This window comes from Macrotis lagotis, chromosome 6 (assembly GCF_037893015.1).
Source record: "Macrotis lagotis isolate mMagLag1 chromosome 6, bilby.v1.9.chrom.fasta, whole genome shotgun sequence".
NCBI lineage: Eukaryota > Metazoa > Chordata > Mammalia > Peramelemorphia > Peramelidae > Macrotis > Macrotis lagotis.
Genome location: NC_133663.1, coordinates 39,841,475 through 40,129,832, shown reverse-complemented (window position 1 = coordinate 40,129,832; position 288,358 = coordinate 39,841,475). Strand labels below are relative to the sequence as shown.

At 38.6% G+C, this 288,358-nt stretch overlaps 4 protein-coding genes and 1 pseudogene across 18 annotated transcripts in view; 3 read left to right on the top strand and 2 right to left on the bottom strand.

Annotated features, from left to right (window-relative positions):
- ZNF639 (zinc finger protein 639) overlaps positions 1-12,332 on the bottom strand; it is an 18,831-nt gene extending 6,499 nt beyond the window's left edge. For 2 of the 3 annotated variants that reach the window (XM_074190981.1, XM_074190978.1), the window contains exons 1-3: positions 12,255-12,332; positions 758-838; positions 1-30 (exon numbers count right to left, since the gene is read on the bottom strand). The exon at positions 1-30 is cut by the window's left edge and continues 39 nt beyond it. Coding sequence is in view for 2 of the 3 variants with exons in the window: in XM_074190978.1 (XP_074047079.1) it covers positions 1-19 (19 nt within the window). In the remaining variant the exon portion in view is untranslated. Of the gene's footprint in view, positions 31-757; positions 6,704-12,254 lie in introns of those variants that run through there. The other variant, XM_074190980.1, reaches the window with a different exon arrangement.
- Positions 12,333-48,840: 36,508 nt separating this feature from the next.
- LOC141491618 (oxidoreductase-like domain-containing protein 1) lies at positions 48,841-52,989 on the top strand (annotated as a pseudogene).
- An 11,609-nt stretch (positions 52,990-64,598) lies between these two features.
- Positions 64,599-91,052, top strand: KCNMB3 (potassium calcium-activated channel subfamily M regulatory beta subunit 3). Of its 3 annotated transcripts, XM_074190975.1 has the most exons (6): positions 64,599-64,948; positions 65,683-65,768; positions 68,407-69,376; positions 78,725-78,919; positions 87,419-87,617; positions 88,712-91,052. In XM_074190975.1, the coding sequence occupies exons 3-6, from the start codon at positions 69,270-69,272 to the stop codon at positions 89,087-89,089; spliced, it is 879 nt and encodes a 292-aa protein (XP_074047076.1). In that variant the 5' UTR covers positions 64,599-64,948; positions 65,683-65,768; positions 68,407-69,269; the 3' UTR covers positions 89,090-91,052. The 3 variants fall into 3 exon arrangements, with proteins under 3 accessions (XP_074047076.1, XP_074047078.1, XP_074047077.1); XM_074190977.1 differs by lacking the exon at positions 68,407-69,376; XM_074190976.1 differs by lacking the exons at positions 64,599-64,948; positions 65,683-65,768 and having other exon boundaries at positions 66,374-69,376.
- Positions 88,380-183,139, bottom strand: PIK3CA (phosphatidylinositol-4,5-bisphosphate 3-kinase catalytic subunit alpha). Of its 6 annotated transcripts, none has more exons than XM_074190971.1 (22): positions 183,044-183,104; positions 138,227-138,589; positions 129,754-130,181; positions 128,946-129,155; positions 126,626-126,876; positions 124,922-125,167; positions 123,412-123,497; positions 122,823-122,928; positions 121,904-122,056; positions 121,619-121,753; positions 118,349-118,473; positions 116,124-116,205; positions 115,678-115,842; positions 115,309-115,412; positions 109,024-109,195; positions 107,622-107,728; positions 106,782-106,903; positions 102,682-102,760; positions 99,604-99,774; positions 98,534-98,651; positions 98,268-98,419; positions 88,380-97,649 (listed from the first exon to the last, which is right to left on the bottom strand). In XM_074190971.1, the coding sequence occupies exons 3-22, from the start codon at positions 130,103-130,105 to the stop codon at positions 97,379-97,381; spliced, it is 3,207 nt and encodes a 1,068-aa protein (XP_074047072.1). In that variant the 5' UTR covers positions 130,106-130,181; positions 138,227-138,589; positions 183,044-183,104; the 3' UTR covers positions 88,380-97,378. The 6 variants fall into 6 exon arrangements, with proteins under 6 accessions (XP_074047072.1, XP_074047071.1, XP_074047073.1 ...); XM_074190970.1 differs by lacking the exon at positions 183,044-183,104 and adding an exon at positions 140,418-157,849; XM_074190972.1 differs by lacking the exon at positions 138,227-138,589 and having other exon boundaries at positions 183,044-183,139.
- Positions 183,140-199,648: 16,509 nt separating this feature from the next.
- ZMAT3 (zinc finger matrin-type 3) lies at positions 199,649-253,797 on the top strand. Of its 6 annotated transcripts, none has more exons than XM_074190963.1 (7): positions 203,472-203,728; positions 216,767-216,921; positions 220,607-220,936; positions 237,795-237,914; positions 245,022-245,188; positions 245,331-245,431; positions 253,536-253,797. In XM_074190963.1, exons 3-7 carry the CDS (start codon positions 220,661-220,663, stop codon positions 253,742-253,744), a joined length of 873 nt encoding a protein of 290 aa, XP_074047064.1. In that variant the 5' UTR covers positions 203,472-203,728; positions 216,767-216,921; positions 220,607-220,660; the 3' UTR covers positions 253,745-253,797. The 6 variants fall into 6 exon arrangements, with proteins under 6 accessions (XP_074047069.1, XP_074047064.1, XP_074047068.1 ...); XM_074190964.1 differs by lacking the exon at positions 203,472-203,728 and adding an exon at positions 214,220-214,319; XM_074190965.1 differs by lacking the exon at positions 203,472-203,728 and adding an exon at positions 216,566-216,652.
- The last annotated feature ends 34,561 nt before the right edge of the window (positions 253,798-288,358 follow it).

Below are 288,358 nucleotides of genomic sequence, written 5' to 3'. Positions count from 1 at the left end.
TTTTAGGATGTTCATTCATATCTTTTCAATCTAAAAGTAAATGAAAACAATTTAACTGAAACAGGAAATTGCTGAAAACCAGCTAATGTTGAAACAAAGAATTTTTGCTACCATGCAATTTTTAAAAAAGAAGAGAAAGTTTAGAATCTGTGGGCCAATTGATAATCTACTTCATAAAAGAAACATTAGATTGTTTCCACTTATATTTTGTATTTATTTTCCAAGTCCTGAATTAGGATATTGATTGCAGTTTTATTTCTTAGTTTGGGTAGGAAAAACTGTCTCAGTCTATATAAATGTTAAGACTATTTCTGACAACTACAAATTATATACAGTTATATTACAAATTATATACAAATCAATCTGTTACAAATAAATGGCATTTTAATTCATTAAGAATTCTCAAACTCAATAAAAAATTACCAAGACCTTAAAAAAACTAACTAAGCCTTGATGCTGCAATGCAGAGAATTCCACAGATAAAAGTTCCTACAATCTGGAATTTTTACTACTCATATAACATTTTCCGCAAAATGAGTAGAGTCAATCTGCAATGATTCCTGGTTCCCAGTACTGGAGGAAATACAAAGCTGTTTTAGAAAAAACTCCTTTTCTCAACTATGAAGTCATATTCAGTATTCTACTGGTGAGCTAGGTACTCCATGTGGAAACCATTCAATGCTGGGACTATCAATGTAACATGTTACATTTACCAAAACTGTTATAAAAATGAAGAATTCCGCTCCAACTAACTTACTTGGTGAAATTCTTAATAATGGAATCTGGAAGAACAACAAAGGAATGCTGTTATAATATTTCCAAAAGTAAGGAAAAATACCTATAAAGAAAACACAAAAAGATCAGGAATCGTAAGACAAAAGACTACCAAAATATATTCATCTAGAGGAAAGACAAAAAGAAGTTTCCAAAATAAAAGAATACCACCAGACTTCCAAACCAAGTTTCCTAACACACCACCTTGGCTGAGGATTTTGGTCTAGACTTATTAGCAGCATTGTTGTGGTAGGCAAAGTGCTGACCTTTACTAGCGGTGTGACCCTAGGCAAGTCACTTGATCTCTCTGGGCCTTATGTTCCTCATCTGTAAAATGGAGTTGTTGGGACTAAATCTCTTCCAAGGTCACTTCCAGTGTTAAATTTAGGAACTTGTGATCAAAATCAGACTTCTATATGCTCTCTTACAAATTTTCTTGTTACTTTCCTATGGACTCCTCATTTAGAACTGTATTTGTATCTCATCCTCCCTTACATATGTAAGAAACATCAGAAAACGCAGTCCAATGCAAGGGGTGGTGGTGGGGGTTTACAATCATTCTGAAATCAAGGCTCAAGGGGGCAGCTAGATGGCACAGTGAACAGAGCACCAGCCCTGAAGTCAAGAGGACCTGAGTTCAAATCCAGTCTCAGACACTTAAATAATTACCTAGCTGTGTGATCTTGGATAAGTTGCTTGACCCCATTGCCTTGCAAAAAACAAAACAAAACAAAAAAAAGGCTCACTCCACTAAAGATAGTTTAACCATTATTAAAGTGATTTCTGAAGCAGACAGAACTTAGCCATCTGTAGGAAAAATATGACTAATCTGATAAGAGAAGCTTTCCATTCAGGATAGAGCTACAAATGTATGCTAATTCTGCTTTAATCTAACTCAAAAAACATTAGTTAAGCTCTTTGTCTATGTGAGGATCTGGGGATATAAAAAGAAAGATTAAAAAAAAGTCCCTGACCTCAAGGAGTTTACATTTGTTGTGGTTGTTTTTTGGTTTTTTGTTTTGTTTTTCAGATTTTGCAAGGCAATGGGGTTAAGTGGATTGCCCAAGGCCACATGGCTATTAAGTGTCTGAGGTCAGATATGAACCCAGGTACTCCTGACTCCAAGACCAGTGCTCTATTCACTTCACCACCTAGCCGCCCCAGGAGTTTGCATTCTACTGAGTGAGGACTTCAATAATTTAACAATAAAAAATATACCATGTAATTTAAGGAAGACAATCAGGGAAGACTTCCTTAGGTAGGTGACACCTGATTGAACCCTGGAACCAAGAAGGAAATTAAAGATTCTAATAAATGAATGTATTCTAAGGGGCAGGAATAAGGAGATTACATTCCAAGTATTCAGGAGAACATGTGCAAGGGAGGGAATGTTGAGTTTGGGAAATAAACAAATTGGCCTGTTTGGAAAGGACAGAGAGGATTTAGGGGATTGAATTTGAAATAATTAGTCAGACTGTAGATGGCATTAGAGAGCCACTGAAGATTCTTAGGGAGCAATATGGTTAGACCTGTGTTTGATTTGGAATGACAGATTTGAGAAGGGAAAGAATGGAAGCAGGAGGACCAATGAATTCACAGGCTCCTTTGGAAGGTCAGGGATACAGTGATGGCCATCAGAAGGAGAATGGAGGCCATATAGAGTGAGAAAAGGGGTGAGAGATAGAAGGTGTGCTAGAGGTAGAACTGATGAAAAAGATAAATAGAGAGGAAAAGAGAGAAGGGAGGAAAGGAGGGAAAGAAAATGGGGGAAGAGAGCAAAAGACACACATACACATACACACACACACACACACACACACACACACACACACAGAGTTACCACAATGGTTTGAAGCGTATCTATTCCTAGTGACCAAAAACTTGTAGTTCAATCCTGATCCAGGATTTCATTTATTTTTATTTTTATTTTTTTTAGTTCTGTCCAGTCATGTCTGATTCTTCCTGCCCTTATTTGGGTTTTGCTCAACAGACATACTGGAGTGGTTTGCCATTTCCTTCTCCAGCTCATGTGACATATGAGGAAACTGAGGCAAATGAGATTCAATGACTTGCCCAGGGTCATATAGCTAAGAAGTGTCTGAGACTCAATTTGAACTGTCTTCCTGACCATCTTTAATTTAGCTTTAATACAGTTCAATGCTATCATCTATGGCAAGGGCCTTTCTGACCACACCTAGCCACCTTCCATAACTGACTCATCTCAATTTCTTAATCCTGAAACAGTCACAGAAACTTCAGTTAAGTTTACTAAGTATCTACTATGTGGAAAATCCTGCGTTGCTATTGTCTGTCTGGATAGTTTGTTATTATTATTATCAGGTTTGTTTGTATATTGCAAGGCAATGGGGTTAAGTGGCTTGCCCAAGGCCACACAGCTAGGTAATTATTATGTGTCTGAGGCAGGATTTGAATCCAGGTACTCCTGACTACAGGGCTGGTGCTCTATCCACTGCACTACTTAGCCGCCCCTAGTTTGTTATTATTTATCTTGTGTTTGTATCCTCCAACTAAAGTGTGAATACTTGCTACAAAGATATAACTATGATTATTTGTCTCTCAGACCTAGGCATGGGTTGGCACATTGTGAGTACCTGCTGCTGGAAGCTGCCGATGTGACAGATTCCCACCACATGGCTCTTTAAGCTTCAGGGGCTCCTTGTTGCTTCAAGGAAGGCAGCTAGGTGGTGCAGTGGATAGAGCACGGGCCTTGGAGTCAGGAGGACAGGATTTCCAATCTGGCCTCAGACATTTGACAATTAGTAGCTGTGTGACCTTGGGCAAGTCACTTAACCCTGACTGCCTCAAATCCAGGGTAATCTCCACTTGTCCTGATTCTTATCTGGCTACTAGATAGCTTCCAAAACACTTCACTCCCTGACTCAAATCCAATTCATCTGCTTATTCACTTCCTTGATGTCATGGTCTTCTTTAAGAATGAAGGACAAAGGGGTGGCTAGGTGGCACAGTGGATAAAGCACCTGCCCTGGAGTCAGGAGTACCTGGGTTCAAATCCAGTCTCAGACACTTAATAATTACCTAGCTGTGTGACTTTGGGCAAGCCACTTAACCCCGTTTGCCTTGCAGAAACCTAAAAAAAAAAAAAATGAAGGACAAGGGGGTGAAGCCAAGATGGTGCAGTAAAGGCAGGGATTCGACAGAGCTCTCCACCAAACCACCCCAAATACCTTTAAATAAAGACCAAATTCTAGAGTGGCAGAACCCACAAAAAGACTGAGTGAAACAATTTTCCAGCCCAAGACAACTTGGAAGATCCACATAAAGGGTTTCTTAGAAAGCACCCTGGGTAGCAGTGGTGGTTTCCAGACCCCTCAGCCCAGGGATTACCAAGGACAATTGGGAAGTTCAGCAGGAACAGCTGCAGAGTGAATGAAGCCCAGTCCAGTACAGGTCTCAGTGCAGATTCAGCCCCAGAGGACCAGGTTACAGGCCCAGGGAGCCACCTGGCAGCTGCTTCCAGAGTGCTCAGCCCATGGATGATAAGGGGTTCAGGGAAGATTGCAGAGGTCTCTTTCCTATCCCTGAGCAGGAAGGACTGTTGCTTGGCCCATACTCCGATGTAGGTCACAGTCTGAGGCCCAAGTCCCAAGAAAAGGATCAGAAGCACAATAGATCTCATTACCTACAGCAGAGTTGGGACCCTCCTCATGGTTCCAGGGTAGAAAGGCGTGCTTATGGTCACCTATAGACTAAAGCCCAGGCCAAGAGAGCAGTCACAGGCTCTCATAAAAAACCTTGGAGGAAGTGAGAACTTGCAGGTCCCTGGAGGGGAGGGGGTATCCCTGAAAATAGCTGCAAAATCCCTCAAAAACTTGAGACAGTGTGTCCTCTACCCTGGAAGCAGAGCCCCACCTTAACAAAGAGTTAAATCAGGTCACAGGCTGGGGAAAATCAGCAAACAACAAAAGAAAAAAAAATCCAACCACAGACAATTACTTTGGTCCTATGGAAGATCAAAATACACACTCAGAAGTTAACAAAGTCAAAGCTTCTACATCCAAGGCCTCCAAGAAAAATATAAATTTGTCTTAGGCTATAGAAAAGCTCAAAAAATATTTTGAAAATCAAACTTGGGGGTAGAAGAAAAATCATGAAGAAAAATGAGAATGATGCAGGGAAATCATGAAAACCAAGTCAGCAGTTTAGTGAAAGAGAAACAAAAAAAAGATTGAAGAAAACATCTTAAAAACTAGTTTGGTCAAATGGAAAAAAAGCAGTCCAAAAGACCAATGAGGAGAAGACTATCTTAAAAAGCTGAATTGGCCAGAAAAGGAAATACAAAAGCTCACTGAAGACAATAATTCCTTTATTTTTTTATTTTTATTTTTTGCAAGGCAACCAGGGTTAAGTAGCTTGCCCAAGGCCACACAGCTAAGTAATTATTAAGTGTCTGAGACCAAATTTGAACCCAGGTACTCCTGACTCCAGGGCTGTTGCTTTATCCACTACACCACCTAGCAGCCCCTAATAATTCCTTTAAATGTAGAATGAAACCAAGGGAAGCTGATGACTTTGTGAGAAATCAAGAAACAGTAAAACAAAACCAAAAGAATGAAAAACTAGAAGAAAATGTTAAGTATCTTACTGGGAAAAACAACTGACTTGGAAGAGCCAGAAGAGATAATTTAAAAATTGTTGGACTACCTGAAAGTCATGACCAAAAAAAGGGCCTAAACATCATATTTCTTTTTTTTTCTTTTTCTTTTGTTTTTGTTTGCAAGGCAATGGGGTTAAGTGACTTGCCCAAAGACATACAGCTAGGTAATTATTAAGTGTCTGAGGCTGGATTTGAACTCAGGTCATCCTGATTCCGGGGCCTGTGCTGCCTAGCTGACCCTAAACATCATATTTCAAGAAATTCTCAAGGAAAAGTGCCCTGATATCCTAGAAGCAGAGGGCAAAACAGAAATTGAAAAAAAATCACTACCAATAATTTCCTGAAAGAGATCCTAAAAGGAAAACTGCCGGGAATATTACAGCCAAACTCCAGAACACCCAAGTCAAGGAGAAAATATTACAAGTGTCAGAAAGAAACCATTCAAATATCATGGAGCTACATTCAGAATAACACATGATTTAGCAGCTTCTACATTAAGGAGGACTTGGAATATGATATTCCAGAAGGCAAAAGAGTTTGGATTACAACTGAGAATCAACTACTCAGCAAACCTGAACACACTCTTTCAGAGGGAGTGTTTTTAAAAGTCCATACCCTAAAGGAAAATAGGAGAGGAAAAGGATGAGAGAAAGAGGACAGGGGAGGGTATAGGTGAAAGAAGAGTGGGAGAGGGTAGTCAGATGCAACCTTTGAGGAGTGTTAGGGTAAAAGGAGAGAGAACAGAATAAATGGGAATGGGGGAACAGGATGGAGGGAAATAGAGCTAGCAATACCTACTCTGGGAAAAAATATTGAAGCAATTTCTCTGATGGACTTATGATAAAGAATGCTATCCATTCCAAAGACAGAGCTGATGTTGGCTGAATATAGACTGAAGCATACTTTTTTTTTCACAATTTATTTTTCTTGAAGTTTCTCTTTCCTTATATGTATGTGGGTTATGCTTACTTTTACAACATGACTACTGTAGTAATGGTTTTCATGGTTGTACATTTTTTTTTAGTTTTTTTGCAAGGCAATAGGGTTAAGTGGCTTGCCCAAGGCCACACAGCTAGGTCATTATTAAGTGTCTGAGACTGGATTTGAACTCAGGTACTCCTGACTCCAGGGCCGGTTCTTTTTCCACTGCACCACCTAGCCACCCCGTGGTTATACATTTTTAACCTATACTAGGTAACTTGCTTTCTTAGTGCAAAGAATGGGAAGGGAGGGAAAGAATTTGGAACTTAAAATTTTATGTGAAAACTTACTTTTGCATGCAGCTGGAGGAAAAATTTTAAAAAAATCATGACTCAGACACTTAATAATGACCTAGCTGTGTGGCCTTGGGCAAGCCACTTACCCCCATTTGCCTTGCAAAAACCTAAAAATATAAATAAATAAAGAAATGATCATGAACCAATGTAAAGACTAACAGATTGCCTTCTATGGGGTGGGGGAAGGGAAGTGAGATTAGGGGAAAGACTGTAAAATTCAAATAAATTAATTAAATTTAAAAAATAATGAGACAAACATCATCATTGCTTCAAGAACCATACTAAACTTTTCATAACTGTTTTTACCTTTTCAGTTTTGTTCCCTCTTATCCCCCTTTTGAATATCTTTTGGTTCAGCCAAATAAACCACCTTCTAGTTGTACTCATGCCATTGTTGGGTCCTATTTCCAAGCCTCAGAATAGGTTTCTCTCTCTCTCTCTCTCTCTGAGTTTGGAATACACTCCTTCCTAATTCCTAAATCCCAAGTTTCTCTCCTCTGTGGGAGGCTCTTCTCAATTGCTCACTCCTACCCTCAAATTACTCCCTATTTTCTTTGTCTAAATCTTAAATGTTCAGAAATGGTGGCTCCTTCAATAGAATGAATTTAAGCTGCTTGTAGGCTTTTGTTTTAACTTGGTATAACAACAACAGCAATTATAGTTATTCCTTCTAGGAGGTATGGTGAACTCCCCCTTCACCCATGATCTGGAAAATCCACAGAATGAATATAAGTCTGAATTGTTATGTATTAAAAGATAAAATATGGTGACATTATATTGTGCATGCATTTTATATATTTCTGAGTTTCTAAACTTTCAGTCTTGCCTGCTAATCTTCCCATGTCATCTGTGGCTTCTGTAAAATTTCCATTTAATTTCTCTTTTTTTTTTAGGTTTTTGCAAGGCAAATGGGGTTAAGTGGCTTGCCCAAGGCCACACAGCTAGGTCATTATTAAGTGTCTGAGCCTGGATTTGAACCCAGGTACTCCTGACTCCAGGGCTGGTGCTTTATCCACTATGCCACCTAGCCGCCCCTCCATTTAATTTAATTTCTTATGCCCACTGGTGATATATGGAACCTCTGAGGAATAAAAGTCTCCTTGTGGAAGAGATAACTGACGGTATATGGCACTTGAAGGTTTGCAGAACACTGTTATTCCACTTTTATCCTATTGCTTAATACAATGTTTATCACAAAGGTACTTCAGAAGAGTTTTAAACTAGATTTAGAACCAGAAGACCTGAGTTAGAATTCCAGGCTTAGGTCAATCAGTCACAACCTGGGCAGGGAAAAACGTCCTTCTCGAAGGTGGGAGAAGTCCTTCCTTTCCAGCTCCACTTAGCCGGGCACAATGACAAAGTTATGGAAAAGATTTGGATTCAGGGAAGCTGGGATCAAATCTGTTATAACATTATATAACATTGGGCAAGTTACAACTTGTGATTGCTACGACTTCTTTAAAATGTGAATAATGATATTTGTGCTACTTGCTCCATAAGGTATTACAAAGAACTCTATAAAGTATTACAGAAATGTGCACTGAAAAAAAAAATCATAGAAGTACTCTTTGGCCCTCAAGGTTATTAAAAACAAAGGGAAAGTCAGTGTTATGTGCCAGGATAGCTAAGGGCAGGTGGTCAAATTAGTCATAAAGACTGATGGCTGAAAGGATCTTTTGCCCTTCAGTCAAGGAGACCACTGGGACTGACCTGCACCCTCCAGGAGGGGTGGTTTCCCCAGATTGGACAGTGAGTTTACTGAGAGCAGGGCTTTTTTTTTTTCCATTTGCATCCACAATCTATGTGCTTAATACTTTTCTACTCATTGATTCATTCTCACCAGTCTTTACTAGAGGTTTCCAACAATATAGTTCACATTCATGCATATTAACCCTACTTGCACCTCTGTGATAAAGGAGAAGCTACCATCACAGGTCAGCCTCAGACCCTGTGTTCCAGCACAGTGTCAGTTCCAGTTTGCCTTGGAATAGAAGGCTCTCAGTTGCAGAAACCAGAGGGACCATTTTCATGGGGAGAGGCATTTCTAATTCAACTGGCTGAGGGAATGCTGGCCTGTCAGACTAGCCACCTAAACCAGTGTGACAATATCTGAAGAGAACCCATATGCTAGGATAGGCCAACTGGGCAGGGATGCCCAAGCAGGCCCGGCCTGGCCCATATAAGGACCTCAAAAATCATTCGGGCTGTAAGTGCAAAGAGGACACAAAATTCAATAAATCTAAGAGTTTTTTTAGGAGTGAATTAATTGTATATTTGACCAAAAGTAGGAGGCTAACTTTTAAGTTGATATTTCTTAAATCACTCCTTGCTTCACTCTTTCTACTGCAGGTGGGGCAGGGAGAGCTGGAATGGTTTTCAAGCAATGTCAGTATTGCTGTTTCTGCCCCAATGCCTTTGGGGGGATCCCTGAGCTACTCTCTCTCCCTCCTCAAACTCTGTTCTGAAAATCCTTAGTTTTCATCAGATTCTACTAACTGGGAGAAGCCTTTCCTGATCCTGGGGTCCGTGTCATCACTTTCCTCAGTTACTGTATTTGTTTCAATGTTGCATCTCCCCATGAAAAAAAGGGAATAAGATATTCCTGGAGCATGGGGCCTGACTTGTTCTTCATTGGTTTCACTGGGTATAAGGAACTTTAGATACTAAGACTCTCTCTAAAATTGCCCAGTACTATCTTTGCCACAATTCAGTGAACTGGCCAGGAGAACCCGGGGCCACAGTCAGTATTTGTCAAAGACTTGTCTCTTTAATTTACTTTAATTTACTACTCCAAAGCACAAAATAGATGCTGGAACTGACCCATTGCTGAATTGTCCAAGACCACATAGTGAGTAGGTAGCAAACTGGAATTTAAAGGTATGATTGAGACAAAATGTCATTTGTTCACTGGGCTAGTGGGAAGCTTTGTGCATCTTCCAGCACCAGAGAAATCTAGGCCTAGCAGCCCATTCCTGATTATCTTATACTTAAACAGATGTCCCAATGAGCCATTATGATTATTTAAAGTTTGTGTTTTCTCCCCCCACACCCAGTAAACACTAAATGGACAGATAAAAGGACCTTCCCCCCCAACCAGACATACATACAGGCCACTTCATCTTGGCTTTTAGCCAGGACCACACATTTTCATCTACTATAGTCTTTTAGACCTCAGGGATCATCTCAACTCCTGAATCTAGAAATGAGCTAACTGAGGCTCAGGGTTGTTTAGGGCTGGGCTAAGCACATGCTATGGTTTCTGAACTGTTTAAGTGGTAGGGCCAGAGTCCGCCAAGGCCCAGAGATCGCCTGCATCTAGTTGGCCATCATGGCTATCCAAATGAGGCAAGGAGAGGGGCTCCCCATTCACATTGTGTTTGGCGGCTCATCATAAACTATGGTCCCAAGATTGGACAGAAAGGACCCATCCCAGATTCCCAGGTTCAGCTCAACTCTTCTATTTAAGACTATTCTCCTAAACTTTATAATGCTGCTAAAACAAAGGTTCCCTTTCCCCTTGAACCTGCACCGTCTGAACGGCCACCAAAGTCCGACTGACTGCTTGGCTGGTCCAGCCACGGCCAGGACATGGCTTGGGAGGCTTTCTGCAGCATCCTTTTGACAATGTGACTACTTTTCCTCTGACAAGCAGCAGGCTTCCTATTGAGAACCTCCTGAACTCTCACATTTATTAAACGGCCTGCAGGGCTCCAACTGGCCATTTCTCAGGCTCTCTGCCAATCTCTTCTTTTTGGTGATATGACCAAAGAAGGAAAGGGGGAAGGAAACAAGTGCTGATTAAGAGCCCACTCTGAGCTAGGCACTGTATCAAACACTTCCAAATAGCTCATCTGATTCTCACAACAATCCTGGCAAGTAGGTGCTATTACTGTGACTCTCTTTTTACAGTTGAGGAAACTGAGGCAGGCCAAAGTTAAGTGACTTGCCTAGAGTCAGAAGGGAGGGGACTCTGCCTAAAGTTTCAGATAGAAAGTTCCATATGATTGTATGATGATGCTTGTCCTTCATTCTTTTTTTTTTAAGGTTTATGCAAGGCAGTGGGGTTAAATGGCTTGCCCAAGGCCACATGGCTAGGTAATTATTAGGTGTCTGAGGCCACATTTGAACTCAGGTCCTCCTGACTCCAGGGCCAGTGTTCTATCCACTGCACCACCTAGCCGCCCCAGCCCTTCATTCTTGAAGAAGACTATGACAAGTGCAGGAATTGGATTTGAGTGAGACAGGGCCAGGCTAAGTCACAAGCCTCTCTTTCTCCCCTGGAGACATTTGGGTCCAGGGCTCAGATTTGAGTCAGATGACATGGGACCCAAAGTGAATTAGTCGGAGGTCACCTGGCTAGGAAGCGTTAAGTGTCTGGGGTAGCATTCGAACTCCTGACCCCCACCAGGGCCCTCTCCCTTATAGTGCCCAGCGGCTCCTACACTAGGGGCCGGGTAGCTCAATCCAAAGAGCATCAACTTTTCACCCCAGGGTCCGGCGTTCAAGTCCCTGTTCCCGTGATGGGCTAAGAGGCTAAGCAGCCCTCGTCCCTCCCTCTATGGGCCCTGGCCCATGCCAGTCGGGCCTCTATGCGCCTCATTCCAGCTAGGGCCTCGGAGGGCTCCTGATGCCTTCTGAAGCCCGGCATGGCGGGGCCACTCAGTCCGGCCCGCCTGGATCCCGGGGCCCTGCCCCCCGGCTCGGCATCACCAGTCCCCCCTCGCTGACCCGGGCTCCCGCCTCTCAGCTCCGGCCCGAGGAGAGGCAGCGTCTACATTGTATCTCTTCCCACATTGTATCTCTTCCCGAGGCGCGTCTGGCCCGCCCGCCCCGGTTCCTAGACAGCAGCTTCTTCACCTCCGGGCGCCCCCGGCCCGGGGCCCGCACACAGCGGCCCGGGGCCCGCACACAGCGGCCCGGGGCCCGCACACAGCGGCCCGGGGCCCGCACACAGCGGCCCGGGGCCCGCACACAGCGGCCCGGGGCCCGCACACAGCGGCCCGGGGCCCGCACACAGCGGCCCGGGGCCCGCACACAGCGGCCCGGGGCCCGCACACAGCGGCCCGGGGCCCGCACACAGCGGCCCGGGGCCCGCACACAGCGGCCCGGGGCCCGGGAGCGCAGCACCCGCCTGCGTCTGCAGGAGGTTTCGGGGGTTGGAGGCGTTCCGACCCACACCTCCGGGGCCGGGTGCCCCGAGCCGGGGCCGGGCCGCCGGCGATCTGACCAGCCGCTAGGTCGGCAGCGCCCGGCCTCGGGGCTCGGGGTGCGGGGGGCCCGGGCGCCCCCGCGGGGAGCGAGGCCGCAGGCGCGTGGCCCCGCGCAGGAGGGCCGGCCGGGGGCGGGTCTCGGGGGCCCCGCGGGCCATTCCCCGCGCGGCGCGGCCCAGCCGCCCCCGGCCCGCGAGGAGGCCACGCGCCGAGCCCGCCCGCCGGCCCGCAGGGCGCCACGCCGCGCCGCCCCGCGCAGGCCCCGGCCCGGCCCCGGCCCCGGCCCGGCCCGCCCCGGCCCCGGCCCCGCTCCGCCCCGGGTCTCCCGGCCCCGGCCCCGCCGCGGCCCGCACTCACCGCCTGGCTCCGCGCCTGCGCCGTAGGCCTCCGGGGACGGGGCGGGGGAGGGGCGGGGGCGCGGGAGGGGGCGCGGCGGCCGCACGCACACCCGGCCCGGCAGCGACCACCAGCCTCCGGCCCCGGCGCAGGCGGCGGCGGCCGCGCGCCCCCTGCCGGCCCCGCCGCGCAGCTGCGCCCCCGCCCCGCCCCGCCCCGCCCCGCCCCGGCAGGGGAGGGGCCGAGCCGCCCGCCCGCGCGCGGGCCTCGGGCCACGTGGGGCCGCGCCCGGCCGGGCAGCCCGCGCCCCGCGCCCCGAGGATGGTGCGGGGCGCCGCGGCTGTTCATCCCGGGGGGAAGACCCCGTCGGCGGCCCCCCGCCCCCGGCAAGATGTCCCGCGCTTCGCTGGCGCCCGGAGCGGGGGCCTGACTGGTCCTGGGGGGCCCTTCGGCAGCCACGGCCCCTCCGCTGGGCAGCAACCCCGAGGCGCCTCCCCTCCCGGACGGAGGGGGCAAGAAGCCAAGCCCTGCGTCTCACCGGCCGCAGCCACCGAATGGGAGTCGCCCAGCCCCACCGAGCCCGGCCTCCCAGGGCCCCTCCAGCCCTGATCCGGACCGAGCTCCCGGACCGGGACCCGGGGGGGAATGAGACCGGGGACTTAGCTGAGCACTTCCAGCAGCACGCTGTGGCGGCCTCGCCGCCCTGGGAACCCCGTCAGCCGCCTGGGTTCAGTGGTCACCTAGGGATAGCTATCTGTCTGTCGTCTGTCTGTCTGTCTATTCATCCATCATCCATCCCTCCAGCCATCCATCCATCCATCATCCATCCATCCCTCCAGCCATCCATCATCCCTCCATCCATCCATCCATCCATCATCCATCCATCCCTCCATCCCTCCATCATCCATCCATCCCTCCAGCCATCTATTCATCTCTCTATCTACACATCCACACACCTGCAAAGAGAGAGAGAAAGGCAAATTAATATTTGGATTTCTAAACTCATCATATTTTGGAAAAAGGTAAAAAAAAATTCTTCTGGACTTCTATGGCACAGGACCTAGAACGTCTATAATAGTTCTATATGAGAACTTTTCAAGCATTTGAAAGATGATCTCAGGGTGGCTAGGTGGTGCAGTGGATAGAGCACCAGCCCTGGAATCAGGAGTAGTACCTGGGTTCAAATCCAGTCTCAGACACTTAATAATGACCTAGCCGTGTGGCCTTGGGCAAGCCACTTAACCCCATTGCCTTGCAAAATCCTAAAAAAAAAAGATCTCACGACTCAACTTTTTTTTCCTGCAGGCTAAACATCCAATTCCTTTCTTCTATTATCCTCTTTTGGCATGATTTCTACTCCATTTTCTGTTCCAGCAACCTACCTCTGGATCAATGCAAGCTGCCTCTTTACACACACACATATACATTGTGTTTTATATATATATATATATATATATATATGTATATAGTACAGATATATGTATATTATCTATATCTATCTATATCCATATCTATCTCTATAGATAGATAGATGATAGCTAGATAGATAACCCTCATATTACAGTTGGAGAAACCAAAGCAGACAGAAGTTAAATGACTTGCTAAGGGTCACAAGGATACGGTCAGGTTCTATAATTTCATTGGCAGAGAAATTCCCACTATAGCATAGGAATACTTCCTTAACCAAAGGAGATCTGCCACTGTTCAATTTGTAGTTTTAGAGATGCCTAGGGTACTAAAAAGTTTAAAGGACTTGCTCAGGATCATACAGTCAGCATTCACTAGAGGAAGGACTTGGAGGAATCCAGGTTTTCCTGACCTGGAAGTCAGCCCTCTGGTCATCATTTTGCCACCTTAAAAGGCATCAATATCCATATTAAATATGGACCAGAAAGACAACATTTGGGACTGGCCTGCCTTGCATCATTACCATACTGCCTTCCCTTTCTGAATACTTCCCTTCCTGGACATCTCATTAGCTTTTCCTAATGCCAGAGGGTCATGAGATTGAAAGTTGGAAGGAACTTCAGAGTTCATGTAGTTCCTCACTTCACAGAAGTGAGGCTCAGAGGGAGAAACTATTACTGAAATTGGGCAATGAATCATACTTTGGGAATCCAAACCCTGAGGATTCTGATTAAACGCAATGCCCTTTCCACTCCACAGCTTTCCCTCTTATTTCTGTCATGCTCTTCACTCTCTTATTCCTTCAAAATAAAAGTGGGAGTAGGGAAGAGGATCAGTTTTTCATTCCAATACGCATTGAAGAAAACCCCTTGCCCAGAAGTGATCAGCTTCTTTACACTGAGCTTGTGAAATCTCCAAGGTCTTTACCAGTAAATGGCAGATGAGCAAGGTGACTTGAGTGTCATATATGGCATCATAACTGCCTCAATGATCCTGAGTTGTTCCCAGAAGTCAAAAGAACTCTTAGTGTTCAATATATCAATGAAATGTGCATAAATCATGTAAGATGGAATATAAAATGTTTACTCCATTAAGATCAGCAGATCTAATATAAACTGATAACTTGAAAAAGGTTTATCTTTGAATTTGAAAGAAACAGAAACAAATCACTAAAATACTCTAAGTTTCAGGTTCAGATTGTAAAATGAGAGGCTAGACTTAAATGATCTCAGGTCTTTTTTAGCTTTGGCTCTCAGATAAGTCATTTCCTTTTTAGCTCTCCAAAGTCATGACCATTCTGGATTTGACTACTGGAAACAGCTGGGTGCTGGGGAGATTCTAGCACAACTAGGTCAGATCTCTAGCAATTTGATCTCAGGTAAATGTTTTTCTGTGGTGTTGTCTATAACCCTGTGAAATGAAAAATTGGACCCCCATGATGTCAAAAGTTCTTTTAGTCTTAACCTTCCTGTGGTTTGTTTTTTACATTTAGGATCAATTCAACACCAATGAGATCATCAGTTCTTGGTCAACTGAGATATTGTTGGCCTTTTCTAAAACTGACCATAAAGGAATGACTTTTACTTGGGGTTTTAAGGTTGTCAAAACTCTTGGCATCATTCAACAGCTTTCCATACTCATTACCTTCATTTATGCTGAGGAGGAAACATGCAGAGAGAGGTAAACTGATCTAGGCAGAGTTACAGGACTGGTAAATGTAAGAGGGGTGACCTTGGAACTTTTGGACTCAAGTCTAGCTATGATGGAGCCACATCCCATAGCACCTAAAGTGTTTACTTCCAACCTAATAACCACAAGGGGGTGGAATTGGATCATTATATCATGTTTTTACTTCCCAGCCAATCTTTAAATGAAACTTTCTGTGTATTCTGTTGAAGGGAGTTCCATTCTTTTTTTGTTTGTTTTGTTTTTTTTGCAAGGCAATGGAGTTAAATGGCTTGCCCAAGGCCACACAGCTAGGTCATTATTAAGTGTCTGAGGCCAGATTTGAACCCAGGTACTCCTGATGCCAGGGCCGGTGCTCTATCCACTTCACCACCTAGCCACCCATGGAGTTCCATTCTAAGCCACTTTGAATTGTGTGGAAGTTCACTTAACAATTGAACAACATTCTGCTAAATAAAACTTAATAAAAAGGAAAATAACAAACGTTTAACTGCCTCATAGGATATCTAAGTTAGAAATCACTCTGTGCCACATCATCTGGGACTAGTTTTCTAAATCCGATGTTGTAACCTCAGGAAAAGCACATCCAGAACCACAGCTCTAAACTTGTCACTTGAAGCCCAGGGGGGAGTCCTCAGAAAGAGGCTCCTGCTTTGGACTCATACATCTGGGCTCCAGTGCTAGGGAGGGCCTAACCTAACCCTAAAGAAAGAACAGACTTCTCACAAAATGTTTTCTCTCCGTCCCTTTCTCTCAGTAGTGAAACTACAGAGAATAACATCTAAAGCAAAGCTTAGAGATAGCTTCTCTCTAGGGTAACCTCAAAAGGGATCAACAATATCCCTTCTAAAAATATACTCAATGTATGAAGTAGATAAGGCATAGGACAACTTCTCTTTTTTTATTTTTAAAGATTTTATTTGAGTTTTACAATTTTTCTCCCAATCTTAACTTCCCTCCCTCCACCCATGGAAAGCAATCTGTCAGTCTTTATTTTGTTTCCATGAACAACTTTATTTCTTAAAACACTTAATATCCTGAAATATATTTAAACACTTTAAAATAGAGCACAAAAGACTCCTAAGTATGCTTAAAAACATAAAGCAGCAACTCTATCATGCTCTACTTCCTTTGTGGGACTGCTGAAGAGCTATTTTACTTTTTATCCTTGATCCAGTATCCACTTTATTTGGACAGCCAAGTATAGGTCTTTAATCCTTTCTGATTCAGTATAATTCCATCCATGGTCATTTTAATTAGCAGGTAAACAAATTATAATCAAATGGTCACAATCAAAGTGTGTTAGAGCTAGCAGAGACTTTAGAGACCATCTTCCTGATCCTGTCATTTTTACAGATAAAGGAACCAAGGCCCAGACACAAAACTAATGGTCAAGCGAGTATTCAACCCAGGTTCTCCAATCTCCCAAATCCATTGCTTTTTATGTTACACCATTAAGTCTCAAAGACATGTTTATTACTTGGCAATTCAAGGAAATAAATAGATAGTAGCCTGTAGGCAAAGGCACTGTGCTAAGATCCAGAAAAAACATGAAGCTTTTTCTTTATAAAAAAATGCTTTCTATTATAACAGTTTTATAACTTGGATTTCCAGCCAAACCTGGGACATTTTGTATGAGATTCATCTAATAGATGGAGGTGATGCTAGTGCTTTGGAGAGGAGAGACATTCATTCATGCATTCATTCATTTCTTCAGTCAACAAGCATTTATTAGGCACTGTTCTACAATGCTGGGGATAAAAGGAAAGAAAAACAAATTCCTCCTTTTAAGGATCTTACAATCTCATAGGGGAAGAAAATTAGAAGAAAATTATTGTTCATTCATATCTTTTTTTTTATATTTTTGCAAGGCAAATGGGGTTAAGTGGCTTGCCCAAGGCCACACAGCTAGGGAATTATTAAGTGCCTGAGACTGGACTTGAACCCAGGTACTCCTGACTTCAGGGCCCGTGCTTTATCCACTATGCCACCTAGCCACCCCTGTTCATTCATATCTAATTCTTTGTGACCTTATTTGGAGATTTCTTGGCAAAGATCCTGTTCCCTTTACAGATAAGGAAACTGATGAAAACAAGGTAAAATGACTTGCTCAGGGTCACATTGCTAGTATGTGTCTGAGACCAGATTTTGATGATGGGCAAAATGGGTGCCTTCAGAGAAAGGGGTGCTTAAATTTTTGGTTCTTCTAAATGAAAAACTCACCTACTGATCACTCATCCCTGGTGTTAAGAAAAGCTATATTTTAATTCATTTTCACATGTTATTATAGAAAGTTTATAAATTATTACATAAAGTTCACAGGTAACCGAAAAGGTTTCTCTGGAAAGGCAGCAAGATGATGAGCTACTTAAAGGACAGACTGATTAACAAGAGTTGAGGCTAAAGAGTTTAAGGGAAAGAGGAAAGGAAATAGAAACAATGACCTACATGGATCCAGTATGGAGCTGGGACCACACTGATAGTCACAAGCCAAGAAAGGAGTAGTCAAGTTAAAAGGGAAAAGAGAAGAAAAGCTGAGAGCAGAGAAATGAGAAACAAGAGAAAGAAATTGGAGAAGCTTAACTCAACATAAATCCAGTCACATGGAGCAAGAGAACAAGAGTTAGAGTCTAGAAGGGCAAGAAGGACAAGCTGGGAAAAGAATAATCAAGTTAAAAAGGAGAACAGAAAAAGAGAATAAACTTAGAGGAAAGAAGGGAGAAGGAAACAGGAGAGAAGAGAAGCTTAGATCAACATAGATCTAGTCATTCAGAGCTGGGGCCATATTGTTCCCATCACATGGCTAGATCATGGGAAGCTGACAGAGACAGAGACAGACAGAGACAGCCAAACAGAGAGTCAGAGAGTGAGAGAGATAGAGGCAGAGAGGCAGAGGAAGAAAACCCACAACAAATAAAGGCAGAGATGAAGCCTTCTTTCATAGGAAAATGAGTTTCCTTTCCCCAATCCCTAATTCACCAGTTTCCTACTCCTGGCAAAAACTCCATCTTGATCTTGTAATTTTGAGTCAGAATATTTTGGAAAGAGTTTAGGATACCTATTCAATAAACATTCATTAAGTGCCTAATTGCCAAAGCCAGGGAAGCAAAAATAGGCAGAAGATAGTCCTCACCCTCAGGAAGCTTACAATCTAATGGGAGAGTGGGGTTAGACAACAGACAAACAAATATAAAGCAAGTAAAGATAAATAGGAAACAACAGAAGGAATTAAGAAAGGTTAGGGAAGGCTTCTTGTAGAAGTTGGGTTTTAATTGGGACTTATGGGGGGGGCGTCAGTAGGCAGAGTGAAGGGGGAAAACATTCCAGGCAAGGGGTTTGGGACACAGCCTTGAGTTGGAGTGTCTTGTTTGGGGAACAGTCAATAGGCAGGAATCAGTGATTGGAAGGATGTGTGTTGGGAAGTGAGGTGTAAGAAAACTGGGAAGGTAGGAAGGAACTGGGTTATAAAGGACTCAAAATCAGAGCTTCTTTAATATGTTTGAGGGTACCAATCAGTAAAAAATCTTGGTGTGATCCTTGTCTCTTCATTCTCTCTCACTTCACCAAGCTGGTCATTTCCCAAATCATTCTCTTTCTTGTCTCCATTTTTTTCTCTCTACTCATACAACTCCTTATCTTTCCTTTTCCAGGCCCTTGTGTCACCTCTTCCTTGGACTACTACAATAGTTTCCTAAATAGTCAATAAACATTTAATCAGTGCCTACTGTGTGCTAAGCACTAGGAATACAACCATCAATAAAAAAAGAGAGCTAGTTCCTGACCCCAAGGGACTTAAAGTCTAATGGGGAAAGACAATTTACAAAAGAAACTGAAAAAAGAGAGGAAGAGGCATGATGGAGACAAAGATGTCCAAGGCATTGCCACTAGTGATGAAAGGGGAAAACGTTGTGCTTGGCCCCTTCTTTAAACAGAAGTTTGAGGGCTCATGACTCTGCCCTCTGGTCAGAGGGACAGACAATCCTGATGAGATGTAAATTCTAAGGCTCAGTCCATCTTGCAGAAAGTGAAATGGTGAGTTTTCTGGTACATGAAGGCATGATGGAAAAGTCTGAAGATGTCCCAAAGCAGCGTAATTGATAGAAAATGGGTAAAAGACTGTTGAGCCCTCTAAGTAAGTGGAGATTTTCTAGTCTGTATCCTATCCCTAATCCAATCCAACTTCTGTTCAGCTGTCAAAGTGGTTTTCCTCACTCAAAAATTTCCTTCTCTGGCTCATTTTACAAATGATGAAACTGAAGCAATGGGATATCTGGCTTGTCCCATTGACCCACAGTGAGTGTCTGAGGTTACATTTGAATTTAGATCTTTCTGACTTCAGGCTTGGAGCCCTTTGTACTGCACCACCTAGCTGCCATGTTCTTTATTGCCTCTAGGTTCAAATAAATTTCCTTTTATTATTATAAACTACTCCCCAACCTGAACTCTGTGGATCAATTTTACTTTCTTAACTGTTTCTTAGTCACAACATTCAGCCTCTCATCTTCAAGTCTTTTAAATGGTTGTCTTGCATGCTTGGAACATATTAGGTCTTCCCCTCCATTTCTTGGAATCTGTCATTTCCTTTAAGACTAAAATGCCAACTTTGCAAGAGCCCTCTTTCCATCCCACTTTTCCCCAACTCAAATCCATTTCTCCTCACGTATTACTTTATAGCCCTTTTTCAGATATTTTTTGGTCCTAATGTAACTTCCCAACTATATCTACACATACCCCTGTGTGTATGTGTCTCCCCAGGAGAATGTAAGTTAGTCAAGCAGAGACCTTTTCTTTTTTTGTTTGTTTTTTTAACCTCTGGCTCTGGGTACGTGCTTAATGAATTCTTATTGATTGGTTAATCAATCAGTTAGAACTTTGTGGTTTTCTCTGCAGAAATAGGGAACTTCTGATGGGAAGAAAGAAGGATTTTGAGGTGAAAAGATTGAGTTCAGTTTGAGATGTCTAAGTATGAGATATCTCTGAGATATCCCTGCCCAGAGTTTAGGATTGGATATATAGAGCTGGGAGTCATCATCATCATAGAGATGATAATTAAATTTATAGAGGGAGTATAGAGAGAAAATAGTTGAAAACTCAGGACAGAGCCTGCTTCTAAAAGAGTCTGAGTCCTGTTACTTATAAGTTGTTTATCATGGTTAAGTCTTGGACTCTAGATCTGGGAAGGACCTAAGAGGTAGCAGAGTTGATATTTGAGATCTTTTATACGACAATCCTATTACCTACCTTGTCTCTTCACTTCCATTTTATTCATAGATTTTTTTTATTGTCAGTGTATTCACAGGTATATACAGAACTTACAATATACACATACAACATATAGTTTTACACAAAAAAACCTAGGATCGTAGATTTAGAACCTTGGAGAGGAAGAAATTGAGGCCCCAGAAGGTAAAGGGACATATCCAAGGTCATGCAGATATTAAATGGCAGAGTTGGGATACAAAACCAGGTCCTTAAATTTCCAAATCCAGTTCCCTTTTCACTGTATCACTTTAAAACTTCAGATCACAACTTTTTGGGGAGTGAGGGTGATGCAACAAGGATCAAGGTAAGACCAATACATATGGCCTTATCTTGAATATTTTATTCATTATTCCAAAAAGAATCCAAAATTTTGGCATTTAAAAATCATTACAAAATGTTGTTATTTTCCTTACTCATAATAAATATTCATAACAGGAGGCAACGTGGTGTTGTGTAAGGAAGACAAGATTTGGGGGCCACAATTCGAAAGTCGATTTCTAGTTCTAATTTCATGACTGAATGAAGGGGTTGAAGTAGATGAGTCTTTTTTAGCTCCACATCTAAACTCCTATGATATCCAGTTGTCTTATCCTAATGATAGCCGGGCAGAGAATTTCTTTCATCAAAGCGGGGTCCTTCAACAGAAGCTGGCAGCACAGAGACTGAGGCTGATGGGAAGAATGATATAGTACTGTGTCTCAAGAACTGAGAAGCAAGATGTCACCAGAGGCCAGCTTTATCAGGGAGCTGACCCAGTCCAGGAACCTCCTTTGGTGCTATTTAGGGGGAGTTCCAGTCAAAGGAAGCAATCAGACAGCATGCTGGGTACAGGAGGAGTTTCCAAAGTGGCCTATGACATTTGAAAAAAGTGAAAATCAACTCTTCAGGGAGGACACTGGAAATTCTTTACTGGTTAATTGTATACTTGATCCATTTGATGGGAAAGCCTGGAAAAGACGGGTCAAACTAAGTTTTTAATCAAATCATGGCCAAAATTCCAATGCTGAAAATGACCTAGCAGGAAAGAAAAGGAGAGCAAACATGGCGAGAGAGAAGGAATAATGGAAGAAGTTGAATCATGAGGACTATGAATTAACTGTATTCTTAGGATCAGAGAGCTTAACAAGGTGTAATAGGTGGAGATGCTAAGACTCAAATTTAAGCAGTGAGGTGGTACAGTGGAAAGAGTACAGGACTGGGAATTAGGAAGATCTGAGTTCAAGTCCTGCCTCAGACAGGAGGCTGGGTGTCCCTGGGCAAGTCACATAAGTTTTCTGTGCCTCAGTTTCTTCAACTGAAAATGAGTAAACTATCTCACAAGGTTGTTGTGAAGAGTAGGAGGTAACACATACAGAGTGCTTTGTAAACCACAAGGCACTCCATAAATACTAGCTGTTACTTTTTATTCTACTAGCTATTATTATGATTTATTTTATTTACTTACTATTTTTATTATTAGTCATGACATGAGGAAAAAGTTTGCTGTTAAGGATCTAAATGAACTCACATCTGAAATGATTCCCCATTAAAATTTACCTAACATTTTGAAGACCTCAGGTAGTTGGAAAGAAAATACTCTTCTTTAGGTAGCATTACGCGCTCAATTTGATAGAACTATAGGATACCTATCCAATGACTGGCTGAAGTTTAAACCACTGGGAACTCTGGGAAGCTCATTGTCACTGGCAGTTGAGAAGGAAGAGAGCTATGGAAAAAGAACCCAACTCTTTGCCTTTTGCAGCAAAAGTAATTCACTCCTAGTTAATGTGAGATGTAGGCTCACAGAATCTAAGGAAACAACATTTCTCAGAAAATGTGCTGTCTCAATGGGGAGCATTATGAAGGAACAGTGAAAAAAGACTGAGGTGTTGGATTGACTTCTTTTTTTTTTTAGGTTTTTGTAAGGAAAACAGGGTTAAGTGGCTTGCCCAAGGCCACACGGCTAGGTAATTATTAAGTGTCTGAGACTGGATTTGAACCCAGGTACTCCTGACTCCAGGGCCGGTGCTTTATCCACTATGCCACCTAGCTGCCCCTATTCTTTTTTTTTTTAAAGAAAGATTTTATTTATTTTGAGTTTTACAAAATTTCCCCCATTCTTGCTTCCCAGAAGGCAGTCTGTTAGTGTTTACATTGGTTCCAAGTTATACATTGATCTCAGCTGAATGTGATGAGAGAGAAATCATGTCCTTAAGGAAGAAAAATAAAGTATGATAGTAAAATTACATGATAATATAATGCTTTTTTTTTCTAATTTGATGGTAATAGTCTTTGGTCTTTGTTCAAAGTCCGTAATTCTTTCTCTGGATACAGATGGTATTTTCCATTGCAGATAGCTCAAAATTTTCCCTGGTTGTTTCACTGAAGGGATGAGTAAGTCTATCACTCCCATGTGGCTGTTAGGGTGTACAATGTTCTTCTGGTTTTGCTCAACTCTCACAGCATCAGTTCATGCAAATCTTTCTAGGCTTCCCTGAATTCCCATCTCTCCCAGTTTCTAATAGAACAATAGTGTTCCATGACATACATATACCACAGTTTGTTAAGTCATTCCCCAATTGAAGGACATTTGCTTAATTTCCAATTTTTTTGGATTGGCTTATTCTTGCATATTTCCCTCACAAGTACTTCTTCCCTGAGGGCCATCTTCAGTCTTCTTGATCCCTATCTGGCCACTGGACCTAGATGACTGGAGGAGAAAGTGAGGCTGCTGACTTCACAGCACCCCCCCCCCCCAATCCAATTCATGTGCTTGTCATGGCATCACCTCTCTAAAATCATGGTCTTCTTCGAGAATGAAGGACAACAACTTTTCTCCTAGTGAAATCTGTGGGTACCTGCTCTTCGCACTGATTATATTTATGGGAGAATATGGTCCAGGCTTATAGGGGAAATATGTTGTAGTTTCCATTCTTATTATGCTATTTTAGTTAAGTATCATTGCTTTGAATTCTGTCCTCAGATTCATTCTTTTTTTTTTTGAAAGGCAATGGAGCCAAGTGTTTGTCCAAGGCCATATAGCTAGGTAACTATTAAGTGTCTGAGGTTGGATTTGAACTCAGGTACTCCTGACTCCAGGGCCAGTTCTCTATCCACTCTGCCACCTAGCCACCCCTCAGATTCACTCCAGAAGGTGAACCTTTTTTAGAGAGTTTATGGGTTAGAAGGATGCTTGGAATCTGATGTGGTGATTTTCCAGAGGGACCCAATCTGTGAGAATGAAGATATGTGTGTGTGTGGGGGGGCATTGCTCAGAGGAGATGCTAAATGTAAATATCAAATATAAGGTAATTCACTGGGGGGTCTGAGGGGAGTGACCTGATTATAATCTATGCTTTAGATATTTCTGTTTGGGAGTTATTCAGAGGATGGTTTGGAGAGGGGAAAAAACTAGAGACAGGAAGAGCAATTAGGTTCCTATTCCAATAGTAGATGCCTAGTGTAAAAGATCCCTAAATTACAGTAGTGGTTATGTAGTGGAGAGAGGGGAATGAGTTCAAGGCCCACTGTGGAGGTAAAAAGCAAAATTTCCCAATTATTTGACTATGGAGGGTGAGTGAGAATGAGGGGTTGTGGATAATAGCATAGGAAACCAAGAGAGTACAGCCAGGGAGGAGGAGATGTAGGTGTGCCAGAAGCCATGAAAACCTAAACAAAAGAAAATGTTCAGGAGGAAAGGATGGGCAAACATGGGCAGTCAGCAGAGAGGTCAAGAGGAATGAAGGCTGAGAACAAATCGTCAGGTTTTGGCAATTAAGAGACCATTGGTAACCTTGGAGAGAGAGGGACATTTCAGTTGAATGATGAGTCTGGGAGTAGATTGTAAGGGCTCAAGAGGCTGAAAATGAGACCCTCTGGTTGACACAATGGTATTTTGTTTTATGTGACCTGTCTTCAAGGATAATGAAAAGGAGTGATGGACAACCTGGAGACTGGAGCTCTGTGATTTTTCCTTCTTCTGAAAGAGAAATGAATGTAATGCATATCAGGAAGTGTAAATTTACTGGGATTTTAACCAGTGAATCTTAACTCTTAAAAAACCCCAACCTACCTAATGGACTGTCAACAAATAAAATCAACATTTACAGCTGATTAATCTCTCCTCTGGGTTTTCAAGACTTTGCTATCTCCTGGATCTCTTCTAACTTATCTGACCACTCTTTTCTCCTTTACCTGCTCATCATTCATGGTCCAAACCCTATGTGTAGGTGTACCCCAAAGCTCTGCTAAAAATCTGAGGCAGGTAGCTTTTTTTTTCAAAAACAATTTCTTGATGTCTTTTGGTTTTACCCACAATTATTTCTGTGATCTATGCTTCAGCCACAAATTGAACTCTACCTTGTGACAAAAAACAAACAAACAAACCCAGTTAAAATCAAACAGATATAGTGACTATATCTGATTGGGTCTATCATGGTGGTTGGCACATAGTAGGCAATTAATAATGTTTATTCATTGACTGACAGTTACAGCAGCATTCCATACCCATAAGCCATCACTTCTGGGGCCAAGATTGATCACAGAAATTAATCAATGTTTGGAAAACATTTAGTGTTATTTTTTTTTTTTTAGGTTTTTGCAAGACAAACGGGGTTAAATGGCTTGCCCAAGGCCACACAGCTAGGTAATTCTTAAGTGTCTGAGACCGGATTTGAACCCAGGTACTTCTGACTCCAAGGCCAGTGCTTTATCCACTACGCCACCTAGCCGCCCCAACATTATTTTTTAAATGTTTATTAGGAACATAGGATCACAGATTCAGATTTGCAAACTTGGAAGTTGTCTAATGCAACTGCCTCTTTATGGATGAGGAAATAAAATAATGGTTATAAATCAAAGAAATTGTTACTTGCCTAAGTTCACACAGATCCCCTTTAGTAGGACTCAGATTCTTATCCAAGATAACTGACTTCAAATTGCACACTCTACTAATCCTTTATTGGGCCATTATAGTCATTGTTGATATTTTTCTGGTTCTGCCTTTTCCCCCCCTTTTGTATCAGTTCATAGAAATCTCCCCATGTTTTTGGGAAGTGGTTCTGTCTAAACCTTGTTTAACAACCAGACAGATAGATGACAGGAAGTTAAAAAAAAGTTTTGAAAGCATTTGATCATTTTCTAGAGGCTTTCAAGAAACGCTAAAGTTTAATCCCTCCTTTCTGGAAATGGTTTTTGATTAGTTATGGCTTAGAAACAGAAAGCTTAGTTTCATAGGCCGGTGATTATCCTTTAAGTCAATGCTTTAATGAATTCAAATTCCCATTGCACTCATTAGTTTGTTTGAAAACCAATACTTAGGGAGGCTAGGTGGGGCAGTAGATGGAGCACAGGCCCTGGAGTCAGTAGTACCTGAGTTCAAATGCGACTTAATAATTACCTAGCTGTGGTGGCCTTGGGCAAGCCACTTGACCCCATTGCCTTGCAAAAACTAAAACAAACAAACAAAAAACCCCAAACCAATACTTACCTGGAAAGAAGGCAAATAAGAAAGGAATTTTCTCAAACAAACCCCTGCATGGTGGGAGTAGATGTTCCCATCCAATAAAATAAAAATAAGAAAGAGAAACTAAGTATAGAATGTGATTGCAACTACAATAAAACATGGTAACAATGTAAATCACATTTCTGTTTGTCTCAATAATTCCACCACAGATCAGTCTTGTAACAGTTGCTTATAATTCAAACTCTTAGGTGTTTTTTCTCTCTCCATAGGTTTCCTTGGACCTATTGGCTTCTACATTGCGATATAGGTTTAGGGTTAGAGAATATTCATTGATTTTTTTAGATTATACTTCCAAATTTTTAAGAATGGATATCCTGGAGCAGTTAGGTGATGCAGTGGATAGAACACCATTATGGATTCAAGAGGATCTTAATACAACTATGACTTTAGATACTTACTGTGTAACCTGGGAAAGTCACAACCCTGCTTACCTTTAAAAAAAAAAAGAATGGCTATACCAGTTCCTAGCTCTACCAACTCAGTGAATCAATGTACTTATTTTCTCACGGGCACTCTGACATTTGTTATTTCCTGTTTTTGTTAACTTTACTGACTCCTGATTGGTTCTATATTGGGAAAACTATCAACAAAATTGACCATATCAAAAAGAAAATCAACCGATGGTGGAGCTGTGAGCTCATCCAACCTTTCTGGAGAGCAATTTGGAATTATGTCCAAAGGGCAACAAAAATGTGCATACCCTTTGATCCAGCAATACCACTACTGGGTCTATGAGCCCTGAAAAGATGATGAAAAAGGATAAAAACTCACTTGTACAAAAATATTCATGGCAGCCCTGTTTGTGGTGGCAAAGAATTGGAAATTAAGTGAATGTCCTTCAATTGGGGAATGGCTTAGCAAACTGTGGTATATGTATGTCATGGAACACTATTGTTCTATTAGAAACCGGGAGAGATGGGAATTCAGGGAAGCCTGGAAGGATTCACATGAACTGATGCTGAGTGAGATGAGCACAACCAGAAGAACATTGTACACCCTAACAGCAACATAGGGGTGATGATCAACCTTAATGGACTTGCTCATTTCATCAGTGCAACAATCAGGGACAATTTGGGGGTATCTGTGATGGAGAAATTTTGCTGTCTCTTATACTTTTTCTTCCTTAAGGATATGATTTCTCCCTCATCACATTCAACTTAGATCAATGTATATCATGGAAACAATGTAAAGACTGACAGATTGCCTTCTGTTCTGGGTGGGGGAAGGGAAGTAGGATTAGGGGGAAAATTGTAAAATTCAAATAAATCAAATGTTTCTTTTATTTAAAAAAAGAAAGTGAAAAAACAAAACAAAAAAAGAAAATCAACTGAAATCATATGATTATCTCAATAGATGTTGAAAAAGTGTTTTTAGGGTGGCTAGTTGGTACAGTGGATAGAACACTGGCCCTGCAGTCAGAAGTACCTGAGTTCAAATTTGGCCTCAGACACTTAATAATTACCTAGCTGTGTGGCCTTGGGCAAGCCACTTAATCCCATTGCCTTGCAAAAACACCCTAAAAAATATGTTTGACAAAATACAGCATCCATTCCTGTTAAAAATTCTAGAGTGTTTGTTACAATTAAAAACAAATAAAAATTCTAGAGAGCAAAGGAATAAAGGGGGCATTGATTATAATGACAAGCAGATTCCTATCTAAAACAATAGCCAGGATTATCTGTAATGAGGATGAGCCCAAAGTTTTCCCAATAAGATTAGGGGTTAAGGGGCAGCTAGGTGGTGCAGTGTATAGAGCACTGACCCTGGAGATGGGAGGACCTGTGTTCAGATCTGTCCTCAGACACATAACACTTTCTTAGTGTGTGAACTTGGGCAAGTCACTTAACCTTATTGCCTTGCAAAACAAACAAACAAAAAGATTAGGAGTGAAACAAGGATGCTTATTGTCACCACTGATATTCAATACAGTACTAGAAATGTTAGTTATAGGAATAAGAGAAGAAAAAGAAATCAAAGAAACTTTACTGTGTTCTTCAGTTTATATTTCTCTGATTATTAGTGATATAGAATATTTTTTCATATGGTTATAAATAACTTGGCTTTCTTTCTTTTAGCCTGTTGTTGACTATTGTTCAATTGGGGAATGGCTCTTATTCATATAAATTGGAATTTATTCCTTATGTATTTTGGAAATAAAGTCTTTATCAGATGAACTTGCTGTAAAACTCCCCCCCCCCCCACTACCAGTTAACTCTTTTCCCTCTAATCTTAGCTGCAACAGATGTATTTGTATAATTTTTTTGGGTTTTTTGGGGGTTTTTTTTTTGCAAGGCAGTGGGGTTAAGTGACTTGTCCAAGGTCACACAGCTAGGCAATTATTAAATGTTTGATTCAGATTTGAATTCAAGTCCTCCTGATTCCAAGGCTGGTGCTCTATCCACTGTACCACCTAACTGACCCTTTACAATTTTCAAAAAATAAAATAAAATTTGTCTTTTTTATCTTCTGGGATCCTTTCTAACCTTTGGAAGTGAACTATTCTCCTTTTCTTAGATATGGAAAACAATTTCTCTCTTGCTCTTCTATTTTATTTTTAGTGTGGTCTCTTTTGTAATCCCATGCCAAAGTTCATTCGTTTGGGACTCTCTTTTTGTTGGTGAAGATGAATGCCCTGCCCTACAGGAGGGAGAGTTGGTGAGAGATGAGAGGGATCCAGACTGTGTCAGTCTCTCTTTGTGACTTTTCAGGGCCAGTCCTCTTTGAGAATTTATCAAGCTCTGAGACTCCTTCCTGACTCTTCAAGTGTTGAGTTGCTTCAGATACTTTTGACTTTTAAGTTCAAGAGAGAAGATAGAAAGGCCAACTCCACTTCAGGTTGTTGAAGGAAAAGACTATGGGAAAACATGAGATGAGCTGGCAGTTACCATCATGTCCCTATTCCCTTGCTATACTAGAGACTTTAGAAAGTTTCCACTGAGTGAGATTTAGAACTGAATTGAACCTTTCTCCTAATGGTAGAGTTTCTTCACTCTGTATTATCTGCTAAGTATTCTCTTATGAATAGCTTCCAGATTTCTGTTTTGCTACTTATTTGAATAAATGAACTTCTTTGCTCTTTATGGGAAGGGATCAAGCCTTAGACTTAGAGTTTAAGGTCTTCGTCCCCTTAAAAATGAAAGCGTGATCAGAAGTTAACCTGAACTCATTTATATCCCCTAGACAAACAATATTTAAGGGAATAGGTAAATAGAATACTAACCAAGTACTCCCTTTCTCTGAGAAAACATAGTGGCTTCTGGTCTCAACCTCTTTCTTCCTTTTCTGACAGGAATGACTGCCTCCTTTGGAAAAGGGGTGGGTGGGGGAAGAGGCCAAAGATATCTATTCTGCCTCCCATCAAGTCACACAATGACAGGCCTTGCCACACATTGGGCCTCTTTCTACATATGGCATATTCTATACATATAGCACCCATTCCTCTTTTCTTACACTTATATTTAGGCCATGTATTCATTTGGAGCTTATCTTAGTGTGTAAGGCATTGGTCTCATCTAATTTCTGACCAAAAAATTTTTTAAAAATTAAAAAAAATAATTTCTGCCAGACTGTAGTCCAGTTTTCTTGGCAATTTTTGTCAAATAGTGACTTTTAACCCCAGTAATTATAGTCTTTAGGATTATAAACACTAGGCTCATTTGCTTAAATATATTGTGTGTTCAATCTATTCCACTAATAAACCTTATTTTTTGGTCAGTCACAAAATATTTGATGATTATTGCTTTTGTAAAACGGTTTGAAACTTGACACAGCCAGGCCTTCTTCCTTCCCACTTTTTTTCATTATTTCAGGTATATATAACATACAAACATACATATATATATATGTACATATATATTTATATTTATATATATATAATATATATTCTATATAGTAATCCTTTGGTGGTTTAATTGGTATAACACTGAATAAGTTAGTTAATTTGGGTAATAGTGTAGTGTTTATTATGTTGACTTATCTTTCTCAGGAGCAATGAATATTTCTCTAATTATTTTGTGCCAGTCTTTATTTATGTAAATAGTATTTTTAGTGTATTCACATACACATAGTTTCTGGGCAGGTCAACTTCTCAATATGTTATGTATTCTGTAGTTATTTTAAATGGAAATTCTCTTTCGATTTCCTCCTGCTCAGTTTTATTGGTAATTTTCAGAAGAGATGATGATTTATATGAATTTATTTTGTGCTCTACAATATTACTGAAGTTATTGTTTCAATTAAATTTTTAGTTGGCTCTCTGGGGCTGTCTACAAAATAATATTATCCTGCAAAAAAAGAGAGAAATGATTTGTTTTCTTCTTTGTTTATGCTTATTCTTTCAATTTCTTTTTTCTTATTTTCTTTCTCAGTTAGCATTGTTTCAAATAGTAGTGGTGATGATGGATGACCTATTTTCTTTGCCCCATCTTATCTTGCTTATCAGCATTACATATAAAGCTAACTCTTGGTTTAAGTATTATCATTATTAAATGTATACCCTGATCCTCATTGCCTGACAGTCAGCTTTGTTACTTTTTAACTATACCCTAGGGCCCTCCAGGACCTTTAAGGGACTTTAAGGGTTTCTAGTCTCTGATATTAGTGTTCTTTCAATTTTAGGGGTATCTTGCTTCCAAGTTCCATTAAACATTTAATAATCAGGTCAACTTTTTTTTTAGTCTTTTTTTTAGTTTTTTTGCAAAGCAAATGGGGTTCAGTGGCTTGCCCAAGGCCACACAGCTAGGTAATTATTAAGTATCTGAGGCCGGATTTGAACCCAGGTACTTCTGACTCCAGGGCCAGTGCTCTAACCACTGTGCCACCTAGTTGCCCCAATCAGATAAACTTTTAGAAAAGCATATTTGTTTCAGAGGTATAACAAATACTATATATACTATATATACAAATACTAAAGCAAATATTACCCCCAATTATCCCTAATACCTGAGAGGGAGAGGCATAAGCCTCCCATACCATCTCAGTGTCTGAGGAAGGAAGAAAGATTAAATTCATAGTTTAACTCAGTTCCAATATAGCATGGTCCCATAAGTTCTAGGTCCAAATACCCTAGAAAATCATAATAATCATCCCAGGAGGTACTTGTTATGATCATTCTTGTTTTATGGATGAGAAATATGAAACTTAGATTGCCTTGGATTTTAAACCTGTACGTGTCTAAGGGGCACAGTTGACAGTCATTCCAGAATTCCCACAATTACCTTATTCCCTTAGATTCATTCCATCAGCTCTTGGAGGAATAAGAGATGAGGGTCTATTTTAAAAGCACTCAGAACTTAATGACCAGAATCAGTTCAGAGTGATATATAAGTCTGCCATTTTTTTTAAGTTTATTTATTTATTTTGAATTTTATAACTTTTCCCCTAATCTTGCTTTCTTCCCCCCACCCCTGCAGAAGTTAGTCTTTCACATTGCTTCCATGGTATACATTGATCTAAGTTAAATGTGACAATAACTTTGCTTCTTTTTAAAAAAAATATTTATTTAAGGCAATGGGGCTAAGTAACTTGCCCAAGGTCATACAACTAGGCAATTATTAAGTTTGAACTCAGGTCCTCCTGACTCCAGGACTGGGGCCCTCTCCACTGCACCACCTAGCTGCCCCACTCTGCTTTGTTTGTATAGATGAGATCGAAATGTTTTTGGTGTTATCAAACATCTCACTGTTTTGTTCCTATTGTGCATCATATTGTTAAGTTCTCCCCAGAAAGTGAGTTTAAAAAAACTTGACTTTGTAGTAGCTGGCTGGTTGGTTGAGTCACCTTGGGGTTGTTTGTGGGTCACTTTGCTTTTAATAGGAATAGTGCCTTGGCTTGGAAACATTCATTTTCTTTTGGCATTCAATTGAATAAATACTGGATTTGTTCTAGTCGAGTGGAACCCATCAGCCTTTTAACATCAGTACTCTAGTTGAAATTCAGACCTCGTCTCTTGCTTAGAAAATGTAGGTTAATCAAGGGAGACACCATGACTCAGAGATCCAGGCAACTGACAAAGATCTCAAGTCTTCTCCAGCCAAAGTTTATTTTGGATTTGGGATATGACCTTGAACCTGAGCCCTAACCTCTTTAGCAAGTTCAATTTCCTATCTCTAAAAGCAGATTAACAATAGTGACTTGCTGGGACTAGGGGAGGAAAGAGATCATATTTGCAAATTTTGTGGCAAAAAGAAACAAATGTTTCTGTTATATTCTCCAAAGAAATTTCAAAATAAACGAAGCATATAGACTCTGAAAAAGCTATGCCCTTATTCACTCCCCCCACTTTCCGCCTAGCATAGAATCTCTGAACTAGAAGAATTCTCAGAGTTTATTTAGCTAAATGTATATATGAGTCAGAATTACAGAGTTTCAGTTTGGTAATGATATCAGTGGCTAACTGACCTAATCCATACCTGAAAATGGTTTAGCATCACAATGTACCTGACAAATGGTCATCCTAGCTAAATGACCCTGGACAAGTCATTTAGCTTCCATTTGCCTCAGTTTCCTCAACTAAAAAACAGGGATAATAATAGAATCTGCTTCCCAGGGTGGTTTTAAGGAAGAAGTGAGATAATAATCTATATGAATATTTTGGAAAGTGTTGTCTTTAAATTTGCACATCTCATGTTTCTTTTTGGGCTACTGCAATTTTGCTTAGCTCAAAGAGCACAATACCTTCTTTAAGGCATAGGTAGTCTTGTGTCCCTGTCTTTTAGACCTCACAATTGATACCAAAGTTCCTTCTCTCACTTCTTTTGACCACCATGTGAAAACCTGCCTTGTGTGAGTTCTTTGTAAAATAATCTTTTAGGCAAAACATAAATTTGGCATTTGAACCACAGGGCCAACCCATTGAAGTTATGCTTTCTGCAGTAGGGTTTGAATCTTTGGCATGCCAGCTCAAGAAAAGACTTCAGTGTCTGGTACATGATCCTGCCAGGTGATCTTCAGAATCTGCCTAAGATAATTTAAATGGAGGTGATGCCTGGCATGGGTCCTGGTTGTCGAGGTTTCACAGATATACCACAGATATACCACAAGGTCAGCACAATGGCTCTGAGGCCTTGCAGTTTGGTGGGAGCTCAATGCCTCTTCTCTCCCACACTTTCCTTCAGTCTACCAAACACTGAGCTACATCCGACAATGTATGTGTCAATCTTGTCATCTTTTTATATATCCCTACCAAGTATTCTGTCAAAGTAAGTGAACTTATCTGCAGCACTCAATATTTCTCTATTTGCTGTATCCACTGGTTTCATAGATGGATGCGGTGGTGCTGGCTGGTGGAGAACCTGTTTTCTTGGTGTTATTAATTGGCAGGCTAAAATTAGCACAAATAGCAGAGAATTGATCCATATTTTGTTTGATCTCAGACTCAGAGGCTGCATTGAGGGCATAACCACCTGTGAACAAAAAGGCGCGTACCCATTCTCCTTCCATTTTACTCTTGGCTTATAGCCATTTCTTTTTTAATTTATGCAAGGCAATGGGCTTAAATGACTTGCCCAAGGTCACACAGGTAATTATTAAGTGTCTGAGGCTGAATTTGAACTCAGGTCCTCCTGACTCCAGGGCCAGTGCTCTATCCACTGTGCCACCTAGCTGCCCTGTCTTATAGCCTTTTTAAGTTAAATAATTTACCATTAGTGTGGCGGCTGATTTTGATGCTTTTTATGTCCTTATTGTAGGTGTTGGACAACACTGCTGGAAATATTAGGCAAAAAAAATTTGGAAACAAGAGCATAACTTTATTTTATTTGATTGGTGACCAGGAAAGCTTGAGAGCATTGTCCGTCATCCAGAACACATGCAAACAAGCTTTAGTGGACGTGAGGCACAATACTGACGAACTTCTTCAGGCAACCAAACTTCACTGTGATCTTCCACAAGCCCTCACAACTGACAATATTGAAGGCCTTGGTTAGATTGACTGACATTGTATAAAGACCTCTGGTCTGCTCTGGGCATTTCTTCTGGGATTGATTAGCAGCAAACACCATGTCCTTTGACCTGGGTAGTTAACCATTTTCCTGGTGAAGGATCAGCTGATTAAGGAAAATACTGGCATAAACATTTCTAGCAATAACTAAGAGAGAATGCCCCTGTGGCTGACACAGGACCACTTATTTCCTTTGCCTTTATAGAGACAGAATATAAAAGCATCCTTTTTCTCCTGGGAAATATATTACAATTTAACTGAAGATTTCAGCCAGCTTTTATATGAACAGTGGGACCACCTGCTTTGTAGATCTCTACTGGAATGAAATCAATACCAAGTGCTTTGCTACATGAGAGGAACCTGATGTCATTCAAAACTTCTTTTTCAATTGGAAGCTTGGATAGAGAAGGATTGACTTCAACCTGAGGCTTTAACATGGATTGATGACAATCTGTTGAGAATAACTCATCTCTCCAGGATCATATCCTTATCACTGCTCAGTGTGGCTATGTCAGCATTGAGTAGTTGAGATGCATCAAAGGATTTTTGTTCATTAATAGACTTTAGAGAATTGTAGGAACACTTTGGATAAAAATGAATTTTACCTGCCTTCTTATTGAGCCAAGAATCTTACATCTCTCTAAGCTTTTTTTTTTTTTTGCACTTTATTTTTGATAGTTAAACTCTGCGTTCTCAGAGATGAACGAACTATCCTACTGGCTAGCCCTGTGGAGTTCCTGTTTTTCCTTTAGTAGCTTCTGAATTTCCCTATCACTTTCATCAAACCAACCCTGAAGTTTAAAAGTGTTCTGGCCCGAATGAATAAATTCAGTGACATACACTGAATCTCTGAAAGCTGACTATGTCTTCTCTGTTCCTCTGTTGCCAATTGTGTATTTACTCAGTTTCCCTCCCATTCAAATCAGCAACAAATTGTTTATGCATGGTAGAAACACTCTAATCTGCTGATTGAGTCTTCTGATATTTGTCTTGTCTTAAGGATGCCATTTTTTTTGTAAAAAAGAAAATATATTTTATTCACTTGAGCTGTTTTTTTTTTAATTTGGAATAGCTTTAATCCAAAGATCTCATCAGGCTATTTACAATTTTGAATTTACAATTATGTATGTATGTATGTATATATGCCTTTTTGACAACAGGGTACCATTCTCGAGCAGCAATACATATTTTAAAATATAAAGATGCAGTATCATTTCTCTGATATAAACTAACTTTCTTGTTTAAGCCAAGTTTTCAGGGAATTCTGTAATCTAACAGGAAATAACTTTATTTCTATTAATTTCATGTGCACATAATTATCAAATTCTAGTACATTAAAAATATTTGTAAATGCCCATAAACTGCACAAAATTAACATCCAGAATTTTAAAAAGTGTTCAAAACCACCCTCCCTCCCCCCAAAATATACAAAATCTAGGTTACAATGTCAGTAGTGCATGCACAAAATCCTAGAATGTTTTCCAAAGTTTGAATTCTAATCCTGTATGGACATTGCATCTAATAACAATTTGGGAAACAGTGTATAAACTTATTAAATTCTTATTTTTCATGCCTTTAACTATTCAGAGCTTTCTATAAATAAAGTAAAACAAAACTAAAAAGAATGAAAATGGGAACAATTTTGTCTAAATCAAAATGTTTTGCAAAAATTGTTCTAATCAAAGAATTTACAAAGGATCATGAAGAATCATTTCCTTTGTACATGGCTTGGCAGATGTGATCCCAACATTATTTGCAGCATTGTTTTTGCAGCAGACAGTACTAGAGAATAGAAAACAAACAGTTATCATTAATCCTATTTGGGAGGGAGGTGCCAAAGGGGAAGAGGGGATAAGGGACCTTTCAACAACCCTGAGGGACACACTTTAAAAATCTGGTTATTTATTAAAAAAGTAAAAAAGTTACATATCATTATTTAACAATTACTTTCTTGGACATACCAGTCCCATAAGTATGTGCATAAATAAAATTTAAATCCACAATATTTATAAAATCTTATTACATCAAAATAAGACATGTACAGATTTTAAATTTTAAGTATGTATATACTCAAATAATTTAATATGAAATTCAGAATCAAAATGTCTATGTAATGGCGATCCACACAATAGAAAGGACATCCTTAATCTAGGGCATTAGAAGGGCCTACTAAAGCTGCTCACCCGAATTTACAAAAAAACATTCTTCCACATTCTGGAAACCATCAGTTACAATCTACAAACCACCACACATCCTATGGTCAAAGCTAACTAAGGATGCCATTTTTGTTGAATTCAAATCTTTAGCTTGGAAAGCATAAGTCCATAATCAGTTCAGAAATTTGTGCTACATGTTGTCTTGGTCACTCTCACATCTGCCTACCTCTTCTCCTTATAGTGACATAGTCTTCTAAATGCCAGTGTTTGTTGTGAGGGTGCATCCATGCAATTTCATTGCATTTAGGTAAATGGAAGACAGTGTTGGTGATGAGAAGTCTTGATACACATAAGTCTTCAGTTGTAAGTGACTTCTTGCTGTTGTTTCCAGTTCCATTCCTCCCAAGGACTCCTGCTGTGACAAGTGTGTTCTCTTTTTTGGCACATCGATGATAAGGATCTCTGAAACTTCAACTTCATAAAATTTTTCTTTAATTTCATCAGGGTTTGGGAGCAGCTAGGTGGTGTAGTAGATAGAGCACTGGCCCTCGAGTTAGGAGGACCTGAGTTCAAATGTGACCTTAGATACTTAATAATTGTCTAGCTGTGTGACTTTGCGCAAGTCAATTAACCCCATTGCCTTAAATAAAAAAAAAAACTTCATCAGGGTTCATCATGATGGGAGCATAGGTAGTGATGATGGTGGCATGACACTTTCTTGCAAGTGGCAATCACATTGTCATGGGCCTTTAATTCACATATTTTGGAAGACACCCAAAGTTGTTGCCTAGATTAGATTTGATTGCAAACCCTATGCCCAGAAGTCACTGCAGAAAAATACTGTATCCTGTTCCAACTTTGGTAAACTGGCCTTTATTTGCAAACTTGTTTCATTCAGGGATTCTATGTAAGTGTTAAGTTCTTTCAAAACAGAATCTGTTCATCTTTCTGGTTTACTGGATTTAATGTTGTCTATGATAAGTGGAATCATCTTCACAAAAGTTTTTGCATATTTTGAAATATATTTTGCCACAGGGTGAGACCTCTGCCTTATCACAAAAGACCAGGGTTATGCAGAAAATTTTTAGGGCAAATTTCAGGGCAATTTTCGGCCCCTTCTTCACACCAGAAGGTGAGCAGTATAGTCCTTCAAAAAACTTCTCAGGCCTCCAGGGGCTTCTGAATCTTACTGCTGCTTCAGTATTGACCTGAACCACCTTACGCAGGGCTGTGATTACAGTTACCAGTTTATCTGCATCTGTGTCTTTGTCACTTGCCTAGCATCACTGGACTTTAACGTTTGAGGTGCCTATGGTATAGCCAGGTAAAATGTCTAAAAGGCATTTAGTTATATGGGGCTGGAGGACAAGAGAGAACTTAAGGTCTAAGAAACAGATCTGGAAAATAATCAGCATCAGATTGAACTCATAGGATCTGAGAAAATAGCCAAGTGAGAAGGAATAGAGATAAAAATGAAGAAGGTCCCAGTAGGGGACTCCTATGGTTAATAGGTTTAACCTGGCTACAGATCCAGAAAAAGGAGACTGAAGGCTGGTATGAGAGACAGAAGGGGTGCTAAGAAGAGAGACTGTGCAGAAGATTCAATGTCCAAAGATGAAACTCATCAAGAAAGATGATGATTGGGGCAGCTAGTTGGCATAGTGGTCAGAGTACCAGCCCTGGAGTCAGAAGGAGCTGAGTTCAAATTTGAAATCAGATACTTGTTACTTACTAGCTGTGTGACTTTGGGTAAGTCACTTAACCCCATTACCTTGCAAAAACTAAAAAAAAAAAAGGATGAAGATTGATAACCATCCATTTGGTCTTTTGAGATCCCTGTTGACTTTGGAGAGAGAAGTTTAGTTGAATTTGTTAATCTTGAAACTCTCCTAGCCGACTAATTTCTTCCTTGCTGTCTACATACATGCCTGAGTTTTCTGCCATCCTAAAAAAAGCAAAACAAAAACTAACCCTCCCTGCATCCTGCCAATCCATTCTTTTTTTTTAATTTATTTTTATTAAAGATATTATTTGAGTTTTACAATTTCCCCCATCTTACCCCCCCCCATGGAAAGCAATCTGTCAGTCTTTACTTTGTTTCCATGTTGTACCTTGATCCAAATTGGGTGTTATGAGAAAGAAATCATATCCCTAAAGAAGAGACAAGTCTAAGAGGTAACAAGATCAGACAATAAGATATCTGTTTTTTCCCCTAAATTAAAGGGAATAGTCCTTGCACTTTGTTCAAACTCCACAGCTCCTTATCTGGATACAGCTGGCACTCTCTTTTGCAAACAGCCCAAAATTGTTCCCGATGGTTGCACTGATGGAATGAGCAAGTCCTTCAAAACTGACCATCGCCCCTGTGTTGCTGTTGGGTGTGCAGTGTTTTTCTGGTTTTGCTCATCTCACTCCTGCTAATCCATTCTTGATCTCTCTTTCCTTTCTTAACTAAACTCTGAAAAGCCCTTGGTGCCTTCATTTCTTTTCCTCTTTCTCTTTGAACCCTTCTGCAATGTGACTTTTCACCTGACTCCAGAGCGCCACCTACAGGTCTCCTAGAATATGAGCTCTTTGAGGGCAAGCATTGTCTCAATTTTGTATTTGTTATCTCCAGCACTGAGCACTTAATGAATGTCCACCAATTTATGAATTCATCAATTAATTTATCCATCAATCAATTAATTCACATACGGCATTGCTTCTCTAGAATACAGGGCTGTCCCAAGGAATTTATATGTTCTGGGCAAAAATCCCAAATTATTCTTAGGACCAGTGCCAGGAAATACATAAGTGGTTAAGTGGCAGTGGAGGGGGTGGGGCCTGCTACGCAAAAAGCAAGATAAAGATCCTAGGTCATTGATGCAAGGCTACTGAATGTGAGTTGAGGAACAGGTTTGGAAGGTGCCCATCTTAGCCATCTATTAGATTCTTATGTTAAGTAATTATTTGTGCTAGCTAGGTAGTAAACTTGGCTGTTTCTATGCAGCCAGAAAACCAATAAGTGTTATTATCATTGTGCCCTGGGAAAAAGATCCAGTCAACACACCCTAGTTATACCTCATCAGAATATTTGATTTATCCTTTTATGTCTTTTAGTATTGCAGTTCCATGTTTCTTTCCATAGTTGAACTAAATAAAATAAAATAACCAGAAAGGAAAATTTCCAAGTAACCTCTAATTCCTGCTATGTTCTTAATTCAGGGCTATTGTGGCTTATTTCATAGTACCAGTGGTCTTGTCTAGTTAAAGCAGGAGGGCTCTGTGTATCTCACCAGGTATTTAATAGGGAGTATTTTGGGACTTAGCCTCAGCTTCTGGAATAACAGGGACAAACCTTGGGCACAAATTACCATAAGCCCCTAATCCCTTTATGCAATTGACATTTTAATAAATCATTAGAAACATTTTCAGTTTCTTAGACCAAAAAAATAGATATTGTGGAATAATGAACTCTTCTAAATTCAAAATTGATTTAGCATCAGGAATGAAAGAGTTAGTGTGGTGCTTGGGAAGGGTGCTGATTGGAAATCTGAAGACCTGGTTTTAAATCTTGGCTCTTTTAATTGGATTCTCCTAGGATCCTGCTTCTATCTTTTCTCCTATTACACTGAAATGCTGGGAATTCTCTGTTCTGAGACTTCCTTCTTTCATAAGTGAATCCCCTTCCTTGAATCCTAGGAAGGGCCCTAGATATATATCACTTTACTCTTGTCTGATCCCTTTCTAAATTCCAACTTTTCTTCTCTGAACCTCCTCCAGTTTTTTGAATATATATATATATATATATATATATCTTTGTCTATATCTATATTCATATTCATATTCATATACATATATAGATATCTATATCTATATATAATATTCCCCTATTAGAATGTAAATTCCTTGATAGTAGGTCCTAATCTTGCTTGCTTATATTTTTATTCCTAGCGTTTATCATAGTGCCTAGATATATTTTTTTTTTAGTTTTTCAAGGCAATGGGGCTAAGGGACTTGCTGAAGGTCACACAACTAGGTTATTATTAAGTGTCTGAGGTTGGATTTGAACTCAGGTCCTCCTGACTCCAGGGCTGATGCTCTACCCACTGTGCCGCCTAGCTGCCTGGATATTAAACATTTACAAAAATGTCTCTGTCAAGTTCTTTCTCTATGCCACCATCATGTCTCTAACTGTATATGATCTTGTGTGAGTTGATTTTTCTGGGCCACTGGTTCCTCTTCTGTAAAATAAGAGGGCTAGACTAGCTGGCATCCAAGGTCCCCTAGAACCTCTAAATCTGTAATCCTTTTATCTTATGATGTCTCTTTGCCTCTAGTGTCTCGGAGGTCAGCAGCAGCACCTCCTGTGTGACAAGCACTTTGAAAGGTTACAATCACCCCAGGAAATTGCTTTTGATCTTGTATCCTTTCTTCTAAAAGGTCTTCTTGAGATCAAGGAATGAAGTCCACTCAAGTCATGTATGTGGAAGACTCTGAACTTGTGACTAATAGTGGATTTAAAGACGGATAACATGTGTTTCACCATTTCTTTTGTGCATGTGAATGAAGACCATTATCCTCAAGCCTTAGGGTTCTTTGCCAGGTATCCCTGGTGTCATGAACTTTATCCTCCTTCCAGAAGGGAAGGGAATAAGCATTCATTTAATACAACATGGCCTCAGAAGAGCTTAACTAATATTATCTCATTCAACCTTCACAACAGCTCTGGGAGGTAGGTGCTCTGATGATGTCCATTTTACAATTGAAGAAACTGAGGCAGACAGAGGTTAAGTAGCTTGCCCAGAGCCACATAGCTAGTAAGTGTCTGAAGTTATATTTGAACAGAGGTCTTCCTGATGCCAGGCCCAAAAGTTTGATTCATGAATTATTTTGCTGAGAAGGATGCTTCCATTGCAATAGATTTCTGATTTTCAGCAGTGTAACTAACTCTTCTTCTCTGGAAAGCCAGGCTTTCCAAAGACAAGCTCAGACAGGCCTGACCAGTGGAGGCAGATGGGAGGATTCACAGAGGCAGAAATCAGACTGTTTGTTGGCTGCCTGCTGCTCTTAGAGCCAGTTGGGAACAGAGTGCTGACTCTTCAGTTCTGACCCATTTAATTGAAGCCTTAGAGGCTGGAGGGCCCTTCACTGCACCTGCTAGCTTTATTTTCACCCTTGTAGATGTGACTCCAAATGGGACCCACGTTGCTAAGGAAATAGGGTTTCTTGGTTTAAAATAACCCTCAGCCTGCTGGTACCACAGCTGCTTAGGATGTGCCTTTTTGACAGATAGCATTATAAAACTATAACGGGATTGCAAGTCCACACACATACTCCATCTTTTCCATCCTTCACATTTTACAGATGAGGAAACAGACCCAGAGAATTAAACGTTTTGTTCAAGGTTACAATCTTATCATCTTGCTAGTGTGAGAGAGGTAGGATTTGAACCCAGGTGCTCTCAATCTAGAACCAGTGCTTGTTCTACCATAATAGGATAGATCTGGAGTCCTGGGATCACAATCTAGATTTAGATTTAGAGCTTCAAGAGACCTCAGAAGTTATTGAGTTCAACTACTTCCTTTTAAGGATAAGGGAACTGAGGCCAGATGTGGAGTGACTCACTCAGGGTCATGGAATCATAAATCTAGAACAGGAAGGGACTTTGGAGGTCACTGAGTCCACTCCTTCCCTCATTTTATAGATGACGAAAAAAAGAGAATCAGGATTCTCTTGGTCACAAAACTGATCTGGGGCAGACAAGGATGATCTGTTCTAGGACCTTTTTGGGTGTTTAGTTCAGTGGTATGACGTCTTGGTCCAGTGGAAATCTAGTACATGATGCTGAAGGTATAAGGCTGCAGGCCTTTGGCACTGCCTCAGTATCCAGATTGTCTGTATCTTGCCAATAGGAATTGATGCAGTCCTTTGAATGACTCCAAATTTCTCTTTGAAGCATTCATTTTCTTTCATTCCCATATTTTTCTAATAACGCGGTATAGTTTTGAGTCACGGAACACAATTGTCCCCAAAAACATGAAACAGAGAGTGGGCAAAGGGCAGCACAAGTATGGAAAGTATATGCAGGTGGCAAACATGTTACAAATGAGGAACTGGAGAAGGGAATCAGCATAAATAAAAGATATCATCAGAAAAATGTTTGGTCAGAAAACAAAAGAGGGACAGTCTTGGGTTGAGGGCAAGGGACAAACAATAGGAGGTCTCTCTAGAGTTATAAACAAAGTTATAACTCTCCAGAGTTATAAAGGGTGAACTCGTATTAGGAGATTTGTGAAAAGATGTAGACAAGAGCTATAGAGCATGGACTGCTCTCGGTAGTGGTAGGGAATGTTTCCATCGCCATCACAAATTCATTAAAGCATCAAAGTGCGGCCTGTTTTTCATAGTCATGTGAAGCCATATCTTCCCTCTCAGAGTTCTAGAGGTACCTCTGAAGAGGTTGGGCATGATTTGGTCTTTATTTCTGAATCTTCTTCCTAATGTTAGTTGCCAGTGATAGCATCTCCCTTAAATCATCAAAACCCTCCAGTTACTAGTGCTTTAATATCCTTTAACCAATTAATATCAATGAACTTGTAAAAAATGAGATTTACTTAGAAGATGAGTACAAAAATACAAACAGCACCCTCCCCTATACAGCCTCAGGCAATAGGGAGACAGAGCTCAACCTTAGAGCAGTTTCTACCAAGCATTTGTCCAAGGAAGTTCAGTCACAGTGGTGGAAAAAAGTTAAGAAGGGTCAGTTTTCAGGGCTCTGTTGCTCCCTCACCTTTGTTCAACCTCTGACAAGTTTTGGCAAGACCCCAACTACCAAACTTCTGGCATTTGCTTTCCCTGGCCTTCCCAGGCTCACCAGTGGTGTAGTCATCTCCAGTCTCCTTCGTCTAGAAGCAAGAATTGATTCACTGATCAATCTTGATGGAAGCAGCTCCTCTCAGCAGTTTGGAGCGCTAGGACAACTCTAGGAGACCTGCTATGGACAATGCTATCCACAGCCAGAGGAAGAAAAACCAAAGCAAACCAAAACCCTACAGAATCTAAATGAACATTACATTCACTTTTTTTAAAAAGTTCTCTTATGTTTTTCTTTCCTAATTCATGGTTTTCTTTCTATTCCCTTAATCCTAATTCCTCACACCAAAAATGACTAATCTGTAAACATGTTAAACACAAATGTGTATGTAAAATATTCACCCTGTTCGCTGCTGAGGGGAGAGGGGTGGGAAGGGAGGGTGAAAGGAAGTTATGTAACTTAAAAATATGCATATGCATATCTTGAAAAACTTTCATAACATGTAATTGGAAAAATAAAACACAATATCAATTGGGAAAAAAATTGACTCAATGGAGAGAGAAATAATAGCAAGGCTTCACACTTGGGGGCCAAGTGGTAATGGTCACTATCCCCATTGGAAGGCGTACTCTGCTTGAATATAGGAAAAAAAAAAGAGAAAATATAATGACTTGTTAGCACTTTTTGGATGAACCAATATAAAGACTGCTTATCTTTATGTAGCAAGGGAACTGGAAACAATCGGAATACTTGTACAACCTCCAAATCTGGGAGAAGAGCCTTTTGTGATGGGTGAAGAATTAAATGATTGAGGAAACAAATGTTTGATCTTATGAGTCTATTAATTTATTGAGCAATACATATTTTTTTTTAGGTTTTTGGCAAGGCAAATGGGGTTCAGTGGCTTGCCCAAGGCCACACAGCTAGGTAATTATTAAGTGTCTGAGGTTGGATTTGAACCCAGGTACTCCTGACTCCAAGGCCAGTGCTTTATCCATTTGGTCAACTAGCCACCCCCAACTAGTGTTTCTGACAAAGGACTCATTCCTTTTTTTTTAGATTTTTTTTCAAGGCAATGGGATTAAGTGACTTACCCAAGGCCACACAGCTAGGTAATTATTAAGTGTCTGAGGTTGGATTTGAACCCAGGTACTCCTGACTCCAAGGCCAGTGCTCTATTCACTGCACCACCTAGCCGCCCCGAGCAATATATATTAATTGCCTAATAAATTGGGACCAGGACCCTTCCTCAGGTTAGGGTTAAACCCTGAATATAGGATACACACTTTTATACATTAAAAACAATCAGTCAAATAAAACCAATTAATTAAAAGGAAATGATACTTTAATCTGACTTCTAATTGGAGAAAAGATTAGGAACTTTCCAAATTGAGAAAGGGAGAGTGAACAAGTGTAATTCCAAATTCAGAAAAAGAATTGTCTCACTCCCCGCCCCCCAAGTGTCTGTGAATGATCAAGGGAAGATGGAAATAATAATTAAAGGGCCCAATTTTAAGGTAAACTTATGGATAACCTGAGGTGTATAATTATGAGAAAACTCCTTGCATCAGTCTTTGGTCTGGTCAGCATACCCTAGGTTCTTAGCTAAGGTCTCTAAGTTGCAAGGAGAGGTGGTCCAGCTTCCCAGCACATTGGGCTAGGTTAAAACAGTACTATAAAGATTTCTCCCAATTCCCACAATTAAATAAAGTTTTATCACAGGACAGAATTGGTCTGGATCCAAAAATGAAAAGAAAATAGATGGATCAATATGGTTCACTTAATTCTCACAAGGAACTACTTGCTGTCCTAATCTCAATTCTCTCCCTTACTACCACATATCACACCTTTCTGGAAGCAAGCTCCTCAGCTTCTTTCCCATCAGCTGGCAGCAGGTAGAGCACATTGAGGCTCTGAGGATGGTCCTCCCATTGGCCAGGCCCCATATTTCAGAAAAGAGAAGTGAAGTCTGTATTCCAACTTCTAAATCAGTTAATTTCTTTTTTGTACTTGGAGTCATGTGTTAGTTAAACAATAGTTTCTAAAAGTTAAAAAGACATTAAAAGGAAAAATTTTAATTCTTCCTGAAGGAGAGGAGGTGCTCCACCCCCAATCTCCCCAAAGACCTTCAAAGGCATTCAGTAAGAGTCCTGAGCTCTAATTTTGAAGAAGGTTGGCATGGTTAGGAAACCCAGGGTTTTTTCCAGGGCTGAGTAATGGATCTATGCCTCTGGCACCTGGAGACACAGCCCTCAGGAGGCTCCAGGAGCTTGTTTTGGACTCCCCTTCTTTAACCTGATAAGGTGATATGTTCTAGCTAGTCCTTTTGGCTCTGATGAGTCACATGGGTTAGCTAATGAGGTTGACAGTTCTTTGGGGACTGATGACTATCTGTGGATCCTTTGGGGGCTAGTGGTGTACACTCTGTAAATAAATGTGACACATGATAAGCTCAAAGGGAAGACTGTTTTCCTGTGTTCAGGAAGTGCTTGTTAAAGGAGGGTGGATGATTAAACCCTTCTATGAATGGGAAGGGGGCCTGAAAAGATGATTGCTAATTGACTCAGAGGCAAATTTTATTTTGTATCCACTTTTATTCTTTCCTGAGTCATTAAGGTGTTATTGTGATGGGAGCTGCTGAGCTGCTGGTGCTTTTCATTGTGACGCATTTTCTGTCTGGAAGAAGAACAGTGTGGTGTAATGGGAAAGATACCAAAACCAGGGATCTTTGGGCAAATTACTTCCCCTCTTCTGAGCCTCAGTTTCTCTATCTGTAAAACAGAGTTGGACTAGATTCTTCCAGTTCTAATTACTTTCTCTTTTTTCTCTTAATATTATTTTATTTTTTCCATTTATATGTAAATATGGTTTTCAACATTCATTTTCATAAGATTTTGAATCCCAAATTTTTCTCCCTCCCTTCCTTCTCTCCCCCTCCCCAAAACAACAAGCAATCTAAGTTCTATGTGTACAATCATGTTAAATATATTTTCAAACATTAATCATGTTGTGAAAGAAGAATCAGGACAAAAAATTGAAAGAAAAAACAAAAATTGAAAATGGTAAGCATCAATTTACATTGAAACTCCATAGTTCCTGAGTCTTTTAGAATTGTCTTTGATCACTTGATTGCTGAGAAGAGCTAAGTCTAACATAGTTGATTATCATACAATGTTGCAGTTACTGTGTACAATGTTACTGGTTCTGCTCACTTCACTAAGTATCAGTTCATGCAAGTCTTTCCAGGTTTTTCTGAAGTCTACCTGCTCTTCATTTCTTATAGAATAATAGTATTCTATTACATTCATATGTCATTTCTTATTTAGCAATTCCCCAATTGATGGCCTGTCCCAATTTCTATGATTGGTGATGAAGATGACTTCAAGAAAACTCCCTTCTTTTTGCCCATGTAGCAAAAGAACTAGTGGCTGAAGCAAAATCCTGAGTTATCCTCTCCTCTCTGCCCATCTCTCTTATAAACTTACTCCTTCATAAAAGATTAGATTCTGTTAAATTCAATGCAGCATGGCCTTTAGAGATTTTTCATAAATGGTTGAAGGATACAAATAGGCAGTTTCCAAAGAAGAAATTGAAGCTATCAATAGTAATTAAAAACAATGCTTTAAATCATCATTTGATTATAGAAATGCATATTGAAACAACTGTGAGGTACAACCTTATACCTTTGGAACTCAAAGTCTTATAAAAATGAGTATTGAAAACCAAAAGATGCAGACTTACAGAGGTCAGAAAAATGGAGTGTTGTATATGAGAATGAGCTAATATGAGAAAAAAAGGAAACTAACAAATGTTGAGGGGATGTGGAAAAAGTGAGACAGTAATGCATTGTTGGTGGAGTTGTGAGCTGATCCAACCATTCTGGAGAACACTATGGAACTATGCCCATAGGAATATAAAACTTTGACCTTCTGTGATCCTTTGACCCAGTAATAACACTTCTAGGTCTGTATCCAAAAGAGATTTTTTCTTGCAAGGCAAACAGGGTTAAGTGGCTTGCCCAAGGCCACACAGCTAGGTAATTAAGTGTCTGAGGTTAGATTTGAACTCAGGTACTCCTGACTCCAGGGCCAGTGCTCTATCCATTGTGCCACCTAGTCACCCCCCCAAAGAGATTTTTTTAAAAAAGGAAAAGGACCTGTATGTACAAAAATATTTATAGCAGTTCTTTTGTGGTAGCTATGAATTAGAAACTAAGGGAAAAACCCATTAATTGATGATTAGCTGAACAAGTTATAGTATATTATGATGGAATGCTATTGTATGATAAGAAATGATGAGCTGGAGGGTTTTTGAAAAACCTGGAAAGACTTACGTGAACTGATGCAGAGTGAAGTGAGCAGAACTAGAATAGTAACAGCACTATTATATGACGATCAGCTGTGAATGACTTAGCTATTCTCAGAAATACAATGATCTAAGATTGTACCAAAGGACCTATGATGAAAAATGCTATCCATCTGTAGAGACACACTTGATGGAGTCTGAATGCAGAACAAAGCATATTTTTAAAATTTTCTTTCTTGGTCTATGTTTTCTTTCACAATATGGCTAATATGGAAATATGTTTTGTACAACTACACATGTATAGTCCATGTCAAATTGCTCATCTTTTCAGGGAAGGTGGAGAGGATGGAGGAAGAGAGAGAATTTGGAACTTAAAATTTAATAAAGTAAGTGTTAAAAATAGTTTTTATATGTTATTGAAAAAATAAACTATTAAGAGATTGTTTACTGCCTGCCAGACACTATACTAAGGTAAAAGACAAAAACTAGGCATTTTTCGAACAAAAGTCATTGTAATGGCTGATAGCCATGATGCTCAATGAGTTTACAATCTACAGTGGACTAGAAGTAGGAACAATATGTTCAGAGCTAGATAAATACAAAATATAGACAAAGTAATTACAAAATAATTTCAAAATAGAACACTAGTAACTGGCAACATAAGGATGGGTTTTATTCAGTAAGAGGTAGGACTTACATTGAGCCCTGGAGACAGATAGTCTAGGAGGTAGAGGTTAGGAGGAGAGGGTCTTCAAAGCTTGGCAGACTGTGCAGTCATGTGCTGTGTATGAGGAATGGCAAGTGGACGAGTTCGGTGGGAATGCCTAATACGTGAGGGGAAATAGTATGGGTTTGAAAAGATAAGAGGAACTAGGCTGTTCAGGGAGCACACACGAGTTCAGATTTTATCCTAGAGGCAACAACAAGCCAGCTGTAGAAACTTCTTGAATAGGAAACAATGTGGTCAGACTTGCTCTTTTTATGTATCAATTTGGAAGTTAAGGAGCTTGATACAGGAAGATCAATTGGGAGGCTACTGAATTAATGTATCCATGCAATGAATAAAAAACCAATTATTAAGCGTTTTCCATGTGCCAATCATTGTGTTAAGGTTGGAGGTACAAATACAAAAAGAAGACACTCCCTGTTTTCTAGGAGTTCTCAATAGATGACAGAAGGAGGAAGTGGAAGTCCTAGTTCCATCTGGACTCCTGTAGATAGCCCAATGGAGTTGGATCCCGACCTTTTGGGTTTCTTTGCTCCAATGAACCTCAAGATTCCTAACTTAATCATAACTTTTCTTTATGCTCACTGGCATCCCAAGCACCCTGAGAACCTTGCCTAACCCTGGCCAAACACACGTCTGTGGTCAACTGACCAGAGCTGCTTGCTGTACTGCCAGATCCCCAGAAGGGGGCTCCAGAGACCCCAGAGCAATGGTTTTAGGAAGATGACTCATGGTTCTGAGGGGCTGTTCATGTGCAAAGTTGCCAGGAGTAAATTAGAATTTCGGGAAGCAATTGGTATGAATTTCCCAGATCACTGATGGACCATGGGATGCCTAAAATCCTTTCCCATCTCTCTGGATTCTTAATTGGAATGAGTTATTCCAGACTTGCAAGGATGGAGCTAGGGTGGCTATCGTCATGTTCAACTATGGAGGAAAGAGCTGCCTATCGGGTTATCCTAACCTCGTCCCCCCACCTTGCCCCCCATTTCAGTCAGGATGCTGACCCTGCGGAGCGTGAGTAGCCGGAGAGCAGTGGCGGCCGAATATACGCCGCTTCCTTCGCCCCAGAACTACTCCAAATCTGCAGTTGTGCTAAACACCTGGGCTTCCCTGGGATTCCCAACAGATACTGTACCAGAACCCTCAGCAGCAGCCACAGGACTTTAGGGAAGAATGAGACAGGTCAAGGTTCTGGAGCAGTCACTGCAAAAAACAACATGAAGAAGGATGCGCTTGCCAACTCTCACCCTGATGGAAGTTCTTCAGAGCCCCCATATCCTCAACCCCTGCTGTTGCCACCCCCTACAAACTGCTGCATGAGTGGCTGCCACAACTGTGTTTGGATTGATTATGCAGAGAAGCTCCTACAGCAGGAACAGGAGGGTGGGGCCAAAGCATTGGCTGCTGTGGATGAACACATCCAAGATGAGAATATAAAGACCTTTATCAAGATGGAGATCCGGCTCCCAATGAGGAGGAAAAACTGAGTGAGATGCTTCTCTTCCCTGGCAGTTTAGTGTCTACTTTTTCCAGGGGCCTTTGGATAAAAAGTGAATGATAATAGGATGAATATTTATTGACTTTGGGTGAAAATTCACAGGTGGGAAAAGGAAAGAGAAGAGTACTAAGAGGGGTAAGATTGGATAGAGGGGAATACTGAATTCTTAACTGTGAATGTGAATGAGATGAACTCTCCCATAAAATGGAAGTAGAAAACAGAGTTGATTAGAAAACAGAATCCTATGATATGTTGTTTACATTTGAAATACAAAGAGACCTACAGGGAAAAAGTAAAAGGCTAGAGCAGAATATATTAAGCTTCAGCTGAAGTTAAAAAAAAGCAAAACAGAATATCAGACAAAGCAAAAACAAAAATAGATCTAATTAAAGGAGTTGAGGAAGGAGAAAAACATTGTAAAGCTAGGGCTAACTAATAGAGGTATCTGAACTTTTGTGAACTACTTCTATTAATGCCCAACTGAATAAATCATAGTATATGAATGTTATAAAGTGCTATTCTGTAAGAAATCATGAGTGACTTCAGAAAAGCTTGAAAAAACTTGCATCAACTGATGCTGAGTGAAGTAAGCAGAACTAGGAGAGCTTTATACACATTAAGAGCAACATTGTGAGATGATCAACTAAGATGGAAGCAATTTCTCTCAGCAGTTCAATTATCAAGTACAGTCCTGAGAGAGCTGTTAAAGAGAGTGCCATTTACATCCAGAGAGGAAAAACTTTTTATGTTTATTCTTTCTTTCTCATGTTCCCCACCCCCCTTAGTTCTAATTCTTATTTCACAACCTGACTAATATGAAAATATGTTAATAAAAGTATTGTACAGGTACAACCTACATTGGGGTAGGGGGAGAGAAGGAAAGGTGATAGGAAAAATGTGGAACTCTAAAGCTTGGAAAAGAATTAATGCTGAAAATTGGATATAATTGCATATAATTGGAAAATAAAAAAAAATTTTTAAAGGGTTATCCCAACCTCATAGATGACAGAAGTGTTGGGCACTATGGAGGACTTCTTTCAGCACCTCAAAGACATTTGTTAGTCCTCTAAGAACTGAGGCAAGCTTCATCGGGGTAAGAGACAGTGTAGGAGGCATACTGTAGAAAGAGACCTGGATTTGAAGTCAGGTAACCTGAATTTGAATCCTAACTCTTTACTAAGACACCTTGACCAAGCAAATAACCTCTCAGTAGTCCATAGATGTAAAAGGAGGGATGTTTTGAGGTGGCTAGGTGGCACATTGGATAGAGCACCAGCCCTGGAGTCAGGAGTATCTGAGTTCAAATCCAGCCTCAGACACTTAATAATGACCTAGCTGTGTGGCTTTGGGCAAGCCACTTAACCCCATTGCCTTGTAAAAAAAAAAAACCTTAAAAAAAAAGGAAGGATGCTTTAAATATTTGTACTGTGATAAAATTTCACTGGACTTGATAACCTTAAAGACCCCTTCCATCTCCAAATCTGTGATCTACGATCTTTTCCAGTTCTAAAGCCAAGCTCCTATTCATTTGACTTGGACTTTGGTGTCTAAATCCATATACCTTAGGAAGGATCTGGCACAATTCTACTTTTGGACCATCCACAAGATGGTCTAGGGCAGCGTGAATCTGGCAATATAAACCTTGCCTTCAGCTGTGGCTGAAATTATGGCAGACCCTCCGGGGTTCTTCCAACCTGCCCTTCAAGGTCCTGCTGCCTGACTAGAAGAGGTTCAGAGTACATTAATTTTAATCCATCACTGCTAGGTAGATTTGGAATTCTGTCCAGGTGGGACCTAAGCTATTCTCCCCAAATAAACCTGCAAGTGCTAATTATAAATGCATTTACAGATCAAAAGGCTTTCTAAGATATGATCTCGTTTTATTTTCACAACAACTTCAGGAGGTAGGTGGTGTTGTTATCCCCATTTCACAGATGAGAAAACCAAGTGAGTCAGAGATTAAATGAAGGGTTACTATCACTGCCTTAGTCAATGTGTATCTTAGGATCATAGAGTTAGAGAGCCAGAAGGGACCTCAAAAGTCATCTAGTCAAGTTCCATGTAACACACATTTGCATGTATGTACATGTGTGTATGTATAGTATATTATGGGTGTGTATCATCTTTGTCAAGAAACTCCAAATGAGGTCCCAAAAGGGCAGAACATGACTAAAATGACTGAACCACCACTGCAAGACACATAAATCTGATGAAAGAAAAAGCATTTATTAAGTATTTACTGAATGCAAAGGACTGTTCTAAATATGGAATACCAACAGAAGGTTAGTCTCTGCTCTTAGGATAATTACATTCTTTTTTTAGGTTTTTGCATGACAAATGGGGTTACGTGGCTTGCCCAAGGCCACACAGCTAGGTAATTATTAAGTGTCTGAGGCCAGATTTGAACCCAGGTATTCCTGACTTCAAGGCTGTTGCTCTATCCACTGTGCCACCAAGCCACCCAGGATGATTAGATTCTAATAGTCTCCCCCAACCCCCAAAGTTCCTACATGTATGATCCTGTGACTCTATCTAAAGGATAAGAATCACATTCTTAACTTCCTGAGCTATGTTACTAAGACAGAAATTTCTCCCTAAAATTCATGTGCTTACATCCCTGTTAAATAAATCACCCAGGCAACAGGTATTTATTAAACATCTACTATTAAACATCCAGTTCTAGGCACTGGAGTTCGAAAGACTGAAATTAATCTAAATTTTCAAAGAGCTTATAGTTAGTGGGAAAGAGTGGAGGCAGTGGAGAGGTGGGGAGAAAATATGTGTAATATAGTTATATACAACTTTATTACAGAAGCAAACTCAACTTGTCTATTGTTTCAAAGGATTCAGGTCTCTAAGTCCTATTCATCTATGCTGAAAAAAAAATCCTGAGCATTCACTTTTAATAGATTTAATGTAGAAAAAGTGGGCAGTCTTGTAACATTTCAGGTGAAGGAAATGCATCAACCTGCAGAACTTTAAACAAATTGCTTTTTGATCCTGGAGGTATTAGGAAGCTGCTGGAGTTTATCAATTAAGGGGATGATAGCCCAGACCTGGGCTTTGGGAAAATCATTTTTGAGGCTGAAAAGATCATGGATTGGAGTGGGGTGAGAAATTGAGGCAGCCAGGTCCACCAGCAAATACAGAGCAGGGAATGGAGGTATACCCCAGTCCCTATGAGTCCAGCATTGGATCCTCAGTGTTAAATTTACGTTGTTATTGTCTTGTGGTTCTACTTCCTTAATTGTATGATTATTCCTTTCCCATACAAACCTTCCCATGTTTCTCTGAATTCTTTTTCTTTGTCATCCCTTTTGGTGCAGTAATATTCCAGTACATTGATGCATTATTATTTGTTCAGCCATCTCACAATTCTTAGCACAGTGTTCCCCCCATAAAATATTGATAAATATTAATCAAATTGAAATAAAAAACTGAATGATAATGCTGTGTCTGTCACAAGGCAAGCAACAGAAGTCCTGGAGAACACTTCCTGGGTCCTTTTTTCCCCTTATTTTATTTTATTTCATTTTTATTTTATTTATTTATTTATTTATTTATTTATTTTTTGCAAGGCAATGGGGTTAAGTGAATTGCCCTAGGTCATGCAACTGGGTAATTATTAACTGTCTGAGGATTTGAACTCACATTTTCCTGACTCCAGGGCCGATGCTTTTTCCCTGTTTTAAATTGGTGTTAATTATTATAGAACTTCTTTTGTCAGAAAACTTGTAGACTGAATGAGAAAGTTTACTAATAAGAAAAACTAACTAGAGTAGCCACAGGGGAAATTCAGAAACATAAAATATAAGAAAAAAATTTTTAAAGCTCTAACAAGTAAGTTTTAAAATGAAAAGGGTTGCCAAATGAAAGTATTTGATTTGATGCTTGAGATCAAATGAGATTTACTCACTGACCATCACACCTATAATACTTAAAGATCATTTACTTCAATCTATATTGAAAGCAGGAATTGCTTCAAAACTTTTAGTCTATTTTCTTTTGAATTTTAGGTTTTTGATAGGCAGTGGGGTTAAGTGACTTGCCCAAAGTCACACAGCTAGGTAATTATTAAGTGTCTGAGGTCAGATTTGAACTCAGGTTCTCCTGAATCCAGGGCCAGTACTCTATCCACTTTGCCACCTAGCCACTCCATTTTTAATCTATTTTAATATGTACATATAGAAAGAAAAATAGCTATGTATATTTATTGGTATATATATATATATATATATATACACACACATATATATATAAAATGGGTAAAAGTGCATATATATACACACACGCACCACACACACACACACACACACACACACACACACACACACACACATATTTTGTTACTTCTCAATAGCTTGTGCTCTCTTCTAGGATGTAAAAAAGGAAAAGTCAAGAAAAATAAAAGCCACCAGTGGAATATATATGTATATATATATATATATATATATATATATATATATATATCAGTGTATGCAACATTCTACACCCATGATCTGCCATCTCTCTCCTGAGAGAAGGAAAGTATAATCAATCACCTTTTCCAAAAATCATTGAGCTATGTAAAGGAAACCTTTTATTTCTCCATATGAATTTACTTACAGCTTTTTCTAACTCATTAAAGTAATTTTTTTGGAATTTTGATTGGTAGGACACTAAACAGTTTAGTTTTAGTAGAATTGTCATTTTTATTATATTAGCTCTACCTATCCATGAGCAGTTGATGTTTGCCCAGTTATTTAAATCTGATTTAATTTGTGTGAGAAGTGTTTTGTAATTGTTATCAAAAAGTTTCTGAGTCTGTCTTGGCAAATGACTCCCAGGTATTTTATACTGTCTGAGGTTACTTTGAATGGGATTTCTCTTTCTAGCTCTTCCTGCTGTAGCTTGCTAGTCATATATAAAAAAGTTGAGGATTTATGAGGGTTTATTTTATATCCTGCAACTTTGCTAAAATTGCTAATTGTTTCCAGTAGTTTTCTGGATGATTTCTTGGGATTCTCTAGGTATACCATCATGTCATCTGCAAACAGTGAGAGTTTTTGTCTCTTCCTTCCCAATTCTAATTAAAGGAAACCTTTTAAATACTGGAAGATTTCTTAGTTTCAAAAACCATTATCAAAATGCTTTATAAAGGCTCTTGTTCAGATGAGGACCTGTATGGGAAATGCATGGATGATATAAGATGATATAAGAACATTATAGATAACATTATAGGGTTTTTGGGAAATTCATATATACCGTAGTTATTCATTTGCCATGATAGGAAGTGTGTATTCAAACTCACTTTTATTCCCATTCTTTTTCTTTTTTTTTTTGCAAGGCAAACGGGGTTAAGTGGCTTGCCCAAGGCCACACAGCTAGGTCATTATTAAATGTCTGAGACCAAATTTGAACCCAGGTACTCCTGACTCCAGGGCTGGTGTTTTATCCACTACGCCACCTAGCCGCCCCCTATTCTCATTCTTCTAAGTCAGCCTTTCATTCATTAATTAACATTTTTTCAACAGAAAGCTTTAATTCTCTTTTAGGAAATTATATATGGATGTGACACACATTTATATATAATAAATCAGATTTCACTGTTGTCAGCTCTTTTGTTGCTTAGCAACTCTCAGTTTTCTTTAACCACAGCTGAGGTCACTACTTGACTCTTTTGAAAGTTGAATCACTAATAACAAGTTTCTAACTAGAGAAAGGCCTCTGACTCATCCTGAGGAAGGACAGCTATAAGGGGTTGTTTGATATAATAGAGAATTAGACCTGGGCTCTTGACATCTTTGACAGTTAGTAAGCCCATGTGACTATGGGTCTATTAGTTGATTTCTCTGGGAAATGAAAATAGGGGTCATGTGAATCAGCGAGATAACAGAATAGTTGTGTTCTGCAAACCACTTCAACTAAAAATCTGAAAAAAAAAAGAGGAAATAAGCACCATCTTTAAAGAAGACTAAATCCAGAAATCAGTAACATTTCAAAAGATAAAAGCCTTACTAAATAACAATTGATATTCTAAGTTTCTACATAGTGTCCCAATCCCTAACCCATCCTAGGCTTTGGGCACAGTCAGTGAAATTACCACTTGGGCTTGAACTTCTTAAGTCCACCTATGGGGATCTCTGACTACTATGCAGGTAGTGACAATTCAGCATGAATGTTCCCTTCAGCCTCAAAGTGATGGAAGATATTGATTTTATCCAATTCTGGAAAGGAAAGGAAAGGAAGTTCAAACTGTAGGAAGTGGCTAATGGTGAAAGACAGGGTTATATAGAATCCTAGACTTGAAGTTCTAAGGACTTTCATGAGTTAAGGAAAATAAGCCTCATTGGGAACAATTATTTCGTCTGGGGAGAATGGGTTCAAGCTTAGCACTTTCTACATAACGTTGGTTTTTCTATGGCATCAATATTGAATCAGTCCCATTCTCAGATGTTTTCTAGACTGGGTCTTGGAGGTTGCTCCTTACCTCCCCAAGGTATTGGTGCTCAGCTGGCTTCAAAACCCATCATGGACTAATGGATTACCAGTCTTCAATAGATTCTCTTTCTTGACTTTGAAAATTGCTGGATAGATGCCTTTGGATTAATCTTCTTCATTTAAATGAAAACATAAACATTGAGGTAGACAAAAAAACTGAGGTTCATATTCATGGAATCACATGTTGACCTTAGAGGGATCAAGTCTCTTCTTATAGCATTGTTTTTTAGGGAAGGGGTCAGATCTGGAGCAGTGTTTAACCAAGAACAGGCTGAGGCCAAATAGGGTGTTTTGAAGATACTGCTTGTCCTTGTTTTAGGACTGTAACCTGTGAAAGAAGCTATTGTCTTTCACATGATTAACAGACCAGACCCAGTCACAGAATATTTATGCATACTTCACTCCTATTACATACCATTATGATTTTCCTAGAAGCAGGTTCCCAAACTCTTTCATATGGGGAATTGTATCAGTTCCCATGCTGATGCACTCTTCAGAGTCTTAAGAATGGCATATTGGCCAATACTTCATTACACAAGATAAGAAAACTGAAAGGCAAAAACCAACCCAAGAAAGAATGTCTGAATGTTAAACCAGTTCTCAAGTATATAATGTAATCGAAAGTTTCATGAAGACAGAAGAAAAAAAAATGTGCAAAAATCAGAAGTCATAATATACAGAATAGACATTATATAAGGAAGGCAAGTGAACCAAAATGCATTGATGAAAAAAGAGAATTCTGTGGAGTCCTCAGTGATGATGGATCATCAACAGGAAACTCCAGAATAATTCAAAAGAGAAATAAAGCTTGTATAAGAAAATATTAGGGTAGAAATTAGGTTGGAAAACAGAGAATTATATACAGAATTAAAGAAGAGCAATAACAAGGTATGAATCTTAGAATATGAAGAATCTCTTCAAAGTGGAAACTCTGAAAGGAAGCAACAGATTTGAAACTTAAAAATATAGAAATGGAAAGAAATTGGTAAGAAAGTAGAAAAATGGGGTGGCTAGGTGGCACAGTGGATAGAGCACCAGCCCTGGAGTCAGGAGGACCTGAGTTCAAATCCAGCCTCAGACACTTAATAATTACCTAGCTGTGTGGTCTTGGGCAAGCCACTTAACCCCATTGCCTTGCAACAAAAACATAAAAAAAAAAGTAGAAAAATGCAACTTTGAAAGGATAAGAATTCTATATACAAGCCAAAGTGATTGATCTTGAAAATGAGATTCATAAAGATAGCACAAGATGAGAATAGTATTGGAGTATCTACCTCATATGGTTGCTCTGATCAAAATGCTTTACAAATATTAAAAGGTAAGTCATTATCCTGAAAACATCTTGGTGCTCTAGAAAAAGCACTGACCTTGAATCAGAGGATGTGGATTCAAATTGTGGTTTTGTTATTATGTGCCACTGGACTAGTCCTTTAGCTTCTCTGGGCTTTGGTTTTCTTATTTCAAAAATGAGAGTGCAGTTTGGACATGAACTCTGAAGACCTTTCCTGTTCTAAATTCCATCATCCTCTTAGCCAAAAAATATTCAAATGTGGAAGGGGTTATTTTGGCAGGTGAATTTCTAATTGGTAGAGTCCTTGAAATGGAAACTGGGATGATCCTTTAAGTCAATGATGTCAAATGCAAACAGAAATGGGGAACACCAAATAATATAGAGGGGCAGCTAGATCACAGGCCTAGAGTCAAGAGGACCTCCATTCAAATCTATCTTCAGATACTTACTAGTCATGTCACTTATCCCAATTTACCTCAGTTTCCTCATCTGTAAAATGGGCTGAAGAAGGAAATGACAAAGCGTTCTAGTAATTTTTGCAAGAAAACTCCAAATGGGGTCATGGAGAGTCAAACATAACTGAAATGGTTGAAAAATCAAAACACTAAAACCTTACATAAAAATCTTTGTGAACGGCATATTGACTTGGAAAACTGAGATTATCTGTGTTCTATTATTTTTTATTCATTTTGCTAAATATTTTCCAGTTTCATTTCATTTCAATCTGTTTCAGTGGCATTAGGGAGATGCTTCCAAGTCTCCTACTAGCTGGGTGTTTGACTCCTTGGCTTGGACAGTATTCCTATTCAATTATAGGTTGGGCTAAATGACATCTGAGGCTCCCTTCAAGATGAGATTCTATGATTTTATGAGATGAATGAGCACAGATTTTTCTTGATAAGTTGATAAGTCCTGTCAATCACAATTAGGGTATTGTGTTCATTTGTAGGCATCGCTTTCTAGGAAGGGTGTTGGTAAGCTGGAGAGTAGTTAGTAAGACAACCAGGATGGCAAAGGACTTTGACCTTTGATCATATAACAATTAGCAGAAGGCATTAGTAATGTTTATAACATGGGGAGACTGAAGGAAATAGGAAAGTTGTCTTTGAGAATCTGGAAGGCCGCCATGAGGATGAGAGAATTGAATTGGTTCTGCTTGGTCCCAGAGAGTAGAACTAGTAGAAATGGGTAAAAACTGCATAAAGGGCAAATTGAGGCTTGAGAAGGTCATGGTCTTCTTCCTTCCTAAAAGTTTTCTTTAAGCATAGATTAGGCAACCGTTTGTCAGATATATAATAATGACAATGATATTGATGATAGCCAGCATATATATGGAGCTGCAAAGCTCTTTCCATTTGATAATTTATTCCCTAGTGGACTGTCATTCCAGTATAGGTTGAACTGAGGGCTGCTTCATGATGGAGGTTCAGTGATCCCAACAAATATTTCTTGAATCTTCCATTGGTTTAGGGTGAGCTTCTGAGAGTTCAGAGTGTCTCCTTTGGGTAACAAACAAACAGAACATCCAAAGCATAAATCAATATGATTCAGTTTTCGTAGTAATTTTGTGCATAACTTTTCTCTGTTAGGAGCTTCCAGAAGTTAAATTGCTTCTACCAAATAATGTTTACATGCTGTGATCTCTCAGGAGTATATGAGACACATTGGAGAAAAAAGAAGAAAATATTTAATTAAAAAGAAACCAACAAAATAACCCTATCTAAATACAAATTCATTGGGGGAATTTTAATGGCAGCAGTGGCCCACATCAGTGCAATACTTCATCTAGACAATGTGGCTTCCCCAACATTAGCTTGTCTTCTCCTCAAAACAGTTTCTTTATCTAGTATCCATTATCTATCTCTATTTTTGTGCAAAAGGATTTGAAATCTTGGAGAAGTTAAAAGACTTTCCCTGGGCAATTAAAAAACACAACTAGTTGAGCAGGGGAATGAGGCAAACTCAGGACTTTTCTATGTAAATTTAGTATTCTTGCCTTTATGTCATCCTACCCTTCTGAAAAACATGGGATACTAGGTCACATCTGTGCTTCGGTTCTTTAGTTCTAACTCCGTTATCACAAATTACAGGTTGTCTCATGTTTCATTTTGACCCAAATGCATCAGGAATTAAAAGGACCAACAGAGTTTTTTAGTTTGGAAAGATAGCAGCTGTCCTAATTTTCATACTGTAGCAGAAATAACTCTGGGTCCAAAGTCAAGAGAGATCTGAATTTGAATGCCAAGTTCTTTTTCTTCCTGTCTTAAATAAAAGTATTGCTATCTTTTTTAAATATATGACCTTGATATAAGCTTCCACACCCATAGACTCATGTCCCAGAAAGGAGAGAGGTTTATTTTCTTATCTCTTCTTAGGTCAAGATTGATATGCCTTTTATCTTTTGATTGCCTGTGGGTAAAACTTCATCTTCTCAATCTCAATTTCAGAAGAAACGGGTAATAAGGTAATAACTCCCTTCCAGAGTTGGTATTGTGAGTAAATTTTTACAACTTCTGAAAGGGTCTATCTTATTTATTTATTTGTGTATGTATGTATGTATGTATGTATTTATTTTGTGAGGCAATTGGGATTAAGTGACATTCCCAGGGTCACACAGCTCAAGAGGACAGGTTTGAACTCAGTTCCTCCTGACTCCAGATCTGAGGCTCTGTCCACTGCATCACCTGCTTGTGCCTGAAATGGTCTCTAACCCACCCCAAATACTAGGTCCACTAGGAATGCTGTTTGATCCCATGGTCATCATTCTAATTAGCATTTCTTTAAAGAGAAATAGAATTTTTAATGAGTACACACACTCTGCCATCATGGAGTTTAATGTCAATCTAGAAGGGAGAGTAGAAATCATACAAGATTATGAAATGCAAAATTGGGAGGTATCTCAAAAGTCATCTGGCCCAACCCATACCAAAGTTAGAATTTGCTCTACCATATCCCTAGGTGATCATCCAGCTTCTGCTTTAAGATACTCAAGCAATGGGGAAGTCATTGCCCCTCAAAGCAGCTAAGTTCTTTTTGGCCATTTCTATTTGTTGACAGTTTCTTTTGTTTCTGTTTCTGTCAAGCTCCAAAATTACCATTCTTATTTCCCTCTTTTAAGGGCCTATGAATCATCTGTTAATTAAAACAATAATTTCTATTTGTTTCCTGGTGTGTAGATGATAGGGAATTGAGTCTAGTTTAAAGGTAGACTTCCTATCTCAATCTTCTAGCAGTTGTGCAAAAATTGTACCATTTCTCCATTGCTGAGAGAAAGTAACATTCAGAACACCACCATAATCCTGTTAACCTAGGTATCAGGGTACTTCCTTAGAAAACGAGGTTTCAGTGCCTTGGTGGAGACAGTTTCCAGGTACAAGAGTAAAGATAGCTAGATAGCACCTTGGTTATTAAAACAGGAGAAAATGAACTTTGAAGGAGAGGGACTTCAAGGATAAATGCAGATTTGTTTTGTGAAGAATTCACCAGGCTGCCTTCACAAGAAGACACACAATTAGGAGATAAATAGCAGTGTGAGCAAAAGAGGGGTGAGGCATGGTGGAATCATATTCCCCTAGAGCAGGCTAAGCTTCACAACAAGACAAACAGCATGAGGTGTAGATAAGATAAGTAGTAGAGAAGGGCAAAAGAGTGAGGGATCATATTCCCCCAGAGTGGTCTGCTCTCCAAAGGCAGAGGAGCAGTTCAACTGAGGAGTGAACTGAATTTTTAAGGAGGATGTAGTTGGGGACTTGTAGATCAGAGGGCAGAGATGAAGTAATGAGAGGTATGTTATACATGGATGAGTGGTGGTAAACTAAAGACTTAATCCTTTCAGGCTAATGCACTGATGCATTACTTTGTTGATGGGAGCTTGTTTTGTGCCTGAGGGCAGGGATTTACTGAGTCCTTGCCAAGGAGGGATAAGGTACTTTACCAAAAGTTCATAGTCCTCTTCTCATAGTTTGGACAATGAGATGGAGTGGGGGTGGGGGAAGATACAGAGGGTACAGTTTAATAACTATGAACTCTAAGTTTGGATTCAGGAACATCTGAGTTCAAATCCAGTCTCACATCTGGCAGCTATGTGACTTTGGGCGAGTCACTTAACCTCTGTCTTAGTTTACTTGACTGCAAAATGGAGATCATAATATTGCCTACCTCCCAGGGTTGTTGTTCATATCAAATTGAATAATATTTATAAAGCACTTAGCCCAGGTGTCTGGCACTTTGGTCCTTCTCTTTCATTCCCCCACTGATGAAAAAAGAGAAGAGCGTGTTTTTAGGAATTTGTAAGTTTGTAGTAGGTAGACTGTATTCTTTTATTGCTTTCTCATCTTTTACCTCTAAAGAGAATGTATGCTCTAGATCAGGATGTGACTATGACAGCTTCAGTTGTTATTGCTGAAGGAAAAGCAGATGAGCCCAACTTAGAGAATGTGCCAGATTGATTGAGCAGTTAGTGCTTCTCTTACTCTCCTGCACATACATACACCCCCTCCCTCTTTTCAGGAATTTTTAGTCTTTTAATGGAAAAGCTTCTAAATTACTCAGCTGTCAGTCTGAAAAGCCTCTCTGAGGAGTATTTGCAGTCAGCAACACTAAGAGATTTCACAACCATTCTTCCCGGTTATAGGTCATAAGCAGTTGGAATTGAATGAAAAAGAAGTGTGTGTAGTCTTCAGTCCTAGAGAAAGGAAGGGAGAGAGCGGTCTTCAGCTTCCTTTGGGAAAAGCCATCTGGCAAGTTCAGATGAACATGCCTGCTGACTCCTGAAAATTTGGGAGAACAGAACATCTGACCACAATGCTTTGCAAGTAAAGCACTTTTCATCTAGAGATCTCAGAGGACTTTATAGGCACTCACTAATCTTACCCACATTTCTATAATTTAAATTGCATTTACCCAGTTTTGCACATGGGAAAAGCAGGGTAAAGATGGGGTTAAAGGATTAATTGGAAGAGGCAGCATGGTGTAGTGGACAGAGAACTGATCTTGGAGTCAGGATGATGTGGGTTCATCTATGTTCAGCTCTGACATATGCTGACCATATGACTTTGGGCAAATCATTTTAGCCATTCAGTGTCCCTCAAATTAACTCTGTAAATTACAGAGCATATGCCAATCTGCATGGGTAGATGAAGTTTTCTCTCCAGGATTTACTTAAAAAAAAAATTGCACCCACCGTGGATTAGGCTTCTAAACATATTCTGACTGGGTGACCCCTGGATAGGTTTCTTTTTTTTATTTCTTTTTGGTTTTTTTGGGTTTTTTTGGATAGGTTTCTTAACCTCTCAGTGCTCCTCTAATACGATATTTCCTGATCAGAGTGCACGGTGCCAGCACAATTCCTCTCCTCTTAATCATTAGGGATGTTTGTTGCTGTTGTTCAGTCTTGTCTAAATCTTCATGACCCCATTTGGGATTTTCTTGGCAAAGATCCTGGAGTGATTTGCCATTTCCTTCTCCAGCTCATTTCACAGATGAGAAAATTGAGGTAAACAGGTGAAGTGACTAGTCCAGGGTCACACAGTTAGCAATCTGAGGCCAGATTTGAACTCAGGAAGATAAAACTTCTTGAGTCTAGGTCCATCTGACCTATGTGCTTTGGTGCCCTGAGGTACCCTAATCATTAGATGTTGAAGATACAGAGACACAAAGGAGCCTGCCACTCAGGGTGGATGTGGAATTCATTGGTTATCTCACTAACTAGAGAGTATATACAGAGTAATTTCAAAGGGGAGGAGAGTACTAATCAGTTGAGTGAATCATGTAAGGAGAAAGGAAAAGGGTTCTTACTGAGGGCTAGGCCCTGTGCCAAGTACTTTATAAATATTTCACTTTAGTCTCAAAATAGCCCTTTAAAGCAATAATAGTATCAGCCCCATTTAATAGTTGAGCGGGAAGAACTAAAGTGACTTACCCAGGATCTCACAACTTATGTCTGAAGCTAGATTTGAACTCAGGTCTTCCTGACTCCAGTCTCAGCTTTCTCCTTTAGCTATTAGTGTCATTGTTCACAGCGATTATAGATCAGTACCACAGCCTCAATGAGTCTTCCCCAAGAGGCCCAAAAAAAGATTTTCATGATTTGGAATCGAATTGTAGGAGTCATAAGGATTCTAAGATTATAGTTCCTGAGTTGGATGCAATTTCAGAAGCCACCTAGTTTCACTTCCTTATTTGACAGATGAGGAAACTGAGGAATATAGAGGTAAAGTGACCTGCCCAGGGTCACATATTTGGCAAACATCTGAGACTGGATTTGAACTCAGGTATTCCTGACTCCAGGGTCGGTGCTCTATCCACTGCGCCACCTAGCCGCCCCTTATCTACTACTTCTTAAGGATGATCCTGGAAAGGGAACAGCTTGTTGCTCCTCCTCCAAATATTTTGAGCTCCTACAGGATGTGGACTGACTTTTACTTTTTTTTTTTTGGTATCTCCCAACTCTTTGCATAGAGCCTGGGACAGAGTAGAGGCTTACTAAACTTTCTTTGATTGAAAGGGATTCATTCCTATTCAGATCCTATGAGGGTTTTCTCTCCTCAGTGATTCATTTCCTCTTTCCTTATCCTCATGGTTAGAAGATCTAAAAGATTCATTTCATTAATGAATGACCATTAAAGAATGTTTTCATTTTTTTTCTCTCAATTACATGTAAAAATGTTTTTTGAATATTTAATGTACTATTTTAAAATTGTTTTAGTTTTTTCAATTAGTTACAAAGATAGATTTCAACATTTATTCTTTTAGGGGGCAGCTAGGTGGTGCACCAGCCCTGGACTCAGGAAGACCTGAATTCAACTGCTTTCAGACACTTGATACTTACTAGCTGTGTGACCTTGGACAAGTCACTTAACCCCCATAGCCTTGCCCTCTCCAAAAAAACTCAAACAAAAAAAACCATTCAGCCTTTTGCAAGTTCCACATTTTTCTATTACCTTCCCTCCCCTCCCCTTTTGCCAAGGCAGCTAGTAATCTGATAAAGGTTGTACATCTACAATCATATAAACAAATTTTAACATTCATTTTAAGATAAATTTTTTGAGTTCCAAGTTCCTTCCTCATTTTCTTCCCTCCCCTTTCCATGAGAAAGCAGACCAGCATGTGGACTTATGCAAAACATATTTTCATATTAGTCATGTTGCAAAAGAAAATATGGACCAAAAAGAAAGAAAGGAAGGAAGGAAGGGAGGGAGGGAGGGAGGGAGGAAGGGAGGGAGGGAGGAAGGAAGGAGGGAGGGAAGGAAAGAAGGAAGGAAGGAAGGAAGGAAGGAAGGAAGGAAGGAAGGAAGGAAGAGAAAAAGAAAAAGTGTGAAAATAGAATGCTTTGATCTGCATTCAGATTCCATCAGTTCTCTCTCTGGGGATGGAGAGCATTTTTCAACATGAGTCCTTTGCAATCATCTTGGATCACTGTATAACTGGGACTAGCCAAATCATTCACACTCAGGGTCTCTTTGTTATTAGGAATCTCATTCCCTAGTGATCTTTAGCAAATTTCTAAGCAACTCTTTGTAACCTTTGCCTCAGTTTTCTCATCTGTAAAATGAAGGAACTGCAGAAGATGGACTCGGAGCTCCTGGATCTATGATCTTAGGATCTTACAGAGGAAGAAATGAAGTCCTAGAGAGGCAAAGTCACTGGATCATGATCATACAGGTAATAAGTGTCAGAGCCCAAATTCAAACACAGTTCTAGCTACAAGTCAGTCAGCTGGTTCTTGGCCTTCATTATTAAGGAAGACCAAAATGACATCACCATGTTTGAGACAAATGACAGTGTGTCTGACTGTGGCTGATCAGACCAATATGAGCTTGGAATGCTCTACCACAGCTTGGGCACAAACAGTCCCTGTGAACATCTGGGGTGGGCACTAAACTTACAGATGTCATGTTGCCTTTGAGCTGCTTCAAGTCTGTTTTCCTCACAGAGTGCAGCCCCCTCACTGATGAGGGCATGTGCCAGTGTCTCCCATATTATACAGTCAATACAGTTAAAATTTATAAGAGAGACCTTCAGGGTGTCTTGGTATTGCTTCTTTTGACCCCCTTGTGAGCACTTTTACTGTGTGAGTTCTCCACTGAAGTCTTTTTTGGCAAGCCTACATCTGGCATTCTAACAACATGACCAGTCCATTGTAGTTGCACTCTCTGTAGTAATGTTGGAATGCTTGGCAGTTTTGAGAAATGACCTCAGTGTCTGGGATCTTCTGCCAGGTGATCTTCAGAATCTTCCTAAGACAATTTAAATGGAAACTATTCAGTTCCCTGACCTGGCGCTGGTAGACTGTCCAGGTTTTACAGGCATATAGCAATGAGGTCAGCATCGTGGCTCTGTAGACCTTCAGTTTGGTGGTCAGTCTAATACCTCTTCTCTCCCATACTTTCTTTCAGAGCCTCCCAAATACTGAGCTAGCTCTGGCAATGTGAGTGTCAACCTCATTGTCAATGTGTACCTCCTTGGAAAGGACACTGCCAAGGTAAGTGAACTTGTCCACTATACTCAAAACTCCATTTGTTATCATCCATGATTCCACATATGAATGGTGTGGTGCTGGCTGATGGAGCACCTGGGTTTTCTTAGTGTTCATTGTTAGACCAAAATGAACACAAGCAGTAGGGAATCAATCCATACTTTGTTGCATCTCAGCTTCAGAGGCTGCACTGATGCACAGTCATCTGCAAACAGAAGATCATGCACCAACATTCCCCCCACTTTGGTCTTGGCTTATAGCCTTTTCAAGTTAAAGAATTTGCATCAGGGCGGTAGTTGACCTTGAGGTCATGTGCATCCTCAGTGAAGGCATTTGATAATATGGCTGAAAATATCATGCTAAAAAGTACGGGAGCAAGGACACAGCCTTGTTTCCCTCCATTGGTGACTGTGAAATTTCAAGAGCACTGTCCACTATCCAGAACCCAGGCAAGCATGCCATCATGGAATTGATATACAATACTGATGAACTTCTCCGGGCAACCAAATTTTGACATACCTTTCCATAAACCCTCACAACTGACAGTATCAAAGGCCTTGGTCAGATCTGCAAATGTTGGATACTGAGTTTGGTTCTGTTCCTGGCATCTCTCCTGGAGTTGTCAGGCAGCAAACACCATGAACTGTTCCTTGAATCAGTACCAGGTGCTTTGCCACTTGAAAGGAACCTGATGGCATTCAAAACCTCTTCTTCAGTTGGAACTTCAGCAGGGATGGATTGACTTCATCTTGAAGTAAACAGTCAATGGCTTCTGCATTGATTGGTGATGGTCTGTTAAGAATACTGTGGAAGTATTCAGCCCATCTCTCTAGGATCATGTCCCTATTGTTAATCAATGAGGATCTATCAGTACTGAGCAACTGAGATATACCACATGTCTTTGGCCTATAAATAGCCTTTAGGCTATTTCTGTCAGTCTGCTAGAATTTTTATAGAACCTGCTATGTGCCAGGTCTATATCTGACATTTTGCAAGTATCATCTTATTTGACTCTCATCCAACACTGGGAGATAGATGCTATTATGATTATTCCATTTTGCAATTGAGGAAACTGAGGCAGAGGTTCAATGAGTTACTTAGGGTTTTAAAGTCATTTGATTTAAACTCAGGTGCTTTTGACTCTATTCATTGAGCTACCTACCTCCAGGGACTGTTGCGTTTTTGTCTTTATATGTCTATTGCCTCATATAGTATATGCCTCACAAAATAAATGATTACAAATGGATGTGGATGAATTGAGGCAATGTGAGGTTTTATGGGGCCTTCCAAGAGTTTGACTCTTTGGGGCAGCTAGGTGGCACAGTGGATAGAGCACCTGCCCTGGAGTCAGGAGGACCTGAGTTCAAATCTGGCCTCAGACACTTAATAATTACCTAGCTGTGTGGCCTTGGGCAAGTCACTTAACCCCATTGCCTTGCCAAAACTAAAAAACAAAGAGTTTGACTCTTTGATTTTTGGATCTCAAAATACTGAGGGGCGATTATGTTCTGGGGCTACACATGGGGAAATATTAGGCATAGAAGAGTTGGTGAAGCATTGTGATTTCATAGATCAGTAGGAATGTTGGGTTGCCCTCCTTCCTAGAGATTTAACATTTCATTTTTTATTTTCTATTTCATTACAATGAATCTATTTATAATCTCCAATGTGAATTTTCAGGGTGTAAAATTGGGAAAGAGATTAGAAGCCAAATGGAATGGGGGGAAATGTGCCACCAAGTAAATGATAATTTACAAGGAAATATGCTTTTGAATTTCCATAAAGTTAATATGTAGTTTCATTGAAAACATCATATATTAGGTAGAAGTGGTTTATCTGATTAATGCCCCCCAAAATTAGTCTTTCCTTCTTGAAATGACCTTGTATTCACTCATATGTATTTTTCATTCTAGTAGAATGTAAGCTCCTTGAGGGCAAGGATTATTTTTGTTTTGTCACATCCGCAGAGTTAAGCATGTAGCAGGAACTTGATTCAGTTTAATTACCTAGGATTCTATGAACAACACTTCTGTATAATTATTGTTGCTTCATGCTTTCAGTTAAATTTGACTCTTCATGACCCCATTTGGGGTTTTCTTGGCAAAGATGTGGTAGTGGTTTGCCATTTCCTTCTCCAGCTCATTTTACAGATGAGGAACCTGAGACAAACAGGATTCAGTGATTCAGGATCACTGGTGAGAATCAAAGCTAGTGAGTATCATAGACTGGATTTGAACTCAGGACTTCTTGACTCCAGTCCTGGTGATCTACTCTCTGAGCCACCTTGCTGCCCCTATGTACTATAAATGCTACAAATAGTCTATTACACACTAATATAAGTTCAAAATTCCTCTGTCACCATCTCTGCACTTGGAGATGCTGGGGAATCTGCTGCAGGAAGACACTGGTAAATAGTAGACATTCTGTACCTGGTTTAAATGACTAACCACATGATGAATGGGAAACTTTTTGATTGGCTGCAGAGACTTTGAGTCAGCTTCAGTCCACTTTCATCTCAGTGTTCTTGGGGGAATTTAGTTGACTCCTTCATTCTTTGTATAGAGGAAAAACCCGACCTCTCCCTATTCCCACTCTCCCCTCAGACTATGGGGCCCTATAAAAGGACCTTGGCATTCCATTCTAGGTGGAGGTAATGGAACCCCCCAATCTCCTAAATTTTGAAAGATCAAGAGAGCAAGAAAGTCAAGAAAGCTCCAGATGAGGTCATGAAGAGTCGGACATGACTAAAAATGACCGAACATCAACAAAACATTGCACATATTTTCTATGTTCAAAAGTATTTTCATGTTGCTTCCCTCATAATAATGGGAGCTCCTCTTAAGGTAAGGAACACATTTTTTGCTTTTCTTTGTATCCTTGTACTTAGCACAACAAAAACTACTACCAGTTTTATAACACTTTAAGATTTGTAAAGTACTCTACGTACATGTGTCGACTTATTTGTCTGCTGCAAGTTCTTATATTTTTGCTGACTTTGAGGCATTGTCAGACCCAGAGGTGCCTTCTAAACTCTTTATTACACCAGACTAATGTGGTGAGGATGACACATCCCTTCCCCCTTAACCTTGAACTGAAAATATTCCTCATCAAGAACAAAGTTGTCCCTTGTGGTCTCCTAACTTTCCACAGGAGTTTAGGTTTCCATGGTGATGCATCAGGTTGCTGAAGCAGAAACACAGGTGATAGAGAAGCAGGTTTTAATTAGATAATAATTGGTTAGAAGCTTTAGGTCTAGAAAATTGACCCATCTCTTCTTGAACCTGTTTAAAAATGTCCAACTGGAATGAATTAGGGATCCCAAGGACCAGACAGGAAGTTCATAATTCTCAAGAAGAATGAGGAACCCCAAACATAGGAGGTGGAGAGAAGTGGGCGAGGCATTAGGTTCTTCTGTTGGCTGCTTGGGAGACTGTGGCTGATGGCTTCCTCAGGGACTTCACTTCCGTTTGGTCTTAAACTTCACCCTCCCCTGCTCCCTTTGAGGCCATGACTCAAGTGAAAGGAGTCCATTTTGCCCAGCCCCCCGGCCTCATGCAGCCGTTCAGTGTCCCTATTCAGATCACACTACAAGGCAGCCGGAGGCGCCCTGGAAGGTAAGCCACACTAGATTCTCTCCAGGTATAGAAGGCCATTTAACTGAACAAGAGCTGAGAATGAGAAGAAGAAATCACTATATTTTTTGAGTTCCCATGGAAGGATGCTAATAGGCTTTCCTATGTGGGGGGGAAAGGGAAAGAGGAAGAACATCATCCAGATGGCTTTCCACTCAGGATGGATCTTCGGAATTCTAGGACTTCAGAAATTATTTTGAATTGCCTTTGGATTATTTCTGCAATTCCTTATGCTATATCTATATAGATCTAGGTAGATATGTAGTTCCTCCCCTTCCCCCCCATCCCAATGTTTTTCCCACAGTAAAGAATCTTAACATTATGTCTTAAACATAGTAGGGTTTTTTTTTTGCAAGACAGTGGGGTTAAGGGACTTGCCCAAGGTCACACAGATAATTATTAAGATAGTAGGTTTTTATCAAATGTGCTTATCAACTTTTTACATATAATACATATTTGATTTATTTCTCTATGCACTTATTATTCCTCCCTGTCCCTGATTCCTGAGGACAGGGACTTTTCTATCATTGTCTCTGTATCTTCAGCACCTAACATCCAATATCTACCAAATTGTAGATATTTAAAATTTGACTCAACCAAGGTTTCTTTTTTGTTTGTTTTGTTTTTGCAAGGCAATGGGGTTAAGTGACTTGTCCAAGTCACACAGTTAAGGTTATTGTTAAGTGTCTGAAGTTGGATTTGAATTCAGATTTGAACTCAGGTCCTCCTGACTCCAGGCTGGTGCTCTGGTCTCTGTGCCACCTAGCTGCCCCAACCAAGGCTTCTTTTGCCTTATGCTGAGAACCTTGAGACATTGTATCTGGCACTTTGTACTGTCTTGGCTGGTGAAGGGGCTCATTGGGAAGGAGAAGAGCTATGGGGGGGATGGGCACGATGGCAGAAGCATTAAATGCACACAAGCTTAGCTCTTGGGATGTAACATTCTAATACTCAGATCTCTTGAAAGAGAACATAAGAGAACATAAGAACTCCTCGTTGCATCAGTGTATCCAAAAATGGAACTAGGAAGCTGATGACAAATCCTGAACACTGGATTTGAAGACAGAACATCTGGGTTCAAATCCCAGCTCTATCATTACCAACTATATAAACCTCGGCAAGTTATAGCCTTTCAGGGACTGAGGATTTTTAGGTCTAAACTGAGAGGACTATAATAAGCAAGATCTTATAAATAATATTACTTAGGTAGATGCATTAAGATGGACAAAACACTATTCATACATCAGTTCTTTCGATTCTTATAATAATTCTGTGAGGTATGTAGTATAGTTGACATTATCTCATTTTACAGATGAGAAAGCTAGCCTCAGAGAGATACAGAGATTTACCCAGGATTACACAGTTTGGGAATGTTGCAGCCAAAAAGATTCTTCCACTCTTGTGACCAGTGGAGAAAAAGTAATGGTCAAGTTTCGAAAACTCTCAGTTGTCTTCTCATTATCACTTAACTTTATCCTTAAAGTACAGACATAGACTTACAGGAGTCTGGGAAAAGGAAAAGAGGGTCCAGTTGAGGGGGAGGAGGATATAAGGCAGAGAGAAATTGGGGGGGAAATTATAAATAGAGGAAGTAGGGGCCAGAGGCAGAATAGGGGAAAGAGTAAAAACAAATCCTGGAAAACAACATTTCTGGAAAATAAGTGACCCTTATTGCTACGGGTCAGGGGAAAAGAGAGCCTGTGAACACTATTACACTTTGACATTAGAAGTTTAAAAGAAAAACAGGCAGGGAAACAAACCCTGTTGTCCAGTCCCCAGCTCTGATGGATGTTCACTATGTAATTAGTTTTAGCTTGCCCCCAGGGCAAATATTCTCTTATTCTCACTTTCAAAATGACTAATTAATCCACAACACAATTTCCTTTTCAATTTGATGAATTGTGCTACTCTTTCTGAAGAGAGTTTGTTTAATAATTTCTTTCTAAACTAAGAAAATAGATGTTCAGAAATGGTGAGTAGGGAAAGTCTCTTATGCCTTATAAACAATTAAAAAGGAAATATTTTTAATTCAGTAGACCAGTTGTTCAGAATTCCCCCCATTCCCACAGGGAACTCAGTGAAGAAATGGTTATACTTTGGGGAAGTTCTGAATCTTTGCAAGACAAGTCATTAAAGACAGTTAAGTCACGTTTATTAAGCACAGACTGTCTTCCAGACATTGTGCTATAAGCATTAAGAATATGAGTTCAAAAAGAAAAAAATGTTCCTGCCCACAAAAGAGCTTACATTCTTTTTTTTTTAGGTTTTTGCAAGGCAAATGGCTTGCCCAAGGCCACACAGCTAGGTAATTATTAAGTGTCTGAGGCCGGATTTGAAACTCCAGGGCCAGGGCTGGTGCTCTATCGACTGCACCATCTAGCTGCCCCACAAGAGCTTACATTCTAATGGGGAAAGATAACACAAAAAAAAAAAGATGAAAAGGAGAGGGAGAAAGTATGGAAAAATTCTAGAATCCAGAGAAGAGTAAATATGCAGGTGACTTGGACATCTTGATGTAAAGCAAAAGTTCTGGAAGGAACCTCTCAGAGGAACCTCAGTCAATCCAAAGAAGGGGTCAGAGAGATGGACTTTCAGGGTAGATAGACTGCAGCAGAGGCATGGAGGGAAAGTCCAGATCAGTCCGAAACAGAATTCTGAGAGGGCTAAAGACAACAAAAACTATTCTTCTTGTTTTATTCTGCCTAATAATAGCAAGCTTTAGGGTCTCAGGAGAGGTCATCAGCATCCTGACGGATCCAGTTCCAAATAAGAAAGTTCGATGACACTGTTCAAAGTTCTTCAACACTCATCTTAATTATGCCCATCACTTGCCAGGTCTGTAATAATGGAGATTTCTTTAGGGTACGGGTTAAACTAGATGACTACTAAGGGCACTTCCTATTCTCAGATGTCTTTTTTGTTTCTTGAAATCAGAAAACCTCTGGTTAGTAATGTCCCTAAAACAGTCTGGCACTCAAGTTTCAATTGAAAAATAATCCAATTTGCTTCTCTGTTGTGGAATCCTTTTTCTTAAGCTGCTTTATATTCCTTTTACTTACTTATTTATTTTTTTTAGGTTTTATAAGGCAATGGGGTTAAGTGACTTGCCCAAGGCTACACAGCTAGGTTATTATTAAGTGTCTGAGGCTGAATTTGTACTCAGGCTCTCCTGACTCCAGGGCCAGTGCTCTGTCCACTGTACCACCTAGCCACCCCACTGCTTTATGTTCCTAATACAATGGTGGAATGATGGAAAGTGGTGGATTGAAGTCACAGAACCTGAAATCAAACCCCACTTCTGCCACTTACTATCTGTGTGACCTCTGGCAAGTGATTTAACCTTAGCTTTCTTATCGGTAAAGTGAGGTGATATGACTCGATGAGCTCTAGGTTGTCTTCTCACTCTAGTTTTCTGATCCTATGATGATGGAAGGGGTGAGTTTCAATTCTTCAGGTTAGCAGAGATGCAACAACTGGGGTAGGTGGAGCTTTGATCCAGGACAGTGACTTGGTGGTGAAGACAATTCTTTTCCTTCTCCTCATTGTCATCTTGGGCATCGTGGGGCTAATGGAGTACCACATAGCAAGGAGGACTTCCATGAGAAGGAGCCATTTTGATCCCCTTCCCATGTCTGAACTTGGACTAGGAAGTATTCTCATCTGGCTTGAGTGTCATCTCCTCCCCCTGGGTGGTGTGACAGGTTCTCTGTGAACCTGCTTTTCCTAGGGTTAGATCAGAGGTGACAGTGACATAAGCTGGTCTTGAGGCATGTCCCATTTTTCCCTCCCCCTTTATTTGCCCTAATTTCTGCCGGAATGTCCAGTTATGTCTCCATAAGTAAGAGAGGGAATGGAAGATTATATTCTTTGGAAGTTTTGATCAATCAAGAAGCATTTATTAAATACTATTATGTTAGACATTGGGGATACAAAGGTGAAGAAAAGTAATTTGCCAAAAGGACATAAAAATATTCATTTCCCTCCAGTATTGCCAGAGAGCAAGTGATCGTCTTTATGTAATGGTCTCACTGGGGCTCCCCAATGACATTTAAAATTTGCTTTGTGGTTCTCTAATGGAAGGTGGTTGCAAAACACCAATCGTTATTAACTTCCTGAAGAATTGAAAGTCTTGAGATTCGACCATTCCTCAGAAGGCTTTACGATGAACATTTTAGTTGTTTTTTTGGCAAGGCAATGGGGGTAAGTGACTTGCCCAAGGTCACACAAGCTAGGCGATTATTAAGTATCTGAGGTCAAATTTGAACTCAGGTCCTAGGCTCTATCCACTGTGCCACCTAACTGCCTCATGATGAACATTTTAGACAGGGAAACATCATGGTAGAATAACTTCCTAACTGATGTTTTTGATGCTGGAGCCAGGGTGTGCCATGGGGAAAAATGCTTATTAGGAGATAATTCCTGTGATTGATGATGTTTGTCTTTTGTTCTTGGAGAAGATCATGACATCAGGGGACGTCATGACAAGCACATGAACTGGATTTGAGTGAGGGGGGGCTGTGCCAAGTCACCAGCCTCACCGTCTCCTCCAGATATGGATCTGAATGACTATAGATGGGCCTGCATGCAAGCAATCAGGTTAAGTGACTTGTCCAAGGCCACACAGCTAAGTGTCAAGTATTTGAGACTGAATTTGAACTCCTATCCTCTCGACTTCAAGGTCAGTGCTGTAGTCATTGTGCCCTCAATTCACCCAGAATCCTTAGATTGGGAGGGCTTGGCATAATTCCGGAGGCACCCACAGTACCAGAATTCACCTTTTGAGCATGTAATGTCTTGACAACAGCTTTGGCTTTTGAGATCTAAGGTCTTGTTCCAGGTCACCTAGTTAATAGTTTCAGATCTGGACTTAAATCCAGGGCTTCAGATTGGCACTCTTCATTAGACCACACTGCCTCCTCCCAATTACTCTCTTCTCAGATCTGTTCATGCAGGATAAATGTTTGAATTTTGTTTTCTTCCACCCTCTCTGCCCATTCTGCCCAGGTAGGATTAAGGAGAAACAAGGGACTTTTAAGGTCTCAAAACTAGCTCACTGGTCTGTGATAAATAGATGCCATGGATCTTGCCAGCTTTTGAATCAGGGTTTTCTTAGGTGGACTCCTGGGGTTTCAGTGGGGTTGCCTGTGTTCCCTGGGGTAGTGTCTACAGCCAGAAGAGCTTGCCAAGGGAAGAGTACTAGAGGGAATATGGTAGAGGAAAAAGTGAAAGTCAAGTTGTTGTGGGGTGCAGTAGGGAGGAACCTGAAATTTCTTCTTTGTAAAGATTCTAGCCTAAGAGTTCTGTTGAGTTTCAGGGGAAGGAGTAGCCTAAAACATAGGAAGGGTATGTCTATATGGTATGTGATGATGTGAAAGGGCACTTGTGAGTGAGCAATGGAGAGTAAAATGATCTGGGTTCAAATACTGCTTGACCTTGATTAAGTTACATCACCTCTTTGGCCCTCAGTTTCTTCCTCTGTAAAAAAAAGAGGGGACCGAACTAAATGGCTTCTGAAATCTTTTTAACTGCAATTCTATGATGTTAGAGATAATATGTCACAAAAGGAAAATCATTGACTTGAATCAAAGGATCTGGGTTCAAATTCTGCCATTAACATTTGCTACCTGAATGATCTTGAGTGACTCAGACTTGGTTAAAATGAGCTCTAAAGCTATGCTCTTATGAACTTCACAGATAGTAGGAAAACTACATTCGCTTCCCTACATTGTTTTATTGACACTTGAATATATCTCACTGTGAGGTGCAAATAGCCTTCATGAACCCTAGGTTTCCTCCCAAATCTGGATTTATTTTTTAAAAAAAATTTAAAAAATTTTAATTTATGGAATAAAACAAATATTTCCATAATAGCATACCCAAAGAGATAATTACACATGAAAACTGAAATTATACTTTGTACAATTTGCTATTCCTTTTAAATTTACAACAAAAAGCTATCATGTATATTTCTTCTCTACCCCAACTCCCAAGATGGCCACCACACAAATAGGTAAATATAAATGAATGTAAAATTATTCTATCCATACTTCTTATTATCACTTCTTTCTCTGGCTGCAGATAGGATCTTTCTTCCTATGTTCTTAATAGTTTATTTGGGTATTTTTAGTAGCCAAAATAACTTATTAGTTCAAAGTCATTCTTTTTTTTTAAGTTGTTTTTTTTTTTTGCAAGGCAATGGGTTACATGGCTTGCCCAAGGCCACCCAGCTAGGCAATTATTAAGTGTCTGAGGCCGGATTTGACCTCAGGTCCTCCTGACTCCAGGGCCAGTGCTATCCACTGTGCCACCTAGCTGCCCCCTGAATTCATTCTTAAAACAATATTGCTATTACCGTATCTAATATTCTCTTGGTTTGGCTAATTTGATTCTTCAATATTTCATGCAAGTTTTTCTATGTTTTTCTAAACTCATCGAGCTCATCATTTCTTATAGCACAATCGTATTTCTTCACAATCTTATACAACAATTTGTTCAGCCATTCCTCAATTGATGAGCATTTCTGCAATTTCTAGTTTTTTTGCTACCACAAAGAGAGCTGGTATAAATATTTTAAGACATATGGGTTCTTTTCCTTTTTCTTGAATCGTCTTTGGAATGGGCAGCTAAGTGGTGCAATGGATAGAGCACTGGCCTTGGAGTCCGGAGGATGGGAGCTCAAATCAAGCTTCAGACATCTACACTTACTAGCTGTGTGACCTTGGGCAAGTCACTTATGCCTGATTGCCCCACATCCAGGGCTGTCTCCAATCATCCTGATTCATATCTGGCCACTGGACCCAGATGGCTGCGGAGGTGAAAGTGAGGCAGGTGACTTAGCACTGCCCCCTTCACTCAAACCCAAGTCATGTGCTTGTCATGGCATCACCTCCCTGATATCATCTAGAATGAAGGACAAACATCTATTAATCATCTTTGGAAATGGACCTAGAAGTGGTATTGTTACATCAAAAGGTATAGGTACTTTAAAAACTCTTAGGGAATAATTCTAGATTTGCTCTCCAGAATGACTGGATCAGTTCACAATTCAATATACAATGAATTAGTGGATTTTAAGAAAAGAAAGCCCTTTTGAAAATGAATTTGTATAGGTATATCCATTATTTGTCATGTATACTGATTTAGAATTAGATTTTAAAAATGGATCAGTGAAGTTGTTATGGGAAATTTTTGATTTTCTTTTATTAATTTTTATTATGTAGTTCTCAGGATCATTCCTTCTGCAACATTTGATGAACTACATAAAATTCTGTATTCTTTAATATTAATCTCACCTGGCCAAAACTTAACTTCTGGAATAATAGTGTTAAGGAAAGACTGTTTGACATACTTTTGAAACAAACCAAAGGGGAATTTAAGTTCCCCAGAGTGATTTAGCTATTTGTTAGTTTTCCTAGCTAAGTCCATAAGGAAGGATTTCCCTGACGCCAGTTTTATTGTTTGTCTTGGTAGCATGTAAATCTTTCCCTCAATCATCCAATTGTGTGTGAACCTTTTAAATATAGTTTAATCTGTAACTTGACTTACTTTACCAATAGAGTCTAACTAGGTTCATTTCCCTAGAGAATGTATGAGATTAAGACTGCTTAACTAAATTGGTTCAATTTTTATGACATTGAAGGAAGCATGGGGTTATGAACCTGGTTTTTCTTTAACTTTTATGATGAAGAGTAATGTACAAGATACAATATGTAAAAGAATGATTTCTTTGTCATTCTGACAAAGTCTATAAAAGATTTTATTAGAATCCTAATCTTTGTTTAAGTTTTTGTTTCAGATCTGAACTTATGCCTAAGCTTAATAAAATCAATTTTTTTACTGTTTTATTTTGTGTTATGGTCAATCAATTTTAGCAGTTACCAACCACAAGGATTCATTAAGATATTTTCCCCATAAAAAACTAAATATTGGGGGTGGCTAGGTGGTGCAGTGGATAGAGCACCGGCCCTGGAGTCAGGAGTACTTGGGTTCAAATCTGGTCTCAGACACTTAATAATTACCTAGCTGTGTGGCCTTGGGCAAGCCACTTAACCCCATTTGCCTTGCAAAAAACCTAAAAAAAAATATCTATGAAATGTGCCATAGTAGATAGATATTAAGCTTGAGACAGAAAGACCTTTATGACAATCTGGCTTCAGACACTAATCTTTAAACCTCAGTTCCCTCAACTTAAAAAAAATAGGGAAAAAATCATAGTATCTATCTCATAAGGTGATCATGAGACATAAATGAAATTGTGAGCATAAGTGGTTTGTAAGCCTGAAAGTACTACACAAATCTAAACTGCTATTATTATTGAATCAGTTAAGTCTAGGAGCAAACAATGAGCATTTATTAAGAACTGACCATGTGAGGGGCAGCTAGGTAGCGCAGTGGATAGAGCACCAGCCCTGGAGTCAGGAGGACCTGAGTTCAAATCCAGTATCAGACACTTAATAATTGCCTAGCTGTGTGGCTTTGGGTAAGTCACTTAACCCCATTGCCTTGTCAAAAAAAAAAAAAGAGAGAGAGAATTGACCATATGTGGGATGCTTTGTTGGGTGTAGGTGATTTATAGACAGAAGTGAAACTAGTTCTTGCCCTCAAGAAGCTTACAGTCAAATTGGAGGGGAATAGGTTATACATGTAAATATATTATGATACAAAATCAATGAATCAAGACATATTTATGAAGTGCCTACTGTATGTCAAACACAATGTTAGGGACTAGAGACACAAATATAAAATAAGAACAAGGAAATATTTTTTTGGATATTTACATATGTAGGTATTTTCAATGCAGATGCAAAAATAAATATAATGATGAATGGGTTTGAGGGAGGGAAGAATGTATTAGAAGCTGAGAATGCAATGAATAGCTTCCTGAAGAAAACTAGAAATTTTGAAAGATGGAGATTAGAGATGGAAGTGACCTTAGAGGTCAAACTACTTTATTTTACATATCAAACCTCATCATTATCAAATAACTTGGGGAATAAATGGAAGAGCTGGGATTTGCACTAGGGTCTTTTGACTCTGTACAAACCTCTTTATCTATATCATATTGAACAATTAGATGAGTTTATTCCAAGTTGCATTCATTAAAAAAAAATCTGTGATGAAATTTTTTCATTCATTTAAATCAGTCTTTTCACCTACCCCACCACCCTATTAATCTAAATTATTGTGGATTTACTTTATTTTCATTTATAGTATTGCCTTGGAAATGATAACAAATGGAAATTTTTTTCTGTTGGGTAAATTTTTTATGCTTATATGAGATTTATAATGATGATTTTAATATAATAATTTTAAAAATTAATCTTGTCAAAGGTCAACCTTCTCTACTTCTGATAGAAGGAAAAAGAAAGACAATGGTGATGGAGGGTCGACCCCAGATGTACAGAAAAAGCTTCCCTCCAGTGCAGGAGAAGACCGAGCTATTCTCCTGGGGTTTTCGATGATGGGTTTCTCTGTCCTTATGTTTTTTTTGCTTGGAGTCACCATTCTAAAACCTTTTATGCTCAGGTAAGAAACAAATAATCAAAAATTACTTATTTTGTGTATCACTGCTCATAAGGCTGGGCAAACTCAAGAGGAGCCAACCATAAGTAATAGCAACCAAGAGTGCTAATGCTATTGTTGGCTATATGAAGGAAGGCTTAGTCCAATGTGGGGAAGTTTAGCTCCACTATACTCTGCCCTGTACAGACCACATCTGGCATCCAGTGTTCAGGAATCATATTTTAAATAAGAATATATATAGACAAGCTGGAGTAAGACCAGAAGCCAATAGCCAGTCTGGAGAGAGGAATGGTGCACCTAAAATAATGCTAGCATTTATATATAGCTTTAAGATTTACAGAGCACTTTGCAGGGATCATTTGTCTGGATGCTTTCAACAACTCCATGAGGAAGGTGTTTTCTTTTCCAAATCTTACATTACAATCAAGAAACTGAAGTTGAGATAGTTTATGTAACCTGCCCAGGGTCAGTCAGTAGGATTTGAACTTGGATCTTCCTGACCCTAAGACCAACACTATTCATTGAGATTATGGTGTTCCCTGCTATGGAGAGCTATTCCACCATCCTTTCCCCCATAACTCCTTCAGGGTGTCATGTTAGTTTTTTTTAGATTTTTCAAGGCAATGGGGTTAAGTGGCTTTGCCCAAGGCCACACGGCTAGGTATTTATTGTCTGAAGCCAGGTACTCCTGACTCCAAGGCTGGTGCTCTATTCACTGCACCACCTAGTCATCCCATATGTTAGTTTTTTTTATTTATAAAATGAGGAAGTTGGATTAGATGATCTCTGTGGGCTCTTCCACCATTAGACCAAGGATCTTGTGATTTCTCTAGGTCAGAATTTGCTAATTAGCTAATCTGTGCTCATAGAAGAAGCAGGCTATCTAAACCACACACATTTTTCAGTACTTTAGAATCATGAAATACTCCTGCTAAAAGGGGCCTCTGATATTATCCAGTACAACTTGCCCACACACAGATTTTACAATTAAAGAAACTGAGACTTAGTAAAGGAAAGTCACCCATCTGAGGTCACAGAATGAATTAGGCCTTCTGGAGATAACACCTTCACTTGTCTGTATCTGCCTACTGAATGTTATTAGGGATAATTTCAAGTCACTGAGGGAGGTTGTTGTTACTGGTGAAAAAGATATCTTTGAATTGCTGAGGTACTTGGTCCCTTTAAAATCAAATTTATATGCTCATTATGGAGAAAAAGTTCTTTGAAGAGGTCCTGATAGTTTAATGTTCTAAGAGGTTTAGTTTTATGGGTAAGAGACCCATTTTTACCATTGAACAAGGAGGTAAATATAATTAGGTGGCACAGTGGGGAAGAGCACTGACCTTGGAGTCAGGAGGACAGGAGTTTGAATTTGACCTCAGTCATTTGCTACTTATTAGCTATGTGACCTTGGGCAAGTCATTTAACCCTGATTGCCTCACATCCAGGGCCATCTCCAGTCATCCTGATCCATATCTGACCACTAGACCCAGATGACTCTGGAGGAGAAAGTGAGGCTGGTGACTTAGCACAGCACTCCCTCACTCAAATTCAATTCATGTGCTTGTCATGATATCACCTCCCTGATATCATGGTTTTCTTCGAGAACGAAGGACAAAAAATACCATCAAATATATCCCAGATCCCAGATCTATAATATGTAGTAACCCATTTCTTTGCAGTGATAGTGAAATGGCATTGTATCCCCCTTTCTTCTGACAATGTTTTCCTCAATTCAGTGGTTCAATAACTGTCCCTTGAAGTTTATCCCACTGAAATGATGTCCTATTAAACAAGGAACCAGTAGTCACTTTGACATTTCGTGTGACATTGTGAAAATGATGGATGCTAACGATGTTCACATTGGCACTCAAGGCCTTTTGGAATGAATTGGGTGATCATCCCTTCTATGCTCACTTACTGAATTATTGCACCAATTACTGCTATTTTGTCCATGAATGCTATTTGATTACTTGAAAACAGAGTCCCATTTATAGGCCTCCTAAGTTCATACATAATTAAATGTGAATTCCAGATGATTAAAGCTGTAAGTAATTGAGTATTTTAAAATCATTATAAAATTACAGAAACAAAGCCAGACAAATGGGGGCAAAATAAATATTTCTGCTAAGAGTAGAGTGAGTAGCTGGGTGATGACAGAGATAGATTTAGAGCAGAAAGGCATTTTTAGAGATGCTCTCGGCTAACTGATATTTTTTAGAAGAGAAATTAGGCCCAGAGAGAAAAAAATGAAGTTGATCCAGTTGACCTCAATAAATAGCCAAACTGGGAGTCAAACCCAGATACTTGCACTACAAAAGCATTCTTCCTTCCACTCTACAGCACTGTCATTCTTTGCTCATTTAAACATTTCTGGAGTTTACATTTAACTATTTGGTCATATTCCATATAGTGAGTGACGTTGTTCTTAGAATTGTAGGTACCATTTTGGACTATCTTCCCGATGTCTTAATGCTTTAGTTCCAGGTCAGCTCAGTAAGGTTGGAATCAAGATTTAATAGAATAACCTGTCCAGGAATATTTTTCTAGGAGCTCTGGGTGGAAAGTCTCTTTTGTGATCAGGCTTGGCCCAAAAGTCTTTTAAGAGTTTTCTATATGCCATAGGGTCCTGTGCTGCAACATTAATGTTTTTAATGTTTGCCTTAATGCAATCATACTAAAATTATAAGTAACAAATGAACATATAAATATATATATATATAAAACACATGATCATATTATTATATATAATATTCTATGTTATAATTATAGTTCATATTTGAATAAAAACTCACATATAAGGCTCATAAATCTTTCTTGTTATAACAAACCTGTTAGGTAGGTAATACACGGACAATCAATTTTCTCCATTAACACAGGACTACACAGTTAACAACAAATCTGGACTTGAATCCATTACTTCTGATCAATTTTCTTTCCCACTGCACCCATGAAGAATTCTTTTTATTGCATCGTTCCTTTTGTATTTCTATAGCTGGACACTTCAGTGATCCTCATTGCCTAGGACAAGATAATTTTGTAGAAATAAAGGCCTGACTCATCTTTCCCCCGGTTCTGATACCCACTATAACACATTTTATGAAGAAGTGACAAGGCACAGTGTAAGGAACATTAGACTTGAATTGGAATGTTTGGGCTCAAGGACACAGAGCTAGGATAGAGTTGCTTCTGAATCCAGGTCTTCTGAATCTCTCTCCTCCAATTTGCTCAACTGTAAGCTGAAGATAATGTTTTCTGATTATTTTGCACCGCTGTTTTGAGGAATAAAAGAAAAAAATGTGTGTACAGTTTTCTTGTTACCACAAAGCACTAAATAACCATCAACTCTTATTTCCTTTTGAAGCTAAGCAACATCAAACATATAGTCCCTGTTCTCAAAGTCCTCCTAGTCTTTTTTCCCAATTGATATTTATTTTTCCAATTGCATGTTATAAAAGTTTTTCAAAATTCATCCACATGCATATCATATTTTTAAGTTACATAACTTCCTTTCACCTTCCTTTCCCACTCCCTTCTCCTTCTGAACAATCTGGTAAATATTGTATATACACATTGTGTTTAACATGTTTATATTTTATTTTCTGTGTGAGGAATTAGGATTAAGGGAAAAGAAAGAAAACCATGAGATAGGAAAGAAAAACGTAAATTTTTAAAAAGTGAATGTAGTGGTCATTCAGATTCCGTAGATGTTTTTTGTTTAGTTTTGTTTTTCTTCCTCTGGATGCGGAATGCATTGTCCTAGGTCTCTAGGTTGTCCTAACTGTTGAGAGGAGCCATATCCATCACAATGCTGTTGTTAATGTGTGCACGGTTCTCTTGGTTCTGTTCCCTTCGCTCAGCTCAGATCCTATAATTCATTCCATGCTTCTCTAGAGTCCGACCATTCATGCTTTATTTTTAGTTTTTTTGCAAGGCAATGGGGTTAAGTGGCTTGCCCAAGGCCACACAGCTAGGTAATTATTAAGTGTCTGAGGCTGGATTTGAACTCAGGTCCTCCTGACTCCAGGGCCAGTGCTTTATCCACTGTACCACCTAGCCACCCCTCCTGCGTCACCTAGCCACCCCTCTGGGGTTTTCTTAACAAGGATACCAAACATGGTTTGCCATTTCCTTCTTTAGTTTATTTTTTTAGATGAGGAAACTGAGGTAAACTGAGACTTGCCTTGGGGTACACAGTTAATAAGTGTCTGAGGCCAGATCTAAACTCAGGAAGATGAGTCCAGCTCTCTATCCAGTGTGCCACTGAGCTGCCCTACCTTACCCTCATATCATTCATCTCCAAATACTCAATGCCTCAGCCAAGCTAAACAATTTATTATAACTCGAGAATATTTTCCTGTACATGCACCTTCCTCATATTATTTCTTGGACCTGGAATGTCCTTCCTCCTTTTTTTTTGTCTATCACAGTCTTGCCTATTTATTAAAGCTCAATGAAGCTTTCCTTCAGTGATTCCTGCTTTTGGTAACAACCTTTCTTAAGAGTAAATACAGGATAATTTTTGCTCCTCTTAGATGCTCTTATAGTGTGTGTTATAGTTGTCTATGCTTAGGTCTGATGTCTTTTCTAGAAGGTAAACACCATGAGGACAGGGCTCAGAACTTTAGATCTCCCCAAATCCAAGAGTGGATCCCTTTCATGGGAGATGTTTGGAAAAGTACTTCTTTGACTTGAAGTTGATTGTGGAAGTTATTCATAACAGTCACTATTCTAGGAAGGGTAATTATGTTTCTTCACTAGGGATTAAAAAAACCCCATAGAAATGTGCTAGTGTGATTGGCTCCAGAATCATGAGTACATAGTGATAGATGTGGGGATAGAGAGGGAAGGTACTCGTTGTGGCCGTGGCCTGTGATTCTCAGGAACCTTTCCTTGCATGTTCATATCTTGCTCTGATTTGTTACCTGTTTGGAGAAGGTCCCTAAAGAACTTTATTTCGTATGCATCCCTACTACCTGACCACATCGAATTGCGCTTGGCTACGCTGGCAAGAAGGGCAGGGATTCAGACTCAAGAGGTGAGGGTCATCCCCAGTCTTCCTGATCCAGGTCTAGCCATAGACCCCGATGGTTCTGGAGGAGAAAGTGAGGCTGGTAACTTTGCATAGCTCCTCCCTCCCTTAAATCCAATTCACTTCATTGTCATGGCATCACCTCCCTGATGCCCCGGTCTTCTTTGGGAACAAAGGACAAACAACAACAATGCCAAGAGGTAATCAATTAATGAGCAGAATGACCTCCGGCTTGAACTGTTGCTGTCACCCCAGTACTACCATATGAGCCCTTCCCTTAGGTTTCACCCATGCCAGAGATCACAGATGCTGCCATGTGGTGGCTCAGAACTGATTTTAATGTTAAAATGCTATAAAGGAGTGGAACATATCCTATGCAGCTAACCATGAGGAAACTCCAAGTCCCTAGCTGAGGATGATGATGATACCAATATTTAGTGAAGATTTCAGATGGATTCTGTAGGACCCCTTCCAGGAGAAATCCTTCTTGAACTTGGTTGAACCATTATGAGAGGGAACTTATGAATTTCTGGTTCTGATTCAAAGTTTTGCTGCAACAACCAGAGTTCCATGCCAGTCACTTTTGTCTCTGATGATAAGTATGAATGTAACTTAGTTGAGTCTAATAAATTGGTGACCAGGAATTTTTTCAAGAATGTTAGCATTGGACAGTAAGATGGTACAGTGGCTAGAGCACTGGCCCTGCAGTCAGGAGGACTTGAGTTCAAATGCGACTTCAGACACTTAATAATTACCTTGGGCAAGTCACTTAACCCCATTGCCTTGCAAAAACCAAAAAAAAAAAATAATAAAAAAAATGTCAGCATCATGTTTCCTAACCCCACAAAGGCTGAAAGAATATAGGAAATGACTAGGGATGACTTAAAGCAGAAGAGGTGGGTTAAGTGACACTTATTAGGGAATATCTTGGAAAAAGTTCTAGAGTTGAGATCAGATCACATTTACTAGCCTAGTGACCATGGTTAGGTTAGTTGAAACTCTCTCCACTTTGGTTTTTCTATCTTTAAATTGGGCATAGTAGGGGCATCTAGGTGGCATGATGAATAGAGCACCAGCCCTGGAGTCAGAAGGACCCGAGTTCAAATGTAGCCTCAGAATCTTAATAATTACCTGGCTGTGTGACTGTGGGCATTGCTTTGCCAAAAAAAAAAAAAAATTGGGGGCGGCAATGGATAAAGCACCGGCCCTGGAGTCAGGAGTACCTGAGTTCAAATCTGACCTCAGACACTTAATTACCTAGCTGTATGGCCTTGGGCAAGTCACTTAACCCCATTGCCTAGCAAAAACTAAAAAAATGAATAAATGAATAAATAAATTGGGCATAGTTATTTTTCCTACTTCATGGCATTATATGGTAGATATCTTTTTCTAATGACTTTTTCATCTATATTTCCTGTGGCCTCAATAGCTAAATGTTATTCAAATATCATTTCTGTCATTGACCAGCTGTGTGATCCATGAAAACTCTGAGCCTCAGTTTCCTCATCTGTAAAATAGGCATAAAATTGATGAAGTTACTGTTGGACTTGCCTATCTCTATCCTGTTTGCTTTTGTTTTTTTTTTGGGAGGGGGAATATAATTAACTTCATCTTATTAGAAGAGTCAGTTTACTTGTAGCACCCAGGGACAACATAATAACCCTTATTCCTACACTCTGTTGTTTTATGGAATTTATAGATGAAAAATTATTAATATAATTAATATAATAACAATAGCTCAGAGTCCCTAATTTGGAAAATTCCCAACATTCAAACAGAAGTTTGGTTTCCTGTCCTAATTTAAAGTTTTATATATAGCTAAGTCTTTCTTAGTGCAAATAATGAATCCCTTGAAATAGCCACATTATTCAAATTTGCACTGCATGTTTCCATTAGACTGGAACCAATGACCATACTTATGTAATTATAATTTCAACTTATGCAAATTCAAATATAGGGAACTGCTTCACAGGATTCACACTAATCATGACCTAGCTGTATTTCTAGTTGTCATGTCCTCAATATTTGAGGCAAAATCAGAATACAGGAGATGTGTAGGTTACTCTACAGGCATAGGAAGAAGAGTTTTTTTAAAAGGGGAGAGGGAAGTTGGGAGGTGATGTCAACTGATAGTTTCAAGATAGTTTCAGAGCCCAGTGGGTTCTCCAGATCCACTCCTTCTCTGTGGCATCTCAGGCCTCACTTCAGTTTCTTATTATTATACATTATATTATTATATCCCTTGTCTCTGCCCTGGCAATTCTCAGCTTGCTATGTCTTAAGTTGAGTCCACATTGCTGCTGTTGTTTCTCAGCTCTCTCACCCAATCCTTCATCTTTGTCTGTCTTTTGGTCTAAGATTTTTTATTTTATTTTAGGTTTTTGCAAGGCAGTAGGGTTAAGTGGCTTGCCCAAGGCCACACAGCTAGGTAATTATTAAGTGTCTGAGGCCGGATTTGAACTCAGGTCCTCCTGACTCCAAGGCTGGTGCTCTATCCACTGCACCACCTAGCTGCCCTTTGGTCTGTCTTTTGAGCTTAGTGTGAGTTTCTCTACAAAAGTGAAGGACCCCTTCCAGGGGTCACTCAAGTCTGTCTTCCAGTTCAGAGATCAGGGCTGAGAGAAAATGCTTGTCTCTCTGGCCTTCAACTCAGACTGTTGGTCAGTTTTCAATTCTCAAATGTCTATAAATTGCTTCACAAAATTTAAAAATACTATAGAAATGTCACTTGTTATATCAGACTAAGGGATCTTGAAAATTCTTTCTATCCTCAACCTCGGAAGATTCTTTGTTGAGTATCTGGCTCACCCCTTGCCAACTTATTACCCAGCATATAGCATGGCATAGTAAGTGAAGATTCTGTATTAGGTGAGGGAGCAATTTTTGCCTCTTCATTGCAAAGCCAAAGATATAGGAGTAGAAAGAAAGCTCCTTGAGGGCAGGGATGTTTCGTCTTTATATTCCCAAATCCCAAACAGTGGTGTGGTATGGAGGATGGCCATGGGCCCTGGAGTCAGGAAGATGTAGTATTGATTTCTGATACATATTGACTCTGTGAACCTGGACAAGTCACTTAACTTCCCAATGTTCCAGGCTACTAGGGCTCAGTTACAGAACAGTTGCTGATCTGCATCAGTAGGTGTTTCTGAACAGCCAATTACCTACAAAGAGGAAAATAGCCCTGCACAGTGGTGCAGAGCAAGTGCCTAAAACATTCTTGTTGAATCAAACTGGTCCATGACTTTTCAGACTTTTTGAAAAGTAAACCTCTCTCTGATGTGCTCAGGGTAAGTCAAGTCTTAGAAGGCAAGGCAGACATCAGGGTTCACGGGACCGGAGCCCTGACTTGGCAACTTCACCCTTTTGCCAAGAATGTAAGTGAAGACAAAGGCAGTCTGTCAAATCTTATTTGATTGTATGTCAGATGCTGACCTACTGGAACTTTACTCATCAATATTTTTGAATTCAAGCACACAGCGAGAAGAGGCAAATTGTACCATTATGGACACGCATGTGAAGGATGACTGGTTGGATTGTTCATTTACCTGTGGGGTCGACTGTCGGGGCCAAGGAAAGTACCCTTGCCTCCAGGTGTCTGTAAACCTCTCCCATTCTGGCCAGAAAGCTTTCCTACACTATAATGAAGAAGCTGTTCAGATAAACCCAGAGGTAACGTATGTACAGAGGATATATTTAAAGGGTCAAGGATCAGGAGGAGAGCTTTCCCTCCAGGTGATGATGGTTCAGACTTTACTCTTAGTGGGGTTTTGGGAAATTATATTGTCTTGCCCCACTGAATAGGGAGTTAAAGTGATTGAAGACTTAAAAAACAGTGAAAATCTACAAGTGAGGATGAGGAGGAGGATTATAGAACCATAGACTTAAGTCTGGAGGGGATCTTGCATAGTGTAGTCTGTGAGTGCTTAACCATTTTTGGTGTCATGGATCCCTTTGACAATCTGACCAAGTCCATGGACAACATCTCAGAATTATTTACATGCATAGACTATATAGGATTATAAGGAATATAAATTATATTAAAATACTTATCAAAATAAACTTTTTTAAAAGTTCACAAACTCCAGGGTAAGGATTCATTCTGATCCATTAATTTTACAAATGAGGAAAGAGAATTGAAGAGGTTAAGTTTTTTGCCCAAGACCAAACAGGTAAGTCACATTTGAACTCTGGTTCTGACTCCAGTGTTGTTCCTTCGAATTATTTATGTGAGCTTTAGATGCTTCAAAATAAAATCCAAGAAACCATCAGCTGACAGGGCTATATCCTTTTTAACTGAACACTGTCTTCTTGATCTGTTGCTCAATACCAGAAACTTGACACTGTCTCACCCTCCTCCCCAGCTCTCTCCCCATCCAAGGAATTGGGGCAATAACACAATTTGGTAGGTTTGGGAGAGCTTTCTGACCAGCATTTTACTTAGCTTGGGTCAAGTTGACAATTCCAAATAGAAAAGTGAGGGAACAGAAAGGAGAGATAAGATTACAAAGTCCCAGTGGGAGTACTATTGTGAAAAGGCACGGAGAAACAAAACTATCCTCCCATAACTTCTGATTTCCAATTTGAGATTGCCAAGCCATTGCTTCATCTTTTGGACCCTAGTTCCGATACCCTACTGCTGCCACCATCATACCAGTCATGAGACCAAGGTCACATCTAGGTTAAAGGTATTTCAGCATTTTGGAGCTGTTGTCTCATGCAACGGCATTTCTCAAGACCACATCTTTCTTCCTCCTCCTTTCTAGTGCTTTTACACGCCGAAGTGCCATCGAGATAGAAATGATCTACTCAACAGTGCTTTGGACATCAAGGAATTCTTTGATCACAAAAATGGAACGCCTTTTTCCTGCTTCTATAGCCCAGACAGCAAACCTGAGGATGTTGTCCTGATAAAAAAGTATGACCAAACAGTTATCTTCCACTGCTTGTTCTGGCCATCATTGACTCTACTGGGCGGTGCACTGATTGTGGGCATGGTGAAGTTAACCCAACACTTGTCAGTGCTATGTGAAGAGTACACCAGCACAGTGAGAGAGGAAGTGGGCAACGTAGCTTCCCAGAAAGAACTGTACCAGTACAAACTGGGGAGGAAGTGGAGAGAGAGAGAAGTCAAAGGTTTTTAAGATGGTGGCCCTGTTAGAAAGTCATGCCTGCTGTTCTCTTGATATGGTTGATTTAATCTCTGCTTAAGTCTGCTTGGAAATAAACACTGCATAAGGCAACCCTAAAATTAAATGACATGGTATGTCTCATGTTAAAAAAAAGGAACCTTGCATTTCTCTTAGAAATTAAAAATGCACCAGTTCCTTTTCCCATGATTCCTTTTCATCCTTTCTAAAAAAGCTAGTTTTTGATACCTAACCAAAAAGTATAAAATATGGATGGTTTTGGATTTGAATTTAAACTCTAGTTTGAATCTCAATTATATGGAAGGAAATGCATCACTTGTTACCCAAAATGGTATCATCAACTGCGGGGTCAAAATGTCAACTCATTCATTACAGAAAGCTGAAAAGAAAGTTTTCCAAATCCTACAATCAAGAGAAGATAATATATGACCTATAATCTATGCCATTTTGATTAGAATTGGCCCTCCATGACTTGTACTGAGGCAGGGGAACCTGGAAAATTCAAGGGCTAATATGAAAGTCCTTTTTATTTAGTATTTCATGGACATATCTTTTTCTGGGTAAATTTCTCTTCCTAATCATTTTTCATAAGTTTATGTTAAATGAGTTAATAGTCCCCATACATATACATACATTCACACAAGCACATACTGGCTGAGTAGCTATTGAGAGGGCCAGCTGTGGAGTTGGAAGAAAATGGCTGGCTAATTCCCACAAAATAAGCAACAGTCAATTGTCCTTTTAAAGATGCTGTCTTGGAAACAGAATTATGAAAGTTGAGACTTTAATGTTTTCCAGATTAATTCTTCACAACTTAGAGTTGAATATATAAAAACCTATTTTTTATTTCAATAATGTTTCATTTTTTTTTAAAAGATGTATTCACAGAACATAAAATTTACTGCCTGGGTGATTTTGGGTATGTTTTGTTGACCTCATAGCACCAAAGCAGGAGCAAGGAGCAGAAGTTGCAAAACTTCATTACAATGAGTACCGTCCAAGAATGGGACTTGCTACCTTGGAGATAGTGGTACCTCCTTGGAGGTCTTCACTTCCTTGTGATGGCCACTTATTGGGTATTACAGTAGGGATTTTTTTTTTTTGTGCATGGGTTGGACTGTATAGTCAAAGAGTTCTTGTCTAACTCTCCAATTTGATGATTCTGGGAACTTTCTGGTAAATTCTCAGAATACCTTTGAACACAGTCAATAGCCGGTTTTATCCATTGACATAAAATCATTTCCCCCAGTTTGGAGAGTACTTCCTTTTCTAGGAAAATTATTGCAATCTATATTATGGTCAATACACAATTGGCCAATCTATAATATGAATTGTATTCAATATGATCTATGGTACCAAATGGGTCATATCAAGGAAGTGAAACAACCTAGACAAGAATAAAGTTAATTTGGAACAGACTGGATTTTTCAATCATATGGGGAAATTATGTAATAAGTAATAACAATATTTCAATAATTTTTCTGCTAAAGCAGAAATAAGAAAATATATTTTTCAGTCCAAAGTAGTGAATGTACTAAATACTGAACTTACCTGTGTCCTACCCGAGACCTTCTTGAATAAAAGTCCAACCTGCCACTATGCATGGCTAATTTCTAAAATCTGTAACTAAACTCGTTGTGTGATAGATCCAAATTCCTTATTTGACTTTTGCTGCCCAGAAGGATTAAATTGTCGGTCAAAGATCTGTAAACAATTAATTCTTAAGACTTCCATAATATTGCTTGTAATACACAGGAGAAAAGGGGACATCCCTACTTTACTGTACCTTTCTTTTAAAATCAAAGAACCCTAAAGAATATTTGAACACATATGTAACAAATAATTATTTTTTTGCTTTGTCTTTTTTTTTAAATAAATAGCATGATGTTACAGACTGAAAAGTTAAAAGAAAAAGCAGAACCAATTTCTGCTGAACACAAATACACAAGTGCAGTCATAGGCCAAAGTCTTCTCGCCAGGATTAACAAGGTTGAGAAAGATGCTATCTTAAATGGAATTAATACTGTAAAACTGTACATTTTCATTACCACAAACACATGCATCTTGCTGTGTCTTAAATACTTTTTGGCCTATATTCAAAAATAAAATTTAAAAAACTTTTAAAAATAGGTAGAAATGCATTATAGCACAAGATTTCAATCTAGAGAATGACAAAATAATTATGGAGCAAAACATTTATGATATCAGATGAGTCTGAAATGGGTGTCCTATTTCCTTTCCAAAGGTTCAAAAGTAAGTCAGGTCAAAATTATTCTATTCCTAGTATGATTTTCCTGATTATTAATGAGGTTTGCTGACATTAAAAAAATGTGTTCTTTTAGAAAGAACAATGAACTGGGAGTTGCAAGGCTTTGGCTCTCATCTTGGTCCCTGCCAGTGTGCCCACTGGGCAGCTTGGTGGCTGCCATATTGGGCTGAGCTTAGCATTGGCCCACCATTGCTTTTGTCCTCTTACAGTTCAGTGACTCCTAACTTCAGAGATCCACAAACATTTACCTTTTTCTCAGCAGTGGGAACTCCAAGTGGGCTTCACCATCTCCAGTTGCTCCTTAGTTACTTTTTAAAAAATCAGCAGATAAGGATCTTATTCTGTAAAAATCACACTGGACCTGGGAAGCTGTTTTAAGTGTTAAAAGTATTTTGAGGAATTAGTAAAAAGGAACCTCTTCCAGTGTTCTTGCCAATCCAAGACAGATAAAAAAATAACTGCTAACCCCACAAAGGACAATTCTATCTTACAGACAGTTTAAATGAAGATTGCACACTGGCTTAAAAAAACAAAAAGGGGTGGCTAGGTGGTGCAGTGGATAGAGCACCAGCCTTGATGTCAGGAGGACCCGAGTTCAAATCCGACCTCAGACATTTAATAATTACCTAGCTCTGTGACCTTGGGCAAGCCACTTAACCCCATTGCTTTGCAAAAACCTAAAAAAAAAATCCCCTAAACTAAAACTAAAACTGAACCCAACAATAATTCTTAGCCAGATATAAATGTGTGATTGCAGTGATAGTAGTTTAGCTGCTCAAGGCAGTGTAGCACCAATATAAGAGACCAATTTTTTATTTTTTACTAAAGTTCAAAAATTAAACCTCTTAGAGGTGGCTAGGTTGCACAGTGGGTAGAGCACCAGCCCTGGAGTCAGGAGTACCTGAGTTCAAATCTGGACTCAGACAATAATCATCTAGCTGTGAGGCCTTGGGCAAGCCACTTAACCCCATTGCCTTGCAAAAGAAAAAAAATTAAAACTCTTGCCCGTGGCAGAATTTTAAAATTGAAATTTTTCTTTAAGTTGTACACCAGCAGCCCAGTTGACACTAACTTGGTTAGGTGGAATAAATACTTCCTTTTCTAAGAACAAATAGGTGAGGTCGGTATTAAGGGGGGAAGGAGGGTCCTGAGAGCAGTGGCAAAGGTGAAATGAAATAGAAAGCAATTAAAAAATTAACTCCTTGATTTGGATGTAATCCAAATGCTTCTGAAAGTTCCTTCTCCACTCTTAAGTTATCTGAAAGCAGTAAAATTAACATCTAATTGTGGGTGTGTCTGAATACACATTCATACAAATAATCCACATTTATGTGCATACATACATACTTATGTGTAAGTATATATACCAAGTCTGCTATCAATGAAGAAAATAAAATGAAAAACTTCACCCCCTATTCACAGTACTATCAAATGTACTAGCAGTTTATTTTTCCCTCCAAAGTGCAACTGGCCCACTGAGGGTGAAACGGAAGCTTTCCAGTAGCTTTCAGTTACCTACCCTTAGTGCTTTGAAAATAGAGTTCAACATCCATAGTGCTTTGCTTGGCAAAACTTGGGTAATATCAACAACTGCCATATTGAATTGAACGTCATATGTATTTACACCTGTGGGTTGGCTCCCTGACATAGCAGCTCAGCTGGGAAAGAGGAAAAGCCTTTAATCAAATTTAGGCAGATCCAATGTCATCTCATATTGAGCTCCACAAATCGATATGCTGAGCTGAAGACTGATGTGTTTGAAAGAGTTTTTCAAGGACACAGCACCTTAAGTCCCAGCTGTGAACCTGTTTGTTTGTAAATGGTAGTGAAAAAAAAAACTGTTTGTGGATGTGTTTTAAAGCAAACGAATGAAAAGAATCCATGATGGTATTTTTGCTATCCAGGTTTCCTATCAGGTGGTTATCTCAAGTATCATTCAGTTATTGGACAAAGGCCAGAGTGCATAACTGATTACTGTAAGTTATAAATTACAATTGAAACTCCTGCTATAAGCATCTTGTTCAAGGTGGACTGGCAGACTCCTTAGATAAATGGAATCAGATAAAAACAGACAACTTTGACCACAAGTGCAGACATTCACTATAAGAACATCGTATTTTACCAGTTTTTGGCACTCTGTGCAACAAGGGCGTGGTATAAAAAGTGATTTTTTTTTATCTATTCAAGTAAAAAGCCCAACAGAAATAAGAAAATTGTGTTTAGACAAAAACACTTCACTAACAGCAGACTAGTTTCTTTAAATTGAAGCACTTTGGGAATATCTTAGGCATCCAAATGATCCTTATTTAAAGGGGATTTTTCAGAGAGTGAATGGGTCCAGCTCAAGTCTGTAGCCTGTACAGACAGGACAATCTAAGGAACATTACAGTTGTTCAGAGCTCACATTAATATACTGGTTATAGAATAATGAAGTACAGGAAATGCCTTCAAAGAATTAGCAAGCATGAGTTATTGCCCAGGATGGGACCAATATGGATTTACAAAATTATTGAGATGAGGAAAAGAAAACAAACAGTAGGCCAAACAAATACAAGCTTATCTACAAACTGTGAAATTGTTGGGTGCCTTTGAAATATGCAGGCTTCTAAATCTTTTCTACAAGATCCCAAACCACTCAATTTTCAGTTTTTAAAAAAAGCCCAACATATTATACAGCCAGTCTGGTTTACCTTTAAGAAAACCTTGCAATACATTTTAAAAAAGGAAAAGGGAAAAAAAACCCAAGAGTGTACATACACTCTAATGAATACATCATATTCTCATTTAGTAAAGACTACACTTTACAGAAAAATACTTTATCAGCAGCCTGTTTTCATCAAAAAACCAATAGTCAGTTTCACAGTTAAAAAAATTACATTAAAATATTTTACAAATCATTACATATTCACCAGTTCCCCATTTTTTCAATGGGCTTATAAACACAAATTGATGATGGGACAAATCTCAGAATTGATTATTTTTGACACAATTTGACAGGTGACACTTAAGAACCAAGAGAAACAAGCTCTACAGTAAAAGTCAAATGAAATCTACTCTTAGATTTAGAGACGCATTCTCAGACTTCAAAATGGGTGTGTCCCTTTATGGACATACAATGCTGAAAGGTCAAGCAGGCTTTTAAATTTCTTTCTAGGATGTATTAAATGTTAGGGCTTCTGCTCTTCAAAAATATGCTCCATTTATCCTCCAAATGATTAGGCAAGAAACTATTTTGTGGGAGAGCCAATGATATTGAAAGCCAATGGCTACAGCCAAAGTTCTGAGAGGTGGTTTGGGGAATTTAAATAATCCCAATAGTTAAGTAATTTTAGAGTCTGTTACATGACTTCTGACCTGAAATCAATTTGAGTTATCCAATAGTGTGCCTAATTTGAGCGGCAATGATTTGGCCTTTTGGAATCCTCCTTTTCTCCTTTGTCTTTTTCAAATTTTCCTTTCCTAAGCACTCTTCTGTTTAGATCTGTTTATGATTCAGTTTATTTTTAGGTCACTTAGTTTGGTTCCTATTTTTAAATTTTCTTTTTTCTGAATTCTAAACAGCTCAGATAAATTGAAACTAATATGGCTGTAGCAATTCATGTACAAATTTTCACTGGGACCCTAGAAAGTGAAGTATACTGATGTGGATAAAGAAAATATCTTTTTATTTCTGTGCAAGGAGACTCAAAAAATTACTATTTCAGGGACATTTGGGTAAAAAAAATTCTCCAATATAACTTTTAAGCAATTTGATCACGGTTCCCGATGTTTACTATTCCACTGAGTTTTCCCACAATTAATCCCTGATATTGAAAAAAGGTAAAATGCCAGCATGAGTCAAGTGCCAATTAGTAATGACACATCATGGTTATGCGTCAAATGAGAAGGAACCTGTTAGCTATGAAAGCTTTCATAACTGCAAAGGAGAACAATGATCAAAGACTTAAAAACAAAGGTTTAAAATCTGCTGAACTGTTCTGAGACAGTCAATTATAAATATGAAAAATGAATTTTCCAATACTCCAAATTTATTTTTCTCAGTGGCTTTCACTAAGACAGTATTATTTACATGCTTTAATAAAGTACCTAAATCTTCAACAACTAACTCTAGGGAGTCTTATATCCATATGTATCCTAAAATAGCCAAATTTTATGAATCTTGGCATTACAGTCCCTGGTTTACTTAATCCAAGGCTCTAGGATAAGTAACTAATTTCATTAAAGAACTTTTTCTAAATGAAGTAAACCATTCAATAGCTCATTACCAATACAGAGAACACAATGTACAGTTTTTATAAAGTTATATTCCACTATCATGCCTAATCTAGACACTTGCCAGCCCCTCTCCATTATTGCACTTTTTTTTTCCTGTGGCACAAAGACATCTGCAGAAGCTGTTTCTTAGGCCCATGAGTATTTACTCCAAATACCATGTGGAATGCTGGGTCTATAGTGAAGAAAGCATTCTCATAACCTAACCCCTTGTAACTTCCAATAAAAAAAAGAGGGGGGGGGAATGAATCACTTTTCCCAAATATTTACGAATTTGTACTGGGCTTAAGTGCAACTTAGGAAACTTGAAAAATGGATCCCGGTCACTTTAAAGTGAGAATTAAACTTAATCATCTTGGGTTCCATTTTTAGTATTGAGGTATAAGCAAAGAGAGCCTGCAAATAATGTTCCTGGTCCCCCCCCCCCACTTTGAAGGATCCTTTCTTTATAAGTGCTTCCACTTTAGGCGAAGGTTAATGCAAACAGGACAAGATTCTAAATGTTACGGAGCTGATTTAAACAGATTTAAGGTTTGGTTTTGGTAGACAAGAGAAAGAATAGGGATAAAAGTGAAAAGGAAGAAAAGAGGTGGTCCTGAGCAGGATATTTTGCTAACTTTAACAGTGAATCCCTGGGCAATGGTGTACATTATGGAAGAGTGCCTGGGCTTCTCTCAAAGACCAAGAGAATGACTGATTATATGACTATGGATGGCAGAGTCTTACACCAAAATATCTGAGGCTGTAAAATAAATGCATGACTATGGGACAGATAATCTAAATAAAGAGTATATATTAATGATAGTTTTTATAATATAAATAGCCTTTTATAAAAAATAATCTTTTAATAACATTAATACTTTCTTCTAGGTTCTGGAAAACATGCATGAAAAATGTATTCAGTTCAATTGCAAAAAAGGGGAGAATGTGAAATCTAAGGTGAACACTGCATGATTCTGGTACATGATAGCTAAGTCTTCTCATTCCTTTTCTATGGCAGTTTATTTTCCATAGGAGCTCAAAATTTCCCTAGGAAATGAACAATTGGATCCTTGTAAATACTTGTCCAGGATAAGCACCTTCTAAAAGGTCTCATTTCTATTTGCTCCCCAAACTATGCAGATAAGGCCCAAAGTCATCAAAAGGTTCGATTTTTTTAATAAAAGAAAAAGTCCCTAGTGAAATTTAAAGATTCTGTTCCACCTCAAGTGTTTTTCTTCATGAGAACTGAGAGTCAAAAAACTCACTTCAAACCATAAACTGAGTACAATGGAAAAGGATGGATTTTCATTCTTAAGCAATTCTCATGCAGCTCATCACCACTCTCTGGGTTTTCTTGGACTTAAAGAAATGACAGACTTTGTCGCTTTCAATGGTTCAAAACATACAACATTTGTAACACAAAAAGAACATTATTCCCTCTCCTTAACCATCAGTTTCTATATATTTTGTTTTGTTTTTTAAAAAATGATACAAACAATCTTCAAAGTTTACCTTTTTGGACTTAAGGCATAACATGAAATTGCGCATTAGACTAAAGCTTAATTCTGAAATGTACTAGTTTAGTGCTATCAAACCCTGTTTGCGTTTAAGTTGTTTCAATGTAGAAGAAAGAGCTGATCTGGGTTCTTGCCATGGATTCTAACGCCGTTCATGGTTTGCGCATGGCCTCCACAAGCAGCCTGGGCCAGCTGGCCACAAGAGCGCAGCAGAGCCACCCCGAGAGCCCCGAGGCGCCTGCTTCAGTTCAAAGCATGCTGCTTTATTGTATGGAAAATCCAATCCATTTTGGTGGTCCAGCCCCCATGATGAGCGTCATTCATCTGCTTCATGAAATACTCCAAAGCCTCCTGCTCAGTCTTATCCAAGGCCAGGGTCTTTCGAATATATGCGATATCATCAAAAGATTGTAGTTCAGGCATTCCAGAGCCAAGCATCATAGAGAAAAGATTGATGAAAAGATTGGCATGTTGCCGAATAGCAAGGTAAGCCTTATAGCACATTTCCTGAAATCTGTAAATAAGAAACTACAATCAGATGACCAGGGAGTAAATGGTGCTAATATCTGACTTTAACGCAATTTTAATTTCCTTTGAATAAGTTGGAATTAGTCGACTGTGGAGAGCAGTGGAAAGTGAATTTATCATCAGAGGACCCTGTCTGGGCTTTCAGCAGGGTGGTGCCCCAGTAGATAAGAGGCCTGGTTCCCATCCAGCCTCTGACACTTACTAGCTTGGGGTCTGGGGTAAATTCCTTAATCTCTGTCTCCTTCAGTTTCCTTAACTGTAAAATGAGAATAATAAATGTATTGACCTCCCAGTATTATGGGAGGAACCAAAGAGATACTATTTATAAAACAATGCATACAGTAGGCTCATTACCTTTCTGTGCCTCAGTTCACTCTTCTATAAAATGAGGAGATTCCATTAGTTGTAAGGTGCCTAAAACTCTTACAAGGAAAGCTCCTTAGCTCCTTAGCTGGGGCCACGCCCTCTGAGGAGCATGAGCCCCTGCCTACCAGGTCTGGGTACTTGTCACTTTGCTGCCCTCCTATCACTCCTTCCTGTCCTGCCCTACCTCTGATGAGCTTATCATATAAAACTGAGCCCTACAGCTGTCTTTGAACCTTACCTCTCAAATTCTCTTGTCTTTGTGCATTCTTGGGCTCCTTTACTAATCACAATTAAGAAATCTTGAGTCAAGACGAAGGGCACACGCTCTCGTTTATAGCCAAATTTCTTCTTCTTGTGATCTAGAAAGTGTCCAAAGTCTATATGAAATAGCTAAAAGAAAAAGGAGAAATCATATTATATTTTTGATCTATGCAAATATTCAACATATTCAATTTGTGAAAAATCTAAGTGTCAAAAGATTCTTTTAAAAAGAAAGCTCATTACTTGTCCATCATCTTTCACCATGATATTGCTATTGTGACGATCCCCAATTCCCAGGATGAAGGTAGCCACACAGTAGCCAGCACACGAACGTGTAAACAAGTCAATGGCAGCATCGTATCTAGGAGAACAAACCAAACAGTTCTTTAGTAGCAAGGCAGACTTTACTATTCAATCAGGAGAAACAGCAACACCTTCCATTGATCCTAGCTGTAGGAAACATCTGACCTTCCCAAGACCTTTGCTTTTTGGCTTGCTTTTTTCAAGCAATTTTGAGATTCTGATAAGGATGATTCAGAGGTTCAAGGAAAGTTTCTAGAAGTCATCTAGCAAGATAAGATAGACAAAGCTTAGAATACATTGATGTTCAAATCACCAGAACTCAAACTGCTTCTTTAAACAAACTTGTCCATCTCAAAAAAAGTGAAGAAAGTAAGTAAATATACCAAAAGAGTATGTTTTGATAAGCAAAAATATCTTTAGGCACAAAGGTCTGATGATTCCACTTGAATTGTAGCCCTTTGGGTTCTTTAGATTCATCAACATCTATCTGCTGTAAGTAGACTGCATCTTCCTTGTTAACTGAGTTTTAAGGAACCCTATTTAAAGTCAATCTACTAACAAATTTAGACTAAACAGAATAAATATATAATACCTCTACAATTTAAAAAAAACACACAAAAGGGGCAGCAAAGTGGCACAGTGAATAGAGCACCAGCCCTGGAGTCAGGAGGTCCCCAGTTCAAATCCAGCCTCAGATGCTTATTCTAATTACCTAGCTGTGTGACCTTGGGCAAATCACTTAATCCCACTGCCTTGCCAAAAAAACCCTAAAAAAATAAATAAAAAATGAATGTTAAAAAATACTTTAAAAAATACACAAAAACTTTGATTCTTTTAACCTTTATAGAGTGTAAAGATTTGATTGAGCATACACCTAAGTCATTTCATTTCTTTCTTTTACAACCAAGGTATCAAATGACCTTTAGCCTAATCCCCAAGGAAATAACACACAGACCTATCAAAAATCAAATAATAAAGGACTAGATAACATGGAAAATAAATCAACTCACATTTCTCCTTTATTCTTGTCTTTGAGCCACTGATGTAATGTATGGCTGTTGAATTGCAAGGCTCCTTTCAGTCCACCTTTACACTGAATCTGCATGATGGTGTGAGAATTTCTGACCACCTCAATGAGGCCAACACAGTCTCCAATGGACAGACAACCATAAGGTAGCATCCTGTAAGAAACCACTAACTAATTAACTGGAAAAATTAAAAAAAACCCAAACCACCTTGCAATATAATATATGAATATTGTATTTATATAGCATTTGAAAGCTAATAAACCCATTTCTCCCTTCAAGTACAAACAGGGGCTTTCCAGTTACTGAAGATTAAGCTTTGGAGTATGGGGCTGCCTGGGCCAGGATCACAAGGCAAAGGGCAGCTAGGTGGCACAGTGGATAAAGCACCAGCCCTGGAGTCAGGAGTACCTGGGTTCAAATCCAGTCTCAGACACGTAATAATTACCTAGCTGTGTGGCCTTGGGCAAGCCACTTAACCCCATTTGCCTTGCAAAAAAAATTAATAAATAAAATTATGAAAATGTTTAGGGGCAGCTAAGTGGTGCAATGGATAGAGTAATGGGCCAGGAATCAGGAACACTCAGGATCACAAGGCAGGTAAACTAGGGTTCAAATGCTTGTCGTTTTACTTTATCACTTACTCCTGCCTTAATTCTCTGGGCACTGCAAAAAACTTCATTTAAATTGATTTTTGGGTTAAGCATAGTGGGCAATATCCCCAAGAATATCACTTCTCAAATTCATAGAACACCCACTTCCTTCCCTCCCTCATAAGAAAGTCAACTGAAACAATAACACCAAACAATAACAAAACAACAAATAATATCTCTGAGGTTCCACCTGACACCGATTGGACTGACAAAGAGCTGTAAATGGTATGCTACTGTACTACAAGAAATAAGGAAGGGGATATTTTCAGAGAAACCTCGGAAGACGAGCATGAACTGATCTGGAGGTAAGTGAGAAGAACTAGGAGAACCCAACAATAACATTGCAAAAAACAAAGAGACTTTGAAAAATCTTTAAAAAATCACGGACAGCGAGGTGGATAGAGTACTGGCCCTGCAAATAGGAGGACCTGAGTTCAGATCTGGCCTCAGACACCTTAGCTTGGGCAAGTCACTTAACCCTACTGCCTTGAAGAAATCAAAAGAAACAAAAATAGTATTGGATCAATGCTAACTGTGATTCACAGAAGATGCACCCCACATCCTGACAGTGTGGTGATGGATTCAGGGTGAAGACTTGGAAAAAAAAGAATTTTAATTTGTTTTACTTGACTGCACATTTGTTGATAAGGATTTTGGTTTATTTTTTCTTATTTTTCTTTTGTTGTTAATGTTGGTTCTTTGTTCACCAGTTTCACTTTCTTCTCTGGAGCCATCTCAGTTCAGTGGTCCAGATATGGATCAGAATTACTGGGGATAGCCCTGGATGCAGTGGGAAATATTGCATTTTTAAAGTCAGGTCTTTCTCAGGTCACAGTTTGACTGAAGCAATGCCTATTCAATCATAAAAGTTAGATAAAAGAGAGATTAGGTAAAGAGACCAGGAGTGACCACTTTCAAAAAATAAGGAAAAAAAAATTGTTGGGATGCTAGCGATTAAGGCAGGTAAGAATGAAAAGAAGCAAGAAGGATCTTTTTTTTTTTTGCATAGTCCAAAAAAATAAAAATCAATCTGGGAGGGGAAGACCCTCAGAGTTTCTGGCCAAAAGAGAGACAACTGCTGTTTCAATTCACTCTGAACTGATCAGGAACCAAACGATGGCCAGGATGACTTAGCCTGAGACCCACTGTTGACCAATCAAGGAGAGTCAAGAGTGTGGTGAGGTCTGTTGATGTTTTTCCTTCATTCTAGAAGACCATGACATCAAGAAGGCAATGCCATGACATGTAAGTAAGTGAGTCTGCTTTAAGTGAGAGGGTGCTGTGTAAAGTCACCAGCTTTATTTTGTCATCCAGAGTCATCTGGGTGCAATGGCCAGATATGGATTAGGATGATTGGGGATGAGTTCACATTTGACCTCAGACATTTATTAGCTATGTGGCACTGGGTAAGTCACTTAATCCTGTTTGCCCTAGTTTTTCTATTGAAGATGGGAAAAAAATATTTTTTCTAACTGAGAAATATTTTTAATAAAATATATTGCTGTGATTAAAAAACAAAATATGATTTGGTAGTGCATCTGCTGGTGCTGGGTTCCTCTGCACCTCAAATACACAGATTTTGCTGTTGTCAAACAAGCTTTGGAAGCCTCCCTGGGTCACTGAGGCTATTCTAAACTTGTGCTCTCTAAACAGCCTTTGGGAAACCAACTCACTTCTCAGACTATGAAGAGGTGTAGGCAGGACATTAGTGAATGAAAAGTGAAAATGAAAGGTGAGTCATCTAAAGAGGAGAGGTTTTCCTCTAATTACCTTTCCCTCCAAATCCACTTTAACTCTTTCTATCCTCCTCCAGATGGCTGGATTGATAGAAGGGGGTGCTTAGAAGAAAAACTGTGCCAGAAGGTTACATGTGTCAGGGAAACTGTCAGCATTTGGTGACAAAATTTTGCTGCAAGAATGTCCTATCATTCCAGTTTATAGTTGTTTAAAAAGTATATTGAAGATTATGAACTCTCTCCCTCTGCTTTAAACTTCTATTACTTTTACAACAATGATTGAAAGTTAGTATTCAAACATATGTCTGTTGTCTCCTTTTGCATGCCTTGCTAACCCTGCCGGAGCTCCAGAAACAACTGAACTAATTCTGACAGTCTGATTGCTTGTTGTAAATGTCATTCTCTAGTTCTATGCAAATGAAGGAAAAAAGGAATAAAGGATCGACTGCCCAACCATTGTAGATTAGATGACTATGCCGGATATTGCTTAAAAGTTTGTGTGTGTGTGTGTGTGTGTGTGTGTGTGTGTGTGTGTGTGTGTGTGTGTACACTGCAATCCTCAGTACTGGGAAAGTAACTGATTAATCATGACTAAGTGGCTTTATCAGGATAATCCAATTTTCTGTACATAAGAAAAACTATACATTCTTTATTATATTAGTTCTATTACTCACCGAAGATCGAGACCCTGATTTTGCCAGATATTTTCCATAATCCGAATGATCTGAAGGGTTAGCATATCCTGCCGTAAGTCTGAAACAGTCAAATATAACCTAATTTCACAACAGCACATAGAAATCTGGGTACCATGTGATCCCAACAAATTCAAAAGAGGCTATATTTTTGACATAAATAGCTGTCTTCATTCAGAAATATTTCTCATAACAGTAAGCAATCATGTTATAATTTTCAAAGTACAACAAATGCGAAAGGCAGTGTGGTATGGCAGATATCCAGTTGACCCTAAAATAGGCACATGAGGGTTTGAGTCTATGCTGTGTAACCTCCCAGCATTCCAGGAAACTAAGACTTTAGGTTACAGAAAAACGGCCATTCTACATTAAGGGAAGGAGTTTCTACTTTAAAAGTTTTCCATACTGCTAAAATTATAGATCTAGACCAAAAACTAAAGAAAAAGAAATGAAAACCATCACATATTCAAGGCTAGTCATTATATGATTCATAAAGTGCTTTTAAAAAACCTTTGATTTTCTATTGCCTGCTCTTCTCCATTTTACTATCAAACTGCTAAGAAAAGGTTGTCTATATTTCTGAATCTATTTTCATACCATCCACTTAACCTTCAACTGATGATATATGGCTAACATTTGATAGGATTAAGTGATTATAATTCCAGAACTGGAAGAGACCTCAGAGTCAATCTAGTCTATCCCCACCCCCTTCACTTTACAGATGAGGAAATTGAGGCCCAAGGAGGTAAAGGACCTTGTCCAATGTCCCACAGGAGGATAGAACCCCAGATTTTTTGATTGACAGTAATAATTTTTGCCTTGTAACAACACATTTCCCCCCACCCCACTATTGTGAGAAACTCTTTCTCATCCAGGTTCCTTGCCAATGTACACCATATGACTATTTTACCTTTCCAAACATTCAGGATCAGAAAATTCCAAAAGTGGAAGGGACCTAGGGGCTATTCTGCAGTTGACAAATGCTCATGCTGCCTTTGCTTGAAGACTTCCAATGAGGAGGAACCCACTGCCCAGTTGGGTGAGCCCATTCCATCCCCCCCACCTTGTTTTTTTTGGGAGGCAATTAGCGTTAGTTAAGTGACTTGCCCAGGATAACAGCTAGTAAATATCTGAGGTCAAATTTGAACACAGGTCCTCCCAATTCCAGGGCTGATAATCTATCCACTGTGCCATCTAGCTGCCTTGGCCCACTTCTAATTAGACAGTTTTTCATGACATTAGGCTTAAATTGGTTTCTTTGTAACTTCCACCAATCCCTTACCCTCACTCAGTTTTTACCTGACAGCCCTAACTACCTGAAGACGTCTATAATGCACCCCTGGTTGGTTTGTCTTCAGGTGAAATGTGCCTAGTTCCTTTAACCATTCTCACATGTCATAGATCCAAAGTCGAGGCCTTCATCATCCTGGATGCTCTTTTCTGGACACTCTCTTAGATACTCAATACCCCAAATTTTTAACTGTGGTACCTAGAACCAGATGAGGTCGGACAAGAGCAGATAGAATATAGGGTATGATTACTTCCCTAACTTTGGGACTCATTTTGGGCTTCCAGTTCACTAAAACCCCCCATGTCTTTTTCATAATGATTCCTATCCATTTCTATGCCTTTCCCCCCAATTGTGAAGTTAATTTATTTTTGTATCAGGTGAAAGATTTTAATGACCCCCAATGATGTAACTTATTTGATTCTGTCCAATGCTCTAACCTGTCCAAATGCTTTAGATACTGCTTCTGTCATTTAATAATGTATTAGGTAACCCTCCCAGTTTTGTGTCAACCAAATATGCAAACTGAAGTTTATTTAACTTAAATTTCTGAGGAAATTCTAGATTGCATCATTAAAGAGAAAGTAACTATCTAGAAAGAGAAACTGATTGCAAAGAGTCAGTTTGGCTTAGTCAAGAACTGATCAAGCAAGCCAAATTTCATTTCCTTTTTTGGTAGGATTACTAAGCTAGCAGAGAAGGGGAATGCTGAGAGTGTGGTTTATTTAGATTTTAGAAAAGCTCTGAATACAATAACACACTATTCTTATGAAGATGTAAAATTGTGGGGAGACAACAATACAGTCAAACATACAGATTCAGAATGTACTGGATGTCTGAACTAAAGAGCCCCTGGTAATGATTCAGTGCCACCAATAGATCTCTAACAGTGTACTCCTTTATAATCTCAGTCTAGGCATCATCATTTGGTTGGAGTGCTCTCCCTCCTGGTTTCTCTGATTTTCTTCAAGTATCAGTTAAAATCCCACTTCCTACAGGAAGACTTCCTCTATTTATCCTTCCAATTTATCTTGCATAAAACTTATTGTGCCTAGATATGTGCATGTTTTTCCTCCTATATTGGCCTATGAGTTCCTTAAAGAAGGATCTTTTTTAGACCTTTTTCTATATCCCCAGTGCCTAGACCAGAGTCTAAGTAGGGGGCTAAAGGAATGTTTATTGACTGACTAAAACACAGGTCCTTTCAAATCTAACTTGGCCCCTACCACTGATTTCTTAGGAGTTTCCCTTACCCTACATTCAGGTCAGACTGAATTTTTTGACGCTGATGTTCTTCACTGAACATTCCATCTCCCTCCTTTGTTGTTTTCACAAGTTGTCCCCATGACAGAATGTTCTCCCTCCTCCTCTCTGTGTTGTGGAATCCCTAGTGTCCTTCCAAGACTCAATTCAAGGACTGAAAAATTCCTGACTCCCCCAAATGTTAGTACTTCCCCTTCCCTCCCAAATTAATTTGTATTTACTCTGTTCCCAGTTTGTATGTACTTCCCTCAGCCTCCAGTGCAGCATATTACAGGGAGGCTCTTAGTAAGTGCTCACTGATATAGATTTCTCCCTCTTCCCCTTCCCTCTCCCCAACCTAGGATACCAAGGAATCTTGATATGTTATACATATTTCCATATTAGTCACATCGTGAAAGAAGAATCAGAATAAAAGGAGGAAAACCAAGAGAAGGAAAAACCAAAAAATTAAAAAGGTGAAAATAGTATGCTGTGGTCTGCATTCAGATTTCCTATTTCTTTCTCTGGATGTGGATGGCAATTTCCATCTTTGATCATTGTGTTGCTGAGAAGAGATATGTCCATCGTAGCTGATCACTGTACAATGTTCTCCTGATTCTTCTCATTTGCTCAGCATTAGTTCTAAGCTCTTTTGAAATCTGCTTGCTCATGATTTTTTACAGAACAATGTGTTCCATCACATTCATATAATACAATTTGTTCAGTGATTTCTCAATTGATGGGCATCCCCTCAATGTCCAATTCTTTACTACCACAAAAAGAGCTATTATAAATTATTTTTGTGCATTGGGTCTTTCCTCCTTTTATGATCTCTCTGCTGGCTCAAAAGGCATAGTTCCCAATTTCCCTACAGGATAGATTATTTCACAGTCCTTAATGATTTTCATTTGGGCTTCTCTAATCCCTGTCCCCTGAACTTGTGACCTCTCATACCCGTCATCCTTTCATATCTATTCTCCCCTACCCTGCAATCATCACCTGTTGTTACCCCCTCCTTCAAGATTTGATTCAGAGACTGCCTTTTCCATGGCTCCATCCCTGGCTCCTCAAAGTGAACTTGATCTTTCTTTGTTCAAAATTCTCATCTTCCTTTAACTTTCCTCTGTACCAGTTATTTGTGCTTATTTTCTTTCTTGAATTAGACTGTACATTCATTGAGAGTGACTCTCTCAATGTATAGAGTCACATCTATATTTATATCCTTATCACCTAAAATAGTTGTGGTTAATAAGTGTTTAGTTAAATTTGCATGTTTATATGCATATGTGCTCATATCAGAATGTCAGTCATAATAGAAAAAACTGATCCAATAGTTGTTGCTGTTGCAAAGTTAATCTGTCAAATTTAAATATCATGTTTTTCTTTGCATCTTTTCTCAAGGGCAGGCTATTAGATTAGTAATGGTGTGCTTCTTCATGGATGTACTTTTAGAGTCATTTGAAGCAAAGTTTTATTTACAGTTATCGAAGATCCTTAGATATAAAGACAGTGGTATGCATCAATTTTAAAAGTTTATTAATATTTTCCTTACCATCACCATTTTTAAAGATGATCTCATTGTTCTGAAATAGTAATTCTGACATGATGTCTGGGTTCTCCCAATTCAACCACAGAGGTCTTTTTGCAGAGGACATAATCCGACACTCTTCAAGCCTTTAAAATGATTAAAAACTTATATATAAAATATGGCACCTTCATGTTAGACTAATCTATGAAGTGTGACTTTTAGAAACAATATCTTTAAATTTATAAAAGCATTCTTTTTATGGTTTGTAGATATATTTCTAAAGTACTCTAGGGAAATGAAAATAACTAAACATTAGTTTATTTGCAATTTCCAACTTAAATTTTACCTGAGCCTTGTGACATAGTAATCACATAAAATGAATTTAAAAAAACACCCTGCTGATTCTTCTGACTATTTTTGCTGTTACTAATTTGTTGGGGAAAGAATAATCAAATCATGGCATCAAAAAGCTCACTTAGTCTATCTTTTAAGAAATCTTTATTCCCCTAAAACGTTTTATTTAGTATCTAATGATCACTCATATTTCATTAAGTACTCTAATGGATCCTATGTGTCCATTCATTCAGTTCTCTTCCTCTTGCCCAGACTAGGATGCAGGGGTTAATCATGGGTCAATCCCACTCTGACTGGCTCCATATCTTACCTGGGCTGGCTCACCCCTCCTTGGGCAACCTCAGACTGATGCCCAAATTGAGGGCAGATCCTCAATTGCCATCGCCCATTGCAGTTCAGAACTCTTAAGAATCAAGCTCCCTGACAGCTAGGATTACAGAGATGTGTCATCATGTTCAGTTCTGAATGGAGCTTTATATTTCTTCACAAAGCATGGATACAACACCATACCTGAGATTTCCTAGTTGATGAGCAGGGTTAAGGGGAGAGATAAAGCCTTGTAAAGCATCCATGTAATCAGGCCGTCTCATCTGCTCAACCAAGAACTTCATCTGTACCTGATAGATAATCACAATCAAAGTCTGAAAACTACAATGAAAAGTAAAGCAGTTATTCCTCTTTCATAATGGTGAGTCTGAACTGGACCCTGACACTGGATTGTGATGTACCTGGCTGGGCACCAGAAGAAAGCAACCAAAGAAAGGGAGACTGACTGGGGACTGCTCTGTCCTCCTCCTTCATAGGTGTGGGGAGGGGAGAAGGTTGAGGTTATTGCTCCTGGTCTGCTGATGCTTACAACCTTTTGATCTTTCAGATAATACTATTTATCTTTTCCCCTTTAGCAGGCAGAGATAATACTGAGAATTTAAAAAGGCAGAAGACACAGTATGAATTCTACAAGGATCTCTGCTTCAATGGGTTCTGTATTTTAGGAAAGGTCCAGGATATGAAGTAAAAATCACTTATACTACTTCAAATCAGACTTAGGGACTATGCGTATTTAACTTAAAATACTTTTAATGATTGATGCAGGGTTTTTTGATCTAAGTTCAGTTACTTTAGGAAAAAAATTGCTATCTAAATATACTCTTTTGAACACTTTAATAGTATAATTTCTCAAAAAATGAACCACACCTTCCAGCTGTCCCTTAACACAGTGACTTTTTTTACAGGTGGGTCATAAGAAGTAGTACCAACAGAATTACTGGCATCATTCTCAAGGGACTTTAAGCAACCTTTTTAGCTTGCATTCTACAGACTGCTCTAAAATCTATCACAGAAAGAACCCTGAAGTATCCCAAGATAAAGAGAGCTCAGACTGTGCCTGGGGAACAGGAGGATATCTCTGTGTCCATCCCTGACCAGGAAGGCATGGTTTTGCTTCTAGACTTTTGTAGCCACACCTCTAGGGAAGAATCAGCTCTGCCTGATAATCTCTACATCCATCACATCTAGTCAGTCACATTTGCTCAATTCAAAAACTAAAGAACTCTATATAATAAAAATGCCACTGCTTTTAGAGAACATGGAAGATCAAATAAAGGAGAAAGTCGTGAGGGCAGGAAAGATGGAAAGCATAGGCGTTCCCATTTTCATTCTTCACTATTGTAAGAACCAGCTCAGTGAACTTTGTCTCCTAAGTAGGAAGCCAAGGGCCGAGATTATATATAATCATCTTTGTTCCCAATTCATGGTGTGACTCATGTCAGTAACTTCACTTGCTCCCCAGCAAACCTTGTGAAAACTAGCTGATTCTATCTCAGATTCTCAGGAATTGTGCTAAAAAGGATCTGACAACAAAAGACTGGTGGAAGGAAAGAAGCTGGGAGGGAACCTAGAAAGAAAGATGTACCTTTTGTGTCTCATCCTTCTTCTCCTGTTTGAGAATGTCAGTGAGGTTAATCAGCTTCTCCATGGCCTCTACCTGCCGATTCAAATGCTTTAGATACATCCCACATGCTCGGCAGTATGACTCCAAAAGCAAGCCAAATCTCTGGCTGACAGTCTTATTATGCATTTCAGACCTAAAATGACATTTTGAAACTTAGAAAACAGTTCCAAATACCAGAATTTAGTATCATAAGTATGTACTACATAAAAGACTCCATATCTATGAATACTTAAATATTTATTAAGACAACAGGTGGGCTAGGATCTGGGACTCAGCCTGTGAGGAGACCCCTTCTCTCAGTGCAGGCCAGAACCTTGCCTGGAATTATCAGGGGCTATAACTTGAACTTGGGTCTCCCTGGCTTCAAGCCCCGCTCCCGATCCAGCCCTCCAACTGCAACAACCAAATCTTGCACATCACATCTGGAAATGAGGGCCCGCCTAATGAGGATATATCAATTTGAACTGAGATCTTTAACCATCACTTGCAAATGGAGATTTTTATACAATTACTCAATTTTACCCTTAGGCATTTTTTCAATTAATTGCCATCCATTCATTCATTATAGGAGGTGTCAATAATGATCAAAGTTAGAGGAAATCTATTTCTATTTCTATTCATTCATTCATTTATTTATTTTGGGTTTTTTTTTTTTGTAAGGCAAATGGGGTTAAGTGGCTTGCCTAAGGCCACACAGCTAGGTAATTATTAAGTGTCTGAGACCAGATTTGAACCCAAGTACTCCTGACTCCAGGGCCGTCCTTTATCCACTATACCATCTAGCTGCCATAGTTAGGAATTCTAAAAAAGTAGAGGAGGCAAAGAGCTAAATTGAACATTCAGTCATTCATGCAGCCCTCAGTATACCTAGACCTGGCATAAAGGAGGAGAAAGATCTCCAGATAATGAGGGTGGTCCCTGACATCCTAGAATTTACAGATAAGAAGGGTCAAAAGGGTCAGCACAGGTCCAAGTCCAATGACTGTGATGCAGCATAGCAGGAGAATATATGTGAGTAGTACTAAAAGCTATTCAAGGACTAAGAACAATTACAGTTCTCCAGCTTAAGAATATCCCCTATTGCTCTAAACTTATCCAGAATATAGTCAATTTTAATTTAATTTCAATAAAACAATGATAAAACTTGTCAGCTGGATGGGTAGTGATGTATCTCACCAGACAGAGCAATATACTTATACTTGATAAGATACCAATTTCTCAGGGCCCTGACTCCATATCATACAAATTGAGCTCAGATAAAAAAAAAATGAAACTGTTTATTATTGCCTATGCCACACCCAATATAATATTATCTATTAAGTGAGGAAGCAAGGCAGAACAATGGATAGAGTGCTGGACTTAAGAGTCCAGTCTCAGATGCTTCCTAGTTGTGTAACCCTGACAAGTTATTTTACCTTGTCTACCTCAATTGTAAAGTGAGGTCAACAATAACCCAGCCCCTCCCCTCCCAGGGACTTGTAAAAGCCTAGTAGAGGGCCTGGCAACCTCCAGCACTTAACAAAAGCTTGATCCCTTCCTCCTCTCCCCAGTACATTTCAGTTTTTCATCAACAAAATGCTCAGATGACTAAAAAGAAGTGAAAATGACACACAAAAAAACCCCCTTTTGATTAGTTTAATCCTATAGGTTTGTGATGTCTGTTCAGATGTCAACCCAGACACTTTCCCTAAAATCAATTCACCAGGCTCTCCACAATAACTTAAATCTTGGAATGTGCACAATGTAATCTGGACTGAAAGAGCTGCTCAGCAGGCAGCACAGTTCTGCTGAATTAATTTCAAAGAAATAATGAAAGACTCAGAGATAAGCAATATGATTTCATTTTTGTGGGTAATACTGGTGAGGACTATTTGTTATTACCAGAAGGAACTCAGGTGTTGTTGCTAAGAACTAAGCAGTCTCAGATGAGGGATTCTCCACTTGAAGTCTCTGAATCCTTCTAAGGGGTTGTGGATAGATTTAAGGGAGTGTCTGAAGTTAAAAAAAATTCCCATCTTTATATTGACTATCTCGAATGCAATTTAGTATTTCCTTCAATTATTTAGAAACCTTCTTCTGAGAAGAGGCACCCAGGCCTCACCTGACTGCCCAAGAAATCCTTCATACAAAAAAGATACAAGAACTCCTGGATTAGACAGAAATCTTATGGGGAACAATGGCATTTCATCACAATTGCTGATTGAGGTAGGGAATTACAAAGAGAAATTAAGAACAGTTGACTAAAATGTCCATTTTTTTAAAAGTTTTTGCAAGGCAATGGGGTTAAGTGGCTTGCCTAAGGCCACACAGCTAGGTAATAAGTGTCTGAGGTGGGATTTAAACTCAGGTACTCCTGACGCCAAGGCCAGTGCTCTATCCATTGCACCACCTAGCCGCCCCTGTCCTTCATTTTTGAAGAGGATCATGATATCAGGGTGGTGATGCCATGAAATGCATGTGAATTGGATTTGAGGAAGTGCCATACTAGGTCACCAGCCTCACTTTCTCCTCCAGAGTCATCTGGGTCCAGTGGTTGGATATGGATCAGGACAACCAGAGATAGTCCTGGATGTGGGGCAGTCAGGTTTAAATGACTTGCTCAAGACTACATGACTAGTAAGTGGCAAGTGTCTGAGGCCAGATTCAAACTCCCATCCTCCTGAATCCAAGACCTATGCTCTATGTATGTATGGACTGTGGCTGAATTGATTAGACTGGCTCTTAACTAGGAATAACATAACATAACATAACATAACATAACATAACATAACATAACATAACATAACAATATAATATAGTATAATATAGTATAATATAACATAATATAGTAGTAGTAGCAATAATGATAACAATAATAATAACAAAATAATAATAAGGGCTAGTAAAAAGATAGTTGCTTTAGAGTCTTACACTTCCAATCACAAGGTCTTTGGAGAGAAAAATCATCTCTGTACATCTGTTAATCCTGATATCATAAGTGATTAGGAGGTACAACATAATAGGAAAAGAATGAACCACAAATCCACAGGAGATGAAATCCAGAAATAGAGTTGTTCCTAAAACAATATTCTCTGATCTCTATATCCAAATGCATAAAGTATGGGTGACAAATAAAATGAATTAGAGATACTGTTGCAAAAAAGCAATCTGACATCAGACAACACTGACAACTAGGCAGAGTTTCATGCTTGGAACAAAACTTTGGAAGGGCATTCTATAATCAAAAAGAAAAATCTAGATAAAAAAGAACTGATTAAGAAAATATGCTCATGAGGAAAATCTGGAAGTTGAAGGGCCAATGCTGAGAAGAAAACTTGGGAAGGTGTCAATAGGAATGGAGTGGGGAAGCAACATGTCTGTGGGATATACCACAGACCATCTGGATAGAAAGACAAATGAGTTTGGGAAACAAGATCACAAAACTGGCATTGGAAACAGGGAGGCATAGAAGACTTTTCTGTCTTCCAATTTAGAGTCATCTCCAGTCTGTCCTCCACATCATGGTCAATCTTATCTCCCTAAATCACAGGTTTAACCATGCAACACTATTGCTCAAGAATAGTCAGGGTTCCCTACTGCCCCTAAAATAAAACACAAAATCTTCAAAGCTAATTCTTGATCTGACTCCAGCCTACTTTTCCAGATGCCCCCCTGGTCTCCATGAACTCCCTGAACTCATTCCACTTTTTGCCTTCCTTCCTTTGCACAGGCAATCCTTCATGCTCCTTTAGGCCTCATCACCTGTTTTGCTTGAAGTCTCTCCTGATCTCCCAGGAGTTTGGGGCTTTTATCTAATATTTATTTCTCCCTTTTTCTGTTAGTTTGCTCCATTATCCTGAAAGTTCCCTGAAGGCAAGGATTGTCTTCCAACTTTATGCCCCCAGCACCTAACACAGTGCCTTGCAAAAAGCAATATAGCAACTTGATGCTTATTGGGTTTCATAGCTCTTGTACAATGCTCCAGGAATCTGTGTGGGACTCAACAGTTCTATTTAGGATATGCATCAAGTTACGAAGATGAGGGACAGGATTAAGAAAAACCTGGCAAGATGTGCATGAATTGACACTGAGGGGGATGACCAGAATGAGAAAAATCTTATACACACTAACAACAAAGGGTGATGATCCATGGGTCTTACTTGTGCACTCCATCAGTGCAAGAATCAGGAACAATTTTAGGGATCTGTGATGGAGAATACAATCTGTATCTTGAGAAGGAACTGTGGAATTTAAATGATGATCAAAGAACATTATCTAAAAATTTTAAAAGTTGTCTTAAGTATTACATAATTTTGCTAGCTCTAATGTTTTCTTTTTTCCTTTTGAATCTGTTCTCTTGACACATTCAATTTGGATCTTTGTTTATCATGGAAGCAAATGTAAAGCCTGTATCAGATTGCCTTTGGTTGGGGGGAGAAGGGTGGGAGAAAAAAAAATTATGAATTTCAAAACCTTGCAAAAAAAAAAAAAAAAGATTGGTTAGAAACTACCATTGTATGTAATTTGAAAATAAAGTTATCTATATAATTTTTTAAAAAGTTACAGAAGACACATCTGCCTTATCAATAGAGAACACTTAGCTTAGAAGCTCAACAGGGTTGTTAGGATGAGCTAGATTAGGCATCAATCCCCAAAACCCTAGACCAACGAATAGTGTTGGATGTTGGTCCTTCAGCTTCCAGTTCCTCATCTAGAAGTCATGATTGGATGAGGAGTCCTGTGAAAAAGACCTGGGGTGTGCTTGTGAATCACCAAATCAATCTAAATCAATAATGACATGGTAGCCAAAGATCCAAATGTTTATAAGACTTCATGAGGAGGATTCTGCATAGGGTCAAGAACGAGGGGAGCAAACACTTGATTCTACTCTGCTGTTTGGAATGCAACTGCACTTCTAGGTTCATTTATGGAGACCCCATTTTAGGAAGGATGCTAACAAACTAGAGTGAATTCAGAAAAGAGCAATCAGAATGGTGGGAAGCTAGGGGCCATTCCATGGGAGGAGGAGACGAAAAGAGCTGGGATATTTGAAATAGGGAAGAGAGAAGCTTTTTCCTAATTCTTATTAATTCCTTCCTGAGAATCTTAGAATACTTAGCTTCTTTCAGGGTCAGGTCCTCTTCTTTGGGGAGTAATTCCTGTCCCCTGATTGTTAATGTTCTCTTCCTCTTTAAATTATGTTGCATTTATTTATGTTTACATATCCTACCCTCCCAGGAGACTCTAAGCTCCATGAAGGCAGGGGTTGCTTTGTTTTATTCATGTATCCATACTATATCTTTTTTAACTGTATATTTTAAAAAAACTATTTATTTTTGAATTTTACAATTTTTCCCCTAAAAGGCAGTCTGATAGTCTTTTACATTGTTTTCATGCTATACTATCCATAATATCTTGAACAGCCGGAGGGAGGGGTGGATAGGAAGGGGAAATGGCTCTCCATATGTAAACTCCTTTTGTCCATGGACACTGGCAACTCATCTATAACATCTTGTCTTAAGAGAGTTGCCCAGGGCAGTAAGGCTGTAAATCACTTGCCCAAGTCAACTAGCTAGGACATGCTAGAGGCAAAAATTAAAGCCAGATCTTCTTTAACAGCAGATTGGCACTTCTCTACTCAGTAAACTAAGGTCTCAGGGGCAGCTAGGTGGTGCTGTGAATAGAGCACCAGCATTGGAGTCAAGAGGACCTGAGTTCAAATCCAGCCTCAGACACTTAATAATTATCTAGCTGTGTGACTTTGGGCAAGTCACTTAACCCCACTGCCTTACATAAACATAAAATAAATAAAGGAAAATATAGTCTCTTGCATGTCATAAGAGCTAAGTAAATGTTTATTAAATGGCTGAAAATGATAGATGTTTTTCACAAATTTGAAGAGATGTAAGAGAGAAGAGTATACCAGGCTCCAGAAGGCAAAAGTAAGACCCATGGATCAAAGAAACAAAGGGGAAGATTTTGGTTCCTTGTCATCTATCTACCTGAGTTGCCCCAGAGTCTTAGAACACACTCCCTCCCCGAATGTTCACTGGAATTGTATGAAGTATATTTTTGGCCAGATGGCCTTGGAAATCCCTTTGGTGCTTTCTGAATCATCACCAGAAACCCCCTTCTGCTCCACCCCAGAAACCTGAAAGGTCAGTTCACTGATTCTAAGCTCAAAGGGAGGAGAAAATCATCAGTGATGCTACCAACAATATATATATAATCTGTATAGGTGAATGGGGCAGCAAGAATTTAACTTACTTTAAATGCCAAAAGAAAAAGTGTCCTATCCTTTGATTTGTTAGTGCTTTCTTGAGCAAAAATCTCACAAGCAAGTTATCCAAATACTGTTCATACTTCAGAACCTAAAGAACAAAAAACAATTAGAATTAGAGAAAATTTTGTAGATGGTTAAAATTTTGAAGAAAAATGTTTAAAATGAGAGCTGTTATTATTCTTTTAGTACAATGGATTAGGATTTTTACATTTTAGAAATAAAGAGATTAATCACATTAAATGGCTTTTGGTTTTATATATTTCATTTAACTTAGGAGAAAACTTTTACTATAAACATAAAATCAAGGTATGTTTTATGAATTAAATCTTAATTGATAATATACATGAGCATACCTGAACTAGTTGAATTAAGTACTGAGAAAGTTTGTCATCAGTTAAATATTTGTCTAAGCATCGAACAGCAAAAGCTCGAACCATAGGATCTGGATAATTACAGTCCAAAAGTTCCATGGCCTGTTCTGGTTTGATTGGGGGCCAATCTTTTACCAAGCAATACATCTGTATGTGAAAAGATACACATGTGTATATATATATATATATATATATACATATATATATTTATTTATATATATATATATATATCTTACAAATACAAAGTCAAGAATAAAGTTTATGCAAATGTGTTGGTTTCCAGGTTTTGAAAGTAATTAAGGCAAAAATACTACAAATATATAATTTAAACTTTTCTATTCTTTCTATGTATGTTGCTTAGAGAAAATCCGTCAGTTGATACATGCTCATTTCATTTTTCCAATAATGGTGAGTGTATATACATTTACCTGGGCTACTTCATCTCTAGAATTCCATTTAACAGACAGAAGAAGTTTAGGTAGAATTTCTGGTATATTGACACAATAATGCCTGTATAAAAAAAACCAAATAAGCCACTTAAACACACACATTTATCTTGTTTGAACATTGTTCAAGGGTTTTCATTGTCTAATTTTCAAAACTTCACAAATATTGTAAATTTTAAATAAGTAGATAGAAGACCCAGAAGATAAAGTATTGGACTTGAAGTGAGGAAGACCTGAGTTCAAATCACACCTCACACACTAAGTGGCTGTGTGATCCTGGGCAAGTCCACTGATTTTCTGAGTTATCTTAACTGTAAAATGGTGATGTTAACAGTAGCCCCTACTTTCCAGGGTTGTTGTGAGCAAATAAGAATACATATATCAAGCACTTTGCAAACCTTAAAGCACTGTATAAATGCCAGCTATTGTAAGAAAAAAGAAGATGATGACAAAAACAAAGGTCTATATACAAAAATGTGCTTGTAGTCATTTGTAGTAAATTGTGTAGAAGCAAAGAATTGGAAACAGATAAGCATTGCTTGGTAATGGTGATGTCAGCTATGGTCTGTGATTGGAATGGAATCTTATTTACTGTAAGAAAAGATGAATATGCTGAATACAGACCATTAGGAGGTAACTTGAAGTAGGAAAACCACAAATACAACAACACTGATAAAAATGACTTGAAAAAAGCAAAACCAAATATTGTGAAGTTATCATGACTAATTGTTATATTCCCCCTCCCTCATGCTTCTTTGCAGAGTTGGGGTCTATGGGTATGGAACACTGCATACATATCAGATTTTTTGATCTGTATATTAATTTTGCTGAACTGCTTTCTCCTCCTCTTTTTTATTGTTATAAGGAGGCCTTTCTAGAAAGGCTAGAGGAGGGAATAATATACTAGGAAATGTAGTTAATATGTAAAAGAAGATATTAATAAAATTTATTTTAAGAAGAGATAAAGAGCCTGGAAGGCTGGCTCTGTACCCATTATACCATGCTATCTATTCTGATAGGAAAGAATGATTAAAAAAGCTTTCTCAAGGTATCCATCTGTCTTAAATTTATTTGTTCATTTATGCAACATACAATAGATTACTGTATGCTGGTCGTTTCACTGAAACCACAGGGCAACATTTCCAAAATCTTTAGTCTTGTAGAAATGTCAGATAATACCTTTAATTTCAAATATACCAATTTGCACCATTCAAATTGTATTAGCTAATTTTTTTTCATCATAGAAACTAGACTTAAGCATAACTCCTAACAAAGTAAGGAAAGAGATCTAAATTGAAAAATGAAAATATCATCAGCAATGATCAGTTCTCCATCATTAACTTAAAGGAATAAAGCCCAAGGGGAGAGAATACTAGAAGCCACAGCTGGGGCCCAATTTCTGTTAGTCACTAATTTCAGTTTCTTCACCCAATAAACTTTTATTAGAGTTGCTAATAATTAGTCAAACTAACTAATTTAAAATTCTTCTCAAAATAAAATAAAGATCCCAGGATAGGCAGTGTAAGGAACACAAGAAATAAGGATAATTCTTGAATGTTCTAAATGGAGTTGGAACTATTACTTGGAATGGGGTAGGAAGAAAGTAACAGGTCAAAGAAGACCTCCTCTCTCCCGACTACTTTACAAGGTGAAATCCATTTACTGATGGAGACAGGGACAGAATCTGTCTCTTAGTTCGGGGCTGTGAGGAGCAAAGTAAAACCAGGTTGTGTAAAGGATGTGTAAGTCATCAAGTGTTCCATAAACGCTAACTGTAGGATGAACCTGGAACTTCAGAAGGGCAACCCTGATTGTGTAGCCTACCAATGTGTCAAAGAGAGAAGACACATTTTTTTTTTTTTAGATTTTTGCAAGGCAAATGGGGTTAAGTGGCTTGCCCAAGGCCATACAGCTAGGTAATTATTAAGTGTCTGAGACTGTATTTGAACTTAGGCACTCCTGACTCCAGGGCCGGTGCTCTAGCTAGTGCACCACCTAGCCACCCCTGAGAAGACACATTTTTAATAGGGTTGAAGACAAAGGTTTTTAGTGCTCTAAAGTCAAATGAAGTGCAACACTTACTGAGCTCAACTGTAATTATGAGCATGAGCACACTTTCCCCTCACAATAGTAAAGTAAGTCAATTTAAATCAATTCTATGCTTTACAAAAACCAACCCTATTTTGAAAGTGTCTTTTAGCCCTGACCTGTGACTCCACAGGAAGTCCTTTTCTTGCTCAGTGATCTCAGAGAGGGGGTCTCGTGTACAAATGGCCCGTAGTTGTTCTTTGTCATTTTCTCTCAATTCATTATCTCGAGCTATCCTATTGCTCTGTAAAACAACAACAACAAAAACCTTTGTTACAGTATATTCCTGTGGTATTTCTTTCGGGATTCGTTTTGGTTAAAAATATGAATTAATAAAGAGATGGACTGAGGGGCAAGATTATGTGGATAGACATTAGAAAGGCCAAACTTCCAGTTAGTATTGTCCAACCAATTCAAGGTGAAAATCTGGCTAAATTACCTGAAATTCTGTATTTACCACATTACCTACCAAGGCGAATAAATGATAGTGCCTGAATAGGGGAGTGAAAGGGGAAGGGCACAAAGGTAGAGAAAAATAATGTGAAATTAATTTCTCTGACTCCCACTGTGACCCCTTCCCATTCAATTAGAATCTAGTCTGCTTTTCTGGCTAGGAGATGGGCAGAGAAACAAATGAAAGCACTGTAGGTCTTTGAGAGAGTTATTCTCTTGGTGGGGGTCCACTCTAAATCATTCTTGTGAATCCCTACATTCGTTTCATATATGGGTTGACTAGATGAGTCTGCAACTCAAATTCTGTCATTTTGTAGCAATGTCTACCATTTAATCATGTAAGAAACAAAGAAAAACACAAGTAAAATTCTACAAGTCAAATAAAGTCAAGTAAAAAAGCTGGGTGCATTTACTTTTCATTTTGACTCATTTTCCCGCCATAACAAACTCAACATTGATTAAGCACTTGCTGTTTACCCAGAACTGCTAAGCCCTGGTCAGACATTCTAGCTCTCAGAGCTCCCTTTGTAAATGGGAAAGTCTAATGGTCCTCAGGTCCAACAGCCGAGCAGAAAGTCAGTTCTCTTTTAAGGTCATTTCTTCTGATCAAATCAGACCAATTTCTGATGCCGAGCCCCTGGACAGTATCAAGGACTAACAATAAGAGCTTTCTTTCCTAGGTTTTCAGGAGCCCCTGCAGGGGCAGTCCCAAGCTGGAGGGCAGCTGAGGGACTGGATTGGGAAGCTCAGCTTTTCTCTGGTCCCTTGGGGCAAGGACCTTGGGCTGAGTGAACCTGATGTTGCTTGGACTCTCCTCTCTCTCCCTCAGGGCACCCTGCTGTGTCAGCTAGTTGTTCTGCAGGTGGCAGGAAGCTTCAGCTGGCCCCCTCTCCACAGGAGCCACTTTCCTAGAAGATGGCTATGAGTGCTGGGCTGGGAGCAGGACCAGGGGGCTGGAGGGTGCTACATTCCCCCAGGATCTAATGACCCATCTGTCTGATTGTGGCTGTCACTAAGGATGGGGAGGGGGGTGTCTCTTTTCCACAATGATTTCTACCCCCAAATGAAGGCTTTAAGAGCTTTGGAAGTAGATCAAGACTCTTGGGTCCTGTATGTAACCATCAGGGGCTGAGGGGAGATGATGGTCCTGGTGGTGGTGGAAATGGCCTGATAGTTCTTCCTTAGGGTGTTTTCCTGATTTAGCTAGACTGGCTTTCCTAGGCGTATCTGCCATTTTTGACAGCAAAATCAAAATCTGATTAACTTAACTGATTTTACTACTGATTGATTATGAATCTATACATACATGTATTCTGAAAATCGATGTTGAGTTTTATATTCTCTGGTCATGAGAACACAAATTAATTGAGTAAGACTATTGTTGTGATAGAGATTATTAATACCAACTAAAATTTATATAGATAGATATACTAGAAAATATTTAAGAGATAAAGTAGCTGTCTATCTGTAATAGCTGCAGTATTAAATATAGATTAATACAGTTTAATTGCAACATTCCAAGATGCCTTTAGGTTTCTCTTCCTGATATCAACATTGTTTGGGGGACATTTTTGGAATTCTATCATGTAGGATTATTGACTTTCCTTCCCATGAAGTAGAAAGTGCAAGGGAACAAAGGTATTTTCCTCTTGGGAGAAACTTGGCCCTCTTGGCCTTGAAAAATAGTATCGAGAAAATGGCTCTCTCTTTGTGTTCAGTTGGTCTATGATTCCAAAGTTATATACAAGATAAGACAGCCAACCATCTAATCTACTGTAATTTTTCTCTTAATACATATCAGTTCTTCTTCTAGTCTCATAATTAAAATGAATGTGACAAGTTAGTGATAGAGTTTTGATTATGTGTCATTTCCTTATTTCCTTACCATTATTAAGATGTAAAAATACTTAGTGGTTTTTGGGATGAGGTGTGATAAAGTATAACACATACATCCTGTACTAAAATCAAAGGTGGTCATTTGTTACAATTGGGAATATAATAGTAAATAAAGGTACTAGAAGAGGAAAACATGGGAAGCTTCAAAATGTTACTAGGTCCAAGGGTCACATAATCAAAGTTGTAGGGAACTTGGAAAACGAAGTAGTCTAAATTTATCATCTTACAGAGGAGGGACCTGAAGGTCCATCCATCAAAAGGTAAGTGATTTGCCCACAGTCACCCAAATAACAAGTAGTGGAGCAAGAATTTAAGCTGAAGCCTTTGACATCAAATCCACAACTCCATAACCTCAAGTTCTCAGAAAAAATTAACTACCAACTTTAGAGAAAAGGAAATGTCTATTTATAATCAGTATGGTAGGAGGAAATAAGACATCAATAGCTATATCATAGAAATCACTTAAGCGCTTATATCATGGAAGACTAAGGCTATGAAGAAATGTCATTAGTGTATCCTTTAATCAATGTCAAGGTTGTCAATGACTAAGGGAATTGCAACATTTCTTCTGAAAGACCAAAAACATTCTATACACATAACAATAGCAGTGTGAAATAGGACAAAGGACATTGGTCTTGAGATCAGAAGACTTGTATTTGAGATCTCATGAAATATATTATTCCAGAAAAATTTCTTTTCATCTCTGAGTATCTGTTGGATCATTTGTAAATTATGAATTATAGCATCTATACTACCTGCCTCATAGGGTTATTGTGATAAATTGTTATATAACATAATTATATAATCATGGTTTATTATTGTTAATATGGGGGAAATTTTTAATTCTATCATTTCTTCCTATTAAATGATATTAATGCATCAAAAATATAACCTGATTCAGTGTCACCTGATAAGAGCAATTCACAACCCTTACTCTTATAGCAAAAGCCATGTGCATACAGAGTCCATTGGCTAATGGTTATGTATTTTTGTCAAAAATCTAATGCTCCATTATTCTTAAAAATGTAAATTTGTCTTACCAAACCAGCATGGGAATAGTTGAATCCTAGTTCTCGAGATACAGTCCAATTAGCATGTTCTTCAATCACTGACATATCTGGGAACTTTACAGGATTGCTGAACCAGTCAAATTCCAGCTCTAAACATGGAGTTTCCTAGGAGAGGAAAGAACTATTTTTATAGTCCATCCACTTAACTACTATTAATTTAGCAAATATTTTAAAATTTTATTTATCTCTTAATATTTTTTCAAAATCTTTTTTCAAAAAAGATAAATGATTTTTAAATGAAGATGAAAACAACACCTTATTGGGATTTGATCCAGTAACTCCAATAGGATTCAGCAAATCTTCTAATCCATGAGGTACAGGCCACAGATTCAAAGCCATTTTTCCTGATACTAGAGTGTCTGTATAATCAAAGAGGTTAATATTTCCCCAAGCCAATGGGCAATGTTCCTTGAGAGAAAAGAAACATTGAAAATACTTTAGTTATCTCTTATAGACACATTTCATTGAAAAAATAAATTTTTTTTCAGACAATGGCTTTCAGTGACATTGTTTTATTGTAAAGTCTTTGTATCTACAAGAGGCAATGATATTTTCCGAGCTTAAATGATGGCATATTTTTGCTTTTTCCCATCTAAATCTTTTATTTCCTTTAATTTTATTTATATGGAACATAATTAAGAAAGACATATGAAAGCAATTTAGTCACTTGATGAATAGATTAGTTAGTTCATTTTTTTTTTTTTTGCAAGGCAATGGAGTAAGTGGCTTACCCAAGGCCACACAACTAGGTAATTATTATGTGTCTGAGGCCACATTTGAACTAAGGTCCTCCTGACTCCAAGGCCAGTGATCTATCCACTGCACCACCTAGCCTCCCCCATATGATTTTTAATAAACAAACTTCAGGAAATATTTCCTATCTTAAAAAGAATCCTGAAATAAACAGATTTTCTTCTTCCCAAAATTATGTAAAGCATCATAGTTATTTTGTTTGAGGAATGGAGAAGGGATTCACTTTATCTTGTGGATTAAAAATTACACCACTAATAATATTTGAACCTATGTCTACCATGATTCAAAGCCAATCATACCAGACTCTAAGTATAGCTCTTTATTAACTGTGCCACTGTGATGAAACAATTTTTTTAAGAAAAAGAAATTGAGCCCTGATAAAGATTTTAAAGGTAAACATGTTTGTTTCTCAAGTTCTTACCTCTTTTGCCCCTTTCCTGCCTTTAACAGAACAAATAGAAAGGCAAAGTCGAGCAGCACGTGGAAGATCAGGTATGTAAATATCATACATTAACCATTCATTCCATCTAGGAAATTTTAAAAATGTTAAACAGAATTCAATAGTTAGATCAAAAGAACTAACTAACTTTTACACCATGATTAAAGATAGATTTCTATAATGAAGTCAGTATGCAAATGAAATGAATCTGGAAGTTATATTTTAATTTCAGGATGCTTACTTTTTATGAAGGAACACAAAACACTTAAGTCAGAGAATTAAGGGGAAAAAATACCACAAAATATCCAAGAAAGATGGGTAAATCAGGTTTTAAACCAATAAATTTCAGTATTTGAATTATGAAATTACACCAAATACTATTTAATCAACCCATATGTGAGTGTGTGGTCTAGTGTGCTCTTCCTCCTTTGTCCCGACTTCTTTTTATCATTTCCATTATCATTTTTATCATTCACAACAACTGATTTAACATTAATTATTTTTTAAACTAGACATGGTTATAAACACAGATATGACCTCAGAAAAATCAACATGCATGCTTCCTCTTTACCTGGGATTGGAACAAGGTACTCTTTGAGTATTCACATTGTCACATAATGGCTCTCCCCCATGGCAGATACCTGTTCGAACATAGATCTAAAAAAAGAATATAACATTTACTAGGATAAAAGTATAAAATGGCTTTGCCATTTCTGTTAGTTGCACCACTATCCATTTAGCTTCTAGTAGTCAAATTGTTCCTATCATCTTGGCTTATTTCTTCACCTTCACTTCTAACATTCAATCACATCCAGTGGTCTTCTTCTGGGGCTTCCCACCTCCATTCTCTTTTTTCTTCAGCCCATTCTTTGAATTAATTTTTCTTATGTACAGATCTGGTTGTAGGACTCAAAATGCTTGTTCAAAAATGTTTTCAAGGCTCTTTATATCTACTAAATCCAGTTCTTTCTTCTTAGTCAAGTCATTAGCAATCTGGCATTAACCTATTTTTCTAGCTGGATCTGAATCAACTTCACCTCCATATGACTCTATGATCTAGTCAAACTGCACTACTTGCTTCAACCCCTTGCCTCTATGCTTTTGTTCATATAGTATTGATTATACTTGGAATTTCTTTCTCCATTGTGTTCTCCCAATCACATCTGCTGATGATGGCATAGCTTTCCTTTAGGTCCACCTCAGATATTATATCCTCCATAAAGACTTCCCACATTACTCCGGGTCATAAAGAACTTTCTGTTCCTTTGAAATCATACCAATTGCATAAAGGAGATGAAATTATGTATTATAGTTATTCTGATATCCTCCTTTGAGATTCCATAAAGCTGGGAATCATGTCTGAACTCATTTTTAAATGTCTCATGATCTGGCATAAGTGTGTGCTCTCTCTCTCATATATATACATATACATATACATACATACATACATATATATATTATATATATATATATATATATATATATATATATATATATATATATTAATTTATATCAGGCCTTTAATGGTTTCTGAACTTAACTGAATAAAGCACCTCATTTTAAGGGAAATATCAGATATTGTGATTTCTTTAGTCTACTACAAAGTAAGCTAATGTGGACCTATAGTCATAGTGGCACCCATCAAAAGAAGGCACATAAGCAGAACTATTGAGACACGGGATTTCCAATGATGAAAATAAAACTAGTAGCAGAAACTAGAAAAACAAATAAAATCTGATTTCCTTATTCTCAAAAAGGTTTGGGTTATTTTCTACATAAAAGGGTGGCATGTTGTAGAAGAAACAGAACTAGATTTGGAGGCTGAGTCTAAGCTGCTTGATACTTGACAAATCCTAACTCTTAATTCAATTTCCTTCTCTAAAAACTGGTATAAATATGTCTTCCCTTCTTATCTCACAAGGGTACTGTGAGTATTAAATGAGAGAATGCATATAACCACACTGGTATTACTACTCTAGGCTCTTAAATATTACAAGCAAGTGCAATTTTACAAAATTGATAGAAACAAAGACATTACAAAATTCTCTCTTTGTAGACTAAGAATTGGTATTTGAATTTACCTTGTCAATGTCTCGAATATTAACATTTACATAAGTTGCACAAAGAATTCTTATGCGGAGTGCACTATTTACGCCCCAAAGGGATTTGGTTGAAGCCTCTCCATTCATGTATGGTGTAGCTGTGGAGATTCGCCTGGAATAAGATGGCATTGTAAAAGTATCCAGTGGTAGCTGGGTGTAAAGACTTTCTTTAGCCATCAGCATCAGATTGGGCATCCGACCAAGCATTATACAGCTTCTTATGTACTGTAACAAATTAGAGGAGGGAGGGGAGGAAGATTGGTGGCTGTATTTTTTTTCTTTAGAGCTTATGCCTACAAATATCAAAAGGAAAATACTTATATAATGCACAAAGAGAAAAACAACCAGTTTTTATAGACACATTCATAACTGTTATGTTTATATCACTGAAGATTGCTTTTAGTTGCACTAAAATATTAACATTCCCAAAGAGTTTAGAAAGCAGGGAGGGTCATCCATGCATTATTGAATACAAGTTCTTCTTAAGGTACCGTAGTAGCAGTGTTCGAATATAAACAGAAGTAAAGTTTGGAATTTACATGAGGAGCACTCATTAAGATGAAGATACAAACCTTCAGACAACTGGAACACCACTTAAGCAATGAGTGGATAGCTCATCTATTCTATCTGTGGTTTCCTGACAAAGTTAATATCTAGTAGTTAAAAACAAGACAAACAAATATACTAAAAAAAAAGAAGGAATTATATTATTAAAAAAAATTAAATCAAATATATTGGTACCTTTAACCCTAAATATCACTATAAATTTAATCTCTTTAAAACAGGGAAATGCTGGTGGCATTTGACTGAACATTGAGTTGGAGGATTAGTGTAAAGGTTTTTAACAACAAATCTAGAATTTTAGACCTCTTCATTTTTACTGAAAGTTTAATTGTTAACAAAATTCAGTTTCTTCGGTTGAAGTATTCCAATTTTTGTTAGTTAACTGCTACATCAAATGGAAAGCATAAGACCAAATAAATGGACAATATTAATCAAAATATTACCTTAAACTATTTTTAGTCTGTTCTAAGAAAGATGCTTTTCATATAGGTCACTAATATAGCTATACTCTAATTGGTTCCTTGAAACTTTCCAAAGAAACAATATTATGAATGGAAAAGATTTTCTAGGTAAATTCAATTGAAGTGGCTATTAAATTTTAAAATAAGAGCAGGAAAGGATTTGAAGAGTAAAAAGAAAGGGAAAAGACCAGCACCAAAAGTTTTCACCAGGTTAGGACCTCTCCCTTCTGTTTCCTTCCATGAACTCCCCCTCCATCACTAGAAGGAAAGGAAGACACCTTTCCTATGTTGGCTTGGTAAATATTTTCTGACTGGTTAGACTCAATTGGGCTATAACAAGATAGAGGGGACTTCCTCCTCCTTGAAGCAGAGACAGGAGGTCCTTTGTTCGACATGTTATAGTGGGAATCCCTTTAGGGTGTCTGTGACTCATTCTATACCAATATAAGGACATACTGGTTCCTGGGAGACAGGAAGGAAACAGTCACCTTCCAAGACAATGTCATAACAGACTTTATATTACGATCAAAGAACTTTTGTTACTGTTAGATGGAAACTGAGGATGATTGAGGTGATGTTTGTAGAGTGTTGCCATTATATTGTAGTATGATTTTTAAATATCCTACTAATAAAAACGTAACAACTCAAAATCACTCACCTTATATTGGCTAAGAGGATATTTTTCTAACAAATACTCATCACATCCACACACTTTTAAAATATATTTGCCCTGATACTCTAAAACACAGAGCTTCAACTGCTCCGATGACAGCAACATACTCCGTGTTTTTTTCCGGATTGCTTCAGCGATCACATGTTCTGGTACGCAATCATGATTGATTTTTAAAGTGTACTTTTGCTTGTCATTATTTGGGGAAACTATCACCCAAATCACCACTATTATTTGCCCTAGAAGAAAATGAAATTTTGTTATATGCCATCAACATGAAAAATATCATTTTTTAGAGCAAAGGATTTTTCATTTCTCATTTTCAAGATATTTGTAAGTCTGACTAAAGACTCGGGTAATTATGAAGTACAACAACAGAAATGCACAAACAATGCATCTTCATTTCTACTCAATAAGCTCAATCCAAGTCTTGGTGATTCCCATAGATAGCAGTTATGTTGTTCAGTGTCACTGCATACATTTGCAAAATTTCCATTCATTTAAGACTAATGTGTTGGCACTCCTTACAGTAGTAAATTATTAGTTGAATACAAATATCCAAAAGCATGGCTAGGGCAATTGTGCCATATACCATGGGTATATACCAGTCTGGCTAGCAAGTGACTGATTCAAAATTACAAAAGACAACAGCCTATTAAAGTGGATGAGTGGTGGAAGCAACTCCAACAACTTTATATCTGGCAATGACAGCTAAAATAGCTGATAAATTAAAATTATTGAAAAGAATGAGAAAAGGTAAATTTTCTTAAGGCAAAGAAGACTGAGAAGACTAAGAGGCAAATAAAAGGATGGGAGAATATATGAATGAGGTCAAGACTATGTGCTAGAGGGTAAGAGAACTTTGCTTATGTTGCATAGATTAGATCCAAAGGTGATTAGTAAAACATTAGTAAGATATTAACTCTGTAACCAAATATTTTGTCTAAAAATTAAGATTTTACATGTTCCATAAAATAAAAATTAAAAAATAAAACTGAGTTATAGACAAATACTATCTCTTATTTAAAACTGAAAAATCTGGAGTTAAAAAAAAATCTTATTTTGAAAAGAATTTGGCCTATGACAAAGATAAGTTTATTTTAACTAAAAGGACAATTTCCATTTTAATTGTTTCATTATAGGAATTGTTTGATATTAAAGGATAAAAGGTAAATAAAAAATAAGCTTACATGTAGTTATCCCATAATTTAGAATAATAACCATAGTACTAAATTACAGAGTAGTATTACTAATGTGAGAATGAAAGAAAAAATCAATGATTTTTATGAGTAATGACAATACCAATATCTTTCCCAATGAGTTCAGAAAATGTCTGAATTAATATTCATTTTCATTTTAAAATTTGTGATTAATTCTATTTCACTTTTGATATGAAGTCAGAGTGGGGAACTGTAGCTTGCAAACTGAGAGTTAATGCATAATCCAAGTCTATAGATGATAGTTTGAGCCTATTTGATCAGCACCCAAAGTCAAAGAGAGTCTGATCTTGGCACCTCAGATACTTGCTGAGTACTGATAAAGAGTCACTCAGGCAGAACAGGACAGTAGATGGGACTGGAGGAAACAACAATGAGGTTCAGATCTCCTTAGGCTGTGAGTCTCCAGACTTGACAAAACCCTCTGTGCACTTAGCAACAACCTAGTACTTCACAAAGGCTGTGAAACAGATACATGATGGTAAAAGTTTAACAAGTGACTGGGGGAAAAAATGTATCTATCAACAATTTCCTCCAATATAGCCTTAAGTTTAGACAATCAGGAAAACAATAGATCAAGTCCTGGTTCATAGCCTTTGCTAATTTTTGAAATCACAGAGCCATGCTGAGAGTTTAAAAACAAATGCTTCCTGTGAGGGTCTGAGCTGGCTCACACACTCCTGCCCCTAAAGTCTAGGGAAGATGGTTTAGCTCTGGAGGCAGAGGACCTGACTGGTCTGCTCTGTACTCTGTGTGATATACAGTAAGTCACTTCCCCTCTCTGCCTCAATTTCCTTATCTATAGGAGAGGAGCTGAATTTGTTGACCCCTGATTTTCCTTACAGCTCTAAATCAATGCAATTATGATAAATTAAATAACTTATCTGCCAGGTTAGAGATAGATTATAATCTGTATCTGAAAATAACAGATCCTTTACATGTTTATATTTACCTCTAGCATTGGCCTATCAAGAATGTAAAGTCACAAAAAGTTTACAATATGGGTATGGAAAAATGATTTTAAATACATATATGCATATAGAGGAATAAACTAAAACACTAGCATGTTAAGAGAAAGTAATGCTTCTTACCTTTATCTAATTTATTGTATATGTGCTTTGGCAATTCTGGTGACGATTCTACATTTGGAGGATAGACATATAACGCCCTACTATGGGGTGCATGGACATCCCTTAGGTCCACAGCTTCTTTACAAACATTAAGAATATTTCTTCGGAAGTCTTGTACTTCTGGATCTTTAACCATATCAAATTCACAAACAGGCATACCAATAGCAAAACCTTGAAAAAAACCAAAATAAATACTAATATTATGGTATGAAAATTTTTAAATAACTTGGCAACTGCCTATTTTTGGTGATGGAATTTATGTGGCACAGAAGATTCTCTGCCTCCCTTGAAAGAATCAAGAGATATTTGACCAATTAAAAAGCAGACCCTGGAAGAGTAAAGATCATTTAAAAAACTGCCTGAAATCAGATTTGGTAAAATGCAACCAATGATATTAATACCCACCGTAAATAATCAAAGAATTCAAATTTATTAACTTCACTTCTCCCCAAACTTTCTAAGCATAAACTTGACACTTTCCCTCAATCACTCAAGTAATTTGTATTAAGGGAAATCTTACTGATGATACTAAAGAGTTAAAAATTTCAGTGCAGTGGGCAAATGGTCAAAAATATTTAAAATTTACCATGACTTTGTTCAGAGAACAATATTTAAAGTTAAAAGGGACTGATTTAGAAATTGTAAGATCCTTTAGTATCTTAAAGTTACTTGATATCAATAAGGCATATGCAAAAACCAACCTTGGTGCTAATAATTAATCCTCATAATATTAACTTATAAGCAAAAAAAAAAGTCCAAATTATCTTACCAATTTCTCGATTGAGAATCTTTTCTTCTCGGTTGCCTACAGGTTCAATGACTTTTAGAAAAGGCTGAAAAAGCCGCAGATCACAAAGTCGCCGTGTTTCATCAAAAAATTCTTCTCTTTCTGCTTCTTGAGTAACACTTACGAAAATGTAAGAAGTTTCATCCTGAAGGAGCTGGTGAAGAGGGTATTTCCTTGCTTCTTTAAATAGCTCATGTTTAATAGTTACTAATGTAGCCTCACGGAGGCATTCTAAAGTCACTATCATTCCATTAGGCAGTAGACATTCTACTAAGATTCTTGGGGGCATCAAATGGATGCCCCACAATTCACCAGATGATGGTCTTGGAGGCATGATTCTAATATTTTGGTGATCTTATATACAAAACTATTCCAAGCATCTAAATATGTTGATCATCCAGAGGTGAGACCTAAACAAACAAAAAGGATGTATTGGGAGAGTAGTAGAGATAGAAAGATAATATCAATGATAATTCTGGAGAATAAAGTTCTCTGTGGTCCAAGATTAGTAAAGTCATTTTGAAAAATACAATTACAAAGTAGAGATATTAAATTTACCACTTGACTATTGAGAATAAAGGACAACATGATGAATAAACAATGAGGCTTTAATGAAGCACACAGATATTTTAAAATTTTAAAAACAGCTCAAAATATGTGCAGTAGCTTTACACTCTAAGAAGTGTCTCCCTCTGCTCCTCATATACTCATCTAGCTCCTAAAATTATTTAATAGGGAATTCTCAGTTTTATGGATATCAGTCTTGCAACTACTTTGCATAATTAATATCTAAGAAAGAAAAAGAAAAATATTAAAACAAATAAAAGATTCACCTAAAAAATCAGGATGTGTACTTTAAAGGGAAGAGGCATTTTATAGCAACATTCTCTTTGCTCACTAAGTTCAACTGAACAATGACCTAAGATGTATATGTGGCTTAACAATGTGGATAATTCCTTTGGAATATGTCATTACCTATTCGTGTGTCTTCTCATCCTGTACAATTCTCAACCATTTCCTTCCACAAATTCCTTTGTATAGTATATAGAATCTACTTATCGTGCTAGTTTACTTTTTCATGGATACTAGGGTAACATCCTCAGGATAGCTTGTGGAACAGCTACTGTTCTTACATGGTTGTTCTAGTTCCTTAGTTTATGGTACTTTATGTGCACCCATTTTAGTAACAGATGGTACAAGATAATGTCAATTCTTATGGGTCTTTCTACCATCCTTTGGGCCCTTTATAATTTAATTCTTCTGAGGCTGTGCTGTTCAAAAGTTCATAGTCTCACAGATTTATAGATGGAACAGACCTCAGATTCAATCAACAAACATCTGACCTCAAAAATTACCAGGTCCTCTCTCTAAAGATGAGGAAAAGAAAGGCTCAGGGAGTTGAAATGACTTGCCTTAGTTGTATAGGTAATAAGGAGCAGAGTTGATTAGAGTCCTGTTCATCTTACTCCAAATGATATGCCATCTACTCCACTATTCTGCCTCAGGGAAGCATCACCAAGAGCACATTCAGGCTAAGAAGATGTAAGTTGCTTTGGATCTGAGTAGCTTTTTAAAACATGAAGAGTGTGGGGTTATCTCCCAAATGGGATAGAGTTCATCTTTATCTGTTAATCCTAGGTCTAGCTCACTGTTCATCCAAATGCTTAATGCTTCTTTGCTGATGGACTAGCTCAATGGACTACTCCACCATATTTGAGACCATATGCAGGTCTACTTGAGTACTATGCTTTCTGTGCTCCAGTATTTGGTTTTGCCCTTTTGGATTGCTAGACCATCATCTAATATGTAATATAATGTACTATTTTGGAACTTGATGCAATCAGCATAATACCAGCTGCAAACAGTAAATCTTTTTTTTTTTAGGTTTTTCAAGGTAAATGGGGTTAAGTGGCTTGCCCAAGGCCACACAGCTAGGTAATTATTAAGTGTCTGAGGCCAGATTTGAACTCAGGTACTCCTGACTCCAGGGTCAGTGCTCTATCCACTGCGCCACCTAGTTGCCCCCAAACAGTAAATCTTAACAAGTTTTATATAAAACACATAAATGTCTGTACAAATATGAAAAGCATACTCCCCTCCTTCACTTTATATGTCAAGAATTTCTTCCATGAAACATTTTTGTTGAGTACTTGTCTTTTACACCTCATATGCTAAGGAGACTATTTAACAATTAGCTCTGGTTTTATCTGTCAAGTAACTTTTTAATGATCCTGACACATTCACAAAAGATACTTTGTTGGAAGAGAGCCACTAGGTTGTTATACATGAAGTCAAATGATATTTTAGAAATCAACAAACTCATAGCAAGATCACATATCATTTGCCTTTAGTCAATTGTGTAACTAAGAAAATGGAATGTGGAATGGTACAAAGTCAGTTGTGAAAACCTGCCTATTTCCTCCTCTTGTTTTCATCCAGAAACATACAGACTCTTCTTATTAGATTTTGTAGATGAGAATATATAATGTGGTAGTTCCTGATACGTTTTGGATGTCTTCTTTTGGTTGGATAAAGTTGTGGTGATTTCTCTTTTGGCATCTTCTCTAGTTATCTTTGAAATAAATTCTTAAATTCTTTTAAAACTGTGTCACTTCCAAACCAACTGTTTCTGAATGCATATATTCAAGATTAGCCACTCTCTTGCTAATTTTGTCTCTCAGGTACTATTGTGTGTGTGTGTGTGTGTATGGATATATAGATAGATATATGTGTAATAAAACACAAATATGGTAGTTGTCTTCAATGATGACAACAGAGAATTACAAAAAAGTGCATTTCATTTCATATTTATTAATTTCTAATGGCTTTCAGGGAATTCATTTTCACACCAAGGTTTTGGACAGGTTAATTTTCATCTCCACTCGTTTATACCACTTTGTGAATTGATACTGCTAACAATCTTTTGTCTGTTTCTAGCATGTACTGTAAAATGGTATTAACTCTGGCTGGTCAAATTAACTGCATAGCAAGGGGATCAAGAGTTTGTCAGTTAAGATTGTTTCTGTGTTCTTCAGCCTCTTCATTATGGACACCAAACTCCTTTAAGAAATTATTTTAACCAGAATAAATGTCTTGCTTTTATCGACTTGCTACTTTTCAGAGTTAATAGTTTATTCAAAAAATGTCAGCCCATTTTTACAGTGTTCCAATTTGTTCCTTTTCCTTTAATTTTTTGTTAATTTTTACCTTTAAGCTAAAAAGTTAATGATCTGATTTTATAGAAATAATTCAGAAATTAGTCCCATATCATCAGTAACTATCTCATCTGTTAAGTTAGAATTTTTTTGATACTCACTGCTTGTCATGTCCAATGTCTACCAACTCTCCTCTTATCAAAACAACCAAACAAATGACTCTGAGACTAGTCTCTTTGCTGTTCTTTGCCTAGGACATTCTCTTTCCTGTTTCTGACTTTTCACTATCTACACTTGATACCTAGAATTCTCTTCCTTTTCCCCTTTGCCTTCCAGTGTCCTTCAAGATTCGGTTTAAATTCTGCCTTGAAAGAGGTTGTCTTTGTCTTTCTCCTTCTATTACTCTTTAGGATGACTGCCTATTTATACTGTATATTGTATATTGTTCACTGATAGTTGATTAATATATATCCAAGGACCACAACAATGTCAATGGAAAGAATAAATTGGGGACGGCTAGGTGGCGCAGTGGATAGAGTATAAGCCCTGGAGTCAGGAGTACCTGAGTTCAAATCCAGCCTCAGACACTTAATAATTACCTAGCTGTGTGGCCCTGGGCAAGCCACTTAACTCCATTGTCTTGCAAAAAAAAAAAACACCCTAAAAAAAAAGGAATAAATTGAAAGTGAACAAATTATAAGCACTAAGGTTGGTCCTGGAGAAGAGTTGGAAAAAAAAACTTCTACACCTTCAATGCAGAGATAGGGGACTATGGATGTGGAATATTGTATATATTGTCAGATTTGGTCAATTTGTTGGTTAGTTTGCTTCTGAATTCCTTCTGCTGAGTGGGTAGAAGGGACATACAGTCAATTCTGCTCTAATGTGAAATATGAATTCCTAAAAATCACTACCCTATGCAAAATTACAAAATAAAAACACAAGACTAATGAAGAAAATGAGGGTAAAACAAAATCTGCACCAGTGACACATAAAAAATAAGATAGGAGCCAAATAAAAAGGTTGTCCAATTATATGCATGTTAAATAGTTTAAATATATACATATTTAGGGGCAGCTAGGTGGTACAGTGGATAGAGTACCGGTCGTGGAGTCAGGAGGAACTGAGTTCAAATCTGACCTCACACACTTAATAATCACCTAGCTGTGTGACCTTGAACAAGTCACTAAACCCTATTGCCTTGCAAACAACCCCCCCCCCAAATTATATAAATTCTACATTAAGCATTAGTGGCAGTGGTAGTCATTTCAGACAGTTACTGGTCTGGACCCAGTTCCTATCAGATCTGGGCTGGCAAAGCTGAGTTGATGTAGGTAAGAAAGTGCCCTCAGCCAAGGTTGAAGATGGAAAAGGGTGAGGAGTGAACTAGCCTTCCTCAGTCCATAGGTCCAGCTATACCAGAAAATATGCACTAAATGTGACCCTTTACATTGAAAAAGAACTTGTTTGCTACCAGAAGTGGGAGTGGATGGGATTGTAGCTTGAGAGCTACTGTTAAGTGGTGTTATCCACCCTAAAAGGATAGCCCAGCTTGTGACCTGAGGAAGGAGTTGGTAGTTATTGAAAGTGCTCTTTTCATCAGTTGTGCATTAGAAAATGTTGGCCAGCTTGACACCTAAGTTAGGGGTCTGACTGTGCCATCCCTGTTTTAAAACCCCTAAGAGGCTCTGATCTGTCTCTAGTAGAAAATGCAAGCTATTCCACTGTTCTTTCCCACCTTTCCAAATTGATTTTACTCTTCATATACTTTATGTTCCAGAGTTTAGAAAAAAGGGGAGATTCTTCCTTCTTGCTGCCTCTCAGCATCCTTATTTTCCTTCATGGCTCAGTTTAGATACTGCCTCTTCCACCAAGCTCTCCTGGGACTGCCCAGTTGTCAGTGGTCTTTTCCTTCTAAAATTTGAATTTACTTATTTGTGTATATGTTGTAGAAATCAATAGACTGCTCTTTACAGCAAAAAGTCCTCATATTCATCTAGGCCAGGCACTGTGTTAAGTGTGTGGGACACAAAGACTAAAGCAAAACAGTTGCTACTCTCAAGGAGCTAACCTTCTCTCAGGAAAAACAAAGTGTGAACTCAGAACTACTGATCAAAAAGATAGAGGGTGAAGAGTAGGAGGTCTGGGGAGGGAGGGCATGAGTAGCTTGGGGAGTCCTGAAGGAGTCAAGGGATCCTGGGGAAGAAACAAGGGGAATGGGGGAAAGTCAGTGTAAAAGCTCATGGGACGTGAATATCATGCTGGCTGAGCAGCAAGTAGACCAGTATTATAGTGTGGAGGAGGAGGAAGAGAGAGAGACAGAGAGAGGAGAGAGACAGAGACAGACAGACAGAGAGACAGACAGACCTGTTGTGTGTTGCAGTGGAGAGACCATTGGCCCTTGAGTAATTACACTTCATTTGGAATCTGACCTCAGACACCTGATATTTAGCAGTTGTGTGACATTGGTCAAGTTACTCAGAACCCTTGTAAAACCTTGCAAAAAAAAAAGGAATGGAAAAGAAGGAGGTAATCAAGGTAGAGAAATTTTATATACCAAATAGAGTAAATTATATTTGATTATGGAAGTATTATAGAGATATCAAATTTCTCCCTCAACTTAAAACAAGATTTTTGAGGGTAGATACGAGTTATAGTTGATCTTTGTACATAGTAATTAATAAGTGTTTGTTGTATTGGGCTTATTTTTTCCCTTTACAAGTATGCATGCTCCTTATGGGCACATGTTGGGGCCTGGCACATGGTGGATGACTGTATCAAATAGCTATTTGCTCAATTTAGTCAAATTGGGGAGCCATATAAGGCAGGTTACCAGCAAGTGTTAAAAGTTTCAGCCAAGAATACATTATATAATAGGAATTCACCAAAAGGTAGTGACTAACTTTATCAAAGACACAGCATGAAATAAAGTTACTGCTACCGAACTCTAATACTTAGGCCCATAAGATGGCATTTCTGAACTTTAATAAAGCCTTCTGGAAAACCACCTGCTAGGGTCTACAAACTTTGTGGGTGGTACAAAATGGAAGACATGAAATCACAGGGGCTTTGTCCTAATCCCAGCTTTGTCCCTCCTGCTTGGCCTCAGTTACCTCCTGTGTAAAACAAGAGTGTGGGTCAAAGCTCCCATGTCCTGCTCAGGTCTAGATCTTCAAGGCTATTCTTGGACAAATGGTCCTTTGCTGATTTCCATAGTGCTACATGGAAATTCAAAACTCTACAAACTTCATGTAGCAGCACTTCTGGGCATCAAATTTCCAAGCTAGTGTTGGCTTCAAGGTGACAAGTGTGAGGGAAGAGAAGCCCAGAGGGCAATGAAGAAACTTTTCCCCAGAGGAATTAAGGGTGATGCAAGACCATCTCAAATTTAAACGTATAAAAAGAAATATTTAAGTTTAAATAACCTAGACTTTTCTTCATGCTTAGAGAAGAGTTACTGAAGTCAGGGGACTTGGAAAATGAAGCCTTTTTTATTCCTACATCTCTAGAAACAAAATTCAAATTACTGAGAAAAAAGAGTGAACTCATAAAAGCTGGTATAGAAAGAAGTGATCACTGAGTTCACTGTAAGGAAAGACATAAAAATGGACAAGAAAAGAACTGAATGAATAAAATTAAGCTTGACAAATTTCCTATTTTTAAAAAGTTCAAATAAAATCAAAACCACCAACTACAGCAAAACAACATCTATGTTTATATTTTGGCTTAATGAATTTGAACAACTCATGTAATACAATTGGGGGGGGGAAGACCACTGTATATATCATATTTCCCCATGTATAAGATGCACCCTTTTCCAAAAAATTTGGGGTCTAAAAACTGGGAGCTTCTCATACAGTGGTTGCAGATTTTTTTTCTTGGCATTTATCACTTTTTTTGCACTTGATGTCTTTGTGCTCATTGTTTCTCATTTGTTACTGGTATATTAGGTGACATTTTGCCATGTTTTGACCAGAAATGGCTCAGAAAAGATTTTCATTCAATGTTAAATTCAAGGTCAAAGTGATCCAGTTTACAAAGTGAATGGAAATTGTGCTGCTGTACATAACTTTGGTCCTCCTCCAACTGAAAAACAAAGAAGAAACCCAACTGAAAATGCCCTGGCAGAAGAAGACCATGAGAAGCAAGGCAGGCAAATGGCCTAATTTAGAGAGGAAATTGAAGAGATAGATTGAAGATAAAAGGGCAAGTGGGATTCCTGTGGCCACCAAGATGGTTCAGTAGGAGCCAAGAAAAACTGATGAAAAACGTGACTGATTTCAAAGACAGTCACAATGGTGCTTCAGGTTCATGAAACGGAATGAACTGAGCATGCATCCATACAACAGACTTTGCCCAAGGAGTGCTTATGGGTAACTACAGACCAGAGCACAGGCAAGAGAGCAGTCAGAGCCTCTCCTAAGACAGTGATTCGTCATCAAATACAAATGAGGACAAGCTAATGGAAGGGAATTTTGACAGAGATGAGGAGTTGTATGAATTTTATGAATAAAATTTGAGTTCGATAACTACGGAATACATTTTTTTTAATTTCAGGTCCCCAAATTAAAGTGTCTTATACATGGGGAAATATGGTAATAAATACAGAGGATATTCAAGTGTTTGTTGCAAAGTGTGTGCTGGTATAAAAGTAATTTAGTAGAAAATGTTCTGATTTAATATAGGAAGTTGTGGTACCAGGGGCAAAAGCAGTTCAGTAGAAAAAACCCTGGTTTAGCAGAGGGCTCTTTGGGCAGTCTGTCTGTGTCTCACAGGGAGATAGTTAAGAGGAAGAACTCTTAAAGTCTCAAAGTTTTACAGAAATGGGAGCTATGATTAGTAGTCAGTTCTTTTGCCAATACTCAATTACCAATAATCAACCACACACATCCCTTCTGTGAATTAAGACAGAAAGATACCTGGCATAGAGGAAATGGCACTGGCTTTGAATTTCTGCTCAGATACTTAGTTATTAATTATGGGACCATGGACAAGTTCATTTACTCTAGTATTTATCAATAAAATAAGGATAATGCTAACTACACCTATACCTATATAAATGAAAAATGAAATAATACCTTTAAAATTCTTTCTCACACAGCAGCTTAAAAATCTTGGAAGATCCTATTTAATACCATAATTCCAGAACTATGACTGAAAAAAAGGCAGTTTGGGGGTCAATTCTTACCTCAATATAGGCTTCATTTTGAAAGACCCACCACTCTAGATATTTTGCAAAAACCGTGACCCACTCACATTCATGACTAAGTTGGAAGCTTTAGAACAGACTTGACACTAACCCTGCTTAGTTATTCCTCCACTGCTGGCCCAGCAGAGGGCTTGGTTATAAATGGTAATAGGTAAGCATTGGGCTCCATGAGGTTATGTCTTTCCAGGGTATCAGTCCTGAAAGTGGGAACGCTAATCCTCTTAGGCAGACCCTGGGATCGAATGAGGAGACCCAACTGTGGATGTTTCTGAGTTCCCAAAGCTCTTTGACTTCCAGGATAATGATATGATCCAGGCTGACTTTTTGCCACTTGGGTAGGTGGAATCCCTTGCTGATCCTCTTTTTCTTGATGATGGCATGAAACTGCCAATACTGAATTTTGCATGTGGTTATTTTCTTATTCTTCCCTTTACATCTCTATAAAGATGAAAATCTAGCAGAAGGAAAAACATACCAATTTGCCTTTTAAAAATGTACAAAAGACATTAATAAACTCAGCTATAGTAACTTTTTAATGTCATTCTTACCAACTCCAAAATTATAAGGTTTCCAAAACTGCACTTTAAAACTGGAGAATACAATGGGTAAGATATGATTTCAAATGTAAAAGAACCCCAAATCTCTATCAGAGAAACAGATTTTTAAAACAAGATATAAAGAACCAAGGACAAAGGGTAAGGAAATCATGATTTTAATAACCATCCATCCAACTAAGAATATTCCCCTCCCTAAAACCGGAAGACTTATCTGAATATACTATCTAGGTATGTTTACTATAAAAAAACAAAACAAAAAGTCAGTATTAAAGCTAAGAAGATCTATGCTGTTGGCTTAAATTCAATGTTTACATGATTACAAACACAGAAAAACCTCAGTTATTTAGAACCCTTGAGCAATGGATGATTTTGTATATTTTGCTAGATTCTGGAAAAGTGAATGCATAGAGTAGTCCCTTTAAGTAGAAAAACTTTAAGTTAGTAATTAATTGGAATGTAAATTTGCATAAAACAGTATAGGTTAACCTGACTTAAAGTATAATATACGCAATTTAGACTTTTTTTTTCTGGCCTCAGAATCAACTTAAATCAGTATATATACTGGGACAGTGATGCTCCTCTCTGGAGTTACTGAAGTTCATAAGCCTATTTGCCTCAGCCACAAGTAGACCTATATGGTTCTTTATGAAAGTGTGAGGCTTCTTTGCGGCTTCCAGTTTTCTCCCTCTTCGTCAAGTCATTACTTTTAATCTGCTCTCCATGTACCTATTACCCTTTTATCCCCATTTTAATTTCTGCAGCTTTAGAGACCAAGATTGTTAGAAGTGTGTAAAATACAGGTTCTGAGTAAAAAAGGTCTTCTATTTTGGAGACTCAGAGGCTTTTTATGTTTTTTTCCTAATTCTCAACCATGTACCCATTAGCAAAACTGCCAGGTAGTTGAGTTCTAAATCAATGAATGAAAGCATGAGGAAGCCTTTATCAAACACTTATGGTATATCCTCAGATCTCTGCTAAGTAGATCAGTACAGTGACAAGTTATGTGTTGCCTTCAAAGTGCTTACATGCTAATAAAAGAAAACATCTGGCAATAGAGACCAGGGAAGAATGTTTGGAAAGGGAAGTCAAGAGAGATTAACTGGAGCAAGAAGGCAATGAAATGACATGCCCTCACTGGGAATGGTATTGCTGATTGAATTGCTCTTGTCAGAGCTAGAGTAAGAAAGGTGGTTTAAGGCATAGCACAGCCATGGCTGGGAAGGACCATGGTAGCATGAGAATGAGCAAAATAAGGTGAAATCTTTCCCCACTGGAGCCCTGAGTTACAGATCTGGAGATCTCACACAATCAGCATTTTGTATTTGAAATGAGACTTAAAGGCCTAACCCAAAATCAAAGGTGGCATACTCAGAAGTTGGTCCTCCAGCTTCTATTTGAAGGCCTCTATCAATAAGGAAGCTATACTTCCTCGGAGACACCAATCTAATTTTGAACAGCTTTAATTAAAAGGTAGTTTTTTCCAGGCATCAAGCCTAAATTTGCTTCTTGGTATCTTCCTCTTATGATTCCAAGTTATGCCACTCTTGGGAAATTAAAGGCCCTTACCCCATCCTAATGACCTTTCTGTAGGGTAGGCTCTTCTATTTAGGTGCTCAGAATGGAAGCAGTGGAATCAGAAACAGAAGAGCTAGACAGAATTTTCATAATCTAATCCAATCTCCCCATATAATGGTTGAGAAAATTAAGGTGCAGAGAGTTACTTACCTGGGTTAAACAACTAGTTAGTGGCTGATCAGAACCAATTCCCAGATTTCTTCACTTGCCACATTTCTATCTTCTCATGTTCCCATTTTAGGGACTGAGGTGATACCCTAACATATTCTTATCAAAAAGGATAAAGATATAAAAATCAGTACTCTGATTTATCTTTTACATTTGGAAAATAAGTATATGAACATATGCACATGTTGATCTACATACTGAAGAAAAAGTTAAGAGAGGAGCAAATAGGGGATGGCTAGGTGGCCGCAGTGGATAAAGCACTGACTGGCCCTGGAGTCAGGAGTACCTGGGTTCTGGTCTCAGACACTTAATTACCTAGCTGTGTGGCCTTGGGCAAGCCACTTAACCCTGTTTGCCTTACAAAAAAAAAAAAACCTAGAAAAAAAATAAATTAGGCTCTGAGGCTCCCAAACTTTGTCCCTGCAAAGCCACTCAAAATGTTTGCCTAAGTTTCCTCATTTGTAAAATGAGTGGAGTTGTTAAGAGGATCAAATGAGGTAAGATTTGTAACAAACTTTTCAAACTTAAACGCATTTTATAAATGGTAGCTTCCCCCCCCACCAACCCACTGCCATATGGCATGAGCTCCAGACTTCATTATCCTGGTTACCTTCCTTAGAAGGGTCATAACTTAAACAATGTCCTTCATAAAATGTAGTGTCCAAAGCAGTATACTGTACAACAGAACCTCTCTTAATGCAGTCTAAAATTCCATTTGCTTTTTTGACTTCCATATAATAAATATATTGTAAGATGCGTAAAATGCTTTATGTTACCTCATTTGATTCCCATAGTAACCGTGTATGTGCTATATTTTACAGATGAGAAACTGAGACTGACAGACATTAAATCCAGATCAGGAATCATCTAGTTAAGAAGTGTATGAGATAGGATTTTAACTGAGGTCTTCTTGACTAACTCTAAGTTCAGTACTCTATTAAGTCACCTTGCTACTATAGCACAGTATTATTTCATTCTGAGTCTTTGGCCGCATAAATTCCACATTTTCTTCAGATCCAACTGCTCTTTTGACATGCCTCTCTAACTTAATACTTGTGAAGCTGATCTGTTTAGCCTAAGTCCAATAGATATTTATTCAAATTTAACTTACTAGATTTAGATTCACCAAAAAATTTGTAAAGATCTTTTGGGATTTTATATGCTAGCTAGTCCACCTCATTTTGTGTCATTTCCAAAGGTCCAAACTGAAGACATAAACCTCTTTGCTAAGGCAACCCCCCACTTATGTGCACAAATGATATCACTTCATCATACCTTCTCTATCAGATATCTCTTCTCTTTTACTAGTCTTCAATCCCTTATGGTCTTCTAGCTGCTTCCCTGTTGCCCAACCACATGCCCATGTCCTTCCCAACCTCAAACAAATCTCAACTCAATCCATTCATCCATCCACCCACCCTTCCATAAGCTGTTGTCCTTTACTATCTTTTGTAGCTAAAGGTATCTATAACCAATGCTTCCATTTGTTAATTCTCACTTCTTTAACTCTATGGAGTCTGGCAAATGACTTCATCATTCAACCCAAACTGCTGTCCCCAAAGTTACCCATGATATCCTTGTTAAGTCTCCTGGTCTTTTCTCAGCCCTCATCCTTCTTAATATCTCTACAACCTTTAATATTGTTAATTTCCCTCTTCTCTTTGATATTCTCTTCTCTCTAGGTTTTCAGTGAACTCTCCCAATTATTCTCCTACCTGTTTGTTCCTTCTGTCTCTTTTGTTTAAATATTCCTTCAGGTCATGTCAACTAACTATGAGTATCTCCAAAAGCTCTGTCCTGAGCCTTCCTTTCTTTTCTCTCTAGGATGAACTCATCATTTCCCCCAGTTTCAATTATCATCTGAAAATGATTTTCAGTTCGACTTGTCTAGCCCTAACTGGTTTTAGAGACAACAATTCTCTTCTGCCTTCTCATTGCTCCAACTGCCTATTGGTTATCTCAAACTGAAAATCCTGTAAACATCTTTAATTGAACATGTTCAAAACTGAACTCATCTTTCCAACCCAAATTCTTCCCTCTTCCTAACTTCCCTTTTACTGTTGTGGGTGGGTATAGACCATTCTTAAAATTACACAGGCCCAGAACATTGTGTCACCACAACTCTCCCTCAACCCTTTATTCAATATCTTGCCAAGTCCTGTTAATTTTACTCACTCCTGTATATCCTCCATTTAGCAAGTGACCTTCCTAAAGTGTAGGTTTGACAATGTAACCCTTCAGGTAAGAAACTATGATAAACTCCTTACTACTCAGGAAAAAATGCAAAATTCTGGTTGACCTTTAGAACCCTTTATAATCTCAACTCTTCGAATCTGTTTGTCTTCTCATCCTTTACTCCCGCCACCTATTCCTCTAATTATGCATTTTTACTGGCTGTTCCCTATACCTGGAATGCTCACCCTGCCATCTCTTGATGTCAAGTCTCAATCTTCTTCAAGAAAGTGCCTTTCCTGGCTCTCTAAATGTGAATGCCCTTCCCGAATTACCTTGCATCTACCCAGGAGATATGGCATCCATAAATCATTGTTTGCCTTTGTTTCCTCCATTAGAATGTGAGCTCCCTGGGGACAGAGATTGGTATTGCCTTTCTTTAGTATTCCTAGTACCTGGCACCTAAAAAATGCTTGTTGACTTGACAACTAACATACTGGCCTTCTCAAAAGCAGATAAAAAACATGATTTCTATTTGAACTGAAATCAAAGCTGGGTTTTTACCAACTTTCCTTAACTTAATAAGGCACAAAATTATCAAAAGCTAATATAAAAATGTTCCCTATGGTCCTTACTCCAGAATCTTAGGAATATTTTCATAGATATTTTATTGTTTGTTCATTTAATATTCCCAAGTCAAAGTGTTTATTTCAAAAGGCATTAAATACAATAGAAATCTGAAAACACTTATTTTGCTTTAACTACCTAGGCCTAGCAACAATCTTTTATCTTGATATCTGCATCATTTGCTGGAAACAACAGTAACCTCACTATTCTACTAGCAACTTCACAAAGGAATACTGTACTGTACACAACTCCAACTTAAAAAGTGGTTTCCAGATACATAATTTATTCAACCTTCAATATTTACTCTTTGGCAGAATTGGAAGAAACTTAAAGCAATACTTCATGGTCAATGATTGCTGGCATAAGGGCCATGGATAAATCTTATGATGGTAAATTGGAAATAATAACTCAATCTTAGTCCAAGTATTTTTTTTTTGAGGCTAAAGCATGAGGTTATAGGAAACAGCAATACCTGCAGAAGAATAACTGACATTACAAACAGTGGAAGAGAAAAAGTAATTTTTTTCCAAAACAAACAACTTTCAAGATATTTAAAAGAAATACATGTTTGGATATACACAGACAGATAAACCACTGAATGTCTGTTTTTTAAAAAAGTTCTTCAAACTCCCCTAAGAACACTTATCAAGGGGTGGCTAGGTGGTGTAGTGGATAAAGCACCGGCCCTGGAGTCAGGAGTACCTGGGTTCAAATCTGGTCTCAGACACTTAGTAATTACCTAGCTGTGTGGCCTTGGGCAAGCCACTTAACCCCATTTACCCTGGCAAAAAAAACAACAAAAAAAAAACCCTAAAATAAAAAAGAACACTTAACAAAACTTGATAGAGAACAAAGCACTTAATACTTGAGTTCAAAGCATGCCAAATGGAAATGTTTAAGATATTTTTAAAGAACAATTTAATGGGGGAGGGGGCAGAGCCAAGATGGCGACAGGAGAAGAGCCTCTCTTAGGTGCTCTCTTGCTATAATTTTCAAAAAAATCATAAATAATGACTCTTAACTAAATTTTCAAGAGACAGAACCCACAGAAAGATCCAGTGAGGCAATTCTCCAGCTCAAGGTAACCTGGAAAATAGTGGAAAGGCTCCGCTCCGTAGGGTTAAAGTGGAGGACAGCCAGAGTGAAGGAACTTCAGCCTCCTGGAGGCAGCCCCAGGGCAACTCCCAGCAATGGGGGCAGTCTCCTAACCTACACCCTGGGGGGAGCACCGGGCACAAAGTGGAAGATCAGTGGGGGTAGGGGTAGTGGTGGTCTCTGCCAGAGCAAGGGCGAAAGCGCAGCCCTCAGGGCACTCAGCAAGCAGCGTGGCAATGGCAGCCCAGATCCAGGAAACCGAAGCAGGGGGAGCCAGTAAGCAGGAGCCCCCAGGCAACTGAGCCTTGAGTGCTCAGCCTACCAAAGGTAGGGGAGTGAAGAGAGACTTCTGAGATTTGTCCTCTGTACCTGGACAGGATTCTGGGGCTCTGACCACATTCAGATCCTGATCACAGTCTAGGCCCCCCCACAGAACAGTAGCTCCCTCCCACCTCACCCTGTGGCAGAGGGTCATTCACAGACCAGGAGAGAAGACAAGAGCCTCACACACTGAGATCCTTGTGGGGGGGGTGTGTCTCAATAATACTCAAAAGCTCAGAAAGCACCCCCAAACCAGGCACAGGCTGGGGAAATGAGTAAACAAGGGAAAAAAAGAGGAACACCATTGAGAAATACATTGTCTATGATCCCAAGAAGGATCAAAATACTCAGTCTGAAGATGAGGAAGTACAAGCTCCTGCATCTAAAGACTGCAAGAAAAGCCGAAATTGGACTCAAGCTATGACTGGGCTCAGGCTATGACAGAGCTCAAAAAAGATTTTGAAAATCAAGTAAGGGAGATAGAAAAAAAATTGGGAAAAGAAATGAGAGAGATGCAGGAAAAAAAATTAAAAAGAAGTCAGCAGCTTAGTCAAGGAGATCCAAAAAAAATGCTGAAGAAAATAACATGGTAAAAACCAGCATAGGTCAAGTGGATAAAACAGTTCAAAAAGTTACTGAGGAGAAGAATGCTTTAAAAAGCAGAATTGGCCAGGTGGAAAAAGAGATAAGAAAACTCTCTGAGGAAAACAAATCCTCCAGATCTAGAATGGAGCTAAAAGGAAGCTGCTGATTTTATAAGAAGTTAAGACACAATATAATACTTCAAAACCAAAAGAATGAAAAATTAGAAGAAAATGTGAAACATTTCATTGAAAAAACAACTGATCTGGAAAACAGATTCAGGAAGGATAATTTAAAAATTATTGGGATACCTGAAAGTCATGATCAGGAAAAGAGCCTCGACATCATTTTTAAAGAATTTGTACAGGAAAACTGCCCAGATATCCTAGAAGCTGAGGGCAAAATAGAAATGGAGAGAATCCACCAATCTGAGAAAGAGATCCAAAAAAAAACCAAAACAAAAAACACCCCCCCCAACCCCAGGACAATTATAGCCAAGTTCCAGAACTCCCACATCAAAGAGAAAAATATTACAAGCAGCCAGAAGGACACAATTCAAATATCACGGAGCTGCAGTCAGGATCACACAGGACTTAGTAGCAACTAAATTAAGGGCTTGTAGGGCTTGGAATATAATATACCAGAAGGCAAAAGAGCTCAGAATGCACCTGAGAATCAACTACCCAGCAAAACTGACCATCCTCTTCCAGGGAAAAAGATGGACTTTCAATGAACCAGGGGAATTTTAAATGTTCCTATTAAAATGGCCAGAGCTGAACAGAAAGTTTGATCTTCAAATACAGGACTCAGGTGAAGCACAGAGTGGAGGATAAGGGGAAAATATAAGGGACTTAATGATGAACTGAATGTATTCCTGCATAGAAAAATGATACTGATAATACTCATATGAACCTTCTCATTTAATAGAGCAGGTAGGAGCTTTTATAGATGAAGCACAGGAGAGAGCTGAATTTGAAGATATATTGTGGTGTAAAAATGGAGTCAATGGCTAAAAGGGAAATGTAATGGGAGTAAGAGAAAGGAGAGGTGGAATAGGTTAAGATATTTCATATAAGATTTTTTTTATTACAATGAGCTATTGCAATGATATGGAAGTGGGGAAGGCGAGGGGGAATGAGGGAACCTTTGCTCTCATCAGAGGTGGCTTGGAGATGAAACAGCATATATACTCAATGGGGTATAGACATCTAGAGTAAGAAGGAGAGAAGTGGGACAGGGGGAAGGGGGGATGTGAGTGATGGAAGAGAGGGTGGACCATGGGCGAGAGTGGTCAGATATAACACATTTTCTTTTTTACTTCTTGCAAAGGGGTTGGGATTGGATGGCCTATCCAGGACCACAGGGCTGGGTGGTTGCTGGGCCTTAGGGATGGTATGTGGGCTAGGGGCCTCTTGGCCCCAGGGCTGGTGATCAGTCTGCTGCACCTCTTAGCTACCCTACAGCACATTTAAGAAGAGGGACAGAGTAAAAAGAGAAAGAAAATATAGTGTATGGTAGTGGGGAAGTATGAATGGAGGGAGTTGTGATCAGCAGTGGCAACGGTGGAAAAATATGGAAGTAGCTTCTGTGATGGTCTTATAAAGAATGTGATCCACCCATGACAGAGCTCCTGGTGTTGGAACACAGACTGAAGCACATTTATTATCATTATTATCATTACTTTATTTTTGTTTTTTGCAGGACAATGGGGTTGAAGTGACTTTCCCAGGGTCACATAGCTGGGTGATTATGGGATGTCTGAGGCCACATTTGAACACAGGTGCTCCTGACTCCAGGGCTGTGCTCTGTCCACTGCGCCACCTAGCTGCCCCTATTATTATTTTTTAATTTAAATTTTTTTCCATTTCCTTTAATTTATTGCTCATGAGGGTCTATATTTTTTGGGGGGAGGGGGTATTATGTTTACTCTTAAACAAGAATATTTTGGTACTGCATAAAAAAACATCATTTGTACAAAAATAAAAATAAATATAATAAAAAAATGTAATGAATCTGATTTAGGAAACTAATTTTTTTGTTTGTTTTTGTAAGGCAATGGGGTTAAAGTGATAAAGCTAAGTAAGTATTAAGTGTCTGGAACTGCATTTGAACTCAGGACCTCCTGACTCCAGGATCAGTGCTCTATCTATTACACCACCTAGCCGCCCCCAGGAACCTAATTTTGTTGATTTCAACCAAATCTAATAAAACTATCAATTAAAATAAGTGATATATTTATATTTTAATATGATATAGCTCCCCTAATCAGTCAAAAGTACAATGAAATATGGGGCAGCTAGGAGGCATAGTGGATAAAGCACTGGCCCTGGAGTCAGGAGTACCTGGGTTCAAATCCAATCTCAGACACTTAATAATTACCTAGCTGTGTGGCTTTGGGCAAGCCACTTAACCCCGTTTGCCTTGCAAAAACCTAAAAAAAAAAAAAGTACAATGAAATAAAGATTAAATATACAGATTATCATGGACAGACAAGCCTAATGGTCAAGCTGCTACTGATTTACTGCTCCAGAACTCAGTAATCTGGTCCTTGGGATGCAGGTGCATTCTGGTCTTAGGATAATATTCTCTGCCTTTCCAGCTTAAATGAATCCATAAGGGCTTTACACTCTGCTGATATGTAAAGAACCCAGGGTCACTTCCCTGACAGAGGGGTAGTAAATGATCAGCCAATAAAGAAATAGTTTAAAAAGTATTTCCTCGGGGCAGCTAGGTGGCACAGTGGATAGAGCACTGGCCTTGGAGTCAGGAATACCTGAGTTCAAATCCGGCCTCAGACACTTAATAATTACCTAGCCATGTGGCCATGGGCAAGTCACTTAACCCCATTGCCTTGCAAAAACCTAAAAAAAAAAAAGTATTTCCTCAATATTTTGTCTATTGAATTGGAAAACAAAAATTTTAACATTATGCTTATAAAAATCAATTCATCAATTTTTATAGTAGTGGTATCTATTGATTTCACAAGTTATGATTAATTAACTATTGTTTTTAATATTAAATGAGAAGAGTAGGAGATAAAGGAAGTTCTCAATGGAGAATCCTAAGAATTATACGCCAAGTTGACATATACCCTGGTTAGAGGGAGGGAATATGCTTGTGCAAAGGGCATTTCAAGGTAAAATGTGATTCAAGCAGGAATATGAGGCTTTGAGCTATGGGCATCCTGGGCTGGAGAGAAGTATCGTAGTAGGAAGGCATGAAAAGACTAAGTAGAAGACTTCAAAGTGTTTTATGTACCCGAGGGATGGTTAAACTAGGCAGTGTCCTTGCTATTTTAATAAAGTGCTGCTTGTGATGGTCATGAGGGCACAGGCCTCAATTCCAGGCTCTGTTGCTAGAGAAGCTGAAGCTGGTGGAACCCTTGGCCTTGGAAGTTCTAAGTTACAGCAGACTAAAGTTAATTGGGTATTTATACTGAGTTAGGTACCAACAAGATGAATCCCTGGGAGGGGAAGGCCATCACTTTGCCTAAGGAGGAGCAAACTGACACTGGTTGGATAAATGGAGTGAAAAACTTCCATAATGATCAATATTATTAATCCCCAAAGGATTCTTTATGAGGATTGGGACTGAGATCATGGGCAGGACGACATCTGGATCTTCTCCTCCTGGGCCCCTATATAGTTTAAGAGAACTAAAAGAAAACCTTTAAATTTCAGATTTTTAGTTAAAACTTAATAAAATCTATTAGTATCTGCTATTATATATGATACCTGTTAAATGATCCTATGAATAGTCTGATAACATGAGATTTTCAAGAGACATGAAAACACGTACATTTAGACAAATATTCCCAGAGGTAAATCTTAAGACAGTAGGCAGGACTGAACAGTCAATATAAGAAGCCTACTTTTCTGTATGAACTCCACAAGGATGAAGTTCAGATCTACAGGTAAAATATTTCTATTCTATGAACTTTAGGTTCTATGATGAAAGAACTAGAATATCTAGGGTTATCAGCCTTAAAAAAAATCTACTCACTCCTCCCCCCCCTTTTTGGATTTTTTTTTGCAAGGCAATGTGGTTAAGTGACTTGTAAAAGGTCACACAGCTGATGTGATGTCCTTCATTTTCAAAGAGGACCATTCATAATATCAGGGAAGTGATACCATAACAAGCACATGAATTGAATTTGAGTGAGGGAGGTGCTGTGCTAAGTCATCAGCCTCATTTTCTCCTCTAGAGCCATCTGGATCCAGTGGCCAGATATGAATCAGGATCACTGGAGATGGCTCTGAATGTGAGGAAATCAGGGTTAAATGATTTGCCCAAGGTCATAGAGCTAGTAAGTGTCAAATGATTGAGTCCAGATTCGAACTCCTGTCCTTCTGACTTCAAGATCAGTGCTCTATTCACTGTACCACTTAACTGTCCCAAGCAAGTCAGAGGCTGGATTTGAACTCAGGTCCTCCTGACTCCAAGGCTGGTGTTCTATCCACTATGCCACCCACCTGCCCCATATATTCACTTCTCTTCAAGAATCAACTAACTTCCAATGTAACCAAGATCAAAAGAAATGTAATAAATTGGGAAACAATCTTTACAACTAATGATTCTGACAAAGGACTCATTTCTAAAATATACAGAGAACTGAGTCATATTTTTAAAACAAAAAGCCATTCCCCAATTGACAAATGGTCAAAGGATATGCAAAGGCAATTTACAGATGAGGAGATCAAAGTAATCCATAGCCATATGAAAAAAATGCTCTAAATCATTAATTATTAGAGAAATGCAAATTAAAGCTTCTCTGAGGTACCACCTCTCAGATTGCCCAGTATGACCAGGAAGGATAATTAACGATCATTGTTGGAAAAGGATGGGACACTATTACACGGTTGGTGGAGCTGTGAACTCATCCAACCCTTCTGGAGAGCTATTTGGAACTATGCCCAAAGGGCAACAAAAATGTGCATACCCTTTGACCCAGCAATACCACTACTGGGTCTATACCCTGAAGAGATGAGGAAAAAGGGTAAAAACATTACTTGTACAAAAATATTTATAGCAGCCCTGTTTGTGGTGGCAAAGAATTGGAAATCCAGTAAATGTCCTTCAATTGGGGAATGGCTTAGCAAACTGTGGTATATGTATGTCATGGTATTGTTCTATTAGGAACCAGGAGGGATTTGCATGAACTGATGCTGAGTGAGATGAGCAGAACCAGAAAAACACTGTACACACTAACAGCAACATGGGAGTGATGTTCAACCTTGAAGGACTTGCTCATTCCATCAGTGTAACAATCGGGAACAATTTTGGGCTGTCTGCAAAGGAGAGTACCATCCGTATCCAGATAAAAAGCTGTGGAGTTTGAACAAAGTGCAAGGACTATTCCCCTTAATTTAGAAAAAAAAAAAAGATATCTTATTGTCTGATCTTGTTACCTCTTAGACCTCTCTTTAAGGATATGATTTCTCTCTCATCGCACCCAATTTGGATCAAGGTACAACATGGAAACAAAGTAAAGACTGACAGAGTGCTTTCTGTGGGGTGGGGTGGGGGGAAATTGTAAAACTTAAATAATATCTTTAATAAAAATAAATTTAAAAAAAAAGAAATTATAAAGGAAAAAAGAATCAACTAACTCATGAAATATATATATATATATATATATATACATATGTATATATATATCTTCAAAATACCATTGTTTTTATCTATCACTAGAATACTCATCAACCTCACCAACATGGAGCTCCAAATAATCTAGCAATACCTATGACTGCACTGGATTTCACAAAAGTAAACTTTTAAGAAGACTATGAGTCATTATCCCTAGGGCAAAAAAATAATGTTTCTTTGGTCAGAATATTAAATATATTATTTATGCTGGTTATTAAGCCTAGGAATTCTTCTCTGAATAAAAGAATGTTTCTTTACTCTTAACATCTTTGTCACTCCTAAACTAGCTGAATTGTCCATCTGTCTGCTCATGCTATAATATAATCCAAATCTGGTGTGGTGACAGGAAAACAGCCTTCTGTCTTGATATTGTCAGGGTTCTTTTGTTCCTCTGTCCTGTCAGGCTGGCATTTTTCCAGTCACTCAGAGAGCAAGTATCTACTACAACGGCACTTCAAAATTGGTCTGTGCCAAAATAATGCCCATGAAACAAACTCAACAGTGCTATAGGTAAAGGGTTCTCACATTCATAAGTTGCTATGTACCAAGGAAACAAAGCAAATATTTTTATGTGTCACAACAGGAAAACTGACAAGTGATGGGCAACTTTTTATTCTTTAGGCTGTAATAATCACATCACAACTTTTCCCCCAAATGCCCTCAATTCTAAAAAACATCTTTTTTTTTTCTTGCTCCCTTATTATATGAAAACAGCAGAGAAGATAGTATGAAGACAGCTGATTTTGAATCAGAGCACCTGGGTTCCAATTCCTAAATCTGTCATTCTGTAATTCTGCTATCTAATAGCCTCTTGAATAAGCTCAAGGAAAGCAACTGTTTCATTTTCAGTGTGAGCACTAATATGACAGAAATTGGAAATGCTACAAAGAAGGGTTTGATTTGATTGTTCGGGTGACTGTTGAGAGTCTAGACTAAAACTATGGAGAGAATGTTAATAATGCAATTTCTTGGAAAGCTTACATATATGTGTACACACACACACACACACACACACACACACACACACAATGAAATAAATTTTATTTGTTTACCATTTTACCAGCACTTCCCTGCCCCTAATCTTGGGAAAGTCACTAGGCTCTGAGTTTCAGTTTCCTTTTCTGCAAAATAATGATGTTGGATTAAATGACCTCACAAGTCACTCTCAGTTTTAAATCTATGATTTTATTATCATTACCTGTATTTTAAAAAAAATCCTGCAAACTAGTTTATACATTTCAAATTACTGAAGTCAGTTAAATATAGACTGTATATACTTTAAGAATTTTTAATTCAGTTCAATATTTATTAAGGGCTTAATAATTATGTCCAAAGCACTGTGCAGTGTCCCAGGGATGGATATTTCTATCTCTAACAAGGATTGTGTTTAAAGCACTATGACAGAATAATTAAATTTTAAGAGCTGAAAAGGTTATCAATATCCATATATACTCTATATCCATGGAATGCTTTCTATATCATAGTCGGATAGGCATTCATTCAGACTGAATATCCAGTACTCCAGAAATGGCCATATCACTAACCAAGGTAGTCCAGTCTACTTTCAACTAGCCCAACTAACTCCTTGTCAAGGAGTTTTCATCTAGCCAGAGTTGTTTACTTCGTAACACTGCTCCCAGTTCTGCCTTTTGGAGGCTAAAGGACCAATCTCTACATAAGTACCTGAGAGCTATCATGCCCACTGTGCCTTCTTTTTGCAAAGTTAAATATCCATAGTTTCTTCAACCAAATTGTCATATGGTATGAATTCAGGAGCCTTCTCTATCCTTAATGTGCTCCTCTGGATACTTACAAGCTTGCCCATGCCCTTACCAGAAAGGTGCCCAACATTTCATATGTGAGTTGGAGATCAGAGGACAGTGGACTGTTCAGCCTCTATTAATTCAGTCCCAAACTGCCTTCATTTTTTTTTTTTTTGCTGCCATATCACCCTCCCTATTCACTCTAAATCTATAGTTGGTTAAAACCCCAAGAAGCTTTCTCGGTCTACTGTTGTCCAAACTCCTCCTCCCCCCATCAGGTTCTTCTGAAATCGATGTTCTGAAATCAAGTGTTGATCTCTCACCTTTCTGCAGAAGGCCATTTTCAATACCTACCCCTTTCTACTTGTTGGTATATACCTCTTTTATGTACCTAGTAATACATCTCCCTCATTAGGATGGGAGCTCTGTGAGGGCAGGGGCTGTTTCTGTTTTTTCCTTGTGTCCACATGGTGCATAGCACAGACTAAGTGCTCAGTAAATTTTGGGTAACCAAGCCAAGGTTCAAGTACCTCTAATTCTTCTGACTGGATTATCAGCTAGTCTTCATTTCTCTATAATAATCCTGCTAATTCACATCTTCTCATCTCTGTCCATTTAGGACTCTACTAAAATGGGGAACAAAGCTAGCTGAGCATCATTTGTCCTGACTGAAGTGAAGCTGGTTCTGCTTTTCTTCCCCAGATGTTCACTAACCATTTCTTTAAACATCTCTTCTAGAATTTTCCCAGAAATGATATTCAAGCTTACTGGCCTATGTTTGAAGTCTGTTTTCTTCTTTTTTGTGTGTGTGTAGGGGAATCTCTAGTCCTGAAGTGCCCCATTTTCTACAGTCTTTCAAGGTCTTAGAAATCTTATCTGTTACTTCTCTCAGTTCCCAAGAATATAGTTTATCTTGAATTTAACAAGAGCTAACAAGAGTTCTCAACTGTCTCCTTATTTATCTTGAGCATCCACTCCCAAAGTGCCAATTTTGTTGTCATTGCTAATGCAAATAGAAACAAACCCAGCATAGCATAACTCTGGCTTCTCTCATCTATCAGTTATTCCAGTCCCATCTACCTCCAAATCACAGACCAAGTCCCTTCTGACTTTCCTCTTTCCCTTCCATATAACTTTTTTTTTAAATGGCTTGTAGCTTTTCTTTCCAGGTTCTGCTCCTTTTGAGTTTTATACTCCTGAAGATATTTTTAAAGCAAGGGGCCTGCTCTCCCAGTTTCTTTGCCATCTTCTTTCCATATCTTTGGGTTGGTGAATACTCTCTCCTATGCTCACATCAATCTTAAACAATCCCCATTTCCCCCCTCAATGAAATTATTTCTTTTTTCCTACTCAATTTTATCCTTGGATTGTTCCTATCCCTTCTTAGTTAATTCCCCAAAAGAATTTTGAATGACAGGAAGCTCTCTATTTTTCCTCTGAATCTTTGACACATGCCGACCAATTTACCTCTATCATAAATTTAGGTCACTTTCCCCCAAGAGTCCATAATTTCTACCTGAGCAATATCCAGTTGATGTTTTTCCTCATGTTGATGGTTTTCACCCTTTGAAGGATTAAATAATCATTAAGGCAAATCAAGAAATTATTAGTTGCTCTGTCTGGCAGAAAATGAGTCCCAGGAGGTAAAGGATAAATGAAGTTATTCATTAAATGCCTACTATGTGCCAAGAAGTGAAGATTCAAAGATAAAATTGAGATCATCACTATTCCTCAAGGAGCTAAAATTCTGAAAGGGGGATTAAAAACACCCAGGAGAGTAGGGGTTAGGAAAAGGATTTTGATCTGAGGAGTTATAGAGGTGGTGAGTGTAACCCTGGAGCATGGTATTGATCTGATTACTGTTCCTAAAGCAAGAAGTGAAATGAAGGTGATAACTAGTGACAACAAAGGATATAGCAAGATGCTATATATGTTGTGTATTCAGGTTTCTGAATGAATATGAAGCATGGTTTGGAGTTATGAATGCACAGAGAGTAAAGTTGAATTTTTATTCATCCACTAGTCAGTCTAGTTCAGCACCAGGACAAAGTCAAAGGTAACTGAATTAAATAACTACACCTCGGAAAGTGGTGGGGAAAGTGGGGGAAGAAGTTGGCCTCTGTTGTTCCCAGAGAGAGAATAAAGGTAAAACAGGATAGATGGTAAGATGTCCAATGGGCAAGATAACTGGACTCTGCCTCACTACATCAATAATATATCATGACTCTTTTCTAGGTTTATGATAGTTCTCCTACTGCCTCATCTATTACATCCTTTGGCCCAGGTAGTCTGTGGTATACAACAATGACAAAACCACTTTTCATTCTTTCTCCACTGATCCTGGACCATGTGCTCTACATCATGCTATCCCACTATAATTCCTGGCTTTTGTTATATTAGTATACTCTTTTAATATGTTAATAAAATTATGTTGAAATAGTGTTCACATATTAGTTGTGAATTTTTTTCCTTGAAAAAATAAAAATAGGGGTGACTAGGTGGTCCAGGAGATAGAGCACTGGCCTTGGAGTCAGGAGTACCTGAGTTCAAAGCTGGCCTCAGACACTTAATAATTACCTCGCTGTGTGGCCTTGGGCAAGTTGCTTAACCCCATTTGCCTTGCAAAAATCTAAAAAAAAAATGAAATAAAAATAAAAACTTTTCTTTTGAATTTTTATAAATACTTATAAAATATAATAAATATTTATAAACTACCAGTTGTTATTTGTTTTAACGTCTAATCATTACATTTCTGATTAACTAAAACATAACCATTTAATTTAAATCTAGTGTACATAAAAAAGTTTATCATTAATAATTTCTCCTTATGAAACCTGGACTCCTTAAACTATTTCAGACTTCTCATTAGCAGAATATAATGTTTTTTACTATATACTTGTCCGCTGCCATAACTTTTGATTAGATCATGCTTGTAATACCAGTCTTTACTTCTAGAAATTGTCTTTAATACTAGAATTTACTTTTCTACTGAAAGTAACTTAGTATCAGTCTGTCTTTTTTAATAGCAATACAGTAACTTTGATTAAAGGGAAAAAAATACAACTGACTATTTAAAAGGGGACTAGAATTTAAGAGTAATAGCTGGAACCATTTGATGAAATGGGAAATTCCTTAAATTCTCCATTTCAACACTATTACATATAAACACATAATATACACAGAAGTACACATTTGCACATGTATATAAGGGAACAAATTATCTCTCTCTATATATTTTTCACACATACATACACACTTTTTTTTGTACTATGGTGTGTATAATGGTTTGGAAGAGAACTTGGGAGGTCTTGGGAGACCTCGGATCAAGTCCCACCGCTCATATATATTGATTATGTGACCCTGAACAAGTCACTTAGCCTCCCACTGCTCTTGTGACTCTAAGACTACCAAAATGGCAGAGAAGATGCTAAACTATATTATAAGTAGAGGGAGTTTCCTTGGGATTAAGTTGTTATAAATATTTGCATTTAAAAACCTTTTGAAATTCACTGAAGGCCTTTATTTGGAAATTTAGCTTATGTCTAACTGTAGTACCCTAATTTTCCAACCCTATCCTAAAATTCCAACCCTAAAATGTTGACTAAAGAAGTATAAAGCTGCCAGCTGGATACAAGGACATTACAAATGACTGCAATTTTCTAAAATGTGTCTTCTAAAAAAACAGTTGCCATTAAATATTTCATTGGTAATATTTGCTTTTAGCCACAGCTCCATATAATTCTATGGCACACTGGATTCTAAGTTGTTCAGCTAGCCTCAGAGTTCCATTAACACACCACTCCATGCACTTTATAAGAATAGAATGTATGTGAAACTTTAAAAATTTGAGTTTTTATGGAATTAAAATATAAATGAATTAATATTTCAGTGAATACTGTAAGAACTTACTATGCCGGGCAGGTGGCATAGGGGATAAAGCACTGGCCCTGTAGTCAGGAGTACCTGGCTTCAAATCTGGTCTCAGACACTTAATAATTACCTAGCTGTGTGGCCTTGGGCAAGCCACTTAACCCTGTTTGCCTTGCAAAAAAAAAAAAAACTTACTATGCACAAGACACTATGTTAGATGCTAGAGATAGAAAGACAAAAGTGAATCTGCTCAAGTCCTGAGGGAGCTTTAAATGAAGGAAAAACAGAATACCTACATCATTTGGGGAGGGGTGGACTAAGGATGAGAGGAATCAGTGAAGGTGTTATATGAGTTAAGCCATGAAGGAAGAGAAGATGAATATTTTAAAAACATATATAACATTATAATTTACGTAACTGCTACCTGAAATATCTCTGCTATATGAGGGAGCCTCCAGTCAGACCACTTAAGTCAAATCATTTCACAAAAGTAGAGGTATTTTGGGAAAACATGAATTGGACATTGACTTAAATGATAAAAGGATAGATCAAATCTAAAGTCAATGCTAAGGCACAAAAATACTAAAACTGCATTTACTTTATAAATCTCTCTATAGATGCTTTGCTAATAAAGATATCTTCTACAAATTTTTGAAGCCATATTATTTTTTTCCCCAAAAATTTCCCCTTTAAGAATACATGGACACAGGGGCGGAGCCAAGATGGTGACATGAAGGGATCGAGTCTTAGGAGCTCTCTGATAAAACTCACAAGCTAAGGAATCTAACTAAACTTTCGAGAGACAGAACCCACAAAGGGACCCAGTGAGGCAGTTCTCCTACTCAAGGTAACCTGGAAAAGAGCAGAAAGGCTCTGCTCCCCAGGGTCGGAGGGGAGGCCCACTGGAGGGGTGGCCTGCCAGAGGGGTGGCCCAAGTGAAAGAACTTCAACCTCCTGGAGGCAGCCCCAGGGCGCTGGGAGCAGTGGCTCACAGCAGCGGGGGAGTCTCCTGAGCTGCACCCCGGGGAGCACCAGGCACAAAGTGGGGGAACAGCGGTGGACCTCTGCCAGAGCGAGCACTTGGAGCCCAGCCCTCAGGGCACACAGCAAGCAGCTTGGTGTTCTGGCAGCCCAGACCCGGAAACAGAAGCAGGTGGAGCCCGTAAGCTCAGGAAGCACCCCACAAAACAGGCTTAGGCTGGGAAAATGAGCAAGCAAAGAAACAAGAGGAAGACCATTGAGAAATATTTTGCAAATGAGCCCAAGAAGGATCAAAATACTCAGTCTGAAGATGAGGAAGCACAAGCTCCTGCATCTAAAGACTCCAAGACAAACAGAAATTGGGCTCAGGCTATGACAGAGCTCAAAAAAGACTTTGAAAATCAAATGAGGGAGTTGGAAGACAAACTGGGAAAAGAAAGGAGAGAGATGCAGGAAAAACATGAAAATGAAGTCAGCAGCTTCGTCAAGGAAATCCAAAAAAATGCTGAAGAAAATAGCATGCTAAAAAACAGCTTAGGTCAAATGGATAAAACAGTTCAAAAAGTTATTGAGGAGAAGAATGCTTTAAAAAGCAAAATTGGCCAGATGGAAAGAGATAAGAAAACTCTCTGAGGAGAATAAATCCTTCAGACAAAGAATAGAATTCAGGGAGATTGATGAATTTACCAGAAATCAGGAATCACTACTTCAAAACCAAAAAAATGAAAAATTAGAAGAAAATGAGAAATATCTCATTGAAAAAACAACTGATATGGAAAATAGACTTAGGAAAGATAATTTAAAAATTATTGGAATACCTGAAAGTCATGATCAGGAAAAGAGCCTTGACATCATTTTCAAAGAATTACTACAGGAAAATTGCCCTGATATTCTAGAAGCAGAGGGCGAAATAGAAATGGAGAGAATCCACCGATCCCCCTGAGAAAGAGATCCCAAAAAACCAACACCCAGGAATATTATAGCCAAGTTCCAGAACTCCCAAGTCAAAGAGAAAATATTACAAGCAGCCAGAAGGACACAGTTCAAATATCGTGGAGCTGCAGTCAGGATCACACAGGACTTAGCGGCAACTACATTGGAAGCTCGTAGGGCTTGGAATACAATATACTGGAAGGCAAAAGAGCTTAGAATGCAGCCAAAAATGAACTACCCAGCAAGGCTGAATGTCCTCTTCCAGGGAAAAAGATGGACTTTCAGTGAACCAGGGGAATTTCAAATGTTCCTTTTGGAATGGCCAGAGCTGAACAGAAGGTTTGATCTTCAGATACAGGACTCAGGGGAAGCATAGAGATTGGAGGAGAGGGGGAAAATATGAGGGACTTAATGAGGATGAACTGCATGTATTCCTGCATAGGAAAATGACACTGATAATACTCATATGAACCTTCTCAGTTAATAGAGCAGGTAGAGGGAGCTTTTATAGTTGAAGCACAGGAGAAAGCTGAATTCAAAGATAAAATATGGTGTAAAAATGGAGTCAATAGGAAAAAAAGGGAAATGGAATGGGAGAAAGAAAAAGGAGAGGGGGAATAGTCCAAGGTATTTCACATAATAAGATTTTTTTTTATTACAATGAGCTATTGCAATGATATGGAAGGGGAGGAGGCAAGGGGGAATGAGGGAACCTTTGCTCTCATCAGAGATGGCTAGGAGAGGAAACAGCAAATATACTCAATGGGGTATAGACATCTGGATTAAGAAGGAGGGGGGAGCAGGGGGAAGGGGTGGGGATGTGAATAAAGGAGGAGAGGATGGACCATGGGGGAAGAGTGGTCAGATATAACACATTTTCTTTTTTACATCTTGCAAGGGGCTGGGATTGGATGGCCTGCCCAGGACTGTAGGGCCAGGTGGATTCTGGGCCTAAGGGGTGGTATGGGGGGCTCAGGGCTTCTTGGCCCCAGGACCAGGGATCTGTCTGCTGTGCCACTCAGCAACCCTACAGCAAATTCAGAGTGAAAGGAGAGAGAAAATAGAGTACATGGTAGTGGAGAAATAAGAAAGGAGGGAGTTGCGATCAGCAATAGCAACGGTGGAAAAATAAGGAAATAACTTTTGTGATGGACTTATCATAAAGAATGAGATCCACCCATGACAGAGTTGTTGGTGTTGGAACAAAGACTCAAGCACATTTTTTGTTATTATTATTTGGGTGAGGGTGCCAGAACACCAAGCTGCAAGTGGGGCTGGATGGCCTGCCTGGGGCCACATAGTGGGGTGATCTTTGGGTGTGGGGCCTGATTCAGACCCAGGTGCTCCTGGCTCAAGGGCCAATGCTCTGTCTGCCACCCAGCCACCCCTACTATTATTACTATTTTATTTTATTTTGGGTCTTTTCTTTCTTTCTTTTTTTTGGTTTTTGCAGGGCAGTGGGGATCGGGTGGCTTGCATGTCACACGGCTGGGTGATTGTTGGGTTTACGAGGCTGGATATGGACTCAGGTGCTCATGGCTCCAGGGCTGGTGCTTCGTCCATTGTACCACCTGGCCATACCTACAATTATTACTATTATTTTTATTTTAATTTTTTTCTTTCCCCTTTACTTTTTTCGCCCAAGCAAGTCTATCTATATTCATGGGGGAGGAGGGGTATTTTGTGTACTTGTAAACAAGAATATTTTATTAATGTAAAAAAAAAATTTGTACAAAATTAGAATAAAAAAATAAATTAAAAAAAGATGAAAAAGAATACATCCATCCTTATCCTTTCCTCCAACTTACAATGTGCTTCATTTCATTATTAGTTCATTTCTAGGTCACTGTTTTTGAAAAACAGAATGCCAAGAATAACTAACTCCCTTTGGCTAAACTGGCCAATGACTGCCCAATAAAGGAACATAGTGTTATACAAAATAAGTCTTGTCACTCTTACTAAGGAACACAGGCTCTCAGGGAACAACAATTTGCCTAACTTTAGGACTTCAAGGAGAACAAGTCCAACATCCTTCAGGATGTTTGTATGTAACAAGTTAGATGTTTTTAATTTAGAGGGAGGCTATATTTAAAAAAAGGAATGAAGATGGTCTGTAGCTTTGCCACTTTTCAGTGTACCCATTTTCTAATTAGTTCCTTACTACAGAAACTTAAAATCCTTAGAAACCTTCCCTTCAGATAGAGCTTCTTAGAAGGAAATCTGCCCATTGTGGCAACATTCTCCTTAGCAAGCAGTCACTCAATAGAGAAAAGACAAGAGACTGGAAAGTAAAAAACTATTGAGAAAAATGGAAAGCAGTCTGGCAGAAACTAGATTTAAATCAACATCTCACACTATATACTAAGACAGGATGTAGATATAATTTAGACATAGAAGATGATATAACAAACAAATAAATAAATGAGAAAAGCAAGGAAGAAATTGCCTTTCTATAAATAGGAAAAGAGTTCATGACCAAACAAGTGAGAGACATTCAAGGGGAGGTAAAATAAGCAATTTAGACGAAATAAATCAAAAATTTTGTGCAAATAAAATCAATACAGCTTAAATTAGAAGAGAGGGGGTAGGAAAACTGGGAGGAGGGAAAGGGAAGGGTAAGTACTAGTACTATGATAAAGACAATTTCTAAGATATATATGGAATTGATTCAAATTATTTTTAAAAAGGTCATTTCCCAATTGTAAATGATCAAAAAATATGAAAAGGAAGTTCTCAGAGGTAGAAATACAGTATCAGTAGCCATATAAATAATAAATAATACTCTAAAGTACTAAGAAGGTGAAAAATGCATTTCAAAACAACTTGGGAGATTCTACCTGATACCTATCAGACTGGAAAGGTGATCAAAAAAAAGGAAATTACAAATGCTGAAGGGGTTACAGGAAAATAGGTACATTGATGAACTTCTGGTGGACCTCTGAACTGCTCCAGTCATTCTGGAAAACAATTTGCAACTAACTATGCTCCAGTACTAAATTATGCCTACTCTTGCTTGAGCAGTACTACAAGTCTATAGATCAAAGATCCAAGAAAGAGGAAAAATACCCTTAAGTACAAAAATATTTATAGCAACCATTTTTTTTTTGTGGAGGCAAAGAATTAAAAACTTTAAGGCCTTTCAATTGGGAAATGGCTGAACCAGTTATTGCATGTGAATGTGATGGACTATTACCATACTATAAAAAATAATGAAGGAGAAGGTTTTAGAGAAATCTGGAAAGACTTCTATGAAGTGATATAATTCAAGTGAGCAGAATAAGGAAAATGATTTATAACATAATAATGTAAAGACAAATAATTTTGAAAGACTTGGGAACTTCTGTCAACACAAAGACCAACTACAATTCTAAAAGGATTCATGCTTAAACAGGCTACCCCCCTCTCCTGATAGTGAGGTGAAAGACTCATAGTAGGATTGAAAACAATTTTTGGAGGACCAATGATATCAGGAAGGTTATGTTTTGACTTGCAAGTTTTTGGATTTAAGGCAGAGCTATGTAGAGTCATCAGCATCACTCTCTCCTCCAGAGCCATTCAGGTCCAGTAGCAAGTCAAAGATCAGAAAAATTGGTAATGGTTCTAGATGAAGTTTTTTTCTTGACTACAAATGCTTCTAACTGTTTTTTTGCTTTCCTGTTTTTTTGCTTTCTTAAATGGAAAGTAAAGGATGGAAGAAAGAAAATAGAACTTAAAAATAAAATATAATTGAATTTAAAAAAGAAAAAAAGGCATCTCCAAAGGAGAAAAATATGTGACAGTAGTATTTAAAAAGTTGTTTTCTGAAAGTAATCCTAGTCAATTGCCAGAGAAGCAAAGTGAAAACAATGGAGTCCAAACTTCCTACTGGAAGAAAAAAATTACAAGACTGGAAACTCGACTGGAAAAATAATGTCTCATTCTTACAGCCACCTTGATTTTTCTTCTTTGAATTTCCAGTCCAAGCAAAGGATTTGGTTCAAGTTATAAGAGGAAGTGTAGGCAGGCTGTAGCAGGAAGTGGTTTAATATGTTATAGACACTAATTCTTTAATAACTACTTGCTTCTGTCCTCTGACAGGGGAAGTATCTCAAAAGATACTAGCAAACATATGGTCTTTTCTCAGAACCCTGAAGGGTAGTTCCAAGCATCCACTGGTAACTGTATGTGCTCTCCCCTTATATGTATCAGAAGACCACATGAAAACTTTCCACCACAATAAGGCAGCTATCATTCTTTATGATGCCACAAAGCCAGATGGTTAACAGTGAATTCACCAAGAGCTATGTTAATCATAACTGCATAGCAAAGCTCTTAAGTTCTTGGTCAGCAAATGTGAGGCCATGTCATGGAAGAGGTCCTCCATGAATCTCTTCATAAGTCATGATTAGCATGATGGTACCTCAAGGTGATACAATGGGATGACCACTAGGCTAGGGTTCTACTTTTGGCTCTGCTATGTGCTAACAATGACAACTTGGGCAAGTCACTGAATTTTTATGATCTGTAAAATGAGGGAGTTGATGTTCTCTAGTTCCAAAATTCTACAACTGTCAAAAAAGGGAGTAAGATCTTAATAATTAGGGAGATAAGAGAGTTCCTGATAACAAACTGGGTCTCCAGTCAATAAAAGTGATGCTGGCAACTTAACTCAACAAAATATTTTTAAGTGTCTATCTTGAGTGAGGTACTGAACCAAGCACTAAGGAATGAGAGACAAAAATGAAACAATCCTTGCCCATAAGAGTACAGGTACAAGTATCACAGATTCAGAATTGGAAGGACATAAAATCTAATTCTCTCATTTTAGAGGTGAGGAAACTGAGGAACAAATAGATTAAACACATGATTTAGTGTCAATTAGAAGGGAACGAATCCCAAGACTTCCTGATTACAAGTCGTGCACTCATCCATTTCTCCACCCATCTCACAAACATATCTCACCATGAACAAACAATACAAATGCATATAATTCAAATGTAGCATAGGATAGGGAGTGAAGAGGATTAAATTGAAATCTCAGTACTAAAAAAATTTTGAAGATGGAAAGAATATGCTATTAGCTGACAGGGGAAGGGAGAAATAGGGAAGCCTTCAAGAAGGAAATGGCATTGAGGCTAAGTCATTAAAGAAGATAGTCTGAAAAGCAAAGATAAGGAGGAAAGGCATTGGAGGTATGGGGACTGCTGTTTGTCCTTTATTCTTGAAGAGGACCAAAATATTAGGAATGAGATACCATGACATACAAGAAAATCAGATGGGGGGGGCTGTCCAAAGTCACCAGTCTCACTTTCTCCTCCAGAGCCATCTGGGTCCAGGGGCAATATAAATGGCCCCAGAGACCTTGACCTTTTTAAGCTAAGGTCTTTCCCAGGTCTCAAGTTGTATGAGGCAATGCCCACTCAATGATTAAGGCTAGGTAAGAAATGAGGTAAAGAATGGCCTCTTTTACCTAGTCAAAAAAAATTAAAAAATCAATCTGGGAAAGGAAGACCCTCAGGTTTTCTGGTCACAATTTGTGTAAATGAACAATAGTCACAAAGGACATAGGAACAAACTGATAATCCAGTATGATTGAATCACTGAGTGTGGAACAATGTGAGAGAGGGATGGAGAGGTAAGTTCCTGAAGACTCACTTCAAGTTTAAGAATTTCTCCTTTATTCTTTAGGCAACAGTCACAGCAGGTTTTCAAATGGGTTCTAATGTGGTCAACCCAGACTGATCAGGTTATTTCAGCTACTGAATAGAGAATTTAAGAGTAAATCAAGAAACAAGTGGCAAAGAGATCATTTAGAAGTGAATTTTAGTACTGGTAGAGATGATGAGGATGTGAATGAGGGCAGTGTGAGTGGAAAGAAGGGGAGAGATACAAGAATTCTATGGAAACAGATTCTAGAAGACTTGGTAACTGATTGGAAGCTGGAGGTGAGGGAGAGCAAAGAGTCAAGTATGACTGTGGAATTCAATTTAAGTAAATAGAAATATAGTAGAGCTACTGTCAGAATTGGTGATGTTTGCTAAATTGGAAAGTTTTAGAGGAAAGAAAATGATTTCAGTTTTTGAACATGCTGATTTTGATGTGCTTTTGAGATATCCAGGTTGAGATATTTTGCAAGTAACTCATGATTCAAAAGACTGGAGTTTTAATGAAGTTAGGGGTTAAGCATATTGGTTGTCTGAGATATGAATTTTATTCAATAAAAGTCAGGAGATATGAAGCATATTGAACACCAGGAAAATATCACAATAAATTAAATCAATTATATTTGAATAAAAAGGAAATGACTGGATGCCAAAGTAGTAATCATTTATGAATCAGCTCTGGTTATTAATGTTAACCAACCAATAAAAAAGAAATTATGCTCACCAAAAGAACATTGTCAGCATCATGGAAAATATCCAGTACAGATCCAAATGGAAAAGAAATTTCCTATAATTGGTGAGGTCTTCCATATGTTCCTGTTGAAGATGACATTGTGCTGATTGCAAAATACTGAAGGTCTCCTAAATGAGGTTCATTAGAAAGAGTTTGGCCCAACTCTCCATACAAAGCTAAATGGATAAAGACTACCTATACTTCAGATTTTGACATGCAGTTGGATGTTTAAGCCATAGTTTATTTGTACATACATACTGGACAGTTAAAGCAAATGAATAATGCAGTGTAATGTAGTGGCGTTTATGAGGATAAAGGAACGTAGACAAAATCATTAGGAATGAGGTCATTAATAGTCCTTGAGGCAAGAAAGAGCCACTGAGCAGAACTGTGGTATGGTTAGTCCAATACTTGGCAGTTCTGCAGAGGATGAACTGAAGTAAGGAATAAATTGAGACACAGAGGCTGGTTACAAGATTGTTTCAGTAGTCCAGGTGAGAGGTGATAAGGGTTGCTACTAAGCACTGGGGATAGGTACAAAGATAAAAACAAAAGCCTTTCCCCTTCAAGAAGCTTACCTCACACTGGGAGGAGGAGTATATAATATATACAAATGTAAATATGAATCTGATGATATGTGTTTGTCCTTTTTTCTCAGAGAAGAACAGAAATCAGGGAGGTGATGCCACAACAATCAAGTGAACTGGATTTGGGGGGGTGTGCTAAGTCACCAGCCTCACTTTCTCCTCCAGAGTCATCTGGGTTCAGTGTGAATCAGGTCGACTGGAGATGGCCCTGGATAGGAGGCAATTGGGATTAAGCAATTTGCTTGAGGTCAAACAGCTAGTAAGTTAGTCAAGTGTCTGAGGCCTGACTTGAACTCAGGTCTTCCTAACTCCAAGGTCAGTGCTCTATTCACAGTACCACATAACTACCCTCAAATAAGAATCAGAGAGAGAGAGAGAGAGAGAGAATCAGAGAAACAGAGAAAGAGAGAGACAGAGACAAAGTGCTAATAACTGTGGATAGGTAGGGAGAGTTTGTGTTAAGCAAAGTCCTGGTTCAAGTAGGCATCATCTAAGCCTTGTGGAAGACTACATATCATTGAATCAGTCAATCCAAATAAAGACCTTTGGAAAAGAGAAAAATAAAGCAATAGCAGTGATGATAGATTGGGAGAACAAAAAGGAACAAACCAGTGAGAAAACAAAAGCTTCAGTAAACTGACCTGTATTGGAAAGAGTGATCAGGAAAGCAATGTCTTCTGGAGAGGCCTCAGGTTTTTTGAGTTATCAGATGGAAAATTATGATGAAGAGTATCTAAGATGAAGAAGAGCATGTTAACACTACATCAGGGTTTCTGGAGAGCAAAAGAGGATATGAACTGTGGAAGGGCAGACAGATAAGAATGAGAGGACATGGACAAACAGCAAGGGAAAGGATTTTTGACTCAGCTAAACTGATGGGGATGGAGGACATGGAAAAAAATTACCAACATACAGACAACAGCTTTGTAATGACAAGCAAAGGCTAATGTCTCTGATTTCACTGATTTGGTGGAAATGAATGAAGCACAGTTAATTATAAGTGACATGCAGTTAACACCTCAATTGGGTTAGTGATAAACAATACAACAAGAAGTTGGAATACAAATGAGTCAATCAAGGTGTTCAAATGAGACTTCAAGGCTGGAAACACCACAGGATGAGTAAAACTAAGCTTTGGGAAGTTGCAAAATTCTACTAAAAGTAAATTCTATTAAAGTACACTCTCATACTCTATGGTTATGTGAAGAACGCTATATGAAAAAATTGTGATTAGTAAAGAAGAGTACAAAACAGACTCTACATGGATGGCAAAGTTCCAGAAGACATCTGCTAATGGCTTTGTGGTTCCAAGATTAGACTGTTCTCACACTAAAAAGGCTTTCCACGTGTCAGTTCACATACCAAAAAAGTCCTATCCATTTATTACTACACCTTACATTTCATTTCTCCTTTACTTATGATCCAAATTTACACTCCTAGATTTCTACAGAATAGGGACCAAATGACAATTTGATAATATAGAAACAAATCATGAATATCAGTAAACTTGGCAAATGAATAACTGTAGCAATGTGGTATACAAAAAATTAAGTTATGGAGGAGATGTGATTCATATCCTAGCTCTGTCACTTACTAGGTGAGTGATTATGGGCTAATCACATTCACATCCCTGAGTCTTAAGTTTCTACATCTGACAAAAGTGGATAATAATGCTTATACTACCTTTCTTAGAGGTTATAATTGGGGGAAATGCTTTGAAAACATTAAAAGGACATATAACGCCAGATTGCCACATAGATTTTCCAGTGTTTAGAGCTAATTTCTAATGTCTTATGTGAAAAGCTATTTTTTTGTGCATGAAACAACTTTAGCATGAACAGCTAAACCATGCCAGTGGGTACTTGGCTATGGGGAAGCTATAATGAAAGGTTTGGCTGTGCTTAAGTTTACACATGTAGATATGGTCAAAAAAAGATGCTCAAAAAAATTTTTTTTAAGGAATTTGCAGTCTCATACCAACTGAAGCGGATTGGAATGTAAACTTCCTCCTTAACCAAGCATCCTCTTCCAATGGAGAAGACAAAGTCTCTTTGGCACTGTGAATTTCTCAAAAGGATTGATGCCATCTGAAACTAGTTTTACAATTCTCAAAGGGTATAGAACCTGCTTGGAAAATGCTGTTTAACACTGTAACTGCATCCACTGTGAAAGTAGGGCCAAAGCTTTTTGATGCTCTTAAAAGAACAGATAAACACTACCTCCCTAAAAAGGGGGACAGGAAAGAGACGGGAGGAGGGAGGGGATTGATTGAATGGGACAAATCTCATTACACTAAGAGGTACAAAAAACCTATGGTAATAGAGGGGAAGAAGGGTGTAGAAGAGGAAGAGGAAAAGAACAGATAAGAAAAAAAAATGATAAGGAGCAAGCAACTAACACTAGGTTTTTGTATGCCCCTAACAGAGTACAAGTAGCTTATAGGAAAGTCATTTAAATATGACTACCTTAACAAATAAATGCCAATATTTCAGTCCTACATTCTATAGCTATCCAATTTTCACTATTATGTAGAGTTTGGTTTTACATGTTGATTTCAATTTGTCTTTCATGGTTTTCCTTGTAATGCTACATTATAGCTGACAATATATTCTAGAATCTTATTACATAAAACAGCAACAGCAGTTGCAAAGATTGCCAAGACGTTTGAAAGTATATCTACTCAATTAATTTACAAGCATTTACTAAGTATCCTTACATGCCAAAATAGTCCTTGCTCTCAAGAAGTCACTCTAATTGGAAAAAACAAATAATTCACAACATACAGAATAAATACAGAATTGATAGAAGGTAAATCTGAGAGGAGACCACACTGGCTTATGGGAAGAAAAGATACTAGCTAAAGGCAACAATCTATTCTAAATAATATAATGCCATGTTATCAAGTCCTGCAAAATGGACAGTCCTTGGCATATACTTTCCTAAAAGTCTTTGTATGCTCAGATCCTAACAGAGTAACTGCTGCCTTAGTAGTACCTTAAATGATACTATGAAAAGTCTATTGCTTCTGACAATAATAGCAATTAGCTTGCAATGATTGCTTTACTTTGTTAAAGCAGATGAATTATTTTCAATAGTTATAAATGAGAAGACCAGGAAAAGTACTAGAACTTCAGATCAGAAGCCTTTCCTGCTTTTTGAATGTTAGTAACTTTATGAAATTTCATGCAAGGGTCCTCAAAGCTCTTGAAATCCCTGGTGAGAGGTATTCTGGAGTTCAGCTCTTTGCTGAAGTCAGAAAGATGCCCTTGAAAGGGAAGTCTCCTTTTAAAGAAGTCAGAGAGGCTTGGTTACATCTTCATCTCCTACCTACTGCATTACTTGGTTTTGTCTTCCCCATCATCTCACCTCATGCCAGACACCTCCTCCACTTCACCTTTTCCAGTTTTCTTTTGTGTATTTTCTCCCCCCCATCAGATTTAAGGTTCTTGAGGTCAGGAACTCTTCCTTTTTTTTTCTTGTTTGTGTCTACAGCACTTAACATAATATCTGGCATATGATATGCATTTAATGTTTATTGTGATTCCTATGATGGCAACACAAAGGACTCTGAAAGATTTAATTCTGATCAATGCAATGACAAATCACAATACCAGAAGACTGATGATGAAATGTGCTACCCATCTTATAACAGAAAGGTGATGGATTCAAGGTTCACAAAGTACACATCATTTTCTGACACGGATTTGTTTGCTGGACCACTTATTTGTTACAAGGGAGGCATTTTTTTTTAAATGGAGAGGAAGCTGGATACATGGGAAGGGTCCTTTTCAAAGCGAATACTCCTTTCTAGCTTTAAGATCTCTTTTCCTTCTCCCAAATAACATAGCCACATTTAGCTATGGATCTCAAGTTACACATAAATTCTTCTTATTGGAAATCTTGATTCTAGTTCACAATTATTTTAAATTATTCAGATAACTGCTTCTGTGAAATCTGAATTGAGCTATATCCTGAAAACACAGAATACTAAGAATTTGTGCTTTTGTTAGCTTAGGAAACTCCCACCACTGGCAGAACACTCACTAACATATAACCAAACCTCCTCTGACTTAGAAGATAAATCCTAAGAAATTGAGGCATATAGGACTGCTCCCAGGGGCTAAAACATTTCAGAGCTGGGGCTTGAACAGAAGTCTTTTTTACTCCAAATCTATCAACTATTACTTCTCTCCGTAGTAAGAGCATGTTGTAAAAATTATTTAGAACTATACCTATTTATAAGAAGCATTCAACATTGATCATGATGGCCAACAAAAATAGTTAAGTATTTTATAGTTAAGCATCTATCATATTCTTTCTGCATTAGAGATTTCTTTAGAAGAACAGAATTTGCAACTTTATTGTGAGAAGTTTTAAGCAAACATGGAATATCTGAATTATAGAATTTCATGTTGGTAGGCAATAATTCCTACTTAAAACAATGAAGAGATTAATGTAGATCACTGGACCAGAAAACAAAATGATTCTACTTCTAGACTAACTCAACAAATCCTCAAAGCCCTCTGAGCATCCTGGAGTTATTTCTCAGTTAGTCCTCTTCAATGAATCTCAGGTACAGGGTTGAGAAACCCTAGATTCAAATTCAGCCTCTTCCTTACTTGCTGTGTGCCCACTGGGAAAGTAACTTGACAATATTGAACCTCAGTTAACTCATCTATAAAGTGAGGATAATAATTCATAGAGAAACTGCCACACAGGATTGTTGTGATTCTCAAATGCGGGGGGGGGGGGGGGGGGGGGGGGGGCGGCGGCACACACACAGAGACAGAGATAATTTTATATCTATACATATGTATGTATATAAAAATATATCTAGATATACCACACATACATGCATATACACTTGGAAATTTTTATTTTAGTTGTAACAGTATAATAATTAAAGAAGCTGACCCAATATAAAGGAAGGCTTTTCATTAGAAGAAAATATAACAACTTTGGTAAGGACCAGAAAGGTTCATTCGTTCTCTCTCTCTCTCTCTCTCTCTATATATCAAAATATTTATAGCAGTACTCTTTGCAGTGGCAGAAAACTAGATTTATATATAAGAATATGGTTAAATTATAATGGAATATTACTGTACAATCAGACATGATGAATATGAAGAATTCAGAGAATCATGGGGAGAACTGATGCAGTGTGAAGTAAACTGAAACAGGAAAATAATATACATGCTATAATCATTAGATATTATGTACAGTCATGTAAATAGAAAGAAAAAGAAACTGAACAAAACAGCATTATATAACAACCAATCTAAAACTTTCTGTCCAAATTCTTATACTACTTTGACAGAAATGTAAATGTGCTTCAAAATATAATTCTATCAGAATTTTTCATTAATCAAAGAACCTAACTTCCAAGATATTTCAATAAAGCAATACTTTTCTCATTAAAGTAAAACTACTGCTAATATGAAAAAAATTAAGTTTGCTTGAAGCAGCTGTCATTTTACAAAATCTCAGCACACTGTAAACAAAGTAGGATAATTAATATCAAGATTTTTTCCCCCTGAAGCTGATACAACCCAGAGAATTCATCCCCAAAAATCTGCTTTTCTTGAGTTCCAGCTACTCTTGAGTTCTGCCTCTGGACTACTGTTCTTCCCTTTTTATTTTGGTGACCATGTATACAGTCTTCAAATTAAGATAAAGGAGAGGTATGAGACTTGTTATTTCACTGCTATATGGAATTTCCCATGAGAAAACTCCCTTTACCAATGCAAGTTAGCACTTTTTCTACAACAAATAAGCTTAAAGAGCTGTAGTGTCAAACTTCAAATGAAACAGGGACAATAAGTAAAATATAAAGATTCCTCTGGGCTGCATATTGACTTAGAAAACTACACATTAACATTATCTATGCTTTATTGCATTTTATTTTGTTAAATATTTCTCAATTACATTTTAATCTGATTTCTCTGCTATATTTGACTTGTCTGGCTTGCCCAGGGTCACACAGGTTTTTCTGGTACCAAACTGAAATCAGGTTTTTCTGGTACCAAGACCAGTTCACCATCCACTCATCTATGTCTGTTTTCTTGTAATAAAGAATCCTCAATTCTGAACATTTCCCTTCTTTTGGTTGACAAATCTGATTTCACTGATTTGGGAGGCCCAATTAAAGACCCATCTATGTAATCATCTTGCCATTTTTTTTGTTTTTGGCAAGGCAACTGGGTTAAGTGACTTGCCCAAGGTCACACACCTAGGTAATTATTAAGTGTCTGAGGCCAGATTTGAACTCAGGTCCTCCTGACTCCAGGGCCAGTGCTCTATCCACTGCTCCACTTAGCTGCCCCTCCTTTCCTCATTTTTGAACCTTATTAAGGAATGAAAAAAGTGGTAATGCTGAGGCTTTGAAATTTGCTCAGGTAATATGATTTAATATGATTGATTCTTCAGTCAATCAATGATCATTTGATAAGCAACTACTGTGTGCCCCCAAAAAAACCTCCTTATTCTCAAGAAGTTATAAACTGAACAATCTGGAGATAATAAATAAAGAGAAGGTCCTAGTATTAAAGGGGAACAGGAAACACTTCTCATAGAACGAATTCCTGGGGACTGGAAAGAAGCAAAGGAAGCCAAGTGGTGAAGCTAGGGAAGAAGAGTAGTCTGGGCATGGGGATCAACCAGTGAAAATGCCCTGAATATGGAGATGGTGTGTCCTGTGAGTTATAGCAAGGAGGGCAATGTCATTAGACTGCAGAGTGTAAGTGGGGAGTAGAATATAGGATTGGAAAGATAGGAGGTGTCCAGGCTATAAAGGACTTTGAATACCAAACAGAGGATGTTATATTTGAATCTAGAGTTGACATAGAGTCACAGGAACTTACTGAATGGGGGGAGGAAGAGGTTGACATGCTTAGATCTATGTTTAAGAAAGATTAATTTGACAGTTGAGTGGAGGATAGTTTGGAGTGGGAAAAGACTTGAAGCAGTGACTAAGCTGTGGCAATAGTCCAAGCATGAAATAAAGAAAGTTTGCACCAGGATGGTGGTAAAGTCAGAGGAGAGAAGGGGTCATATATAAGAGATGTTAGGATGGTAAAATCAAAAGGACTTCCAATAGATTAGATATGGGGGGTAAAAGCGAGGAGTCCAGGATGACACCTAGGTTGCGAACGTAAGTAACCAGATGGTGGTACCCTCCAACAATGCCAGGGAAGTTCAGAAGAGGGGAAAAGGGTTTGGGGAGAAATGATAATTATTTCAATTTGGGGTATGTAGAGTTTAAGATTTCTACAGAGTTTGAGATATCTAATAGGCAACTGGAGATGTGAGTTCAAAGGCTGAGAGGGGGCTGAAAAGGTAGATCTAAGAATCATTAGCACAGAAATAATCACTGAAACCACGGGAGTTGATGAAATCACCAAATGAAATAATACATAAAAAGAAGAATGTCTAAGACAAAATGCTGGCGGTGTGCAGGAGATGGTGGAATGTTATTAGAGGGGAGGGGAAGAACAATCCAACTTTATGAGTTTGGTCTGGATGATAACCAAGCAAAGGAGATTCTTAAGGAGTATTCAGACAGGAAGAGAGCTAAGATAAAGTTGTCACAAAAACCTAAAGAGAAGATATCAAGGAAAAGAGGGTGATCAAGAGATTAAAGATTGAAGAAAGTCAGGAGGACCTGACTTCAAATCTGGCTTCAGACACTTAATAATTACCTAGCTGTGTGACCTTGGGAATGTTACTTAATCCCACTAACTTGCCAAAAAAAAAATAAAGGTGGAAGAGAGATCAAGAAGGATGAGGGTTGAGAAAAAGCCAGACTTTGGTAACAAAGAGAATTTGCCATTCAGCTGAATGACAAGGTTGAAATTCAGACTGCAGAGATTTGAAAAGACAATGAGAGGAAGTAGAGGCACTGATTATCAGTAGTCTTCTCAAGAAGTTTATTCATAAAAAAGAGAAGAAATATGGCGTAGGGATGGATCAAGTAAGGGTTTCTTGAGAACAGGAGATGCCCAAATGTTTGGACTTATTTGTAGGCAGTAGGGAAGCATACATAAGGATAAGGAAAACTGAAGATAATCAAGAGTGGGAATGAAAGAGGAAACAATCTGCTGAGGATCCCTTATATATGCAGAAGAATTCACTGTGGTAAGAAGGGCTATCTCTATATATGAGACAAGGGTTAATGGGGGGGGGGGGGGCAAATATGGGTGATAGTTTATGAGGCATGGAGAAAAAGGATGTCTTGGTGACTACCTTTTCAATGATTGGTTGATTGATAAAGATGTGGTAAAGTGCTCAGTTGAACTGATGGGGAAGGAGAGCCATGGGAGATTTGAAGAGGGATTAAAAAAAAAGTTTAAATGGGTCATTAATATGTGAGTACATCATGAAATGAGATTAGAGAAAGAATGTTTTATTTACCTACCTCCCCTTATAGAACTTCTCTGTTTGAACTCATTTCCCCAATAGTTAGCAAAGTCTTATCCATCCCTGGTTACTCTCACACTTGACAAATCTGTGATTTCAGAATTCCTGTCTAATCTCCTGTTGTACACTCTCTTCCCCATGGACAACAATATTACTATTTCAATGACTAATTCCATATTTGCCCTTCCACTGTGCCTTCTGTAACCCTCATTCTATAATTAAGTATTTTTCCCTCATCTTCCTCTCAAGCTCTTTCCTGTTCTGGCCTTCACTGAGATGTTGCTCCTCCCTGATGATACTTCATCCCAGAGCTAGCATTTCTTTCTACCACTTGAAAATTGGTCACGTATTTCCAGCTTCAAGTCACTGGTCTTGATGGGGGTCAGAATTCTCCTTGCCTTCCCCTTCACAGTATCACCATCACTTTTGCAACTTTTCCAAGTTAAAGGTTCATGCTATCCAAAATTTATCACTCTATCCAGATCCGGGTGCACCCCTCCATTCCAATACCTGTGCTCATGCCAAGAGACTTCAGCATGCATGTTTTTTCCCTCTAATAGCCTCATCTCCCTATTTTTCAACCTGTTCTACTCCATGGCCTTCTCATCTTTCCACCTATGTGTCAACATAGAGAAGGAAAGGCTCTTCATTTTGCCAACTACCAAAGGTACATCACTGACATGCCTTTATTCTTTAACTAGTTCATGTGATCTTGTCTTCCCAATGTTTTACTCTTATAAAATTTGTTCTTCATCTACACTTTCAATCTCTCCACTGAACAGTATTTTACCAAGCCATCACACTGGCTCTAACTCCACTTACCACCATGACTAACCTTCATTCACTCCTTAGTAAATCAGTTTGCATTTATATATCCATTTACTCGATTCCCCAGACCCTTAGTCTTATAGCCACTCAGACTTTATAAAACTCCAACCATCTGTCTCCTCTACTCCTACCAATGCCACTACCTACATGTTGCTATACAGAGTTGGAAGCAGTAATGAAATCATGCTGACTAAGCAAACTATGAATTTATATGATCATTTACCCCTTCCTATTTGATTCTCTAACCCACTTTCCAGATAACTTTCTAAACCTTGTCATCTCTGTTCAAGTCTCCAACTACACCCTCTATCCCCACTCAGTCAGCTGAGGCTCTTGTTTCATATTAAGGTAATATAACAAGGACTCTCTCCTCTATCCTCTTCATCTCAATTCATAACTGCTTCACAACATGTCCTACCAGTCCCTGTTTTACACTGATCTCTGATGAAGAATTCTTCCTTCTCCTTTCCAGGATCGATCACTCTACAAGCACCCCTCATTCTGATCTCCTCTCATCTCTCTCTCTCTAGCAGATTAGTTCTGTGATTATCCCCTCCCTCTTTTATCTTCAATCTCTAAGTACCAGTATCTTCCCAGCTGTCAATAAACACACCCTAAATCTTTAAAAATTCTCACTTGATCGGATTATTCCCCTTGCCAAGCTATCCTCCAACATCTCTTCTCCTTTATTCTGAAAAGGTACTTGAAAAAAGCTATCTTAGTCTTAGCCTCCATTTCTTCCCCTCTTCTTACTCTTTTCTCAAACCCCTGAAATTTAATTTTTCAACCTCCTCCCTAAGGTGAAACTTTTTTGCCAACATTACCAATCATCTCCATCTTCATGCTTCTTAACCTCTCTGCAACACTTGCCCCCATTAAGTACCTTCTTGTTTTGGACAAACTCTTCTGAGTTTTGGTGACACTGCTCTTGCTGGTTCTCCCCTTAGCCAGCTGTTCATCCATATCACATTCTAGTTGTATTCTACTTCTATCCTGGATCCTCTTCTTTGTCCAGAGTCTCTCTTGGTGAAAACATTCACTAAAGAGCTAACTTCCAGGCCTAGTCTCTCTCCTGAGTTATACTCTTATATTACTAAATGTCCATTATGAATTTCTAAGTCGAGGTGATATAGGTGACCTATAAACAGAACTCAATTTCCTCTAAAATCCACTTCTTCTAAACCTCCCTTTTACTGTTTAAGGGCACCACCGTCCTTCAGGTCACCCACGTTCACAATTCTGATGTCATCCTTAGCTTTTCACTCATACTTACTCTAGATAGTCATTTGCCAAAACTTGTTTCTACCTCCACACTACTTAGAAAGAGATGATAAAACTAGGACCCTAGCTCAGATCTTACCATATCTTACCTGGAACAAATGATAGCTTATTTGAAAAGGCAGTATGTTGTAATAGATAGGTCACTGAAGTTGGTATTAGGAAGGTATTTTGGATTCAAATCCTCTCTCAGCCATTTCTAAACTGTGTAACCTCTAGCAAGATAGTTTAACACCTCCCTGCAAAAGCAGGGGTTTGGGATCAATGCTCTCTGAAGTCCCCTGGGTAAAACCTTTCCTCTTTCACCTTTCAGATACACATTGGGCTCCCTTTCTTAGACCATATGAACTCCCTGTCTCCTTACTGATTAAAGAAAGGCTTTAATATATACTTCTTTGACATTGAAATGTCTTCCCAGCCTGGCCTCTTCTCACATTTCCAGTCTCCTTATACTTCATTTGATTCTCTCAACAATGCAGCAGCTATCTCTATTCTGTACATAGGATATTCCTTTGCACCTGCTGTCTCCCATGACTGAACTTTACTCCATTCACTCCTCTGCCTCCTAGAATCCCTCTTTTCCTCCAAGTTTAAGTACTGTCTTCTTCAGGAAGCAAACCTTTCCTGGTCTCCCAAGCTCCTACAAATGTCCTAGTCAAACTATATCATATTCATTTAATACTTTATGAAAGATGCATCTCCCTGAAATGAGTTGAATTTGGTCTAATGGAAATAAATGTTAACCTTGTCACAGTTTGTCCTAATCAAGGATAAATGTTACTTGTGATTCTGGTCTTAAGAAAGAGCAAAAATTTATTTAATGCTATTTCTCTAAGACTTTCAGTAGCTTGGACAAATCAAGCCCTAGGGTCAGACCCCTCACTCATGGGTGGGATCACCTGACATAAATATTCCTTATCCCATCACCTCATCCAATCAAAGAAGGTTTCAGACCCTCAGAGTAGGATAAGGAGGGCACCCAGGAAAAGGTAGAAGAGGAGATGGGGGACACATCTCAACAAGAGTATAAGAAGACCCTCAGGGCAAATATAAACCTCCCAGGGCTTCTGATGGGATCAGAAGCTATTTTGTTTACTATTTAGTAAGTCAATTCTAAACATCCTTTTTGAATGCTAATCCATTTAATTATCAGGAGGAACTTAATTATCTTAACTGGACCTCAATTAGATTGAAAGGAGATTATGATAAGAAATAAGAGACTTTCCAATCACTTGTTACAGAAATATAAATTAGAACTTATTCACTTTTGACAACTTTTCACTTTTATATTTAGTTCTTAATTCAGCACTTGGTACTAGAAAGTACTTAAAATCTTGGTTGATTGATTTATAGGGAAGAACATGGGCAAACAGATCTTATTTCTAATAATTTACATTCTGAGGAAAGTTCACATGAGCAGCAATGACCAGTGATTCTCTTTTGTGGAATGAATAAATTATTCTGTAATTCTAATCCATAACATAATGAACACTTATGAACAATTTCTCACTATTAGTATAAAAAGAGATGACCTTTGGATAGTTTACCTTTTTCTGGCTTCAGTGACCTTATCTCAAAAGTAAAGATATTTTATTAGATGATGGTCTAATTCTTTCCCATACTCCTATCCAAAAGTTAAAGAGAATGGTTAGAAAATTACTACAGTGAGGTGAAATGAAGAGAGACCCCTGACTCAGGAAAATACTGATAGGAGTGGAAAGGAGGGTACAGAGGCTGCTGTTACTTAAAAGGAGAATTCCTCTTGGCATCCCTGGAGAGGGTAATATTTTTGTTCAGTTGTTTTTAGTTATGTCTGACTCTCTGTGAGTCCCATTTAGGGTTTTCTTGGCAGAGATACTAGATTAGTTTGCCATATTTTTTTTTCAACTTGTTTTACAGATAAGGAAATTGAGGCAAACAAGGTAAAGAAACTTGTCCAGGGTCACATAGTGGCAGGTTGATGATATTTCTCCTATCATGCGTGGCAATTTATTTACAGAGACTCCAGAGAAAAAACACTTTTAGAGCATGCAGAATAAGATCTGCATAGATATTCTCCTTCTGCCACTCAGCTAAATGAGCCTGAGTAGTTAAGTTAAAACTCTCTACACCAGTTTTCTCAGTTGTAAAATGAGGACTAGATAATTTCAAAATCAACAATCCAATGAAATTGTCTCCTTTCAAATAAATAGATACCTACCTTCAAGATTTGTTGAGAATCATTTTTTTGGCAAGGCATTGAGGTTAAGTGACTTGCCCAAGGTCACACAGCAAGGTAATTATTAAACATCTAAGGCTGGGGGCAGCTAGGTGGTGAAGTGGACAGGACACTGGCCCTGGAGTGAGGAGGACCTGAGTTCAAATTCTGCCTCAGACACTTAATAATTGCCTAGCTGTGTGACCTTGGCCAAGTCACTTGACCCCATTGCTTTAAATTTGAAAAAAAAAGTATCTAAGGCCAGAATTGAACTCAGGTCCTCCTGACTCCAGGACAGGTTCTCTATCCACTGTACCACCTAGCTGCCCCATTGTTGAAAGAATCAAATGAGATTAACATATATGAAGTGCTTTATGAAACAAAACACTTTATAAACATCAAAAATAATTATACAAAATTTTTAAATTATTAAAGTGATACTAATAGGAAAGAATCAGAGCTACAAAAGAAGAATTCTTTAGATCAATTAGGTTTTACAATATTCTCTAAGCATTAGCTGTAACTGAGAATACTTCCTGGCAACAGGGACATTCTTATCTTGAGGAAAGGACATGAGGATGCTATCCCCATAGCTTTACTTAAGGGCTAAGCAGACAGACAGACAATCCCTGCTCTATTTCCTGGGTCCCTGCTGCCTCTCCCAGGCTTTATATTTGAATTCTCTCTGTTTTCTGAAGTCCAGCCAGATTGGTCAATTCCTATTCTGTCCATTCCATACATTTGCGCCGACTGTCCTGGAATGGACTTCTGTTCTCCACTCTACTTCTGGAAATTTCCTTCAGACTCAACTCAGATGTCATCTTCTACACGAAACCTTGACTCTCCCAGCTGTTAGTGTCATTCCCTTTTAAAACAACTTTACGTTTACTTATAAAGGGATATTATCTTCTCTTCCATTAGAATGTGAGTTCCTTGAAGGCAACAACTATTTCACTTTAGACATTTGGACCATCTCTGTATCCCCAGGACTTACACAGTATGAACAGTGACTGACACATAGTCGGTGTTTAATAAAATGCTTGTTGATTACCTATAAAGGATGAAGGTTTTTTAGGTTCCTAGAGTCAAGAAGACATATGTTGAAGCACCTCACAACTTGGCTGTGTGACTGTGGCCAATTCACCCAAACTCTTGATGAGAACAGATGACCTAGACTATAAGCCACACAATACTTGCAAAGGAGTTTCCTAGACAGATGAAATCAGAGATCCAGAACACATTCTATCTTTATTCCAACCATCAAGAAAAAAAGAAATGAAGTAGACATAAATGATCCAAGGTACATTCAGTTCTAAATTTTTTAATATATTTCAAGACATCTCTAATATCTCATCTGTAATTGTTACTTAAATGCTCTAATGAGCACTTGTAATGAAACAAAACTCAGGTTAAAAAAATGAGCAACTTTTTTTTTAAATAAAAGCTTTCTTATAAGACCTCTGGCTTCTCATGGAAATCTCAAAAGCAAATGTCCAAAACAGAGCATGCTTATCTTTTCGCCCTAACTTTCCTATTTCAGTTTTGGGCATCACACTATCCATGACACTCTAGTCTCTCCCACTACACATCCAATCAGTTGCCAAGTCTTATCCATTTTGCATCTCTAACTTTTATTCTCTTCTCTCTATTGACATCAATCATCCTGCTCTACTCAGTCAATTGCTGTTCTGTCCATTCCATACATTTGCACTGACCGTCCTGGAATGGACCCCCTTCCACAACATTCTGTCTCCTACCTCCATACCTTTGTCCAGGCTCCTTCCCTTGCCTGGGCTCCTCCTTCCTCATCTCTACCTCTTGGAACTTCTAGTTCCATTCAAGACTCAATAAAAGAGCCCTCTCCTTCAGGAAGCTTTTTCTTTTCAAAATTTTCTTTTTCACTTAAAGATAGTTTTCAACATGCATTTTTGTAAAGTTTTCTCCCTGCCACCTTTCTCAGGACAAGAAGTAATCTGATATAGGTCAAATATGTTCAATTACGTTATATATATTTCCATATTAGTCACACTGTGAAAGGAGAGAATAAAAGGGAAAAAAAAACTAGGAAAAGGAAAAATCAAAAAACAATTTTTTTCTATAAAGGTATGCTATGACCTATATTCAGATTTCATAGTTTTTTCCTCTGGATGTAGATGGCATTTTCTATGACGGGTCTTTTAGAATTATCTTTGATCACTGTATTGCTGAAAAGAGCTAAGTCTATCAATAGCTGATCATCACACCGTGTTTGTGTTAATGTGTACAATGTTCTTCTAGTTCTGTTCTTTTCCCTCAGCATCAGTTCATGTAAATCTTTCCATATTTTTCTGAAATCTGCCTGCTTGTCATGTCTTATAGAGCAATAATATTCTATTAAATTCATATGCCATAGCTTGTTCAGCCATTCCTCAATAGACAAGCATCCCTTTAATTTCCAATTCTTTCCCACCCAAAAAAGCACTGCTATAAATATTCTTGTTCATGTGGGTCTTTTCCTCTTTTTTGTGATCCCTTCGAGATACAAACCTAGTTGTGGTATTGTTGGATCAAAGGGTTTGAATGCCCTTTAAGCATAATTCCAAATTGTTCTCCAGAATAGTTAGAGCAATTCACAATTTCACCAATGGAGAATTATGTCTCAGTTTTCCCATATCCCCGTCAACATTTATCATTTCCCTTTTCTATCATATTTGGCAATTTGACGGGTATAAGGTAGTACCTTAGAGTTGTTTTAATTTGAATTGCTCTAATCAATAATGCCTTAAAGCATTTTTTCCATTATGGCTACAGATAATTTTAATTTCATTTGAAAAACTGTTGTTCATATCCTTTCACCATTTATCAACTGGGAAATGATATGTATTATTATAAAATTTAACTCAGTTCTCTATGTATTTTAGAAATGAAGCCTTTATCAGAAACACTGATTGTAAAAATTGTTTCCCAGCTTTCTGCTTGCCTTCTAATCTTTGTTGTACTGGTAGTCTTCATGCAAAACCTTTATAATTTAATGTAATCAAAATTATCCATTTTGCATTTTAGAAGGTTTCTTGGTCATAAATTCTCTTCTCCATAAATCTGACATTAAATGATTCCTTGAAGAGAACTTTGCTGATTCTTCTACTTTGAAGTCATTTAGCATTTATGGACTTTAAATTTTTTTTAACTGTATTCCAATATAATTGGTCTCCTCTGTAATTCTACTTTATCTCATGCATTTAAAAATCTTACCCTGGGGGGGGGGGGGTTGCTAGGTGGATAGAGCACTTGCCCTCGAGTCAGGAGTACCTGAGTTCAAATCCAGCCTCAGACACATAATGATTAGCCCTGTGGCCTTGGGCAAGCCACTTAACCCCATTGCCTTGCAAAAAAAAAATATCCTGAGAAGCGATCCATATATTTGGGCAGATTGCCAAAGGGGGGAGTTTATAACAAACAAAACCAATTAAGAATCACTAGCTGTTACAAGCAACAGTCCCTTCCCCACACCTTTGTGCATTTATTAAAAATAAGAACAAGAATTGCTTGGCAACTTTTCTGCAATTTATATTCTTAATGAGTTGTCTTAAGTACTGAGAAGTAAAATGACTTGTGCAAGGTCACACCATGAATGTGCCAGAGGTGGGCAACCCAGTCTTTTTTGGTCTCTAAATGCTAAGCCTTGGGGCAGCTAGATGGCGCTGTGGATAGAGGACCAGCCCTGGAGTCAGGGGGACCTGAATTCAAATTTGACCTTAGACAGTTAATTACCTACCTGTGTGACCTTGAGGAAGTCAGTTAACCCCATTGCCTTGAAAAAACCTCAACAAACAAACTAAATCCAGTCTATTGCCGGTATTTACTTAACTTGTAAGTTGAAAATGAACTCTTTCTGGGCATGACCTGGACAACGCATGGCTCATTGAAGACACTTAATAAATGCTTCTTGATGATACACTTTCAAATCCTTAGCTTTCTTCATGATTGTAGCTAAACTTTTCTAGGTTTTCTTAGGTCCTCAATGGTTAGTTGGGAAACTATGGTTACCTTCAATGTATCCTTATTTATTTGGTATTCTCTCCCCATTAAAACGTAAGCTCTTTGAGAGGAGGGACAGGTTTTACTTTTTTTACTCTGGTTTTTTTTTGTCTGTAGTGAGAAGCAACTGGGGTTAAGTGACTTGGCCAGGATTATACAGCGTCGAGTATCTGAGGTAGAATTTGAACTCAGGTCCTCCAGATCCCTCTATTCACTTTGCTATCAAGTAGCCCCCTGCTGTTGCTCGGCCAAGACCTCATCTGAGATTTTCTCAGCAAAGATGTAGGCGCGGTTTCCTTCTCCAACTCCATGTACAGATTAGGAAACTGAGGCAGCGTTAAGCGCCGGGCCGTCGTCTGAGGCCGGGAAGTGAGCCTTTCTAACTCGGGGTTCAGCACCGGGCCCAGGTCTGGGGCATCGCAAAGTTTGTCTTTTGTTTTTCAAAGACCAAGTCAGCAGGGGCCCCGGGCTGAGTGAGTGGGGGTCCGTCTCGCTGTCCCCCCCGAGTCATCCGGGTGCGGGTACGCGCCGGGGTGGCCCTGGGTGGGAGGCCATCGGGGTCCGGGGACTTGCCCAAGGTCACCCGGCTGGGCGCCGGAGGCCGGATGCCAACCGCCGGGGCACATGAAAGCGTGGGGCCCCTCTCAGCCCCCTCTGGGCCCCCCAGCCCGGGCGCCCCCCGCTCCGAGCCCCGGCCGGACCCCCACCAGGGCCGCGGGGTGTCCCCGCTCCAAGCGGCGCCCCGAGCCCCCCGTCCCGGGGCCGCTGCCCTCCGCGGGGCCGAGGGCTCCGGGCAGCCCCGGCGCCCGCCCCGCCCCGCCCCGCAGGGAGCGCCCCGAGCTCCGGCCGCCGCGGAGGGGTCCCCCCGGGGAGGGGGCCCCCCCACCCGGGCCCGGCCCGGCCCGCAGCCCCGTGACTCACGCTGCGCTCGGGCTCGGCTGCTCCAGGCTCCGCGGCTCCGCCCGTCCGCCCGCATCGGGCCCGGCTCCCGCGGCCGCCCCGGCCCGTCGGCTCGCGCCCGTCTCTGTGGCGGCGGCGCCCCCGCCCCGGCTTCTCCCTCGGCCCGCGGCGCCCCCCCCGCCCCGCTTTTTTTTCCCTTTTGTCTCCAGAATAAACTTTATTGGTCTCTCTTTCCGCTCACATCATGTAAACAAACACCGAGCCGCGCGCCCCCGCCCCCCGCGGGCTCCGGAGGGGAAGAGCGAGCCAGCGGCCTCCCAGGGGCCGAGCCTGCCATGCCCCGGAAGCACAGCCCAGCGGGCCGGAAGTGAAGCCCGGCGCGGGGGGCGGGGGCGGGGCGCGGGGCGCGGCGAGCGGGGCGCGAGGGCGGCCGCCCAGGCCCACCGCGCCTGCGCGTGCGCTGCCCCCGCCCCGCCCGCGCTGCCCCCGCCCCGCCCGCGCTGCCCCCGCCCCGCCCGCGCTGCCCCCCGCCCCGCCCGCCCCGCCCGCCCCGCGCTGCGTCCTCCTGCCTCCGGCTCCGCCTCGGAGTTCTGGGCTCAGGCTCCCTCCTTGTCTCTCTGGTTCTCTGTCTCCCTGGTCTCTGCGCTTCCCTGCTCCTCTGTCTCTGTCTCTGTCTCCCTTGTCTCTCTGTCTCTCCGTCTCTGCCTGTCTCTCTGTCTCTGTCTCTCCGTCTCTGCCTGTCTCCCTTGTCTCTGCCCTTCCCTTCTCCTCTGTCTCTGTCTCTGTCTCCTTTGTCTCTCTGTCTCTCCATCTTTATCTCTGTCTCCCTTGTCTCTCTGTCTCTCCGTCTTTATCTCTGTCTCCCTTGTCTCTCTGTCTCTCCGTCTTTATCTCTGTCTCACTTGTCTCTCTGTCTCTCCGTCTCTGCCTGTCTCCCTTGTCTCTGCCCTTCCCTTCTCCTCTGTCTCTGTCTCTGTCTCCCTTGTCTCTCTGTCTCTCCGTCTCTGCCTGTCTCTCTCAGTGTCTGCGTTCCCCTCTCTCTTGTCTCTGTCCGCGCCTCTTCCTCTCTCAGTCTCTCTCTGTTTCTCACTTTTTTATCTCTGTCTTCCATTCTCTCTCCTTTCACATTTTCTGTGCGTCTTCCTCCCTCCCCTTTCTCTCTGTCTCTCATTTTCCTCACTTTTTCTCACATCCTCTTTCTGTGGCTCTGTCTTTGATTTTCTCTCTCCCCTCATCCACATTCTTGTTTGTTTGTTTGTTTTCTAGGTTTTTGCCAGACCTTGGGGTTAAGTGACTTGCCCAAGGCCACAGGGCTAGCTCATTAGTAAGTGTCTGAGACCGGATTTGAATCTGTCTTTCATTCTCTCCCTTTCTTCTCCCTTCTCTCTTTCACATGCTTTCTGTGGGTCTTATTCTCTCTCTGTTTCTGCATCTCTGCCTCTTTGCCTCTCTTAGCCTCTTGTCTCTATTTCCCTGTGTTTCTCACATCCTCTATTTTGTATTTCTGTCTTTCATCCCTTCCTCTCTCCCCATTCTCTCTCTGTTTCTGTATCTTTGCCTCTCTCAGCCTCTTGTCTCTATTTCCCTGTGTTTCTCACATCCTCTATTTTGTATTTCTGTCTTTCATCCCTTCTTCTCTCCCCATTCTCTCTGCCTTTCTCTTTTCTCTCCTTCCCCTTTCCCTTTACTGAAACCCAACACTTTGATCTCCAACCGCACAGCTCTGTGCTAAAAGAAACAAAATTTATATCAAACTTGGTCTCTAGACACCTAGTCCCTCACTAGAAAAGGGCATGATCCCTAAGAAAGACATTGACCCTAATCAGGGGTTAAAATAGTTCAACAGCCCCCCAACCCAAAGCCCCACAATTAGGGGAGGGTTTGTGCAAGAGGAGTGTGCAGGCATATGAACGGTGACATATAGGGCTGGGATCTTTTACAGTTTTAGGACGTCTTTGCAATTTAGTGCATCCAGGAGAACCTCATTTTCCTCCTTAGCACAGTGGATAGCTTAGTGGACTTGGGAATCAGGAACACTGAGTTCAAATCCTGCTTCAATCTCTGCTTTAGTCAGTTTCTTTTAGGGTAAAATGTGGACAGTAAGTCCCTATTTTTTCACAATTGTGAAGATAGAATGAAATATCATTTGTAAAGGGGTTTTGCAAACATCCAAACACTATATAAATACTGTTACTGTTTGTATTCACAGGGTTTAACACAGAGCCTAGCAACTGGTCCTAGAGACAGTAAATACTTGCTGATTGGCTAAAGCTCCATGACTCAGACTAAACATTCATACTAACCAGAACCTGCTGTTTGTCTTAGATTTTTGAAACCAGATTGGTTTAAGATGCAGTCGGGCCTAGAGTTAGGAGGATCAACAAAGTAACCTTTACACATCTTTTCTATCCTTGTTGGGTGGAAGAATTTTCTCTCCTCTTCCCCTTTCCTGACTAGTGATCTTGGAGGAGTCACTTGAGAACATTTGACCAAATCTACCCTTTACTATTTACTTTACTAAACCTGCCTAAGTTTGAGCAAGTCTAAGACATCTGTTTCGTGCTCTGTAAATTGATGCCTTACAGCTCTAAATCTAAGATGGGAAGCAGTGTATGATGGAACAAACGCTGATTCTGGAGTCAAGAGATCCTGGCTTCAAACATTACCTCTGATTCTACCTATGAGACTTTGGGCAAAATACTTTATGGTTCTCAGTTTTCTCATATGTAACATGATAAAGATGAGATATATTTGACCAAATTTCTCTTGATCTATGATCCAATCATCTCATTAATTTTTCTTTTCTAAGCTTCTGGGTTATAGTGCTAGAGAAAAGAAAAGGCACCAATCAGGAATCAGAAGGCCTGGATTCTCAACCTGTCTCTTAGTAGAATACTACTGTGACCTTCCTTGACCCTGTTTCTTCATCTATGGAAAATGAAGAGGGTAGGCTATTTGGCCTTTAAGGTCCCTTCTAGCTCTGTATTTATGAACCCATGATATCTTTAGGTGCTTTGCAAAACTCAAAGAATTAAATAAACTTGGACTTTATCACCTCTCCCAGCATCAGTTCCTCCTCCTAAAATATGGATCTTCTCTACTTGGGCAGCTAGGTGGTATAGTGGATAGAGCCCTAGACCTAGAGTCAGGAGGATCTGAATTCAAATCTACCCCCCCCCCCCAATTTGATATTTACTAACTGTGTGACCTTGGACATGTCACCTAACCCTGATTGCTTGGCATCCAGGACCATTTCCAGTTATCCTGATCCATATCTGGCCACTGGACCCAAAAGACTCTTGAGGAAAAATTGAGTCTGATGACTTAGCACATCACCACCTCACTCAAATCCAAGTCAGTTGCTTGTCATGGCATCACCATGATGGACAAACATCAGATCATCTTTAATGTTTCCTTTTAGCAATTAAGAGAGCACAGGAGCCTATTTGTTAGAACTTGGGCCACAATAGATTAAGATTTGTCTTTTTTGCAGTACAGGGTGATATGCAATGGCTCCTGTTTTAAATGTTGCCATCTTATCAGCATCCTTGGAGTAGATTATTGTGAAGGCAAACCTAGCCTCTGGGGTTTACTCCCCCTAGTGGCCTTTTAAAATTTAACAAAAGTAATCCTATAATAGTGAGCTGAGGAACAACATTCCTAAGTATGCCCACCTCATAAATTTGTAGACTTTTAGAATGGAAAAGGACTTCAAAAGTCATATAGTCCAGCTGCATAATGGTAAGTGGAGAGTCAGAGCCCTGGGTTTGAACTCCAGATTTTGCTTATGATCAGCGCATCCTTGGGCAAATTATATAAATTCTCTGCATCTCAATTACTACTTCATTTGTAAGAATAACTGGATAAACTAGGACCACCACAATGTCCCATACAGTTCTACTTCCTGGGAATTAGATGTAGTAGTAGGCACCTTTTTTTTTGCATCCCTGACAGCTTTCCTTGAATACCTGTTTCATATATAAACTGATAATGCCACATATTTGTATGATGTGGTTTCAACTTTTCTGTTAATAGATCTGCCCCCTCTTGGTTGATTTTCCTTCCCTCTCTGCTTTTCATCCCCTTTTCTTTTACTTCCATCATTCCAATCCCACTCTTATTTCACTCTCCAGCAGCTAACTATAATTTTACATCTTGTTGGAGAAACTGTTTTTAGATTAATTCCAGTTGGAAGTGGCCTCATCTAGTGATCACCGAGTCCAACTCAAAGCAGAAATCTCTTCTCTATAATAATAGCTTATAGCTATTATTGTTGTAAGGCTTTCCCCTGACTCCCCATCACTGCCTTGTCATGGTGGAAAGGCTGGATGAAACTATGAGCTATGCCATACAGGGTTATCCAAGAGGGACAGTTCTGACAAAAGGTGATCAATCCACTGGAGAAAGGAATGCCAAACCACTCCTTGCCAAGCCAATCTCATGGACAGTACTAACATGAAATAACTGATCGATTTAAGATTGGAAAATTTTAAAGGCTGATTATTATCACTTTATTTATTTAACTTAAATGCAAAGTAGACCTTGCTAACTGCAAGGCTGGATGAATCAAAAGTCAGAGTTCAGGTTATTGGTAGAAATTTCGATAATCTCAGATAAACAGATGATACCACACTGATGGCATAAAGTGAGGAGGAATTAAGAAGCCTCTTGATGAAGGTAAGAGTATAAATGCTTACTTGAAGTTTAACATAAAAAACAACTAAGAACTTGGCGACTAGTCCATCACTTCCTGGCAAACAAAAGAAGAAGAAATAAATGGAAGCTGTGTCAGATTTTATATTCTTGGGCTCAAAGATCACTGCAAACAGTAACTGTGGCCATGAAATCAAAAGACAATCATTTCTTGGAAAGAAAGCTATGGAAATCTTCATAGCATATTAAAAAGCAGCAATATAACCTTGCTGACAAAGGTTCATATAATCAGATCTATGATTTTTCCACAGAGAGTTGGACCATAAGGAAAACTGAGCACTGCAGAATCAATGCTTTTGAATGGTGGGGCTGGAGAATATTTTTGAGACTCCCTTATACAACAAATAGATCAAATAAGTCAATACGTAGAGAAATTAATTCAGGCTGTTCACTGGAAGGTCAAATACTAAGCTTAAATAGTTTGGCCACATAATGAGATAAAATTCTTTGGAAAAGACCCTCATGTTGAGAAAGATTGGAGGCAAAAGGAAAAGGAGTGAGCAGAGGTTTGGATGGATAGATAGCATCATAGAAACAACAAACATGAATTTGGACAGACTTCAAGAGATGGTATGGTCCATGGCATCTCTAATGGTTAGAAACCACTGAATAACTGAACAACAACTATATTGAATCCTCACAAGAAACCTGGGAGGTAGACGATGGATAAAGAAACAGGATCAGAGAAATTAAGACCCTGTTAACAATTGATAAATATCTGAGCAGGATTTGAAATAAGGGTCTCTGGCTCCAGAAACAACACTCTTTCCATTATATCACACTTTTCTCTATCATTTTCTAGCCCTTCTTTCTCTAGTAGGTCATTCTGCTTCTCTATAGTATTTCAATTTCCTTCAACCAAATCCTCATATGTTATGATTTTCAACTCTCTCAGTATCCTGGTCATTTTCTGATTTGGTTCTGGATTTTCAATATCCTTCTGAAAGTATGACAATCCAAGATGAAGACAAAGTACTAGAGCAAGGTACAGTGGGTTCTAATCTCCTTGTTTAGGATATTATATTCCTTTTCAAGAGCCTAAGAGAATATTATGGTTTGGTTTTTATTTTTATATAACATTATTAACTAATATGGATCTTGCAGTTTACCAAAACAAACAAGAACTATATTATCTTGCTTCCTAGCCCCTTGAACTTCCTAGCCCCTTGTGAATCATTGGCATGGGGTCTATCTTAAAGTACAGTGCTGTAAGTTACAGAATCCATCTATGTACCTTTGGCCAGGACTTTGCAGACAGGCAAATGAGTGTTTGACTTTTATACTTTTGGGAATTTTTTTATTCTGTTTTATTTTTAAGCCTTGTTCTCTCTTGCCCAGAATGGAAATATAGCATAGGGCTAGGGATCAGTGCTGATCTCCAAAGAAACCTTGACTTGTACCCTTTACAACCTAGACTGATATACTCCTGGTGACCCTCACTCACCATATTGCATTTGGTGAGAATACCCAATGGAGTTTAGTTTTATTGTGGCCCAGAATTCCTGAACTCAAGCAACCTACCAGTCTTAACACAACTAACCTCCTTTATAATCTAGGTCTGAATAACCATGCTCAGAGTCAGTTTTTTCAATGACTTCCATAGAAGAATATTTTATAGATTCCTTTAAAAAAAACATACAAATTGTTTTTTTTTTTAAAAAAAACATCTCAATGTCAGGAAATTTCCTTGCATCCAAGTCCCTCATGCTGCAGTTTAAGGCATTTCCTCTGATTCTCTCTTTACTGGACATAGAAAACAGCTGGTCACCTTCTTCTGAATACAAATGTTCAAAGGATGTTGTAAAATGTAGTAGGCTATGCAAAGAATTATTCCTCCATTTTCCATGATCTCTTCTTCAAAACCAGAACAATTCTGTTACCTAGAAAATGGTAGGCATATTTATAAAAGAATATTGAAAGAAACTCTAATGCTAGATGAAGAGGAACATGGGTATTTTGCTACCATCATCCTCTTATCTTCCAGTACTTAATTTTTGTGTGTGTGGATGTAACCATGGGTTCTCAAAAGGAAGTACCACTTGTTTAAGGTGCTCTTTCTCCTCAAAGGTCTAACCACTCCTAGCAAGTGGGAAAAGGCTTCAAGTATGGACTGGCTTAGCTAAATATGGGGCTTGATGAAGTCCAGGGGACCTGTGAAGTGGAGATGAGAAATGAGTGTATTCCATCCATGAAGGATAGCTAGAGAAAATTCAGGGTAACCAAGAGGCAGAATGTTTCATTTGTGAATAGCCAGGAGATCAGCATAACTGGATTGAAGAGTTCATAGTGGGAAGTAAAGTGTAGGAAGACTGGAAAGAAGGTGGGGGTAGGTGATGAGGGGAATTGGATACTCCAAAAAGGATTTTTATGGGGAAATCAATGGCATTTATTATTCATATCCTACTTCTGATGCTTACTGTTTGAGTGACCTCTTGGACCTCTGTTCAACTTTAAAATGAGGGAAGTGAACAAAATAGTTTCAGAGGTGCCATTCAAAATATATAATCCAACAATTCTATTGATGCTGGGGGAAAATGTAGCCAGCTAAAAATTTGGATGGAACATGAAAGAATTCATATAAAAGACTGACTCTTACCCAGAAGAAATGTTGGGGATGAATAGGTTTATTTAAGTATAGCTGTGGTAAACAGAAGATAAAGGAGAGAGATCCATGAGAGGATAAGAAGTAAGGAAAGGCTTAGGGGCAGCATCAACAACATGAGATGATGAGCAATAAGGAAAAGTATATGAGCAAAAAGAGCAGACTGGATGACAAGCAATCAGGGGAGAAATAGTAAGGAAGAGGATGGACACTCCCCCCAGAGTAGACTGCCTCCAAAGAAGATGAGGCATCAGGGCATAAACAGTAAGGAGGGATAATAGAGGTATGAGATCTTATTTGGGGGACCACACTCTCCCAGAGCAGGCTGCTTTCTCAAAGGAAGACAAACAACTAAACAGAGAAGTGAGTGAGTTTTTAAAGGGACAGTAAGATAAGGTAATTTAGATTTAAGTTGAGGGGGGCAGTAACTCAGCAGAGATGAGTTAATTAGGGATGTGTAGATGAGGGTTGGTAGCTCAAAGACTTAATCCTTTCATGCTAAAATAGGAACCCATTTAAAGGGCTTATTTTGTACCTGGGAGCAGGGATTTACCTGTAGTCCTTGCCAGGGAGTGGCAAAGTGAAACTTCTTTGACTTCATTTCCATAGCTTGGACTATGAGATGGGGTGGGGATCAGTGCAGAGGAAATAGATTAATTATTAAACATATTTTTCTATTCAATGTTTCCCCTACTTCATTCTCCATTCAAAATACTTAGGAAATTTGGGAGTTGGGGCAAAAGTCTATTTTCTTCTGATGCTACTTCCAGATGAAAAGGGGAATGTAGAGCTGTTCCTGCCTGGCAGGTCCCCTTTAAGCGGGGAAGTCAAGGTGCATCCAGAAATAGAGGCACCATATAAGGGGTGCCAGAATTGCATGGAGAGGTTGATATTCAACTAGGGTCCTAGTTGGAAATGCATGGCAAGTCCAGATTTGGAGAATGTGGAAAAGAGGGTCAGAGAACCAAGACCAAGGTGGCAGAAGTATAACTGAACTGCAGAATGGGGTAGGTAGAACATTAAATGGAATGGAATGAAAGGGGGAGACTGGGCTGTGAGTTTTAGCTAATTCACAACCCAGTCCCTCTCAGGATCCTAGAATGCACAGCAATATTTCCCCAATTCCCCAGGTCAGAGGAGGGAAAAGGGAGAGTATATAACACAGGTCAAAACACAGAAAGGCAGCCTAACCAACAATCATGACAGAGCTACAGCAGACAATTGAGATGGCTAATTAAAACAACAGAATGAGCAGCCGAACCAGCTAAGCAAGACAGAGGTAGAATAGAAATACAACAGAGTATTGGTCTAGGCTTTAGATCTTGAAACCTAGAGAATTAGACAAAGAGAATTTTACCTGAGCCTTTTCTCACATTTTAGATTGGCTCTTGATATTACAGGCTTAGCATTTGTACACCTTGAAAAGGAAAAAGATATGTGTGTAGCTTAGACACAAGTGGTGAAGACTACTTGCAACATACAAGACAAGCCCACCACAGAACACAAATCTCATTTCTCCAGTGTACTAGAGAGGGAGAGAAAGCTGACTTTTTCAGTGAGGTGTTCCTTAGAAAGGTCAGTCATGCTATCCTGGGAGAGTAAGATCTCTGGGATGTCAGCAAGACACAGACCACAACAGGACTTGAAAATCAGGGTGAAATTAGGTTCTGTTTTAAGAAGAGGATAGGGGTCACTAGGTGGCACAATGATTGGAGCACCAGCCCTGGAGTCAGGAGGACCTGAATTCAAATATGACCTCAGACACTTAATACTTAACTGTGTGACCTTGGAAAGTCACTTAACTTCATTGTCTCATAAAAAACAAAAACATAAAAAAAGAGTACCATAAGTGGATGGCTTTCTAGGTTTGGGATCAGGAATATCTGAGTTTGAATTTCCTCTCATACTTAGCTGTGTGACCCTGGGCAAATCATTTAATTTCTACCTACCTCAGTTTCCTAATCCAATAAAATGAAGATAATAGTGGCACCTTCAACAACAACAACAATCTCCTGAGAGTCACTTTCTAGCAGTCAGAAGCATCCTTTAACTTGGCCAATTGTCTACATACATTTTTCCATTTGGCATTTAATGCCTGATATAATCTGCTCCACCCTTTCCCCCTGGGCTTATTATACTTTACTCCCTCTCCAAAGCTTAAGTTCTGGTCAAACTGGCTCTCTCACTATTTGCTTCTGACAACATTCCATCTCCAGCCTTTTGTCTAGTTTGGTCCACCTTGCAGAAATCTTTTCCTTCTTCATCTCAGTCTCTTGGGACTCCTACTTCAGCTCACCTTCTACTGGAAGTCTTTCCAGATATCTGAGGTGTTGGAGTACTCCTGTGTCCTTGAATAACTTTGTATATAGGTTGCATTTACTCCTTTAAAAAGTAAGAATTTACTCAGTTGAATGTAAGACCCTTGAGGGCAGAGGCTGTTTACTTTTGGTCTTTGTAGGTGATATAGTAGATAGAATACTGAACTTGCAGTCAAGACTTGAATTAGGGGCAGCTAGGTGGCACCGTGGATAGAGCACTGGCCTTGGAGTCAGGAGTACCTGAGTTCAAATCTGACCTCAGACACTTAATATTACCTAGCCCTGTGGCCTTGGGCAAACCACTTAACCCTATTGCCTTGAAAAATCTAAAAAAAAAAAAGATTTGAATTTAAATTCTGTCTGAATCTGTGTCCTGTGTCCCTAGGTAAGTCACTTAGATCCCTCCCAATCTTAGTTTCCTAAACTGTAAAATGGAGGAAAATAAGAGTGTTTATTCTGCCAACTGGTTATAAGGATCAAATAAAATAATAAAAGATGTAAAATAATTTACTAACATTAAAAGTGGTCAGATAGTAGACATTTAGTTGAATTCAACTGAATGTACTATTGATTTATGGTATATTGGTAACAAAATGGGAATATGACACCTTTTCTGGAAGACTATCAATTCCCTGAAAGTAGTATATTTAATGAAACTGCACCCAAGACTTTATTCACTTTGTTTCTGAGGAGGCAGCCACACTATTTGACAAGACCTTGGTTTTGGAAATCCTATTTGACAATGTACTCCCAATCTGAGCAGGGGGCTAGAAGAGAGAACAAAGAAACAAATTAATTTTGAAGATGACTCAAAGCTGTGAGGAATAGCTAATATGCATAAAGAATTAGATTTCCAAGATTTTCTTGACAGGCTAAAATGATGGGTAAAATCTAATAAGATGAAGCTGAATAGAAATAAATATAAACATAAAATGTTTATAGGTGGATTAAAAAATTAATTTCACAAATATAACATAACTTTCTGTTGTTCAGTCATATCTGACTTTGTGATTCATTTGGGATTTTCTTGACAAAGATACTGGAGTGTTTGCCATTCCCTTTTTCAGGACATTTTACAGTTGGGGAAACTGAGACACAGGTCACATCGCTAAGTAAGTATCTGAAGCCAGATTTGAACTCAGGGATATGTTTTCCTGATTGCAGGCCTGGTATTTTATTTACAGTACTGTCTAGCAGTTCTCTGAAGAACACAACTTTTGTTATATTTAACCTGAAAAAGATTTGAGTATTTTAGTGGATAGCAAGACAGACAAATCTCACCTAATCTAATGCTATATTAAACCAATTAGAGGGGCATAGTGTCCAGAGGGAGGGACTAAATAAAGAATTAGATCATGAGCTCCTTGAGGTCAAGGACTATCTTTTGCCTTTGTATCCCCAGAGCTCAGTATAGTTCCTAGCACACAACAAAAAAAAATTGCCTTTTGACTTATTGACTTGATTCTGTTGTACTCTACTCTGGTCAGGGTAGATTGGATTATTGTCTTTAGTTCATTTTAGGGAGAACACTGACAGACTTGAGCAGATCAAGAAAAAGGAGACTAGGACAATGGAAATGACAGCTTGATAACTTTCTTCAGGTATTTGAACAGTTCATGTGAAACATGGCATTATAGATTTAGATTTGAAAGGAATCTTTTAAATATTATTTTATTTTTTCCAAGTACGTGTAAAGACAATTTTTTGATTGAAAAGAATCTTAAAGGCCATACAGTTAAATGCCCCCCCTTTTTTTAATTGACGAAAAAACTGATACTCAGAGAGATTAAGTCCAATATGTTAAGTCAAATTTATGCTATATAAGTGGTATTAGACTTTTACTGCATAACCCTAGAGCACAGAACTAGGAAAAATGGGTGAAAATTGAAGATTTATTTGGACTCAGTAGAAGGAAAAATTTCCTAACAATAAGACCTGTCTCAAGGATGGAATGGATTATATCATGATTAATGAGTTCATTCCACTTCATTGGAATTCTTCAAATACAATCTGGATCAAGGAAGTACTCTGATGCCAGTTTAAAATCACTCCGGAAAGCTGATTGTTAAGTTATCAGTGTGAACAGTTATACCTTGGACATTAGCAAAGGTTATAAATCAGATCTTGTTTTCTTTTGTTGATTATCTAGTCTTAAGAAAGTGATAAAGAAAATGTTAATAATTCAGATTAAATCTAAAAGTGTGTCTTGCTTACATTTTTTTTGAAAGCACCCTCCACAAACCCATGGACTGGGTAACCAATTTTCAGGGTAACTTTAATAGGAAGTCAGAGATCAATAGGAACTACAACTCAAGAATGAAACTTCAGATGGTGGCTCCCTTCTCTTCTACTATGTTTGAGCTTTAAAACTGAAAGATCTATATGTCTTGTTGGAATATTCTCTTTGTTGTATATGGACATGGCCCATGACAGTGATGTATTTTCTTTGGAAAAGTGTTAGCAGACCATATGCTTCCTCTTGGGAACCATGATAAACCACAAGAAGAACCATGTGTTTTGAATAAAGGTTGCTTTTTCATGGACCCTTCAATGAATTTAGTTTTCTTGGACCTATTTGTAAGGGTTGAAGTCTAAGAAATGGGACACCCTATTTACTTTTGGTAATTATGTCCCCCAGAAACCTTTGCATAAGTCAGCAACTTTAAATGTACCCAATTTAAAAGGATGATGGAAATTTTGCTGGGGAAGGAGGAAGGAAGAAGGACTCATGAAAGAAGCAAGCAACCTGTAGACAGGAGCAATACTGCAGGAAACTAGTCAAGGAATGAATAAGTATCAAAAAACCTCATAACTAGAACAGAGACTGGAAAAGATTGAGAGAGATAGAGACAGAGAAACAGAGATCCAGAGCCAGAGCCAGAGTCTGAGAGACAGACTGAGAGAGAAATGGTTATAGAGATGGCAAACAGGTGAGTCAGTGAGGATCAAGAGCTACAAAAAACCTATTGCACCAGGTATAAATGACTAACATGCTCATACAGATGACACTAATAAGTTAAGTGAAAGTGAGACTCTTCTGAAGATACTGTGTTGGGGTAAATATTTGGCAATTAAATTTGCAGTAATTCCAATTGCTTTGAATTTGTAGATATCTGGTTTGGTTTACTAAGATAATATCAATGGGGGCTCTTGACTAGAAGTTATAGATAACTGCCCCTAAACCAAGAATTTGAGGGTATTGAGGTGGGGCCCCAGGCATACACATAATTGTTTTTTGTTTTGAGTTTCATGAGCTGAATGCTTTCAATGGGCGTTTCAATGACAACAAACTAGGTAGTGTCACATAGGGTGTGTCTCAGATAGTCTGGGTGGAGGCATGAATCCCCAAAGTATATCCTAATCCTTGTTATGTGACAGCCTCTGAAAACAAGTGCTGAATTTTTAATTTATAAGATTACATTACTAATATCTTCCTACACCAAATGACTGAGTGTAGCTCATAATCACATTCCCAAAAAGTTTTGACCTTTAAAAAAAAGGAAGACAAAAAAAAAATCCTAAGATGGAAAGATTGTCATATCATTTATTTCAGTGTTCAAAAATAGGATACCATCTAATGCATGTACATGTGTGTGTGTGTGTTTATGACTTTATTCACATAGTTCCTAACTTCATGTAATTTTCGATCCAATATGCAGAAGGGACTTATACACATGTAACTACAATTTAAGACAGAATATGATAAGAACAGAGAAGAGGTCCAGACAACATGCCATGCCATTCCACCTTAGTTTATTCTATTCTAAGTTATCATCCATTAACAATTCCTCAAAACACCACTTTGTGAGATGATTTGAAGTCATGAAGACATTACATTTATCACCCCATCCCACCCACCCATCCTTCCTCTTTCATTCTTTATGCTTGAATCTCTACTAAAGGGGAAAGGCAAAAGACAGTTCTTGTTTTCAAGGAGTTCACAGTTTATGGGAGAGACAAAATGCAAACAACCATGTACAAAAAAGCTACATCTAGGATGAATTTGAGATAATCAACAGAGAAACAGCACATAACCAAGGCAAATATTGGCAGGATAGTGATCCAAGAGACCAGGTGTCACAGCTGTGACAGATGACTGGAAAGAAAAATACTAAATAATCTTGAAAGTCTCTTAGAACTCTATATACAACAGCAACAATAATAAACATTTGTGTAGTGCTTACTGTTTGCCAGGCACCTTAAATATATTATCTTATCCAATCCTGGGAGATAGGTGCTACTATCTACATTTTACAAATGAGAAAACTGAAGCAAACAAAAGCCAAATGACTTGGCCAGGGTCACACAATCAGTAGTCATCTGAGATTGGGTTTGAACTCAGGTCCAGCACTCTATGGACTGACCCTATATGGTGAATAATGAAGCAGGTATTCAGAGCTTACTGTTTGTTGGGCTCTGTATCAAGCATGAGAAGAGTCAAGTAAAGAAAAGCTAGTTTGCATTATAGTTATTTATTTGTTTCAGACTGTGATTTCCTTTGAGATTTTCTTGTGAAAAATACAGGAGGGGTTTGCCATTTCTTTCTCCAGCTCATTTTACAGATGAACTGATGGTAAAAAGGGATAAATGACTTGCCAAAGGTCACACAACTAGTAAGTCTCCAAAGCTGGATTTGAACTGAGCTTCTCTTTGACTCCAGAGTCTGTACTCTATCCACTGCACCACCTAGATGCCCTACTAAGGGCAACAAAACATGTGGGGAAATGTTAGCCTAGGAAAGGAGAAGTCAAATGGGTGGACAATAGAATCTAAGGACAATCATTTAATGTGATCTTTCCAAAAGAAATGGATTGGGTTGAGACTGTTCCGGGAGCTGGAGATAGGAGTATGTGTTCTGTAACTTGGCAGAAAGATTGTAGGGTCTGAGGGCCGGGGCAGAACTAGATAGTTCTTCAAGGTTGTGCTGGAGCTATCTCATGGAGCCAGTCATGAAAGTGAGCATTACACCTCAGAACTTGGTAAATGCAACAAATGAGTGCCTGACCTATTGTTTTGTTGATTGTCTTGAGATAAAATGATGGGAAAAATGTTACTAAATTTGAAAATGTGTCTCTATGCATTTTTTCTCTCTTCCCTAAGTTCATTGTTTTTTTTCCAAGGCAGTGGGGTTAAGTGGCTTGCCCAAGGCCACAGGGCTAGGTAATTATTAAGTGTCTGAGGTCAGATTTGAACCTAGGTACTACTGACTCCAAGACTGGTGCCCTATTCACTGCACCACCTAGCCACCCCCCAAGTTGATTGTTAAACATTTACTAGCGCATGTCTGGGACTTGCCAACTTACCAAGATTCTAGAATCAGACTTTCTCCCCAGTTTCATCAACCTGATTACATACTACTTTGAGTATGCAAAGACTATAGAATATTCAATGGCAATTCTAGAGAATTGCTAGTATATTCCCACTGAAGTTATGACTCATTAGGCAATATGCCTTGTGTATAGTGGGCATAATTCTGAATTGGAAAAACCTGGGTTCAAATCTTATTATGGTTTTTAATAGCTGTATGACAGTAGACAAGTCACTTTTTCTCCCTGAACCTCAGTATCCTCATCTGTAAATGGGATAATAATAATACCTCTGGAACCTACTTCAAAGAGTTTTCTGGGGGAAGGAATGAGACAATGTTTATAAAGTGCTTTGCCAAACTTCCAAGCTTAAAGATTTATATAAATCTCAGCAATTATCACCATCATTATTATAATTGCTGAAATTTACATGGTTATTTAAGCTTTGCAAAATGCTTCATGTACATTCTCCCTTAAGCCTCACAACTAACTTATTAGGTAGTCATGAAGTTATTATTACTTCTTTTTTTTTTTTTTTAGGTTTTTGCAAGGCAAACGGGGTTAAGTAGCTTGCCCAAGGCCACAGGGCTAGGTAATTATTAAGTGTCTGAGGCCAAATTTGAACCCAGGTACTCCTGACTCCAGGGTCGGTGCTTTATCCACTGCGCCACCTAGCCACCCATTACTTCATTTTGAAAATGAAAAAAGAGAAGTTAAGAGAGATTAACTTGTCCAAAACCAACTAATTATTTTTTCCCTCAAAGCACTTCCCTCTTTTTCTTTACTTGTTATTTTATTTTATGTTTCCGATTGTTATGGAAGTTTTTCAACATTCATCCACGTGCATATATATATTTTTAAGTTACACAATTTCTTTCTACCCTCTCTTCCCACCCCTTTTCCCTCAGTGGCAAATAGTCAGGAGAATATTGTACTTATACATTTGTGTTAAACATGTTTACAGATTAGTTATTTTTGGTTTGAGGAATTAGAATTAAGGGGAAAGAAAGAAAACCATGAGATAGGAAAGAAAAACATATGAGAAATTTGTAAAAAGTGAATGTAGGGGGCAGCTAGGTGGCGAAGTGGATAAAACACCAGCCCTGGAGTCAGGAGTACCTGGGTTCAAATCGGATCTTAGACACTTAATAATGACCTAGCCGTGTGGCCTTGGGCAAGCCACGTAACCCCGTTTGCCTTGCAAAAATCTAAAAAAAAGTGAATGTAGTGTTCATTCAGATTCTGAAGAATTTTTGTTTTGTTTTTCTTCCTCTTGCCTCCTAGGGTTGTCCTAGCTCTTTGAACTGCTGAGAGAAGCTGCATCCATCACACTTCCCTCTTTCAAACTTCCTAATTTCTATTGAAGGCACTGCCATCCCTTTTGTCTTAATCATCTTTACTCTTCCTTATCCCAAATATCCAATCTGTTGCTAAATCTTTGTTCAACATTCCTTGCATATGGTACCTTTTCTCCACCCCTATAACCACAGTCTTAGTCCAACCCTCATCAATCTTGTCTCCATTATTGTAATAGCCTCCTAATTGCTATTCCTGCCTACCTGTAGATATAGGTTGCATGTTGTTTGCTTCCTATCAAATATGTTGTTTGTCTTCTATCAAACCAGGCTGGAGTGAAATGGTTCTGGCAAAAGCAGCGAGAAGGGTGGCTTTGCACATTTCCCTCATTATAATTAACATGATAGAAGAGTCATCATCATTCATCATTCATTGGATGTCATGGTCTTCCATTATGAAGGGCAACAACAGTGCAGCACCAAGGTAAAATGCAAAATGCCTCAAATTACTATATGTGCTGATGTTGTTAAAGTGTTGTATATCAGACATGGGATGCTCTCCCTTTTGAGGAAATACATATGAACTGTATATGACATGGGCTATAACTTAAGGGTTAACCAATTTGTCTGAAAGCATGGTGGTAGGGATTTGATGAAGAGAAAAATATGAAAAGCCCTCTCATTAGAGGGCTGTACATGAGTATGTACAGACTAGGGAATGGGGATTGGACTTAGCAATCAGTCTCCTAACATCAGCACTATCTGCATCTTTAGGTTCATTGAATTTGATAGTTCATAAATAAAACCTGTAAATGACTTGCTTTATGATATGAATGATATACATATATATATATATATATATATATTTTTAGGGTTTTTTTTTTTTAGATTTTTGCAAGGCAAATGGGGTTAAGTGGCTTGCCCAAGACCACACAGCTAGGCAATTATTAAGTGTCTGAGGCCGGATTTGAACTCAGGTACTCCTGACTCCAGGGCCAGTGCTTTACTCACTGTGCCACCTATTCTCCCCTGAGTGTTATATTTTTTTTACTATGCCTTGCCTTTAGCTCCATTTGTGCACACAGCATTCTCAGAAATGAGCAAGCAACTCCCAAGGTCAAACGGATTTCCATTTATCGTGACCTTTTAATGACTTGCTGCCAGCTGGTACAATTATACTAATTCTATGTGACATTCATTTTAATAAGTAGATTTTTTTGGGGTGTTGTAGTAGTCCCCCCTCCCCCACGTCCCCTTTAATTAGATCTATGATTTTATTGGAGCAGAAAGTTCCCAATTAGGAATCTTTAAACAAGTGCTGATTGACACATATTCTGTTATTTATCATCTTCGAAAATTGCTTGGAGGTATTAAGATATTAAGAGACTTACCCAAGGTTACATAGCCACTGCTTAGCAGATAAAGATTTGAACCTAAGTTTTGAATCTAGCAAAACAGACACCATATTGTCTTGAAATCCTTGATAGACAGCTGAATAACTAGAATAAAAAGTAAAGATCTGTGTAAAACTGGGAGAAAATTATGTGGATGGTGCCATTATATATTGAACAATAGAAGGTGAGAATTTCAATGTGACTTTCAGTGAGGACCTCTATTGCCAGGCAGCTAGGTGGCACAATAGATAGAGGACCAGAGTTCAAATATGAGTCAGACACTTGACTCTTATTAGCTGTGTGACCTTGGGCAAATCACTTAACCCTGATTGCCTCACATCCAGGGACATCTCCAGTCCTCCTGTTTCATATCTGGGCCCCTGGACCCAGATAGCTCCAGAGGAGAAAGTGAGACTGGTGACTTAGCACAGCACTCCCCCCTCTCCCTCTTCAGTCAAATCAAATTCACATGCTTGTCATGGCATCACCTCCCTGCTGCCATGGTCTTCTTTGAAAATGAAGGACAAAAAACATTATTATGTTTTAACTGGACAAAGCTCATGTGATTTTGAACAGATGATCTGGCAGGGAATCATGACTAATGTCATTTAGCATAAAATAATAACAGACCCATGAAATACAAGAAGTTGGCACATCTGGGTTTGCATTCTAGCTATGCCATTTACTATCTATATGACTGGGACTTCTATCTATGGTCCAATAAACCTTCTCTGGACCTTCATATTCTCATTTCTAAAATGAAGGGACTAGATTAGATGACCTCTAAAGTTGCATTTAGCTCTAAATCTGCAATCCTGTGTCTTGTTTCTTCTGGGAATGGAATGCTATGGGACTGCACTTTAGGGTACTTTTAGAATTCTTAGATTGGTACTGAAGGAAATGCTAACTGGGTAGGGCAGTTCTGACCTCATTCTGAGACTTTCAAGACAAATGTAAGAGTCAGTTGTTTTTAAAACTAAAACTCACTGTGGCGGAAGAGACTCAGGAAGAAGGGCTTCCTGCCCATCCAAGGCTTGAGGCCCCTCAGAGCTTCCTCTGACAGAGGCTATGCTTCAGCTCCATTACAAAGTTCATTCTTGTGATTTCCCCTTCCACATCAAGGCTCCAGTGCCCACAAACAGGGATATTGGGGATTTCTTTTTTGAGGGTCATTTCTTCCTCCAGATCAGAGGAGGAAAAAGTCATTGCTTGAAATGGAAGAAAAATGGAAACGGGGATGGCTTTTAGATAATTTCACTGGGGGGAAATAACGGAATGGCATAGTTTGTATAGGGGCATTGTTCTTTTAGACAAGTGAGATAAAGGTACGGAGAGTTTCTGATCTCCTATCTCACTCATCCTCCCACAGTTAATTATAGTTAGAGTTAAATTTGATTGTATATTTTCATAAAAAATAACAATAACCAAAATTGATGTAATGCTCTAAGTTTTTCAAAGCACATTATTTGAGACTTTTAATATCTCTGTGAATTAAATGCTATTGGTATTATCACCTTCACTAGGACAGAGGAAGAGGCTGAGACTCAGAGAAGTCTAGCAACTTGCTTCTAATACCACAAACACTATATGTTAGAACTGGAACTTGGGTTTTTCTTTCTCTAGATATAGCATTTTAACCACTTTGCAAGTTTGAATGGGAGTGACACCTCCTACTGGAAAAACAGATATAACCATTTCCAAAATTCACCCATCTCTATTGCAATATATAATGGCTTAGCATAAGATATTAAATGGATATTTTGGGGGGAGTTTTGTAGAAGCTGCAGATGATACTTGAAGATTATCAGACTAAGAGAAAAAATTTAGAAACTGAAATGCATAAAATATATGTATAGCTTTGTATAACAACCCAAATTTGACAATAAGGTACTGTAAACATACCATAAGAGAAAAAAAATTCAAAATTCTTCTCTGATATGAAGGGAAGGCCAAAAATTTTTTTGTAGATTTTCCAGATCATGTGGGAAAGGCATCTCTAACCCTTGAGATGTGACAGGGATGACTGTACCTACTACATCCTAGGGGAATCTAGCTAGGTAAATCAACATGGATTCATGGAAACATGGACTATTCCTTCTCTCCTCCTTCTTTACTGCTCCCCCATGGGGTCCCCTACCTTCCCAAATTTCTGAAACTGTGTGATAGAGTTCAAATCAAACCAGACTTTAAACAGGAGTCTTGGGTTCATTTTCTATCTTTGATCTTGAAGCAAGTTGCTTAACCAGCCTCAATGTCTTCATTTACATATATACAAATTCTCAAATGAAAATAGGTGTGGGTACTTCTATTAGAGATCTAGTTTACTACCTAGTTCATTCAGGCTTACCCAACTATCCCTGTCTTGACCATTTCTGCCCATAAATTCCTATCCTTAGGCCTTTTATGTTTTAAAAATATCAGGATAGGGGGCAGCTAGGTGGCGCAGTGGATAGAGCACTAGCCCTGGAGTCAGGAGTACCTGAGTTCAAATCCAGCCTCAGACACTTAATAAAGATCTAGGTGTGTGGCCTTGGGCAAGCCACTTGACCCCAATTGCCTTGCAAAAAAAAACTAAAAAAAAAAAGAACCCCTCTGAATTATGTTATAGGGTTTGATGGAATTAACAAAGTGCCATCCATAATTATTAGCATCTAAAAGTCCTTGCCATCTGCAGGGAATCCCTCTTTTCTTCTCTGCACAATGGGGATAATACAACTGACATTATTAGGAAAGCACTTTGTAAAGTTCAAAACACCATAGAAATATGAAATCATAATGGAAAAAGAATGTTGAGCTTTGTCCCTGAGGAGTTGGACTCTGACTAGGTGGAAGAGCTCACTTGCATTGGTTGAGAAAGTTAGCATTGGTTATTCTGAGATAATGACAGATTTAAAAGTGAAACCAGCCTAGTTCCTTTGTAGTCACATCCTCTAGATTTGACCACTTGACCAAATTTCTTTGATAGTCAAGAAGAGAAAGAAATTTATTTTAGTAGGTGAATAAGAAACTATTTTAAAAAAGGAAAAGAGGAAAGCTGCCACTTCCTGTGGCCACCAGAAACCCTCAAGATAAGAAAAGGTAAGAAACCCTCAAGGTAAGAAAAGACTTAGCAATGGAGGGGATATTGGAGGTATCTAATCCAAGCCATACCTGAAACATAAAATACCCTCTACAATATCCCCAACAAGAGATCATTCATCTTCTTCTTGATGACCTCTGGTGGGTGGGAACACTTACTTTGAACTAGCTTTAGTCACTAAGTCATTGTTCTTTCATTCAAAATCCAAATCTGCTCTGCCTCTAAGAAAGAACATATTATGTTTATATGTTTATGTATATATATATATATATATATATATATATAGATAGATTATATAATATATATATAATATATAAAATCAAGGTAATTTTGAGGGAGGGTAAGATATATATATATATATGTATATATATATATATATATATATATATATATATGTATGGCATATATTATTTTGCTGGAGTGGGGAAGAAGAGAAACTAATATTAAAACCAGCTCTGGAAGGGCCACAAATTGTCACTTCAGTTTTATGCAGCCTTGTCTGTGCATGGTTCTTATGTGATTAATGGTATTCATTAATACATTCTATTTTTGTTTTAGAGGACAGTGATAGCAGGATAATGATGTGTATAGCTGGTGGTGAATGAATGTAATGATAGCAACAGCACAACACAAAGTAGTATTTCTATAATGTTTTAAAAATCTTCAAAGTACTTGAATTTGCTGTGTGAATGTAGTAACTGGTGCCCTTTCCAAGGGGCATGAGTATCATGGCTGGAAGCATGTTTGTGTGAGTGACAGAGATGAACTGGGGCAGAGAGAATTTTTTTTTTATTAAAAGGGAGATTGATTTTGAAAATAATGACCAAGGTAGGGAAAGTAGATACCTCTTCTTCATCTATCCTGGTGAGACTATGATGTCTGAACAGTTTATTCATCCTTTCAGGAAACTGCTTTGGACTTGCCTGCTATTTTTTTTTTTTTTTGAAACTTGTTCTCCTTATGCCAGGGAGACTGAGGTCCAGCGGCTGGTACCAGTCTTAGTTCAGATACCAGATCAACCTGGACCATTGCAGACTTGAACTCCCCATTTCAAGAGATCCAGCAGCCTCAATCTCCTTGGGAGCTTAGAGTACTGGCCTGGACCATCAGTCCTCCACAAATCTGCTCAGATTAAAAGCACAGAGATAAAATTAAATGGTTAAACTAGATAGCCACAGAAAATGAGAGCTGGAGATCCGGAAGGAGAAGCACAAGGGCCTGAAAGTGAAACTATTGCTTGCTCAGCATCTGGTACCACCCTGGAAAGGATCCAACAAACAAAAGGATCTTGAGTTCCTACTTTGCTTCTACAAAAGTTGATTACTGAGTATGGGTGTGGCTCTGAACAGAAAGTTCTGAGTAAAACCTGGCCCAGGCTTCAGTTTGAATGATGGGGAACAACTTCAACACTTTCCATGTTAATCTTTTGGCAGGTTGGTATAGAGAATTGAAAGACTTGCAGGTTGATAATGCATCTGGTGAATGTATTGCTCTCAACTCAGTTTAATTTATTTCTACTGTTTTGATTAAAGTCTTTTTCCAGTATATCTTTGTAAATGATCTTCAATGAAACTCAACTGGTAAAAGACAAGTTAGTGGAATGGGGGCTCAAGTCATTCTATTTGAATGGATGTTGTTGCTAAATTCTCTAGACTGACAGAAGGTACCATCTGTGAGGTGTGAGAAGAGTACTGGGAATGGGATTGATGTGCCAGAGCACCCTCTGCTGCTAGGAAATGTGCACCACATGTAGGATCTCTTCAAGGAAAGTATTTTTGCGTGTGTTTTTTAAAGAGACTGCTTGGAATATTTCCTTTGTCTGGGATTTTACTTTTAGGAATTAAAAAAAATATTTTACCATTCCTGTTGGGACTTCCTTTTGGTCAGATCCCATTTTTTCACAGTACCATTACTTTTATGCCAATATTGCATTGTTTTGCATCACTCTTGTATAGTTTTCTTTTTTTTTAATTTTAATTTTTTAGGTTTTTGCAAGGCAAATGGGGTTAAGTGGCTTGCCCAAGGCCGCACAGCTAGGTCATTATTAAATGTCTGAGGCCGGATTTGGACTCAGGTCCTCCTGACTCCAGGGCTGGTGCTCTATCCACTGTGCCACCTAGCCACCCCCTCTTGTATAGTTTTCTATCAAGTTCTGATATCTATTGCTTGTCTGTGCTAAATGTGCTAAATTTTAACTAAAGCAATAACAATAGACAAAGCACCCCCTCTCCTTTCAAGGAATAGCTATTAAATTTTTGGAGCATTGATGAGAAGCTTTAGAACTGAATTCCCATAAAGGATTTTTGATACTAAAAATGTCATATGGCATGAGAACAAGGACCTTGAAGGTAAATTCATGTGCAGTGAATGATTTGGAGAGAAGCAAAGTACTTGAGAAACTCAATCAATAGAGACAAAGCTATGTTTTTGGTTTGTAACTTAGCTAAAATTGGTTTTTTAATTGTCTATGGAAAGGTAGAAGTTGGGGAAAATACCAAGAAATTGGTCCTAAGATCTGCAAATAAGGAAGTGAGAATTAAGTACAAAGCCCTCCTTGCAAAAGAATGATTTTAAAGACATTTGGAGATGCCTATATGCCAGTGGTAGGAGAAATGACTTGATTTTTAAGTAGAGGAAATTGGATTCAAACCAGAAGCCATATTATAAAACATCAAAGGAGAGCTGCCAGCCCCATTTAGAGAGGAAATATTCAAGATCCAGATATGGCATGCCATCAGTAACAGCAGTGGCATACAAATAATGGGGAGAATTGAGCCTAAGAAAAAATCTTTGGAGACTAACTTTAAATCCAAAATCAGAATATCCCGATGTCAAGATATCTGAATGCTTGGATAGATCAGGGATGCAAATTGGCAGTGTAGAGTTTACAGGGAACTTTTTCTATTCAGCTCCTCTGCATCTTGTGTCATGAAGGACAGGCTGCTTCAGAGGCTAGGAGTGGAGGGCGTAATGAAGTCAGAAGAAGTAGATGCTATTGGGCCGTTTTAGGTTAAAAACTAGCTATCAGGAACCTTTAGATAGTGTGCTGGACTTGAAGTCAAGAAGACCTGAGTTCAAATTCCGACTCAGCCACTTAATAGCTATGAGACCCTGAAGAAGTCATTTACCTTTTTCAACTTCAGTTTCCTATCAGTAAAGTGGACATGATAACAGCACTTGATTCCCAGGGTTGTTTTTATATACAAAGTGCTTTGCAAACCTTGAAGCTTTGGCAGTGCTAGATGATTATTATTTTTGTTGTTATTTTGAATTGGTAGGAAACTACAGATGTGCCTTTTTGAATCATAAAGAAGGAAACTGAAGATCAGATATAATAAGCTTCTGAAGACAGTAAAATTATTTCAGGAAGAATTTCATTTTGTACAGAGCAGTTTGAGACATAGTTAAATGCCTTCCTAAAAAGCTTAAGAATAGGTAAGAAAAACAAGTTGTGGCCATCCTTCCCCCTCCTCAGCTTCATAGACTTGAAGGCAGGTTCTCATGTTCATAGGACTGTAGGTTTAGCACTGGAGGGAAAGGAAGTCAATTAGTCTAATAGTCATTTTACAGATGACGAAGCTGAGGCCCAGAGAGGTTAAATTACTTGTCCATGTCATGCAAATAAGTAATTAACAGAGACAAGGTTTGAACTCAGGGTTTCCAAGAGTCAGGATTTTTCCCATTGTACCTTGGCTACTGAAAAATAGGAGAATCAATTGAATTGCTTTTTGAAAGACTCTTGAGACTAGAACTTATAGCAGCAGGATGTAAGATCACTAATAGTAACAATAGAGACAGGGCTGCATTCTGTTATATCTGTGGATCAATTGGACATGAGTATACTTAAGAACAGAATGCAGAGTTGGTCTAATTGACATTTGATGAGATGATACAGATACAAACCCTTGAGTAACATCAAGACATCCCTACTGCTCACTGAAGTGAGCAGAGCTACAGCAGGTAGTTGCTCTATAAATAGAGGGTTAGATGGAAATCTCAGAGCATTCTCTGGTATTAGAGGGTATGCCTAAGGTTAACCAAAAAAAAAACCCAATTAGAAGAGTTTTAATTGCCAGATAGAAAAGAAATCTTCTTTCAAAGTAAAGCACACTGAAATTCTTAGGAAGGAATTGATCACCTAAGGAAAAAGAAGTTCCAGACTCCAGAATAAAATCCTGAAACATTATCCCATATTTTCAAAGTGTTTTGTAGATGTAGCAAGACTGACAATGAAGCATTCTGTTTTGGAAAGAGCCTTGAGAAAGCAATTAAAATAATAAAAGGTTTTGAAATTCAAGCCAATAAGAATAAGATTTGGGAAACAATATGGTGTAGACATTTAGCCTTGGAAATAAAATCTGGGTTTGAGTTCTGCTTCTGATGTGCCAGTTAAGCAACCCAAGAGAAACTAAGTGAGTTACAGAGAGAAAGGGATAAGAGTACTTCCCTGAGTTGGAGGGAATTATCTGCTGTCTTTGAGAAAGAGATATTTCCGGAGAGAACTGTTTATTTACTTCATGCCTCAAAGAAGGTTAGAGTACCTACTGAGGAACTGTTGACAGACTGACTATCATCTTGAGAGCTGAAAGGTAGGACTAGGTTTCTAGAGTTAAATAGTTATATATGTATATCTATCTATATCTATATCTATATCTATCTATGTCTATATATATCTATATCTATCTATCTATATATATATATATATATATTTTTTTTTTTTTTTTAGATTTTTGCAAGGCAAATGGGGTTAAGTGGCTTGCCCAAGGCCACACAGCTAGATATTTATCAAGTGTCTGAGACCAGATTTGAACCCAGGTACTCCTGACTCCAGGGTTGGTGCTCTATCCACTGCGCCGCCTAGCTGCCCCCAAATAGTTATATTTAATAGTTAATGGTTAGAGATGGTTAGAGATCAATCTGGCTATGAGCTTTTTTAGTGTAATACATTGTTGAAACAAATATGTACCAGTATTAGTTGTTACATTGTCAAAGTTTTTATAATCGGTAATTTTGATGCTTATTTAAACTTCTGAGATGGGGGGGGATTGAGAAAGTGAAAGGAGACAAAGCTTTAGGAGAAAATTTTTTTTCTCCAGTTTATTTAATGAATTTTGGATGGGATCCCAGAATAGTAAAAATCAAATTCTGCTAAGAGGAATTTTCCTCTCTTTGATCCAAATCTCTTTAACTTCAACCTCTTCCATCCATGTGAGAGGAAGAAAGGGAAAATGGGAGAATGACTTCTTGATTGATAGTAAGTAACCTTGGGTAGACATAGATGGTTTATGAATTGAGGGAGGATGCAGATTAGTGAGATCATGGATGTCTCAAAGTAACAAGGAAATGGCTATATACATACATACATATTTGTGTATGTATATAGATATCAATATTGATACAAATATAGATACTGATATAGTTGGTTGTTGAACTTCTTATCGAAGAAGACCAAAAAAAATTATTATATTTGAGAAAAGTTACAGTGTATCTAACTGTGACTGATTAGACCAATACGAGCTTGGAATGCTCTACCACAGATGGGCACAAATAGTCCATGTGGGGCCCTGGAGTGGGTACAATAAGTTGATGCATCTCATGTTTCCTTTGAACCACTTCGATTCTGCCTTGTTCTCAGAGCACACAGCACCCTCTCTGATGAGCGCACATTGCTGGGGGGTGGGATGGGGTGGTTCTGTGTCAAGTTCTCAAAACACTTCCAAAGTTTTTGAAACTTTCAGAATATCCCCCCCCCCCCTTCCCTGAAATCACTTGCCTTCTGTGAGTTCTCTATAAAAAGTCTTTGGCAAGTGTACTTTTGGCATTTCAACAATGTGGCTAGCCCATTATAGTTGTACTCTTTGTAGCAATGTTTTGAATGTTTGGTACTTTAGCTTGGAAAAGGAGCTCAATGTTGTTGTCTTCTCTGGTTGGTGATCTTCAGAAGTTTCTTAAGAATTTTTTTTTTTTTTTAGTTTTTGCAAGGCAATGGGGATTAGGTAATTATTGTCTGAGGCCAGATTTGAACTCAGGCTCTCCTGACTCCAGGGCCGGTGCTCTATCCACTGTGTCACCTAGCTGCCCACTTCTTAAGAATCTATTTATTTATTTATTTATTTATTTGTTTTTAGGTTTTTGCTTTGCAAGGCAAATGGGGTTAAGTGGCTTGCCCAAGGCCACACAGCTAGGTAATTATTAAGTGTCTGAGACCAGATTTGAACCCCGGTACTCCTGACTCCAGGGCCAGTGCTTTATCCACTAAGCCACCTAGGCGCCCCCTCTTAAGAATTTAAATGGAAGTGATTCAGTTTCCTGACATGGCAATGAGGTCAACACAATGGCTTTGTAGACCCTCACTTTGGTAGTTAGGGTACTACTTCTCTCCCACACTTTTTGGAGACTCCCAAATACTCAGCTGGCTCTGGCAATGCATGTGTCAACCTCATTATCAATTTATATCTGGAAATTACACTATCAAGGTAAGTGAACTTATTCATAGTATTCAAAACTTCTCCATTTTTGTGATCAGTGATTCCATGTATGGATAAGTAGGGTGCTGACTGATGAAGCACCTCTGTTTCCTTGATGTTGATTGTTAGTAATGGCATAGGTGATGTCTTTTGTTTCTTGTATAAATTGGATTTAAGTGAGGTAGAATTGCATGAAGATATTGGCTTCATTCTCTCTTCCAAAGTAATCACAGTCCTGTGGCAAGACAGTCAAGACACCTGGTAATGACTCTAGATACAGTGGATGACCTTATTATCTTAGATTCCTAACCAATCCCCCAGCACCTGCTTCAGCTGCCTCCATGACCATTGGAACAAATTGTTCTCATTCACCAGTGGAACACTTCACATGCTTGGGAAGACACCCCCTTACTCACTGATGGGTTGAGATCCCCTCAGTTACCCTTAATCTGGTTTAGCCTGTGTGCTAAAATGATTTCCCAGAGTGTGACTGTTGGGTATACTCAGCTTCTTGGAATCAAAGGTGAGAATTAGGTGGTTCAGTTGTACATCAAAGGTGGAAATCAGTCCTGAAGAGGACCCAACAACCCTTGTCCCTTCCTTGAACACACCCTACTAATGAGACTTTTAGTAATGTTATCATAATCAGTATTAATGAGTTTCTTGACTATAGATACAACTTAGATATATATGAAATACTATATGTATATATATTTTATAATACTACTACTATAAATGCATATATAGATGTGGATATATGTATATACATATATGTGGATATAGATATATAGCTATACAGTTTGATTATAGCATTGATCCCCTTTCTTGTTGGGCACATCACTACTTTTCTATCTATAATTTGTGACTATTCTGGTCACAATTTAGAAGCAGAATATAAGGTCCTCAAAGAAAGGGACTATCTCATTTTTGCCTCCCTCCAGTGCCTGACATATAAATGTTGGTCAAATGGAATAGAAAGTTGTTGTGAAGGTTAGCAAATCCATGAAATATTTCCCATAAAAATTAATATTTATATATTATCTCATGAAATATCTCATTTCCCTTCCAGCTCTAAGGATATGTACCTTTTTATTCTTTGTAAGAAAAATTCCAGGAAACATGTTCTTCATGCTACTCTCTTCAAATATCATCAAACAACTAGAGGTATTTGTTTTCCTGTGGCTAATAGCCCATCTTGTAGATTGAGACACATGAACTTTCGGTCACTTTAGGGAATGCCAGTGAGGGTCAGGGGCAGTTTATTGGGATCTAATAGAAATCTCATGCTAGCACTTTAAGCCAGAGAAAGGTCTATAGACAGCAGGCAACTTTTTTTTTGTATTTATAAGGCAATGGGGTTAAAGGATTTGTCCAAGGTTACACAGCCAAATAATTATTGTGTTTGAAATAGGATTTGAACTCAGGTCCCCCTGACTCCAGAGTCATTGTTCTATACACTATGCTACCCCCTCAGCAGATAACTTCTGAAGCATCTGTCTCAGTCATGTAAAATTCAAACCCTTTCAGATTGTCAGGTTAAAACCCCCCCCACCCCAAATTGATAATTATGATGAAGGCACACATATTGAACATATTAGAACCATAAGAAGAGATGAAGAAATGTGGGACAGTGTTAGATTTGGAATCAGGAGAAAACTGGGCTTGAATCTCAGTTTTAACTGGAGTAACTGGGAGACTGGATAGATCATTTCATTTCTCTGGGTCGTTTTGGTTTTCTTACTTGTAAAACAGAGACAGTAAAAATGGCAGCTGCAGCAGCAACAACAATGATATTATTGTAGAATAGTTAACAGTCTTTATTGGTTGGTTAGTCCTTGGCACTAATAAAAATTGACTTGTCATAAATCCCAAATATGTTAGGCAGTGTGCTTGATGATGGGAATAGGCCTAATCTGGGATGCAATCACAGGTTTGTCCCAAGTCACATGTGAAATTATTCACATAAGCTTTTGCAAACTACAGAGAGTTATAGAAATGACAGTTATTATAAAGGTTTTTGTTGAGGTGAGGAAGTCTTTTACATTTTAATTTTACAGCACTGGACCTGGAGTCAGAAGGGTCTGAGTTCAAATCCAGATTCAAGATATTCACCTGCTATATGATCCTGCCAAGTCACTTGACCTCCATCTGTCTCCTTTTTCCTACTTAGAAAAATGGAGATCTCAATAACATCTACTTGTTGTGAGGAGAAAAAAATATATATGTATAAATATTAGCTATATCTACATACATATATAGCTAGCTATGTCTATACACACCCACACATATATACACACACATATATAGCTTTATATATGTCTCTAAACACATATAGCTTTGTCTATACACATCCACACATATATACATATACATAGCTTTATATGTCTCTAAACATATATAGCTAGCTATGTCTATACACATCCACACACACACACACACATATATATACACAGACATATACATAGGTTTATATGTTTCTAAACACATATAGTTAGCTATGTCTATACACATCCACATATATATATATACACATATACATAGCTTTATATGGCTCTAAACATATATAGCTAGCTATGTCTATACACATCCACACACACACACACACATATATATACACAGACATATACATAGGTTTATATGTTTCTAAACACATATAGTTAGCTATGTCTATACACATCCACACACATATATATATACACATATACATAGCTTTATATATGTCTCTAAACACATATAACTAGCTATGTCTATACACATCCACACATATATATATATACATATACATAGCTTTATATGGCTCTAAACATATATAGCTAGCTATGTCTATACACATCCACACATTTATACACATATGCATAGCTTTATATATATATCTAAACACACATAAATATGTATATGTGCACATCTCCATCTCTACACATAGGTGTATATCTATTCTCTATATACACATATATACAGATCTCTATGTCCATACATGTGTGTTCACACGTCGCTCTATCTACAAACAGAAATAAGCAGCTACAACCAATAGATCTCCATCTATCTTTCTAAAGGCACATCTAGGCGTTGTCTCTCTGTTTACATACATATATCTATCACTATCCAGACACATGCGTGTCTCTATGCTCCTGTCTGCTACATCTACATGTCTGCTAATACCCACAGAACTCTATTTATACAGACATAGATAGAAAGTGCTTTGCAAACTTGGAAAGGCTCTAGAAAAGCTAGTTATCGTTTTTTACTCTCTCTCTCTCCTCTCTCACCTAGGGTGAGGGTTCTTCGCTGCCAATGAAACCCACCAAGAAGTAGTGTCGGGCTTGTGGCAGACACTGGGTTAGGCTCTGGGTTAATGCCCCCGCCCCGCCCCCCCAAGCTACACAGTAAGCAGTTCTTGCTCTCCAGGAGCTTCCATTCTCCGGTACCCAGCTGGCCTCTAGGCTGCCGGGGCTGCCCTGCTGTGGGGTCAGGGTCACGGTCAGGGTCACGGTCACGCCTGGGCGGACCTTCTCCTCCCATCCATTCTTTGCTTGGTGGGCTCCTCCTCCCCTCCCTCCTCCTCCTTCTCCCTTCTCCCTGCTCTTCCCTCTTCCCAGCCTCCCCCTCGTTCTTCTTTTTCTTTTTCTCCTCTCCCCCGGCTGTGACGCGGCCCCCCTCCTTCCTGGGTCCCCGGCAGCCGGTCTCAGTCTCCTCCTCTGTCTCCTCCTCCTCCTCCTCCTCCTCCCCGGCTCCTCCGCAGTCACTTCCTGCAGCTGTTCCCATCCGTGTCCGGTGGTGCTGCCGGAGCTGGACCCGGAGCCGGAGCCGGGGCCGGAGCCGGGGCCGGAGCCGGGGCCGGGGCCGGGGCCGGGGCCGGGGCCGGGGCCGGGGCCAGGGCCGGGCGCGATCGCGGAGGGCGCGGAGGCGGCCGGCGCTCCAAGCCTCCGGGGGCCGTGCGGGCGGTGCGGAGCGGCCCGGCCCGGAGGTCCCCGGCTCCAACGCGGTTCCGGAGCCGCAGCCGGCCCCCGGCGCCCCAGTAAGTGCGGGCATTCGCGGATCGCGGGGCTCGGAGCCGGGCGCTCCACGTGACTTTTGTTTAGTCTCGGGCGGCTGGCGCGTGCGGTTCGCCTGCCCTTCTCCCCAGGTGAGGCGCTGGTGCTGGGCTTCCCCCTGCCGCCACCCGGGTGGCCGCTTCGCCCCATTCAGGTGTGGTTGCCTTGGCCCTTAGGACACCCTGGGGGTTTCAGCCGGCGTGACATGGGGCGGGGGGGGGGGAGGAGGAGGAGGGGGAGAAGACTTCTACAGCCCTCTCCCCTTCTGGGTGGGAGCCACAGGAGTTCACGCTGGACCCCTAGTTCCCCAAAGCATTATCCTTGCGAGGATCACGGCCTCTCTCCCGGGGCTGGCTTTCTTCTTCCCTCGCCTTGGGCTGCACTGCTTAGGCTACTTCTGAATGCCTGTGTGACCTCTGAGTAACGCCCCCCTTGGCTCCCTCCTCCTCCCATCTCATCTCTAGACTCCCCGGTAGGGCAATCCATCATACCTGGACTCCTTGAGATGGGGACCCTCTGAAATCCTTGGGACCAAATGGAAAAATAAAACCAAACTATTGGCCCCAGACCAATGTATAATGGAAAGGCCCTGAATTTAGGAAGCTGGGAGGGTGATCATGAGGCACCTCAGTTTACCCAAGCAGCAGCAATTTTCCCACCCGGGACTGAGTTAACTTCTCTGGGGCCTGCCTCACTTCCTTTATCTTATTTTTTAAAATTTTTTAATTCTTTTAGGCTTTTTTTTTTTTGGTAAGGCAGTGGGGTTGTGACTTGCCCAAGGTCACACAACTAAGGTACACTTCCTTCATCTTAGTAAAATGAGATGGGGAGGAAGGATGGGGCTGGATGAAAACACTTTTTCTTCCAGTAGGAAGCCTATCTGAATCTTTTCTCAGTCATCAGTGATATTCCATAGTCTATAAGAGCTGATGAAAACTTATCTAAAGCCACCATGCCATGTCCCTTTGTCCCTAAGGCACTATTTGTGAGAAGGTAGGTGATCTGCCGTGTATGACACCTTCCCCCCTTTTTCTTTTCCTGTGCATTCTTTTAATATTTAGTGTTATTTTTACTTTTTATGTTTTAATATTACGTTCAAACTCTCCAACCTTGGATATAGTTGTTCTCTCTGTGTCTATTTTTAGAAGTGACATTCATTGCCAATATGCCAAATGAAATTCTTTTTTTTTTTAATCCAACTATACAGCAAATGTTAAAAATAAATCTGGCAGTGGGCAAATCCTTATTCTGGCAGAGCTGCTTTGGATTATGATGACTGCCACTTCCTGAGGAAAGCAGGCCCCATTCTACCCCTGCAGGCTGAGGGGCTTTGAAGAGCAACTGGATCCCACTGGGAGACCACAAATCTTAGAATTTACCCTAGTTCTCCCCCAAAAAGGAATGAGTTAAATAAAACCACAAGAAAAGAAAAATGAAAACTGAACTTTCTCTATAGTGATTCAGATTCTTTTTGTAATTTTCACATCGACTGATTCTGCCCTTCTTTTGAGTCTGTAACCTGGCTTTGTATTATGGTTGTCACTGATTAACTGATGAGATTTTATATGTTGACATTCACTGTGAACTTGACTTCTCAATATCATATGTTGCCATTGTTTCACTGTTACTGGAGTGTCACACTTTTTTTTTCCTTCTTCTTAACCAATCAGTTTAGTTCTTTGTTCATTAAAAAAAGAAAAAACCCTCATCTGCTTCTGCCTTCAATGTAATGGTCCTCTGTCTGCTCAATTAAATTCCTGTCTGATTTAATTGAGAAGATTGATTTGATGGAGGGAATCATCTGATGTAAATCTTTGTGTCTAGGGTATGAGTATATCTATATATCTATATCTATATCTATCTATATCATCTATATCCATCTATACACACATTAGTATACAAACATGCTAATGTGTGCATGTTCATGTGTGGTATTTATATTATATATAATATACTTCACACATCCATACCTCTTGCCTTTGGAAAAAGTATTATTGTAAATCATAGGATTGATAACTGGAAGAAATATAGATATCATATGGTCTAACCTCCTCATTCTGAAGGGTAGAAAGTGAGTTCCCATCAGGAAAGAGATTTATCCAGGGTCACAAAGATCAGTAGGTAGCAGAGCTGGAATTCATAATTAATAAAGATTATTGCAGATAGTAATGTTTTTTCTCAATTTGTAGCTTTACTTTCTGTTCCCCTTTCCCCATTTCCATGATTTTCCATTTTATTATTTTTTGTCCTCATAATTTTATTTGAAAGTTTTTATAGAAACATTGATTTAGATCTATGGACCTCATAGGTCATTCAATATGACTCTTCCATTTTACAGGTGAAGAAACTGAGGCCCAGAAACTTCAAGGATTCACCTAAGGTCACATGGGCTTTGAGAACCTTAGTTTCACCACAGCTTTATCAAGTTAGTTGATAGGCTTCTGACATTTCAAAATTGTGTCTTCATTTAGAAAGCCTATCTAAATTGAAACATGGCCACATTGCAAGACAGATGGAAAATTTCAACTTTGTGTTTCAGATGCTTAAAATATCCATACTCTGGTGACCAAAGGAGATTTTTAAGGATGTTTAAGGAGTGGAGTAAACAGAAGGTCCCAAGATTCTGATTTGAGGAAGCTTGGAAGTTCCAAAAGACAACCTATGGTTCATGCCAGACTTCCAGGAGTGATCAAGGTATAGATGAGTCTATAGGACTGGGAGGGAGTAATGAACTTAGGTGACATTTATGTGGCACTTGAAGATTTTCCAAAACACTACATAAATTATTTCATTTGCTCCCTATGATAGTCTCATGAGGCAGGCAATAGAAATGTTCTTATTCCCATTTTACTGATGAGGAAATTGAGCACAGAGTAGGTAAGTGAAAGAGGCAGAATCTGAGTCTAATTTTTTCTCTGGACTCTATGACTAGCATTCTTTTCACAATCCAGTGTCGTTTCCTTAGCATATGATGGGAAATGTTACATGATCCAACAGTTTAGTGATAGAAGGGAAAGATGAAGAGTGAAGATTGTGAAATGGGGTTGAGTTCAAACTTTGCTAATTAATTAACTGTATGAACTTAGATAAATCCCTTGGCATCTCTTAGGCTCAGTTTCCTCATCATGGGGAATCACTTGAATTTGCTAAGGTGGGGAGGAGAAGGGGAATTAGCATTAGTGAGATGGGCACTTATGGGAGATCACTTTGAAAGCTGAATGGAGGAGCAGCTAGGAGGCCAAGTGGATAGAGCACAAGCTCTGAAGTCAGGAGGACCTGAATTCAAATGCAGCCTCAGATAACTTGACATTTACTAGCTGTGTGACCCTGTGCAGATGGGGATAGCTTCTATTTCACAAAATTATTGCAAGACTCAAGTAAGATCATATATAGAAAGCCTCTCAAAAACCTGAAAGTGTTATAGAAATGGGCTTTTTAAATTATTTATGTTATCATTATTTTTGTAGAGAGAGACCTCTTATTCAAGTACTAGTGGGAAGTCATGGTCCAGATCAGCTTGTCCAGTTCAAACCTCTTTCCTGACTTTTAGTTTCTCCCCTCTGATTGCCTAAAAGACAGCTTAAACTCAGTGTTATCTAAAACTAAACTAGTTACCTTTCCTCCCAAATCCTTCCTTCCATATTCTCTATTACTTTTGAATATACCCAATCACTTGACTTGAAACCCAGGCATCATCCTGAACTTCTCAGTCTTTCTTATCCTTAGTATCCAATCTTTTTCTAATTTGCTGTTGATTTTTATCTTTGTGATATCTCTCATATATGACGCCTATGCTGCTGTCATCAGCCTGATATAGGCCCTTATCTTGTGGCAACATTATTGCCATAGTCATCTGGTTGGTTTCCTTGCCTCAAGTTTCTTACCTACTCCACTCTATCTACCACTCAGGTTTCCTCTCTTCCCTCTCTCTTTCCTCCTCCCTCCCTTCCTTTCCTCTTTCTTTCTTTCTTTCTTTCTTTCTTTCTTCCTTCCTTCCTTCCTTCCTTCCTTCCATCCATCCATCAAGGTTAACAGACTTCTACAAGGTCAGATAGCTAGCAAGTGTCAGGGGCTGAATTTGAATTCAGGTCCTTGTATCTCCACTTGGCCTCCTAGCTGCTCCCCCACTCAGCTTTCAAAGTAATCTCCCATAAGTGCCCATCTCACGATGCTAATACCTCTCTCCTCTCCATCTCAGTAAACTCAAGTGGTTCCATAACCTTCAAGCTCAACTATAAAATCTGCTTGGCATTCAAAGTCTCTCATTACATGATCTCACAACCTTTCCATTCTTTTACCTTACTTACTCATCCCCATCTAGTATTGTGGGCTCCACTCCTGTTTGTTGCACAAAACACTCTAAACTCTGAGCATGTTTACTGACTGTCCCTCATGTCTGAAATGTTCATCCTCCTCACCTTGCCCCAGAATTTCCCTAACTTCCTTCAAGTTTCCCTTGATATAGTTTCTTTTTTTTCTTCTCCCCCCCCTTTCCCTCTACCCCTTAATTCTAGTGCTTTCCCCTTTGTTAATTCTCCCCACTTTATTCTGCATATGTCTTGTTTGCATGGATTTATTAGTATGTCATCCCCTCCTATTGTGAACTACTTCTGATCAGGAACTGTTTTTTTTTTTTGTTATTCTGAGTAGACCCAGAGCTTAGATACTTTAGGGTAGACTCTAAGCACTTAATAAATGTTGGTGGCCTCTTTGATTGACTTCTAAAGGCCCCTTCAACTAAAGAGGGCTGTGTGGATCTGTGAACTTGCCTAGCCTGTTCTATACAGGTTTGTCTACCTCTGGAGTAAGATAAAAAAAATGAGATTCTGGAAGGGAAAAAATCCTATAGAATATGTCATAAGGTGTCAATGACCAAAGTAGTCAGAAACCAATGATTTATTAAATGGAATAGATTTTTTCTTTGCTATAGATTGACTCTAAGCAAGGTCTTTTATTCCCCTATATCTGACCCCTTCCTAGGAAAGAGATACTGGTCACCCAACTCTGAATATATTGCACCTAGAGAACTTGAGAATGGATTTATCTTTTTGTTTTCCAATTTAGGCTACTGGACAGCCATTGTTAACCTACAGGATAATGAGGTCATCTGTCAGAGATTCATAATTGTCTTTGTGGTCATTAGGGTGATGATTAGAGTAATTTTGGTGTTTCCCTGTGCCTGGGGGAAGGGGGTCTAGTTGAGGTGACCTCAGTTGTCCCTTTCATCTCTGTGATCTGTAGATTTAATTAGCTATGGATGAAGTACCATTAATATGTTGGAGGGCCAATCAGACAGCTGATGGGAACTGGCTGGACTGAAATTAAATCGCATTTATGCTCAAATGGGTTTAGAGTTGAAGAGGAGGGAAGTCTTTGGTAAAATAGAAAGTTCTACAAAAAAGCTGAGCCTTGAGGATTTTTATTAGGAAGGAATGAAAGAAATAGGTTTCCCTGACAGATGAAAGAGGAATGAGCTGGCCCAGATATTGGTTTGTCAAATCAGAGGAAAAATAACAATACAGAAATACTGGGTTGTCATATAGAGTCATAAGATTTAATGAACTGGAAGAGGATATTTTGTTCTAGCTGCTCAGAGACATCAAATAATCTTCCCAGAAGCTGGTATAATGGACTGATAGGGACCTCAGATTTCATCAGTTTATTCATTTTACAAATGGGGAAATGGAGGTAAAGAGTAACAAAGGTGGTATTTGAACCTTGGTCCTCTGACTTCAGAATTGGAGCTTTTCTCCTATACCAGGCAAACTCTTCTTCGCTTGTTATTCAGCCTTAAAGTTCACTGTAATCAGTTCTTTTGTTCTGAAACACTGGAATATTCTCCCTCTTCCCTTTCATTTCCTGGTTCCCTTCAATGCTCAGCTTAAGTATCACCTCTTTTGAAAAGACTTTCGTAATTCCTCTCACTGAAATTCTTAGTGTGACTTAGAGTTGTGTCTGACTCTTTATGAACCATTTGGGATTTTCTTGGCAAAGATCCTGGAGTGGTTGGCCATTTCCTTCTCCAGCTCATTTTACAAATGAGAAACTGGGGCAAACAGGGTTACTTGATTTGCCCAGGGTCACACAGCTAGTAAGTGTCTAGAGTGAGATTTGACTGTGCAGCACACACTGTGCCACTTACCTGCCCTGTGTGACTTGGTATCTTTTATATTTATTTATGTTGTTTTCCTTGATAGACTGGTAGTTCCCTGAGGGCAGAGACTATTTTATTCTTGTCTTTATTGCAACAAAATATTTGTTTTAAGTGCTCAGCACATAAAAGTCCCTTCACATATACCCTTTGAGTTGAAATGACCAAATGACCAAACATTTACTTTGCTAATGCTACCATCTGAATATCTCTTTCTTGTTGATTCAGATCTGAAGACCAGGCTCTCCAGTGGCTCCTGGAGCATGCCCACCCTCCTGCCCAATGATCCTCTTGCAGAACACCGGACTTCCTCCCCCTGAGCAGCTCTCACCCCCTCTTCCTATGTCAGTGGCCACCAGATCAAGAACCACCTTTCTGCTGTCCCCACAGAGACCTCTGGGACTGGAGGCCACTCTGCCCTTGACCAGGGCACAGGAACTCACTAGAACTGGGGCCGGGGAGCAGGATTTTACACTGGAGGAACTATGTAGGCCCCTGTACTGTAAACTCTGTAATGTCACCTTGAACTCGGCCCAGCAGGCTCAAGCTCATTATCAGGTAAGTATGGCACAGAAACCTCAAGACGAGTTTCATTAATAACTTTTAGGGCAGAGGGGGGTATGGGAGGCAAAGGCATTTTAAGAGATTTGGGCCTCTCAACAGGCAGCATCTGATCTGGGAGTACTTATTTAAAATATATTTTGATAACTATTTCAGTAGAACTGGTTTCCTTTGTATTCCTCTGTAATTTATTCTATGCATTTTAAAACCATTGTTCTGAGAAGGGCTCCCTCCACAGGCTTCATCAGACTGTCCCAGGGGTCCATGAATCAAGAAAGCTTAATACATTTGCAGGAAAATGCAACCCAGGGTATGGTGAACAATGAGCTTCTTTTGTTTTCTAAAGAGACACCCTATACCTGTTTTACAGGAAGTTTTCCATCCCGCATTCCCTTTCCTGAGCATAAGAATGTCCACTATTTGCTAGTGCTCTGAGTCACTCATGTGGAGATTTAAACCTGTGGACCTAGCAGGACTGGTATCTCATATTTAATATAAAGCCTTTGACCCAATCTGGGAGTCTCAAAATTTTTTTAAAGGGGAAGTTTCAGGGACATATAGATATTGTCTTTATCAAATGAAAGGAGTAGGGTTGGAATAAGGGAAGAGTAAGATAAATATTGATGGCAGCTGATGCAAATCTGGCAAACTCCAAATAATAGTTATGGACTCTAATATGAGAAAGGACAGAAAAGAGAGTTCTGGAAAACATAGACCCCCATCCCTAATTTTCATTCTGACTGTCCCGATTTAATTTCTCACATTGTATATCAGCCACTCCTGATTTTTCAAAAAATCCCCTTTCTTTGTGCTGAGTACTATGCTCGACCCTAGAGATGGAAAGAAAGGCAAAAAAAAAACATGGCACCCATCTCTAAGGAAGTCACATTCTCATGGTGGGAGGCGACATGCAAACTACTCTGTATTTAGAGGATAGTTCCAATCTTTTCCAACTATTTATAGTAGCAGGTGAAAAGGGCAGTTTTTTTAATAGGAAAAATTGAAATTTATTATTATGTATTTAATTTTTGACAACTCTTTATATTCAACAACTCAAAACCCCACAGACTTTCTTCTGTAGCTAACCACAAAGAAAAACTGTGGAATTAGTGCTATACTGCAATACTGCAGAAAATAATGTTCACTTAATTTCAGCCTTCCAAGAAGGTTATTTCTGATAAGTGACTCTATTGAATTGGTTTTTTTGACAAGGCAATGGGATTAAGTGACTTGCCCAAGGTCACACAGCTAGGTAATGATTAATTGTCTGAGACTGGATTTGAAATCAGGTCCTCCTGAGTCCAGGATTGGCACTCTATCCACTGTGCCACTTAAGTGCCCCTTCCTTGACTTTTTTTATTGCAATAGAGATATTGGGCATTTTATTTACTTTCAGAGTTTGCATAATTTAGAGTAAATCTAAATCAAAAAGGGCAGTGAAGTAGGATATTTGAAAGGCAATGTGGTGAAGGAGGAGAGTACTGAACTTGGAGCAAATATAGATGCCTATCTCAGAAACTTTACCTTGTACCTGTGCTACTTTCCATAGCACTCTTCTGAACCTCAGTTTTTTCATTAGTAAAAATGAAGACCATGGGATCATAGATTTAAAGTTGGAAGATTATCCATGACTACTCCTTAGTTTTATGAATGAAGAAATTGAGGCCCAGAGAGTAATTTACCCAGGATTATGCATCTGCCAGTGTCTGAGTCAGGATCTGGATTTAGATTTTCCTGATTCCTAGTCACTCTTCTCTATTCACTATTGCCTCCTATTCTTTTTTGTTTGGCAAGGCAGGGGGGTTAAGTGACTTGTCCAAGGTCACACAGCCAAGCAACTCTTAAACTCAGGTCCTCCCAACTCCAGGGCTGGTGCTCTACTCACTGAGCCACCTAGCTGCTCCTCCTACTGCCTCCTATTCTTGAGATATTGAAGGCCTTTTCAAGTTACTGACATCCCAATTTTAGACTTGCCTGAGGCAGACTTGGAATATGGATAGAGAACTGACATTGAAGCTAAAAAGACCTCTGACATACTGTGTGACTCTGCTATAATATCTGACTCTAGGCAAGTCACTTAACATCTCACTGCTCTAGGGAACTCTCCATGACTAGAAATTGCCAAGAAGATGCTACAATCACAAGACTTGTAATTTTGGCTTCACAATTGCCTCTTTTATCTTTAATCTTAATACCTTAGATTTAAAACTTGAAAGTAGCTTCAAGATTATCTAATCTATTCTTTCTAACTTGAAGAATGAGGAAACTGAAGTTTGAAAAAGTGAAATAACTAGGTTAAAGACACTCAGGTAATGAGTGATAGTCAATGAACCCCAATCAGTTCTTCTCTTGTGTGTCAAATTTCCACTGTTTTGACTCTACAATGGCTCCTACAAATGTTCCTTCCTATCCAAACAATTTTCCCCAATTATTTAAAAAGAAAGAAAGAAAGAAAAGGCAACAACCAAAAAACTTCTTTCTCCAAGTTACTATTTTCTTTTTTTTTTTGTTTTCTTCTGTAATTAAAAATCTAGAAAGGATAATCTTCCTTCTCAGCTTTCTTTTGCTTATTCCTTATTCCTCAATCCCTTGAAGTATGTCTTTTGCCTTGTTTTAATTGTTCCTCTCCTTGATCATCTGTCTCTGCTTACTTGACCTCCACAATACTGGGCTCCCAGGATTCTCTGGGCTTTTACTTCTTTTTCTCCTCCTGCTTCTTCTTATCAACTGAAAGTTTAGGCATTTCCAACCCTTTAGACATTCTCCAAATCACTTCTTTTGACCTTTTGACCTCATTGCACACTTTTCTGAATGATCTCATCTATTCTATCACCATCATCTAAAATGATCACTTATGTGCAGATACCTCCAGTCTTTAAAGGGGTGTTCTGTAGTATAGGAATCAGCCCTGCTCTGCTCTTGTGGATCGAACTTGGAACAGTGGTTACAAGTTTCAGATCTGGACTTTGATTTCATGGGAAAAAAGCCCTTCCTTTATACTTGGAATGAGTTGACTTGCGTGGCACTGGAGATTTTAAGGCAGGCTGAACGATAACTTCTCAGAAATGTAGCTGAGGGAATTCTTGGTAAGGGCGGGTTAGATTAGGTAGATTATGATCCACATGATCCTTAGAGATCCTTGAGTCTGATGCCTTCATTTTCCAAATGTGGAAACTCGTACAAAGAGATCATGTGCATGAATCACTTAAGTGATTTGCCCAGGGTTCTACAGTGCATAAGTACCTTGAGAAACAATTTGAACCTAGGTCCTTCTTAATCTGAGTCAAGTTTTATCAAACTGTATCTTTAGGTCTCTGAGATTCCTTCTAATTTTGAGGTTATGTGATTTTTTTCAAATCTGTATTTCTGATTCTAACCTCTCTTTCAGGCCCTTAACCCAAATTCCTGTCTGCCTGCTGAATATTTTCACCAGGATGTGCCACCAACACTTCAAAGGTGTCCTTTCCCTTCAAATTATTCTTTTTGACTTGCTTGATTCTGTTAACCTCATTTTCTCCATCTCAAAACCTTGAGTCCCTTTGCCCCTTCTACTTCTACTCCTTTAGGGGGCAGCTAGTTGGCACAGTGGATAGAGCACTGTCCTTGGAGTCAGGAGGACAGGAGTTTGAATTCAGCCTCAGACATTTGCCATTTGCTAGATGTGTGACCTTGGGCAAGCCTTTTAACCTTAGTTGTTTTGCATCCAGGGCCATCTCCAGGTGTCCTGATTCACATCTGGCTACTGGACCCAGATAGTTCTGGAGGAGAAAGTGAGATTGGTAACATAGCACAGCCCTCCTTATTCAAATCCAATTCATGTGCTTGTCATGGCATCACCTCCCTGATGTTGTGGTCTTCCTCAAAAATGAAGGACAAACATTACTCCTATAGCTTTGCTTTTGACAAGTGTTTACTGCCATGAATCCTCTAGCTTTTCAACTTCTGAAGGTCTCTCAAATCTGTCCTCTACTTTTCATTCCCCATGATTATGTCAGGCCTTATGGCTTCTTGTCTAGACCATTTCAACATCATCCAACTGGTCTCCCAGCTGTCATCTTTTCTCCTTAGGCCAACCTACATACCAGGCAGATTAATCTTCTTGAACCATTACCCTATCATCTCAACCTTCTGTGGTTGCAGACTGCCCCAAAGTAACTCCAAATCCCCTCGCTATCAAGTCTTTCCATGAAATGAATTTTATTTATCATTTTCTAGCCAGATTGAGACAATCTGGAGAATCAGAGATGAAAGGGACTTGCCCAGTCTGCTTACTTTATAGATGAGAACACTGAGACCCAGAGAAGGCAACTGAGTTGACCAGAGTTAAGTAACAGCCAGGATTCAAAGCCTAGGTAACATGCTGAGACCTGAAAGGTGGTACTGACAACATGTTCAAAGAGTTTAGAGGATTCTAATCCTTTGCTCTTAAGACTCACAGAATTCTTTCCGATGTTCCATGGACATTATTTTCAAATCTATATGTCTAATTCCTCCATTTCCAATCATCTACTGGATATTTTTAACTGAAATCTAATAGGTATCTTGTATTCATGTCCAAACCAGATTTCTTTCTCTTCCTCTTTTTTTTTAAGTTTTTTTTTTTTTTTTTTGCAAGGCAAATAGGGTTGAGTGGCTTGCCCAAGGCCACACAGCTAGGTAATTATTAAGTGTCTGAGACCGGATTTGAACTCCAGGGCCGGTGCTTTATCCACTGCGCCACCTAGCCGCCCCATCTCTTCCTCTTTTAACCTACCCTTCATTCTGATTTCTCTTTTCTTATCCAGGGCACCATCCTTGACTCCTAGAGTCCCAACCTGAGAGTCAAAATCTTTGATTTTTCCTCCCACTCAAGAAACACTGGGATGCACTTCTCCAGCATCCATTGCCTTCTCTTCAAGGAACACTTCAGTCACCCTAAGTCAGGTCCTCATCACCTCTCACCAAGGCCATTGGGATAGCCTTCTAATTGATTCCCTGTGCCCAGCCATCCCATCAAATTTGTCAAATGCATAGCTACCAAATTGATATTTCTAAACCACAGTGCTGAACATGCCACTACTTTGCTCAAGAAGCTTCAGTGGCTTCCTATGACTATAGAATAAAATGCAAACTCTTCTTTTGCACATTTAAAGTCCGTCATTATTTGGCATTTAAATGTGTTTATAATTGGGTTGCATGTGGATTATATATTACACTCCCTTTTGCATGTTGCTGTTGAGCTGATCTTGCTATTCATGACTGTCCATGCCTCCCCTCCACCTTTACTTAGGCTTTTCCAACATTCCTGGAATTCTGTCCCTCTTCTTCCTCCTCTTGGGGTCCTTAGAGCCCTTCAAACCTTGCTGCAAATGCCACTTCCTCCAAGATGTCTTTTCCGATTTCTCCAGTTGTTACTGCAACTAGTTCTTCTGAAATTAGTTCATATTTACCTCTTTATGTGGGTGTTTTCTCCTCCAGTAGAGAGCTCATTGAGGTCAGAGCAGAGCCTATTTTTGTCTTTGCTTTCCTGGTATCTTGCCCATAGTTGACTTAATAAATGTTGGATGAATGGAATTTATACTTAGGATGCCTCTATCCCCACCTATTGAAATCTTATCCATCCCTTAAAGCTCAGCTCAAGCCAGACTACCTCTGGGTAGCACTTCTCCTTATTTCTTTTCCCTATTCCTTCTAACTGCCTGAAGTTGAAATGTTCTCTCATTTCTCTGGATTCTCACAGCATAATATTTGGATTTCCCTTATGGAGATGTTATTGGGCCTTGGAAAATACTTTGCCCTTAGAGGCAGAGGATCTGAGTTTGAATGAGCTTTGGGCAATTACCTCTTCTCTCTGAGGCTTGGTTTCCCCATTTTAAAAATGAGGTTGGATTAGATGGCTCCTAAAGTCCCTTCTAGCTCCACCTCTCTGTTTATTTCATCCTGCTTATCTCATTTACTGAGTATTATATGTATGAATCAGATCACCCTGAAATCAGGAGTCAGTGGGATATATTGGGAAGCAGTTCTGATTTGGAGCCAGTGTGTTTCTGAGTTCAAATTTTGACTCTGTCATTTAGTACCTGGGTGACCTTGTCAAGGGTTTGATTTTTCTCATCTATAAAATGGGAAGGTTGGATTGGATTACCTTTGAGTTCTCATAAACTCTAAAGCTTTTATGATCCTCTGGCCCTTGAGGATCATAAACCTCACTCTGCATTAATCCCAGATGGTCAGTACAGAGTAAGCACTCAGGAAATGTGTAAAGATTTTTTTTTTAAACAATCAAAAGCCAAGTCTTATGTCCCTTATTTGTTGCCTATCAGAAGAACTTGAAAATGAAATCTTTAGGTGGGAGATTTGAATAACAATGGCAAGTCATTGGAACAGCTTTTCCATTTCAGCTCAATATGCTAAGATGACACATGTATAACCCAAGGTTTCCTCTGTTTGAAGCCCCTAGGAGCCAAATGAAGGAGCAACATCATCCCTCATAGCCTTGCTCACAGCTCTTAGCAACTGCCTTGAAATAACTAAATCTAGGGAAAGATATTTTGGTCCAGTGTTGGCTTTAGATAATTTGGTTTGTTAAAAATTGAGAGCAAGCAAAAGGTATAAAGAATGTTATGAGTAAAAGAATAAGAGGAGGACATTGAGGACCAGGTATAGAAATGGGGAATAGGCAAGTCTGTGTGTAACTTTGTGGTTTTATTTTTTTGAGGGTGGTGGTGGTAGTTGAACAGTGATTTTTCTGAATGTAGGGAAGATAATTCAATCTTTATTTTTGAAAATTTGAACTTTTGGATTTTAAAAAATTCTGAATTTAACAAACCTCAAGCAAAATAGCCATATTTCATCTGCTAATCCTTCTTTTCCAGATGGCCTTATAGTGGAATCAGGAGGTCAGAAGTTAGTATTTTTGACATGTAGTATACCTAGTATGCTTTATATTTAAATTGTTGAGTAGAGAAAATCAGAGTTTTGACTCTCAGGTAAGGGAATTCCAGATCTGATTGTGTTCACTCCTTGATACAGAGAGGAGTATGATAGGATGGAGAGAGCACTGATGTTGGTCTCTGGGATTCTGAGTTTGAATTCTAGCTTGTCATCCACACAAGACAAAAACTTCTACAGATGCAGTGCTGCAACACATCTAATTTATAGCTTTATAGAAGAACTCAGTGACATGGTTACCCAACTACTATGCATCAGAGGAAGGACTTGAACCAGGATTTTCTCTCTCCTAAACTGGCCTTGTAGTCATTCTATCACTGAACCTCTTGGCTGTAAGGTCAGGCAGTGGTGTCCCACACCATCTGTAAATAGAAATGTGGGTCACTAAATCATACATAGAGATCTATGTGTACTGCATACTGACTTAGAGAAAAACATTGATATTTGTGTTTTACTATATTTTTATTTATTTTGTTTAATATTTCAAATTTGCATTTGATTCTGGTTTAGGGCATACTTGGTCATGCTGTGTACCTCATGGCTCTTGGGTCTTATATTCAATACCCCTAGTAAACAGTACATTAAAGAGGGAAGAAGGAGGCCAAGCTAGGAAGGAAGGCAAGGGTGAACCACCTTTGGTTTTAGGTAGGGGAAAGATATGAATTATCATTCAAAAAGGTATTGATTAGGCTCTCAATACATATCAATCATTGTTTTAGATGCTGGGGATACAAAATCGAAAATCAAATAGTCATTGCTTTCAAGGAGTTTACACTCTATTATCTACAACAGAAGACTAAAATAGTTGGGACATAGTTTGAAGTGGAAATAACTAATAGTAAGATCACCAGGTGGACAGTTATTGAAATGGTCTTGATGAGATATTTTTAACAACCTAAATGAATATGTGATTATTGGGAGACTCTGATCTCCTAAAAGTCAAACAGGCAGGTAGATTAGTATGTACACATGTGATGCATATGACTTTCATTGGAGGTCTTTCAGAAGAGGTGGGATGAGCCATTGGCCAAGCCTACTTGGCCTTTGTTTATTTGTATGAATTGGACTGGATAGGCACTGAGGTTGCTTCTGACACTGAAGTTCTGTGATTTTTTTTGGTTTATCTTTTAAAGAAACTTTGAAAGTAATTTCAGAATTTGAAAGTAATAGGAGAAAATTTAGGCTGTTTTATACTTATGCTTTAATACAATCTCATTATAATATAATAATAAATGATATATATTTGATTAATTGATATATTGATATACATTGTCATATATCAATGATATATTATCAATAATGTTATAATATCATTGGTATCTCATATAGTGCCTTAAGAGTAGACAATTTTTTACATCTGTTATCTCTTTTGAGCCTTACATTATGGATAATCACTACAGATATCATTATCTTCATTTTACCAATGAGAAAAGTGAGGCTCAGCAATTAAGTTATTTGCCCTGAGTCAGATAGTTAATAGGTATTGGAGGTGGAATTTAAATCCTGATCTTTCTGACTCCAAGCCCCAAATTCTTTCCAGCTATTTTATTTGCCAAGATGCTTTTATGTAGCTGTAGATTTAGTTTTTCTTAAATAGTTTGGACAGATGATAAGGAAGATACTAATCACACATGGGGGAATTCAGTATATTTCAAATGCTATGATGTTGAACACTGAACTTCAAACAGATAGCAATGAAAATGAGTCCTCATTCAGATTTCCCCTCTGATTTATTATGCTTTAGTATTTGGATTGTGTGTCTGCTGTTCAGTGAATATCAAAATTGACTGGTGATCAGATTGATGATAGCACTGGTTTCTTGCTACTTCAAGTCTGATGTAATTAGCTAATTAAATTTGGAAGGGGAAAAAAACAACAAACAGGAAGCAAATGATTGGGTAGCTGTCTTAATAATCTAAGTTACAGAGTGACCAGAGTAGGGCAACATGTTATAGGGATAAAGTGGAGAGAGTGGTACCATGGACAGAGCCCTAGATTAATAGTCATAGCATCAAGATTTGATCCCCCAGATCTTGTACTCAGTATCTGTTTGACCTTGGGCAAGGCCCTTTACAGTTATGTGGCTCAGTTGCTTCCTCTGTAAAAAAAAAGGAGGCTGAATTAGATGACTTCCAAGTTTCCTTCCAACTCTCATTCTATAATGTTACCCTTATTTGTTGGAGTTGTAGGCACAAGGAAACTAATATAAATTAACAACAATATTAATACTACTACTACTACTACTACTACTTGTTAATCACAACAATCACAATAATTGTTAATGTTAATACTTAATTTAGTAATAATAATGTTAATAATAATTACTGATATTTCTATAGAATAGAAGTTCTTAACCTGGGGTTTATGGGTTTCTAAGGGGTCTGTGAATAGATTTCAGTGGGTTTCTGAGCTTGGATGGAAAAAAGATGATTACATTTTTATTTACATAAACCTATACCTGAAATTGAATGTTTGCTTCAATTAGGAATATATATGAAAGAAATTTTTTTCTGAGAAGGGGACCCCAAATTGCCAAAGGGTCCATGACAAAACATGTTAAGCACCTATAACCCAGAGGCTTAAATACTGGACATATATGCTGTACTGATCCATTGCAAAGTAGGGATTTACACATGTCATCTTGGTTTTACAGATGAGAAAAGAGGATCAGGGAGACAAAAGCTTTCATGTGGCCTCCAGATACTGGTTCAAGGTCTACTGACCATAGAGCCATGGACAGAATGATAAGAGGGTTAAGGAAAAGAATAAGACTGTGTTGGAGTTACTGGAGTAAGAAAAGTGAAGGAAAACAGGGCTGGAGACTAATAAAATAGAACCATAGCACAGAGAACATCTGGAACAGCTGGTGAAGATAATAGCTCACATTATGTGGTGATTTGAGTTTGGAAAAGTCTCATTTGTTTTTTTCCCATTGTCTCATTTGATACTCCTAGCAACTCTATGAAAGAGGTGCTATTATTATTCACATTTAAAAAATGAGAAAACTGAGGCTCAGAGTATTGGGTGACTTGTCTATGCTAATGTAGACAAGTATATGAAACCAGATTTGAATTTGGGTCTTCTTGGGTCAAGTATTCTTATCTGCTATTCCCTGCTGTCTCTTTTAGGTCTTTCAGAATTTCTGAAAAGCCAATTTTGCAGTTACCTGTTTTCTGTGGGGCAGGTCATCTGTGTTTTTTTTTTTTTTTTTTTTGCATATGCAAGATAGATAGAAGGGCTGGGGATTTTATTGACTTGAGAAGGGAATTCTTTCTACCATTTCAGATTGCAGTCCCTCTGTGATATAATAGTTAAGTCCTAGTGTGAGTCAGTATAAGAAGCAGGATGTGACCTTAATTTTTCCTGATTCCAAGCCCCATACCCTTCTCTATGGAATGCTACTAAAAATGTGTCCTTTATCTTTTTCTAGTGGGGCAGCAGAGCTTCCGTTCTATAATTTGTTTTGGAATTTTTCTTTTGAAGGTGTTTAGACATGTGATTTCAGTGGTATAGGAAAATACCTCTATCAGTATAGAACAGAAGTTTTTCTGTAACTTATCATTTTAGTATCACAGATACAGAGCTGCAAAGGATCCCAGAGGTTGTTGTGCTCCATACTTAAATTTTACAAAGGAGGAAATCAAGGCCCAGGAAAATTTCATGAGAAATTAAGGGCTTTTTCTAGGTTCACACAGCCAATATGGATCAGAGGCTTTCTTGAACTCAGTTCTTTCCATCTCCTGAGGCTGGTCCTCCAGTCAACACATTGTACTAATATATAAAAATTTTCATTGGCATCATATATGCTAGTTTCAAGCTATAAACATTTTCCCCAGGGTATTACCCTTTCCCCCAGGAATATTAGCTCATTAATTTTAATATGGAAATCACAAACCATAGGTGTTTAATAAATGCACATAGCAGACACTTAATTGTTATTGATTGCTTGATTAATTGAAATGTTAATTGAAACGATGAAAGAGAAAGTCATTTGTCCAGTCTGAGCAGTGTCTTGCAGTATTTTAACATATTTCTACAACCTGGAGCACTTAATAAAACTTCTAAAACTTATTCTTGTTTCCTAGTATGGACCAGATCTGCTCTGGAGTTTGCTTTAAGTTTGGAGCAATTTTTTGCCTTGTTTCAGGGATTCTTATACTGGTCAACTAGCATTCCAATGCTTCCAGGCTATTTTATTTTTAAATGAGGTCATTTATATTTATACCTGCAAAATCATGGTTTTGGTTGTAACTTAATTTAAAAATCAAATTACTGGAGACAAACCATGCCTTCATTTTTATTAGCATTTATCTACAGGCTGCTTCTCCTTAGGGGCAAACCTGGTATACTGTTCAACAGTGCTAAGCTTATCAGCAAAAATGTCCCAAGTTGAGAGAAGATTCTCTCGAGGAGGAAATTTATGAACCCAAATTAGGGGGAAACCCCAAGAAGCATGAGCTTTTCTTTTTGGAAGGCTCACATTTATGAGACTGGATCACAGATTTGGAGCTGGAATGTCTCAAATGAGCTCAGTTTAGCACTTTAAAAAAAAACCCAGCTACTGAAACCAAGGGCCAGAGATATTAAGTGGCATCATTATCACATAAAATTCAAGGGCCAGAAAGGATTTGAACCCAGGTCAATGAACTATGTCATACTAATCGTAGATTTAGAGTTGTAAAGGGATGTGGGAGATCAGAGTCTGACCTCTTAATTTTAAAGATGATGTAGTGACATGTTCAATGTTATACTTGTAGTAAGTAGAAGGATTTGTATCCAGGTCTTGTGACTATAAGACCAGTGTTTCGTATTATTTATTATGGTCAAGAACAAATTGAGATGTTGACATCATGCTGCCATTCACAGAAAATTGGAAAGGACAAAGTCCTTTTTAAAGGGTCTTCTTTACTTTCTTAAGTAGGGATTAGTATTTATGTAAAACTATTTTAGTCTTGTCTGACGCTCTGTGTCCCCATTTGGGATTTTCTTGGCAAAAATTGGAGTAGTCTGCCATGTCCTTCTCCAGCTCATTTTACAGATGAGAAAACTGAAGCAGATAGGGTTAAGTGACTTGCCCAGGGTCACACAGCTAGTAAATGTCTAAAGATGAAGTTGAACTCAGGTCCTCCTGCCTCCAGACTTGATTGTTTCCACTGTGCCACATATTAATATTTATAATGTTTGATAATTAGGTAAGAACCTATTACTTCTGTTATCTGGTATTCAAGAGAAGGCCTCCAGCATTCAGAGGGAAAAATAGGTACCTTTAGAAGGAATGATATTTAATGTAATAAGCTTATTTTATGTAGTATCTATAAGAAAAGGTATCCAGATACTATTCCTTGGTTAAAAATTCTGCTTAAACATAAATGACACATTTTTTCAAATTTAATTTTTTTTTATTTATTTGTCTTTCCAACAACATGCAATGGTAGTTTTCACCAATCATTTTTTTCTTTTGAGCCTTTGAGTTTTACATTTTTGTCTCTCTCTCCCTTCTTTCTCCCCTCCCCCTGACAGAAAGCAATCTAATATAGATGCTACATGTGTAATTATACTAAACAGATTCATATTAATCTTGTTGTGAAAGAAGAATCCAATACAAACTGAAGGAAAAAACATTAAAGAGGGAAAACAATTGACAGTATATAAGACACCTTTTAAAAACTGAAGACAGTAAACTTTGTTTTGCATTTAAACTCTACAGTTTCCTCTCTGGATATGGATGGAATTTTCCATCACAAGTCTTTTAGAATTGTCTTTGATTATTATACTGCTAGAAATGAACAAGTCCATTATAGTTGATCATCACTGTGATAATGTTCTTCTGGTTCTGTTCATTTCACTCAACATCTGTTCATTTAAGTCTTGGCTTTTCTGAAGTCCCATAAAAGTGACACTTTTGACAGTTGCTTTTTTTTATTTTTTAGAATTTTGCAAGACAAATGGGGTTGAGTGGCTTGCCCAAGGCCACCCAGCTAGGTCATTATTAAATGTCTGACGCCGGATTTGAACTCAGGTACTTCTAACTCCAGGGCCTGTGCTCTATCCACTGTGCCACCTAGCTGCCCAAGTTGCTTTTTAATACTGAATCACCAAAGTTTAGAAATCATGACTCTCAGGGCGGCTAGGTGGCGTAGTGGATAAAGCACCGGCCCTGGAGTCAGGAGTATCTGGGTTCAAATCCGGCGTCAGAAATTTAATAATGACCTAGCTGTGTGGCCTAGGGCAAGCCACTTAACCCCATTTGCCTTGCAAAAACCTAAAAAAATTAAAAAAAATAAATAGTGACTCTCTCTAATAGCCTTCTCCTAGGTCACTTGAGTCGAACCGCCTCTGGTATACCTAGACATTACCCACTACCATCAATGGTGGGAGCAAGGCAAGAGGAGGTGTCCAACACTGCAGAAAATAAAGATAAACCAGTACCTTACCCCCACCCCCATCAAAGTTCATATTTAGTACTGGTAATAGTTTTATCTGGGTCATTGTAGGCATGAAATCACAGAGTGCTAGTGTTGGCTTCTGGGAGTGGGGAGTGGGGGGGATGAGTTTGAATCCTAACTCAGACTCCCACTACATGTGTGGATCTTGGCTAGTCATAGCAGCTGCATCTAAGTTTCGCAATTCAAAAAAATGCTCTTTGAAGGCAAAGTTTGTTTGCCCCTTGACTTTGTATCCCTAGAGTATAATACAGTAATGCTTAGCAGGTATGTTCATTCTTGTGGGTAGATTGATTGGGGGGGGAAGGGAAGGGCAGTAGAGAGGGAAGAAAAATGCTTATATTCCATTCTTTACTAAGTGGTTGGAGAAGAGCCACATAAGCCTTAAAACTCTATAGAAATATGAACTAATATCATTGTACAGTGAAAAGATCATATATTTGAAGTTCAAAGATATGGTGGTTAAATTGACAACTAAACATTTTTTCTTTTAGTCAGGGTTAGCAATCTACTTGAAGGTTTATTACTTGAGAGATATTATTTGACTGGATCCCAACACCATGCTAGGAAGGCAGATTCTATTTCTTTCTTGTTTTAGGTATTGACATAAGGGAACTCCTGCTGTAGTAATTCCCTCTATCAGTGCTGAATTGTGATATAGTTGTAACTTAGACCCAGAAGGATATCTGCTAAGACTAGGGAAGTCACATACACAAATCAGTATGGGTCAGAGCCAAATGTCCCTGAAACCAAGGCCAGCCCTCTATTTTAGTGATTGTCTCCATGTTGCCTCTTGGGGGGTAGATTATCATCCCTGTTTTACAGATGAAGAAAACAGACTCAGAGATGTTACATGTTTTCCTCAGTTAAATCCAAGAGAGTGTCAGTTCCTGGAGGGTTAGCATTTTTCTTTTGTCTTTGTATTTCTAGCATATGGCACTTTTCATGATATACATTAAGAGTTTAATAAATGTTTGAGGAATGGATAAATGAAGTTATCAGTGGTGGGATTTGAATCTAGGTTTCTCCTAACTCCCTAATCTGATATTCTTCATCATACCACACAGCTGAGAAGAGTAAACAAAAATGTACACAAAATTGTTAATTGAAGTGCTCCTCTGATATGAGGACAGTATTAAGTTCTGATAATACAGGACTCCTTAATCTTGCTCCCTAGACTTTTGATCCAGATGGAACTTTTTAACATAAACCACCTAGTCATTCTTAGATTTTAATAAATTAAATATGCACACTTGAGGAAATTCTGTAAACCCCTCATCGCCATCCCCCTTGTTTTGTCATCTTGTATTATCTGAAATGATTTTTGAAAAGTTTGTTCAAGCTTCTCCCTCTTACTCAGCATTGCTTTGTTCCCTTTCTTAGCTAATGGTTGGTGCTTGTATTACAGGAGCACTGACAAATTGGGATGATAGCAGGTTGGAAGTCAGATGACTTTATTCTCTAGCCAATATCATTTATTTCAGGTTATCTGGCCCAATAGCAGGATGGTACAGTGTCTAGAGCAGTCAATTTGGAGTCAGAGGACCTACCCCCATGTGGCAAGCAACTTCTCATCTCTGGACCTTATTCTCCTCATCTGTAAAAAGAGAGGAAGTTAGATCAGATGGCCTCTGGGAACCTTTCAACTTACTCTGAGATCCTCTGAAACTACTAGAGAGAATTGATAATGCCATTAAGCTCCTATATAGGCAGTTAATACATGTGATTGTTCTTAAGTTAGAGAAAGTATAGTGATCATAGGGAAGACTCAATATAGTTCTAGTTTTACAAATTTCATTTCTCCTAGGTTTGGTGCAAAATCTCTGTTCTATTTGTACAGTGGATATAGTACTGAATCTGGAGTCTAAATTTAAATGTGACTTCAGACACTAACTATATGACCTTGGACAAATCACTTAACTCTGTTTGCCTCAGTTTTCTGGGCTGGAGAAGAAAATGGTAAAGCACTCTAGTATCTTTGCTAAGAAAACTTCAAATGAGGGCACACAGAGTCAGCTGTATCTGAAATGACTGGATAACAATAAGAAAAGTAATTGGCAACTTTTAGATTAGGAATTAATCAAATCTCGTGTTACTATGTATACAGAGTTCAATGAGGTGATTTTTTTTGTTAATGCTGAAAGTATGAAATAAATATATACATAGTATAGAGGGACTGGTTTCAGTGGATACAAATCCCTCTCTTTCTACTTCCAATGTGATGTTGACTAAATCACTTCCTTTTTCTGAGACTCATGTTCCTGTATCTATAAAATGAGGATATTGGCCTCTTTCAGGGATTCTTAACCTGGGGTCTGTGAACTTAAAAAAACGTATTTCCATAGTTATCTCAACATAATTGCTATCCCACAATATTAGGTATTTTATTTATATTTAAATATAAACTATTAAAATGTTTTGTTTTTTCACATCATCATAATTTCCTCCAGCAGACCTCTTCTTTCAGGGAACTATCCTCCTATATTGCAAATAGTGCTTTTTTTGCATTTATTAGTATTTTACTTTTTTCCAATTACGTGTAAAGATGGTCTTCAACATTCTTTTTTTTAAGTTTTTGCAAGGCAATGGGGTTAATTGACTTATCCAAGGTCACACAGCTAGGCAAGTAAGTATCTGAGGTCAGATTTGAACTCGGGTCTTCCTGACTCCATGGCTAGTGCTCTATCCACGATGCCACCTAGCTGCCCCCCACAACATTCATTTTTGTAAGATCTTTTTTCCTTCTGCTTCCCTTCTCCCCTCTCTCCCAAGACAGCAAGTAATTTGATATATATATATATATATATATATATATATATATTTATATATATGTATATATATGTACAACCATGTTAAACAACATGTTTAACAACATGTTAAACAAAGAAAACAGTATTTTTTTTTAAAAAAAGAAACCAAGAGAGGGGGCAAAATCAATAAAATTGATCAATACATTGAAAAAGATTGAATGTTCAATGTACAGCACTTTTGCTGAGAAATAGGGTTGGAGGTTTCTTCTCATATCTGTTCCTTTGAACTTTAATTTTCTTTTTAATTTTGAAACACTGACTTTTATAAGTTTTTTGTGGTAGCTCATTTCTTTGTATTTTGTTTTATGCCTGTAAACCTATTGTTCTGAGAGGCGCCCCAAGTTTCACTGGATTGATTCTGCCCAATGGGTCTCTGATGCAAAAAGCTTAAGGACCTGGAGCAATTCCTTCCTATATAAAAATTCTTACATGAAATTACTTTTGTATATTCTGTATCCTACTTCACTTTGTATATACATTGTAGCTCCCTAGAGCAAAAGCTATTTGGATTCATGGGATGCTTCATTTTTGTACTTTGTATCCAGCATACTGATAGTAATAGATTGTAATAATCTATATTGGGTGAATGAATGAGTGAATGTTATTTTAAAAAATCTTCAGATGATTGACAAGTTTCCTGGTGTCAGTGACCTTTTGCCATTCCATTTCTAGGGTAAAAATCATAGTAAGAAACTCCGGAATTACTATGCGGCGAGTAGCTGTCCACCCTCTACCAGAATGAGCAATATAGTGGAGCCTGTACCCCCTCCTGTTGTGTCAGCTCCTCCTCAGGTAAGGTTGGTCAGAAAGGACTCAGCTTTCTTAGAAACAAAATTTTCTTGTCTTACTCAATGAGAAACAGTCCTGCCAGATATTTCATGGCAGCTGGCAGCTGGAAGATTAATAGATAGTCATGTTTAATTTGTTTTTCTATAAGCCTATTATCAGCCAGGTATGCAAATGGCTCTGAGATGTGGTCTTGTCTCTCTCTCTGTCTTTATTCAGGGGCCTGGATGGGAAGTACTGCTGGCCTTAGCAGTGGAGACTTTATATTGAATGTGGTTCAGATATGATGAAAATAGAGTTAATGGCAATTAGTCTCCCTGTAATTCTCCACTTCCTAGGTTAAGTGAATCTGATCTATCAAACTGAGAGAAAGGAGTGATTTCTAGGCTGTTCCAATTAGAGGACTTCACAAATAATCCCTTTTGGGGCAGCTAGGTGGTGCAGTGAATAAGAGCACTGACCCTGGATTCAGGGGGACCTGAGTTCAAATACAGCCTCAGACACTTAATAATTATCTAGCTGTGTGACCTGGGGCAAGTCACTTAATCCTATTGCCTGGTCAAAAAAACCCCCCCAAATAATTCCTTTTCTTGCCTACCTAGCAGGAAACCTGATTTAAACTCCTTCTGGACTCCAGGATCAAGTGGAAAACTTGAATAAAAATCCAAATTCATTTCTCAACCAAAATTCCCTATAGACTCCTTTGTGGTAGGATTTGGGGTATAAGACAGAGTGAAATAGCTCCTACTTTCAGGGAGCTTTCTTTTTTCTGAGGATGGTGGCAACAAAAGTTTTGGTTTTTTCCACTCCAATTTGCAGGCTGTAAAGTAGGACTAATCATAGTGGTCACCTACATTGTTTTCCTTTTCTCCCCACTCCTTAAAATGAAATAACACCTCCCCAAGCCAACAACCTCATGAATTGCTATAAGGATGAATTGCTAAATTTTATGAGTTTCCTTGGAAATATGAGAAAAACAATGCAGAATAATGAGTCAAGAGAGGGCCTTGAGTCAAGATATGGAACCTTTAGAGACTGGTTGGTTGAGTGAATGTTATTGTACAACCATGGAATTCACCTTATGGATGGCCTGGGTGGACTGTGGGTTCATCCAACATGGAGCAGATGCAATGGCTATTTCCATATTGTTTTTTTTATGCTATTTTAAAAATTATGCTATTTTATTTATTTATTTTCCAACTACAACAGTAATTTTCCTACCCTCCTTCCTTCCTTCCTTCCTTCCTTCCTTCCTTCCCTCCTTCCTTCCTTCCTTCCTTCTTTCCTTTTTCTTTCTTTCTTTCTTTCTTTCTTTCTTTCTTTCTTTCTTTCTTTCTTTCTTTCTTTCTTTCTTTCTTTCTTTCTTTCTTTCTATTATTTAAATATTTTATTTGTTTTTCAATTACATACAATGGTAGTTTCTACTAATCATTTTTTTGTAAGGTTTTGAATTTTGCTCCCTCCCCTCCCCCTCCCACCACCAGAAGGCTATCTGATATAAGTTTTACATTTGCATCCATGAAAAAGCATAGTTTGAAACTGAATGTGTTATAAGAGAAGGATCAGATCCAAAAGGAAGAAAGAAAACAAATTACATAAGACATAAGACAACTTTTAAAAATTGAACAATTTTAAAATTGTTTAAACTCACAGTTCCTTCTCTGAATACAGATGGTATTGTCCAGATCCCCTAAAATTGTCCCTGATTATTGAACTGATGGAATGAGCAAGTCCATCAAGGTTGATCATCATCTCATGTTGATATGGTATATAATGTTCTTCTGATTCTACTTATCTCACTCAGCATTACTTCATTGAATGTTGTTTAGCTGACACAGAATACAGCCTTTCCCACCTGTCATTTGGTAAGGGAGGGACTTCCTTTTGGGGGATGGATCGGATTAGTGACTGGTAATGTTCCCTTTAATTCTCCTATTCCATTATTCTGGGAAGAGCATGTCTCTATTCTAAGTGGCAGTTACTCAAAATTTATCCAACATGACTGAAGACCTTTGGGCAGATATGAATGGAACTGCTTATACCTTAGGATAACTTTTCTCAAATGGTAAGGGGAAGTGATTGAGGTATAGAAAACTCAGCAGAGTTTTGGGGTTATTTTTGGCTTTCTGCAAGGCAATGGGGTTAAGTGGCTTGCCCAAGGTCACACAGCTAGGTAATTATTGTGTCTGAGCCTGGATTTGAACTCAGGTCCTCCTGACTCCAAGATCGGTGCTCTATCCACTGTACCAACTAGTGCCCCTCAGTAGAATTTTTACAGTTCTCCTAATTGATTTCATCATCCCTACTGTCCTCCAAACTCAAGTCATTTGTCCTGACTTTTGCATAATTAAACTATCATTTTCTAAGTCATCTGGATTTGAAACCATGGGACCATCTTTGTCTTCTCTGTCATACATAGGCAGCCATTAACAGCATTTATCAGTTTTCCAGAATATATCAATAGCCCCTCCTTTCTTGTTCCCACTGCCACACCCTGAGTTTGGGTCCCCGTTTCTTTTACCTGGCCCATTCATGTGGGATGAATGAGAGGAAACACATAAATACTTGCTGAATTCAAGATGTGGTATGTTGGGGGCGGCTAGGTGGCGCAGTGGATAAAGCACCGGCCCTGGAGTCAGGAGTACCTGGGTTCAAATCCGGTCTCAGACACTTAATAATTACCTAGCTGTGTGGCCTTGGGCAAGCCACTTAACCCTATTTGCCTTGCAAAAAAAAAACACAAACCTAAAAAAAAAGATATGGTATGCTGCCTCATGTTGAGTAAGGCACAAAACTTCACATTTGGAGGAGTCCTTTTATAGTTTATTTCTCTTTTGGTCCTGAGGTCAGTTTGGCAGTTGTTTCCATTTTACAGAGGGAGGAAGCTGAGGCTAAAGTGTTTAGTCACTTGACCAACATCCCATAGCTACTAGATGGTGTTGGCACGACTGGAATAAATCTTCTGACTTCCGCATCCAAGGCTTTCTTTGCTCTGCTCTGCTCTGCTCTGCTCATACCACCTTACCAGCCTGCCCATCTAGATTCCATCCTATTAGACAGGTGCATTGTAATGAATACAGGATACCTTTGGCTTAGCAATACAAGTTAACTCCCCCTTACATTTTTGGATCTTGTGGATTTCTTGTCCATGTCTAGAGTTCTTTTTAAAATTTTTTTCCAGGTTTTAAAAATTTTTTTTAGTTTTTTTTTTTACAAGACAATGGGGTTAATTGGCTTGCTCAAGGCCACACAAGGCAATTATTAAGTGTCTGAGGCTGGATTTGAACTCAGGTACTCCTGACTCCAGGGCCGATGCTCTATCCACTGCGCCACCTAGCTGTTCCTATTTTTTTTTTTTAATTTTTAAAAAATGTATTTAGGACAATGGGATTAAGTGACTTGCCCAAGATCACACAGCTAGGTAGTCATTAAGTGTCTGAGGTTAGATTTGAACTCAGGACCTCCTGACTCCACAGTCAGTGCACTATCCACTGCGCCACCTAGCTACCCCTAGAGGTCTTTTTGTTTTTTCCTCTCTGCCCTTCTTTTTTCTCCCCAATTCACTTCTCTCTTTTCTTCTTTTCATGGGTAACAAGATATACATTGGTAGATTTTCATTCTTACTCTCTGATTGACTCAGTTCCTCTTCTACTCATATATAGTTAAATAGATTTAGAGCGGAAAGGAACCCTAGAGGTCATCTTGTCCAACTTTCTCTTATTACAGATGAGGAGACAAGAGGCAAGAGAAATGAGAGAGAGAGAGAGAGAGAGAGAGAGAGAGAGAGAGAGAGAGAGAGTGTGTGTGTGTGTGTGTGTGTGTGTGTGTGTGTGTGTAGATACATACATATTGCTGACACCATGATTAAGACTGTGAATTGAGCATCATCTCCTTGAATAAGGGTTTCCTATATATTCATTAGAATGTTAGACTATTGTTACTCTAGAATCAAGAATGATACCCTGATTGTGAGTCAAGGAGATTGAGAAGATGGAGATACTTTAGACACTAAGAAGAGAGTAGGTAGAGAGGAGTGGTGAGTGGAGAAAATAATGAGTTTAGTTTTAGACATTTGAGTTTAAGGTATCTATGGGATATTCAGTTTGAATTATTTAAAAAGCAGTTGGAGATGCAAGACTAGAGGTCAGGAAAGAAGGTAGGGCTATAAGAATTATCTGCATAGAGATGAAAATTGAAACCATGGGAGCTGATGAGATCATTATGTGAAATAGAATAGTGGATGAAGAGAAGCAAATCCAGGAGAGAGCCTTGGCACCCTCCCTAATTAGCAGGCATGACCTTGAGACTGAGGGGTAGTCAGAGAGGCGTAGGGAGAGCAGTATCATACTTAACTAGAGATGAGAGAATCTCCAAGAAATTGACAGCTTCAGAGGCTACAGAGAGAACAAGAAAACTGAGGACTGGAAAAATAATAACCCATTGGCTTTGTTAAAGAAAAGATATTCATAACTTGAGAGAGAGCAACTTCAGTTGAATGATGAGGGCAGAAGCCAGAATTAAGTGAAGTAAGAGTAAGTGTAAAGGAATAGAAGTTAGACATGATCTTCTCAGAGTTTAGCTATAAAATGGTGGAGAGAAGTAGGATAATGCCTAGGGTTTTTGGAGAATGAAGAGACATAGGCATGTTTGCAGGCAAGGAAGTATCCCTTAGATAGGAAGAGATTGATGGGAAGTAGTGGAGATGAGAGAGGAGATAATCTGCAGGACAAAGTAGATGGAATGGAATCCCTTGTGCATGTAGCAGGATTTTCCTTAGAAAGGAAAAAGATGTATACTCAGGTGGCATAGTGGATAGAAAATTTGCCTTGGATTCAGGAGGATAGGTGTTCAAATCCAGTCTCAGACACTTGCTAATTACTAGTTGTATGACCTTGGGCAAGTCACTTAACCCTGATTGTCAGGGCCATCTCTAGTCCTTTTGATGACTGGACCCCAATGGCTCCGGAGGAGAAAATGAGGCTGGTGACTTAGCATCTCATCTCCTCACTCAAATCCAATTCATGTGCTTGTCATGGCATCACCTCTCTGATGTCATGGTCTTCTTTGAAAATTAAGGATAAACATTATTATTTTATCTTTTTTAGGTCCTCAGAAAGCTCTAGGTTCAGTTTGGCAGGTGGAGGAAACCAAAGCTGAAATATTTAAGTCATTTGGTCAGGATCTCATAGCTATTAATGGTAGAATTAGAACTGTAATAACTTAATGTGAGACAAGGTGGAGGAGAGAGTGTGGCAGAAGGCATCTGAGTGATATGAGATGAAGCAGAGGGCAGAAGAGAGCTCTCAGCAAAAAGCCTCGATTCTTTTTTTTTTTTTTAGTGAAATGTATCTCATTTTTATTTGACTGTGTGGGAAAGGGGAGGATCAAGGGAGATTTGAAGTGGGATGAAAAGGTTTGGAAGAACCAGCATGGTGAATGGAATAGTAAATTGTTTAAGAAAGTGATAAAAGGATTGCCTACCCAAAGTGAAGCTGAGTGGAGATTGTATAACATTTGTAGTAGACCCATTAGCATGACTTTATGAATTTGCTGTTCTTTTCATTTACATTTTTGTAGTCCTGTGTGTGTATTATTTTCCCTCATTAATTTCACTTTGCATCAGTTCATATGTCTTTTCAGACATCTCTGAATTTATTAATTTCATTGTTTTTTGCAGCAAAGTAAAATTTCGTGATATTCATCTACCATGATTTGTTTAGCCCTTCCCTAGTTGTTGGACATCCACTTTGTTTTTGCTACCATAAGTATTTCTGAATTGAATTTTTTTTTACCTATATGGAGCCATTTTTTTTTGTCACTGACTTCCTTGAAGTATAGATTTTAGAGTCTTGTATGCAATAGGTAATCAGAAAATATTTGTTGATAAGTCACTGATTTTGAGAGATGATGCAATATAGTGACTGATTTTGGAGTGGCTTCTAGTACTGCCTTTGTTACATAATGCTGTATGACCTTGGACAAGTTACTTTATTCCTCATTGCCTCATGAACTCTTAAGCTAAAGATGAATTAAAAAATATACTGCTGATCTTCATTGGGAGAAGAGACTTCCACATTGCCAGTTCGTAGATAAAATCTTTGGCTTAGACTACTTGTGCCACTTCCATGCTTATTTACCCCCTGCCCTTTGTTTAGTTGTTTCACTCATGTCTGATTATTCATGATCCTACTTGGAATTTTCTTGGAAAAGATATTGGGGTGGTTTGTCATTTCCTTCTCTAGCTTATTTTACAGATGAGGAAACTGATACAAAAGGGTTAAGTAACTTGCTTAGGGTCACATAGCTAGGAAGTGTCTGAGGCCACATTTGAACTCAGGTCTTCCTGACTCTAGGGCATCAGCTCTATCTACTGCCCCATTTTCAAAGTTTTGATTGATATCTGATTTCAGTCTTTACCATAATTTGGATTCTTTTTCTTATTTCCCCAGTGCGGTGGGTAACCAGTTATTCACATATTTAAGTATAGGTGAAGGGTGGTTGTAACACAAAACCATGATTCAAAAATTATCTTCTTTGCTTAAAGAGCCAAGTCCTCCTTTCAGTGAGAATGAAAAGATTCTCATTCCTTTTGTCCTGAAAGTGGCTTATGTTAAACTGTCACTCTTCTCCAGATATCCTAGGATGAGAATCCTGCATGACTCCATGGGGACATGGAAGACTATTAAATATCTCATTCTTAGATGGAATGGGAAGAGTGCTGTAGTTGGAATTGAAGATCTGGATTCAAATCTTGTTTTTGTTCCTTAGGACCAGAAGATCTTAGATTTAAAACTGGAAGTGGCATCAGAGGCCGCCTAGGCTTGGCCCTTCATTTTAAAGCTCCTCATCTTATCAGCTGAGGCTTAGAGAGATTAAATGACTTAGCCGGGTTTTTTTTCACCTTAAAATCACTTTGCCCATTTTGACTTCAAAATCCTCAGTTATTAAAATAAAGGAATTGGATGACTCTTAGACTTGTATGATACCGTAATCACTGGGATTAGTTTCCAGTGCTAAGGAGGGCTTTGAGAGGGACCAAAGAACCCAGCTTCCTTGTGAGTTCTTTATCAGATGACACGACACCATTTCCCACTCTTGCTTCTCTATTGACAGGTGGATGTCTCTAAGCCTGGCAGCAGAGTGATCAGGGCTACAGAGAATGATTACTGTAAACTTTGTGATGCTTCCTTTAGTTCCCTAGCGGTGGCCCAGGCTCACTATAAGGGAAAGAATCATGCCAAGAGGACTCGACTTGTGGAGGCCCAAAACAACCTGTCCCTGTAGGTATCACCCACCTTTCTCTAAGACTGCCCATGTAGCATGTGGGGCTGGTAGACAAGACCCATTGCTTTTAAGGGACTTCTAGTCACATCTTTTTCTTCCCTTTTCTTAACTTCCCCTTTTCCCAATTTTCATCTTCAGGGATTCAGCAGAGGTGAGTCAACGGAGGACCCGGAAAGAAGGGAATGAATATAAAATGATGCAGAATAGGAGGAATGCATACGCTCTTCAAAATAATACAGGTACCTTATATGTCTCCTCCTAAATTGCTTATAGTCAGAGTACAGAAACTGTCTGAAAAAAATTTTTTATTTCTCATCACACACACACACACACACACACACACACACCCTGATAATTTTTGGAATAATAATTCTTTTGACAGAATGGCATTGTGGGTAGAATGGTAACCCTGGAGTCAGAAAGAGAAGGGTTCAAGTTCAACCTGTGATGGCGGGTGTGTGGGTGTGTATGTATGTGTGTGCGTGTGCTTGTGTCTGTCAGTTAACTTTTTGGAAATTCCAAGTCAGTAAGCATTTATTTAATGCCTACTTTATGCTAGGCCCTATGCTAAGTGCTGGAGATACAAAGAAAGATGAACTAATAATAATTATGGTAATATTGATATTTTTATTAGATATTGTTGTACATCATAATAGCTAGTAACTATTAGCTAGTATTTATATAATGCTTTAAGGTTTACAAATATCTCATTTCGTCCAGTCATAAAGCAATGCCTGGGGCAGCTAGGTGACGCAGTGGATGGAGGTAGCCAGGTGGTGCAGTGGATAGAGCACAGACCCTGGAGTCAGGAGGATCTGAGTTCAAATCTGGATGTGTGACCTTGGGCAAGTCACTTAACCCCATTGCCTTAAATAAATAAAATTAAAATAAAATCAAAATCAAAAAGCAGTCCCTGCTCTTAAGGAACTCCTATTTTTTATGGAAATGATATTGCTTTGGGACTAAAAGTTCTTGAAGAAAATTGGAATTTTTGATTCACAGACTTATATAGGTGAGAAGTAAAATGTGCTTTTCTTTCCTAGGGTTCCCATTACTTTGATTTTAACCATTCACATTGTGTTTTCCTTGTTGGTGTATTTTTCCTAATATTTGTCAACTCCAGTTTGAGCTTGGCTCAGCAAATGGATTGGATCAGCTTATTTCTAGATTTTCTTTTTGGGGGCAGCTAGTGGCACAGTGGATAGAGCACCAGCCCTGGAGTCAGGAGGACCTGAGTTCAAATCTGGGCTCAGATATTTAATCATTTCTTAGCTGAATGACCCTGGGCAAGTCACTTAACCCCATTGCCTTGTAAAAACAACAAAAAAAGATTTCTAGATTTTCTTTTTAACTTTCATAGGCATATTCTTAGATATTCTTCTCCCCCAATAGCCCATTCTCTTATAACAAAGAAAAACAATTAATAAAATTAACAAGCAAAGTAACCAAGTTTGTTGGTGACCATAATATTCTTTACCCATCCACTTCCATCTTTTCACAAAAAAGAGAGACATGTCTGTGTTTTGATATCTGTTTACCATTGCTTTGTATTCTTAGACTCCTGCCTCTTAACTTTTTGATTCCTGAACTTTTTGATAAGAAAAGAGGATTATTGCCTTCAAGTGTAAGCAGAAAGAGTCATTAAAAACCAGTTTGGGTCTTCCAGGGCAAAGACAGTTCTTATGTTTATATATTGTAATTTCATTTTTTTGTTTTTGTTTTTGCAAGGCAATGGGGTTAAGTGACTTGCCTATGGTCTCACAGCTAGGTAATTATTAAGTATCAGAGGTCAGATTTGAACTCAGTTCCTCCGGACTCCAGGGCCAATGCTCTATTCACTGCCCCATTTAGCTACCCTGTAATTTCATTTTTTGAGTCTAGTTTAACAATCTGTCTCTGCATATGCATTCATATAGGGAAACAGCCTTGTGTACTGGATAGATTGGAGTCTAGAAGACATGCTATTATGTCTTGGCTTTGATATCTATTGGTTATGTGGCCTTGGGCAAGTCACTTAACTTTCCAGTTACCTTAGACTCCTTAAGCCTATAAATTGCATTTGGTTATTTGTATTGAGAGATTTTTCCATGTGACTATTATCTATGTCAGTGAAATTTTTGGAACACATCAATATCCGTGTGTGTGTGTGTGTGAGTGTGTGTGTGTGTGTGTGTGTGTATTAATGAACTTAGAGAGAGAAAGGAGAGTATCAGTGGCTGCTGAATTTTCTGTTTTCCTGGCTATTTGATTAGGTGGAAGACTAACTAAATATCTAAAGGCACTAAAAAGATTCGGGAGGTAATAAGACTGTTATCTCTATGGCTAAAGCAATTGCTTCTTATTCTCTTAAGAGACTCGTTCTAGAACCTTTTCTCTCTTCTATACCCCTTCTTGGTGGTCTCATCCCCCTCCCCTCCCCCTTTCCCTGAAGCTCTGGGTCCCAGCTCATTTTCTTTCTTTCTTTCTTTCTTTCTTTCTTTCTTTCTTTCTTTCTTTCTTTCTTTCTTTCTTTCTTTCTTTCTTTCTTTCTTTCTTTCTTTCTTCTTTCCTTCCTTCCTTCCTTCCTTCCTTCCTTCCTTCCTTCCTTCCTTCCTTCCTTCCTTCCTCCCTCCCTCTCTCCCTCCCTCTCTCTCTCTCTCTCTCCCTCCCTCCCTCTCTCTCTCTTTCTTTCTTCATTCATTCAACTATCTATTTATTTATTTTCTGATCACATGCTAGTTTTCAAATTTCATCCTTTTGCAAACTTTTGAGTTCCCTTCTCCCCCATGACAGTAAATAATCTGATGTTGTACATGTAATTTTCTAATTGCTTACTAGAGATCTCTACCCAATTGTCCAACCCATTAACATGATACAACCTGAACTTAAAATGTTCCTTCTTCTTCTTCTTCTTCTTCTTCTTCTTCTTCTTCTTCTTCTTCTTCTTCTTCTTCTTCTTCTTCTCACATTTTTGTTGTTGCTATGAGGCTCCCCTAACCTCCCAATGAGCCAAACTTATAATCTCAAAGTTATTTTTGATTCTTTCCATTCATTCCCCTCATACATCTAGTCAGTTGCAAAGTCACTTTGCCATAGCTTAGAGCTAGAAGGATTTCCATCTTTCATGTCTTTCCCTTTCTTTCCACTTCTATTTTGAACACCCTTCTTTCCAATTGAGAGAACAAGTCATATCTGTGGATCCTTGGTATTTTGCATAGTAGCATATATAGTAGGCACATGTAAATGGTGGTTGCATGGGCAACAGAGGAATTGTGTTTAGAGAAAATAGGGTCACTGAATTTGTTCAAATTTTTGGGAATAGTGCATTTGGAAATGCTTACAACATGACAGCTGCATAGGGGGTGAATGGTGGGGGGAACTGGAGGCAAAGAGATTGCTTGCTGGGCTATTGGTAGTAGTCTTGGTGGTAGTCTAGGAGATGTTGATATGTGAATAAAGAGAAGGGAATGAATGCAAGAAAGCTAGAAGGGTCACCTAGGTGGTACAGTGAATAGAACACTGGCCCTGGAGTCAGGAAGACCTGAGTTCAAATCCAGCCTTAGACACTTAATACTTATTTAGCTGTGTGAGCATAGGCAAGTCACTCAACTCCATTGCCTTGCAAAAGCAAAAAGAGAGAGAGAGAGAGAGAGAGAGAGAGAGAGAGAGAGAGAGAGAGAGAGAGAGAGAGAGATGGAAGCATACATCAAAGAAGCTTGGTAGTTGACTCAACTTGTGAGTTGAGGGAGAGAAAGTTGGCTTTGAGTCAGCTAGTCTATGTGATGGGAAAGAGGATAGTGCTTTGGACAGAAACATGGAGGTTTAGAGGAAATCCTGACTCCTTTTTCAGCATCTCAGATTTTAGATATCTACAGGATCTCTCTCTCTCTCTCTCTCTCTCTCTCTCTCTCTCTATATATATATATATATATATATATATATCTGTGTGTGTGTGTGTGTGTGTATGTGTATATCTCTGTGTGTAGAGAGGATAGACAGTTGGTAATGTGTGTGACAGAGAGAGAGAGAGAGAGAGAGAGAGAGAGAGAGAGAGAGCGCTATGTAAAGGCTGAATATATAGCTCTAGAAGTCTGCAAAGTCATAACCCCATAGGAACTAATAAGATCACTCATTGAGAGATGGTAAAGAGACAGAGTTCAAGGCTGAAGACAAAGTCCTGAACGGAGGTGCATCTGTGCTTGGGAGATTGGTCATGGATGATAATCCTACACAGGGGCCTGAGGAGAGGGGGAGAGATGAAAGCTTAGGGCAAATGAAGTATCCAGGAGGCCGGACTGTTCAATGGTATCAGATGCTATCAAGAAGGACAAGAACTGAGGAAAGGTCAGTGGTATTAGTAGCTCAGTGATCAGGCAGTCTATAAACATTTGGTCATCACTTACTGTGTGATTAATTGCTGAGAATTCAAAGAAAGGCAGAAATGCCACTCTTGCCCTCTCAGTTCTCAAATTCTAATGGGGAGGGGAGACATGCAAATGGTTATCTGTAAATATAAAGTATTTGCAGATTAAATGGAAGATGATTTTTAGGCATGGGTTAGACATATAGGATTAGGGTTAGAGAAATGGTCAGAAAATCTGATAGAAAATGGATATATAGATTAGAGGTAGAATAACTAGACAATTTATGATCTAGAAAAAATAGAATTGGGTTAGATATTTAAGGAAATCAGGTATAATCCAGGAGAGAGGTGTTCTGGTCACATTGGTTTGAGAAGTGAGTGGGAGGTGAGAAAGTAGATGTAATGAGCATAGAAACCAGTCACCTTTCTTCTCAGTGTCTCTGTTTCTTCATCCATAAAATGAAGAGTCAGGACAAGATGAATTTGTAAGGTTGCACCAGACTCTAAGCTTCAGATTGCAATGTAACCTAATTAATGTTTCTTTTAAATTACTTCTGCCTTTGTTCCAAAGATGCCCCTAACTTTACTTCCAATAGATCTGGAGAATGTTTGTTTGGGTATCTCTTTCAAAATCCCTTGAGTCCATGCCTCATTTTTTTTTTTTGCAAGGCAATGGGGTTAAGAGACTTGTCCAAGAGCACACAACTTGGTAATTATTAAGTGTCTGAGGCTGGATTTGAACTCTGGTTCTTTTGATTCCAGGGCTGGTGCTCTATTTATTTCTCCACTTAACCTTTTCATGCCTCATTCCTGAGACTCCCCAAGGGTATTTGTCTTTTTTTTTATAAGGCAGTGGGGTTAAGTGACTTGCCCAAGGTCACACAGCTAGGTAATTATTAAGTGTCTTGAGTCTGCATTTGAACTCAGTTCCTCCTGAATCCAGGGCCAGTGCTCTATCCAGTGCACCATCTAGCTGCTCCCTCCCCAAGGGTATTAATCAAGAAATCACCAGATTTGACCCCAAATGACATTTGACCATTTTCCCAAGTCATAACTATTCTCAAGAGACAGAATTTGAGAGTTGGAAGAAGCTTCCATGTCCAACTAATTGAACCTATATCTGCAATAATTAAAATGTTAGAGGCACTGGAGGCAGGTCTCAAAGAGAGGTGCCCTAAATGTATTGGGCAGTGACAATGTTGTCAAGCATAAAGAGATAGTCTCAAGTAGCTGCTTTGAAGAGGACAGCTGGTGATATGCAGAACCACTGACGTAGAATTCCAATCCTTTGCTTTATAGTTATTTCTCATGGCTCTGGATTTCCAGTGTTGGTATCTGCAGGGACTATGAGGAGTGAGGATAGGGACTGGGAAGGATGTAGAAAAACAATTAAGAGATGAAGAAGGAAAAAGAGGCAGTGTTGTGTGCAGTAGGTAGGGAGCTAGGCTGTATGCCAGGAAGATGTGATCAAGGTGGTTTAGGGCATAGAGTACTAGATTGATCTGAACTTAAAGCTTGCCTTAGACATTTATTTACAGTATGATCCTGGGCAAGTCACTTAATATCTCAGCCTCAGTTTCCTTATATCCAGAATGAAGAAGCTGGATTCAGTGACCTTTTGGGACTCTTCAGTACTGAATCTATGATACAGTGATCTGTAATTCCCTAAGTCCAGCATCTGACACATAATGGCTTTGTGACCCTGGGCAAGTCACACTTCTCAAAGTTCTTGGCAATGCTTACCAGTGAAATTACCAGTCTGGTCCTCATCCTCAATTGTTATTAAGTGGACAGAGTATAGGGGCAGCTAGGTGGTACAGTGGATAGAGCACTGGCCCTGGAATCAGGAGGACCTGACTTCAAATCTGGGCTCAGACACTTAATTACCTAGCTGTGTGACCTTGGGCAAGTCACTTAACACCATTGCCTTGCAAAACCCAAAAAAATTAAAAAAGAGGACAGGGTGTAGGCAGATGATATGTTGAAAAAAAGCAAAATAAGAAAATCTTGGGTTAAGAGATTTGTAGAGATAAAAATCTGTTGGTTAAATCTTGAAGATGTTAGATTCACAATCTAACCTTTCAAGGCTTAATCCCTCTGAAGGAGATTGGACAGAAGCAGATATCTGGATAGGAGCTGCAGTTCCTTTCATAGGAACCAGGTGATAGGTTTGGCTTGACTACCTGCTCTTTCTATTGTTATAGGAAAGTGGCATGATAAACAGCTAGTGATAACAAAAGCTTTGCTCCTCTCTTTGACCTGCCCCTTCTTAGGAGTGGCTGCCAGCTCCATTGTAAGGGTTCTAGGCTCCCTGCCTTTCAGAAACATTTTTACCATCTGGAAGGCTCTTTGCTCTAAAACATAGAAGATAGTCTCTCATCTTTTCTTGATGAGAGACTATCTTCTATGTTTTAGAGTTCATCATCTCATCACGCTTATAGCTTTGCTTAATCAGGAAGAAGAATTTCATGACCCCCATAGTCCATCTGTTCAGAAAATCAAGTCATTAGGCATTTTCTATATTAATTTGAAGCATTTGTGGTTTTTTGGTGGGAGGGAATGGAAGGAGCAAATCTTACAGGAATTAAAAAGAACTCTTCACGATCTCAAGAAGAATCCTTGCCTAGTCCTCTAGTATTTTCTCCAGCATCTGTTTTCCTTTGCTTAGTATATTAAATATTTAAGACATTTGAAGATTGGGTGAAATGTATCCTTTTAAGGAAGAGATTGAATAATTCTGTCCTGTACAAGGGGCGAATCTGGTTTCACAGGGTGAGTTCCAGACTTGGACTCTTGATTCTTCTGACTTAATAGCTATGTGACTAGAACCTTTCTAATTTTGCTTGCTCAGCTGTAGAAAAGGGATATTAATACTCATATTACCTACTGTGAAACCATGACTCAGGGATCATTGTCAATGGTAGAATGCTCTGTAAATGTGAATTATTAAAATACGATCTTTTTACTTCCTGGGTCACCACGGTCAAAGGCTTCATCATTTAGAGGAGATGTGGGCTTTAATTAGGATTATAATGGAAGCTTTGCCAACTCCATAGGACCAAAAGGAGTTTGTAATTTACTTGCAAAGCCTTTGGTAGACCAGGGTCACCTTCATACAAAAGTTTGTTCTTCATTTTCTTTTTTTCTTTCTTTTTTGCAAGGCAATGGGGTTAAGGGACTTGCCCAAGGTCACACAGCTAGATAATTATTAAGCATCTGAGGCCACATTTCAGCTTAGGACGTCCTGACTCCAGGGCCAGTACTCTATTCACTGTCCACCTGGCTCCAGGGCCAATACTCTATTCACTGTCCACCTGGCTGTCCCTTATCCTTCATTTTTGAAGAGCATCACAACATCAGGGAGATGAGGCCATGCAAGCATGTGAATTGTATTTGAGTGGGGGCTGTGCCAAGTCATCAGCCTCACTTTCTCCTCCAGAACCATCTGGGTCCAGTGGCCAGATATGAATCAGGACAACGGGAGATGGCCCCTGGATGCAAGGCAATCAAGGTTAAATGACTTGCCCAAGGTCACACATCCAGTAAGCATCAAATGTTTGAGGCTGGATTTGAACTCCTGTCCTCCTAACTCCAAGACTAGTGTTCTATCCTTCATACAAAAATGAGGCACTGCATCACCATTTAACATCCACTTAATAGCTTTTTTTGTTTTGGATCAACTAGGTGGTGGAGAAGATAAAGCACTGGACATAAGACTCTTGAATTCAAATCGTGCCTAACAATTATTAGTTGTGGTACCCTAGGCAAGATATTTCACCTTTCCTAGATTCAGTTTCCTTATCTATAATATCTCAAGAAAATCATATGTATTAAACACTGTCCATTCACGTTATATAAATGCTATTTAGTATTATAATTCACTACATATTTTGTCTAGTTTAAAGTTACATTTATGAATATATGCTTTATGGCTTTGTTTACTGACCTCATACTTCTGAAACCTTCTGTTTCCCTTTATCCTTTTGTATTTCTTTCAATAGGGCCTTACTTCAATCCCCGATCTCGACAGTGGATTCCCCGTGACCTTGCCATGTGTGTCACCCCCAGCGGCCAGTTTTACTGCTCCATGTGTAATGCCGGGGCTGGTGAAGAGATGGAATTTCGCCAGCATTTAGAAAGTAAACAGCACAAGAGCAAGGTGTCTGAACAGCGGTACAGGAACGAGATGGAGAATCTGGGATACTTATAGAGAAGCCCATTGCTCTGATTGTCGTTTCAGATAAAGCAGTTTGTCTTGCCTGCTTCTTTTGCCTTCTGTCAACCTGTCCTGCTTTGTGGCCATTTTTGACACAATACATGCCTCTGCTTCCATGTAGATAATCTATAAACCTAATGGTACCTTGAGGCATTAAAATCTGATCCAAAAAGAATGAGCTTTTTGGTTGTGATGGGTTTTCAGGTTAGTGTTAATTCAGCTAATCTTCAGAAGGTACGTGGCCTTACTATATGTGAAATAGCTTTGGAAAGTAACTAGATGCAGGGAAGTGAAGTTTCAGTTCTCCATGCCTTTCTATGGCCTATCGTCTTGGTGTAGTATGACTAGGGATGATTGGGAGAAATGGCTTCAGAGTCTTTCCTGACACTTTAATTCCTGTCATAATGTGATCTCTTCATAGAGCTACTAGGTTTACCACTGTGTGAATTTCATTGAACACATCTAATCTACCCTCCTTGTTGCCAGGCTTTGTTTCTAATTTCTGATCTTTGTCTCCCACCTCTCTACTGCTAGCTTCTGCTTCAGAAATACACATTTTTCATCATTAATCAACTTACTTTTATGTTATTCTCAGCTATGCTGTGGGTGTTTTGAAATCCAAACAACTCTAAATAACCTCTGAACTTTTTAAAAATGGAAAAGTTTGTGTATGATTGTTTCAGAAACTCGGCAAATTTTTGATCAGTTTTCAATCTGAGGATTGTATTATGTTGTATAGTAACATGCACTTTTGTGGGAGTGGACTATTTCATGGACATTATGAACAATTTCATGCTCACCCTCTATATTTGCTAGGCTGGACCTACTTAATGTTCTAATGGGTATCTGATATGTTTTGTTCTGTAAATAAAGCAGGTTAAAAAAAGATGTATTTTAATTTTCACCATTTCTGCATTTAAATACACAGTATTTTATCATCTTTCCATTTATATATTTTATCTTCTCTTGAATGATTACAATCATTCTAGAATATTATGCATGTCTGATCATTTAATTAGGCTCCCTTCCTGCACCTCCTTCCCCCCATCTGATTGTTCTCTCATTCTCCTGTTCTTCCATAGGTGCTTGGGTAACTAATGTAGTGCTTTGTAGTACTGGGTGAAATTGTTTACTTCATATCTCAGAAAGACTTTACCTTTGCTGCTTTTTTCTAACCTTTTGCTCCTTTTAAAATAAAAAGAGCCAAGGCTAAAAGTTCCCTTAAAAGATGACTTCTCTGTTAAGTTGACTTTCTTATTTTTTTGAAGTTTTTTTTTATTTTTAAGGAAATAGGGTTAATTGACTTGCCCAAGGTCACACAGCTAGGTAATTATTAAGTGTCTGAGGTTGCATTTGAACTCAGATCTTTCTGACTCCAGGGCCGGTACTCTATCCACTGCACCACCTAGCTGTCCCCTAAAGTTGACTTTTGATTGCATCATTTGTCCAATTCCCACCTTATGTTGCTTATTCAGTTAAACATACCCATTCACTTTTCTTATAATTGTTCTCGTCCTTCTCCAATTTTCTTCAAGTAGAATATGAGATCAATTTCAGAGTACTGTAGTTTTTTCATTTTAATACTTGAACTTGGGGACAATAGCTAAGGGATCTGCTTTCTACCAAAAAAGGGTAGAAGTGTTCAGGGATAGTTATTTCTTTCTAGAGACAGAACGATGATCAGCTCAACCTTGTAGAGGTCTCTCTCCATCGTTGTTTTTACAAAACTCCAGCAGTATAGATCTACTTCAGAAATGAGAAAGTGAGGGTTATTTTGGGTCTTGACCATTGACCTTTCCTTTGCTGCTAAAGATTTGTCTATATTTGTAATATCTCTGTGCTGGTGATTTAATTCTGTGAATCTGAAATTTCTGTCTTTGGTTGTATGTCAGGATGTTTAGTTTTTGTTTGAAGTCTCAGAAAGAACATCATTGGCTTCTTATTTCAGAACCCTATGGTTATATGTTGACTTTATTTTACATAAGTTGGATTGTATTCTCCTTTAATTATTCATTTGCAAATGAAATAGAATTGAGTTTTGGTTTCTAAATTTTCAACTGCTCTATACACTGGAAATATACTTATTCTTTATTTACTTATAATTTTTTTTCTACTTTTGTGACCTTAAATAAGCAACTTCCCCTTGGGACCTATTTTTTACATCTGTAAATGAAAAGAAAGGGATGTAGGTTCCCAGTGGTATTGATGACTGTTAGGAACTCCAAGATGTGGTTCATTTATCCTTCTTCCACATTGTTTTAAACATTTTTTTGAAAGAAAGTTGGCTGAAATATATTCCTTTTTTGCTAGTGTAGTTTCTTAACAGTTGTAATTTCTTTGCACTAAAAAAAGAGCCAGCTGTTTGGGCATGTACTAATTGCTTGAAACAATTCAGTCTTACTCTTTCAGTCTCTAGAGTCTTTCTGCTGAGCAGTGCTCATTGTCATTCCTAGAGGTTTCATTCCATAACCATTGGAAGAATCCTAAGATAGATTCCGGTTTGGAGTCTGTTTTTGCAATGAATTATACATGCATGATATTTTAAAAGAAGAATGACGAAAGTTACTTGGTAGCATATCTTGAATTAATGCGAGGCTGCACAATAATCAGAAATTCTCATGCTTGCACCCCTCCTTTCCAGGGATTATATTCTCCTGTAGCCTTCTAGTAGTACTTTGAGTAGTCAGATAAGAGAATTGCTTGGTTTTCCTTCTTTTTTTTAATTGACTCTTCCTACTTTACCATAAAATTATTTAGAGTTTCAGTCCTGTTGTTCCTCAGGTTCATATTGGTATTTGTGGGGTATGTATGTGTGTATTCCCACACTAATGCATATGATCTGTGTGAGCAAGTTTGTTGATCTAAAACCCTGGAAATGTTTAGTCTGAGGTATCCTTAAACTGGAGTCTTTTTTTTTTAATGGTTTGATAATTGTATTCCAATATAATTGGTTTCCTTTGCAATCTTATGTATTTTTTATATTTTAAATTTATAAAGAAATTATTCTGAGAAGGGGTCCATAGGTTTTACTGGGCAAAGGCATCCATCTCAAAAAAACAAAGGTTAAGGACACCTGGTTTAGTTAAAGAAAATCAGTAGATATCAAAGGTTATCTGAAAGAATGGAAAATCATTTTGAGCATAGAGAATTCATGTTCAGAAACTGGCATTAGGATATTATGTTTCAGCATCTCTGCTACTGTTCATTGCTAAAGTGCCGAGGCTTACTACTTGTCAAATGAACCGGTCCATTTAAAAGGCTAGATTATTGATATTTTTTCAAATAGAAAGAAAACTGTATCATGTAATGTGGTATCCTCTACCAAAGAGTAGAAATAATTAAAGATTGTATGCTTTTTTTTGGATATCATGTGTTTTATCCAACAAGAGGAATGTCCATATTTCATGTGTCCATGTTATTTGTTTTATTCTTTGTCCTTTCTGGCTACAGTGAATTCTACAAATCCTTTGTCATCTGCTCAGGATAAAACCTCTTTGTCTTGGTTTTTCCTTATAATTTTTGTTGGTACAGCTGTACAAGATGCTAAGCACTATGTTAAAACCTTGGATTATAAACAAAGGCTTTAACAATCTCTACCCCACCCCAAGAAGCCTACAGTCTAGAATATAGGCTTCAGACCTACTTAAGTAATAGATCAATGATCATTAAGAGACTCTTGTAAAGTGGGCAGCCCTTCTACCACCTTATTTCCTAGAAGATAGAGGAAAGCATCTCTCATAACTACATCTATTCTCCTTACATGAGAAGACAAGGAATTTGGGAATCATTTGTTTCCTCAGATTTTAACTTTGCACTTCTGAAAGTAATGTTTGAGAAGCCAGATTGGAGGTACCTTGGCAAAGACACTATAACTCAATATTACTGGTTCAGTTGACATAAACTGGCTAACTAGTTTTATTAGTTATACTGATTAGTATAAGAAGTTTAACAAAAACTTATAGGTAGAAATAAAAATAAAAGACCAACCCATAAAATGATTATTTTAGCAAATAGGCGGATCTTTCTTCCTGAAGTTCATAGATAAAGTTTAAAAAAAAAAGGATATTTTTATTGTCATTGAAAGACAACATGGCATAGTTTATAGAGCTCTGGATTTGGTGTCACAAGAACCTGTATTCAGGTTCTACTTTGGACTTTGTGATCTTGGACTAGAGACTTAGGGACCTTTTTACCCTAAACAAATCTTAAGATTATAAATTGTCAGTAGAGTTAGTTTCCATATACAAAATCACATAAACATATGAAATCACAGATTTGGAGCCCCATCCCTCAAATTGTACCATCTATTCAATTTGATGTTGAATTTCTTCATGAACTCCCAAACATATGGTTAGATGTTTTCTCAAAAAAAACTGCTAATGGCCTACAGATTGACAATTTCTCCTCATTTTGAGGGGAAAACTCCTTGAGGAGGCCCTTCTCCCATTTAGGATAGGGATAAGTCTCAAACCTGTGATCTCATTGGTCCATCATAGCCAGGAGAGGAAACTCCCTCGGCTGATGAAACCAGCCCTCCTCTTCAACTGGAGTTTTAGAAATTTAGTGATTTGCTTAAGTTCATAGAAAAATGTAGTATCAAAGACAGCACTTTAACCCAGGCTCTCTATCCATTGCTATGTGTATGCCTTTGCTCACATACTGACTACTCACTTACTTCCCACAATCGTAGATTTAAAACTTGAAGATATTACTTGCATAAAACCCAGATTACAAGTGCCTTTAGCAAATGTTCACAAACCCCAAGAGAGAAGAAACTGATGAAGTCATCAACCTGAGGGACTTTGAATTCTGATCCAGAGAAAAACAACCTGGAGCCAAGTAGGTTTGTCCAATTTTTTATGCCAATTTTGTTATTGCCTGTAATCTTAGAGTGACCAATACTGAATAGACGTTGACTTCATCTTGATCAGACATCAGACTGCTGCATAAAACCCTGAAAATTAATCAAATTTTCCCATAGTGACAATGATAGCTCCCTTTATCCCCTATTATGATACATATTTTTCATTAAATATAATTTGGGGTGGGGACTTAGATTTAATGCTTGTAGTATTCTTAATTTCATTAACATTCTTTTCATTAACATGTTAGTTTCATGGTTATATGCCTGCCATTGAGATATGTTGGAAAGGATAGCCTCTGTTGTCTTCAATTATGCTTGCTTGTTTGAAGATGTACAGCTTACAGAGGACTTTGTTTTCCTGCTCCAATTCATTTTCAGTTCTTAATTGCCTGCTCCCTTTCAGGTGCCCATATTGTGAATCTATATCTACCCTTAAGACTTTAATATATTTTTTAATGGTACCATTTCAGCTCGATGAGAAAGGTTATTGGATCCTCTTTTGGAATTCACTTTTCTAAGCTTCTGCTTTTTGTCTGTGGAATATATGGAGACAATTCACCAAAGCAGGAAGTTTCTTGGTGGTGATCATTTTAAGAATATCATCTTAAGTTTTCTTACAACTCTTTTTAAAATTAAAAATAAGAATTTATTCCTCTTATTGTGAGGTTTTTAAAATTTTAACTTTAGGAATTAACCTATGGTTTTGTCAACTTTTGATCATATGGGGTTGATAATCCACTTTTAAGTTTTATCCAAGTTGCTTTTCTACCTCCCATTTTGTACCCTTCTTTAGGGTGCTTCACTTCTTTGAAAGTTCCTTCTGCATGAGAACAAAAGAAAGTAGAGAGATGAGATGGAACTGACCCTTTTAGTTGAACAGATTATATTTGTTGGAGTAAAAATATCTGGGAGGTTGGAAGATTGAAACCATTGACTTCAGTGGAGTGTTTGGATTGACCTAGGACTATAACTGTCAAAATTCCTTTGACAGAGTTTATGAATAATTGAATGTTGATTGTACTGTTCTCCAAGTTATGAGTCTTTCTAGACATTAGTGAGCTCCATGGTATGTCCTTATATTTTCTTATTTATATCTATTCGGTAGACAAAGCCAAACTGATTTGACCTGGGGCCTAGTGAGTAAGGGAGAAATACTGAGCCAGAATTAAATATTAGTAATTTCTAATGTGTACTTCTTGCCTGAGACAATATGACTCAGTTTTAAAGCCACTGATCATTGCCGCTGGGTCCACAGAAGGATAATAAGAAAATGTATTTTACTTATTAGAATTTTATTATTTATTGTAAAATTGTTTTTGAAACTATTTTTTTAGTCCTGAAGGATAAATATAGTTAATTCAGACTGGCAACATGTTATCTTAGATGACACTCAGAGATTCACCCAGAGTTGGGAAACCCTGGGTTCAAGTCAATCTAAGAAACATAATTGGCTATGTAATCTTAGGTTACACCAGTGAAATAACAGATTTGGACCAAAAAAAGGTACTTTAAGCCCTGTGTAGGGGAAGAAACCACTGGCTACCACATTTTCTTCTCCTTTCTATCAGTGCTAGAAGCCATAGTGATGACAGTTGCCTTTTAAAAAACCTTATTTTGCATTCCAAATAATCCTCTTAATCCACTCCTTCCTCTTTCTCTGTAAGTGTGTGTGTCAGTGACCCCCTCACTAGTGAAAATTAATGTTATCTCACTGCAGGTATATTTATTCTTTATATGATGTATTTTTATAGAGAACAAAATCATAGAGCCTCAAGCATCAGGATGGACAGTACCATCTGAGAACAAACCCCATCTGGAACCCAGCTTATGGTTCTCAACTGTGAATCTGGATGGGAAACCCCTATTTATTCTAGGTACTCCTATGGATAGAAATCCTGTTTTAAAATGGGAGGTTATTTGTTGCCTTGTTGCTATAAAAAACATGTGAGTCTTCTCTGTTTCTGTGACTCAGGGTGCCATTTTGAAGGAATGAAATGGTAATTCTGCATTTGCTGAGGTTTACTTTTGTGAAAAGAGGGGTACCTCCCAATGCATGATGGCAGTTGGATTCGCGTAATGCTGCGTTTGCTTAGTAATGCCTTAGCCAGACTAGGCCAAAGTATGGTAGACTGTGTCCAACATGCCCTTAGTTTTGCAATGACCTGAAAATAGTGTCAGTGAATGTATTTTCTTAGATCCCAAAGCATTCCTGATGTTGCTTCTAGTACTAAACTCTGATTCTATCCCAGAGATATTTTTGAGTTGGAAAACAGAACTCTGATGAGATTTTAGGGGGGGATTTTACAAGACCATTGATAAGGGGGTGTAGTGAGCTCCTTTGTGTTTTCTCTAGTGCTACATCAATGGCCTGACGTCTGATCTGAAGAATTCAGTCTGAACAGCAGGAAGGTAGAGCTTGTCCTGGAAACTTTTGCCATAAATGTTGCACAGAGACTTAGGGACTTGGGGGCTCAATGCTTATTCTCCAATTGTGAAATCTCTCTTGTGTTTGGGGACTGCACAAATGATAAAGGGGTCAGGATTAAAACCAACCAAATGTGAATTGTGAAAGTAACACTGATCTTTAATATATTTTGGGGGGTAGGGAGGGGTTGTTTGGTTTCCTTTGATCACTACTTAATATACAACCTAGAATATGTTTAAGATGTAACTGCTGTACTGGCTTCTTTTCACTTAGTGCTCTGGCCTCATTTCTGTCCTTATTTTAGTAAAGGCTTGAAGTTATAACAGGTGTTTTGTGTCACAATTTAATAAAAATAATTTGAGCCTCATCTGCACTTTTTTTGGTCATGATTTGGAGTCTGAAGGATAAAAGAAAAAATGTTAATACTGATATAAAAGTCTGGTGCAATGGAGAGAATATCAACTTGAAGAAAGAACCTGATGCTTACTACTTCTGTGACCCTGGGGAAGTCTTTTAATCTATTTGAGCCTTATTCTCTTCATTTGAAAATGAGGGACTTGGATCAGATCTCTAGGACTCCTTCTAGCCATATCTATGATCCTATGATCTTATTCTGCAGATCTACATTCACCCAGAGACGGCTTGGGTGGTAGAGTGAATAGAGTCCTGGACCTGGAGTCATGAAGACCCAAGTTCCCATCAGATCTCTGAGTGTATGACTGGACAAATCATTTCACTGCTGTCTGCTTCAGTTTCTTTGACTGGAAAATTGAGATAATAGCATCTATCTCCCAGGGTGGCTCTGAGGATCAGCTGAGATGATGTTTGTAAATCATCTAACACAGTGGTCACATGAGTAAGCCCTTAACAAATGTTCATTGTGAGGTTCAAAATTGTCCACCCTACAATAAAATAAACTGAGGCATAGTTCTGAGCCAATGGTACTTCATTAAAGGGGCCTTGGTCCCTTTTAGTGAAATGAATCTCAGATCTTTCTCACAATCTTAGATGACCCCCTACCTGCATGATAATACAGATGAAGCAAAGTAATCTCATTGGTTGATAGAACTTGCCCTTAGTCCTTCAGGCCATCTACACCAAATACAGAATCCCATTGGTTGACAACCAGACTAATGAACGAACAGACAGCCTTATCTTTAGTTTTCTGGAGGTACTATTCCTGAATCAAGGAGCAGAGGCTTGGACTGGGCTGATAAACAGATATCTGTGTTTTTTGTTATTTGTTTGTTATTTTGTTTGTTTTTGCAAGGCAATGGGGTTAAGTGACTTGCCCAAGGCCACACAGCTAGGTAATTATTAAGTGTCTGAGCTCAAATTTGAACTCAGGTCCTTGACTCTAGGGCCAGTGCTTTATCCACTGTGCCACCTACCCACCCTCGATAAACAAATGTTAAAACATCTACATAAACTGGGCTAATAAACAGAAGTTAAACGTCCACATGCGCTGTTGCTGCTAGACAGGCAGGTCACAGGTCAGTAAATGGCCACTTGTTCAAATACTCATGGTCATTTCTCAATGTTGGACGGTAGAGGGATGATGAAGGATGAAGGGGCAGCAAAAACAACTGGGGGATTTTCTATGAATTGAGTCACCTCCACCATAACAAGGGAAACAATGGTAGAGGTCCTTTAGTTAGCTTCTTGTGATCAAGAAAGTGAATTTATAATCCATAGTTCACAGTCCTGGTTTTAATAATAATATATAGCACTTAAAATCATTGCCCCTGTGGAATCATATCAAACGGATTAATAGTTATTGGAATAATATAGAGGTCCAATGATCACATCATTCCCTTTTTTCCTTCCACCTGGCATTCTGGGTGGATCTCTTACAGAGAAAATAAGAAATCATAGAGGTAACTGTAGAACTGCTCTATTTATTCAGGAATCTTCCTAATCTTTTGGGTAGTCTGAAATTGGTCCCTTAAGACTCTAAAATTTACATCTCTCTCTGACATGCCTAACTTTCATTTCCATTTCCTCTTCCTTTCCATTCCAGTTCATTTGTTAGCTATTTCCTGTACATATTACTTCTCCCCCCTTCATGCATTTACATAAGAGGTTCTTCTTGAAATGCACTCCTTCATCTCCTCCGGGTAGAATCCTTAGCTTTTTTCCAATATACAGCTCAGATACTATTTCCTCCACTAGGCCTTTTCTGGTCCTTCCTGCTATTCATAATCTTGAAATTTTTTTCTATATATGGCATATTTGCTTATCAGTATCCCTCCCCTATCTAGGTAGAATGCAAGCTGCTTGAGGACAGAAACTGTTTTTTAAAAAAAATCATCTTTTACTTTCATGTCACCTTTTTTATTCAGTGTCATCTTCCCCTCCTTTTTCAGAAAGACATTCCTTATACAAAAATTAAAAAGGGAAAATAATAGTTAAGTAAAGTGAATCAACATACCAAAATAGTCTGATGGTCAAGGACTATTTCACTGTTGTCATTGTATTTATTAAACCTTGGCACATGATTTGTATTCTATAACTTGGATCAAGATGATCATCTATATTTGTATTCCCAGACCTTGGACTACAATAAGAACTTAGTTCTTTTTCATGTATTTTCAGTCTCACTGAGTAAATGGCATCCCAGCATTTATAAGCCTCATATGTCCCACCATTCTGATATTTCACCAACCCTCCAAATAAAAGGTCACTGTTTTTATGTGCACTGGTCCTTTGTTCTTAAAACTTTAAAAGTTCAAAAATAGAACATCTCAAATAGTTAAAAGGTTCTTTTTTTGGGTTCAGAATTTAATCCATGAGTTACCTTAATAGTATTAGTTACAGGCAAACCTAGGACACATGGTAGGTTTTGTTCCAGGAGACTGCAATAAAGTAAATTTTGCAATAAATATTGAAATGACTGAATATTCACATGAATATTTTGGTTTCCCGGTACATGTAAAAGTTATATTTACATTATGCTGTAATCTAGCAAATGTGCAATATAATTATGTTAAAAATGTGCATACCTTAATTAAAAGTGTTTTATTGCTAAAAAATGCTAACCATCAACTGAGCCTTCAGTGAGCTGTCATCTTTTTGCTGGTGGAGGGTCTTGCCTTGATGTTGATGGCTGCTGAGTCATCAGGGAGGTGGTGGTTGAACTGCTGTGGCAGTTTCTTTAAAAAAAAATAAAGTTTGCCTCATTGATTGACTTTTCCTTTCATTTGAACACTTAGAGGCTATATTCTAGGGTTATTCATTAACCTAATTTCATTATTGTGTCTCAGGGAATTGAAATGGGGGAATGGCTGGTTGGTGGAGCAGTTGAAACACAGTTTTTATTGATAAGTTTGCTATTATAGGTGGCTGTAGTTTAAGGTGCCCCAAAAGAATTAGAATAGCACCATCTTAGAGCACTGACCACAAATCACTGTAACAGATATAATAATAATAGCAAAATCTGAAATATTGCAAGAATTTCCGAAATGTGACAGAAACATTATGTGAGAACATGCTGTTGGAAAAAATGGTGCTGATAGGTTTGCTTATTGGAGGGTTGTCACAAACCTTCAATTTGTAAAAAATGCAATATTTGTGAAGTGCAATAAAGTGAAGTGCAATAAAATGAGGTATTCCTGTATTTGGATTTAATTTCTTTTCTTTCTTTTGAAGCTCCCAGACTTGAGTTTTGGGACATCTACAGTCATCAATCCAGGGGTATCAATCACATGGCCTGCAACATTCCTGAGTGTGGCCAGATTAAAATGTAATTTCTATTTGACAAAAAAGGAATATATAAACATGTGGTTTTCTAAATCAAGGTACAGCCTGCAGGGATATTTATACGTGATTTAGTAGTTTCCGTTTCTATTTGAGTTTGACACCACTGACCTAGAACAATATGTTCATTTTACAATTGGGAATACTGAGTCTCAAAGTGATTAAGTGATTTATTCAAAGTAGTAAGTGGCAGAATCCAAATTCAAAACCAGGTCATATAAAGGGCTTGGTGCTGGAAGGGATATTAGAGGTCATCTAGTCTGATGCCCTTATTTCTATGAGGTGAAAGACAGATAATACATTTATGAAGTGCTTTCTAGATGTTGAAATTGGTGTTATAAATACAAACAGGACATTCCTTGTCTCAAGGCGGTTACATTCTTGTGGGGGGAAGATAACACAAAAAAGGAGAGCTGGAATCTAGGAGAGGTCCTGTGTGCAGTAGTTGATTATCCTTTGTTCTTGAAGACAACTACAACATCAGGGAGGTCATGCCAAGCACATAAATTGGACTTGAGTGAGGGGGAGGGGTTTGTGTTAAGTCACCAGTCTCACTTTCTCCTCCAGAGTCATTTGAGTCCAGTAGCCAGATAGGAATCAGGATGACTGGAGATGGCTCTGGATGTGAAGCAAACAGGGTTAAGTGATTTATCCAAGGTTACACAGCTAGTGAGTATCAAGTGTCTGGGACTGGATTCGAACTCCCATCCTCCTGACTCCAAGGTCAATGTTCTTTATACTGTGCCATATAGCTGCCTTGAGTGCAGTAGTATGAGGGAGAGCAGTGCAGGTCTAGATCCTGGCAAAATAAGGCAAAAGCTCATCCATCATAGCTGGAGGATCCAGGGGCAGAATCTAGGCTCCCTGGAGATGGTGGGAGTGATGCTCCAAGTAGGGGCAGTCTGGCTAATGCAAGCTCAGAAATGGGGAGCGGGGTCAGAGAGGAGAAATAATTTGCTTGAGGAAATGCAGATGAGTAAGTAAGAGAATCAGATTTGATCCTGGGTCTGTGGATTCTAAGAAGAGCTCATAATTACATAACATTTCCACATCAACTGAGTTTCACAGTGCTATGATAGTTACTCCTATTACTCCAATTTTGCAGAGAAGGTAATATAGGAAGAGGATTAAGTGGCCAAAGGCAAACAGCTAGTGTCTGCGATGAGATTTAAAAACTCTTCCTGAATTAGGTGGTTCAGTAAGATAGAACACAGAGTCTGGAGTAAGGAAGACTTGAGTCCAAATGCTATTTCACATCCTGAGTCAGGAAGATACAAATTCAGGTGTGACCTCAGATACTTAACTGTGTGACCCTAGGCAAGTCACTTAATTGGTTGCCTCAGAAGAAAATGGCAAACCAAAACAGTATCTTTGCCAAGGAAACACCAAAGGGGAGTAGTGATGTCCATGAAGGGTTGGATATGGCCAAAATGACCAAACAACAGCTTTTGACTTCTGTTATCAAATTACCTTTGAAATTCCATTGCTTATAAGGCCAAAATGACCAAACAACAGCTTTTGACTTCTGTTATCAAATTACCTTTGAAATTCCATTGCTTAATTCTATCGTATACATGCCACTGCTTCTATTCATGAACACTTTATAAGTACTGAGAAAGACCCTAAGCGCTATCTTTATATGGTCTCTGTGTATCTCTTTAAAGGAATAATGCTGCAACAATTAATCTTTGAGGCATTTTCCATATAAAACACTTTCTGGGAGAGCTGACTTCTTTTTGCCATTGATTGCCAGCCTGGGGTTGTTTGCTTGCTTCAGTGTCCTGCATGGAGTATGCCCTTGCATGCTTATTGCAAGGAAGTAGATTATAGGCTATAAAGGTAGTGTTGCATCTTCATTTGGATTCAGGGCGAGTGCACTGACTGTGTGGGAAACATCCTCATGTTGTTTCCTTTGAAGCCAGTCTGTCTGCCCAGAAAATATTTTTGAATGGAGTGTGTTGGCCAGGCTGAATTTGTTTGGGTGCTATTATGTCTGATTTCAATCATTTAGAGATTTTCAACTGAAAAGAAAGCCCTGTTAATGGGCAACACATTATTTTCTAAGACATTGAAGTTTTTGAGTTGTCCTTTCAGTATTTCTATGGCTTATTCTGGCTTCATAATAATAACCCTTTATAAAAATAGATTTTACTGGTGGCTTTTGTTTTTACACTATAGTCATAAGCCCATGGGATCATGTATTTAAATCTGGAAGGAACCTTCACAGCCTTTTGGAGGTTATCTATTCCTCCTGTCCCCCCACCCCCTGCTCATTTTTACAGTTGATAGAATTAAAAATTTCTAAACTATATATTCAAGGTCACATTGGTAGTGAATAATAGAATTGGAGTACAAACCTGGGTTTTCAAATTTCAAATCTTGCCTTGAACAATTTCTGGTTATAACTACAATGCACCTTTACTTCTTACATTGACTTTCTTCCCCCTTCCCCTACCCCCAATACACACACACAAACACACACATTCACTTAAACACACAAAATGAACTCTCCATTATAAAGGGCAGTTTTGACAAAACTAACCAACAGTTACTGTTTCTAACAGTTTACACAGCATCCTGTCCCTCTTTGGTTATTGTTGCTCAGTCACTTCAGTTGTGTATGATTCTGTGAAGCCATCTGGAATTTTCTTGGCAAAGTTACTGGAGGGTTCAACAAAGTCATTGTGTTTCCCATATTTTGTTTACTTTGGATGATCACGGATTTAGAACTGGACAGGGTCTCATAGATCATTTAGTCTGTCCCCTTCATCTTATAGATGAGGAAACTAAGGCAAAGAGAGGTTAAATGAAGCCTAAGATCACAAGTGGTAAATGTTAGATGGAATTCCTTTCAGAACACATTGACTTCATGTGTTGCAGATGCTCCTCTCAGAAGCCCCATTTATGGAGGGGACCCAGGTAGCCACGTCTTCATTTCCTACCCAGCAGCTCTCCTTTGTACTTCTCCATCCTGCTTCCCAGAAACCCATTATCCTTCAAGGTCAAGTCAACCCTGATATACCTCATCATGACTTCTGTTCCTGGGGTCCCTCTGATTGGAGAATGGAATGAAGAATTCCTCCCATATGCTTCCACACTGCCTCTTCTGGGTCCCACTTATTTCCCTCAGTTTCTCTGGCATTCACAGACTACAGTTTTTTCATCACAGTTCGTCCTTTAAAGTTAGCTGTGCATACAAAGAGTTGATGTTTATGACCATTTAAGGAGGGATGACAGTGATGTTGTATTTCCTCCTTTGGTTTCACTTTAAAGATCTTGTTTTTCAGAGCTAAAATTTACTGTACCAATTTTCATGCAAGAACAGATTTTCTTGACTGCAGGGCGGCTAGTGAGGATTCAGAGAACTACTGAAAGTTGGTTTGCTATTTACCACAATAATGAATGCTGCAATGTGTTACTTAGTGGAGATTGGGAGCAGCTATCAAATCACTTAAAAAAGAAATTCAAATTTCCTGGCTATATATTTTGGAGGAAGGAAAGCTGTTGGTAGTGGATTGGGGACATGGAATCAGGGAGATCTGGTTTCAGCTCCCACAGTTGTTTCACCCTGGGAAAATTACTTCACCTCTCTCAGTCTTTGTTTCCTCATTTGTAAAATGGGGAAAATAATAGCATCTACCTGTCAGGTTGGTGTGAAGATGAAATGATTAGTTGGTTGGTTGGTTCTTGTCCTTTGTTACTGAATATGTTAGGGACAAATATACTCATGTCTTCAAAAAATTATTGGTATCTTCTGGTTTTATTTCTTCTATAGTTCTCATTGTAGCCTTCCCAGAGACTCATCCTCTGGAATAAATAAAAATAAAAGTTTCAGCAGCTCTAACTACTTAGCTATATCTGGCATGCATAGCAGTTCCTATCCATCCTCTTTTTACAATACTTCAGGTACATAGGTAAAGTCACATTGGTGACAGTATAAGTATAATTTAACTTCATCTAAAGGTGAGATTAGAGATGAGGAGGAACTAGGCTTTACATATACAATAAGCCATCACTTAGGGTTGGCATTAGGGATCTTAGGGGACAGAGTACGAACTGGAAAAGTCTCTGAGTACAACTCACCCTATGTTCTTTCTGGCAGCATCTTGCTCTAGGCAAGAACAAGGAGTTTTTGTATTAGGTTCAATTTAGAACTTTTCTGATGCCAGAGGCTTTCCTTCTCTTTCCGTCTCTGTCTCTGCCTGTCTCTCTCTGTCTCTGTCCCTGTCTCTATCTGCATTTCTCTCTGTCTCTGTCTCTTTCTCTGTGTCTATGTCTGTCCCGGTCTCTGACTAGCTCTATCTCTGCATCTGTCTCAGGTACCAGATTATGTACTTTGACCAAAGATATCTGGTGCCACCCTGTGGCCTCTTTGAAACTAACAGCAGGGAACAGGTTTTGTTTTTCTTCATCTGGCTGGTCCATTGTGCTATTGGCACTTCATTATGAAACTTGAGTGTCTTTGTGTATCTTCATCCATGTAGAGGGAGATCTTCTGGGTTCAAATCTGACCTCTGATATTTTCCAGTTGTGTGATCTTTGGCACGTTGAAACCTCTTTTTGGCTTAATTTATTGACCAGGTGTATCTGTTTTAAAGACAATGGGGCAGCTAGGTAGTGCAGTGGATAGAGCACTGCTATGGAGTCAGGAGGAGCTGAGTTCAAATCCGGAATCAGACACTTCATAATTACCTCACCTTGGAGAAGTCATTTAATCCTATTGTCTTGCAAGCCCCTCCCCAACCCCCCCCCCCCCCCCCCCAAATACCACTTAGCCATCTTCTGATCCTGGTACTCAGAGCATTCTTCCCCTCCCCTTAGTAATTCAGAACTGGTATAGTGGAAGGAGCCCTGGACTAGGCTGGGAGACCTGGTTTTATCAATGGTAGGTGCACAATTGTTTGCCTTTGGGTAAGTCACCTGATTAATTTTTTTTTTTTTTTAGGTTTTTCAAGGCAATGGTATAAGTGGCTTGCCCAAGGCCACACAGTTAGGTAATTATTAAGTGTCTGAGACCAGATTTGAACCCAGGTACTCCTGACTCCAAGGCTGTTGCTCTATTCCCTGTGCCACCTAGCTGCCCCATTTCAGTTTCAATTCAATAAGAATACATTTGGTATCTGTTCTGTGTCTGGCACTTTGCTATGTTGTAGGGGATACAAAAAGAAAAAATGTAATATTCCCTCATCCTCAAGGAGTTTGCATCTTCTAGTCTCTCTGAGGTGGTTTCCTCATTTGTAAAATGGAGATGATGTTATTTTATGCACTGTCAACTTCACACGGTCATGGAAAATAAACCTCATAACGTATGATTCTTTTGATTTTTTTATAACTTTTAAAATATTTTATTTATTTGTGTGATACTTTGTGACCTCATTTGGGGTTTTCTTGGCAAAGATATTGGAATGATGTGCTATTTCCTTCAGTAGCTGATTTTGTAGATGAGGAAATTGAGGCAAAACAAGATTAAATGATTTGCTCAGGGACATACAACTAGTAAGTATTTTAGGCCAGATTTGAACTCCTAGTCTTTCTGATTCCAGATCCAGCACTCATAATTACCCTCATAATAGCCTATTTGATTATATTTACAGAGTTATTTTGAACTCAATTTACTATTTAGAAAAATTGCTGAATTGAAACTTCTGGAATGAAGTCACTTCTTTGCTAAAAGATTGGGTAGAAAAATGTAAAGAATTTTTTTTAAAAAAGCAGATCTGGTACAGTCAGTCCATTTGCCTCCTAATGACCCCACAATTTATAATTGTAGAGGGCTTTAAAATTTCCAAAGCTCTTTGCAAACATTATTTTACTTTATCATCACAATAACTCTGTGTAGAAAGTGCTCCAGTTGTTATTATTTCCCTTTCCTTGATGAGAAGACTGAGGTCCAGTGTGTGTGTGTGTGTGTGTGTGTGTGTGTGTGTGTGTGTAATTTAAGTTCAGTTCTTTTGACTCCAAATATAGCATAATTTAAATCAGTTTGTATTGCAATTGTTGGACTTCTGGATGATGCATAGACTCAACTTCCTGAGTTCAAATCTGGACCCAGATACTTATTAGCTGTGTGTGTGTGTGACCCTGAGTAAGTCACTTAACTCTGTTTAACTCAGTTTCCTCATCTGTAAAATGAGCTGGACAAGAGAATGACAAACTACTCCCATATCTTTGCCAAGAAAACCCTAAATGTTGTCTTGAAGGATCAGACATGACTTCATGAACTGAAGGAGGCATGATTCTGAGATACTCTGGTTAAAAAGTGAGATACTAATTTCTGTTCTCTCTCCAATTTTCATAAGTTTCTTCCCTATGTTGCATGTTCTCCAGACCACATTTCCTTCTCTTTCTCTTCTTCCTGCTACATAACTTTCTTCCAGATCATTAGTATCATCTCTAATAGATGGTGGGCCAATGACTTTTTATGGGTGACCTTGAATAATTCACAATCGTTCACAATCTCCCTAGCTTCGATTTGCCTTCCTCATTGTAAAATGAGGAGCTTTATTTAGGTAAACTATCAGATCCCTTTTTAATCCTTGGTTCTAGAATAAAAATCCAAGTTGTAGGTTTATATTTTTTTCCTTTTTTTTTTTTTGCAAAGCAGTGGGGGTAAATGACTTGCCCAAGATCATACAACTAGGTAATAATTAAGTGTCTGAGACCAAATTTGAACTCAGGTCCTCCTGACTCCAGGGTGGGTGCTCTATCCACTGTGCCACTTAGCTTCCCTGGTTTATATCTTTTTTTGACCATTCCAATGTAAACTTCTAGAAGAGTGCATATTGTGAAACTTTGCATCATTTTCTCTTTGCTCTTTCTCTGGGCTTGGGATGATGAAGAGTGGGACAGAGACTGAAGATTCTGAGACCCTTATACATAAAAGGAAAGTTTGGAATCATACAACGGAAGATGGGGGAGAGAACACCTGCCTTTTATGGCCTCTCTCTCTATTGGGATTTGGAGACAAGAGAATTAATCTGAAGCATTGTGGCAGCAATTTGGATGCTGTAGCAGCTAGGGTCAATTTTCAGTACATGGAAAGAAAAATGCCATACCATGATCATCTGCTATCTAGGGCTACAATGGACCATAAGTCCTTTTTATAATTAGACTAAGGAATCAGAGATAAAATGGATGGCCTCCCTATCCTCCCCTTATTTGTGAGCCTTTCATGGGCACATGCAGCTACTGTTCCTGTTTGCACAGAAGATCTGGGAGGAAGGAGGAACTAGAGATAATGTTTATCAGGTGGAGAACTGCCTTTTTTCTTTTTTATTTCAGTTCTGTGTATATTAATGCTATATTTACTCATATGCTCCGAGTGAATTGTCGCTAAAGGGTATGAACCAGAGCCAAATAACCGTAATGATTTCCAATTTTATTATCTGATTTCATCTCCTAGATTCAGGGACCAGGAGCTTTGAAAAGAAGAAATTCACTTTATGCTAAAAGTGAAAGTCACAGACCCTTGAGCACTAGGCTCGGGAGATAAAAGTCACGCAGGATTGGTCAGGCTTGGAGTACCCTCTAGGGACTAGAGAGAGATATTGCATATTCCTTGGAAGAGGGCTAACCTTGCCCCAGACTAGGAAAACCTTAGGAGGGTGCCATCTGGGCCCAACTTCACTATTGTATCATAAGTTGCCACCAATTTACTGAATGAATTTCTACTTAAGTGACAGCATATATACCAAAAAGCCTATGTACCTGAATTTCTTGCAATGCCATAGGAGCTGAGGACAATAAGTTAAAATAAGATTTGTAGATAACATTGCAGGGCATGTATTTTAATTAACATTCCCACCCCAGTTCTTCATTAACTTGGGAAATGTAGAAATGATTGTCCATTGTATACTCAATTTGTCTTTGATTTTACTTTGGTGAATTTTAAGGTCTGACCATTCCATTTCTCCACATAGGAAGCTACAGTAGCTCTTTCTTGCCTCTAAGAAAAAGGCCAACTCTTCTGTTTGACTTCAAAGAAGCTTCATCTATCTCCTACTCTTTCTTTTTTTCATATTACTCTTCTGATATTCTTGATTATCTGCACACTCAACATAGCATTTCCTTTCTCTCTCTCTCTCTTTTTTTGCATAAACCATGTCCCAATGTACTACTTTTTCTTTCTGTATAATAGAGTCTCCTGTCTGCATTTCATGTGTCACCTCCTTATGGAAGTCCTTTTCAAATTCCTTTAGCCATCAGTGTCCCCCCCCCCCACCTCCAGGAATAACCTTATATATATTTTGTATTTTCTTTTATGTAAAAGCCAGAAATAACTTTGGAATCAGAGGTGGAGTTTGAATGTATATATTTAGTACTTCAAAGTACTTCAAACATATCTCAAACATGCCTTAAAGCATTCAGCCATCCTCTCACTCTGCATCTTTGGGGATAATTTATAGAAGAGATGTCTTTCAAGATCTAACTACACTTTGCTATTTCAAAATATATTTCCTATTTACTAGGATTCACTAGAAGCAACATGATACAATGGACAGAATTTGGAGCCTTAGAGTTAGGAAGACATGGTTTCATATATTACTTCTCAAGCATCTTGGCAATTGAACTCTGGGCCTTGACCACAACCATTTTTTTTTCAGGTTTTTGCAAGGCAAACGGGGTTAAGTGGCTTGCCCAAGGCCACACAGCTAGGTAATTATTAAGTGTTTGAGACCGGATTTGAACCCAGGTACTCCTGACTCCAAGGCCAGTGCTTTATCCACTATGCCACCTAGCCACCCCTTGACCACAACCATTTTTGAGAACTGTTTGTTCATTTCATTTGACTTCTGATTTATCTGATCAGGAATGGCTCTTGATCTTCCATATTTGTGATAATTCTCTATTTAGCTTAGTTACCTGAGAACATTTTATAATGATCCCTGCTCTGATCAACAGCCTCCTAAATGACATTGATTTTTGTTAGTGTCAAAGCTTTTCAATTTCATGAATCTGGAATTATTTATCTGATCTTTTATGATCATTAGGTAGCTCCCCAGGACTTACCTGCTAGGGGAGGAATGACTTGTGATCTTTATGATGATGGAATCACAGATCTTTTCTTCATCATTTCTGCTTATGGTTCTGGGTTTCTTGCCAAAACCACAGGTATTCTCTCCCAAACACCCTCAGCTAAGATTATTGAGCAGAGATTCTTAACTTTTGGTGTGACAGGACCCACTGGGAAGTCTGATAAACCTATGTATCCCTTACCTGAATTATGTTTTTGAATGCATTAAATAAAAATACATAGGATTATAACAATTATAAAAGAAGTTGTTCCTACTGAAATATAATTATTAAAATATTTTTAAAAATCCAGATTCACAGACCCCCCCTGAAATTTGACCCATGGATCAATATGCAATCTAGAAGGTTCATAATAAATTCCCCAAATCAGGTTTTTTTTGTTATTAGATGCATATGTTTAACTCTAAGCATAATAATTGAGTTGTTTATCTCCAGTGGGCTAGAGCTCAAAATGTAAGGAATTTTAGGGATAGCTAAGTATGGCTATATTTTCCCATTTCTGTTTCCTTTCCCTATAGTATGGAGTGTTCAGAGAGGACTATCACCCCCTAATGTGAGACATTTCCAAGTCCTTTTCAGGGCTGCTTATCCCACTTTGGTATCTACCTTCACTCAACTCTCAACTGTGGCTCCAAGAAATTGGAAGCATGTGCATCAGCCAAACTCTGCTAAGACCATCTTGATAGATGGGCTAAACCAAGTTGAGGGTAACCCATAGACCTCAAACTCATTGGTAACTTAGAGAGATATCTATCCAAGCATGTGAAGGTTTCTCAAGTGCAATGGGCAGATGAGAACAATTTACTTCAACAGCCTTGAAGATGATTATTATAAATGCTGGGGAATGCTTAGAGCTTGATGAGACAGCAAAGATGTCAAGGTCATCCACTGCATCCTGTGCCATCAACTATTATCTTTTATCTTGCCATTGTACTTTGATGATCCTGGAAGACAGAGACTGATAACTTTGTGCAACTCTGTCTCACTTAAATAAAGTTCATGTACCTGTGATATCATTCGTCCTCTTTGAAAGTGAAGGGCAAACAACACCAATCTAAATGGATCATTGAGCCAATGACATCTAAGGTTTTCAGCTATCTGTCCCCTGTGCATTCCATGCTATGCATGTTGGATGTTTTTTCCTGTCTCTGTTGGCAGGATAGCATATTCAATTCAGTAGCAGTCCTTTTGGAGAGTTGGTGGGAGAGCCCATGGTTGAAGGATTCCTTATGCAAAAAAATAATGAAAGTCTTCAAGGAATACTCTTTGTGTTCATCAGCCATGTAGATAACAGATGGGGGGGCTATTAAAGCTACCCTTAGCAGACACTATTAGGCATCTCTGTTTGCTACTCTAGCAGAATCCTTTTCAGTGGACCAGAGAATGTGAGAACAAGTTTTTTTTTTTAATATTTCTTCACATGTGGATGCCATTGCTCTTACTTGGCTGTCTGGGAAGAGAGCTAGAGTTTACCTTCATTCTCAAGGACTTCACAAAGCCTTGTTCTTAGAAGCAAACCCTGCCCTTTTGTCTTTGTGGAATCTGAGTTCCTTAGAATCTTTGGCAAAAAGTCTTCTCTGCCTTTTTACTGGTTTGTTTCAGGTGCCCCAGATCGAGACTCCTGAGTTGGAATGGGAGTATGCACAGGATGTGGAGCCAGGACATCTGAGTTGGAATCCTTGTATTGATTCTTGAAACTCGGTATCTTTTTAAGTCTCTAAAATGGGCATCATATTGTTTTTACCTCTTGCCTCATTGGCTGTTTGTCAGTCCATCAATCCATCAAGAAATATTTCTTAAGGCACCACCTTCATGTTAGTAGGTAGTGAGGATATAAATACAAATCTTAAAGTGGTTTAGAATTGAGTGCCATTATTAGTAGTAGTAGTAGTATGGGCTAAATAATGGTGAGGATGATAATATTTATAGAGCACTTATCATGTTCCAGGCATCATGCTAAGCATTTTGCAGTGATCACTGCCTCACAATGATCTCTCTTGCAATAGTCCTGAGTCATAAGTGCTATTATTTTCACTTGCAGATGAGGAAACTTTTGCAGATGAGGTAAGCAGTAGTTAAGTGATTTGTCCAAAGTCACATAGCTATTAAGTGTCCGAAACCAGTTTTGAACTTATCTTCTCTGACCCAGGCCCAGAGCTCTTTCTACTTTACCAGCTAGCTCTAGGGCTCAAGAAAAGCTTTGGATGTAGATCAGCCAAGATGGAGAGGTGGAATCAGAGGCCCTGGGTTCAAATCCTGTGATTTGCCAGTGTGACATTGGGCAAATTTCTTGATTTCTCTGGGCCTTGGTTTCTTGAGGTTTTTCCATCTTAGATCTATAATCTCATATAAAAGAGGAAGACTGTGTCAGTCTCATTTTGAATCTTTAGGAATAGATTTACAGTCACATCCACCTCAAAATCCAAGGTTGATTAATAGCAGGTAAACCACTGCTGAGGTGCTCACTCATACAAAATGAATACAAAGAAAGATGTGATTCCTTTTTACTTCTGCCTCTGGGACCTAGTTTGGTTCTACTGGGAAATGAAGTTGTACCTGTAGTTGTGGTCTAGGAAATTGGCTCTGTTCAGAGTAAGACAGTTCCAAGGAACCCAGGGTGGGTAGACTTGGGTGATTTTATATTGGGGGGACAAAAGATACAGAATCTTTACTTTACAAATAGAATGAATAGACCCTTAGCATCTTAGAGCATATCCAGTGTAAGGATAAATATAAGGGCTGGAAGAATTCCTTTGCTTCACTTAAGAATTCTTTCATCGTTCCTTTTGTTTGTGTTTACTTGACCCACCTCTTCTTTAAAGGGGAAGTTTAACATCAAAGACTTCTTCAGTTCTTTCTGAACTCCCCTCAGAGCTGTCACTAGCACATTGGCTTTGCTCCAGGGCAGGAAATTGAGAGGATGCTGATATCATTGGTGCATAGTATACTTCCTCCCCTGCCCAAGTAGTCATTTTAGGCAAACTTCCTTAAGACTGGTGGCTGAATCCAGATAAACCCAGCCTCTTCTCCCATTGTCACCTACTAGGTAGCAAAATGGTTAGTTTTACCTTTGTTTTCTCCCCGTGAAATGTGGGAGTTGAATCCATTGACCCCTAAATTCTCTTTCATCACTAAATTTATGATTCTAAAAATCTTCCATTTTTCATATATATATATGCTCTATATCTATGTCTATCTAGATATACATATATTTATACAGAGTGAAATTATATATATATAATTCTATTAAACACTATCATTCTAATGAAGGAAAGGACATGCAATAATTCATATTTTTTACCAAATGTTTAAATTTATATAAACTATAAATTCATAAAACATTTTTTCACATATAATTATCTTTGATAAATTTATATATTTAATTTACATAAATAAAATGTATGTTATATATACTCACACTTAGTTATTTGTATGTCCTTTCCATTGGAATGCAAGCTCCTGAAGGAGAGGGACTGTATTTTTGCTTTTTTTTTTTTGTCTCTCTGGGACACAGGGAATGCTTAATAAATCTTTATGGGTTAACTGACTGTGAAGAAACAATAGTCTTGCTACACTACTGACTCTTTCCTATTTGAATTTGACTGGCTGAGGATGAGATAGGGAAAGCCCATGCCCAGGAAGAAGAGACAATTGGTTTCAAGGTCTTCATTTTATTAAGTGCCTCTATGATTAGTTGTGTAGATTTATGATTTCAAGACGTTAAGGATTTGACATTGTCCCTCTTCTGTGGGTCCAAGTTCTAATTATCCCATATGTTTCTGCCACCTGTGTTTAGAAGAGGCTGGTGTACAACATGGGAATGCAGCTGCTGCTGAGTCTCCAAATGATCTCGTGTACCCTTCCCAGGGGGATAAGTCTTGCATTTGATTATAATAATAATAAATAATATTGGGATTAATAATAATAGAATAAGAACTCGATATGTGATTTCATTGATTTGGGGGATCCCTGGATGAAGAGACTCCTTAGCAATGCAGGTCACCATAATACTTGACTTTTATATAGTCCTTGGATGTTTGGAAAGTATTTTACATACATTATCTCTTTTTAGCCCCAGGACAGCCCTGGGAAGTAGGGACTATGGACATTATGGCTCTCTAATTTACAGATGAAGTAACTGGGGCTCAGAAGTGACTTGCTGAGTATGATTTCAGTTACTAAATATCTGGGAAAGACCTTTAAATTAGAAAGTCCAAAGTTACCCACTGCATCCCAGGCCATTGTCAATCATCTTGATTTTGTCTTGCCACTGGACTTTGATGATTCTGGGACAGAGTGAGGTTTATCACTTTGTACATCTCTGCTTCACTTAAATCCATTTCACACACAAATCAAGGCATCACCCTCATGAAGTTCTTGGTCCTTTTGGGGGGGCAACACCAGGAAATCAGAGATGGTATATAAACCCAGGATTTTTGGACTCTAAAACTAGCAGTCTTCCATCATAGCAGTCCAAGGAAGAGTAGATTGCTGTTGACAAGAAGCTGGGGAAAGACTAATGTCCTCTCCTGAATGATAAGTAGCATCTGGTCCAGTGAGAAGAGGCAGTAGCATCTAGAATCTAATAATGAATAAGTCCAGGAATTTATTGGTAAAAGAAAGAGTTAAAGTCATAGGATAGAGTTAATGGACCTATGGAATCATGGATTCTTTGTGAAAAAGGGAGAGAATGGGCTGCTGATAATAATAGAAAAAAGACATAATAGATTATATTTCTATAGTAGATTGTGTACTAAACTAAGAATTGATCTTGGAATCAGGAAGCCCTTGGTTCCAGTCCTGCCTCTGATACAAACTGTAACAGAACTTGCATGATCCTGGACAAGTCATTTAACTTTCCACTGCCAGCTAAGTCTCTAAGGCTCTGAATGCCTTCCTGCATGGACAGAAATTTCTTCACTTTGAGTATTCCAATGAAGACATAGGCCTGGTTCAAAACAAACAAAAGAAAAGGCTTTTTCATGTCTCTTTCATAGGATCTTTTACCCTTCAAGACATATTTTTTAAATAGATTTTATTTATTTTGAGTTTTACAATTTTTCCCTTGATCTTACTTCCCTCCCCCCCACCCCCCACAGAAGGCAATTTATCAGTCTTTCCATTGTTTCCATGGTATACATTGATCCAAATTGAATGTGATGAGAGAGAAATCATATCCTTAAGGAAGAAACAAAAGTATAAGAGATAGTAAGATCAGACAATAAGAGAGCAATTTTTTTTTCTAAATTGAAGGTAATAGTCCTTGAACTTTGTTCAAACTCCATGGCTCTTTATCTGGATACAGATGGTATTCTCCATCGCAGACAGTCCAAATTTGTCCCTGATTGTTGCACTGATGGAATGAGCAAGTCCATCAAGGTTGATCATTGCCCCCATGTTGCTGTTGGGGTGTACAGTGTTTTTCTGGTTCTGTTCATCTAACTCAGCATCAATTCATACAAATCCCTGCAGGCTTCCCTGAATTCCCATCCCTCCTGGTTTCTAATAGAACAATAGTGTTCCATGACATACAAATACCACAGTTTGCTAAGCCATTTCCCCAATTGAAGGACATTTACTTGATTTCCAATTCTTTGCCACCACAAACAGGGCTGCTATGAATAGTTTTGTACAAGTGATGTTTTTACCCTTTTTCATGATCTCTTCAGGGTATAGGCCCAGTAGTGGTATTGCTGGATCAAAGGGTATGCATATTTTTGTTGCCCTTTGGGCATAGTTCCAAATTTTTCTCCAGAAAGGTTGGATGAGTTCACAGCTCCACCAACAATGTAATAGTGTCCTGCATTTCCCACAACCCTTCCAACAATGATCATTATCCTTTCTGGTCATTTTGGCCAGTCTGAGAGATGTGAGGTGGTACCTCCGAGAAGCTTTAATTTGTATTTCTCTAATAAGTAATGATTTAGAGCAATTATTCATATGACTATGAATTGCTTTGATCTCATCTGTAAATTGTCTTTGCATAGCCTTTGATCATTTATCAATTGGGGAATGGCTTTTTAAAAAAATTTGACTCAGTTCTCTGTATATTTTAGAAATGAGTCCTTTGTCAGAAACATTAGTTGTAAAGATTGTTTCCCAGTTTACTGCATTTCTTTTGATCTTGGTTACAGTGGTTTTGTCTGTGCAAAAGCTTTTTAATTTAATGTAATCAAAATCATGTAGTTTGTTTTTTAGTGATCTCTCCATCTCTTCCTTAGTCACAAACTGCTTCAAGACACATCTTAAGTGGGCAGTTAGGGGGCAGAAGTGAATAGAACACTGACACTGGAGTCAGGAGTATCTGAGTTCAAATCTGATCTCAGACATTTGATATTTATTAGTTGTGTGACCTTGAGTGAGTCATTTAAACCCATTGCCTCACAAAAACAGCAATAGCAAAAAGCCCCACCTTTCACAAGAAGCCCATTATGGGAATGCCCTGGCTACCTTATATTGAATGACTTTGAATATATTCTCTTTATGTTTATCCTTTTCCTACTTCCATGTTTACTTGTTGTCTCTCTCAGTAGAAGGCCAGTTTCGTGAGAGTGTCTGGCACAATATAGATGCTTAATGTTTGTTTATTCATGTAGAAGTTTGGTATCCATAAAGGAGGCTTTCAATTCCCTCCAAACAATCCAAACTGCCTTCATCCTCCTGGAAATATATTTAGTCAACAAGCATTTATAGAATGCATAATTAAAGCAAATATTAAGCACCACCTAGATACAGTTAGAAAGGAACTCATTTTCTATTGGTGATGATGAGAGAGAACATTTGTCAAGTGGTTCAGCTTTTGAAAGGTTCAATGTAAACTGGGAAAACAGGTGATGATGTCTCTTCTCAAATGTCATTTCCACTGCTGAAAAATACCAATTTCTTATACTGAATGATTTGATTGTGCTGACGATTTTAGAGGGTCTTCAGTAGCATCTGCAAGAACAGGTGCCAAGCTACAATAGTACTGAGGTTATTTCCTAGTATGAGAGCTGCTGGCATGGAATTGGAAGTCCTGATATTCTCATTTCTTTGGTTCGGGGTCCTGGGCTATCTCTTTTAGCATCTGGGGGAGATGTGGTGATAGTTTGACTTGCCTGGCATATATTTCTTCCTTTATCTCTTTCTGGATGCCCTCTGTTTCAGTTAGGCTGGCTTACCTGCCCTTTGATTGCAGTTGATTGGCAGTAGTGGGCATGGCTGGGCTTTTCTCTACAGGGGATGATGGCTGAAAGGATTGGGCTGGAAACAGGACCAGTGGTTTGGGGTAGAGTGCTACCATTTCCAGGGGTCTGTGATAGTTGATCAGCAGTCGTTGCTCAAGGTGATAGAGAAAACCAGCCCTATTTAGTGCTTCCCATGTACCAGGATGGGCAGCTAGATGGCTCAGTAGATAGAAGATTGAGACTGGAGTCAGGAAGATCTGAATTTATATCTGACCTCAGGTACTCAGATAGCTGTATGACTCTGGATAAGTCACTTAACTTTTGCCTTAATTCTCTGGAAAAGGTAAATGGCACACCACCCCAATATTTTTGACAAGAAAACCCCAAGAAAAATATTGGCATACTATGGTCACAAGGTCACAAAGAGTTGCACATGACTGAACAGAAACAATATATTGTTCAATTGCTAAATGTTGGGGATCCAAGGAAAGGCAAAAACATGGTCTCTGTTTTCAAGAAAGCTGGTCTGAGTCAGACAGATTGGGGTTCAAATATTGTTTTGGATCCAAACTGATTATATGAATCTGTAAAAATGAGTTAACAACTTATTGCCCAAGGTTGACCTGTAACTAATTTTCTAACAAGGACATAATAGGTAGTTTGAAGAGGGAGCAATATGATTTCTGGAAATAGGATTTCCAGAAAGGTCTCCTAAATATTTAAAAAACTGCAATATTTGTCTACTTTCTTTTTTTATGGTTCTCTTACAGTGCCCCCCCCCCCATAGTTCCTTAAAGGACAGGAGTTATTTGAGTATTTATACTCCATGAGGACAGCTGTTCAAGACAGGGAATTGAATTATTTCTTTCTATCATGAATTGGCATTTGTAATCCATTAGTTTCTTTGGTAGGCATGTAGCCTTTTCACTTTCTAGTTTGACTTTATCTAATCTTCCAATAAACTCTGGATTTAATTGTGTGTTACATTGCTTCTAGCCTGCTAATTTAGTACCTTCCCCTTTGCTTAAGCACTGATGGTTGCTAATTGGGTGTAAGCTTGTTGACTTTGATTCTTAGTATTCTTTGTTGCTCTCATTTTTTGACTTGAAATCTGTATACTCTTTTCTTTGAGGAGAAATTGGCCCATCTTATCTTTTGATTTTTATATCCTAACTAGAACTTGGCTCAGAAAAAGACAGCATCTTCCTTCCCATCCTTTGACTGCCACCATGGCAAATGAATTTTTAAAATGGGACATGGTCCATTAATTGTGCTTCTTATGACCATCACAAAGACATTTTATAAAGGCTTTATGCCAAATGAGATAATTTGTTTCTTCTCATAAGGATGTTTGGGAGACAAAATGAATAAAGTTAGCAAACTATACCAAGGAAATGTGACTCTTTAAAGAAAGATCATCTGGGGCATCTGGGTGGTACAGTGGATAGATCTGAATTCCAATCCAGCCCCATACACTTATTAATTGCCTAGCTGTGTGCCCTTGGGCAAGTCACTTAACCCCATTGCCTTAAATAAATAAAAAAATATTTTAAAAAGAAAGATCATGGAAAGATATTTGGCTCCACTGAAGAGTGTTTGGAACCAAGATGACCTCATTAGACTTAGATACTTACATCATGAGAGACATTGGTTCTGCTTGGCCACAGAGTGCAGGATTAGAAGCCATGTTGCAAGAAGACAGGTTTTAGACTTGGTACTCCATGCAGTTAGAGCTGTCTACAATGGTAATGGGTTTTCTTTCCTTGGAGGTCTTTAAGCAGAGGTTGAATGACACTTTTTATCTGCATTATAGTAGGGATTCCTTTTATCTATGGGCTAGATTTGATGGTCTCTGAAGCCCCTTCTAACCCACAAATTCTATGATTCTCTGGTTCTCTGATTTATTATACAACTTGGAGGACTCATGAAAATAAACTAAAGACTTCTGAAAATAAACTAAAGACTTCTCTTGGAATGATGAGGTTTTGAGAGTAGAGTTTTATAAGTAGGTAAATTATTTTATTTTTTATTCTGATTTTAACAAATACCAAAGAAAGCAGGCATTATTACTTACAACAGAAAGCAAGAATACATAGGAGTCACTTTTTATGACAAGTCCCCCATCACAAGTTAAAAGCTAGTATCACATGATTTGGAGCTAGAAGGGACCTTCAAGATATGAGGAAAGGTCAATAGAAGAGAAGGTTCTTTCCTGAGGTCATAGAGGTAGGTCAGAATTTGAACATTAATCTAATGGTTCTAAATCCAATTCTTTTTGCACTGAAACACTCTTGGATTAGAAAGTTTTTTTTCTTTTTTAGGTTTTTGCAAGGCAAATGGGGTTAAGTGGCTTGCCTAAGGCCACACAGCTAGGTAATTATTAAGTGTCTGAGACCAGATTTGACAGGTACTCCTGACTCCAAGGCTGGTGCTTTATCCACTACACCACCTACCTGCCCCAGATTAGAAGTTTTTACAGAACACAAAGATTCCTAGGTGGACATTGAGGATTTCTTATGCATATGACTTGTGGTCCTTATTTGAATGTTCTGTAACTGTATACTTTGACACCAACCAAGGTATTGACACCAACTCCCCTTGCAAGTTTTATTGACAACAAAATTAATTTATAAAAATAAATTTATTAAACACCTACTATATGAGTGCTAAGCTAGGGTTCAGGGATACAGTGATAAAAATTTAATAATTTCTTCCCTTGAGGACTTCATATTCTATTAGAAGAAACATGTACTCATATACATGCATAAAATAAGCAAAAAATCAATGCAAGGGTAAGTTGGAAGAGAGGGAGAGACACTAGCAACTTGGGGTATGGGCAAGAAAGACTAGGGGGGAAGGGATGTATGAGCTTGACTTTGAATGAAGCTTTGGTTCTGATGCAGAGATAAAAAGGAAATATGTTCCAGATATAGGGAACACAGATGGAATGTTGTTTGTGAGGAATGCTGTGTTTATCAAAATCAGCAATAAGATTAGTTTGACTTAATTATAATATGTGAAAGTTGGTAATAATGAGTTTAGAAAGGTAGCTTGGAATCAGGTAATGGAGGGTTTGTATGTAATACTAAGCAGAAAAGTTTATATTTAATCCTAGAGGCAGTAGGGAGTGAATGGAGCTTAGAAAATGAAATAGAACTCACAGCTGAATCTGTACAAAATAAAGACACCCTAGAATGAGCAACCCTTTCCCCAAAGATCTGTGTAATCTTAGTTATTATCATAACCATAGGCTCCATTGACATCATCTTCCATAATTCTTCAGTGGTTTTTCATTGCTCTCTTTTGTCTGCTGCAATCTGTATCCATGGAGGTGATGCATCTGTTAATGAGATCATAGCACCATGGAAGGATTCAAATATACCTACATTGTGTTTTTGTTTCCTACTGTGTAGAATGCTTACTGAGTAGGAAGTCCAAAATAGGATGGAGAACAGTGTTCCTAATTAGCTGTTCAGAGACTGGGAGCTGTTTCTGTCTGCTGAACAATGGAACTTCCTGTTTGGTCTCCTTGATACCCATCAGGGTCAGGACCATAACACTTAGTCACCTTGGGAAACTCCTGCAAGTTTCATAATCCTATTTTTTTTCTCCTTGAAGGAGAAAGACAAGACTAGGAAATTTATAATGGATCATTACTCCTATGACCTCAGTTTGCTGTCCGTCACTGCTCACAATCTCATCATCTCTTCCATCCTTAGAAATAGATTTTGACCTCATATTACAACTATTCACCTTTTAAATGAACTCTTTTGTTGAGTTTCATTCTGACCCTAATTATATCACCTATTCAGTACAAATTATTGAGATCTAACCACAGGACTGTTGGGGACCTTCCTTTGAATGATATCAACTTATTATTATCATTTTTATTTCAAGAAAACTCTTCATCAATAGTATGGATATTTATTACCTTACTATTTTTTCATATATTTGATTGATTTTTACTTTAATAAAATGTTTTTCATTAGAATCAGTTTCTTTAGCTTTGAAGGTGAATTATATGGACTTCTTTTTATTTCAACTTCTTTATAAGTCACAGTCATTTTAGTTCTTGAAAAGTTAATAGGTCCTACAGGAGGTCAACATTCCTTTCTGAGGGCAGACAAGATGGATTGAGATTGTGTGAAGTGACAGAGATCAAAGCTGAGGCCATAGAAATAATGATGTGTTATCAAAATACCTCAGTGACTCAGAGCAGAAAAATGAAGAGGCAGTTTGAAGTAACTGAGGTGAAAAATTAGTCATTCCAATTTACAATCAAATAATCTCTCCTTCATTCTTCTATGCTAACATTAAGGACTTTGCTGAAAATATGCTTTGCTATAAAGTGGCCTCATTTCCCATTTTAATTTGTGTGTTTCCTTCCTGACCATATGTGCCCGGTGGCAATATAACTGTGGCTACAACAAATTATCATACAACAATTGGGTGCTATTAAGTTGACTGGGATAGCCAGTCTTTTATTTTTTTGGGGGGAGGTGGCTAGTTCTTGTAAGTTGAATAGCAAGTTTCTTCTGTAAAGGAAAAGGGAATTTTAATGATTTTGGAAGTAATTGCAACATTGTAGATATTCAGAAAATCTGAATCCATCTCAAGTGATTCCATTAAACTGCATTAACAATATGGATTCCTTTTTGAGGTTCCCAGGCAATGAGTATTCAACATTCCATTAAAATGAGACTTTCAGTACATTACTATTCATACATGGGTTGAGTGAGTTCACTCAGTTGTCTAGGGAAATCAGGACCATGGCCAGTACCACATTAATCCTGTTCTAGTCTAAGAGAGGGATAGGCTATGCCCCTATGCATAGAGGAAGGGAAAAATTTAATTGGCAAGAAAAACTTTGTTCATATTAATTCATACCCATGCATCTCTGTGTCATGCAAAACTTGATTTGGTAGGAAACTGCCTCAAAATTCTAGATTGAGAAAAAAAGTAGACCTAAACCCTGCATTAACCTTGTAGAGACAGAAGAGGGCACCTATCTCTGTCCTTGTGTGTGTGAGCTTTTGGAATGAAAAGGAAACTGCAGCTATCTGAATGAAAATATTACAATAAAATGCTTTTCTTGGGGGGGGGTAAATGAATGAGAAAAAACTTTTAGAGTTACAATGTACATTACTATCCCATTCTCTAGAGAGTTCTGATGATAGATCTTCCAGAGTTTCATTTTTACATGCATTAAAAAAAATGGAATTAAATTAATAAGATGTTTAGATATCAGTAGATGTGCTAAATGGGTAAACTTCTCTCTTTGTTTATTGTTTTGGAAATTAACTGAAATGTTAAAGGCATTACTTGATCCATTTCACTCTACTGTCAAAACACTTCTTCCCTGGTAGCCTTCTTTGATTATCTCCAATCTGTCTTGGTCTTTTCATCTTCAGACTGGTAGCATGAATAGTTTTAATTTGAATTATGGCACCAACTACACTTCAGTGCACACAGTAGGTGATTAATACATATTTATTGAATTGGAGAACTGAATCATACTACTCAAATGAAATATTCCATTAAAATGAAACTAAAATGTACTTGCATATAGAAAAGATGTCCATTCTTTAACCTAAGGTTGATTCCTTTTATTTAGTGTTTGGTATAACAAAAACTTAATACAACAAATTCAATAAATAACTATACATTCCCTTGGATTCTTTAGGAAAAAAATCTGAATTGTTTAACTCCAGTAACTATATAACTGTGTAATATTTTGCCATCTTGAGTGTACAGAGAGGCATTTTGAAGGCAGGATTGTTATATCTTTTTGGATTTGTTTGAAATTTTCTTCTCCAACCTGTCTAATATGCCAGCAAAAGTGCATATTGCTTATGAGGAAATTAATTTAATAAAAACTGGGGAGAAGAGAGGACTGGGAAAGAGTCCTGTTTCAGTCAGAGCATATCTCCAAATAACTACTATAGGACACAGGTCTTCCAAACCCCAGTTGTGCCCAGATTCACTGGTCTAGTGAATTGCTTGCAGTAATTCAGTCATCTGACCCATGATCCCTGCTATGGGTCTGTTCTCTCTTTTCCTTGTTTATTAACTCATTGATTTATAAAGTTGTTATCCTTCCCTGAAAAGGGAATTTTGTTCCTCCAGTGAGTCTGGGTGGTGCTGCAGATAATGAATACTTAAGTCAGAGTCACAGATCTGGTTCTAAATTCTAGTTATGTTCCAAACTATCTAGTGACACATTGACAATCATTATGGACTTTACCTTCTTTCTTTTCTTTTTTTGTCTTTATTTATTTTATTTTTTTTAGTTTTTGCAAGGCAAAGGGGTTAAGTGGCTTGCCCAAGGCCACACAGCTAGGCAATCATTAAGTGTCTGAGGTCGGATTTGAACCCAGGTACTCCTGACTTCAGGGCCAGTGCTCTATCCACTGTGCCACCTAACCTCCCCTCTTTTTTTCTTTTTAAAAATATTTTTAAGTTTTATTTAAGGCAATTGGGTAAAATGACTTGCCCCAAGGTCACACAGCAAGGCAATTATCAAGTGTCTGTGGTCAAATTTGAACCCAGGTCCTCCTGACTCCAGGGCTGGTGCTCTATCTACTGTACCACCTAGTTGCCCCTATGGCCTTTATTTTTAATCACAAAAAATGAAAAATTTGTACTAAATGATCTTTAAGAACCTTGCTAGATCTTAAATCCAAGATTTTAGCAGTTTGAGAGAGGTATTGTTGAGGGAGGTTCACCAAAAGGTTCTAGGGGACCCCCCCCCCCGGTTTGAAGATGATTGTATGAGGACTCAAGTATATGGGAAACTTTTAGTCAAGCTTTTATTTTACTAAAAAAGCTGGTCTAGAAGTTTGAGGCAGCTAGTTGGCTGACTATTGACTGACTAAGGGAAGAGCTTATATATGAGAATTCTAGAATGTAGCCAGATGGCTATATACCAAGGAGCTTCTGATGATTAAATTCCTGAGGAAGTGGCAATAGGGACAGGCAAGGGGAATTTTTGTTTCTCAGCCTGAAGGAGGGAACATAACCAGATGCTGCAGACAAGGAGGATGTATTTGCCCCATTCAAGGTTTCTCATTCTGGGTTCTACAGATAAAGGGGAAAGGGTGTTTCCTGTAGTGTCTTAGGGAGTGGTCAGCTTGCACACATGCTTGTGTTAACACTTCTTCCCCTGAGGTCCCCTTTTCTCTCATGGTCCAAGATAAGTACTTATAATATCACAGTTAACCCTGTCATGAATCCACCTCCGGTCCAGTTGGCAATATACAGAATGCCCAGATAGTGGTTATCTGTGAACAGGGAGGCAGTTTCTAATGGATAGCAGAAAAGCTCTTCTCATGGGAATAACATACTTTTTCTATAGTCTTTTCTTC

Bases quoted from the DNA above. Each gene is read 5' to 3' on its own strand.
- KCNMB3 (XM_074190975.1), top strand. From the start codon at position 69,270: ATGACTCAAGTGAAAGGAGTCCATTTTGCCCAGCCCCCCGGCCTCATG. The intron at 69,377-78,724 runs GTAAGCCACACT...ATCTTGTCAAAG, and splicing joins AGCCGGAGGCGCCCTGGAAG to GTCAACCTTCTCTACTTCTG. The intron at 78,920-87,418 runs GTAAGAAACAAA...TTTGAATTCAAG, and splicing joins CTAAAACCTTTTATGCTCAG to CACACAGCGAGAAGAGGCAA.
- PIK3CA (XM_074190972.1), bottom strand. From the start codon at position 130,105: ATGCCTCCAAGACCATCATCTGGTGAATTGTGGGGCATCCATTTGATG. The intron at 118,474-121,618 runs GTAAGACAAATT...GTTGTTTTACAG, and splicing joins ACTATTCCCATGCTGGTTTG to AGCAATAGGATAGCTCGAGA. The intron at 116,206-118,348 runs GTCAGGGCTAAA...TTTTTTATACAG, and splicing joins GACTTCCTGTGGAGTCACAG to GCATTATTGTGTCAATATAC.
- ZMAT3 (XM_074190968.1), top strand. From the start codon at position 220,661: ATGATCCTCTTGCAGAACACCGGACTTCCTCCCCCTGAGCAGCTCTCA. The intron at 220,937-237,794 runs GTAAGTATGGCA...TTCCATTTCTAG, and splicing joins AGGCTCAAGCTCATTATCAG to GGTAAAAATCATAGTAAGAA. The intron at 245,189-245,330 runs GTAGGTATCACC...TTTCATCTTCAG, and splicing joins GCCCAAAACAACCTGTCCCT to GGATTCAGCAGAGGTGAGTC.